At 36.9% G+C, this 273,473-nt stretch overlaps 3 protein-coding genes across 24 annotated transcripts in view; 2 read left to right on the forward strand and 1 right to left on the reverse strand.

The window, feature by feature from the left end:
• The window catches only part of AKT3 (AKT serine/threonine kinase 3), a 153,996-nt gene extending 141,914 nt beyond the window's left edge, over nucleotides 1-12,082 (forward strand). For 7 of the 10 annotated variants that reach the window (XM_026082009.1, XM_026082001.1, XM_026082068.1 and 4 more), the window contains 2 exons: nucleotides 5,606-5,708; nucleotides 8,383-12,082. In XM_026082009.1, coding sequence (XP_025937794.1) covers nucleotides 5,606-5,708; nucleotides 8,383-8,468 — 189 coding nt within the window. In that variant the 3' untranslated portion in view covers nucleotides 8,469-12,082. Of the gene's footprint in view, nucleotides 1-123; nucleotides 159-3,693; nucleotides 4,121-5,605; nucleotides 5,709-6,117; nucleotides 6,186-8,382 lie in introns of those variants that run through there. The other 3 variants (XM_026082026.1, XM_026082052.1, XM_026082033.1) reach the window with 3 other exon arrangements.
• Nucleotides 12,083-14,944: 2,862 nt separating this feature from the next.
• SDCCAG8 (serologically defined colon cancer antigen 8) lies at nucleotides 14,945-130,854 on the reverse strand. 9 transcript variants are annotated; one of them, XM_026081930.1, is made up of 19 exons: nucleotides 130,135-130,232; nucleotides 120,078-120,236; nucleotides 119,884-119,963; nucleotides 115,151-115,264; nucleotides 114,590-114,715; nucleotides 114,161-114,301; nucleotides 112,712-112,776; nucleotides 110,328-110,516; nucleotides 108,887-109,025; nucleotides 105,435-105,587; nucleotides 102,739-102,873; nucleotides 100,107-100,223; nucleotides 87,747-87,889; nucleotides 67,809-67,936; nucleotides 65,344-65,452; nucleotides 58,331-58,462; nucleotides 22,226-22,352; nucleotides 20,119-20,202; nucleotides 14,945-15,270 (listed from the first exon to the last, which is right to left on the reverse strand). In XM_026081930.1, the coding sequence occupies exons 1-18, from the start codon at nucleotides 130,199-130,201 to the stop codon at nucleotides 20,137-20,139; spliced, it is 2,190 nt and encodes a 729-aa protein (XP_025937715.1). In that variant the 5' UTR covers nucleotides 130,202-130,232; the 3' UTR covers nucleotides 14,945-15,270; nucleotides 20,119-20,136. The 9 variants fall into 9 exon arrangements, 8 of the variants coding, with proteins under 8 accessions (XP_025937715.1, XP_025937724.1, XP_025937698.1 ...); XR_003256052.1 differs by lacking the exons at nucleotides 14,945-15,270; nucleotides 20,119-20,202; nucleotides 22,226-22,352 and adding exons at nucleotides 26,825-26,907; nucleotides 28,021-28,108; XM_026081939.1 differs by lacking the exons at nucleotides 14,945-15,270; nucleotides 20,119-20,202; nucleotides 22,226-22,352 and adding an exon at nucleotides 25,864-26,907 and having other exon boundaries at nucleotides 130,135-130,370.
• A 135-nt stretch (nucleotides 130,855-130,989) lies between these two features.
• CEP170 (centrosomal protein 170) lies at nucleotides 130,990-243,528 on the forward strand. Of its 5 annotated transcripts, XM_026081899.1 has the most exons (19): nucleotides 131,075-131,155; nucleotides 157,425-157,569; nucleotides 163,367-163,456; nucleotides 171,016-171,094; nucleotides 172,722-172,780; nucleotides 172,890-173,052; nucleotides 175,667-175,801; nucleotides 184,419-184,895; nucleotides 187,546-188,192; nucleotides 204,920-205,069; nucleotides 211,441-211,567; nucleotides 216,204-218,036; nucleotides 224,169-224,403; nucleotides 229,027-229,174; nucleotides 230,654-230,821; nucleotides 231,112-231,200; nucleotides 239,407-239,500; nucleotides 241,793-241,844; nucleotides 243,165-243,528. In XM_026081899.1, exons 2-19 carry the CDS (start codon nucleotides 157,465-157,467, stop codon nucleotides 243,449-243,451), a joined length of 4,938 nt encoding a protein of 1,645 aa, XP_025937684.1. In that variant the 5' UTR covers nucleotides 131,075-131,155; nucleotides 157,425-157,464; the 3' UTR covers nucleotides 243,452-243,528. The 5 variants fall into 5 exon arrangements, with proteins under 5 accessions (XP_025937644.1, XP_025937664.1, XP_025937675.1 ...); XM_026081859.1 differs by lacking the exon at nucleotides 204,920-205,069 and having other exon boundaries at nucleotides 130,990-131,155; nucleotides 229,027-229,204; XM_026081879.1 differs by lacking the exon at nucleotides 204,920-205,069 and having other exon boundaries at nucleotides 130,990-131,155.
• Nucleotides 243,529-273,473: the final 29,945 nt, after the last annotated feature.

Raw genomic sequence — 273,473 nt, forward strand, 5'->3', positions numbered from 1 at the left:
ATTTAGTAAGCTCAAGAAAGCTCAAGGTGTGTTATGCAGTTTGTTTATCTCTATGTAATTGTAATAGTGAGATACTGTACTTGCCCCTAATCCTCCCCCTGTCCCTCCCTTTTCCTCCCCCAGGATGCATGGCAAGTTTCCCAGGTCTTGAACTGTGGTGTTTCTCAGACTCCATTCTCAATGGGTGCCAAATGGAAATGCCATTCACTGAAGATAATACAGAATATTAAGAATTTAATATTGCTTCTTCTGTTATTTCTAACATCAGGCCTTGGAAATGGCTGGGGCAGATTCACACTGACAGATAGGTATGAAATTGGATGTGTGTATTAAACCTCAAATCTTAGAATTGTAAATTAACACTAGAGTTTAGACTTTCATTTCTTTATTTTTACACACACATGCGTGTGCACACACCCACAAACATATATATACATGTATGTATAAAAATATATGTATATATATGTGTGTGTTTATGTACGTGTGTGTGTGTAGCACATGTACATAAAAAATTTGTATTTCTGATCCTTAGAGTAAATTGTTGAATCCTGAAGATGTAGTCTCCTGCCCTGCTAGGCAGCAGGCACCGAGCAAGGTAATTCTCACACAAACCGGCAGAGCCGCTGCTTAACAAAAGCTCACATTACTGCTTTTGGACACCTACTATTATGTGTGCCTTGCTGTGCTCATATTATTCCTTTTGGACTTTTGATTTCTTGGATCAGAAGTGGGGGAAAGCTGTGAAGATAGCAGCCAGTTGCCATTTCCTTGTGGCATCATGAAATGCCACTGGGTATAGATAGATGTCTTCATGTTGTGATCATCAAAGCTGTAGTTAATACTGTGTTGTATAATATTTTGTTCTTTGTCTTTGAGCCTCTGAGCTTAAAACTCCTTTGAGATGTATGAAGAAGTTTTTCAGTTATTATTCAGGCTCTGTGTCAGCATAAGTGGTTATCCCTGCAGCGGTTGCACCTTACTTATATTTCTGATAGTCTCATCATAGCTAAAATTTCTGGAGATTTTACTTTCTATTTTTAAACAAAATCTGACAACTAATGAACAAAGGTGGCACCCCTCCAAAAAAAAATAATTGCCAAGTTTCCGTAGCATGGCCTGGCATGTTGGTGACATGGCTTACAAAATCTGTCTCAAATGAATGGTTCTGTCTCTAATCTCCTGAGTGTTTTGTTGAAGTACAGTACCCTCTGTGTACACTTATGCACATCATTTACACCATTTTCTGTGCTTCCATTTTATGTGAAAGGTTGTTAGGAAAGCATTTCTTACTGCATTTCTCTCATTTTCTTCTGGAGGTGGTGCCCAAGCTCCATGTGCTGGTTCCTCATTTCTTGACAAGAGTTCTACAGGAACTGGTAAATTATTTTTAGAGGTTCTCCCTTTAAAGCTGGGAGTATGTCTTGAAAGTATACCAATTATATGGAGGTCAGAGGAGGATTTTTATTTGGGAAGGGAGCGGTGTGCCTGTGGTGGCAGATCAGGAGTTTCATGAGGTGTGTTAAAAAGCTTTTAGACACAGTTGGGTTTTTGTAGGTGGGGTAGGACAGGTCAGCAGGAATGATGCTTGGCTCTAGCTATCCTCACAGTTGTGATGGTGGAAATGATACTGTGAGGGAATGAAGCAAAGTGTATGGAAAGAATTAAAAAACCTTCCTGTTGCTCTCTGTTGAGTTGTATTTGTACATCTTTATCTCAGCTGCTGTCTTCTCTTTTCCATAGGCTGTTTGTTGATGTATGTGAAGGTATAGCTTGTATAAATATCAACATAAGCTGCTGGTGAGAGCCCCATGGCTGCCCTATTTGTTATCACAGTCACTGAAGTCTCCTACTGCTTTTAATGTCTAGAAGAAGAATGAATCCCAAAGCACCAGTGAAGCACTTTGTATCGAGTTCCTCCCTTCCAGTTATAGCCTGGGGTTTTGTGCATTTTTCTTGTTTTGCTCCCCCAGCTATCTAGACTGTTGGCATAACTAATAGTTTCATCGGCTGACTTGCTGGATGTTGCTGATTGACAGTTTTCTGTTAAACACTTAGAAGTCTAGCTACTGAATGTGGCACTGGAGGACAAAACTTCCTTTCGTTATGGACCATACCTGTGACTGATGACATTTATTTTAACGGTGCTTGTAATAACTGATTGTTGTTGTTGTTGTTGCTGTTTGTTCCTTAAGAATCATTTAGTATCATGCTCCTTTTACTAAAATAAAGTTTTCAAAGTGTTTTTATAACTGTTACTATTTCAGATAAATGGAGGAGACACGGGGATGATCTAAAGTCCTGGTGGAGCCTACTGATTTTAGTGGTCAGAAAAGAGGGAGAGAGGGAAAAACAAGAGTAAGCTGGTAGTCAGCCAGTAAGTTTTTAAGGAAGAGCCTGTCAGCTAGTGCGTTGGGATTTTTTTCTCTTTCATTTTTATAGGAAAAGTTTTAGTTTTTATGAATTGGCATTTTGAGTAAGATGATTAAGGGACTGGAGCGTCGGCCATATGAGGAGAGGCTGGGAGACCTGGGACTGTTCAGCCTGGAGGAGAGAAGGCTCAGGAGGATCTGATCAATACATATAAATACCTGAAGGGAGGCCGTAAGGGAGACCGAGCCAGGCTCTCCTCGCACTCAGGAGCCTAGCAACAGGGCGAGAGGCAATGGGCACAAACTGAAACACATGAAATTGCTCTGGAACCTAAGAAAACACTTTTTTGAGGGTGACTGAGCACAGGTTGCCCAGAGAGGTTGTGGCATCTTCATCCATGGAGATATTCAGAAGTCATCTGGACATGGTCATGGGCAACCTGCTCTGAGTGACTCTGCTTGAGCAGCGGGGTTGGACCARACCTTCTCCAGAGGTGCCTGCCAACCCCAACTATGCTGTGATTTTGTGGGGAAAAAAAGTGATCTGGAAAAAAAATTCTAATCAGGGAAGTAGTAAGATTGTTCAAATTACCTGTAATCTATTTTCTAATGGATTTTTTTCATAATGAACTTACCTAAATTGTTTACATCCGTTTTTGAGAACTGTAAGACTATCTTGTAAAAGAATGTGCAATGTTGGTCACTTGACCTTGAGTAGAGTATGCAGCTTGGCTTTATATCATCTTTGGGTTTTTTTTTTCCTTTTTAATTATGGCAGGTCTTCTCTGAAGTACTGGGAAAATGAGAATATGAGAAAAATGGCAGGCTGGGATGTTTTACTGCAGTAGTTTTCTGCGTTGGAATTCTGTGGCTGCTTTGTGGGGAGACATGCAACTTTGGGCTGCCATTTCTTTTAATAGTGTGCAGAACTGTTTGGGATGGCCATGACACATGCAAAAAATAATTTTCTAAAAGTGCAGGGATTTGTGCAGTACAAAGGAATCCTTTGTTTTTAAACACTGCATATAGCTGGATTTATAACTGGAAGATTCTTCTGATGATGTGTTTATATATCTTTATATAAATCTCTTTAACCATTTATCATAAAATGGTCAAAAACATTACTTTAATACCCCTCTGCTGTTTTATTATTTTCCATTCAAGAAAATGTAAATGAAAACTAAATTTAATTTTGTAAAAGTATTATCAGGTTTTTTGCACTATTTAAGTATATATAAGTGATAGATTGTTGATTTTTAGATTTTTGATGAAATAAAATATAGCTATTACTGTATACTCTAAAAGGGCAAATAAACTGTTACAGGGAGAAAAGAGTCAAACTGTTGAAGTCAAACTGAGAAGATAATGCTGAAGGACTGACAAGATGTATCCTGGAATGAGTGACAGCAGAATCTGATCCTGTGTCCAAAGAATGACACAGCACTCTGATGTGTTCTTTATATTGCAAAGTATAGTGAAGATATTTTTTCCAGCTAACACAACTTTCACCTTACCAGCTGTCCATTTAATATGTCTTGTATGAAAAGGAAAACATAAGAAGAATTGGGTGGCAGTTTTAAACCTGTATTTGAAAACAATGAGAGTTTGTGTGGGTATTAGTAATGATGATAAAAATGGAAAAGGGTTTTACTTGTGTGTTTGCACTTAAGACATGCTTTTATTTAAGTTTTGTTGTTGTTGTTCTGAGGGGAGTTGGTTATGTTTTAAGTGCCCCATTTATAAACACTTTACCAGATTTTAATGTTTTTCTTCTATGCCTGCTCCCTCCTCAGAAAACCYGAAACTGTAAACTATTAGAAATTAAAATAAATAATTGTCTGATTAGAGGTCTACAGTAAAGAGCATCTCACTGAAAGAGTTCTTCCTTTGACTGGTTTTGCAGAATTACATAGTCACAAACAGTGTAGTCCTGATCAGACAGGCTTGCATTTTTTGGATGGTTCCATTTGTGGATTGTGTCATCTCCTTTGGTTAAGACTGCGGTCCGAAGGTTCTTCTAGCATTTACCACCTCATGCAGCTCTCTCCAGGCAGTACAAAAAAAGTCTTTAAAATGTGCATTGAACATAGGAAAATAACGAAGATTCTTATTATTGTAAAAAAATTATCACCAAAAAGAAGAGCTAATGCAGTATATATCATGTCAATCATAAAAATGTGTCTAGTGCATTGAACTTGGCGGTGCTGGGGTTTTAACTGTAGTTTTGCTCCCTATGCTGTGGAGTAAATTAACAAAGTGATTGTTTGGTGTTAGCGTTCTTCAGCTGAGGAGAGAAATAACATAAAATTAGTGAAAACCATGCAATAACTCTGATAGTATTGGCAGCACCATAATTTATCCTCATATAAAAAGGGAAATTGATACATTAGAACAAAACATCATCCCCCCTATGAATTGCTTTATAATATCATACATACTAAACTGCTTCATAGTTTTGGACTGACACAATACAATTTCAGTTTTCAATTTTAATTTTCATAGTGAACATGCCTTACAGTTTTTAACTGGCCTATAGACTATACTTTTGAAGGAGAAAGTGGATAGCAAGACTGATGCTAAAGTGGGGTAAGGAACTCCTGCCCCTAAGCTGCAAGCTGATCCTAGTAATTTGCTGTTGGGAAATACTGCACTGTACTGTGAAAGAAGTAGGTAGGATTAGATCCAGAAATGTATTCACAAAACTCACTTAAGCCTGAACTGACCTTTTTCAAATTTAAATTTATTTTCATATTTACATAATTTCAAATGTAAGTTCAGATGTAGGCCTTGATGCTGCAAAAAGTGTATCATGCATACTATACTGTCTGTGTAGTCCCTTTTGCCTTACCTTTATATACCAAACAGTTCTGATGAAGTAACTAAGGGTGCCTTTGCATCACAGGTATGCTGATAGTTAGAATGGTATGAAGAATTTCTAGGTAATTACTTTTATGTAACTCAATTTATCCGAAAATGATGTGAAATCATCTGTACTGGGAATTTAGCAGTATCTTGTTATTAGCTAGATTCTGAGATAGTATTTTTGGGAGAGAGACAGCTCTGATGACTTGTGTCTGTTACCAGAAGTCAGAGACTCAGCTGCCTCTGCATGGACACTCTTACAACCAACCCCTTGGTCTAGGGTGTGGGCAAAAAGATTCCTTATTTCTCTTCCTGGTAGTAATTTGGCTGGCTTCAGTTATAGTAATTTGGTTTTGTTTCTTGATCTTTTCCAGCTTGTACCTCCTTTTAAACCTCAAGTGACATCTGAGACAGACACCAGATATTTTGATGAAGAATTTACAGCTCAGACTATTACAATAACGCCGCCTGAAAAATGTAAGTTAGAAATTATGCATAAGCACAACTTTAAAATGATCAGTTTATAATAAAGTACTGTGTAAGGTTTTTTTTTTTTAATTAAACAAACTCCTCTTGCCATTACCAGTAAAAATCTTCATATAGAAGTGTGTAAGAGTAACTCTCAATGACAGTGCACCTTTAAAGTAAGAATAATTAAAAAGCTTTAAATATATAATCAGTCCGTTTTTTGCTTAGCTCACATGTGGTTCCATAATTCTTTATTTTAGGGAAAACACCAGCTTCAAACATTTCCTGGTTGGCAATAAGGGTCCCAGTTCAGCAAAGTACTTAGAACATGAACCCTACTTTTAGCATGTGGAGACTGCTTCTGACTTCTGTGGGTTATTTAAATTTTGAGCATTAAACATTTTTAAATATTTTGCAGACGAAAAAAAGAGCATCAGCTGCCAGAGAGAAAAGTGGATGTCCCTTGTGTAGATATCCATTACTTGAAAATGAAATTTACTATCAATCCCATGCTTCAGCAGAGCTCTTAAAGAAGATTATTAATAAAGATTTAAATGGTGCACTGAGTCTTCTGCAGACCTTCTTTGTTGGAGTGAATTTAACTTTACTGCAGTTTTTATTTTTATACATCTTTGGCTACATATACAGGAATAATGATCTGATCAGCCAAGCTAGGGCTTAACAGAGTTACTACCAAGCCAGTGTTAAAGAGTAGTTGAAATCCTGCTGCTGAATTCTTGAATGAATTCCCTTTCCAAATGAGAATAATTTTTAATTGGAGGTGGGAAGAGGATCATAAAGGTAGACAATAAATGGTATAGGTGAAGTTGATTACACCCTCATAGAGCTAGCCCATTTTTTGGTGTTTTAGGATTCTGAGATTTAGTCACGGTTTTCTATTGGTGTATAAATCAGCAGTGTTTTCTAGGTTTTGTATTTTTAGAGTATGAACACAGTAATTTTAAGTGATTTTAAGTCCTCCTGCTATGAAAAAATAACCTTTTCTTTTCCCATCTATCTTATTGAGGATTTGTTCAGATTTGTAACTTGAACAGATTTTGTTTAAATTGGATTAACTTAGAGAGTATTGATACAATATTATAAAATAACAATCTCTTAAAACTTCACATATGCAATGAGAATGGCTATTTATCCTTCTGAGGCTGAAGCAGCAGAAAATATGTGGCCACTCCCAAGGTGTCTGCTTCAAATTTGTTGCGTTCAGAGCAGGTGATTAGTACCAACCTAGCGACATGATCTTAAACTACCTACCTTGGCCTCAGCGTGGCTGCTGCAGAATGAAACTTAGCGCAGGCTGCAACCCCGCTGCAATCAAAAGCAAAATACTGGGTGGTTCCCAGCAGCCGTGCAGGTATCAGCTGCTGCTTTGCTGGTACGAGCAGCCGTCCCAGGCAGCTGTCGCGCCTGCCTGGTCTCAGGCTGCGGCAAGTCACATAACCAGCAACACAAAGGTGAATTTTCTGTTGCGGCAGGAAAAGAGGTTTGTTGTGTAATGAGTTTTGTTTTAAAATCTACAAGTAATTGTATTACGTAGGATATGAGATCATCTCTGCCTGATGTGATTATGCAGACAAGGGTTTAAGGATGGAGGTGTGGATAACTATCAGAAAGTTACTACGGAGCTTAACAATCTTGTCACTGATCTTCTATAGTTACATTTTCCATGAAATTGATTCTCTTTTTTAGATCACAAAGTTTTAGAAATTCACACTAAGTGAAAACTGATAGGAAAAAAGAAACAAACATGCTCTGTACATTAAGTTGATTTAAATTTATGGTGTAAAAGTTGTGTACAGTTGAAATTACAGGAACAGGGAAGCACCATTAAGGTCAAGCAGCCTAATCATAGCAATTGCTCAAAGCTGTATTAACTCTTGATTTTAGGTGTAGAATATGTGAAGATACAAACAAACATACATAATTCTGAAAGGTTGCACATAAATACATGGTTAGAATAACAGTTTCAATTGGTGTCTTTAAGGATAAGCACTGTTTAAAAATCCATGTGAGAATGTAGATTCAGATCCTCAGAGTTAGGCAACATCTGGTGCCTAGTTTCCATTGGCACTACAGGAGTTATGTAAATAAAAATATTTATGAATTTGGCTTAGTCCGTGTTTCCTCTGATCCCAATAAATACTGTAAAAATAGTTTACAAATTACTTTAATAATATGTAAGAATTGAAATACATAGAACTTGCATGAATTGTTCATTTTGTAGGTATTCCTCCTTTTAACTCCCTTCAAAATGAAAGAATATTTAAATAAGGCTGCAGTAAGAACATAATTTCCTGAACTCAGCTTAAGAAGCAATGAAAATTGTTTTGTTGCTTTAATCAGCAAAGACTTTCTGTCTCTGTGCTGCCAGAAGATAAATATTCTGGCAAGTTTTGATTAGCCTACAAAGAGTAGTAATAATTGGAATTCTCAGGTGATCATCAAAATTAAAATTAAGAAAACCCTGGAATAAATAATAACTTATTGAAAAGATGTTGAAAAATCAGCATCATTTTACTGTATGTGCATAAGCTTAAGTGAATAAAGATTTACTTGAATTTCAATCTTCACTTCAGCATTGAACTCTGAGTGATGTACTGCATATCAGGTGGATAATAAAATTTTGTTGTAAATATAATGACACTGAACTTCTCCCTTCCTGCAGATGATGAAGATGGTATGGACTGCATGGACAATGAGAGGCGGCCGCATTTCCCCCAGTTTTCCTACTCTGCAAGTGGACGAGAATAACTTTTTGTTCTGCTGCTTCACTGTCATCTTAGGTTTATCACTGAAAATGATTCCTGAACATCACCACCAGTGCTAGATACTATTTCAGATAGCAAGGGCACTTTCAGAGATCATTCCAAATTGAACAAGTTTCCTCCCCAAACTTACCTAAAATCCATTTTGTTTTTTGCATGAAATATGCTCTCCTGCTGTTGCTGCTGCCCACAGTCTCAGTATAATAGTAACGTCAAGAAGTAATTAACAATTTCTTTGAAGGTAGATGACTTGACTTCAGCATTGTATACTCTGTGCGCAAATAGTCATCTATTTTTCCTCACAGTGGAGGCTAAACAGAAATCATGTTGGTCCAGATTATCTTCTTCTAGAAGATGAATCAAAATTGTAATTAGTCTAAAAAGACTAGTTTATAATATTTTCTTGCATCTGTCTGTGCTGGTTAGAACAAGGAAACGTAGGGGTGGTGATGTACATATGCAAGGTTTTTGTTAGGCATATCATTACTTGAAGCAGGTCTCTGTCATTAACATCTGGCTGGAATTTGTTTGGGAAACATTTGAGAGAAGGACTTAAACTGTTGATATATATAAATATATATATATATATTATTTTTTAATTACTGTTGGATACTACAGAAGAAGCAGAAGGGCTGGGCTCACCCAGCCTGCCACTTAGAACTTCCAGGTTCATGTGCAATCATGGAGAATCGAACATTATACATGCAAGAAATGAAGGCATAAAAGCAGCATTTGAAGTTGTTTAAGGGGGGTCTTATAATTTGCACCAGATAACATCTTTTTCATGCTTTTCTTTTTCTTTCATGATATACATCACTTCTGATGGCTGAAGAATGTAGACAGGCATAATGGTATTGCTTTCACCAAAATGTGTGCACCAAGGTAAACAGGTGTTTGCCTTATTTGTTTTTATTTTGAGTTTGTGAATTAACTTTTCTCCAGGTGTTTAACTCTGAATATTCTTTTTTTTTTTTTTTGTTATATTGCAGTAGTATTTATTTTTAGTGATAAGGATTGTATATGTCATGTTTGCAAATGCTGCTACATCTTAGATAGAACAGGCTTATAGCAGTTAATTTTGTAATATATGGAAGGACTGTACAAGCTGAAGGGAATAATGCACTTTTCTCCCATGTGGAAATTTTAACAAGGCTCTGAAATTGTACATATTGCTTAGAATCAGATTTTTGTGAATGAAATACTGTCTTTTAATTCTTTGGCAATGGAGATGAGGAATTCCAACTTCATGTGCCAAAGGGTTAAAAAAAAGAAAAAAGAAAGAAAAAGAAAAAAAGCTACATCTTGTACTCCATTGAGGATTAACATAATATAAAAGCCTGACACCACAATAGAAATTTTCAGTTCTATAAGAAATGCATTTGAACARTGAGACCACAGTGATTACAAGAAAAGCACTTTATTGTAATAATTAAAACAGTAAATGTCTGGGATCAGCCATTCTCAAGGAAGGATTGCCCTCAACCAAATAAGTCATGAAATCCAGCATGTTATGTGTAACCGTGGTACCTGATTGACTGAATTTAAAACATCATGAGCAACACTCCACTGATAGGAAAACGTTGTCTTTCCATTTCCGAAGATCTGTATCTAACAGAATGTGTGCATAAACTTTAGCTTTGATCTTCAGCAATGATAATCTTAATAATAAACCCTTTGGTGCTAGGAGTTGGGCTATTAAAGCAGCTGCCAGTCAGTGCAGTCATGGTGTGCACGTGCCCCTGCTAATGACATCGGAAAACCCTCACTCCATGGGATTATCATTTGAAGTATCTCCGTGTTCATATCTTGTTAGCTCCAACAAAGACTGTGATATCACAGAGTATTATTGATTGCGTTGTATGAATGAGTAGATGAGTCTGAAAGGAGAAATGTTCATACGCAGATGCCTTAGCCTCTTGAAGTTGAAAGTTGAGTACCCTAGCATGAAAGCCACTGCTGGCAGTGCATGTGCTGGGACAATCAAGGGGTAGATGGGCATTATAGCAAGGCAGCTAAAGACACAGACTGATTTAGACAATTTTTCGTGTGTTGTGTTTTATCTTTAATAATGGATGGATAATCAGAAATATATCATGATGTATATTCTAACTACGTAGGATCTCATTCTGTCACCTTGTAACACTAAATGCTCACTTGTAGAAATTACTCCTCTATGGAGAGGGAAAAAGAGCACAGCAAATGCATTGGAGGTCTGTTCTGCACTGTTCGTGTGGAAGTGTCTACACTGATGCAGTGAGTGACTGAAATAACTGATTACTTAATAGACAGGCATTATTTAGTTCTCCGAAAAGGCCTCATACGTACAGACTAAAACTGCAGTGATTCAAAATCTATGTTATATGCCTGTGGTTTTTTCCTATGTTTTCTGCTTGTAATAGCAATAAATTTTTGGACACAGGGCACCTATAGCTAGTGACCAACTGGAGTTGTGCCTCTGGCCAGCAGTTCCTCATGTGCAGAAGAAACCCTGTGGTTAGATCACTATTGCATAGCTAGTTAGAATGCAGTTTGCAGTAAATATCTGTTGGTGAATTATTTGAAAACCTTTCAAGACTTCACTTTGCATTGTATTATCTGCCTTCCAAAATATCGTTGATCAAGTTGTTATTATGGCGAGAGTTAACGTTCACTTAATGCTGCCTGGAGTTGGGAAATTCTTGTCTCTGTCACCAGTGTTAGAAATGGATGAGAGAGAAATTGTCAAGCTGTGCTGAGAGAAACTTCTGCAGCTCTTCTTTACTGTTCCCAGTTGTAGCTGGATTTGGACAGTACCTGGTGGCTGGTTCCCTTGGGCCTTTGAAGCACAGTACATTTCAGGCTTTGACTCCAGCTTGTACTGACTTCCATGACATACAGTACGCCCTCTTGTACTGCAGCCATCTCTGAGGAAAATAGGTCATTTCTGTTTGGATTTTGGCAGTTTTGCACACAGCTTTGCTTTCCACACTAATCCATCTTCCAGTACATTCCTGTTGCTTAAAGAACATTTATTCCAGTATTGTTTTACATTTTTTCCATCTTCATTTGCRGCTTCTTAAAGCTGACTGTTCTTGCAGGGGCCATGTGCTTCTCCTAGAGTACAAAAGTAAGGTCTTTCCTTACTAACTGCAGGGTCTATATATTACACCTCAATGTACACACTTTGCTGCTACTGTTTGTACTGTCTACAGTAGAATTTCCTTATCTTGCTCCTGGTAGTGCATTACAGGCAAGCATGAAATGTAAAGTATTTATTTAAATAAAAACCTCTAAATTGGTAATTGAATTACCTCCCTGTAGCTTTAGCGTTTGTGACATTTCTTGACCTTGCTAGTTCTTTCATTAGATCCATGCAAGATCTAGTCATATGGTTAAGGATATTAAGCAGACACGACTATGAACCCAAGAAACCATATTACTGTTGGTCATACTTAAACTGTTTATTTCCTTAAGTATATGACCCACAAGGATGTGAAATAACTACAAGAAAACTGTTTTTGTACACTGTACATCCTTAGTATTTTTACACGTATATGATAGGGATGCACATTATTTTCCTTCGTACAGACAGCTTAAATAAAGCACTATGTCAATCTGCTACTTCTGTGTTTTTTAATGCTAATTTTGTTCTGAAGGTTTGTAAATATATATATATATATATATGTATGTTCAAGCTTGCCACAAAGGACGTATTTTTTTATATATGAACATTACTATTAAATATCTAGAGGATAAAATTCCCAGTTTCTTCTATGTGAGAGAAAGGTCTAAAAACAACTAAACTAAAAAAGACTAAAATGAAAGGGCTATTTTGCAGATTACAAAAGATTTCTTAAGTTTTGGATTAGATATTTACTTCATATCTCTAAATAATTTTATATAGGTTAGATGCTTCAATCCTGAAATGCGAAAAATACCTTAATTTCTTCATATAAGGAAATGTACATCTTTTTTTTTTATCACTGTATGTTTAATGATCTGTGCACGTGTAGTTAGAATTTTAATTTGCTGTGAAGGCCTAGTGATAACTGTAACTTGCTGTGACATATTTGAAGTAGTAGGTGATCACTTTCCATTTGTAAGTTACTAAGTTACAGTATTGTACCAAAAGAGGTCTTATGACTAAGCAAGACTATCTATGGTTTGGCCCAAGCATATTTCCATGCAGGTGGTTGCCGTTAACATAAAAGCTCTAAGAGGTATATGTAACTTTTAAAGTAAATTTGGGTTATTCTTTTCAAGTAATGATTACCCAGGGCCACATTCCTTTCATAACACCTAGCGTTTGTCATCTAGTGAAATTCATTGCCTCAAATCCCACGGCTAGCTAATGTGCTAGAGGAAGGAGAGGGAAAAGATGGGAAGGTGGGGTTGGTGGGGCACCAAGGAGCGGGACTCTGCAGCCCGCAAGCTGGGCCAGGCCCATTTAAACTAGCCAGGCCGGAGGGCGAAGCATCCCTAATGCAGTCGGCTGGCTGGGTTTTAGCTGGGTTCTCAGACATGAGCTCTTTCCTGGCATATGGGTGCTTGAGCCAGGTCTCCCCCCCACCTCCAGGAAGGTGCATGAAAAGGTAAGCCAGACCCTTGTCACAGTATAGTAACAGCTCAGTGACCAGGCCTCAGCTGCAACACTGGAAGGATGGTCTGCTCAGTTGGTAGGGGTAGGGGGGGAATGTAACACTTCACAGAATAATACCCTAGTTGTGGACAGTGAATTTTATGGATTTGATCTCCTAATCTGATATTTGTGGACTTTGTATAATTAGGCATTCTGTGGCAAAGTAGCAGGGGAGACTACGCGATTTAGGGGAGATGTGGTGCTCTCTGTGCTTAATGAATAATTAATTGGTACGAAGTAAAATAGCTTCTGCAGAAAAAATGATTCCTTCTAGATTCCCTGCAATGTAACAAATTAAGCCTACGCCTGGGATGTGGGAGAGCTGAGCGTGAAAACCAGCTTCTAATCATACATACCTGGAGCCCAGCACATTTCATTGAAATCACGTAGACATGAACACACAAACACACAGGCACCCTGAACCCCACTCCCCACGGGTCCAGTGAAAGCCACCTGGTAGGTGAAGCTGCTCAGGGCAGGTTGAAGAGCCTACTGTCACTGGGGCCATGGCACAGCAGCTCCAGGATCTCACTGAAGCCTAAACGTTGGGACAAAGTTCCTTTAGGCATTCAGCATATGGTCCCTTTCTTCTATTTAAACACAATTTTACACTGCAGAATAGAAAACAATGCCATTTCTTGATTCCTACACAAGTCTCTCTTGTGGCATCACGTCACATGGTTATTCCACTTGGCACATCATGTAAAATTGTTACCTTGGCTTTATGCATGCATTTATAAGTGTATAGTGTTAGCTGTGTAACCATATATCAAGTATTGACAGTCTAGCAATTCTCATCCTGGCCAGTGTGGAATACCAATAGTTCTGCTAGAAAGAAGGATTTTTTTTTTTTTTTTTTTATCTCCAGGCTTTCTCTTCCCTAAAGACTTGAGCCAATTTTAAGCATGTTTTTATTGTCATATTGGTGAAGCAGTCTGGGGAGGAGTTCAGATGTGTTTGGCAGTTTAATATGGCAGGAAATTGAAATGGAGAGGAAAAAAAACCCACTTTGATGTTAAGGCTGAACCACTAATAATTCTTAAAATATAAGGGAATGAAAGATTTTGTCCTACAGTAAATGGTAACTTATTTCATGTGTTGTTATTCCTATTTTTGTTCCATATATGCCTTCTCATTTTATGTGTTCATGCTGCCTAAGGTAGCCTTATTGTAGAGGAATTGGTTTTTGCACTTTTTTTGCTTTATCAGTGCAGTTCTGGAACTGGATTGATATACTGAAGGTACTAGATGAAGAACTTTTTTTTTAATATACTTACTGTACACTAATTCAAGAAAAGATTCAGATATGTTCTTTCTGAAACAGTCTAGTACTTGGAAAATAACTTTTAAAAACAGAACTATGAAGTTAAGCAGCAAAAAAATCCTCGAAATATTTTGAATTCAGTAGTTTGAAGCTGAGTTCAGCTGATGTCCATCCCTGAGACAGATAAATATTTGCAAACGGCAAAGTCGTAGAATTACTTGGGTCATGACAGCCAGGCACCTCATTCATGTATTAGCCCTCACTAAAGGTTCCTTTGTCTCCAAAGCTTTATAGAGTGAGCATTTTCAAGGGAAACCTTTCCTATGAAAATTATTCCACATGATCTGGAATATTTCTATCATTCTTATGTTTTTTCTGATGGTTACATAGTTGTTAGAACTCTCACTTTTGTGTGAAAGTGATGAATGTTATGTAAAAATAAAGTCCCAGGTAGATTCTGGTAATGAAATTATAAACACAGGGCCAGTGTGACTTGCGCTTACAGTCCCCTCCTCCCTAGCCCATAGACACACTTTCCCTTGAATGCAGAAGGACACAGCCAGGAAAAAAGAATCAAATTAAATTTATTAATTAGAATTTCCATATGTAAATAAGACACAAATGTTATTACAAAAATAGATAAAAGTATTTATAAAAATTGTGCAAATTATGAGTGTCAGAGCTGTTACAACTGGATTGCAAGTCCAGCCTTTTCAGAAAAGTCTTACATTAGGTGCCTTCCTTGAAATTTGGTAGGCTAGTAATGTTTCCAAAGTATTAGCATTCTGTAGTTAAAAAAAACAACTACAAATCAGTTGAAATTAATTAGCAAGTGTGTGTCTGCTGCAAATGTTGCTTTGGGTGAGCTTCAAACAAGGCCAAGTTGCAGACCGGTACAGAGGAAAACTGAAAGATAAAGAAAGAGATGAGTTTTGAAGTAGGCTGTGGTCTATAGAGTCGCCTGTGTTTTTGATTTGTGTCACTTTGGCCTGGGGGTGAGTTCTTAGAAAAGGAGGACATAAATGGTTAAGAACGGGGTCCTGCTGGGTAAACAAGCGCTCTTGCAAAAGCCGGCACTTCCTGTAGCCCTGCTGTCCTTGCTGCTTTCTAAGATCAGAAATCTTACAGGTAGCAAGAACAAGAGGTATTTGAGTTCTGAAAAAACAACATCTCCATGAGCTCCAGACATTGCTCATGTTTAGCAGTAAATAACTGAGCTCTTGTTTTGGGGCACGTCTAAGATCCTGCCCCTTCTCCTTTCCAGGAAAGAGGAGGCAGGTTTGTGCCAGAGGCTGTTTACTGTGAACTGTGCAGAGTGCAGCCAGGGCGGGCAGCTGTATCAAAACAGGAAGCTGTCTGTGTGCTGTTAAGAAACCTCTGGTGGGAAAGCTAATTTGTCATTTTTAAGGTCTTGCATAGCTATTGTTTGTGCTTCCTCAGTAGCACTTCAGGACTTAATTAAGAGTGAAGCATTAAACTCTATTGGAGCTGGGGTAGCTACCTAGAATTAAGCAACTGGAGTTCTAAAATTTGAATTGAGAGAGGTAAACAGCCTCAGCACTAAAAATAAACTTTCTAATTTGGCTGGTTTTGCATTAGAGGACTAAAGGGTTTGTTTGCTTTAGTTTATATAAGGTAATTAGGGCTGAGTTAAACAAGGAGAATTTATGAAGCTGCAGTTTACTAATGAATTAAAGACGGTAACATTGTGCTTCTTTCCCCAAAATACATGCACCAACATCTCCCATCAGCTGCTACAGTTGGAGTCCCTCAGCATAGTGCAGGAAAAAATGTCCGCAGAAGGACTGGGGGTTAAATTCAGTACCTGTGACTGGTTAGTGGGAGTCAGAGGAAACCTCCTCCACGCTGCATTAACCCTCTACACATGGCCAGCATTAGAGTACAGACAGAAGATTTAAAAGGCAAAAGAAATACCAGCTCTTGAAGAAGTATCCTGGCAATTGTTGCTGTTGTGGTTCCTTCAAGAAGTAGCTTGTGGCAGTCCCACTGATGATAGCCCAGCACTTCAGCACAATTCTGTCTCCACCAAATACTAAAACTAACATGCCCAGCTATAACCTGAGGTATGGATATATATTCCTTTTAGGTGCCCCTTTTCAGACAGTAGCACTTTGTATCACTCACTTCAGAACACTTCGACCCCTGAGATTTTATTGTCAATATGCCTCTAACTGAAAAGCTGCCATCTTTCCTTCTTGTCAGTCTACCTAAAGCAGCAAAAAGCTTTTCATTAGCTCTACTTGTATGTGTGTTAAACCAGTTGGTACCAATATTTCTATCCGAAAAGCCTCCAGGGTGCCTATATTTCTTTTTATCACCACAGTCACTCCATGTTAATGATTTGCAAGATGCTGAACCTCAGCCTGATTGATGCAGTAGTCATTTCTCCACCTCACTACAGCAGGGCACCATTTGCTTAAAAAAAATAAAGCACAAATACTGGCAAAGTCTCAGTGTGCCCAACTATACAATAGCGATGCTAAAGCAGTCATTTGAGAAGTGGGATCAGTTCTCTAACTAAAGCAACTTGAATCCGTTACTCTTAACATCCAGGTAACTGCTGAATGATCTGGCCATTGGATATTCAGGGACAAGGGCCTTTTCAGTCTTAACGTTTTTCTTTCGTGAGCATACCTCTGCAGCACAAATTGCTGGAGTTCACCCTACACCTCCTCCCCTCAGTGGCATATGTTTTAACTTGGTGGTCGGATATTCTTATAATGTGCTTCTGTAAGTAGTAAAACCATTGAAATCTGAATGTTTTAATCACTGTCGATCATATTTATAATGGAGGAAAGGGGAACCACTAGACTCCTGCTCTGTTTGGTAAGAAAGCATTCAGGTGGCTTAGTCACTCAAGTCCTCAGTTGTACCCAGCGACAGCAGCAGGCTCCACAACGGCTGAAGAGCTCAATGGTGGGTGCTGCAGCACTGAAGTGTTCATGTGCAGCCCAATATCAAACGCAGCTCTAACTGCATCGCTTCCATTCATAGTTGACTTTTAATTCATATCACCCCTGACTAAACTCCACCTAATGAGTAACAAAGTCCTGCTTTTCACCTGTTTTGATAACTGTCTGTGGAACGTCACTGGCTGTTACAAACAGCCAGCAGAAGCACTGTTTTTGTGCATTAGAACTATACTGCATCTCACCAATAAATAACCTAAGCAGCCCTCAGTTCTGCTGAAGAACAGCTGAGAGCCTGCTAAGGATCAGCCTCAATCACTTCTAACCCTAGAGATGGAGCGACTGCTCATTTTCTGGACAGTGAGCTACCTTTCTGTAACATTTAATGAAAAAAAGCATGAATGGGGCACTTGAGAGAACTTCAAGCATTGCATTTGTGGCTGGGAACCCACTGAAAATTCATGCTCAGGTAAGAGAACAAATTGTATCACAGCTCAGGAACGACTGTCACTTTGGCAGTCCCTCACACTAAGCAGCTAGAGGGGTGAGGATGGGAATATAGTAAAGGGCAAGTACATTATAAGTTCTGTTTAGAAAAAGAGTGGTGTGCTCACAGATACGTTTACTGAAAAATAGGACATCTGTAAGGAGGGAGCAGACGGTTTCAATGGCACAGCAATACAGAGAGCCTGGGGAGAGCGCAGATGCCTGCCAAGGACACAGGCTAGCTTGCACGAGGAGGTCTTCATGGGAGGAGGCAGAGTAGCGGCATACGCCGACAGACCTAGTTGGAGCTAATCCCCAAGGTCCATAGTCTGTCAGCTAGTCTGCACTTTCACTGCCTCAGCTGGCCAGCAACCCCTTCCGGCAAGCAGAGCCTGCAAGGAGATTATATAAATCGGGACAAATACTTATTTCCGTAAAACTGATGGGCACCAAGAGCAATCCTGCAAATGAGGAGCTTCCCAGCTTTCAGGAACCTAATCACACTAGATGGGCAGTGCTGAGGCTGCTAGTAATCTCTCTTTAGATGTTTGTTTGCTATATCATGGTATTCTTATTTAATAGCTATATAGGGTAGGAGATAAATCTCTCTCATTCTCCTGACTCGGAGCAATTTGAAATGTATGAGAGACTTTCAAAGGTTGAAACGCAAAACTTGACTCTTTCAAAGACTTTGAAAATCAGAAGTGTAAATTCCATAATTGATCTTTTCACTACCTTTAGATGCTCATTTTTAATGGATCAGAATATGTTATGAAGTATGCCATCTATTAAATAATAGTGCCATCTATTAAATATTAGTGCAATGACTTGACATTGGCATATGCTGTGTGTCARGCCAGATTATTGTAATGGTCCTTTTTAGCCCAATGAAAATGAAAATTAGTGCGAGCATCTTCATTATGTTGTACCCATTACTGCATTAAGTTGGAAAACAGAATTTCACTTGTTTGTTTGCTTCTCTGGGGCTATGTCTACAGCCTACTTTGCATTTTAGAATGAAAGATATATAAGAAAAGCTTGTGAAGGACCTGAATTGGAGAAATATTAATAATTAAACAAAAGCTGTGCTAGTGCTGGGGAAGGGTGTGGATAATTGGAGCTTTCTGCTACGCTCTGGCTGYGTGACAAATATTTTCCAAGTAAAGATGCTTAACTGAAGATGTTGAAGCCCAAACTTGTAGGCAGATGGTTATTCTGAAATAATATTGAGCTACTTTCAGTARTAGGAGAGTTAACTTGTTATTTTAAAAGCATGTAATTCATTCCTGGGAATGAGAAAGATGTTTTTAAATATTGTGGTACTTGTCTTGGTTACTCCTTCAACAAGGATGCTAAAAGCCTTTAACTCATGCTGCCTGTAAGGGAATTCAACATGTGGCTGGATGAAGTATTTTTTATAATGGCTTTTTTTCATTCACTTAAAAAAAAAAAAAAAAAAAAAAAAAAGGATTTTTTCCTTACATTGTCCCATGAGTTTTCCATGAAAAACAGATTCTCGTAACACCCCAGAACATACTAGGACTTCTTTTTCTCTTTTTTCCTGCCCTCCTCCTCTGTCCCCCCAAATACAGACAATATTAACATTGGAAACAAAATGCGATGGAAATAACCTGGGTTTTGAGGAAAAAAAGCCATGCAAGATACATTTGGTCAGTGTTTTTTCTCTAGACTAAATTCATTAAAATATATGTGGCAACTTTAAAGTCTTGGACTTAAATTACAATTAAAAAACAAAAAAAGAGTTTTGACAAGGCAATAGGACCAGGTATATACTATGCAGCAGTACYGTCATTCCAACACCACCTCCTCAACTACAATTATTTATATAATGTTTCTTTCAACATGACACTAAGTTTTTATGATTCATTTTAGAATTGTAGCCTTTCTGAGGAAAATAGAGAAGCTTCTGCTTTCTGAACACAAAAATACTACTGGAAGTGACAGAATTTAACCAATTCCAAATCAAAAGACAAACACCCAGCATTTGTCTAGCCTAGCCCCAAAAGTACCTATGGTAAAATTCGAGTGCTAAAACTTCCCACCTTACTAGGTGCCCCCTTCTCCTGCAAATTAAATCTGGAAGATATTTTTAGAAAATCTGCCAGGTAAGTCTGTCTTACTTTGTTTTGGAGTGCTTTTTCTAAATTTTAAAAAGTACAAAAAAAAGTCAATTTCAAACCAGAAATGTTTCAAACACTTTCTTCTCCCCTTTTTTTATCCTGAAGTGTTTGCCAGATTCAACCCACATCTGCAAATAGTTTTAGTCCTTCTTTCCTCTCCCTCCCCTCTCTCTATATATAGTATATAGAAAAAATACCTTCTTCTGCTCATTTCTCTATCCATCCAGGTTTTTACTTGATTCCATCTGTGTCTTGTTTGAGATCTGCATCCCATTTTTTTCCTGAAATATGCAACTGCTGAGTTACTGGTGGCTTATGTTCCAAGCTACAACAGCAAATTTAGGTTAGTGTATTTTACATAATTTTTWAAGGTATGATTGGTATCTATATAATTTTTAAATATTTTTAATAATTTTTAAAGGTATGATTGGTATCCATATAAAATTGACTATAAAGGAGAACTATTGAATAATACAGTAAAATGCGGAATATGATGTAACCTTCATCTTTGAAGATAGTTCTGCAGTTCTGATTGTGTTTTTTTTTTTTTTATTTCTACAATAACAATATATATCAATCTGTAGTTAAAATCTCCCATCTTTGGTTTTCTTAACACAATTGTCTGACTTTCCAGGCAGCTCTTTTGGGCTGAATTCCAATTCTCAGAGAATCAGAGTTAGTTCCTTTAAATAGCTGCAAATAGATTCTTAGGACTCATTTTGTTATAATTTTTAAAAATCATTCTTTTTTTCTGAGCATCCTCCAATTAAAAAAAAATCCTCTGGAGCACAATTAGCTTAAAATGAACATATAAATGAAGAAAAAAAMCAAAGTTTTCAACAGTCAAATCTTGATAGCATTATATTACCTAAATGATTTTCTTCTCCTTTTGTATGATTTCTGTATTTCTGCCCAACCTTATAAAAGTCAAGTTGCTTCCAGATAAAATAGATAACCAATAACAAAATCCCTGCGGACTATGTAAAGTCTTGTCACCTTACAGAATGTGCTGCCTTTAAAACAGAGGAATTTTCGTTTTCTTTTCAGAACAGCAAATGCTCTTAAAATAGCTTATAGAAAGAATACTATGGTTGCCCTAAAATTTGCCAGTAGTTACTACATGCTGATAATCTTACAGTATCTTGAGTTACCAGGTTTGTCTACTACAACCAGAAATCCTGTAATACCAAACATACATACTGACATGATTAAAAGCATAACAAAGTACGGATTTTGTTCTCCTAGGTTAAGCATCTTGGCATTTATTAAATCCTAAAGCTAAAATGCTTATGAAAAACAGCATGATTTAAGTATTTTGAAGTTCCAAAACATTCATTTTCTTTTCACTGTTAAGTATGCTGCTGGACAAAATTTTTCTCCACTGAATTTCTTTGGTTACCTTAACAGAACTCCAGTTACTCTGTGCAAACTCATTAGTCTGCTGTACTCATAAGTTAGATAACATCATGATATGGTTGAATTAGTTAATTCACTTTAGTCACAGAAACAAGGGGTTTGATTGTTTGACAGTTTACTGAAAAATCTCATTCTGCACTTGTTAGTTTTCAGAAAAGGAAAGGAAGGAAAAAAGAGAGAATGAGAATGAAAGAAAAAAACAAGGAATCGGTTCTCTCCCTCATTTGCAAAGCACTGACTGATTGAAGAACAGTGGCCAAAGAAGAAAAAATAGAAAATGCAGCCCATGAGGATCTGTAGCTTCCTAGAGACCACCGGAAGCAACAGTCAGTCCTGCAAAAGATGCAGTGCGGTGATTAGTGCTCAGGTAGATTAATTTCAATTAATTGAAATTCTCCATCTCACACTTGGGTGAAGGGTTCATGAAGCAGCATGAATGATAAATGCTATTTAAAAATAAAGAAACAAAGTCACCAAGTGGTAGGGGGACTTAAGCCTGACAGATGTCAGAAAGAGTTCTTAGAAAATACCAACATCAAGCTACTATTTAAATGTTAATGCTTTTAAAGAACAGATTTTCATCTTCTCTGAAAAAGGAGCACAAAATCTGATAAGAAAGCTAGGAATTGCCAACAAGAATTACTTCTGTTAACTGTCACTTCAAAACCCTTTCCTACTTTAGTTTAGGTTTAAGCAGGACTCAGGTCCACCTACTATTTTCCCTGCCATCTCTCTCCAATTGCATGGAATTATTTCCAGTTTTATAAGGTAATGTCTTATTAAAAATAAACAAAAAAAMCAAGCAAAAATAAAACCAGCTGAGAAGAGATTTGACTCTTAAAGCTGCAGAATATTTGCCTAAAACTTTCTTTTCTTTTGGCATGGTACCTGTGTTCGCAGAAACTGCACCTCTTCTGTAAGCATCTGCTTCTCTTTGAAGAGCTGATTCTGTTTGTTGAGTAACTCCACTAGCTGCTGGGCAGTGGTCTGGCAGTGCTTGTCAAGCTGGTACAGCCTGGAAAAAAATAGATGAAAGGATTGCAGTGGATCTGCAGTTGGAATTTGCTGCCGAAGCTTTGATGTTTGTACTGGCGGGTGCAGCTTCCTGATGACTGCACTCGGGCTGGTGTTGTGCTGAGACTAAGGCATTAGTTCCAGGGTGGGCATTCAGCACATTTTATTTTGACGCTTTACATGAGCACTTTTAAATGTTTGCACTTCTAATTTAGAAGCCTTGTCATGACGTGATAGCAAACTGTTTTGCCATTAAGTGACATCAGTTAAAGATCCCAGGACCATATCCTGACATGTGTAGCTAAGCAAGCTGTGCCTTGCACTCCTCTCCTATAAAAAGGCTGCCATGAGCTCAGCGCTGTTCTCAGGGCATTGCAGGGAACGTCAGTCAGCACATCTGCACACTCCATATCTACTTAAATAACCAGCTTCCCAGATCATATGCACTCCCATAGATTACCCAATTGCCCCAAACCCCTGACAAACTGGACCCGGAGTGACAAAAACTTTTGTTTTCTGTCTACTGCTCTTCATAACCTGGTCAATGTTCCAAAACTCATTACAGAAAGCAACATTTATTTAACCCGTTAAAACAAGCTTAGTGTTAATTGAGCATGTCAGCAGAGATCTCCGGTACTAAACTTTTAATAGTGTGACAGGGATTCCTGGGGAAGGACATAAAGAGCCCATCACTCCAAAAGGTCCTCATCCAGGGCTGGAAAAGAGAGGGACCAAGCTGGTGGGTATGAAAAAGAATGTTGTTTACACTTGAAAAACAAAAGCCCAATTTACGACAATCAAAACAGTGCTGGAGACAAGGCAAGGCTGCCTTTATACAACCAGTAATGCTTGTTATGTCCCCAGTGGCTGGTTATTACTCTGTGATCCTGTCATGAAAAAGGTAAAAAGTCTGCTTGGGACCAAAAATAAGCTGGAAAATTTGAAAAATAAAGACATTTCATTTACTCTTAAATGGAAATGTCTTTAGTTAGAAGACTGCAGATATATTTGGAGCTTCTTTTCTTCAGATATACATACCATAGATAGAAACCCATACATCTAAATACCACTATGCACTTGGAGAGCATGAACCAACTTTGGAGATGGCTATTACCAAGTTTTTGTCAATATTAATTCTGGATCTAAACTTTGCCCTTGCCTTTTTTAGAACTATTTCTTGTTCAACATATAGAAATACAGCTTCAGCTGAACAAAGTGTTTATGCTTGTCTCTCTTATAATCTGTGGTTTTAATGGAATTAGTTACATGTTTACAATAAGGCATGTGACTTTCTGAATCTTACTACTTTCAACTCCATGGAGTAGTTCTGACTTGTACAGCTGTCAAAACTCAGCTAAGCTACTCATTCTGAATATTCATGTTCTTTAGCAGGATTGTTCAAATAATAGCAAATACCCCCAACTTTCTTGATAAAAAGCTAGTAAAATCTAGCTGAAACTAAATTGGCAAAATCTAAGTCAAAACCAGTATTTACTGACCTGTATCTGTCAGTCACTTTCTTTGAAATCAAATGCAATGATCCTGTAGTAAACGTTTTGCATGGACATGTTTCATAGTGTCCTGCTACTATGTTAATACATCTCTGCAAAAAGGGATTTGAGGAGCTTCAGGACCACGTACTGGGGACCAGAACAAAACTAAACGCAGCTAAGTGCAAACAATAACAGCTGGTTGTAAACTTCCAATGAAGTAAACAAAGACCATTTTGGCAGTATAGAATGTTCTTCTAATCACGATTTCACACTCCCTATATGTTCCAAACTATAACGTGTTAATACATGAGCTTGTTTATTCTTCATTTCCTTACCAAGTGTGATTTCAGGACTGTGGAACTTCAAAAAAACAAAACAACCTCCCCCTCCAAAAAATACCCCTACCCTTGTACTCGTTTTGTTTTGTTTTAAAGATAGTTGTTCATCCAAGAGCATTAGATTGCTTCCAGTGCAAGAAGAACGGTATTGTTTGCTGGAGGCAATGCAATAGGGCTTCAGACTGGAGATCAGAGTTCTGCTTACTACTTTGCCATGGATTTAACTTGAAGAAGATATGTAATCTTATTAAACCTACTTATTTGTAATAAAGATATTTTCCAGTCCTTTTTATAGAGCACTTGCTACTTTATAACAGTACTGGCAGGGATGTGTAAATGTAAAGTGCTGTCTTCAGACAGACCAAGGAAAGAACTCAGTGCTATACTACGCAATTTAGAGGTYTGAGGCTTTGAAAACTTCTTTGCTTGAGGTTAATCATCTGTGATAGTACAACAGCCTGGCTCAACAACAGTCTGAATTCAGGTCCTTAGAATTTAATTTCTGCTGAATTTGACATAAAATCAATAAATTTCCATTATGCTAGTCTGTTTTAAAAGCAGTTATATGCTCTTTGAGAGACCCTTTTGCACAAAATTAATATTACTGACAGCTAAAGACATAATAGCTAAGTACTGAAGACCCTCAACCACCATCTTTGCAGTAACACAACGAGCTTTGTCCATTAGTAAGGCAAAGCCCATTTTGGAAGCAAGAGCAAATAGCAGTGATGAAGTCCACAAGAAGGCCTTTCCCAGATGTGTCTCTTCTCTTGCGAGGGGAAGGTTCCAGTGGAAGAGCCACCACTTCAGTGCAGGAACATACTCCAGTTCTGGCACACAGACAGAAATCATTTCCAGCTCATATAAATTTTACATCAAAACAACACATTCTACTAGAACTATGCCTTAGTGCTCTTTATTGTAAAGCTCTATATGCTATTTGATCATGTAAAATGTAATTCAGATAAGCTATTGTAAGTCAAAAAGTCCTTAATTATTGAAATATTACTCAATTATACTTTTTTGTTTTGTAAATTTACCACCCACCGTGTTACATTTAGACTGTCATTTGAACAAAGGTAAAAGGATGACACAGACACTGAACTGGGTTTTCCTAGCAAGCCACAACTTGACTTCTGTCATCTGTATTTATCTCTAGTGCTTGAGAACAGGGTTAATAACGACCCCAGTTTTGGGTCATGATGGATAAAGAGGGAGTAGATCTAGTCAGCGCAGATCTCAGTCCATGACTTCCCAAATGCTGTCTGCCAGTCTGCTCTCCCATAACCGCTGCCAAGCTGGCCCTTGGTCTGAACTCTGGGACTACCAGCCTGTTCCAGTGCATTTAGCTCTTGAGGACAGGCTCTGGGCCCTTTCACAATATCTGCTATTACGTGTGACACGTGCAGCACAACCACACATTCCCATATGCATTGTATCTGGCCTGCCTGCTGATCTCGTAAATGATTCAAGATGAGAAATGAACAGCTCCACCCACACTCACTGTACTTCCCATATGTTACAACTGCACATCGATGCCTGCCATCATTTTTACAACTGGGTGACAGAACCTTCTGCACGTTTTGCTAATACAACTGAGTGAGGCTGTGCAGTCACCAGGTTCGCTTCGACAACGCTCCTGACCAGGCAAACATCCTGAGCGTCTGAGCGACCATACCTCCTTCCCTATACTCACCCTCACTTCCACATTAGTTAATTTTTCCACCAAAGTGGCAAGAATCTCCCAACTGGCATGTCAAGTGACTGCTGCTCCTTGGCCTGGGAGTGCTGCAGGGTAGGAACCGACTCCAAACTCTGTCATGCTACTTCAAGGCACAGGTTTAAGAAATGTACCGTGTTTAAAGAGTTGCATTTGGACTACTTACCGGATAACCTGACACTAAGGGAGTAGCTTCCATTTAGCAATAATAATTAATACACTTAAATTTTTTTTTCCATTAACCATTCCAAACCAAAATTCCTATTTCTATATGGAGGTAGGCAAGAGGCTGCTTTGTGAGACAAGTACAAGCGGTTCCACGGAAGGAAAACAAAACTGAGGCATCATAATCTGTAATGAATGCTTTAAGGTAAATGTTTCACCCTAATCCTCAATCCTTGAAGCTCATATGCAGCTTTTGCCTAGAACGGCTCCAAGCTCCTGTGCTACTTAGTGCTGCTTGTGCCACAGCCTGCAGAAGAGCACATCTCTCAGTTTGCACAGCAGTAACATTTGCATCTAAGGTTAGGCTAGACCCTAACCTGTCCAGAAATTACATGGAAAGGGATATGTTTTGTAACATTTAGACAAGTATAAGCAGACAACCATTGCCAGGCCCTACACAAACTATGTGAAACATAAGGCACGCAACAGAGCTTTGGCACCAAGGTGAATCCCACCGAACAGAGTAAACTTCCCCTACATTTGACAATAGAAAGCTGGACTTGAACTGTGTGGCCTACGGACAATAGAAAAGCTTCTTTTTTTCCTATAAAGATGTGCTGCAAATCCAGGGGCATCCACAAGGCTCTAGAAACAGGCACACTGAGGGGTCCCTGCCCCAGGCAACTCACAAGCCCATGAATCCACAGGCAACTATGACCAGTGGAAGGAAAAGCTGATACAACCTGCCTGTACTCCTCTGGGCTTTCAAGTTTATTTGAAATAACTGAATACGCAAGGATCTGTGGGCAGCGTCCATCCATCCAGAAGTGGGGATCAGTCCTGGAAAAAGTAGAGGCATTGAAAGGTTATTTATTCTTTCAGTGCAGTGAGGTTACTAACGCAGAAGGTTTTCACTGTGCTCTGCAGAGCTGAGTCTACTGAAATGGTGCAACCGGACTGCAGCAACCTGCAGCAGCTGAGCCGCCAAATCCAATAACCGTGCTGCATTTACTGGCACACATCTTAATTAGGTTTTAATACAAGCGATCTGATAACCGCTTCTGGCCAGCCGGAGCAGGGCTGTCAGGGCTGGAAGGGCTGTCCCGGCACGGCGCGGCCGCCGCGGCCCCCCACCAGCCCTGCCAGAGCCCCCATCTGCCGGTTGCCACAGTAACCGAGGGCCGCCGACTGCACTCGGCAGTGCCGGCGGGAGATGCAGCCGGCGGCGGCGCGGTGCTGTGCGGTGCCACGCGCAGGCCCCCACGCTGCTGGCGAGCGGCRGCACTGGGGCACAGCTCCTGCCGCTCGCCGGCTGCAGGGAGTCCCCTCAGGAGGGCACCGCCATGCTCGCTCGAAGGAGAGGGCATGCTATCACGCAGAAAGCTGCATTAAAAAACAGCATTTCCCTTTTTTTGGCAACACAATAGCGCCAGCCTCTCGGTTTCTGATGGCGCTTCCACGAGGCAYGCGGTGGCCAGCAGGCGACACGGCGCCCCAGCACTGCTTTCCCGCAGGGAGAATGGGCAGCAACGCGACAGGCGTCCAGGAGGCCCCAGCGACACAGCTGAAGGGGACCCTGCCCCAAAATGAGGGCAGCTTCAGATACAGCAAACAGCCATTTGGTAATCTTAAGTATTTCTAACATACTATGAATTTTAACAGCAAATGCAGGATTAAAAATAAGTTGACTTTAAATAAAAAGGGAACAAGCCCATTAGAAAAGGAAACAAAATGCAGTAGACTCCATCAGCACACTTCTGCCCACGATTATCATTTTTTTTCAGGCCATCCTGCAAATTTTCTATCATGTACTAAAATGATAGAAAGTGTTTAAGTTGTGGCTTTTCACAGATAATATCCTTTAACGTACTGTGACACAATTAAGCTTGCATATTCAAATACCCAAGAGCTAGGAAATGCTGGAGTGAAGTTTTTCTACATAACTTCTCCTACCTCTTCGGCTGCTCCTCCGCAGTCATCCACCACGAGCCTGCTCACATTTTCGCTTCTTTAATAGCCAGGCTCTCATTTCCACAGCCGGCTGTGAACAAAATGTACCCTCTAGTCTCCATATCCTCTTCCTGAAATCATTTCAATCCCCCTCTCTGCTTTGGCCCATCCTGCGTCAACAGGGTGGCCGCACACAGGAACCAAGGGCGATTCTCTGCCCGCAGCACAGTCCTGCACCCAGCCCATCTACCCGCTCAGGGTCAACACTCTGCCTCAAGCAATTTGGGCATTTTCAACAAAACTTTTCTATTTCATAGAATTACATACATATGTTCTTGAAATGACTGGACGGTTTCAGCCTAAACTATAATTTTTGGCAGGCCTAATAAAATTAAGAAGGAAATTCAGCAGTGTCTTCAAACAAGAAGCATCACACAACCTTAGCTATCAACTCTGGTGATCGCAACTAGCTCTTGGCACAGATAAAGCAGGCACTGCCGCAGGTAGCCTCCTGCAGTAAATCAGTGATGAGGCCTGCTTTGTCTGTGTGAGGGTCCTGGAAGGCCAGCCTGACCGCCGCGGGACGGACCGAGGTGTGCTGCCCGCTGGTGCACGCTCACGGGGAGAGAGGACTGATCTGTTTCAGCAGCTGCAACTGCCGCCCCAGCGAATCTCACTCCCCACCCCTCTGCTGTGACAGCAGTTTGGGTCCCCTCCACTTCCCTGCTCAGCTCCGCCATGTTTCTCTCGCCCCTTTCTGTGGTGGAAGCAACGCTGTTTTTTTCCTTAAGGCAGCAAAATTCAAATTTACCACCTCTTCAGATCTTGAGCCAGCTCTGTGAACAACTAGGAAACTTAAAGCCAGTAGTAAAAACTGGTTCTCATATAAGCACCTACACTCTCACTGTGGTTTGCAATATTCACAAATTCACACAGTAAATTCTGAAGCAAATAGGTAAGAGTCTATAAATTTAGAAATGTGGACACAGGAAGAATTATAACCCAAAGTTTCACTGTTGCCCTAAATTCCTATTTACTTAGGATCTTGAGCCATAGATCAGGACCTTGAGACAACCTTGAGCCATCAACATCTCAGAGAAGGCAAGTCCTCATATGTTTCCAAAATTTAAAGGGGAATATCTATATTGTCTATCCTTCAAATAAACTCCACTCTCCCTTCTAGCTTCAAAAGCAAAACACCATGACCCACCCTTTCTCGTGTTAAAAAAAAAAATAATAATAATATAAAAAAAAATCAAAATAAAGACATAACAGTGAGGAGGAACTAGCTAGAGCGAACAAGTCTCCTGAGTTCTGTCCCATTTAAGTCCTGACTTCTAATAAGACATGGGGAGACAGTTCATGGCACATTAGACAAGGTTTCTGTGCAGTTTCCCACCCATATGAAACTGGTACCAAAATTCTGTTGCCATCGAAAAGGCCAAGACACTCAAGTTTTGAAAGATGTGGAATGCAATCAAAACCACTTATGGTTTAGTGAGGTAAGCACTTGCCTACACACCAGGCAGAACAGACACATCCAACTTAAGTGAACAGATGGTAACCTGAGGTTAATATCCCATGCATGGTTTGGAACCAGATGCCTACAACAAAAACATCCACGTTTCACCATGAAACCTTTGACTCAGGTGGTTCTCTATCCCTTAAGAGGAATTTTTAATGTTTGTTAGGTGACCTCAACATTTCCTCTTACTAAGGGCACTCTTAATTTTTCCACACACATTTTAAGAAGTGCCAGCATTACATTTTCTCCAAGAAAATAGCAATCTGATCATCCATAATAACAATTACAAATAAATAGGGTTTAATTGGAAGCTGACATAGGAACAGTAGCTTCTCCTTTGTTTTAGATTTCATCACTGACTATTAAAACGTATTTTCACTTCCACAGCTGGTCCAACAGGTTAAGCAAATAGATCATGTAGGAAACCTGAGTCTGGATCTATTCTTGGGCTTCCAAGAGAAGAATGCTATAGAGGGAACATTATCAGCCTGCTCTTTAGTAGGGGGGTGTAGCAGCTGGGCTTAGCTGATACGATAGTCACTTTACCTCCTGGGTTTTGACAGGAAGGAAACAATTAAAAGAGAAAGGATGGCAGGCCATAAAAGATATGGGTGAAAGCTTCATTAATGTCTACTTGTGTTTGAATCTCTAGGTGGAAGAAGAGTTTTTTCCTCTTTTAAGGGAATTCAAAATAATACAATCTGTAATAAGAACTCTGGATAAGGTTTGCTCTAGAGAAAAATAGTTCTGGTTACTATGTTCTGCCCATTGCTGGAAGATGTTTAATAAAATGATTATCCAAACCATTTAGACTGACTATTCACTTAAAATGCTGTAAAATACCTTGGGGAAAAAAAGGAGACAGGGCTTGCAGCAGATAATGGTATAGAAATATAATGAATCTTTTAGTCAGCTGCTAATTTTTTTTTTTTTTTTTTTTTTTTAGTATGTTCACCTCTCCTTGATTTTGTTATGTGCCTAGCAGAACAGAGACTGCACAACTTCCCAGTTAGGGAACAGAATCTTGATGATGTTAAGAGAATGCATATCTTATCAAGGTTTTAAAAGTGACCTCTAGTATATATAGGGATCATTCCACAAGGTACATATATGCATTACTGAAATATTTTTGCCTGCATTTATCTTACTAGGAACTGTTGTACCTAGTAAGATAAATGCAGGCAAAATTATTTCATTCTATTTTCCCTATTACTGATCACAATTCCTCGTTTCTCTTGTTACCAGACAAACATGAACTTTTATAGACTGCTAGTTGGTGTCCACACAAAACAATCACCATATTTATTTGACTCTGAGACACTGAGAATTTTTTAGTGCAATCCGCCCAATCTGAACTCTTTCCTTCAGAAACACTTTGCCTTTAAAAAGAAATTCCCAGCATGAACCTCATCAGAAGCGACATGTAACAGACAGTACATGTGGTGTTTGGGCAGGCGACAAGAGAATTGAAAAAGAAGTCTTTACTTCTTCTATTCCATGGCATGTGCAGAATGTACATGTGGCCCAAGCTGACATCAGGCATTTAAAGCAAAAAAACCTGATAAAAGCATCAGCTTCTGTTAACTTACTTTTTCAGTCATTGTCTTAATTTAAAAAACGCTACTGCTAGAAAGGATAGTGCAGCTGAGCTACAACTGCTTCGGTTGTTTCTGACAGTTGCAATTACAGACTAACAGAACAGCTTTGGGTTCAGTCCTGCAGTCCTCACTGAGCCCAGACTCTAGGAGCAATTAGCAAGGACCACAGGCACGACATTACTGAGAACATAAAGCCTCCGCTTGTTTATGTCTATAGCTATTAGTATCTTCATTTGAAAGGTAAAATATTTCCCATTAACAACCCTGTAAATGAGAGCTCAATAATGCCACATATAGTTTTCATAATAAATCATGTCTGATTCGGTTACCTGCAAGGGAGTCTTCCCAGTTTAATACTTACGTACCATAGTCCCTCAAAAGTGTTCTTCAACATAAAAACAAGGCTGCTCTACTGTATAGTTTGACTGCTATAAAAATAAACTATAAAAATAACAAAGTGTTAAATATCCACGTAGGTTTCACTCATTAGTTTCTTTGCTTAAACCCCATCACCCTTATTTTCCACATCAGAGGTGCAAACATGCCCCTCTTTTCAGCATCATCTTAAAAAAGTCATTTGACCCATGGGCTCTGGCTGGCTACACACACTCGCTTATTTTCAGGGTTCACACGGGGTTACTGTGATTTTCATAAGTTACAGTGAAAGTAATGGTAGATGCAGATTTGTCTGGAGTGCACTTTTAGGCTTGTGTCATAAAAGAGGAGAAATATGACGTTAGGTTGGTGACAGAGATGATTCTTCTGTGACGCCTATTCAAATAGATGTTTTCCATACAAGGGCCCGCTCCTCTCCACACAGACCAGATTGCCTCCATTTGTCAATGTATCCCAAGCCAGATTATTTCCCTTCAAATAAAGTTCTATTGCACATGTCCATTTTCCAAGCTTATTCCCTCTAGGAAACAAAAACAGGACTGGCAGGAACACACTGCGTGGGGATACGGAGAACAGGCTGGGAAGCAGGTCACGCCAGTAGATAAGGTGAGCAGAGGAACCCAGGATGCGCCTGAAGAGATGCAGGGAAATCAGAGCTGCGCTCTGACACGCATGGATTTACTCAAGGGACCTGAGGAGGTCTCAGTCTCTGCTTCACCGTTAGTGCTGGCTGGCCGAACGCGTGCGCTCTGACCTCATGGGGAGCTGCCGCTGTCAGGCAGTGCAGCACTTCGGCCCAGCCCCAAGGTCCTTGGCTCACTCCGTGTGCCATAACGCAGCTCTGCGGAGACTGGAGGGAGAGGCACAGTGTCACTGAAATGTCGACTGGGGTGGGGGGAGGGCAACATGGAAGACCAAAGGTGGGGGAGAGAGCAAGGGATACAGAGACAGATGTTGCACTGGGAAGGGCTGAGAGGAAAGGAATTGCATGCTGAGAAACCAGAGGTCAGGAAACAGAAAAAGCAGGAGGATCTGAGCTGCATTGGCAGCTGACCTTTATGAAGGTCAGCTCTTGTGAATACAGACAACCACTCCATGTTTTGTTTTAAACCGTTAAAAACACAGTGAATTTGCATGTGAAGTTTCTGAAAACCACAATTGTTTAGGAGCACTGAAGGAAAACAGCAAAGCATTTCAGAAAAAATACATCTTAAAAATGATTCTCTGTAAGAATATTTTGGGATGTAAATATATTAGTTCAGTTGCACTCTGAATTTACTGTACCAAGCTTAAAGGCTGAGCTCAATCATTACTACAAAATAGAGGAATTTTATTCCTGCTTTAAAGGCAAATATAATTATAGTTATCTTTTGAATAACCATTAAACCCTCCACAGTGAGGAATACGACTGTAACCAGGCGGTTTGGAGATGAGCATCATCACACCCAGATCACAGCCAGTGGGAAGGGTCAGTTCTGCCCTCCTGGTGATGGCGGCTTAGCTCGTGGGTGAGAACAGCTTCTAGTGTCCCCGCAACAGCGGCGCAGGGCTGTCAGAAGCACCAGACAAAAGGAGCCCATAGCCACCTCCAGCCTGGCTTTCCCATGCCCCAGCGCCGCACATCAGCCAGTGGTCACCAGACCCTGCACAGGCATCCCCCCCAGTAAGACTACTGGTGCTCTCCAGCAGAAGAACGCATTATGCCCAGAACTGTGTGCACACACACTCTCTTCTTGCTCCACAGTATTTTAATTATTGCCAGAAAGTTCAGCAAAACTATTAGGCTTTTCTTTGCTACAAGTGGCAGTAGAAGTTACTCATTTTCTTGACACATCTTCAGTGCATGTAAGAAAGGAACCGTTCTCCTTAGATTACATGAAAAGTTCTTGCTTAATTTTGTTAGGTCAGTTATCCTTTTCCTCATATTACTTCCCCATATTGTATTCTTTTGTGCTAAATAACAGCAAAAGTTCTACGAAACAAGCACTGGAATAGGAAGTTCAAAAGTCTTGATACATTTCTGGGTGCTGAATGTTCTCACTCACATAAGTAGTTGGGCAATTAAAATTAAATGCCTAAAATTATTAGTGGTAAATTAAGAGAATAAAGCTGCATCTCTGTATTTAAAAAGACAGACATGGGTTTTGTTTTCCTAAGTAGAGATAAAGAAGATGAACACATGAGCAAAATGAGGAGCAAGAAATCCTCCTATTATTAATCAATTACTCGTCCTTTAGACTCGGTAACTTGTGATACTGCTGCTTCAGCATAAACAAACCATTATTCATAACTCACTGTTAGGAAACCTTCACAGAGGAATTCACTTCTCTGAATGAAACATGCACTTTTCATAATGTGTACCACTACGTTAGTGAACTCGCATGCTAATAGTGTAGAGCAAAGACTGAATTTCTGAGCGAATCGGGAGGTTCAGCAGATGATCCAGGAGCGCCATAGGCCCCCACGGGGAGGTCACCAGTTCGACTCCAGCCCTCCTAAGCATCGACTGCAAAGGCTGTCTGGTGCCTGTCGAAGAGGTGCTGGTGGTCTCAGCACAGCTCCTAGTGGACAACTATTCACCTCGCATGTGGCTCAGAGGCTGAGGCTAAGTAATGAACAGGTCGACAGAATGCACCCAAGTCTCCCTCCTGAGGGAGGCTACTTTTGGTGAGTGTTGAAAAACATATGCAGGCTTGAGCAGGGGGGCATGAAGGCAGCTCAGGAAAAAGCATGTACTGCTGTAACTAAACTGCAGGTTAAGCTGAAGACTGCTGTTTCCTAAGCTCCAGATAAGGAGCCTTCTGGACAGTAAGGAAAAAAAAAATCAAGAGGAAAAAAAGAGCACTAATTGCAGTTTTACTTCTAAATTATTGAGATTTTAGGCTAAATTAGAACAGCATTCATCTCAGTTTAAGATAATATATTTTCCAGCAAAGATCCTCAGTAGGGAAGATACTTCTGTAGTTAATGGTTTGTTTCTAACGTCTCTGAAACCACAATGTAAGTATTTATCTATGAATGAGTATTTCAGTTTTCTTCGTGTTATGTCCTTGAATAAAAATCATGATGTGCTATCATAATGCACTTAAAGTCTCTTCAAATAAAATAATCCAGTTTTATTGAAACAAACAGTATCGGTGAGATAAACCTGCACTTGCAGGTATACCTAGCAGCATAACGTCATCGATACACGCAGAGGAGTTTAGACTTCTATTGTGTGACAGCGGGGGAACAGCTCAAACCTACTTCTGTTACAGATCTAGATACAAAAGCTTTCTTCCTGATCCAGAATAACTCCCATGAGCTGTGATGTGAACTAGGGAGACTCCCGTAATACCAGTCCACGCGCGCATGCACACACACAAAAGGGCCCAATCCTGTATTACTAAAAACAAAAGGAATTTTGCCTTTGATAGGAGCAGACCCCTTGTTGCATAAAGAGCAACTTGTCAAACAGAATACGAATGCCAAGCTGGTACATTATAGCCCCGAGCATAATAGCCCCAATCTTGTTTTTAACAAAGTACATCCCAGAGAGAGCAGTTTCCCCCCCAAATCTGGGCATCCGCTACAAATTGAATGAATCAGTTCTCAGAGCGTTCACAAAGGATGCAGCAAATTTGCAGAAGGGCACAAGCTTCTCATTTTAAACAGAGGGAAACTGTATGTTTTCCTTATAAAAAAATGAGGGTGTGAAAAAAAAGCTAAACACACAATACCTCTCTAACGTCTGAAGTTCAGAGTTTGATCTCCAAGTTTCCAGTACATTAAAAGAAGAACACAGAATAATGATATAAAAATCCTTCACAAAAAACCAACAAGCAAGGATGAAGCAGTACCCGCCTGGGGGCCAATTGCCTCTCCAGCAGCGGTAAGGCTGTTACTAGGCTTGCAGTACCATTTGTTCCATTACACAATCTCCTGAAGCCTTTTACAGAGAGCTAAAACAACTGCCTGTACCAACACGACACATGGCTTTCCATCCCGACTCTTTGCTAATCCAGACGCTCCAACCATCTTTCTTTAAGATGCCATATGGTTGGCAGAAGCCTGTAGATCTAGCAGCACATCTGCTTGTATGTTACTTCTCCCCTCCAACTCCCCCCTCCACACCACAAAAGAGAGAGCAAATAATTATTTAACATGTAACTGGTTAAACTGCATTTAAAGAGGACAGGAATTATTTAGCTCTAGATATTTAAAAAATATATGTTGTTGCAGATCATTTGTCTATCAGCGATTTCAAATACAGAGAAACAAAACAAAGAAATGAAAGGCACATGGGCRAAATGATTGCTACATTTGAATTATTTAAATGACTGCCATTTCAGACCTTATGCCCTAAGATTTATTTCCTGCATTACCATGCCACTGAAGAAGGGGCAGAATTTGCTCTCTGCTTTTGTCAGAGGTGAATCAGACAAGCACACTAGGAAACTATAATACACCAAACCATGCTTTGTTAGCAAGCGGAGTGAGTCTGTATGCTAATGACTCTGCATGAATACACTGACACACTGATTTTTTTGTATGATGAGCAAAGATTATTGACACTGTTGAAATCCCGGTTGCACTAGCATGCAGGCATCCAGGTTGTCTTTTCAGAATCTAGACGTTAGTAAGACAGGCTGCAAAAATAGTTTCGTTTGTGATAAGTTATCATTTGACCATTTATGACAAAATTGACTGTCACAGTAAAGCAAATATACACTTTGGAGCCTGAAATTAAAAAAAAAAAAATCCGTAGAACATAGGAACTGTAAATAAATGCTCCTATAAAACTCTCATCGACCACTCTGTGATGAATAACGATCTCAGTTAACGAAGGACAAGCAGATATGGAAATGTGTAAGGACAGACGGCACTGCAATTCTGTCTGCTGAGGATTTGCAGCACCTTTTGTTCAGAAACACTAATTCCTCATTCAACTTTTCATACATCAGTAAAATAAGACATCAAAGAGAGAAAAGATAACAGCTCTATCTCAAATGCTGCTCACATGTATTGTTCATGTGATTATCTGTGCAGAGAAAAGCAGAAGGTAGCAAAAGGAAACATGAAGCACGTGTATGTTCTAGTATTTTTCAGGAAGAATAGAAACTCTACATATATTTGCCTCCAAATAGCTTTCCCACACCAACTTTCCATTGTAATGAGCACAGAACATTCCACTACCTTAATAAAAACAGCTTTTGATACAATATAGGAATGCTGCTTCTAGACTAAATAACACATACATTTTTTCCTTCACCTATTTAAGAGCTAGAGTTCCTAAACAAATGTTGGGGAGACCATGTCCTACCATCAGAAAGAGAGCAGACCGATGCTGAGGCTTTGGTTCAAACCAGCATTTCTGAGGATGCAAAACTCAGTTTCTAAGCAGATTATTTTATGGTTAGTATTTTCCATCTTTTCATCTCTGTCTCAAGGTTATTTTAAATTTCACCAAAATTACTTTGGATATTTTTATATCAAAAACAAAACAAAAAGTGCCACTCTCTCCTCCCATAGTCATCCATAAATCCACTTTTTCTTTTTTTTTTTCTTTAAAAAAAAGATGACAGAAGTTCAAAACACACTTGAATTTCAAAATGTAAAATGTGGCAATGTATTCAATGATGTAGCAATTTAGCTCAGTTTAAATTTGATAGAGGGCTGGATTTACCAGCTATAATAGATAAAGAACTCTATAGAGGATGTCTACAGTAACAAAAAATGTTCATAAATAGGTACAGGTTAAGATTTTAGTTAGTTATACACATACTGTTTGAAATTTACAAATTCTGAAGCTACRTAAATGTAAAAAAACAAAAAACAAGGAACAAAAAAAAAGCCCGGAAACAACCCAAACCCTCTTGGATGAGTCTCTCTCAAACCTGGTTTGGTTCACATACAGTTCTGCTCATTAGTCAACTTTCATTTCAGGTGTTAATGCCCAGGCTTAGCCACCTTCCCCAATCTTCTTTGAGAAGTCTGGGAAAACAGAGAGAATTTTTCCCAACCATCTGATTTTACGTGTGTTAATTTTCTTCATTTCCCTTCACAGACGGGTGGAGAACTGGAGAGAGATTTTCCTCTTTGCATTTTTCTGAAGCATCCTCAATAAACTGAACAGGCATTTTTAGACCCATTAAGTAATATTTATTCATTAGGTTGCTTTGGATACCAAAGCAATAATCCAGCAGGATTTGTGATTTATGAATTCATCAGGCAAAAAAAAAAAAAAAAAAAATCTATATTCACATTCAGTATTTCTCAGAACATCAGCTGTGACAGAAGGTCCAAAAGAAGATGTGCTTGAAGAGCTGTCACACAGGCTCCCATACCCCATTTCAGTCCACCGTCAGCAATTTTTAGAGAGTGCTCCCCTCAGTAAAAGCCCATACAGGCATCCTCCATAACATCAGAAACTGAGGCACAGAAATGGAGGAGCTGGCCTACAGAAGTCCTTTGGAGTCTGTGAAACATGCATTGCATTAAGGTTTTCAGAATTTAAATTTACTGTGAGCATTGCTCATAAGCACTGTGGTGGGAAGCAAAACATACGGCGCTAGATTTGGGCACAACAGAGAAAGTGGACTTTGTATGCTCGCGTATCTTTACTTTCTTGTCCCAGAACAGGTCAATGAGTAGAAACCACAGGTGAAGTCTTGGCCAAGACCTAGTGCAAACTGACAATTGTAGAAGTAATATGAAATGCTGTGTGCTTCTTTATTGCTTATAGACTAACAAAAAATAATATACTTTGTTCTCTTAACAAACAAGGGAAAATTAAGAAGGTTCTGTGTCCGTCAAGAGCTTCTCCCATTAATGCAGAGTCCTTACACTGCTTCTTACAGACACTCACCCTTCAGGGTTTCCAGGCAAAAGCTCCAATGAGTTCACTGGATTGCAGTTTGAACCATTTAAGAAAAGGATTAGCCCTGATGAAGAATTCATTAATGTTTCTGAACAAACAGCCATAGCTATAAATGCAAAACAAATGTTTTAATTTTCAAAGCAGAAACAATTCTTATGCTTATTCAGTGTTTGTGGTATTCATATTTTAGGTATACCTGAAATATCTGATATTAATAAATAATTGTAAATCATCCACCCAGGTTTATGGGGCACTTTACTAATTTGTAGAAACAATACTTTTTTTTTCCTTTTTGGGGGATAAAGAAAGAAAAATTGGGATTTGAAAGCAAAACACCCCTTTGATCTGGAAAGAACTATGTGGAGAAGGAAGGGCATTAGCAGGAGAATTTCTTCCTCCATAACTACATGAAGGCACTTACAGCTACCATTATCATAACAGAAACCATAGAACCATTACATTGAAAAACGATCAGATTTAATATTTTCTTTTGGAATTACCATTTTAGTATCATTTCTAGTTAGTGGTGACTTCATGTATTTAATTTTAAGGACACAATAAAAAAATACATCTTTCAGAGAAATTAAGTAATCAATAAGGCATCTGAAAGATTTAAGTTAGCAAATTTTCTGCAAATTTAGTATTCAAACTATTCCAATGAAATTGGGTTTACCACTATAGCTCTTAGGTATTATCTGATCATATTTAATAATTAGGGTGGTTCTTCTGAATTGCCTAGGTGCTTATTACACTTATATGTATTAAACAATAAGAAACAACCAGGATTTTTGTTTTTCTATTTTTTTGTTTTAAATAGGAGCCCCACAAGTTTGCATTTTGTTTGTTTGCATATTCAAAAGCTTGTCATTGAATTGAAAAGAACCTTTATGGGTTAAATAACAGAAAATAGACCAACTGCAAAAATATCTAAGAATATTTAACATTTTTAGTTTTGCAGTACTGAAGTTCCAAATTTACACCAGTGTCACAGCCCTGGAACTACCCTTATGTGGGCTTTTAAACTTTGCCTTTCTTCATCCTACACATGGAGATCATGAAGGTATTCAGCCTCCACAAAGCAGTTTGTAACATACAAAGTGCATGTGAAGAACAAATCTCCCAGATGTATTATTACTTATTCAATAAGAACATATATTTTATATATGTATATTTTAGTATATACATATATTGTGACTTATAACTGACCGTATGTTGCACGTATTCTTATTTCAACAACTTGGTAGTGTTCTGACTTCTGAAATTCTACTTGCAGTCTGATGTCTCCTCCATCAGAGCACTGTTATAATCAAAATTAATAGGCCAAAACAGTCTTCTAAAATTAAACTCTGATCTGAAAGGTACATTTGAACATTTGGGGATCTCTCTTCAGATGCTGACAGGGAGACATGTGAGCGGATGTAGAGAGAATCTGGATATATGGTTCACATATGGGCCTAACAAGAGCAATCTCTTCATACAAAGACACTACTTCTCATGCTAAGTCTACCTTGTCTTCTAATGTCATCTGAAAGGAATGTTGGAATCTGGGACAGTTTTCCGCATCAGAGTCTGTTATTTAACTGCCTGATGTCAGAGTTATTGTCTCTTTTCACAGGACCTCTGTATTTTGCTTCGGGTCTTTTTTCTCCTTTTAAGATGACCGAGTCTGCACCCTCTTGGGAAATTTATCTGCTTATTCTTCTACACACAGTACCCTGAAATTTTTAAGGTACCCCAACTGCAAAAGGTTTTTTTTGCAGTATGTTGCACTAGAACTGTAAGATTATCACCGATTCAACAGTTACGAAAGAAAATTGATATTTGGGATTGCTGAGCACTGAATGTTTTTGAGCATGAGTCCTTCATCTGAGCCCAGATCCAAATACGCCGGTCCCAAGCACAATGCTACACTGGCTGTCATTTAGGGCGTCCTTCTGTACAGCACAGAATCCTATATGTCAGCATAAGATAAAAGGAATGAGTAGGAAGAAGTGGAAAACAAATCTTGGTTGCTAAGTTAGCCCTGCCATGTGGTAAAAGTTTGTGTGAAGCCACATACCATATGATCTAAAGGCTCATTCTGCTCATAAAGCTGCAGTTTAGTTAAGGAAAAGAAAAAGAAAGAGAGAGAAAAGAAAAAAGCATGCAATAGACAGGAAATTCAGTTATCAACAGGCAGAAGATAGGAGTTTTACTATCACATGTTGTGGGAAAAATCTATTGCTTTTCCCTGATTCATATACAACCATACCTGAAGCATAAAAATTTTACTCAGAGTGATCTGGAACGAAAGCGCCAACATTCATTAATGTTTATCACTTATACCACATAACCATTTCACAACTTTGTCTTAGAAGACTTCAGAAAAGATCAGTACAGCATTATTTCTACACAGAACACAGACAGCCTTAACATAACAATGCCAGGAACTGTACCACAGTATTGGAAATGAGGAAACACAAAACTTGAAGAACTGCTATATCTAAAGCAATAACACTGCAACAAAATGCTTGAAAGTCTCTGATAGCTGCCATAACACAAAACATGTAGAGGCTCAGGATATGATTAGACCCCACCTTTTATGGATTTAAATGATTGACAAAACCCAAACGTAGTAGCACCTCTGAAGCGTGCAATCCTAGGCAACAGCATCAACTGAGAAGAAAGCATGGAACCAAAGGATGCTAATACGCAAGGTGCTGCCCAACCCTACCTTAACTTAGCGAAAATGCTCAGGCAAGGAGGCTGAAAGCAAAAGTTGCCTCTTCTCTGAGCTGCCCAACTATTTTGCAGCTAAGTCACTAGAGAGTCAATGGGGCTTCATCTTTGGCAGCTACTTGTGAGTCACAGAGAGTTCACAGACAGGGCTTCATTTAGCTCCCCACACCCGAAAGAAATGAAAAATTCTCTTCAGCGTCCTGATCACAATAACTGGAAGAAATCTGGAGACATCGCACTTGACAGTTACAACCTGTGTACAACCCAGCCCCTTTTGTAGTATATTGTAGGAAGAAAACTAAGACTTAAAATAGACTAACAAAGGGCTTGCTGTACCTAGGTGGGATCTGAACTTTTCTGAGTTGGGAGTCCAGGGCTTTTGAGGGTACTCAACCAGCAATTCAGGCAAAGACTTCCTCAAAGGATAAAAAGGCCTGATTTTTTTTTAAAAAAACAACAGCAACAGCTCTCATTTGTGAGCATAGCGTTTTGGAAAGAAGGGGGAAAACATTACAAATAGCAAGCAAAGCTTTCAGTTTATGTGTCTACTATTTCAGCTTGAAATATCCTGGTGGCCTTCATCATCATTTCCAAAACACCACATTATATAAGGCAATGATGGAGTACGAGGCTTGTCTGCTTCCCATATTCTTAGCTGGCTTAGCTGGAAAAGTGAACACAGGTTATTGTCCCAGGATGAGTGAATAATTTAGCTCAAATGCAGTTTTGAACAAAATTACTTGCACCACTGAAAAAAAGGCCCAGCTAGTCAGACTCCTTGTTATAGAAGAAAACGGTTTGAATTTTTTTCCTAACAAATATAATATCATCCACAAAGTTAAGCCGACCGTGTTTTTGCTATATATGTTAGGTATAAATCTTTACAATAAGATACCAGGCTTTTCTGTGCTAAGACTGAACTGCCCTGCAAAAAGCATCAAGTACCCTACTTATGCTTTACATGTCAAACAGTACTTACATGGGTATATCCTGTGTACTGACCTGGGCGAAATCTCTGCTCAAGAGTAAAATTTATGCTGAAATAGATGCAAGACAAAAATCCCAAAATTGTACACTGATATTTAGGAGAGATTTGTTGCATGTGGAACTGGTTTTGATCTTTAGATCATAAACTCCTGGAGGCACAGATCTTCTTTAATTACATGACTACAAAGCACCATGTGTTTCCATTATGCTATTTAAATAATACATTTAATTTGAATTTACATTTGTTTATGTAAACATTACTGACTGTAATGTTACTCTCCAATCTGATGCAGAAAGTCACTGAAGTATTAGGAAAAAATTCCTCCTCAGTAGGATTGTAAAGGAAAGAACCCCTACATGTATAATTTGAAGACACAAATAGAAATTCAGTTTATAGGAGAGAATAATGTTTAGTGGGACAAAATTTTTAATAAGGTATTTTCACACAAACAACACTAACATCTTGGGTAACGTGGGAAAGATCATTTGTTTACCTTGCTACTTTAACAGTAGTTAAACTTCTTCTGTTAAGTAATTTAACTATCAGGACTCTAATCAGTTCCACATTTTTACCAAAATTAATTTTAACTTTGATTTTGCATGAATAGTGCCAATCATTTAAGAGCTTCTGTACTTTAGGTGGGGCTTAACAAATGAAACAGAGTGGTGCTGACTCCAGCTCCAGTTCAGAGAAGAAAAATTCAGAGGGAAGCATTTTAACACAGCAGTATAGGGTAAACTTTTCTTTGTATTAACAGCACATGTGCAAAATCTGCACTATTGCTGAATGAAAGGCATTTTTTGTTGTTGTTCTACAGATGACCTGCAAGCACTTAAAATTGTGTGCTACAGTGATTAGGTCTTTGGGGGAACCTAGGCAAAAATAAGAAAAAAACATTTATGTGCCATATAGGTGGAATGTATTGTTCAGTTTACGTCATGTTGCTATTAAAAAAAGTACTTTCAAACAATGGAACTTACAGGTTATAAATGCTAATTAGAACTCCTAACCACTAATTTATCAATCTAATTATTGCAAGAAAAAGCACAATTGAAAGTGGGAGAGAAGACAGCTAAGATAGAATTAAAAGTAATAAAAATCTGTAAAGATTTTATTGGCTTTTGTTTTTGACCACACAACTCACAAGGAACCGAGCACACAAGTAAGTGGCATGAAGAACTCTGAGCACATGGAGGTATTTGTTTACTGTGTAACTTCCAAAAATATTTTTTCAGAAGATCTGGAAATATTAAAAACATTATCAGAAAACACATCCTTCCATGTGTAGAGATGGACTATCTAAAATTACCTTGAAACAAGAAAATTTGGAAAAGGTCAAGAGGAAAGAACAGAAAACAGCGCTTTCCTTCAGTCCATCTGCAGAAGGAAAGGGTGGAATATAGGGCCTTCTGTCTGAACTAAGAACACACAGGCAGAAAAAAAAAAATCCTGGACATGAGGAAAAGATGACAGACAAAAATGAATGAGTATCTGAAGTGCTAGATTTGACCTTACTGCATAACAGAAGGAAATCTCCTTATTAGCTCCAGATCACCACAAACAGCCCCAACAGTGGAAGCACACTTGACAATGTGGGYGAAGGAATCACCTGGAATTTACATAAACTTGTAATCACACATAAACTTTGATCACATTATCAACAAATGGACATACTTCTGGCAAGGCACTCTTAATGGCAAAAATAAGGTAATAAATACCTGAAAAGCATGAGATTGACAGATTTCTTAATACATTGCACGTGGGAAAGAAACCTATAGCCACTGTAGCTTGCTTTGCTTATGATCTTGTCTCCTCCATCCCTGATTCTCTTTTGTGTAAACCCTGTAAGAGGGTGAAGCCCTCTGTAAAAATTTTTGTTTTTTTCAGATTTGTGCAGCTTTGGAATTATGTTTGGAAAAAGCTCAGTAGATCTTTTGAATTAGTTATGCATGAGGATACAGTCCTCTCATATGAACTTACAGAGGCTACCTGAATGGTTCTAGCAGAGGTTAACAATTTCCAACAGATAACAGTACAATAGTAAATCACTCCTTTTGGAGAGGAAAAGGCTTATTAAGCTTGCTGAAACACTAAGTTTGTGCATGCACACATTCCCTCAGATGTTCAACATTCTTCTTTTACTGCAAATGATTTGCACAGTTGCATGCAAAACCAGATGACCAAGCTAATATATGCTATTTTTCAAAAGGTGACCTCAGAGCTTTGTAGGACTTTCAAGAATATCACAATATATTTACTATAAAAGCGATTGTTCCAAGATGGTCCTAGTACCTGGATCTACACTACAATGTTTGGGTGACCTAATAATTGTTCACACAAGACTATACAACTGCTCTTTCAATCAGACCTGATGGGAGGCAGAGGGAGAGATGCTCTTACACATGACCCTGCATAATAYTCAAACTCCTTTCAGTTTCTTAATCTTGATCTTCCTGCAGCAACTTTCTCCAAGGGGCTGACAAGGTAAAATTGGCTATGTTCCTGTTCAGCTAGCAGGTTTCAGCATAAGCTTTCAGCATAAGCTTTCATGCACTGAAAGTCTTCAGACTGTGGTAGGGCTTTTACAATCTTAAATCTAGGGGATGTTGTTCATCTGAATGTGATCCACAAAGAGGCTACCAGGTGTACTGTTATGGTAGAGTCCTGGAAGAATCAGGCTTCCTTTAAAGAATGGTGGAGCCTGTTTTCATTTAAGTTGAAATATGAGAACACTAGTTCTGGTGCAGGAGCTGTGTAACCAGCTCCTGGATTAGTTACAGGAGGACTAAATACTGACATTCAGTCTCCCAGTTTAAGTCATCCTTATCTGTATTCATATTACTGAACAAAACTATAAATAATATTTCACAATCTTTGAATATATTTCAATGCAGTGTCTAATATTCCTGTAAACATAAAGGAGTAATGCAGTCTTAGATCTTACCACAGAGTACTGATTTTATATATATTTGCAAGAAATCCAWTGTGTAAGCTTTTCACGTAGCAGTACCTTTTTCAATAATATTATGAAAGGCTTTGTTTCTTTTGATACAGCTTGAAAACCTGAAGTACTGAAGAAGCTAATGATCTAACATCCTTTTTCTTCCCCTTCTCTACCCAGTAGAAAACACTGAAAACAGTATTTCACTATTAGTCAATTACACAAACTGTTCTTTTCAAAAGGAACTTTTTGCTTGTAACATTTAGATAAATTTTATACTGGCATCATTTCATTGTTCACCAACATTACCTTACTTACCTTTTTCTTTTAATTTCAAGGAGAACATCTTCTAGATTAGGTCAAATATGGCTTTGTTCATCTTTATCTTCCCTAACATAATACAGAATTTGGATGCACAAGCCTACAGTTTAAGTATCAGCTTTGGGAAATATGGGGAAATCTCTCAAAAACACATCAGGGTTAACAAAGGAAAAACTTCTAAGATTCTCCTACAAAAGATTCATAAGCCTGCACCAACCATATAGATACAGTGCTGATGAAATCTAGTGTTCTCTGAGATGGGCAGGTAGTACACAACAACATAGTGAAAGGAAAATATACCCAACATATAGCTGTCCAAACTCTTCTCTTCCTACCTCTTCCTGAGGTGCCACACGATTTTTAACACTTAGGCAAAATAGACAACTGTCTTTAATGGTTTTGTCTGAAAGATTCTCAAATGTTATATATTGGAGAGTACTCAAATTATTCAAATCACAAAGGTGAATTACAGAGTGGACCCTACTAGGATCTGGATATTGTGTTCCAGAAAGTCTGGGTATTTCAAACACAAGCCTTTGATCACTAACTACCCACTCCAATTAAGAATAACAGACTCAATGAAAAAGACTGTATCAATCTTTRATATATATTTTTCCATGCCAACTAAAACTGCAAACACTGAAGATGAACCCTGAAGATGAGCCTGGTCCACCTTCCTCACAGTGATCATTATGGTGTCCTTCCATTTTCAGAGACAAAAAGACACATACAGAAATCTTGGTTTTAACTACCACGCTGTATTATCCTATACAATTATATACTGCTTATAAAAGGAGCAAAGAACTACAGCTTGGCAGATATCTCACAGGGCACTATCACAAATAATAACTACCTGCTACAATTAACCTTTTTGGCATGCAGTTTGCACTTCTTTATGCTATGCTCTAATTCAGTGGATTCTACTTTTCTTATTAGCTCTGAAACCAATTGCTCTGAACCCAGCAATGTCAAGAGGTCAACAATTACATTGCTCAGAATATACACTGAAAGTAAGAGTGACCCTATAATATATCTTCATTTTTCCCCTTTGATCATCCTTTTATTTGACTGTATTTCAGTAAATTATCCATGTAGTTTTTATTTTGACAGCTCTCTTTACAGCAGTAAAACAAAATGTGTGCATTGCAAATGGCAAAGATTCAAATTTCAGCTATGTTTATCCAAAATAGCACTGAACTGCTTCTGTACTTATGCTATACTGCCTACAGCCTTACGGAAGGGGAGACAGATGGGATGAATTTAGCAGGGAAACAGCTGTGGATTGAAGAAGAGACAAGCAAAAGTTTTGCTATCAGGCTTCATTATGTATCAAGGTACCAGTAAAATGTGTATCCGTAAGGCAGCCAAAAAAGTGTTTTTCATTTGACTAGTGATAATTACCTTTTCTCAACAGCTGACAATGTTCTAAGCAGCATTAAATAGGTATAATAATTAAGCAATAAGATAAGACAGGCAGTGCCTTGCTGGGGATTATTGCTCGCCTCGGGTGTGTTGCGAGGCACAAGGCTGAAGGGTGAGTGACTTCAGCCACCCAAGAAATGCAATAATCCCCCAGAAATGCACTGCTTGCAGTGTCTTATTGCTATTAAAAATGGAAATTTAAAAAGGACAGAACGTTAGACACATTTCCTGTGGATTTTATTGACATGGGTTAACATTACGGAGAGCCAATGAAGAGGTTCCATTTGTGCCCAGCCTTTGAAAGCCACTTCCCCTGGATACATGCCTCAGTTCAGCTTGTCTGTGCATTTTATTCATAAAACTGATTCGGGAAGCACAAGTATTTGCATCATCTAATACATGTGCGATATGGCGCAGCAGATTACAAGAGCTGTCATGACGGTAAAAGTCACACTGCTTTTAGGGTCACACATTTCCAAACATTTATTGTGTACAACTGTTCATGCTTGGTGTTAATTTACAGGTGAGCTTTTTTAGTTCTGAAACTACTGGAGGGGGAGGGGGGGAAAGCAGCCATTTGACTGATCCAACCAGGAGATAAAAACAAAGAACCAAAAAAAGAAAGCTGGTTTTGACTATGTGTAATTCTCATAGCTAAAACTAAGGCTAAATCCCTGCTAGTGTGGGGACCTGTAGCACTCAGAAGACTTACACCACTTTACAAAAGGAGAGGGAAGACTACTGTAATTTCAGCCATGCCACCAGGACAGCCTTTTGAAACTGGAGGCCTGGAACTGCTTGGCAACCTTAACTTGAAGCAAATCAGAATTCTGAAGATCCTTCAGGATCAAGTCCTAAATAATGAGATGTCACATTTGGGGCAAGAGTGTATTTACATATGTGTAACTAAGGGCAAAATCTGACTCTCCAAGGTTAATCAAGACATGTTTGGAAAAAAAGAAAAAAAAAAAAAGCTCATTTCCCCTTTCTTTCCCTTCACATATGAATTTACTATTCAGAAAGAACAAGTTAAACACAGAATAATCTTATTACCCTTTTCCATCCCTTTCATACTTCCCATTATCACTGCTTCATTTCAGAACCAAACTGAGAAGCTCTAAGCACATGTAGCACTGCCTTGAGGACACTGGAAATGTAGATGCTAAGTAGCTCTTACCATACCGTCCTTATAGCCATTTTTATAATCTCTCTTTCAGTACAACTTCTGTGATTAGCAGTTGAAGGATAACACATTTATGCTAGCATCTCTAAAGACTACCACAATGTCTGTTACTATTAGGCTACCACTGGTTTGCACTATTGCAAGGCACAATCAACTCTTACAACATTTATATTTAAATTTTTAGGATGGCACTTTTTTTTTTTTAGAGTGCCCTCAAAAATGGATAATGAATATGACTAGAACTGTAGAAAAGAATATGACTTAAACAGGGAAGACAAAAAATAAGCAAAAGAAGATTCTATCAGTGTTTTAGTGAACACAGTGCAAAAATAAGTGTTCAGTCTTATAATCCAAAACCAACAGCATTTCCAATTAAATTGAAGGAAATTAAATTGAATAGAAAACAAAAATCAACATTAAGGTTAGGGATTTTTTTGTTTGTTTTTAAATATAGCATTAGTTATGGAATTTATTGGCGCAAGACACATCAAGGCTAAATACTCAAAGACTCAAAAGCAGGTTAGACTTTAATATGGAAAATGAGAGCATCCACAGTTATATTAACTTCCATAGGAGCAGGGCTGAACCCTGGAGATGCAATCAAAATACTGAAGTTATCAGGAGAAAGCTACCTTCCAATAGCCTTGCAAAAATCTACTCACTTATTATACTAAGAACATAAATCGTCATTATTTTTGGTCTCCTTCTCTTAGACAATAATCTTGGAAGTAGGCAGGTGCACAGATTTTGTTATGGAGCTGGTAAATTTTCATGACACACTTGCAAGGCTGTTTAAATGTTATTCATCTGTCTTCATTTTAAGTTCTCCATTATATGAAAAAGGAGGATTTTAAATAGCCTTAGTTTAACAGTCTCAGAGCGCTATACACAGATCAGAATCAGAAGCAAACCTGCTCCTGCTTAAAGCAGTTTGCCAAATAGGTTAATAGTCAGATTTTACTAGTATTGTGAGTTCACTTAAGACCCAATAGAAAGATCCCGATTATTGTTAAATACCCCAATTAGATATTTGCTGCTGAACTACTGCATAGTGTTAGTCTCAGAATGGGTATTTGTAAACRTTATTTTATGTTCTCAAATATCACAGGGATATCACAGAAATACAGTGCAGAAAATTAAGCTTAAACAATGCAGATGCAAAACAATATGGAAGAAAGAAAATAAGGTGACTATATTAGTCAAAGATTTCAACAACTTAATTTTTAGACGGTCTAAAGCATCATGACTTGCTAAAGGTTGTTAAACAGTATGTACTTCTAGGAGGAACATGGGTAGGACAGTCCTCCAGAGCTCTGGGTAAAAACCTTTATTCTGTAGCTCTGGACACATTTTAGTGGATTCCTGAAATGAATTATGACATGTTTTTAATGCTATTCCTTACCATCAAACAATTTTGTTTCTGTGAACCTGCCAGTAAAGGAGTACTTTGATCCAGCTTGCTCACCTCTTATTTCACCTCTTTGGGGAAGGGGGTCACAGGGGTGGGGAAGAGCAGTCCATGACTACCACCTGGTTGTTTTAGGGCAAAGTGAAAGCAAAGTGGTTCAAGGCGATACAGTGGTTAAGGGGTAATTGGTCGATTAACACTGAAGGATCATGCATCACCACCTGAAGCGACTTCCAACCAAAATTAAAACAGTTGCAAGTTTGTGCAAATGAAGGAGAATTAAATGGGGTTTGACTGGAAAGTCACAAGTGAACTTCTGTCCTATGATGCAAGTCTTTTCCAGCACCAATGTGATGATATACATGGGAGCAAACATTTCTAGATCTTGCTATATCAAAGAAGAGTCTGGACTGGGCTGCCAAAGCCATCACCTTTATCCACCTCCATTTTAGAGAAAAGAATTAAGAAGTCTTCATTAATGCTAAATGAATGCTTAACCTTGTAAACCAATAACTGTACTGTCAAAAAAAGAGTAACAACAGTCTAGAACCTTACGTTATGCTGTTCTATGTCCCAAACACATTTCAGGGCTTTTTACGTTCCCTGTAGACAAGAGCATGAGCTTACTATTAGTGAGCTGAAGGCTTTACTCCCAGAAGTTGATGGTAATGAATAAGAACTATCCTAGTGTCTGCTTTGGAAAAGGCAAAGTACATCAAAGCAGTAGAGTAGAAGATACTGTCAGGAGTGGACAATTACCAGACTCTGAGCAGAAGAGGTGCTACTCAGAGTGTTGACAGCTGTTCAACAGAGAAGCAGCAAGCCCGGCTATTTTTCTACCTCGCTCTTCCTTGAGACATGGACTATCTTTCGGTTTATGCTATCCCTTTCCCAGATATTATTCTCCAGTTTCTAAAACACAGAAATTGTGCTGACCAGCTGTCTTGATGTGCAAAGTGAACACAGACACTGTCCTTTTCTCCTTTATACCTCCTTCCTCACATTGACTACACGGCAATCTAAACAGATGCATTGTTAACTAATCCTTAGAAGGTAATTCAGACAACTATTGGCCCATTAATCTAACTTCAAATGCAATAAAGGCCTACAACAGTTCTGAAGGAAAAGAATATATAAGGAAATGAAGGTAAATGAAAAACGTGAGAAACTGAAACATAAATTAAGCCGAACAGATTCTGTCACATCAGTTCTAAATTCTTTGATAGCTGATTTTTTGATAAAGAAAATGCAATAAATCTTACCAATGTTGGCTTCAACAAAATATTTAATATCATGCCACAGCAGCAAATGTTAACTAAGTTAAGAAAAAGAAGATGGTGATTAATAAAGGAACTGTCAGTTTGATAAGTAACTAAAATAAAGAGTACAACTGGTAGGAACAACTGAAGGTGAGGAAGAATTATAAATGGATTTCTTCTAGTTGAATTTAACCAGATTTTTGAGTATTTTGAATAATGACTCAGCACAAAAAGTGGGAGCGTGCTGATAAATTAAAGAGATGTCATCAGTTTAGAGAAGGACTGGGCTATTGCACAAAAAGAACTAGATGACTCAGAAGAGTGGAATAGCAGAAATGGGATGAAATTCGATAGTACAAAGTCTTAAACTAGGGACTTAGTGCATTCTGAATTCATAGCGAAAGCCTCTGCTAGCAATTTAAAATTACTTGGGAGGAAGAGGTCCGGGATGCACTTCTCTGATGCAGAAGGATTATCAACAGCCAGTATTATGCAGCTGTCAAAAAAGGCAAATGTGATCATAGGATCCCTCAGTCAGGAATTTCCAGCAAATATATTAATTCCACCATATAAGACACCGAAATATCCTCATCCAAAACACTGCAGACAGTTCTGCAAAACTGGGGAACCTGGAGAGCTTGTTGCAGTAAGAAGAACAAAAAAGGAAGGCTTCACTTACGGATCAGAAGAAAGACTGGAGGGATATAACCATTGTCTATAAATATAGTGTAGATTAAAAAATAAACAAACAAAAAACATATAAGCAACAAAGAACTACTTACACCAATTTTAGCTCAAGGACAAATAGGTGCAAGTTACCAGAAATAAATTGAGGCTGAAAATAAGAAAGACCTAAACTAGTAGACCAGCAGTGCTGGAAACAGCTTTCCAAATTGGAGTAGTGAGGCCTAATGACCTTCACAATGGAGATCAATATATTCCCAAAGGAAAAAAATATTTATATATAGTGATAGCTGCRGTAGAATACAGTACACAGTGACCTAGAACACATCTTACCAAGCATTATTAAGTTCTCTAAACGTGTACCTGAAAATTGTGAGCAGTATTTCTCTCTGTATGCCATCTGCCTCTCAAGAAGGGTAACAACTGACTTGCACATTATTTCGCAGCGTTTTCTGGAGACCCTGTATTTCACTCTCTGTATATATTTTCAGGTTTTGTAACAACTAAGATAATGTTCTGCTTTCTATATCTGCTGTTCAAGTAGTTGGGGAACAAATCTTTAAAACCGGTATTTGAGGGGCTTATATAATCTTATACAAATGAAACTGCTTAAATGAAAATGCTAATATAGATTACATGCATATAAAAGCATAAATAATATATGCATATACACACACACACTATATACACACACATTTGAAGAGAGAGAGGAAAGAAGGATTAAATAGACATATATATAGGAAATAAACAAATACTGAGCTAGAGAGGAAGAGGGAGGGAGAGATTTTAAGCATCCAGTTTCTATTCCAGACCATGTGTACTGTGTGCAAACAGCCAAACACATTAAACAAAAGCCAAATACATTTTTAGATTCTGACAGGATTTGTTACATTGTGTGTGTGTGTGTGTGTGTGTGTGTATATATATGTATGTATGTATGTATGTATGTATGTATGTATACACACACACACACAAAATTCTTTGATTATTTCCTAATAGTATGTCTCTGGAGTATATGTTCCTCAGCCTACAATGTGAATCTATCAAAAGGCAATAAAAATTAAGTAATAGTGATAACCCCAAATTCTGGGCAGAACTGAGAGTTTTATCTGGCTGCACTGCAATGCAGGACACAGTGACCAGAGAGCTTTTTACACGCAAACTCCGTGAACAAAAGGCCACACAAACAGCTCAGTCGCCAGTTCTTAGAGCAGTCCTGTTACAGTGAAACCACACCAAAGATATGGGGGCATGAATAATGACGCTCAGGAAAGATATTACAGACAATATGCATGCTTATCTCTAGTTTCAATATAAAAATGAATGCATCCTAAACTAAAAAGCCATAATTTAATGGCTTCTTTATTCTATAATTACCTTTCAAAACAAATGATTGGTCTAGTCAGGAGATGGTAACAATTACTTCATTGTTACCTAAAAATAATACTAATCCATCAATGCAATAAAAATAAGGAAGACAATATATTCAACATATGACAGAGAAATGGATGGGACAGGGAGAAGGGCTTTTTCAGCAATGGTCAAAATTGAGTTTTTCTACCCATCATTATTTCTGGAAGAGACACAAAAAATGCACAAGAGCTTTAGGCAGAAAATGTAAAATTTTTAATGCAACATAATTGCTTCAATTATCAAGAACTAATTTGGAATTTTTAATCAATTGATTTGCCAAAGAAATCCAAAACTTGTAATGAGGAGTGTAATAGYGACAGCAGATCAGCTATCTGAAATTAATACAATTCTTTCACACATACGTGTTCACTCATACACTATCTTTTAGTAACAACAAAAATTTTTTAATGGTGGAAAAAAAACCCTTTAAAGTCAGTGTCAAACTGAATGTCATGTATTTTGCCCAACTCCTTGAGTGGTCCATTTAAGAATCCATTTTAGCTACTCTTCCAGATAAGATTATCCATGAGAATCATACATTTCCCCATAGGTAGAAAACAAATATAATTTGTCACATGTTGTGCTACACAGACATTTCTGCACAGTTGCTGCACTTCACTAGAATGTCTGAAGGGGAAGACACCCCAGGTAGTTGGCTGCAGACACATCTCAGCAACATGGCACATAGCACAATTTGACACATATAGTCTTTATAAATCCAATGTCGATGAAGTCAAACAAATTTCCTTCTTATTTATAGTAACAGGCAAGAGCAGATCTCTGCCGTCTTGTTACACAGATGGTTATAACATTTTTGTAGTTAACTTACAACCACTGATGCCTGAGGAATAGACACACATCTGCCCCAAACTGCCAGTCCTGTAGGCTCTTCTTTTTAACTTTAGCTACCAAAAATATAGTTGAAATACATGTCAAACCCCCCCCCCCAAAGACTACCACAACAAAAAGCCCCATACAAATTTGCCTAAAATGTATTGTTATTGTTAATGTTATACAGATTGAACAGTGATCATACACACATTAGAGTGAAAAATATCAACGCTGATCACCAAAACAGAAGTTTCAGAGAGCACTCATAGCCCCAGATTCCACGTACCGAACAGTCTTTGGAAAACAGTAACTAGAAGCTTCTAAATTCATGTTTTACTAAAAGCATTTTAAACACACCACACACTTCATAAAAACTATTGTCCATACACTCTTTCTTTCTTGCTGCCTGGTATAAAGGAAAGGCATGGATGGCTCATCTTATTAAAAAAAAAAAAAAAGAAAAAAAAGAAAAGGAAAGTTACTGGGATTTTCTTCTGCTACATAGAGACATCACTCCATATTTGCTGTATTTCCACACATCATCTAGGTCTTTAAAAGGAAAAATATATACAGAGAAGAGCTAGCATATAAAATGAAATGCTTCACATTTTAGATGCTGGCTTTTCCACAGAAGAAAATATCTAAATAGATGAAGTACAATCAAATGCTTGCTCTAGGGGAAGAATAGATGCAGAAAAGTAAAGCTGTAATTGAGCTTTGTACATCCCAAGAGTTGTTAATCAACTTCACTGAAAGCTTAAATAGCCTGATAAAATCCTGACCCACGGCAGCTTGACCAAATATTAGTTACTAATGAATGTGTTCCATCAATAACGCATCTAGGAATATCCCTGTCTTTTGCTTCTTACTCCCAAAATTGGAAGAGAATAGAGCTTGCGAGAAAGTGGATCTGCATTTATAGAACTGGCCTAACTAGAGAGGGGATAATGTGTACACTATGCCTTAGAATTTGGTTTGGAAACATAAAAATTGGAGAGAATGAACCAACATTTTAAGTAGCATTATTTAATTTGATTTGAATTTTACTTCTCCTGGAATCTATTTTTGTGGAGTGGGACACAGCAAGGGAATAGAAGGGTGGCTTAACCTTTTTTTTTGCTACATATTTTATTTACTCTTTGCTATTTTTCTATCTCAGTAGTTATAAAAAAAAAAAAAAAGTGTACTTTCTGCTACCTTCTAATTTCTACTATGAACACAAATCTACAGACTGGGAATTTGCAGAATTTAGCCATAAAATTTGCTTTAGAGTTAAAATTGATACCTCTGCGCTCTCTGCCACATAACAGACAACATTTCATTCCTCCAAGACTCAGATCTGTGAAGTCACTGTGCTGACCAKCTCATTTCCAGTGGCACAGCAGTGACTCTCTGCCACATGTTACCTAATACCTTTGAGATAATAACTTAGCCACACAAATTGCTGTCTAAAATTAAAAGCACATAGCTAAAAAAATTAAAAAAATAAAATCAAAACAAGAACAAATGTGATATACATTTGAAAGCAAAGAGCTACAGGCTTGCTAGATCAATAACAATAAATGAACACCCCTTTTAAGCTCCACTGCAGTATTAACACGTCTCCATAGTCACAGGAACTGCAAATTTTTAAACTCATGTTCATGGACATCTACTTCTTTCAATGCCATATTTCACTGAGCAAAACACAGTGAAAGGGATGGATATGCGTATTACACTGAAAACACTGATTAAAAACCATCTTTGATTATTGTAATTTAAAGTAATCTTTTTTTAAAAACTTGGTATATCATTTCAGACAATATTCATATGCAGTACATATTCAGAGAGAAAGATAGGAATGGCAAAGTTATCTTGTGCATTTTTAGGAATGCAGGTATCACAACTGCCAAAACATTGCTATTCTAAAGAAATCGTGATTGATCAGTTAGTTAGATCTTGCTCCTTCTACAAAATAGTTACATCAGGGCCTGTTATATTCTCATAGCAGAACACAAGCAGTGACAGAGATTTCTTCTTAAATACAAATACCACATTTTTTATTATATAAATGCAAACGTTAGGCCCCAAATTAATTCAAAATAATTTTGATAAAAGAATTTTTCTAACAGGAGCTAGAAGAACAGCAGATAGAAAATTAGACAGGAAACTACTGCACATGATCAGGGAGCAAAAAAGATGAGGGCTATTTGTTGTAGTTGTTATACTTGCTGTTTTTCTTCACTTAGAACTGAATAGTTCATAGCCAATTTATAGCATTTGGGGACTGATGCTGAAAAATCTATTTAGGTTTTCATATGGAAAAAAAATCAAATTACATTGAATTTTTACAGCAGCTTTTTATAGCAGCTTTGCCACTAATTACCTGGATTTTAAATAAATACAGTGCAGATTCATCACAAAAAAGATGTTAAAAGAGTCCCCCCCTTAAAATGCTGGTAAAGTATATTGGCCATGGTTCAAACACCTAGTAATCTCTGCCATATTTACATATTCTACAATATTTAACATGAGAAGCACTATCACTGTCCTGTTTTCTCTCCTTGCTGTCATCAAAACATCAGCAGAAGGTAAGGCACTGCCTGCAGCACAACCACGCTGCTTTCAAACCACTTTTCTGTTCTGGATTAATGCTTTCAATCTTTTCTAGTGTATAGTCACTGCTGGTGCAGCAGAGCATAGGTTCAATAGGTCTATTCCATTTTGACACAGAGGAAAGGTTGTCCTAAAAACTAACAAATCATTCTTAAATTCAACTAGATGCTAATAATTCTATAGGAACAACAAGGAAAAAAAAATATTTTCCCCCAAAAGCAACACTGCGACTGGTCTTGCTGTGCCAGTGCAGATTGCAGTGGGAACACCTACTTTGTAAGCAGAAAGGTGCCTCTGCATCTGTTTGTAGAAGTTTTAATAGCCTGCGTATGTTGGAGGCCAGCAGTCCAGCTAACCAAGCCTACCCGTGAAAAGTAACGGTCTTGAGTCTGAAGCCGAAGAATTAATGAGTCACACTGCTCACCCGTTAATCGCAAACTCAGATCTATTTTTCCTGAAATGGAGAGAATATACACTAAAATACTGTGTACTTCTATGGGTACTTCAGGATCTAGATGATTTGAACTTTCTATTTCTCTGTTCAAAACTAAAACAAGGCTTTAAAACTTTGAAGTAGATACAAATGCCTTTTAATGCCAAAACTTGTATATAATTGAAATATTTAATGAGTATACACTAATAGTCTATAATATATCTATCCCTACTTTTCTTATACCAGACATCTACATAAACATTCTACAGGCTGCAATCCACTTTGACAATTAAAACACAGAATCTTATTAGAATTTCCACCTTTAGGTTAGAGAACGTGTATGTTATGTGAGCTTCTTTGTGAAAACTGCTGAACACAGTGGATGAATCAGTGCTTGTCCCCCAAAACGTTAACAATCTACATAAATAAAGAAACCAAAAGGGAGGTGAGGCCAATGACAAGAGTACGTGGTTACACAGACCAGGGCCACAAACGTAGCATTTGGAATTTCTTTGTTCTCTGAGCTATAAAAGACGATGGCAATCTTAGGTTGCAGAAGAACAGGATGAGGTACAGACAGAAACAGGACAAGGAAGAGGAAAGGAGGACGACTGGAAGACTGAGGAGAGGCATGGAGAGCTTCCAAGAAACAAGCTGATATGGACAGACAGAGAATAAAGGGTTAGAGGAAAAAAGTTAATAAAAGAGAATGAACATACAAGACTGGATGCTTCAGTACATGCAAGCTCTGTTCATATAAGGTGGTCTGTGGAAGAAAACAGCAAGCAGAATTTTGCCCAGTCAGGACTGGCCAGCCCAAATAAAGTTAAACTGCCTTTGTGCCTTTCATTACTGATGAGAGGTAGCCTGGAGGATTGGGTTTGCAGAGCTGCCTCTGATATCCCCCTGCTTTCTCCTCTCCTGCTTTTCCAGCCATGACTAAACTCTCTTCAGCGCCTGTGATTCTCAGCTGCACAGAAATACAGACTGGAAAACAGAGTGAGAGAGCACAAATAACTTCTTGGTACCAAGATTCCTCCAGATAAAGAAAAGTTTCCACAGTGATCTCTAAGGCCATCTAATACAAATTACACAGCACAAGGCATTAGCTGTCTGGACACTTTGACCAGAAGAGTCAAGTGGTATCAGTGGAAATGCTCCATACTAGTTTCACTGCAGCTGCTCCCAGTTGGTCCTAAGGAAGCCATTGCTTCTGTCAAAGGCTAGTTGTGCCCAGAAGCTGTTAATAGTACTCTGAATACTAAGATTTAATAAGATTTTTCTGTTTATTCAAGTTATACATTACTGAGAAAGTTAAGATGGAAATACTGAAAAATATATCTATTATGTGACAACACAGAATCCACATCTGTAGCCTACATTCACATTATTGAATATCCTCCTCTCTCCTCCCCCCCCCTTTTTTTTTTTTGAGTATGGTAAGACAATTCATCCAAGTTAAAGCAGAGAACAGCATAAGCAGCCCACACACATATGTACTAGGTTTAAATTTTTTGGAAAACTATATTGTACAAGCTTTCCTTTTATTTATCAAAAATGGCACAAGCAAAAGATGTTATAAAAAAAACTCCAAAGAATGGCTGCAGGGTAGGGAGGCAGTCATTTTCATGAAAGAAAGAATATTACTTTCAAACAACCCAGTGTCATTTTTCTGTTTACACACCACAACAGGTACAGTAGATCATACCATATACTGACAGATTAACAGGACCTCCTACCTCGACTTCATCCTCTCATGCATTCTCCCATGCTGGATACATTGTTGCTCCAATTCATCATTCCTTTTCTGCATCTTCTCCAATCTGCCATGAAGATACTCTTTTTCCTGACTAAGCTGGTTGACTTCAGATCTACAGAAGTAAAACAGTGATGATGGATGTTGTCAGATTTCATCCTGCAGTGTGCCATCAATATGTGGCTTCAGCATTTATAAAATTTCAAACATGTATATATAATGCATAAACAGGCTATTACTAGAACTCACAGAAACAAAACACTGTTTCAAATAATTCTAAGAAGAAAGAACACAATGCTGAAGGGTATCTGGTAAAGACACCAATGGCAATTACTCAGTCATAGGTCAGCTAACTTCAGACTAATTTAAGAAGCATGCCATTTGATATCATGTGCTGATGTTAAGTAAGATCACTAAATGTAAATTCATACTTGTTAAGCAACAATTTGGCCAGCATTGTGAAAACATATTTCAAGCTCTTTATTTGTAAAAGCTAACATATAACTTAAAAAATGGCTACTAAAATCTTGTTCAAACCTTACTGTACTGTACAGCCTGAACTATCAATGGTGCTATAGTTTTAGAAACTTTGATAATATAATAGGCCCAAAATACCATAAGAGATACAACACTTTAGGAGGAAAATGAATAAAAGCTTAAGAAACAAGGGACAAACCATGCAGGCATACTAATCTCTGCACAGCCTTTAAGAAAATTAGTCACTTTAGCAATTCTTACTCTTCACGGGTGAGCAGATCCATGAATGACCTAGGACTGCTACTTGCTACATCTCTAACCGTCAGCCCATGAAAAAATAGACATGAGCTGTTTCTTAATATCAGGAAAAGATCTCAGATAAAATTGTGATAAAATATACATTATGCACTTGTACAGTTTAACTCTTCAGAAAAGGTTAATGAGAACATGTCAGAATCTGCTATACCATCAGAAAGTAAGGATCAGAAGCAAGCAAATTTGTTTTATGGCATCTGCCACTCCAGATCTTGAGGTTAAAAAGCTCCAGAGATATCTTTAAATCATACACTTAAATATGCTGCAGCTACAGAAGAAAGATACTTTACCTTCTAGACTGTTACAGAATGCAACAACAACTGACATTTAAAAAAATAAAACAAAGTACAGGGGGGCTRGAATACTCTTCCTTCAAAAATATGCTGTTACACTGACAAGTCAAGTCTGGAAATGACAACATAATCTTTTCATATTTAAATAAGGAACAATACATGATATCATCTGTGAATCTAAAAGAACAAGAGCAATTTTGAAAAACTGTATGTATTGAATTTAACCTTGTGGTTACAGGTCTACCAAGGAGCATCACTGAAAAATACATCAGAATCATGTCCATCAAACTCATACGCAAAAGAGCATCCTGGACAGTTACATAAAAGTGAGAAGGAAGTTACAGGAAGGCAACAGAAGTCAAATTGTTACAGCAATCATTTAGCAGAAATTCTAGCAAGTGTGAAATGTCAGCACTAGAAAAGTGTCGTCATTTGGACCAACCATTATCACACAGTATGAACGTGGTCTTTACTTGATACCGATATTGTCAGAAAGACAAGTGAAGCAAGGCTTCCTCACAAAGCAGCTCAACAGAGATCTCATGCAACAGATCCCAACCAAGGGATAACAGGGATTAAACTCATCTGCCATCTTGTGTTCCTTTCTTGCCAGTAAAAGGCAACAACAGTATGTGCCCTGTGGGAATACTGCAAATTACCGTGCTTGTAGGGTTTCCCAACTGTGGGAGCCTGCTTCTTTTTCTTCATTTATATGTGACCGACTGATTCATAGAAGCAGCAGAAGCAATTTTCAAGACAGTAAAAATCTGAAAGTTTTAAGGGACTTGTTCACTCATCTCCAGCATCTCTAAGGTGCTGGAATTCTTTCTGGAAGGATCAAGGCATTCAAATCTAACGTACCCCAAAATAATATACTACTGAAAATTATCCTTAAAGAAAAAGAAAATGCTCAATTAATTGAAAACATCAGTAGCATGATTTCTAATACCCAAAATACAGACCTAAATGCCTAATACTTTGAATCATTTTACTTGGGCTGTTCTCTTCTCCTAAAACACCTTTTCTGTAGTAACAGTTGAAGCACTCGGCACCAAAAAAAAAAAAAAAACAGTTAAAAGAGTATCTACACAACAGCCCTTACAAGTCTAGTATCTCAGAGTTTGATCACCCAGATTCAAGTATTTCATTCCACCAAAATTCTGAAGGACAATACATATGAAGGGCAGAATGCCTACCAAAATCAACGTTAAAAAGTTCAGGCAAGGAAACAGCCAATGACAAAGGTACATGTGTTGGCATTAAAAAGAGAATACTGGTCTCAGTACAAGGCTGCAGACCAAGAGTTTTCATTATCATCTGACATAAACTTCTTAGGTAGCTTTGAATAGCCCACTTATCTGGCTCAGTTTCCTAAGACTGATATAAGACAATTAATTCTATGTGATTTTTACATGACTTCAAAATTGTTAGTAATAAAAATACAGAAATATATAGAATTGCAATAAGCCTGAACAACCGTACTGAACATGACAACACGTATAGACTATGAGTAGCAATTCCACCCAGCCAGGTTCAGCGTAACTGCTTCTGAATCACTCTGCTCACAAGCCATCATACACCATGGATAGGGGAGAAAGGGGCAGTGCCAAAATTCTGAGATAGCCCACCCACAACTCCAGGGCGTGATATAAGCTAGGAAAGCCTGTAAGTTGGGTGCTATGTCTGATGGATGCAGAGCATAAAGGACACAGCACAGACATGCTGATGGCGCTCCACCGCAGCTACTCTGGGTCCAACAGACCAAGTTAGTGATGGGTTTAAACTGTTTCAGTGAGAAGACACTGAAGCGTGCAGACATTTGGAGCATCACCATCTGAGCTGAACTCTGCATGGAGCTGCACTTCTGCAGACTTAGGCTGGCCCCAGAGGTCACACAGTCATGGTACCCTATCAGTGTGTGAGCTAATAAGACCCCTATGAAATCAATATTATTTTAAAACTGCATGGAGCATAGCTACAACTTCACATTAATTTGAAAATACAAAATGGAAGCTTGCTTGTAAGTAGATGTGTAATAGTGCTGCAGCTTTGCCAAATCTCACTTAATTGTTCAAAGTAATTGATGATATGGAGGCGGGGGGGGGAGGGAAGAGGGGAAGGCAACAACAAAATAATCCTCTATACTTCTGGATTCATTTAACTACCAAAAAGTCTCAACTTCTGTTTAAAAACAAAGTTAAGTTTTTATCCCCCATCCTGGCTAAAAAAGTCTTGGAAAAAATTCAAGTTCATCCAAAAAATTCAAAACTTGGAGGCAAAGAACCAGCAAAGATTAAATACTCATAATTTAAACCAATCTCAGGATATTTTTAGGATGAGCTGATTTTTGAACACTAAGATGGCAATGCTGCCTTTACTCTGAACAATCTTTTGCACTGCAGCACTTGGAGTCTCAGCACAGAGGCTGGCTTTTTTAAGCAGTGTCTTTTCCTACTCTTAAAACCATTTACTTGTATAGCAATTACATATACGCTCCAAAATATTTTTGCTGACACAGTGAGTATCAGGATAATAATTTTTCAGAAAAACTGTATATAATCTTTATGACTGATCCTGGATACAGATTGTGTTTCACATCTTTGTATTGCTACCTTCAACAAACATTTTACTCCTGGTATTGAGTGCAATGACTGCAGTCAACCAAACATGCAGAAAAATAGTTCAGCCGGGTGTGTGTTCCTTACTTCAATTAAACTCACACAGTTGGATGCCTACCATTGCCAAAACAGTAATATAATTTATACATTATAGTCCAAACAGTAAAACTACACTAAAAGTCATTTAACAATATTTATAACACCATAAAATACAGTGTTAAAATATATGAACTGCAATATGTACCAAAATTATAAAATTTGTTTCTCATCATCAGTGATTAAAACCAGGATCATTGCTCTAGCTTCAATACTCACAACCCTGGTGACAGATTAGAATTCAAATCTTAATGATCAATTTACAATTAACAAGATAGAAGTGAAACAAATTAAACCAACCATTATATATAATGAGACCCAATGGACTCCCATTGTTCCCCTTAATTACAAAACGCAAATCACAAATACACAGTGGGCAGTGTTAAGCATTAATCCACAACCCAGAAACTCAGATAGTGACAATCAGAGAAAAAAAATGAACAAAATAACAGAGAAGAAATCTACAAAGGACTATATTTTTAAACATGCCTATGCATACAAAAACCTGCACAGACACTATCTGCTTTCTGTACAGCTTGAGGGGTTTATAATTTGTTGACATTGTCTTTCTGAAGCTTTTCTAATCCTGAACAGGGGCTAACTCACAATAATGGTGCCAGTTTATATATAAACAAGAAAACTTCAGTTTAGATTTCTCCGAAAGCCTGTGTGAAATATAAAAACATACATGCAGTTTGGAAATGTCCCACTTACATTGTGCAAATAACTACTTATCACAGATAAATTTGAAATGTATCTTATTAAAAATGGTCCTTTGAATTCCTATGAAGAAACAAAAATTTTAAATAAACTTACTATTGCATCTCTTATTAAAAACACTTGAGTGTTTTACCTATTAAACAATGGGGCTGATATTATGCAATTATTTCTTAACCCCATGGAACTAAGGCACAAAAATCCCAGAAGTACAGCAAGAAAATACACAACTAGATTCAAAATTCATATCCAGAAGCAACATTTTTGTCCTAATCCTCTCTTGTGCCCTGGGATAAAAGTCTGTTAGTGCGGAGGTCAGGATCTCTACAGTAGCTGCAGTTTATGGCAAGGCCACTATACCAAAAATAGGGCAAAAATCTTTTCCGTGCGAATAGTGCATATTGAATAATCTATGCTGCTTCATGATCTGCTTTTACTGACATACACATGAAGTAAAGTTATAAGATCTTCCAAAGATGACATTTCTCAAAGCAGAGAGCTCTAGGATTCTACCCCAGAACTGTAGTTCTCCACCACCATCCAGTGACAGTGAGCCAGGAAGACTGCCTTTAGGAAACATGTTACTGAAGGATATACCACAGCTATTCATTTAAAACTTAGCTGAAGTTATTTTTTGCATCTGATCTTCTGGCCRCATCACCTTTTGAAGCCATCTATTGGCTTGCCATTTTCCACCACCGCCAGTTCCTTTCTGTTCTCATTTTCATACGTTCTCTCAGTTCTGCCCCTACCTGTTTGTCCACTCTTGTATCTGCCTGCAGCAGCTCCCACTCCAGTGAAGGCAATCTCAAGCTATATTAGGGCCACCACTTAAAGCTGTTACCAAATGTTTTTCCATACTGTTCCCTCTGCAAAAGATACCATTTTGCAGGGATCGAAGAGGGCTCCTTTTCCCCTTTTCAGGTTCTTGACACAGGGAGCTAATGCTGGTAGGTGGAGAAACACTTGGCAATCTCTGGTATTTATTTTCAGAGAATAATGTCTTTTCACAGTATGTTTCCTGTCTTTCCTCCATCCTTTTACAGTTACTAGTCTGTGATGGTGAGCTCTAGCAACAAAGTCTGCATGCGTTTTTATTGCTGGAATAATATGATTTGAATATTACTGTAAATCTGTTTAATKTTATATGACTTTAGCAGAGAAGCTCTGCTTTTTCAGGAGAAAATCCCATTTGCTTATCTCTGGAGTATCCACCACAACATTTGCAAGGAAAGAGTGCTTACATTTCCTCAAGTTTCTAATTCCTTCCCCAAACACTCTGCATGGGATTCAGCTCACAACTTCAACCATGTAACAGCTAGTCAACACTTTATATTCAGTGGAAAGTAGGCTGGGCAGTGGAAGGAGTACATGTGGGAAGCATCATATATGCCTGCCATCTACTTATTCCCTCATGATCATTCTTGGAAACCGGATACTGGGGTAAAAGAACCCTCTCCCTGACCGAGGATGGCCCCCCTTATGTTACCTCAACAGAGTGACTAAATCCACCCACCAGAAGAAGAATCATAACTTGAAGACCAATTCTGTCTTTGCCGAGTGTTTTAGACAGCTTCTGTGAAGTAAGATGAATCCTACCCCTAACTACCAAATTCACTTTGCATGAAATTTGCATAAGTTGCAGAATGCCAGCTCACCACATAACTCCTGTTTCCTACCCTAAATATGAACCTTGAAGAAAGTTTCAACAGAGATGAAATATAAAAAAAAATAGAAAATTGAACGAAAAAATGAAAAAATGTAAAATCGAACTATTTATTAATACAGTGTGAGGGCTGCAACTACAAAATTCTCAGTTATTTAAAACATGATAGTCCTGTCCTATAGGAGGTAACTTTGAAATAGATACCTTAATACTCTTGTATTTATTTTAACCATTTATTGCTTCCAGTTTTTGTTCTACTCCAGAATTTTTTTAATTGCTTTGCATTTAGAACTGCTATTGATTTTAATGAGAGCACCACAAAACAAGTGGTGGCAGAATCAGAGCTTTAATGACAAGCAATTTTGACAAGAATTTTTTCCAGAGATAATTATTCAGTATGTAGCATTGTGACTTTAAGTAAAYAATTTAACCAACAGACTACAGTTTGGAGAATGTGAAATATTTAGCATTTTTCATATAATTTCAGATGAACTGAAATTGTAGCTCTTTTGTTAACTATTTTCTACTTTTCATATTAAGAATATGAACATCAGGAAGAATATAATAGTATGTCATTTTTATACTGGAATAGTAAAAGTAATTTGAATTAATGGCCAGAAACACCATCTAAAAAGAGGAAAATTAGAATTTCCCTGGATAAAAATCCATACCTGTTTCTTAAATGGTATATGCTACATTCACATTGAGAAGCTGTATAATAGCTAGGACAAGATGAATAGTAAGTACAAACGAAAAATAAAGAAGCATGGCCTAATAATAAAAGGGATAGGATAGAATAAAAAAAAGTACTAACCTGTATTTCTCTGATATTTGCTCCAACTTCCTTGCCAACATACAACATTCTTCCTTTAATTTTGCTATGAACGTGTTGTGGGAGGTCAGCAATGAATCCAGTTCATTTACTAGAAATTATAAAATTATAAAACTAGAAATTTATTTGAAAATTGTAAAAATTCATAGAGAAACAATTTAATATATTCCTAATGTCTTTCTTCTAATCCTACCATTTTTGGTATATTTTTTAAACTTTAGCTACCAGGGCAAGAGATTATGATATTAATCAGCATTTACCAAAGAAAGGCTATATGCCAGGATAAGCTAACCTAAAATGTTTTTTTCTGCTAATATCCACATGTCCCCATCCCCACCCCTGCCTTCTTTTTTGCTACTTATCATTAGGACATTATCTTGTAAAGGGTGGCAGGTTCTCTGTTTCTGTAGAGATAATCTGATCCTATCAGCCCACTGTCCTTATTATCACTCTCTGGTAAAAGGTGGATGAGGCAGCTTCCTTTAGAAATGCACAGGGGTGTTAAAACAGGCAATTTGATGTGACCATGGACTCAGATCTTGTGCGACAGGAATCACCATTAAGACTAGATATCTAATCTGGTGTTTTTGCTTTTTAGGTGGAAGTTCACTGATATTTCTGAGAGGAATAAGATGGGCAAACAATGGCCTAGCAGATCCTTCCTTGCTCAACTGGTGTAGGCGACGCACTGGAAATCCAAACACACTGTAGACTCATTTCCTTTGGTCCTTAAGAACGCAGCTCTTAATTACTGTGTCCTGCACTCTCTATGGTTTTTCTTTTTCCTTTTTTTTTTTTTTTTTTTTTTTTTTTTTTTTTTTTTTTTTTTTTTTTTTAATGATGAGCTCTAGACTTATTGTCAAGTGACAGGCACAGTGAAATCATTTTACAAAACCATTTTCAGTTACTATCACCTTGGCCGCACCAAAACCTCATAACCTAGAAATCAAAGATCTTTACTGTTTCAAAATGAAGATATTGCAGAATGAAGTTTCCCGATTTCTGCTTTTAAAATCATTCACAGAAAGACAGGCCATCGTTACCCAGATTTCTTACATGTAAGATCATAATAAACAAGGGTTTCTTTATGCACAAATTAAATGTCTACCATCATTTTCAAATTCTTCTAATTCTATTAGAGATATAAAAAGCCATAGTCAGTCTTAATGTTGTTTCATTTTTGTATACTGCAACAATTTATGCACCAGGAGGGGTAAATTACACATCTATCATGCAAAATTACACTGGGTCATATACAGATGTGTTGGGTAGAATAGGGAAAAATGATTCTGAGAACTTCTTTTCTTCTCCTGCTGTGTAGACAGCAGTCATAACATACTTGTTTGCATTCTCTGAACACAAGCTAAGGTCTCTCGTAATGTGAAAATGCCGCAGAAAAAGGCAAAAATAAATCAGATGGAAGATGTAAATGTGTCTGCTACCTCAGGTATTAGTTGGCACTGCTTAGGAGTAACACAAGGTACATTTTTCTAAAGATGTTGCAAGACAGGTGGATGAAAATGGTATTTCATTAAACATATGAATATACCATGTTCCATAAAAGCTGAAGCTCTTCCTTCTTTCCATGCTCAGGGGTTAGAGATTTTCTCTGTAAAAATGTCTCTTTTGTTTATAACTTGGACCTTCATTAATGTTATTGGCATAATACTTAGCAATAACAAAGAGGGGTTTTTTTGAAAGTCCATTTTACTTCCAGATTAAAGGTGAAAAGTTATCGATCAGCTAAGGCAATGCAATGAAGTCTCTTGTTATGAGAACCTGAAGTATGCAAGGGATTAAACATCTTTCTTCTAGATTGAGAGTGAAGGGGGACATACTAATGCTAAAAATGTTTGAGGCTGCAAAGATTAAATAAAGGAACATATCAATTTGGAGCCAGTGAATTACATCCAGCTGCGACAGTGAATTAAGAACCAATTAATGGCTAAAGCTTTTCTCCAGTTTGGATGCCGAAGCAAACTCATTAAGCTTTTAGAGTAGCTATAATGTGTGTACTGTGGGAACTGTTCAATGCTATTCAGGAGACTTTAACTGTAAGCTCAGAGCATTTCCCGCAGAGCTTCTGATGCTATTTTCTTTATATAACATGTGTGCCTGAAAATCCAGCCAAAAACAAGCCCTTTGTTTTTCTACTTTGTTGTGGTCTCTCTCAGCTTTACGTTTCTTGAACACAGGTAAATAAACTCATAATCCAGATGGTGCAACAGATGTGAGAGCAGCACTCTGAAATCAACAGACAGTGGGCAATACTTTCCATTTTCTCTTTTAAACGCTAACTAATATGTAATTCGGAATCTCCGGTGTAGTTAGCATCTGCTCCCTTCGGCCAGCCAAAGGTTACAGGTGTTCCTGATGTCATTTCACAGTAAGGCGTGGGCCTGGCTTGTGAGTGAGTGCCCAGGCTCTAATCTTTCCCTACCACCYACCAGTTTTCTCATGCTGGGCCTCCATTTGCTGCATCTTCTGTGTCAGCTCCTGCTCTCTTTGCTGGGCCTGAAGGGCTTGGGCCTTTGCTTCACTGCTAATGCTGTGCTGAATGCTCTCTTTCTCCAACCTATAAAAGCCAAATAGGAAATAAAGAAAAATAAAAATTCTACATTGGAGATGAGGAGTAAAGCAGGAAAATCATTTGATTAATAATAATGACAAAGAAAATCTGACCAAGCCTTTCATGTGAAACATTCCCCTTCCACCTCATGTTGTACAAACTGACCTTTCTCTTGCAATGTCAAACATTCTCCAGTGACTAGTAAAAAATGGATTAAAAATGTGATCTATTTCCTGAGTAAAAATTACCCTTCTAGACAAAAATATTTTATTTTAAAAAATTTTAAACACAACTTCTTTTTCATAAGGAAGTTTCCCTACATCCACTTTGCATTAAACAGATTATTTGATTTTTCTTTTATATGCCATATATTTAATTTTGCAATGAAACTTAGGGACCTGATCCCAAGATGGACCAGTTCCCAGTGAATCAGTAGAAGATAAGTCAATGGGAGCAAACTCCACAGTGCTCATAATACAGCTATTCTAAAAGCCTAATGAGTTTTCTTAAGCAACCAAACAAGTTTTAACTATTAATTTATGTAAATAGAGATGAACGCATCCGTTACAATACAGAAGACTGTTAGCACCACACAGGCACAGTCACTTGTGGTTCTGCTCACTGGGGGGTTGTAGAGGAAGGTCTAAAGCCCAGTATTATTATTGAAGTATGCAGGCAAGAGAGCAGTTTACTTGACCAAATATGCAAGATGGGGCAATCTATTCCTGAGGCAAAACAAATGCCAGACGACCACACTCCATTGAAGCATTTTATTTAATGCAAGCCAAGCAAAAACAGCATGGAAAATAAGAAAGCAAAGAGATATGCATATAGATTAGAAAAGGTCCCAAACTGCAAATTCAGATCTGGACTTTCCCAAAGGTTGTGAATATTCATATCGGGCATACATTTGTATCTAGATTCAAAATTTCAGGGAGTTCACACATATGGGGATTGATTTCTAGATTTCAAATGACATACATATGCACACACTTTTCTATTGAAACTACATTTAATAGCTTAGGTTTCAATAAAGTCTTACGGATGTTTTGTTTAGTTTAGCAATAGTACCCATAACAGTGGGCAACAAAATAAAACATGAGGATAGACCATGTAAGGATAAAGTCATATCTCGTGTGGTTGCTGCACTTAACCTTCGGCTTGGTGCCTAATAACTCATCCGAGATATTGCAATATCTCAGCATGACATACACAATGTTAAATCTTCTCTCTTAAATTTACCCCAAAGCAACACAAATGGTGGGTCACATTACACTAATTCCTGGTCCTGATGTTGCAAGCCCTACCTTAGGCAAAACTCCCATTGAAATCACAGGCTTTTTTTTTGCTTTTTTTTTTGAGATAGGATTGAGACTGATTTGACACAGAGAATACATTTAAATATAGAGACTGTTGTAGCCATAAGGAAACAAAGTATTTTTTTCAAGGAAATTTCATACAACAAACTGCACCTTTATCACATTATTCTCAGAACTACTTTGAAACTATACTGGGGCTATCCTAGGGAGTGATGCATATATCACCTCCTAAGTGTAAGTTCCAAATATGGAAAGCATTATGATGAAAAATCTTTCCATATTTGCTGGAAATCGCTCTATTCAAACCCCTCTCCCCCCTTCCAAATATCTTTGACATTCAGACAGTTGTCATGAGCACTGGACTGCTCAACAAATTGCACCACCACCTAACATAGCCCCCAGACACCTTCAGCTAAAGAAAGTGACAGTAGCACAGTATTTTATTTAGTAGTGTCTTGTGCGAGATGGCTGTGTGCAGTTGGGTGCTGCGTTGTCATCTGGTACACAGCCGGCTGGCTGGCTTTCAGCTAGGGGTAGCCTTCAGCACGCATCAGGCTGCACAGCTGAAGCTACCAAGGCAAACCTGTAAACGTCCATTTCTCACTGCTCGGGTCCCTCCCGTCCAAAAAGGACACGTGCCAATGGGCAAATTCAAAGCAAATGGAGAATCTGCAGCCACCAGGAACCCTCTGCTAAAGGGACCCATCCAAAAAAGCCACTCACCTGTGCTACCTACTATGTAGAGTAAACTAACAGGAGTTCAGAAACAATGGATGCATGGGCAGCTTCCTATATCTGAAGTGAAGTGTATATGCGGTGGGTGAAAACAGCTAATTTTGTGTAGTGGATAAAAGCGTGACTGTAAGCCTAGGAAGACTTGTAAGCCTAGCTTGATTGTAAGGCTAGGAAGACACAGATGAGTCTTAAGTAGAAGGGTAGCTGACCAGTCTCAATTTTAGCACCTAGAAAATTTTAGGATTGAGATGTTTCTAGTGCCACAAACCCCCATTTAAATATGTAAGAGCAACACCTGAGGGGCCTAGAGCTGCTGAGGAACAAAAAGATCTTCTGAAGCCAAAGCTTAAATGAGTGGTGAGCCTTTCACCCACACCAGTAGTGGACATTTCCCCTGTACCCAACTTCAATCTCTCTGCCATCCTACAGAAAACTTCCTCAATACATTTTACACATACAGAGAAAAAACCCAATGAATAAAACATGCAGAAGAGTGAACTAGGGCCCAAGAGATTTTGGGAACTACTGGTAACTTTTCTGCTACAAACAACAATTGCTGCAAGAATTTTAGAAGGTTTGACACTATTTATTGTGAAAAAAAAAGTGAGCCAGTGTCTGCCTATATCACTTACTATGAATTTCTATTGTTGCTTGACTTGTACTCTACCTCAGAACTATTTGAATAAAATGATTTTAATGGAAACTTCTTGACTTAAGAAAAAGAGAGGCTATGAATAGACAGGAAACAGTTATAACCCTCCAGAACTAGTACGAAGACACCAGAAATTTCATATTGCAAGAACTTGAGAATTTCTCATATTGAGAATTTCTCATATTTAAATATTGTGACTAATGGAAAGCACGTAGACAATATAAAACAAAGCAACAATAACCTACTTTTGGTGGCATAGGTAAGATCTGAATCATAAATGAAAGCTAAAGGCTTATTGTACCAGAACTTTTTAAAGCATCAACTATTTTTATCACTGAAAATGGTATGGAGTGGTTAAACTGCAGCAGCTTGTGCTCTAACAGAATCCATAGATTGAATCAAAATTGGCGACAGTAGCAAACATTAAACTTTTCTCACATAGCATCCATTGTGAAACACAAAATAAATAAATAAATGTCAGTCTGAAAATAATTCAGGATTTGGCCATAACTGTGGTCAGTTTTACTCAGGCACAAGCATTGAACTCATGGTTATTTTCATCTTTATGCAACGAAGTGAGAAGCTACCATCAAAGACGTGTCATATACAGACCAGATGCCTCATCTCCTTGAGCTCTATTCTGAAATACAAGTTTTCCATCGTGATTTCAGTTTTTGAACACTTGGACTGTTTTGAGGCTGAGTTATGGCTGTCGAGAGCAGCTTACATAGTTAACTTGTTCACATATCTCAATGAACTGAATACCAGTTTGCAGCAACTGAAAGCCATGACTCCTAAATGTTCATGATAAAACAAAGGCCACAATAAACTGTAGTTTAAGGCACAAGAAGGAGAAAAGAGAAATTGCCATCATTTGCAAACCTTGAAAAAGTCCTCACTGTAAACAAAGTAAAAATTCATTTTGACCTTGAAGCTAAGCTCAAAGTATACTACCTGAATTTGAGCCACCAGATTTAATAAAAACTTTCCCATTGCTAATAAATAAAAACTGGATGATTTCTCCATTTTCAATAGAAGACTAATATCTGCCAAATGGCTTCTCAATAAAGAAAAAGGAAGGAGTTAGAACCTAGTGATGGGAATATGGAGCTCAGTGATTTTGACTGCAAAAAGAGAACAGAATTTTGAATGATAAAACTTCAAATTTTATAATGCACTTCACTAGTAGGTATTTCTGCAAGACTTTTTGCTCACAGTAAAAGTAGTAACAGTAACAATAAAAATGTAAAATGAAAAATATAGGATGAATCTCAGTGGAGAATTAGGTCTCTGGCTGGAGGTTGTCAGTAAGTCTTCTGACAGAGCAACTATGATGTGAAGCAACCATGCTCCCTATTTGATTTTTCCATGAGATCAGCATGTGGTGTTTTGTAAAAAGCTAACAGATGCATTAGTAAGGACTATGGACTTAATCAGACAAATTAAAAAACTGTAGCCATTTTTTTAGTTTAGAAGCACATCAGAGGTTATCGGAATCTTATTTTGACATTTTTATTTCTTGTTAATTATGATTAAAACATAATTAGGACATATTTTAGGCTTTCATACATATATACTTTAAACTGGAGTCCATAAAGTAGTAGGAGTAGCTGGCATTTAATATTCCAAACATTTGAGGTATCCAAACTGACAATATTGCTGGTCAATCACCAGTCCTGGAACTCAGTACCAATATTAACACTTGGGAAGCTAGAGGACCAGTTGAGTCTAACACCGACGCCTGCACTACCTGCCTCAGCAGGAGAGTCCGGACCTTTCCCCAGGTAACTGTTAGCCAGGTAGGCCACTACTGTGAACAGCTGCACAGCAAACCCTGCCAGAAGAGGGAACACACTCAGTGTGGGCTGCCTCAGCACTTCCAGAGGAGGAGAGCTTCCTCTCTTATCTTTTATTTGAAAATGAACATGTAGCATAAGCTTCTATATAGCAAACTGAAAAAGAGTTTGGGCTAGTTCTGAGAAAGTACCTAAGCATTTAATTCCCAGCATCTTTACATAAATCTGGCTCACAAACACCTGCATCATTTACAGCACTATGCCACTTTTGGAAACAGGACTTGAAAGCTTATGTTTATTAGGAACTTTTCAAGATTTTGGCCAATACCTTTGGGTACAATGGTTCAGCAATGTCTTATGCTGTATACCTTGCAAGCTTTCTACTAAGCTAGCTTTCCGAATCATCTTCTCATAGGTTGCTCATATTATTATTTCAGCTACAAGTGACAAGGAAATAACGGAAAATCAGAGCATATCCTTGCTCTTCTCTCAAGCAACAGGCAAAAACCACATAGCAACATTCACAATAAAAATAAACAGAACCTGAAAAAGGAAGTTATAATACCTACCCTATGCATGTTATCAACATCACATCAGAAGAATGTTTGCAAAGTCTCTTACTGCATTACTAGAAAATACTCAGATACTGCAATAATAAAGGTGATAAAAAAGGCACATAGAATAAGATCATACTTTGGGTCAGAAGGCTTCACAATTTCTCTCTTCTATCCTCCATATATGTTTTCATATTGTAGCTAATTCATACACAGAAGGATAAGGGCTCGGTTTCTCCTGGTGAGTGGACAAGCCTGATGGTTGGTTTTTCAAATATAAAAAGGAAATTATCACACAACCAGAAGTCCTTCTCTCCAGAAATGGTCTTAAATCATTCTATTAATGTAAAACTCCTAAAATTCCTTTCAGATCTGCCATTCAATTTAACAGCAGTGTAGTATCCTATTCATATTTATACTGGAGAACATATTTCCAGGGTTATATCATATACTATCTGAAATCTTTCAATATTTTCAAATTTTTAGATTAGGAAATGCAATACAGTAAGACCCAAAATTCTGTGGGTAAATTAGTAAATGCTAGTTTTAAGTACAGTTATGATTCAAAATTAGTAATTTCCACACCTTATAAGTTAACAGAGCTCTAGAGCATATACCTTGCTCATATGTTTAAAGTCAAGTCAATAACAAGATTCAGGGTCAGAAGATTTCTCCCTTTCCCTTAAGTTAGGCTTTTAGGAACCCTGTGTCTGGTGCTGGTGGTCTTGGTCATCTTCCTTCGCAAAAGGAAGCACAGCCTACTTCCTAGGCCTACGTATTTTCACCTAATACTTCCTTGTTAATACCTAGGATTGCTATGACCAAGGACATAGCTGGAAAGATGATATTTCCTGGTTTCTTCCTACACAACACTGTACATTTTTTGCTCCTTGATCTTTTTTAACAAAGGTCTTAATTTTTTCAGTTCATGTTTAGACTGGCTGGATATTGTGGCTCTCTGTGCATTTACAGGGCAGAAGAAGAGGCATGAAACAAATGTTCCTATGTCCAAAAATAAATTAGAAAGACGTACACATGCATGCGTGTGCAAGAATTGCATGGAAATAACTTGTAAAAGCATCATGATCAGGCCACTTCTTTAAACCTCTTCAAGGAGCTTAAAAATTGCTCTTCCTGTATCCCATTGGGGGAGTTACCCACTGAGTTGCTCTTTACGTGTGTTTGTGGGAACTGACTGGATGCTGATTCGGGAGCCCGCTGCCAGGTCTTCTCAGTGGAAAGCTCAAGTTGCTGGAACCTGCCCCAGCCAGCACACTGTGTTTGGTGAGCTTCAGTACAGTCTACAATTGTATGGTCAAATTTTGCAGTGACTTATGTATTAATTTTACTGGTAGAATTAGAGGACTGTGTCATTGTTAAGAGTGCATATGGTTCTATTCCTGAGAACTGAGGTTTAAAAAAGATTTTTAGATTTATTTTTATGATGTAAGCTGCCTAGTTACATTAGTTTATAGATACAGAGTGTATCCTCATGTAATGAAATGCCAGAGCTTTTTTCTCAAAACCATGCCAAGCAGAAACTACTGCAAGCAATGAGAGAAGTTAAGTAAAGGTCAGAAGTTTGAATCTGTTAAGAAATTAAACATTCAGATTGCTGATGCTCTTTAAATATAGATCTGAAAGGCTAGAAGATGCTATAAAAATACCTTTTAGAGTAGGTTAATGAACCAAATATAAAGAAAACCTTTTACTACATGAGATAAAAGATCAGAAGAGACAGCTGTCCCAGGGTACTATTACTTCACAAAAACACCTCAAATCCAAAGAACACTTTGGGGAGAGAACACAAAAAAAGATTAAGCTCTGTCCATATTTCCAACTTTTGTCAAGAGACTAATTACAACTGTTTGACAAATTAGCTTACAATTATTTTCCCCACAACACAAATAATAAAAATAGGGTAAACAACTGTGTCCCAATCCCCAGAATCCAAATAATGGATTTTTCCACTAAATCCTATTTTTTTTCCACTAAATTCTACTTTTTCCTAAGAATTTCAATTTTTGCTGAGATGGATAGTTGGTGCATATGACTTTATTACTCCTGCTGAAATTTATTTCTAGATTTCTCTATTTGGAATGTAGTTATACAATTGGAACCATATTATAACTTTTTTATACATTTGCACTTAATATAATATTAGTAGGTCAAAGAAACAATAAAATGCGAAGTCTAAGACTTTCACATTGCCCTTTAAAGCCTGCCTGAGGCATCAGAAAGATATTACTCATTAAAGACTATGCATGAAAAAGATTCTTATCCTACTTTCGAGTACTTGCTGTACCTGAAAACAACTTCAAAATTACCATTTACTGGAGATACTGGTGGACATGAGAAAGGTGAAAAGGGCACAGGAGTTGAGAGAGACAGGGTCCACATTCCTATGAAAGCTTACACAGTATAAAGAATTTTGAATATAGTTACCTTGAGTATATTTATAATTGATGTTACCATTTTCTATCTCTACTGCTACGAACTAGATTAAGTAACAAAATGAAAGGAGAGGATTTTCTTACTGCCTTTAAAGTCAGAATAACAGAAAAAAATTGTCAACAACTGATCTATAAGATGATTTAATTCCTTCGGCATTTTGCCTTCAAGAGATATAAACTGAAAGCCACCAGCTCCTCAAAGCAGGCAATAACCACTTTTCAACCTAGATAGTTCTCTGTATACCAAGCCACACCTAAATATTATCATTAACTGCCCTCTATTTCATTGCTAGAGAAGGAAAAAAAAAAGGTCTCTGACATTAAGTAACATATTATATTAGGTCAAATATACTGACTGAAACCAAAATTTGATTCTTCTGCATGTAAATACCCATCCTGCAATGGTATTAAGATTGTGAACTATTAGACTGATGAGACCATACAGAAAGAAACAATTAAGTACAGTATATGAAATGCATGAGAAGATTCACCACAGTGGTTTCTGTGAAGTTTGAGCACATAGTCCTAAGTATTTCACAGTATTGTGCCTTGTTCTCCAGAATATTCTTTTCCTCTTTGCTCTCCTTGCTTCACAAGCCACTTTTACAAATGGCTGAATGTTGAAATGTTTGCTTATCATAGATTTTTGCAGGCATTCACTCTGTGTATACAAAGTTATGTAAATTAGTGTAAATTATTTTCACTATATTTAAAATAAAGGAGTAATTTTCTTGACATATGGTGATTCCTGAATTCAGTACCAGCCGTCTCTTAACATGCAGTTTCATGATAGATTTAAGTCAGTGTAAGGCAACAGTGCCAGTATAAGGTGTAGTCCTTCTTTATATCCTCTGATAATTAGCACTCATGCAACTTGTCCAGCAAGAGCAAACGATTCTTTTTCGATCTGATCAGCTCCCCAAACCATCTGATCATATGGGTGCCTGCCTTCCACTGCCAGCATAAGCAAGGGGCTGGAAATACAGGCATAGCGGAAGAGGGGATTAACCTTTTCAGTAGCAACATAGACTTAGATCAGCTTAGAGCACTTGCAAAACTGCACTCTAAGGCTCAGCTTGCTAATACAGCAAAGCCAGCCTTCAGGCTCCTAATATTGAATCAAAAAATGATGCAGCTAACTGATGTAGAGACCTGATCTGCTATGAACTCACTCTGCCAATTCAAATTTGTTCAAAAACCCAATGTTTTTGGTACGTTAACTTTGTACCAGCAAGCTTTATACTAAATCAGGTATCATCTGTCCTACTGCAGCTGGCATGAAGTCAGCATAAACACTGCATCGCACACTCTGCCTAATTCGAAAGGAAAGTGACTGTGAGCCCACACCTGATCCGGACCAAACCAGCACAGCTGAATGATCCAGTAGATCACAGATGTACTACAAACGACCGCTGAGCAGTCACCTCCGATTTCTCACACACACTGTTGGGACAGACAACGTAACTCGTAGTTTAAGCTAACTAGCCGTAGGCCTGATCCTTTCAAGTTGTCCACTAGAACCAGCTACTGGGGAAGTTCATGAGACCTGAACAGATTCTCTACCTCCAAAGGACAAAGCCTTGCACGAACAGACTGGGAAGAAGCAGAATGACTTGACAGAACAAGGCATTCTCCAGAAGGATGACCACCTCAAAGCTAACACTTGATTGGGGGGGGGCAGTATTTGAACTAGGGTAAGCTAGACTTTTCCCCCAAGGTACAGCAAGATACCACATATTAGAGGAAACCGACAAAGTTGTGACCAAAAGCAAGAAAGACCAGRAAGACTAGGTTAACACTACATTGTACCTGACTGTTCTTGATTTGCTTAGATATTACAGAAACATCCCAATAAAAGACATACTTATCCACCCACATATCACAGGAGCTAGATTTGAGCAGGTGATTTAAAAATAAAAATCCAGCCTTATATCCCTTTTATTGCTTTGGTTAACTATAGCACAATATTAACATTATCCTGACTGGAACTTTGTCTGCACGTTAATATTAGAAATAATGGACAGTCAAACTTTTTCTTTATCGGGTGTCAGGTTTTAAATCTCTCATCTTTATGCTGTCAAGGGTAAGGAAAAAAACATATTTCAATAGCAACTTTGAAACGAAACTCACAAATTACTACCATTATGTTAAGTGCTAGATATCCCACTGTGCAGTTTTGCTTTGTGAATTTTTACCTTCTTCCATGCACACTTTTAGCCGCTGATCGCACAGCCTTTCAGTGTTTTCTGCCTTTTCCTTTAAATAAACTGGCTCTGGCTCCTTCCATCTGGTTCCCCTTCCGTCAGCAACCCTGCACCTGTTCACACCTCCTCTCCTGTTGGATTCCACTGAACATTTCCTCCTCTGCCAGGGCTATTCTGGCACTCGCAACCTTTCTGTCATTCAATCCATCTGTCAGAAGTGAACTTTGTTTACCGCAAGCTTCTGCTTTCTTCTTCAAGAAGCAAAGCCCCTCAAGGTCATTGTCAAATGAACTGTCRGCGTGGATTTAAATCCACTTCTGCTAACCAGGAGAAGACAAAGTTCTTTCTTTGCAGTTCTGTATTTGTGAGGATTGGTTTGGGGTACAAGAAGAAATCACACTGAAGTAAAATAATACATTTTAATGATAGCTTGCTAACACCAACAGCTAATATGTTTTTCTTCATATCTGTATCTTTTTGTAAAGACTGACAGAATCTCTGAGAAAGACTTTTAAAGCTATGCAAAGAAGTGGACAAGGCTTAATAAAAATATTGTAAATAAAGCAAAATAACAAATGAAAATCTTTTGACTGGCATTTTAATGCTGCATAACAAAGATATTTACTGCAAACACAAAGGTAAAATGGGAACTGCAAAATGAATAAGATTACAGTAAAATAATTTAGAGAGCTAAAAGTGGCTGATCATTGTCAATTATTTTTACCTGCAACACAGTTTTTTACTTACCTATAGATGTTTACAATGCCACACTTTAAAAACGGAATTGTCCTGATTTTTTTGTTTTTAAACCTTGTAAAACACACCCATGCAACCCTATTAAAACACTGCCTTCCATGTTGAGAGGAATTGTAAAGATTCTTTTGTCAGAGCTGAGACTAAATTCATATTGTCAACACGATACATTATTTTTAGCAATTCCTGTGCCCATATTTCTTTTYACAAATAGATTCTGATAACCACTAACTCCTGAATTATTAACTGGCCTCTTCAACAGTCTCATTCTTTTAAAATAATAAATACCTTTCAATTTCACTGCATAGATCTGGGGATCCTTTGAAAAAGAAAAAAGAAAAAGAAAAAAAGAATTCTTTCACCAAGATGAAATATGGTACCAAAAAATAAAATATATATTTTAAGTTTTGTATGCAATTATAAGGAACCACCCATTTTATTACCCTTCTACCAAAAAGGAATTTAAAGTAAAGCTTTCTGGGAGCAAATCCAGGAGGTAATCCAATCTCATTAGCAGAAACGCAGTTATACTTATGTTAGGTCTGAATTTCACTCTAATAAAAATTGCACTGACAAATATTACATAAGTTTAGCTGAATAATAACTTAATACTGATATAACTTGTTACTGATACATCCTTTCCACAGGGCTTAGTGCCTGCATTTACAAGGGAACGTTTTCTGTGGCTCTCATCTTCTTTCTTAGGAACTGCACGAAAGTGCACAAAAAGCATTGGAAATGCACAAAAGAGGAATTTAGGAACAAGAGGAACATGCAGCAGTGTCCCACCTAACTACAGAGAAACCCTTATTCCCTATTTTGATTTAAGCCCTGTAGAAGGTACATGAACAACAAGGAGAAGATAATCACGAACAGTTGCTCCTATTCCTGCAAAAATGTAGTTCAATATGCAGATCACCTGGAATAGCGGGGCAACCAATGGTAGCAGGATTATGAAGCTGGCCACGCTGCCAGCACAGAGAGGGAAAGCAGGTCAGCTCTGCCGAGCAGCCGGCAGCAGGGGCAGAGCTGCTCCCGCTCACTCGGGACAGGCTTCTCCCAGCTCYCTCTTCCCCCCCGACCAATCACCGGTGCTAGGGGACTGAGCAAGGGTGTGACGAGAAGAGCAAGGCAGCCAAAGCTGGCACGCTCAGGTAATTTTTCGTCCCCCCCCCCCCCCAATCCACCAACTACCTTCTACGGAGATGACAAGCTATAGCTAATGTTCTTAAAATGTCAAGTTTGATAAAGTCCCCAACTGAGGACCCTTTGGGTTCTCTGTTGAAATTTTTTCTAGGTAATAATTTCGGGAGCAGAATCCTGCATAGGAGACAAAAAAAAAAAAAAAAATCACTGCAAGTGAATGAAACAAACAACTTTCATTATATTTTTGAAAGCACAAGGCATCTTTTAAAATTGCTTAAGTTCATACAACAAATACCAAGTGCTGACAGAAAAAGTACATTTTAGCTTACTGTAAAAACAAGCTTTCGAATGTACTTGAGAGAAAAGTCCTAGAACTAGTCAAACAAATCAGAAACATTTCTCCAGTAGCATATTCAGCAAAAAAATCCAGCAGGCTTGAATACATGTGTCTGAATGATTTTTATGATTTAAAAAAAGAATCATTATCCTGTTGTCATTAGCCACACAAACAGAAATCCTAATTTGAATGAGATCAAAGTAAACATTTGATATACATGCATAAACTTATTACTGTTAGTGCTGAATAATAAATGCTCAAAACAAAGACCTTTTAAAAGATGCTTGTTTTCTATAGCAGTTAGTCTCTTCTGTATTTCATCTGAATTCACTGCTCGCTCCAAAGTGCTTTAAGTATTGTTACTGCTCCTGAACCGCACTCTACATGCAGTAGCAATTTGGCTGCCTCAACAACCTGATGCGATGTATAAAGGATGAAATCATTAGAGAAATTCAATGCAACCAGTTGCAGTTTAAATGCTACGGAGAAAAATTTAGATAAATCTAAGACTGAACTCTGAAAATGTATTATTGCCTCTTCCTTGAGAAATCTGTATTGTAGTACAAGAAATTAAATTGTCAACCATGTTTAAACTCTTTTAAAATGAAAAAAGGTGATTTATAAAGACTTTCATATCCAAAATTAACTGATGATTTTAGATTTCTCCTTTACTCCAGTATTTAAGTTTTCTTTATTCCTCTTTTCAAACTTCATTAATGGCCTTTAAATGTTTGTGTTGTAATCTTAAATATGTTTAAATAATTAAACAGAAAGATATTTAAATAACTGCATTATCATGATACAAAACTCAGAAATTTCTAAAAGCCACTGCCAGAAGATGAGAGCACTGATTTATTTCAAATCATTCAGTATCAGTCTTCGTAAAGCAGCATATGGTCTTATCATGGCAGGTAAAATATTTTACCTTCTATAATAACGCAGAGCAGCTAATTTATCTACATGCTGTATAATGAGATAAACAATTTCAGCTGCACTATGAAAACCTGTAGGCAAGGGAGAAATCCATCTCCCCCCCTCCATTCTATTGATTTTTCTGCCTATACATTCATATAATTGCTAACAATAGAGGTTATTCTTTCTTCTATCCCCTTCTTCAGTTACCTTAAAGCAAGACCTTCTTTTCAGCTGTGGAAATATTTGCAGTTTCTACAGCTGTAGGACAAAGAACTGAGAGATTTTTCACAGAGTTGCTCGGGGAGAAAGGAAAAAAAAAGCTTTGCAAGATTCTGTTACAAGTAAAGCAGAGTGAATGACAACTTACAAAGCTACCACAATCATTTACTAATGTGCTGCTATATCAAATAAGTCTAATTTTTTTTGACAGCACCAAATTAGATTTATTGCAGAAACTGCTGCATAAATAGCATATGGCTATGTTATACCACCTATTTCAAATCCCTGTAATGTTTCCTCCCCTCCCTGCTCAAAATGAATAATTGAGCCAAGCTATAAACCCTTCTGCAAAAGAGAGATATACAAGTTCAAAAGCAGATGCAGGAGATGTAGATTTCTTTGTTAAAATTGTCTAAAAAGTATCACATATTATGATCAAACAAAACAGGGCAGTAACAAGTCAGGTTTCTGTTCTGACACTTGGGAGGGGGGGTTCTCCCCCCTTCCTTAATAAAATTTTGTTTTCATTTCTCTTTCAAGCTGACAGTCATCAACACAGGGCGCGACCCCATAATCCTTTCTCACATGACTACCTCTTACTCGCACAGGAAACCCTATTGATCTCCCCTCCTTGCGTGAGTAAAATCATTCATGCGACTCAAGATCAGGAGGCTCGGGCCTCAGTTCGTTTTGCCTGAGCCCTCATTTGCGAGGAGGGAGCAGAAATAAAGCAGGAGAGAGCCGGAGTCAGTGCTGGGAAGGGCCTGGGCCTGGGGCAAGGTGCCGCCCCGCACCTCGCCTCAACCTCTGCAGTGGCAAAGTTGCCTTGGCACTTTGCTGCATCCGTCCCCAGATCCGTGTGCTTTCGTACATACACAGATTTCCAAATCCTGCCGTCAACACGCTGCTGCAATAAAAGAGGAAAACAGGCAACGTTATCATACACCAGGGCTGAGCGTAGCTGCATTTCGGCAGGTCGCAGGCAGCACAAGCCACCTAGTCGGGACGGGCCAGGAGCTCGGAGGGTCGCGCATCCCGCACGGGTGCAAGGGGCGGCAGTGGGCCCTGCGCTTGGCCAAAGTTTGGGCTGCCGAAAGACGCGGCAAGGTCTTCTCGCGGAGGCGTGGGCGCACCACTGCACACATCGGGGCAGGCTGCGGCTACCCCACCGCTCGCCGCGCGGTGGTCAGTCCTCCCAGCTGCCCTATCTGTTACTGTCTGATTAGTTCTGCTAAGGAGCCCCTCCCCGGCCAGCTTTCGCGGCCATCTGTTCGGCACGCGATGGCTGCTGCCCAGCAACCTCGCGCTGCCCTCCTACCTGGCACCCGGCTCCCGGCCTTACCCCAAAGTGCTAACACAGGTTCGCACTGCTGGCAGAGTCAGGATTTCATTACTACTACTTTGACAAGTGCAGGGTTGTTTGTAATTTCTCTTTTATCCTGATTTTGATTGTACAACCACCTCCCACTGATTCAGTTTGCTTCAGTTTTGTTGCTCACAGATTTTACTCTCCACATTAATCTCCCTCTGGCATGTTACTGCATCTGTTCCCTTTTTTATTATTAATTTTCAAATTCCCACCATTTTTGACAAAAAGGAGGTAATCTACACTCTGCTTCTGCCCATTTCATTTTCTTTAATTTGGAAGATAAGTATGAAAGCATGCCAAAGAAGTTAATTCTCCGTTAACAGTTTATTTTCTGGCATCCCAATGCCTTTGTATATGAAAAACAGATAGAAATAAATGTTGACTGAATCACAACAACATAGTCACAACCATCCCTAAATTTAATGAAAAGTAAACATATGAAGCAGAATCTAAAAAGTTTATTAGGTATCAGAGTTGTTTCATGTTATCACTCCTCCCTGCATTTTAAAATAATGTTTTTGTACAAAATTAACAGGATATAAAAAAAATATTAGAAATCAATCACAGCTTACACCTCAGTTCTGCTCCCCCACACACAAGTGTTATCGGTCCTTTCAATAATCAGTCAGTCTAGCAACGTGAAACATATCGCAGCGATTTAATATTAGTAACAGCATTTTTCTTAGAATGTTATCTCCTTTCCAGCATAGATGATGGGCTCTTTCTGACATACTAAAATTGTGGAAAAAGCACCACAGTAAGTACGCTGCTAGCTAACAGATGCTACTAGAAAAATCCAAAAGATAATACTAGGTACTGTTCAATTACAGAGACGGCTATGTATAGCCACCTTCTGTAAACAGGGAAGTTAGCTTATATTTTAGAATATAATAGTACAGCTTAAATACGGAAATTGATGCATGAGGCATGCTGCAGCTCTAACGAGGAAGTCTGATGACATCCGAAAGCACGACGGCAGAGCTTCAGTGATTAACTGATGCCACAAGAACCTGGAGGTGGAATGAGATTGATGTGCCGTATTTATTATACATGTATTACAATTAATGTTAATGGAGTTGCTGAAACTAGCAAGASGCTGCTAGAAGCGCTGATCCACAGCAGGTAGCTGAAACCACAAAGGCTACAGCACTGCTAAAAACAACTGCACACCCAAAATGCCTCTTTCTTAGTTATACTACTTCCTAGAGATGTTTCATCATCTAATTTTTAAAAATGAAGGAAAGAGGGGGAAAAAAAACACCTAATTGCAACATCAAGAACCACAACAGCCACTGTCCTCACCGTAATATAAACTTTTATCTCTCTATTTTTTTCTTTTTTCTTTAATCTTTCAAGAGAGTCACACAAGTATTCAGATTATCTTGGCAGGTCACGTATTTGGACCTAGAAGCATGGGTGGTTCTATTGTTTAAGTAATTTTTCCCCACTTACAGGCTGACATTCAGTACTGCTCAGAATGTCGCATAGAAGCAAATAAAATAAATCTGCTTCAGTTACATCTCCCAGCAAATTTTAGATGACACTCTAGTCAAACGTATCATGAACCCCCTCCCTGTCTCCATGCCTGAGAAAAGGCATGATGTCACCTGAAGAAGTCATATTTTGAAGTTCAGTGACTTCCACACTACTTCAGATTTATTTAACTTTGCCATATGCAAACAGAAACTACATCTGACTGCAACCGAAATGAATACTGACTACTGGTTTGTTTTGTAACAAAAAGAGGAAAGACTGTTAATGACTATTCCATTACATAAAAAGAGTGAAAAAATTTATTAAATTAGATGACATGCTAAAATCTGTGCAAACTGTTAATATCTTGCATCTTCTATGCAGTCTTTTCCACTAGCACACTAAAATGATTTTTAACAATTATTTTCTTGCGAACCAAGAACAACAAATCTGTTTTACACTCTCTGAAAATGGACTTAGATAAGCTTTGTTTAGCAAGACCCAACCTTGCTGAATTAATTGCAATTTCACATTGATTTCAGGGTAATTTCAGAAGATTCTTCTATTACAGAAGCTTTCACACGAGTACTCACAAAGCTGAAACAACCAGGAGGGAAAGAAAAAAAAAGGGGAGGGGAGTCTAAAACCCTAAAATAGAGCTTTAAACAAACATGGTCAGTCTCATAGCAAGATAACATCTGCAAAGTTACATGACTGACAAGCAATCAAGACTACGCTGCAAAAGTTCTATATTTTCCCAGTCATTTGAAAACATACAAATTAGAATTACTAACTAGATTCAATAGCAGAAAATGCACGTTAACTAAATAGCAAGGATTTATAAGCAACATATTGCTCCGCACAATGCTCTGTCACATATTGCTCCATCACAGAGGTTACAGGAAAAGGCAAACCTAAAATCTGCAGAAATATTTTAGACTAGCTAACTGTAACCTTTCTTCTTGTTTTTTAAGAAGCACATTTAATTTAGAAGTCGTTTAGTTGGTAATATATCAGTGTTTGAAAACAAGAATACGACATAAGAAGTGGAAGTTCTGAAGAAAGAGTAGTTTTGCAGAACATTTTCTCTTTCAGACATAGATTGCATATTCTTTCTCATTTAATCCATTCACCTATAATATTTATTGTCTGCTTTTCATGTATTTAAATCCAGTGTTTTCATACACATTTTATTACTCTGTTTATTCACAATATCCAAAATTAAGTTTTTTACTAATCCTCCGAGCTTTTCTCTTTACTAATATACCTATTCATACAAAACAAAGGATTCTTTAACTCCTCAGCTACCTCTAATTTTTGCCAGAACAACTTAGTTCATGCAAGGCAACAGAAAGACTATCCACAGTGTAACAGTGGTACAGGCCTCCTGCAAGTCCAGCTTTGTGAAGAGACTTGGATTTGACCAGCTGGTTCTGTCTTGAAAATAGGGAAATCAGCAAGATGATGCCAAGGCCAGAATACCCAAGAGACACACTAAATCAGCGCAATTTCTGCAGCAACCTCCCATAGGCAGGACTCTAGAGCTTAAAATCTGTTTTCCTTGGCAAGTGCCACAGYGAATGAGTCTGTTACTCCCATAGGATTGCCATTACCACTACCCTTGAAGTATTTTCACTAGCACAGCTGCCATTTTAGGTGAAGGGAATAGAGAGTGAAGGAAGGCAGACTGTAAGTGAATAAAGTTCATATGTTACAACTATGGATGTACCAAATCATTAAAAATATATTGGGTTCAAAATGCAAAGCTCTGATGCCATTACAGATATGTAACTTTTAAACTTTCACTAATCCAGAAAATCTGTTCTGGCAGGAAGTGATCTGAGAGGAAGAAAAAAAGAGTACATGCTGAGGACAAGTTTAATTTCAGTAGCGGATCTTTTCCTCTGCGACTCAGGGGGGGGAAAAAAAAAAAAGACTGTGAGAACAGCTCTAACCCTACCCTACCAGTATAAGTAGGTGAGGACAACAGGTAACACTTCAGGAGCAATACATCTCATTCTTTTTTTCCCTCTTCACCTGTGACAGCAACATCACCTAATGTATTCCCGGAAAGCAGTCAGACGCTCCAAAGAGAAGGATGATGGAAGAAGCTACACAAAACACAGTACTGTAGAATTTGAGGAATATCAAGGAAGATCTGATCCCATTTCTCATGCTTTAATAGGTAAAACTGTTCTGACAATTATATGTCAGCATAGAAAACTGATTTTAACACTTATAAGCAGAGACCATACTATGAAAACAAATTATTAAAACAAGAAAGGAAAAAAAAAAAAAAGACCTTAAGAGTGGCCATGCTAGGTCAGTGTACTCCAGCATCTGTCTCCAACAGCAGGTAAAAGCAGGTGTCTATGAAACAGTATCAGGACTGGGCAAGCACAGAGCATTACTTCCTCAAAATACTGTTTCAGCCTCCAGTGATTTGCAGCTCAGGAACTTTTTGAGCCAGAGACAGTAGACGAAAAAGCTACCTGAGTCATCTGTACATTAGGTACCCAGCTTTAAGTACCATGCTATGTAAAAGTAGTCGATAGTCCTCATTTTTACAAGTTAAGTATTTTTGCAAAAATATATTGGCTGGTCAGATTTCCTCCAAGATATCCAGAGCCTTATTGCATATAAGCAGCCTTTTGCTAAAAGGAGTGTGGTAAGCCATTTGGTTAACTATCACAACAAATCATTATTAATAAAGTTCTGCTAAATCCAAACTTTAGTTATCTTAACAACTCACCCAAAACTTTTTTCAAGTTCATTAACCTCTAGCATATTTTTTCTCTAAATACAGGCTGTTAGAGTGGTACTTTCTTCCATCTGTTAAACTACCGTGCTCTGAATTACACAGAAATGTAGCTGAATAAAAAAGAGATTCATTGAATTTAATAGTTTATATGAGACTATTTTATTTCCATTTACTCAATGGCAGAATTCTCACAAAGCCTGAAGAGTACAAGACTTGGATAAACATGCAGACAGTGTGTTAAGTGATAAAAATCTGAGGTTTTTTTCCCCATGTAAAATTTAAACTAACTCAACTTTTTGCCTAAGGACTGAGTAAAAACCTCCAGATTTGTTTCTGGATGTCCACTCTTGAAAAAAGCAAAACAAAGCCTCGCGAACAATAAAATGAAAATATTGAGTCTGTGGCAAAAGAAGTATTCCTACAGCTGCCAAAATGCAAGCTAAAAGATATTGAGTGAGTGAGTTAAACTTCTGGAGTTTTCTAGAAAGGTGTACCCAATAGTATAGTAAATGCCTTGGGGCATTTCCATTCCATCCTTGGATGGAATAAGCTCAGGGAAAGTCTGCAGTCACACAATGTTTGCATTGTACCACATCTCCACTTTGGAAAGTCATTTAAACACCCTCTTCACATACTTGAGCTTTCATCTCATTCACAGACTGTAATATTACTTTTTGACTGTTTAATCTTCCATGAAGCTTAACATAATCATGTACATTGATATCTTACTGGTCATTCTGCTGCAGTAGCTTCATGTTATTAATAGGTGAATTCCTATGCTTAAAGGTGCCATACAATATGATCTAAAACATTATTTTAAAATATCTTTGTCACATCAGACACAGCAACAACAAAAAGAACATAGCTGTGCTCTTCCCCGCTCTTCTTTCTGTCCCAAAGTATGGTACTTCATCACTGTAGCTGAACATTGCCTTTTCTTCACCCCAGTAATTCACTTTCAGAAATTATAGTTCATAACTCATTTTTTACTTAAATCTCCACTTTTAATATGACTGAGGGCTGCACATGTAGCCAATAACTGCAAGTATCTATAACAACTGTTGGGAAGCCTGTGGCAAAAATTAGCAGAATGAAATTGGTACTATAGCATGTAATAGGATAAGGGGTACCTGGTGAGGTGCAGTTGGTGCTCAGATTTATTCAGCAGTTCTGTCAGTTTTAGGCACTCCTCTCTGGCTCCTGTCACATCCTGCTGGGCTTGTTCCAAACGCTGTTTGTTTCCATGCAGCTCTAATCCCAGTTTTTCTATTTGCTTAGAAAGACATATAACCAAAGAAAGTATATTTAAGAAATGTAGAGAGATACGTTTTAAGATGATAAATCTTAATATGATCAAAGCTCCTGAAAAATAAAGCATTTTCTTTTAGAACAGAAGTAGTTTATACAAACTGAAAACAAGCAAATTAAAGTATTTCACATTACATTCTTATGAAATGCCAAAATGCCTATCATATTTAAATACATTAATACAGAATCAATATTATTGTCTTTAAGGGCTTAAGAGATGCACGCATTCAATTATTTTCTGATTTTCCCATCTGAAGGCTTCCATATTTGTGTCCAGAATTCACTGTGCTCGAAAGCCAGTAAGCAGAAGCGCAGTAGCCAGCTTCAGAAGCCACTGGACAGAGTAGCTCTTGTGTTCATTTAGTTTCCTTGTACCACCTATTACATAAGCAACAATACATAGGAATCCAGCTTTTGTTATATTCACTCGATATTATGCAAGAGAATGAAGGCTGTTTTGTAATTTTACCATTATTGAAAATAACTTACTTACAACTGAACCCTACAACAAACCAGCCACTGTTAATCCTGTCATTTTCTTCACCTCATTAGGCCTTATAAGTCAACTAAACTAAGTCAAGTAAATCTAACATGGTTAATGAGTCTACTAATTTATTACATGTAGCCGTCAGTGCATTTGCATGACTAGCACCTTTGTTTTTAGTGAAAACACAGCAAACTTACTATTTCTAATTGTATCATCATTTCAAAAATTTAAACATTTCTTTCATAAATATTCTTAAAAGGAATACATTTTGCTGTAAGACCATGTATAACATAGAAGTATTTGTAAGAATACATTTGCACCATAATACTGAACTTTGTCCTAAGGATGCCTTTAAGGAGACCAACGAAATACTGAATAAGCTAACAATGCAATTTTTTCATGTAATAACTATTCTACACTAACTCCTTATATAAATATTTATTCTTCATTGGGGCAGGAGGGTTGCATGTTTTTCAAGTCAACTAAACTGTGAAAGGTCATTTGTAGTACAGAATAAAATTGTTCACATAAGGAGTTAGGGCTGAATAGCTATTATACTTTAAATTCATACCATAACTTATTTTGTGTTAGCTTCCTCATGTAGACAGGCCTTAGTATCTTCTTCAGTTAACGTAATTATTCATTCAAACATCCTACAAGAACAAATGAATGCAATTCGGTGCCAATATTTGCACCTGAAGCACCTTCATAATTATGTTGTCTCTGTTCTTCCCATGAAAATGTTAGCCTAAATCATTTACAGTAAGTCATTATGTCTCAGACAAATACAATCTCCTCATCCAGAGAAAAGGTTTCATAATGTTCTCCTTCTTTTTTTTTGTTGTTAATTGCTTAACATTATCTATATGCTTTTTCCTTTTCAGACCGTTCAGAGAAGGTCCATGAAGGAAATCTTGGTTAAAATTTGAATGCTGCCTTGCTTTATTACATAAACTACCTACCAAATTTAATCAGTAATTTTAAGTTCTAATACAAAGACAGAGAAACTATTTGCAAAATCATTAGTACTCTCCCCTCAAAAGAATGTAACAACTTATTACACTGTCAGAGTATTTTAAAACCAGATATGCAAAGGTATCCAGATAAATAATTTAACTGAATAATCCCAAAGGGTTGCATACTTTCTTGCAGAACAACAGAAGTCTCAGAGGATTCTCTATATTCTTCTTGGGAGCAGCAGTTCATTAATATTATTTCCACATTCTTAGTAAAGTGGGACTTGAGTTCTTCCCTGTCTTTACAAGTTAAAGATAGGGAAGTTCTGCAACACTCTTACAATGTGTTTCAGGAATACATCCATTCAGCAGACCTTTGAAAAACAAAAACCGCAATTTAGTTGAAAAGTATCAACTAAATATTTGAAAAAGCACAACTACAACTGAGAACATAAGTACACCCTACAATCACTCCTTTGGGAAAAGTTTCAATAAACAGATGGGCTTTACATTATCCCCTAGAGTTACACAGGCTTGGGTTCTGACACAGACCTATAGGAGGAAGCAAATTCTAAGTACAAGAACCTCTGGTGAGTGTTCTGCCTTCCTCAGCCTTCATCAGATGTTCAACCTGCAGATTTGAACCCAAGAATGCATCCGTTGATTTCAGCTGTTGTGAAAGTACAAAAACTAACTCTCAAACAACAATGCCATAACATAATCCTCAAAGATCAACAGGAGTCTTATGACTGCCATTAAAAAATATCAAGCAAGCAAGCATAGCTCTTGAAGAACAAACAATTTTATTCCTGTTACTTTCATCGGTAACCCCAAAATTCAGTATCATCTTTTACATATATATATATATATATATACACACACACACACACACATGCATATGTATACATATAGGGGTGTGTGGGGTGTGTGTGTGTGTGTGTGTGTGTGTGTGCGCGCGCGTGTGTCTTACAAAATAGCAGTCTTTTAGAGGTCACCAAGATGAGAGCTATATGAAAAGCAAGAATTCTAATGAAGAAGTCTGGCAACGACCATGGCAGAAACAGTAATCAACTTCATGAGAAAAAGATGGAGGAAAAATGTTGCCCAAGAGAACACGCTAACAACAACTCAAGAACCAGAAATGTCCAATCCAGGTACGTTTAGGAATACCAACTAAATTCTTCTTTTCCAAACACCAGAAACAGTTAACTAAAAATAACTTGGTAGGAGCCATGCATCATCATGGTGAAAACACAGAGCCCAAATTCTAAATGCTACATCTTACTTCCATTTAATAACTCAAATAATAGTTTAAAACATATGAAGTCTCAGAACTTGAGACCTGCTCATGCAACAACAAAAACCAAACCCCATCCTTCCCCTGAAAAAAGACGTTAGTCCCACACATGTGGGGACATCCTAAAATATGTCAAATCAACCCCATCACTAGSGCATCACATTATAAGTGGAATTCAAGATACAGAGAAACTTCTAGAATCAATAAGTCTTATTCACTGTTCCTGCAGGGAACCATATCAGGCAACATCCTTCCAAAGCTATTCAGACTCAAACTACTTTCTATGTTACTTTTAGTTCCCATTTCTTCTACTGGGAAGCTGCAAGCAGTTCTACATTATAGTTGCTATCTGGGCCTCAGCTTAATTGTAGGGAGAAACAGAAACAAACCACTAACTGAAGTATTTTGATGACAACTCCACTTCTCATGCAGCGTTAATTCGATCCCTCAGTGCCTATCACTTGTGATACAGCTTTTTACAACATGATCAGATAGTATTTCTTCAAGATACTTAACTTTTCAATGTATGTGAGAGACAAGGAATAGAGTGCAGAACTGCAAAAAGACAGATGACAATCTTGCATTTAAGAAAATCTGAAACAGATTTTCAGTATAACAAGGAACAGAATTATCATAATGTATATGTACAACAAGACTACATTAAGGTTGGAACAGGCAACTTCTGGTGCTTAACTCTGCAATTTTAATATTCTTATTACTCCTGAATATAAATTTAAAAGTATTATTTAATCTGTGTCTTGCATTGCAGCTGCCTAAACTCCCAGGAATATCAACAGGCACTTTGCTGTTGAAAGAGGGCAGGCTAAGCCTCAGTAAGAGACACATCATTATTAGTGAACTGAAACATGTTAACGCCATTCCCCATGCATATCCAATTCAGTTTGGAAAACAAAGTAAGAAACTTTACTAAACAAAAATTAAAGCATTGGTGAAATACGACTGCAATACAATTTTAGTCTGTATAAATTATTCTTTTTTCAGCGTTACAACCGACAACCATTTATATTTTAAGTTCCCCTTTTTGAAGTATACAGTACCTTTTGCGATTCTGTTCCTGTAACACTTGAAATAAGCATTTCTTATTCATTAGAAGGTAATTTCTAATCTAATCATAATTTGATTTTCACATGGCATTTTCAGGTGAGTACACTGTGGAGCTGCTCATTCAGTGAAATAAATGTAATTTACTGGAAAATGTAAAAGATGATTTTTCAAATACTGGCTCAGTCTTTAAACACTCACTCATGAATTATCTGAAACTATCTTTACCTAACAATGCTTATGTATGTGGTAAAAATTTGCTGTTTAATTAACTAGACATCTCTTTATCCCTACAAAATCTGATAAAATGAAATAATAAAGTAATTCTGTTTAAAATGAGCCAAATTAAAGGATTAAAATAATTATTTAATTCTTTTCATACTGATGCTGATTCTATTGTATGCAGAAAAATGCAACTTAAATTCCAAACTAGCAGATGTTTTTCATAGCATTTTAAATAGCAGCAAAGCTGACAGAAAAGACAAACGCATCTTTTACAAATGAGAATGAAAAAGTGGTGATAAAAGAACTCATACCCTGAAATAAATGCAGAAAAAACAATTTTAGAAGCCTTTTAACAAATCAAAAATATACTAAAAAACAAATGAATTAAAAAGTGATTTATGACATCCACTGTTGTACCAGTCTTCTTTCACATCAGGTAAGAAAACACACAGTACAACCTAAAAAATAATCTTGCACTGACTATACCATCACATAAGTTCAAGAAATAATTCTGGAGGGGAAGATATTTTCATGAATTTACTTTTTTTGTTTGTTTGTTTCATGCTTTAATCTTTTGGTTATGATACAGAATGCAGGGGCATAAAAGGGAATCAAAAAAAGAAAAACAAAGATAAAGTAATGAAAAGTGAAATATATTTCCTATTTTTGTTGGTATTTACAGGTACATCCCTAAAAGGCAATCAACATCTACAAAATCACATACACTTCAAATTAATACATAGTAAAATTTTACAGGCCCTGATGCTCACATGCTTATTTTCATTTACTAAAATAGCCCTTCAAAGCAAAGAAATTAGTGATAGTACACAGGACTGAGGATATAATTAAGCTTCTTATAAGATGTGCCATCAATATAGTCGTTCAAGTACTCTTAAATATGGTACGTAAAAGCAATAGGGAATTTTTGCATGGCTTAACGCTGATTTCAAACAATGTTGTCTTCTTTATTATTAATAATAATGAGCTATTAATTAGTTATTATCCCTAGTTAATCAGGGAGAGAATAATCATACCTTACTATTACAGTGAAACACTTTTTTTTTAAACAGCTTTTGTAGTAAGATCACAGGTGTTTTACTTAAAGGAAAGAGATCTAGCAGTCCATGTGCAGCAGGGGTCACTTGCAGTCATTTCTACCCTAATCCTGGTATCAATCAGGCAGCTCTAGTTTCTGAGTGGTCTCTAAACCTCAGACCTCCCAAGCATGGCCATCTGACATAGCATATTGCACCTGAAGAACCATCCAACTTTGAAAAGAGAGTTAGGGCCATCACGAGGTTAACTCCTGCCAGGTCCCAACAATATTCCCCCCCACACACACACACTTTTGAATTCTGTATAAATTACTTCTGCTTCCTATTCAAATCTGAATGGGCAAACAAAGCAATTAAGAAAGCTAAGTTTGATTTTCAAGGGGAAATATCCTTTAGGGATTATATTTAAGATTATAAAGCTGTGCGAATGTACAAATAAATAGTAAGAATTTGAATGTACACCTGGCTTAGAAGAGCCTACAAAAAAACACCTCTTTCAAACAGAGTCAATTCACAAAGTACATGCAACAACTGCAAATTAAACAAATCATTTAGCCCAATACAAAAATCCTAAATTAAGTGTGAAATAGAAAACCAGTTCATATATTGACATGAAAGGCAGCTAACAAGAGCAGAAACACAGGAACAGTAGTATCCCAATAAGCACACACGGTTCCTTTGAAGGGTTTTGTTATGGCCAGCTCACAAACTGATTGACCAGAGAGACAACCAGAGATTCAGCCTCTAGAAACAGTGCACACTAATTTTTTTGGACCACCATTATTCTAGCCTGATGCAGAGGTACTCTTGCATCCCACAAATGCAAGTAGTTTAGTGACCACTTTGTCACTTCTACCGCAAAGAAATATAACAGCTCCTTGCAATATTTTGGCACCCCATGTGCTCTAAAAGGCAGAGCCTCAAGACCAGYGCCCATTACCTATGCAAAGTCAGCAGCAAACAACACTCTGCTTCCAAAAAGATTGAGAATTAATAGAAACAGGATGCGCAGGTCACTCGGAAAGTACTGAGAGAACTTCCTGGGAGCAGCATGGAGGGGGGCTGCTCTTAAATGCACACATTTTAAAATCCAGTTGAAGCAAACTTTCTACCAGTAATCTTCAGTTATGTGCAGTTGGGGCCAAAAAAAAAAAAAAGAAAGATGGATTTATGCCAGTAAATATTTATAAATAAACACATTTAAATTAGGCAATTGTCTTCCATGTCTGTCCTTATTCAAACACTCCAAGAGCAATAAGGCTTCTGGATATTGTGGTTAAATATCTAGCAAAACGGACAGGAATGAATACATGAAACGTGTTATACGATTCACTGGGATTTCATCTCATTACTTTCCTGAAAATATTTGCTTTCAGTTTGCCAAAATATTTGAACTGCAGCACTGTTTCAGGAACAAAATTTCCAAACCCATGGAGATTACCACAAGAACATTTTAACAGTCAACATAGCTGCACTAGAGATTAGCTCAGCAGCCACCAGCAGAGGCAAGATAGTGATTTTGTACTACAGTAGAACAAGACTTTTTTAATGGCTTGCATTTGTGGGGGTGGAGAGTAGATGGTTTGCTTGCTAATACAAGAATTTGAGAAAAGTAGGGATGCATACAGAAAAAAGGAAGCGGAAAGTTACTTCCACTTCATTATCGAGAGAAGAAAGGACAAGACTTATTTCTTTTATCCTTTCGAACACATATTTGAGGTGACTGATGTGGGATTTTCTCTTTTCCTGGCCAGCATCAAGGGCTAGCTAGGACGAACAGCCATACAGTGACAATAGACAAGTTATAGTCAGGGACTTTTACTTTTTTCTTCCGAGTAGACTGTTGGCACAATGACTATTGATAAGGCGACCATTCTTCTAGTTCAAGAAGAAAAAAAATACAGAAAACAAGTATTTCTGCAAGTATAATGCATACATACACATTATACACAAATTGTGCACTCCTATTCCTATTTTGAATAATATCTAATGCCCATATGTGATTTTATCTTCCCATAAACTGATGGGGCGAGATCACACTGGATGATACATCATGGAAGAAGGTTACATGGGCCAACTGTACCTGTGAGAGATGAAATGCTGACTACCAAGTGGGACTGACAGAGCTCACTCCTCTTAGCAGGCCAGCTGCTTCAAGGAAGTATCTCTGAATGCAGATCCGCACATAAAATTCTACTACTAGGAATCCCAGTCTCAGAGATTTTCTTTATAAAAAGATGACAAAGAGAACTTAATGAAGGCTGTTTGTACCACCGATCTTCGACGAATGGATGGGTGACAGAGGAAAGCAATACTGTAGTAGAGCAGCAGCAGCAGCCATACCATAATTATAACCAAACATTCCTTTCATTAGGTATTGTGGGGTCCCAGATCAATGTTTTTCCTCACAAATTTTCAGATGAGCTAGTAAGCTCAGTTATAAAACGGGTGATGTTCCTCCTGAACAGGTCAGAAAACTCACATCAAAGCAAGCCATAAAGTACTCACATATTACTCCTTCCTCATTTACCCATTTTCAAGTTAGTGCATTTAATGCTGAAAACAAAAAAGGATACGCTAAAAAGAGTTCAGTTACAGTGGAAGATTATCACATATTCTTTCCTAACGCTTTCTTGTCCAAAAGCAATTTGGTCTTGCTACTTCTAAAGCCATATTACTCAAGGTCAGGCCAGATAAGAAAATTAGGCGCTAAGAGTTTCAAGTTGCCTGCAATGTTTTGCATTTTTTTCCCCCCACTAAATAGCATCCAAGTCCAATTTAACAGAATTTATTTAAAAAATAGAACTGGCAGAGGATCTTCTTAACTAATGGGGTCACAAAATCTTAAGCATAAAACTGTCACAAGAATACTGACTTCAAATACAAAATATAATCCTAACCCATCTTCATCAGGGTCATCAAATCTTGTAATTTTATTGAGTTTCAAAACATCTAGTGATATTCTGAATGTCTCAGCTTGTGAAAAAGCTCAGCTTYCATTTAAAGAAAATACCAGAATTCTCATGGCTCCAAAAAAGATCTGGAGACCTTGACTTCTAGCAATTAAAAGAAGAAAATAAATGAGAAAAGTCTAATCTTTTAAAGCCTGACTCATAGGAGCCTGGTACCTACTCATGAAAAGATATTTCAATGAACCAGTCTGTCTTTAGAAGGTTTACTGGTCTTGCACTGCACTGGATACTCTTTCAGCATTTTCAGGATATAGATCCAAATTTTTGGCCTGCATTATTTCTGATGAAGACAGAATCAGTAATCTCTCAATTTATAATTTCTGAATTTGATTACTATAAATCATGGATTTATGACAAATGAGATAAACATTCCCAAAATACCTTTTGGCAAAATGCTTTTGGACTACAATTTTGCCAGATTTCTATTTGTCTGCAAAATTGTCATTCAGTCTATAGTGTACTGAGACATCATTTAGGTTCTTTCATATTATACAAAAATGCTCTGACATGTAGCTATTTCCATTTGTATAGGTCATGCATATCAGTGACCCTACAACTTCTTTAATTTGGGCTCAGAAACTTAAATACAGGCAACTCTCAGCAGACTGTATTGGTATAATAGTTCTGGAGCCTTTCATTGTTTCACCTACAAGATACGCAACAGAATTCTGTAATTCCCCACTTCAAACAATGTCTACTTTTAAAGACTGTATTAACAGAATGGCTTTTTACAGGTTCAGATTAAGGTCTTGGATTTATTTCTAGCAAAGTATTTATCTGATTTCTCAAAACACAGTTAAAAAAAAAAACTGAAAAGCTTCAGTTAGTTTCTGAAGTTGGATTCAACATGTCCTATGGCTTTATTACAATGAGGCTGCAGTTCCCAGTGGTATAATGCTAACAGTGCGAACTGTCTAATAAGGGAGATGCCCAGATTGGATGGGCTACATGAACCAATACTACAAACTATTTTCAATTCTACATGCTGAAGCTTGCAAGAATTTATAGGCCAAATAAAAACCATTTACAGGAAAAAAAACAGAAAGCAAATGATTAACAGTATACTTCATTTTTATTTTTATAATGCAGAGCAGCAAAGAGCAAGTGATGCTAATCTGAGGAAACAATAATTTCACAGTGTGTCAAAAGTATGATTTCTATTAAAAATGTACAAATTATACCTTGCAGTGCTTCCAAACTCACAGAAGTAGTATTATAAAAGTGAAGTCCTACTGTGTCAAATATGCCACACAATTTTTTCTTCTGATAACAGCTATTTAGGATAGGGCGTGACTTTTCTCTGATATAGCTGTGCTAGTACAACCCCTAGTGTGGACACAGTTTACTGCTATGAAGGCATTATCCCAGTATATCTTATAAAGCTTGTCCCTAAGAAGGAAAAGCATTAAGTAAGGCACTGTTATTTCAGCACAGCTATATCCACAATTGGACAGCGGGGAGAGAGGAAAAAAAAAAGGGGGGGGGGGCCAGGAGGTTATGCCACCTTGTAGCATACTGGGCCAGATGAACAGATGCAGATTTTGTGTGGAGAAGCTGTGTGGTATACATCTTTTTTCCTCCCTCCTCCATAATCCTAATGCTGAGCAGGATCATGATGGATGATATTACAAAACACTTATTCAATTTAAATGGTATCATTGCTCATTGCTTCTTGACTTTTATTTTAAGATATAGTCATGTCAAATGTTAATAACAGTTAGTAACACAGCAGAGCCAATATTTGTAATTAATCCCAACTGAGTAATAAAGACAGGAAAAGAGATAATGGAAAAAGAGAAAAAGACCAAAGATATATATTCCCTTTAATTTTCCTAAGTTATACACATTTATCTTTGACGAACATTATAAATATTGGCTTTTCCTACAAGGATATATACCAGATGATCACAAACCATACCTATGGGGATTTATTTCTATTCTGACACACCTGAATAACTTTATATATAGTGATTTTAAAAATGGATTAAACTAAAATACTTCTTCAAAACTAGAATTTATCCACAGCACAATTAAAAATACAATCAAATCTCAAGAAACAAAACATTTTCAATACACTAAAAGACAATTTGAAATACTATTCTTTGCTTTTAATACAGAAAAATGCACCATTTAATATAGAACAGTTTAATAACACTGTTCATACACTATTGTTCCTCTACTTTTAAAAAAATAAATATGTATTTATTATGAACAGATGGTGGCCAAGGAAGGTATCAACTCTATTTCTTAGCCAGAAGGTCAGGTCATGGCTGAGAGACCAAAGAACAATTACTGTTTGCTATTCAGTGCCATATAAGATGAAACATTTTTTTCTTTAAATACAAAGCTAAATGTGATTAAGCTGTTGTCATTTTATTTATATGAAAAATTTGCCATGACTTGTTAAAATTTGTTAAACTTTGCTCTTTTTTTAAACTCTTTTCATTTGTCTTTTAACATGTTAAATAATATTAGGAACTATACAGAACTTTCTTATTAGAATGAATTCTGACAGCCACAGTTATTAAACAGCTGCTAAATACTTGACCTGAATTTTTTTTTTTTTAAGAAACCAACAGCCACCTTCAAACAATCTAATTACTTTAAGAAATTATTTAATTACTCTAATAATCTTTGCTGATAAGAACAACATCCTCATCACCTCTAACTATGTCAAATTATAAATTACCATATTTTGGTGTATTCATTCCCACACTGAATAAAATACCAGTATGTCTATACACAAGGTTAAAATATTTAGTTAAATTTTGCAATTTGTTCAAGAGGCAATCCTGAAGAAAGTTGGAGAACAGGATTTAAAATCCAAGATACTTCTTCACATCCTGTTTTATTTGTATGCCAAGATTATGCCAACTCTTTTATTTGTGATATCTGTCAAGACACAGACGACAAGCCTGCTTTTTGTTTTTTAAAGTGTCCCTAGGCCTGAAGGATGCAGGAGGAAAAAAAAAGCCAACTCCAAAAACAAAACACTTTGAAAGGCCCCTGTTAGTCTGGGCTATATGATTTCCTAAATATATTAAAGAATCATTTTACCTAATAAACTTCTCTTTTTCATTTCATGTGTCTTTTGATCATAATTTGAATTAATATCATTTCCAGTCTAAGCTCTTAATTTATTAAGTTAATAAACTTACCATCCTACATGAAGATTTTGGGGAGCTAGTGAATAAAATATAATTCTAGAAATTCTGCATTTTTCCCTACATATATTCTTACAGAAGGACTGATTTGTACACTTAATTACAAGAAAAAAATGTTAAAAACCTGTTGGATAGGCTGCTCTAATTACAAACTGCATATAACAAAAATTATGCTCATATGCATCTTATACATTTTTATGTGTATTCAGAAGACATTATCAGTTTCATGTGCAAATCACAACCTATGAAGGAATAATTGAAAGTTTGAATACCTAGAGAAAAACTGATAGAACCTCAACAAAAAGGGCACTTCAAAAGATGCAGGTTATTACATCTGTTCAAGCTGTTTGCCAAGTATGTTGCAGGTTACCCTAATAGTCTTTTTTATTGAGAGGGATGTTTTCTCACATTCTACCTGTTTCTTCTATTAGTATAAAACACAGCTTAGATAATCAACAATTAATGCCTAGTGGAATTTTTTCATAGTTATTTTTTCTAGTAGTTTTTCTTTTTTTAACTTTTCTATGAATCCCTGCATTCATTAACCTTGAATCTTTAAAGAAACTGGAAATTATATTCTTTTTTGACATAGTTAGGTTATACTTAGTCTCCTTAATGTTTTGTCAGATTGTAGGTATACCTTTTTACGTGTGGGTTTATTTGTGAGAAAAAAGTGTATAAACATATGTATACAGTACATACAATTTAAGTACATTGTATGAATACATATGATAGAGTAATTCTATATGAAAGCATGGGATGAGTATTATGTAAAACTGAACATACGAGGGCTGAAAACAAGAATAAGATAGCGAAGAGGTAATAGCTGGCTTCTTGCCATTAATTTAGAAACCATTTAACAGAAATAAATGACCACTATTAGAAAAACCAATCATTCCAACTTCCGAAATAACCCTACTTAGGCTTCTAATAACTGCAAAGTTATAGCAGTATTATCTCTTACCTGGTCCTTAATTTCAAGCTCCCTTATAGTTTTTGTTCTGTACTCTCTGAGCTCCTTTTCTGCCTCATCCTTCTTCATTTTGGTTTGATTCAACTGATAGCGCATTTCTCCACACACCTGTTAGATTATACAGACAACATGATCTGTAGCTTGAAGAACCCATAGCTCATGGTTTGCAATCAGATCTTTTGGTGCCCTCTAGAGGTCATTTAAATCCAACATATTTTAATTTACAGATATTTTAAGACTACATATGGTAAATATTTTTATACAAAAAGGTGGATCTGAGTTCCCTATATAGTCATTAACTTTGAAATATGCAGTGCCTTCTAGATTCAATTATATTTGGATCAAGATTTTGCTAAGTAAAATATTTATGTTGTAAATATATGTGCTACTAAATACAGTTAAATTACAGTTGCTGGTTTTACATTCTTTTCCCATTTTCTTTAAGATCCCAAGAAAGTCTATGTCAACACTTTCAAAACCTAGAAGTAAAGGATCTATCGCACTCCTATATAAGGGCATAGTTTCTTGTCTTGCCAATTTTCCCTGGTAACACAGAAAATGTTTACATGTTAATATAATTATTTTCAAAGTTAGATCAGAGCACTAGATTCTTAATACAAACTAAAGAAAAGTTTCTTAAAAACAACAGCTAAATCCAGTATATGCATGGGTCAGAAAAAGTGATCAAAGCAACATTTAAAGAAATTAAAGATCACTTCCACAAGATGAACAATTATTCTGTGCTGTTGGTATATACATTATGTTACCTCCTCCTTCATTTCCACTTGATGGCAGCTCAATTTGAGACGTAGAGAGATGTAGAGAGACGCAGAGAGACGTAAAAATGAAATAACCCCTCCCACACAACTTTCACTAATGCTGCACAGGAAAATAGTCTTTCATTTCCTAATCTAAGGCTTTTAACAGATTATTTGATCTATCTGTTGGGAACAGGAAAGAGAGTGGATAAGCTGCCAGCTTTTTGTCCTTATCCTGTGCAATCACCTCCAATTTGTGACTGTTCATTTCATCTTACTAATTAATCAAACATAATTATACACAAAACTACTATCCCCCAGGCCCCTTGAAGAGAACAGAAAAGTGTTTACTCTCAGCTTCTCTTAGAGAACTTTCTTTCCTACTCACTCTCCTGCTTGCCCCACTTATGTTCTTTTACCAGACTTGCTTCCCAAATGTGCACTTTTAATTTGCTTCTGTATTCCCCCTGTATTTCTCAACAATCTCTTCTCTCACACCTTCAACAATCCAAATTCATTTCTCTTTTTCAGTCTCATACCTCTGCTCCTTTTCACATTTTTTTTTCTTAAAAAAGGTGGAGTAAATACACATACTGACATCAGATCAACTTAGGAAAAAACAAAAACAATTGCTATAATTTTAAGGAGCAGCATTACTTATAAATTCAAAGCATGGGAGGAAAGAGGATAGCTTGTGAATTCAGCCCTGTTTCAAATAACGAAAGGGAGCAAATGCTCCAAACAAAGACAAAGTTCTTAAGTTTGTTTTTTTTTTAATACCGAAATATCATGTGCAACTGAAAAATCCTAGGATGCAATTGCATGGATTGCCAACTCTGTCTTTCCACTTCCTCCTTTCTTCATATGAAGAATGTAACAAAGTGTGATATGTCCCTTCCTCCAAGCAAAATAAAAACACACAGCCATCTTCCATCCTCGCCTTCAGCTCCACCATACATAGTACAAATTGAATAACACAGAAGAATCAGCAGATGGTGCTGTCCTAATAACTGATTTTTCAGGTTCCTAGTATTTCAGAGTGAAGGAAAAAAAAATTATAACCTCAAACATTTTTCCCTGACTTCTGGTGCATGCAGAAGAAAAATTATTTCAGACAAAACCCAAACTGGAAAAATGTTGATATTTACTGTTTTTAATAATGGCAGCGTTTGGAAACAAGTATTTAGAGTCACAAGGCGACTTGGATGCCACTTACACAGTCAATAAAAATAGGCTATGGCAATGCACTTAAACCCTATAGCTCAACAGTTAGGGCATTCCTCCAGGATATTTGAGACATCTCAATTCAGAACAGAGACACAGACAGGTTCCCAACTTCTTGGGACAGTGCAGTAAAACTACAGCATAAACTACTATGAGGTRGCCACTCTCAATCTTTCCTATTAAAAGCTATTCAACTTTGTATCAATTAATATTAATTGAAACAGGGACTGGAACTCCAGTATCATCTCTCCCAGGAGATTTCTTCAAATCAGTAGGCTATGAGATTGTTCTTTCCAGCCCAGTGGATATTTATACCACTGCCTTCTCTTTTTTCATAGTCGTGCTGCAGCCATCTATGAACCTAGCCTGAAAAGCTAAAACTTTAATGGTTAAACAAATCTTTTAGACATTCTTAAAATGCTCCTTCATTTTGTGAACTTCTGTATCACAAGGTGGCTTAACAGATTTAAAAGTTATCTTTTTACTTGTAAATTGTGTCTCTGGGATTTTCAGATGATGTTTACATTTAGCATACATTCTTTTCCAATATACAGGAAAACACAGAAGCAAAAAACACCTCACCTTTCAACTCATCATGATAAGCAAAACCAGGCTCAATACTCATATATAAACATCTCTACCTTATTCGTCTCCATTTCACGAGATGAAAGTTGATGCTGCGTTTCTTCTAACTGGTTAGCTAGCGAGTTCTTCTCCCTTGTAATTCTCTCTACCTGAGCCTCCAATGTGGCCACATTCTCAGACATGGCTGTCACCTGCAAAAAAACCAAAAACATCGCAACGAGGAAGTTCAATCAACCACAGAGCTAAATCTTGTGGGGCTTTCTCCTTGAAAGCAACTGCAGTTATGTAGTAAAAAATTTACTTTAAGTTGCAGAGAATACATCATAAGCAAGGATATGGCAGAATGTGGCTAAATGATTGTAGAAGTGGGTTCATTATTTTGTATTAATTTATCATACAGTAATTTATTTGAAACCCAGACTAGTCTCCAGGACTTGTTAGTATAGACACAATGTCAGAAGTAGCAGGTTCCATTACTCTTGCAGCTGCAAGAGTACTAATTAACACCATCTTATACCTTCTGTAGACTGATTTTGATAAAATCTTGTTTCCAGAGCTATCTTTTGCACCAGCAAAAAGAAAACTTGCAACCACATTGCAACTGCAGATCTTAAATTAATTCTTAAGCTGAGACAGTATTTCAGCACCACAAATCAAAACATGAGGCTGTGCAACAAACATACCAGTAGAGTATGCTAAAAATTCTGATGCAACTCAGATCAAATTTTGCTCARTGGTGACAAAATATAACAATAAAACAGAGACACTTATCCTACAGCTATTTAGCCCTGAAGCTGACTAATGTAAGTGGAAATAATGGTGTCTGACAGTTCTAGGTTAACTTATAGGAATTCAAAGCCAAACGTAGAGGATTATGTATTCATAACTATTTTTCACTCATTATACATACTACCTGATTTATGTATCATGCCAATTCTTCCCTTCAAACAAATCACTTCTTAAAGGTACAGATAAAATATTCACATGGAGATTAACTTAATGCACAGTGCACCATTTCTGCAGTTTGATTTTCCCCAAGCAGAAAAGCCAGAGTTAATCATAACTAGATGTAGATCATATGCACATATAATTTTTTACAAAATCATCTCATATTCATTCTTATTTACCAGGTATGACATTATCATACTATTATCACTAAAGATTGTTTACCGTTTATGTAGGATTTGAAAAAGAGAAAAGACTACAAGTCTTCCAAGTTGGAATCAGTTCCAATACACTACAAACCAGTGGGTGATGAAATATGAAGCAATGTGGTGACAAAGAGGTGAACTTCATGTTGTAATAATGAAAGGTATGAGATGCTTGTCTAAATAGACCATATTTTGGAGTGCACACTCTGCTTTAAAGTAAATCTGTAATTAAATCTGTAAGAAGTATAACTTCCAACAGATAACAATTACTTGAACAAGGAATTGCTTAATATATCTTGGTGTTTCCAGAGTAAGGTTAATCTTCTACTTCACTTTGTCCTGGCAACAGATTTTTGATGATCACTTAAAACAGTTCACTTCCTTAAATGACTGTAATATCACTTACTTAATCTCTCTCACTGTACTTAATTCCTGTTTTATTATCTGGAATTGGAGTCAAAGGCTTTGACTTCCCACGCGCCACAGAAGCTTTCAAACGTTATTGTCCATCGTCTTATAAYACCAGAAATGCAACCATATCACCTTGCTCCCTGCCAGCTCCTCTAGCAGCTTTCCAGTCATTTCACAACCAAACACTACCAAAGTACCTCCTCTTCTTTAAACACTTAAATCATTTGTTTTGTCCAGCGATTTTTCAGCTTGTGTTCTCAAGATTTTGGAAACTATGCGGTCTATTTCTAAAAGGAGCCAATACAAATAACTAAGGAAAAAGCCTATAGTCAACAGAGAAATTCACTATATTGTTTCCAAACTGCCACCAAAAAATGGTTAAATAAGTTGCAATTCAAGCATGAAAAACACTAATTCATGGAGCATTTCTATCTCTATTCTTTTTCCTACTTCTTTCTCCAATCATCTGATCAGTACCTCCTCTGACACATCTCACAGGTTTACTGCTGTTAGCATAAGGTTTCCTTTGTACCCTCCCACTGGACAGAAAAACTTCATGTTTTATACTCATATTACACTAGGATTTAGAAGCCTAAAAAACAAGGTTATCAGGGCTCTGTTGTAATGGCCACAATATAAATGATGAGGCAGATTCTGTCTCACAGAGTTTAAAAACCTAAGTGAGAAACGATTCCAGTACATTTCTACAGGTCATCAAATTAAGCATATGACAAGATCACACTGAAAAATACCGTATTAGAATGCAATTAAAGTGATACTATAACATAAATATATACTTAAGGTCAAAGTTGTAAAGAATTGTAATTTTGGCATGTGCTGATTTCTGAATGCTTTACTTTGCAACCTAAATAATATTCTTTTGAAGAAGCTAGGTAAGAACATTGTATCATATATTGCTTAGCTCTTTACTATTTTTACAAAGTGCATTAGAAAATACTATGCTAACTTTTTAGTTAGAAAGTGCATAGTATATATCTAATGACATAGCATAAAACTCAGTTATTCAGACTCAGAGGATCACTTACTTACCAGTGCTTTAAAGCTGAGACAGAAGTTATTTACTGAGCTCTCAAATCCAAAATGAAACTTATATTAGAAAGAACAGCAAACAGCAACTTTAAAGAGGACTGAACATTCTTTATAATACACAAATTGAAAACAACTCTTACCATTGCTGCCAAGTCCTCCCTTCCTTTCTTCATTTCTTCCCGCAGTGCTTCTTTTTCATCAGTCCTCTTATCYAGCTGGGCAACTAATTCCCTTTCAAGACGATTTTTCTGCCGTTCCATCTCACTTTTCAGTTGCTCACACTGGACTAAAGCCTAGAAAAAACTCTGTTTTTTAAGTGGAAGAAATCTAAGTTTTTAAACAAACATGACATTTATCTAATACTTTCAGAGAAACTGATTTGCTATTAGAATGGAGGGGTTTTTGTATTTTAAATAGTTACTATGACATTTATACATGCACTAGTGTGTTAACATCTAGAATAGRACTAACAAAATGACAGCACTTGTATAGGTTTGTACGTGCATACCTGTCCTCTCATCATTTATAAATCTAATTCCATTTAGAAGTCATGATAAAGACAAAATGATATTCAGAGTACATTTCCCAAATGAATAGCAGTTCTTCTAAAACTAACATGATTATCTGACTTGCATTTAAAATACCCATTTGCACATCATTCAAGACTAGAGCCAGTCTCTGTATTTGACTCCGTGCAAACAGTGGAGACTGTGGTTACTGCCCAACTGCACATTGCAGGGGGACAAGTGGAAGAGGGAGTATGTATTTCTATTTGTTCCCCCCTGTAATGAATTACTGAGTGCAGAAGACTAAGAAAACAGCTGGAAGAATTGTGTAAAGGTACAAAGAAATAATTCTTTTGATTTTCAGGTTTCTCAAATGAAGAAGATTAAGTAAGCATTTATGAATTTTCAGTAGAGTTAATCCAAAGTGCTAAAACACGGGTTATAGATGCATCTAGTGGGAAGTGAGTAATTATAATTTTTGCCTGAACTGAATTATCAGAATTGAGGAAAGTAAGTTTAGGCCCAAGAAGCACAGAAGACACTATCTTCTAAACAAACTAGAAAAATCTATCAATTTATGCTGATGTCTCCCTGTCACAGGGATAAGAACTGAGTGTTATGTCAACTTAAATGAGAAATACATTGCTTTCTTGAAAGAGAATCAGAGTATTCAAAGTACCCCAAAGGGAGCTTGCTGGCCGTGAGTAAACTAGATTTCATTTCCTCATATTCAGCATATCCCATTTTAAGGGAGCTAAAGTAACCTCTGTTTAGGAATACTACATTATTTCTCTTTACTTTTGAATTAGTTTTTTGAAGCAGTTTATTTTTGTTTTACTCAGACAAAGCCCATCTCTGGTATTATTTCCTTTGTGCTGGGCTGTTCCAGAGGGAAGCAAGTTAAACCATCCTTTTTACAGAATGCTTTAATAGTCGCCATTCGTTTATGTCAGCTCTATGGGACACTTCTCAGGGTCTCTTTCATATCAGCAGAGTCTACCTTGGTGGGGGAAATCCCTGCGTTGTGGCCATGAGCCCTTTTCTGTAGAAAAATAACATAAGCACCAGCAAACAATCATCTGCATAAAACTGCTGTAGTTTGGTAGACCCACAAAACAGAATGCGACTCTACAAGAAATAAGTTGCAAGAAGAAATTTATATTTTGTTAGGCCCACTGTTTTGACTACATAACGAGTAGTTCAAACAACTATTCTTCTATGAAGCCTATGTTGAAAATACATTCCTGGATTTGCTTGAACTATGGAAGTTTAACCTTATCAGATCACCTCCTGGCTCTAAGTTTAATACGGAAGAAAGAGGCCAAAAGCTACAGAGACAACCGAAAAACAGAAGAAAACAGTGGTTTTAAACAGTAAGCCCCCGAGGTCAGACTTACTGTCAACTCAATGATGAAGCTGCAATTATTTTAACACMGTGGGCTTCCAAATGCTAATCCCTCACTTTTCTACTTGTTCTACTTGTGTGCTGGATTGTTCTACTGGATTCCATGAGACTTACAGAAGAAAAACAGCATTTGGCCTTAAGAGGTGGAATAAGGTGGGGGCAGGGGGGGAAATCAAGGACTGTTTGTAATTTTCAAAAGAAATACCAGTACTTGTAAGAAAGCTAAATTCATGCAGGAGGAGTAAAAGATTTTTCCCCTGTTCCTTCATATAAAAACAGCTTTTGAGTACRGAAAGAACAAACTACTGGTCACAGTCTGGTCTTGTATACAAACAGCACTTCACATCTCCTTGCTGTACTGAAGAGGTTGGCCAGTAGAGTCCCTACTGAGTTGCTTTCTTTTTATGGCAGAAATTAAACAGTACAACAAAGAAGTCCCATCTCATTAACGGTTCTATTAATTTCTCTTACTAAGTTTTATTACTAGGCCATATTTCTGACATGATCTGTACTGAATATGGCTTTGTAGGTTTTTTTTTTTAATATTACAATACCAGCTTCCAACAGCAAGAGGGAAAAAAAGAGGAAGATCGATACTGTTATTTTATTGCATGGATGAGAAGAAGTGTTTTGTGCAGTTCTAAGTGGCAGCAAGCTAATAACATCTCTATCAGATAACTGTAGATCCAGAAAAGTAAACTAATAAGCCATCTAAAAAGGTAACCCCTCAAGGACAGGATGACACAGGTGATTACTAGCAAATTGTGGGCTCAGAAGGATTCTTCATCTCTGTTCAGAAAAAATGAAGGGTTCTAACACTCTGAAGTTAAAGTTAACAAGTATATAGGATTTTCAAGTCTTGTTACATCTTCCTCATAAAGACAGACCCCCGTCAAACGCACACATATTTATAGCATTGCATAAATAATACCAATCACTGCTGCTTAATTGGTCAACAGGATAATTATATCAACTTTGTCCGTTGTTAAAAACAGTGTCATTTCATTGAAAAGAAATTCTCTGATTCCACAGTAATTCACAAATTATACAGTAGATGTCACTAAATATCAAGGAAATAATTTAGCTCACTATCAGTTGATTATATACAGTAATTAGGGCTAATACAAGCATTAGATCAAAACTGATTTTTATCATTATTATTTACATAGTACCCAAAAGTTTCATACAGATAACATTCATACAGCACTTCTCATCTTCAAAGAATTATGTTAGCTAATTAATCCTTGCACTGCACTCTCTTGAAGCAAAAAACCCATTTGCAACCGTTTTAAGTATTCTTTCAGGAGCAGCTCAGTTGCATGATCTAAAAGTTATTTTCATATATGTCATGAATATCTTTGAAAATTCTACCTTTAATTTTTTTGTCATCTGTCTGTGAAACTATATCAGAATTTAAATGACGGCCTGAGGATGCAGCACACACCCTACAGCCTCAGATTATAATTTAAAAACGCAAACGTGGTGTTCATTTAATGTTTTCTCATGTTACTGCTTAGAAGAATTACACACAATGCAGTTTGAACACTCTTTTCTTTTAAATCTACTACAGCGTAGCAACATGTGATAAAGGTCTTACGAATGTATTCTCTCATTAGCATGAAAATTAATTAACATTTGTAGTAGTTCTGAATATTGAAAAGCTCTCACATGATGATTTTACCTTTGTTTTTTCTAAATTTGCCTCTTCTGCCATTTGCACAGCTTGTTTCACTTGCTCATAAGCATTAGACTCTCTTTGCTGCATGTGTCTCAGGTTTCGTTTCACTGAAACAAGTGCATCCATTAAGTCATCTCTTTCTCTGCATATAAAGAAAGAAAAATATTTATTTTGTATCTTCCTACAGGGGAAAAAAACCCAGGTATATAAAATATAAATTGTTAACAGACAAAGGACAAATGTGGTAAGTAAAGTAAGACTGAAATCAGCAGGAGTTAAGTTTGAAAGACAAAACACTGCTAGCTTGGCAGATACAGAAAATGCCACTTGCTTGCTGACCTGTCCTTAAGAAGAATGGACTGTTAGTGAAACTGCCAGTAAAGGGCTCAGGTCACGAACGTATCTAAGCTGAGCAGCATCMTGTTGGCATTGCAAATGGGGATTGATGGGACGGGGGGAAGGGGAGAGGGGGGAAGGGGGAAAAGTTTTGAAAAAACAGATCCAAGCAATACAGAATTACTCTGACATTAAATGTAAAATAGGGAGGGAAAAAAAATTCTTAATGGTTAAGTGTTTAGGTACAACAAAACTGTTCAGATAACTAAACATATCAAATGAAAAATCAGCAGCCCTCTGACTGCTGTAAACTGGAAYTAAACTAAACGATAATACTTCTGCAATCTACACTCCTCCGCAACTTTTTGTTAATTAAGCTACTGAGATCTTTAGCAAATGGACTAACAATCAGTAAAATGTTATATTTAACTTAATCTTTTCATTGTTTGATATGTTGAAAGCTTACGGGTATTAAGAGGGTATAATTGTCTCAATCTGCAAATAATTTTATTTACTTTTATCCAAATGAAATTTCTCCCTGGAAATATTCTAGTTCAGAGGAGCAGCATATCCTAATCCCAAACTCCTGGCCTATTAAGTAAATCCAAGGAAAAAAGGGGAGCACGCTGTTAATGTTTTTTCATTTTATTTTTTCCTAAAAGTCCCCCGAATAGAAGGAAAATAAAGCAGAATTAGAAAAACTCTCAACTACAGAAAGATAGGGAATTTACATAGAAAATTATCAATTGAAATATATGGACTTCTGTTGTATTTCTCCTGACAGAGTGAAGAGTTTTCTTGCAGAAAAAGTGCAGGAAACACAGGCTATCAACAGACTAATAATCTGTACTGCCTTAGGTATCATAATTACAAAACATGACTTTCCTCCCTTGTTGAAAGAAGCAGCAAACTACCATGGATTTCAAAATGGCTAGGACCTAAACCCATATTCTGCCATTGACTTCAGCATTATAATTTGAACTCAGGACTCAACTGTTCCGTAAAAGCACATCTCTACTAATGCAATCAAACACTACTGAAACCTAGCATGGTTTCATGTAAGCAACCGTGGTTCAAATTAGTAAGTAAATACTCCCCCCAAACCTACTTTGTTACCCTCTCGATGGTCTGCATGTGAACATTAGAATGAGTCTGTGCAAGAACAGCCTCCTGTTGTGCACATTTCAGACACAGACCACCAATCCGACTGGAATTTGTGGTTGAAATGAGTGACTTCTGGTGTTTCAGTCTTCCTTCCAAATCTTGGCATGTCTTCTGAGATTCTGAAAGGTCTTTTCTAGAAAGAAGAAACAAAAATGCTATTTGAGTTACAATCAAACATTTCTACAAGTTCTATTTATAGGAAATATACAACTAGAGATATGACATAAAACAATGTGCATTAGAGGTATTCTTACTGTTTTTGTTACAGACGTCAACAGTGCAAGGAAGATCTTCACAGAGAAATAATAGCTGAACTGCCCAATCAAAAGTAAGAGAGAAAACAAAATGATACTAAAATGATTTCTTCCCTCTGGAAACTCAGAAAATAGTGAGGTTATACAGAAAATTACTAGATGAAACATATAACTTTCCATACTGTTTGAACTGAGTAATTAGTCTGTTAACAAGAAACACTATCAGTGGTGTAAATATATCAACATCCTAAGAAAACCTAACAAATTTTTGCTGTTCTTACCACTACTATCATTACCTCTACATTTCTTGCCTACTCTCAAAGTAACTGTAAATTGCCAATATAAAAGTCCTGTATGCTCCCTAGACAAAATCCAAATGTATTTAGCACACTCATTCCGACCCAGCAATACATATAAACTCCAGGTCAATGGCATCTCCAGGAAAACGTTTATTTTATTTTATTTTATTTTATTTCTCCTGAAATTTTTTTTACCAGGTGCTCTGAAGAATTTTCTCCAGAATTTCCAAGCAGCTGACAGTCCAGGCAGAGCACAAGCAGAAGGAATGCTGACATCAGGAAGTTCCAGACAAACGCACACTGTGCACATATAGATCAATTTGACAAATCGTGCAATGAATCCAAAGCTTTTGGTTTGTTATGCAGGCCATCTGGGCAGCATACATATAGTAAGTCTGACACATTCTGGTTGCATTGGATTTACTGTGCACATGATATATACACTGCATGCATGCATATTTCCATCTGGGAAATCTTCTGTGCACTTTTTCCCATTTTAGTAGTTGGTCTATTAAATATAATACATACTATAAGCTGAACAGAATTTGCTCTGTATATATTCTTAGATGGTCATGGTACAACAGACCTATTGTTGGGAAATCCTGGGCAGAAATCAACAAGTCCTATGTAAACTTATGCTTAAACTTAAAAACAAGGATATTCCCACTGAAAGCAACAGAATTTCTGACTTGAATAAAATTTGGCAAATGTGCAAGTGTTTTGCTGAGCTTAGACTTTGAAAGATCAAGTCCCTTCGGAGAAAGCAAGAAGCTGAATTATATATTGGTAGAAATTGTCAGACTATTTAAACCTGCAATCTTTCTGCCTGAGTATATCTTACACTTCAAACAAAGTGAAGAAAAAATCAGATCACATCAGCTGAAATTAAGATCCTCCTTTACTAGCACTGGTTCAAATAGTTTTGCATGTGTAAGATTTCACCACTGCCAAGAACATATTTAAACTGGTCTCTCTACCAGTAATTCTGCACACACAAAACATACAGAATTTTCAGACATACAAGACCATGATATATTTAGGGAAAAACATAATTAAACAGATTCAGCAGCAGTGCAGTGAATGCAGGTACACAGAGGGAAGTTTACTCCAGAATACCAAAATCCTAAAGTGATTTGCTCTAGCTCTGGTTCTCCATAGTCTGCTCTCTCTATTCAAACTGCTGATATTCTGAGGAGTATATAGGGACTTATTTTTAGGTATTTCTGTGTTTAAAGAGATGCATGTTACATGAATGGAAATACAGACTGCATTCTTCAAAACTACATTCTCCTGCTCCAAAATCATTATTTGGCCAAAACTAGTTGGATGCTTAAGAGTTCTAAAGCTTGTGATACAAAATATTAGTTTAAAAAAAAAAAAAGCTCATATGAGTTAGAGTTTTAGCTTTTTTTTTGTTTCAATTGGTCTATCTTAATAGACAGGATGTTTCTATAAAGAAAGTAAAGGTAAAAAGGATAAAGACATTTTACATCAAGTTCTGAGGCTCAGTAATTTCTATAAAAACAATAATTCAATCGAATTTATAGGATGTATAATATATATTGCTGATATTGCCTTATAATAGCAATACATTTAATTTTACCTTTAGATTTGAGAGAACTTCATGTCAAACTACCTTTCAGGGACACTGTACTAGTAAACGCAATATTCAGTCATTACCCATTCTCTTACTTAAATTCAAATTAAGAGTTGTTCATGTTGTTACAAGTTGATAATATTTTTAACAATAATTTAAAGAAAAAAAATCACTTTACCTTAGGGACTGTATTTGAGCATCAAGGATATTGACTTTTTCTTGATAAAGAAGTTTCAGTTTCTCCTACAGAAAAGATGGGAGAAAATTGTATCTTTTGCTTTCTTCATAGTCTTGTCTTTATAAATAAACCTAGACATTAGCCATATTCACTGATTTCCCGTGAAAATATAAACTTGTTGAAACATTAGATTCAGAGAAATTCAAGTATTTCACACTTTTCCGAAAGTCTACAAAATGAATGAGCCTCCCTTTTTCTTATTTCTACACATCTTGCCAGATCCTCATATGGTGTAAATTGCACCAGCTCCACTGATTTCAACTGTCTACAATGATTTACAAAAATTGATGATCTTGTTTGTTGGGTTTGCTCTTGCTTTCCCTGAAGTCAGTAGAAATAGAAGAAGAAACTGTTTGCACCATTCTGAAGAACTTCAAGTAAACCACCTACTTATTTATAAACCTATTACCTGGAAAGAACTATATATATAAATCAACTATAACAATGTTAAATAAAACAGTGGTGATGAACCAGAGAAAATGCCAGAAAATTATGGCTCTTTCTGTGTTTGAGTGAGCCAAACAATATGATTCTCTTACTCCAAATATGACAGACAAAGGAGCACTTATTGTAAAAACTAGTTTTCAAATAACTGAAGATGTTAGGGATCACAGAAGATGTTTTCAACTCCAGACCAAACACAAAATAACAAAAATATATTTTACTGGGAGAAATTAATAAATAGAAATAATTATCTTGAAGAATCAAAATGTCCTTTAAAATCCACAGCACACACATGCACATGGATAAGATAGACCAAAACTTTGGGTTAGCCACGTTTTTCCCAACAGATGGCAATGCTAACCATCATCTTAGAGCCAAACAATTAAGACTATCTTCCCAAACTTAAAAAAAAAAAAAGAGAGAGAGAGAAAACACTATCTCCAAATCACTAGAGATCTTCTGTCTCYCTAAAAGCACAACATGTGTGATTCAGCTCAGGGAAGATAAATTGGACAAAGTCACTTTTGCAYCTTGCTGATCCTGCACTGCTCCAGGAGCGGATGGACTCATTGCTAAAGAGCTTGTCTGCAGGGCTAAATTACCAGTTCCCACCTGTCTGTGGCTAGTGTCACTGCCAAGAATCTCAAGAGTACTATACATTGTGGAGCCATCACTGACATGAGCTCCTTAAACCAAGTCTTATCTCTGAGAAGTTAACATTTGCAGAGACAGCCTACCATCTGTGTCTAACTGGATAATAATAATAATRATAGGATAATGAGAAGATGAGCTTCAAGGGAAAAAGATCTGACCTCAGATTAAGGTTCAGTCAACCAAAACTCCTCCCATAAGTCTGTCAGAAAATTAATCATCAGAACAGCAGCAACAAAGATACACTGAAAGCTTACTTAAAGGTATGACCCTGCAAAGAAAATTAATACCAACCAGCTCTAAGTGCCATTTTTCTGCATCTCCAACAGCTGCTGAGGCCAAAGCCTGCTTTCTGTTACATGCTGGTGATGAGGTGACGGGCTGATGTACACTACAGTCATTACCATCTACAGGCCAGGAGTTCTGAGTATTTGCCTAAAATAAAAATATTAATGATTCAGTTTAATTATATAGGCTGTTTATTAACAATAATTGTAAGTATTGAATATTCTAGTTTTCATTATAGTAACATATAAGAACAAATAAAGAAGTTAATTTTGTTGGCAACTTGTGACAACAATGTTATCCACAGTAATCCACGTTTTGAAACTGTCATAAAATTCTGACTAAAATTCAGTTACAGGACAACCATTTTCATAGCCTTTAGTTAAAGGAATCAGGTCCCTGAGCCTTGATTAAAACGACAGAAAAATAAGAACTTACTGAGCCATCTAGAAGAGTTTGTTCTCTCAATGTGTGTTCTGCAGTTAAAAATTTCAGTTTCTGATGGAGTTCCTCATTTTCAAGAACTACTACTCGTATTCGATCTTTCATCCCAGACAATTCCTCCTATAAGATAAAGGAACTGCATGTAAAAGGCTCCTTGAGACAACTATCAGCATTTAAAAGTATGTTGAGACCAGAAGTCTAGATCTCAAGGTATTAGCGTGCCCAATTATCTTAACCCTTTTAAACAGAATAAGGATACTCAAAAGATAACTTTTAGATGGAAAAATATTAGATGGAAATTTAAGTCATGAAAGTGCTTCTTAAAAAAAAAAAGTCTGTGCTTATTTGTAAAAGTAAACATGTCCTTGGATGCCCTTAAACAGTACAGAGGGCACCAAGATGCACGGTATGGCTCAGTATCTCCTGAACTGCACTGAGCTCAGTTTTGGTCACTACAACAATCATAATCTCAAGGCTAAGTGTTAGCCATTTTCGAAATAATTCTTCCTATTCAGGGGATCAGGGTTTTAGTAGGTAAAATATGTTGTATAATACCTTGCAGAACTTCACTTCTGCTTCTAAGTGGTTAATGTACTGGGACTGATCGTTAATTATAGGAATGAGATCAGAAAGGGCAGGTAAATCTTCGGTTGCAGCTTCTGGGGGTTTCTGCAGGAAGCAAAGAATAGTATGTGTTATTTTCTGGTTTTCCTTTTTTCTGCGGTAAGATATTGGTTGCACACAGAATACTATTTACACTCAACAAAAAAAGTCATCAAGTACTTGATTGTGGGGAAGAGAGAAATACTAAGATTTTTAAATCTTCAATACAAAAAGTAAAAATGTCATTCTTGTCAAAAATGTACAATTGCTTGATTAAGCAAATCTATAAAACAGGATTAAATCATATCCACTACCTGATTTGTAAATGATATTCATACCTATTTAAGTGCATGACCTATTTTAGACAAACATAAAGAGGTATTTTCTTCTTGAAAAAAAAAATCTCTTAAAAAAAAATCTCTTGAATTTTACTTTAGAGTTGTGGGTATGCATCAAAGAATATACCTCTAAATGCTAATTCAYAATTGCTGCAGAAACACAACTGTGCCTGCAGTTTTAATATCTCTACAGAAATGCAGTAAAATGTACACATTTTACTAGAGACTATGTTTATTAAAGAACCTGGTATTTTAAAAGGCACCTCAGAAACAGAGTTGGAAAGAAAGTGGGAGTTTTTCAGAAGACTCTACTAGTAGATAAAAGTTTTGTTACCCTCACAAATAACTACTGAAGGCAGATACTGAAGGAAATCCCCAATAGATATTGTCTATTCAAGATAAACAATTACATCTCTGCTTTTTTTTAAATAGGATTTAAACAGGGATTAAACTTTTTACCCAATTTGGGCAAAACACAATCTCGATAACTTTACAGCATTTACTCCTAAGAATACAGTACAGATTAAATAAGAATGTAAATAAATCTATCCTTAAAAATCACAGTTCAAATATTTTCCTGAAAACTACAGCCTCTCTTTGATCATACTAATAACAGTCCTTGTTAGTCTAATAGAAAGAACTTAGAGTAGATACTACAAATATTATTTGTATATATTATAACAATTAGTTTAGATACAACAGTGACATACCTTAAAATAATTTTAATATAGTAACAATATTAACCATAAATATGCCAGTCTACAATGAAACCATCTTAGAATAACAAAGATATTTAATGGATATTCTACCTTTATAGTCAAGAAAACAGTTACTATCAAAACCTCACCAGCTTTATGTACTCCAGTATTGTTTTACTACCTTAGTTTGATATTTCACTATGGCAGATTTCATCCACTGAAAGAACTGTGTAAATGCATTYTAATTCTAGTTGACATATATGAATTATTTTAATTCCTGAAGCTAAAAGAAAGCTGATCCATGCAAACCCTCAAGTGTCTCTCTTTCTCTTTTTTTTAAAGATTGAAATTGGGATAGTGAAATTGGGACACGTTTCCAAGTTGAATATATATCCTCTTCTATAAAAGATCTCTGCATTTTTCACCCATTTATTGGACTGACAGACATTTGTAATAGTCTAAAGTGCCCTTCTTCATATTGTTCACTGATAAGGGTACAAAATTCATAGACAGTTTGCTAATGAATGCCTCTCAGAAAACAGTTACATTTCTAATATTAGTTTACTATTCTGGATGAAAAGACAGGCCTCTTATACTGAGCCGCAGCTAGTTTGAAACTGATATAATTCTACTAATTTCTGTGATCATAAGTCAGAATCACACCTATTTTGCACGAAATGATTCAAAGGATATGCTTTTCAAATATGCCTAACGCCTTTAAGACCGTAAATTCTATTTTCAAAAGGTAGCTGAACAGTTATGACTCTTAAGTCTCTGCGACCTCTTACAAGATTTAGAAACCAACACCTCTATTTTTAAAAATTATTTTTGAAACATTCAGCATTCAAAATCAAGCTACTAATGGCTAGCTGTAACATCTTCTAGTAATTATATCTATAGGTTCTGCATCTGACAACAATCAATGTTTTTTCCCACAATAAGGTGTTAATATGCCTGTCTTACCTTAAAGGATAAAGCTAAAATCCACTAACTGAAGAATAAAGAAAACAAACAAACAAACCCCACCGAACAAACCTACTATGAGGTTTAAGTGTATTGTACATGGATGATGAATAACCAAACCAGTAAAGACAGCTAAAATTTCTAGCAGTCAAAGCCTTCGTATCATATTTACCCCATATAAATTTTGACTATATAGAGGCATAAAATTTTATAAACAGTCCAAAATATTTTAAACTTTGTTTCATACTTTAGAAGAAACAAGACTGATACAAGGTTAACATGCCAGCCTTTCCTCATTGGAGATGGATTTAAAATCAGATACGAAAAGTATATTTGGCAGTTTTATCTGAAACAGACATTTATGAACATAAGGTGAACATGCAGTGTATTTATAAATAAGTAAGAGATTTACTCTATGCTGGAAGTCTCTGGATATTGTTCCATATTTAAAACAAAAACCCTAAGTAAATTCTCATTATAATAACAAAAAAAATTCAAGACAAACACAGTGAACAAAAAAGGCAGTTGGAAGTAATTATTTAATTACTCCTAATTAAAGCTTTGAATTTAGTCTAAAACTATCACTGAGATAAGAATTATTTTCCATTCTGACAGACAAGGAAGCCCGTTCAACAAATATACTTGTTCAAAGCAGCAAAGAAACAAAAAGACATTCTTCTGAATCTCAGCTCTATATTTGACATAACTCTTCATGCTCCCTCAGGGAGAATCTTTGAGGCATGTGGAACAACAACTGAGGAGACAAATGGACGGTTTTCCAGGACCATCCCGAAAACCTTTCACAGAATTGGCTCTGAGTCAGCTATGAATTCTGCCCTGGCCCACAGCATGCAAATTCCAAGTCCCACTGAATCAGAATTCACCTTGCTTTAGAGTCTATTAATCTTAACTAGTTTATACACAGCTTTAAAAAGCAAAACATACTTGTTAGAGTAAATGTATTATACTTCCAAGAATATTTGTAATTCATCTCTCTGTTCCTCCAGCTCCCTCTCATCCCTCACTGCTTTTTGAAAGTGTAATGGATACCTTGCAGCTAGCAACTCCAACTAATCACTGAAAAAAAGATCAAACCACAGCAGGGAAAATGGGGAAAACTCCATTTATATTCAAATTATTTTTCGCTGAAGAACAGCACTAACATTTAACATGAGAAACTTAGCACTGGTGTAACATATGCAAGAGTGATAAAAAATGGTTCCACTAAAGGGAAAAGAGTAAGTAATATATTTTCCTGACAGAAGAAAGGAGGACTTATTAACACAACTGATAGCACTGTCACTGTGATATTTCTTTATTTAAAATGTCTCTATCTGCCCTTTGATGGGACAAATGTCTGTCAGATAATTGGTTGTTTTCTTTTTACTTTTATTACACAATTGTTATCTCTTAATTAGGGAACTTCTACTTAATATTCTGATCACAGCTCAAAATAACATGCATTAAAGGATGAAATAATAGAGGCCGGGGGGCAAATATTTAAACTAGACCAAATATTAAAATCAAAACTGAAAGACACACCAAATCAGTATGAAATAGCAAACATCTATGCATGAGTCTCAGAAATGCTGTTCATATTTGCATTCTTAATATTCAAAAGTTTACCATATAAACACAGGCATTTATGAAATACAAATGCAGCTTTAGAAGCTAGTTTTCTACACAGTAACAAATGTTTTTGCCACCACAAATAAGTTGACCCAGTCGTGCTTTTCCAGAGTGCCTCAAGATTCAAGCCTCTAAACCCCAGGAATTAAAGACATTTTAAATCAGGCAGTCTTAAACCTGCTGCCCTATAAACTGGCAAGAAACAATGGGAAGCAGTCACAAGGACTCCGCTTGTATTGATGGTGTCAGGACCCTGAGCTGGGTGCAGTTAGGTTAGCTAAGACCCATCTGGGAATACAGGCTTCAAATTGTTCTACACTACTACCTCATTTTTGACAGGGAAGAGTCACTGGCATTGCTTACTATAAACCAAAGTAGTCAGTGGAGGCCATCGTAAGATGCAGCTGGAACAATGCCTTTAAGTTCTTTTTTCCTATGGGGATACAGAACAACTGCTAGATAGTAGTAACTGAACTGTCCACCTTTGCCTATTTTGGTGCAGTTCTGCTGTGAGAATGATAAATTTGAGAAGCCCGTGTAAGGGTGTCCCTCCCATGTAATTAACTTTGCCAGAGAACCACTGCATTTTGGTAAAGAGCTACAGAATCTGTTGTTACATGGACCTCTCTAATCCTCTGAAGAAAAGGCATGGCTATAGCATAAGAAAGCCTTCCTGAATCCTCAGGATAGAGTGGTAAAAGAAAAGAGAGGCTGCTCTTACAGAAATCTGTCTTTGCAGTCAATCCCAAATGTTTCCAAAACAAGAAGGATGGACTTCTGGTGGAGAGAAGATGAGAAAGCTGAAAGTAATGTGATCTGCCATCCACACTGGATGGTAAACAAAAAAGGAGACAAGTCTAAATCCTGAATTAAGGAATTCCTTGTTCTTCTGCTGTGGTCATAAGCATACTCAGTTCTGGCCACATCCTTGTGGATCTCCTACATTTCAGAAGACTAAAATAATTTGGGGTTTCTTATTCTCAGAGACTAGATATCTGATCTCAGCATGTATGCTATTCATTCAAATAACACAAAGAAACAAGGCAGAAATACATACAGACAATGACATCCTCCTCGATGGGGAGGCTTCACTTTCCATTCTTTCCTGATTTTGCAACAAAGTTTTAAGTTGATTAACTAAGAAGAGATTAAAAAAAAAAAAGATTAATAACCAAAAAGTCTTCCTTGTTTGGATGGAATTAATATTATTTCTAGCATGTCTAAAACTATTTGCTTTCAGAATAATCTTACCTGCATGACTGTGCTGCAGTTCCTGCCAGGCTGAATTCCCTCTCTCATCATCTCCCCTGTCCACAGAGGACTGGTCAAATCCAGCTTCACCCTCACCCATTGCAAACTGTCCTTCCTCCAAGGCGTATTTCAGTTGATGGATACTTTCACTAGCACGATCTGCAAACAATCACATCATTAGCCACAGGAAACAACATAAAAGAAAGTATTTACTGACTGAGATTTTAAATGTGTGGGGAAAAAAAAAAAAAGGACAACTGAGTATATTCAGCATCTGTCTAGCTTGACTGTTTAATCCAAACTCAGCCACTGGAAGCAATTACCTAACACAAACAGCCAAAACTACTATATGCCATAATTTGCAGTAGAACTGTTTCCTACAATTTTAAAGAACAAATTACGAGTAGCATCTTAGCCTGGCTATACCTCAGGGTTCTACAGCAGTGCAGGTAGCCACTACAGAAATTCCCAGTAGAGGCTTCAAATACTAATCATACACTTGATCCCAAATTATTTTCTAGCATATACAGCTTCATTACTTTTCAACCAACATAATAGCTCTTGTTATATTTTATATAGTGTGCAGGATCAGGCTCTACGGACAACATCTTTGAATTCTAATGATGATGCCACATATCACAAAGCAATACATAGCACAATTGAAAAATATTTGAGTAATTGAAATAAAAACCTCAGCAAATGGTTTGTCAACATAAAACAGTAATACAAAAAAACATATAAGTTCTGAACAGGTATAAAAATTAAATAAGAACATTTAGTATACACTCATCACCTCTAGAAAAACAAAATCAAAAAAATCCCTCCCTGATAAATTGAAATACTTTGTGAAGTCTTTCAAGAATTCACTGAGTTACTCAGAGGCGACACATTGAAAGTGAGGAAAAAATGTTACTGTATTCTTTTCATAAATCCCTTTTTTAAATTTCATTCAGCTGACTTCATTAAAAAAAAAAAAAGAAACTTTTTAACCATAAAGGCAGAGATATAAATGCTGCATCATTCTGATGCAGCTGATGTCAAAAAGACACTTGAGAGATTTGCAGCTGAGAGATAACAAGTGAATTGGGAATCAGAAGATAAGGGCTCAATTTTAGAAAACAATGAACCCGGTTCACACTACAGGATCTCAGGCAATTCACTTATTACTTTTCTTTCAACTTCTTATTTATAAATAGAGATGAGTATTTAATTTCTCTCCCCTTTAAGCAATTTCTATACTAAACAGACAAGGACAGACTTAGAGCAAAGACTATGTTACTACAGAATATGTATGGCTTTATGCAATGTTTAGCAAAGCAGGATTTTGAGGTCCTACTGTAATGCCAAGTGAACTAAGAAAATGATCCACACATCAGTCACGGAGCATGCATTCTCAGTTACAGTCCCCCATCACTATTCACAGCCACTTCATCAGGAATGTAAGACAACATTTCTTTTATGTAATGCTAGTCATTTGTGGCTATAAGTTAAAACCACCCTGAATCAGAAAGTTTCCTGAAAAGTTAACAGCTATCAATATTTAAAACAAAACACCCATGCTTCAATTTCAGAAACGTAAAATCACAGCTGTTTCCTTCATTTAACATCAAATTCTTTAAAGATTTATTCTACCTCAAGACTACTGTATATGAAACATTCAGGTGTAAATCCCCACAGAACAGAAATTGCACTTGTGAGGCAAGGTTTGTAGGGAGAGGAAATATCTTTTACTGGAGCAACTGCCACAACTGGAAAAAATGGCAAGCTTTCCAGCATACAAGTCCTTCATTTATTCTTTTATGTTTGTAATCTGTAAATTTATAATGATGTATAAATAGCTATCAACTGAAAATATTTTTTCTCCTAGAGAAAAAAGAAAGCCAAAAATCGCAGTTAAGCATTTGCTTGGTAGAACTCAGAAGACATGCCTCAGAGTATATCTGCTGCTGGTTAAAAATGGCAATAGTTCCTTTTTTGGAACCTGGAAAAATGAATACCAGCTCAATTCAGGGAATAAAAGTTAGGTATGTATTTGTGCCCTCACTTCATCTGCCCTTTTCAAGTTCAGCTAATCTTTACTACAGTTGAGAAATCTTTTTCTTCCCCCCACTCCTATGGGATTTAACAGTCTTTTTCATTCTTTTTCTCTGCTTGGTTATAACTCGCCAACAGTTTAGAAAAAATAACGTCCCCCCAAAAGACATAGAATTTAAGAATATGGCTTTCAGTCCAGTATGTCAGCTTTCCCTTACTTTTTAGCAACGATAGCTTTTAATAAAAACCTGACCTGCTTCTCATGTTGTATTAATCTCAATACCCATTTTTAAAGGCCAGTCTTCTTAACAGTAGCATTACCTCTTTTGATTTTCAGGTGCTCTATCCTTTAACCAAGTTTATGTAGAAGAAGACATAAAAAGCACATTTTAAATACTTATTATAGCAAAGTCATGAATATATTTCAAAAGGCAGTGACTCAATAAAGAAGCTTTTAGGTCAAATATCCCTGCTGACTAATGAGCATACTCAAGTTGTTCATCCATTCTTGAGTGTTCTAGCATGCTATAGGAGCGGGAGAGTTAACCAAGAAATGGTGGAAGTAGCTCTCTGATGCAATGTCTTACATATTTACCAAACTATGTTGCAACTAGTTGTAGCCGAAAGTTGTTCAATATCAGTTAAGGTATTTAAGTGGTGTGTCATCCAATAGCAGGAAAATTTCTTCATTTCTCATTCACTGTAGGCCTCTGTCAGAGATCCTGAGAGTCTAAATATTTACTTTTATGTTCTATACCCAGTGAAGAAAAAAGAAGTCCCATGTACAGTTTTTTCCAGAACTTCTCTCTTTGCAGAGAGAATATAGCATTACAGCTTCTGAACTCCATGCTACTACTTTATCCTTAAAGATAACACAGATCTTAAGATGCTACAACCTCTTCTTCCTGAAATATTTTGGGCAGCAGCAGGAGTGAAACACATGAGAAATATTATCAATGGCACACTGATATTCACTTTTCTTGACTAAACTTTCCTGCCTCCACAATAATGCCACCATATTTTTGAAAGCTGCCTCAAACATTTGCCAAAGTTTCTTGAAAGCTTGATAATTTCCAAATTACAATGGCTGCTACTGTAAGTAAAAAGCTCACCAACCTGGGAATGCGGGAGTTTGGAGCGTCCGATGTCTGGGTTTAGGATTCCCTAGTCACTGAAGAGCTAACATGTACCTCAGTAAGAGCTGAACTGGATCCGTAGAAAGGAATAAGTAGATTACAAAATTTTCTAAATAACGAGATAATTTGGGACATTAGGATAAAAGACGAAACAGTACATAGTGGGATTATACACTTGTGTTGCTTCTGCCAATGTAAAAACATCCCTTTTAAACCTGAAAGAAGCATAAAGAACCTCTATGAATGCAAACTAATGGGCATCAAAGAGCCTTTATTTAAAGGCAGAATGATGGTTTTATAATGAATTCAGAAGTCACTAATTTTCAAGTGCTCCTACATTTAAACCAATTATTCCGGTTAGACTATTCCTATAATTGCACATTTTATAGAAACTAGGCCTCATTAAAAACATACTGCAGAAAACTACTTGCATGTAGTACTGTAATTTGCGTATCTAAAATTCAGTCTGCCTTTGTTCTTCTTTTCTGCGTCTTAACAAGCCTACACAAATAAAATCTGAACATATGTTTCTGTTGTACGATAAAACTCCATTGATGTGTTATATGGGTACGGCTGAGGATATGGATGAAGCTGGACTTATCTGGATTAAAACTTCAAAAAAAAAAAAATCCAATGTATTGATATAGCTCTTTGGTTGCCAGTGTTTAAAGGATCTCAGCTGCTGATGGAAAATGACAAACCAGTAACAAAACCTGATGGATATAAATCAAAAGAAAAGATTTAACTGCTCCATCAAAATGTTGTCATTTTTCAACTATTGGTAAGAATCATAGGAGCACTCTACTTGCCATACGGGACAAAAAATATTATCTAGTGCCTCAGGAATGACATAAGTGACTAAAAGCATGAGAGAAAGCGATATACTGCCTATTATTTCAGTGACAAAAGCAACCAGCTACCCTAAGCAGAATCAGGTCCATACTGCTCTAGCTACAAACACATCGCTATCCCTCCATTCACCTAAACATGAACGCAACTTTTGGCTACATTAGGTTCATTTATGCATAATGCTTTAGACAAAACTGATAGGGCCTTGACTAAAACACTGCTTAATGTTCAAAAAGCACATAGTAACATATATTCCACACACCAAATAAAGATACTTCTGTGTCCTGAAATAAGCATTGATAATTCTTGTTATTTTTTCTACCCATTGTAACTACAAAATCTAAGTATTACACCCTGAAAATATATATTTTGAGTATAGTATAGGTATCCTTTTTCTAGAAAGTATCTTGGTATAAATATAATAGGTAAAGTTTTTTGTATGGGAATGTCACTGCTACTGCTGAACAACATAATTTCTTTTACATTAGAGACACATTCAACTAATCAATAAAAAAAGATCAAACTAAAGGCTGAAGTCGGAATAATCGGAAGTAAAATACAACATGGAAGAGGCTGCTGTATTTCCAAAGAGGTGATAATCAGCTTTGAAGCAGAGGGGGGGTGGAATTGTGAGAACAATTTGCCACTGAAGTGAAAACAGAAACAGAGAAAGCATTGAACCATGTTTGCATTGCCTAAACAAAAGATGTTTTTTCAGACACTGCCCAAGACTGTCTATAAAGAGCACTTCTTCAAAAGAAAGCACCAAAGCTACCTCATTTATGAACTCAGAAATGCCACAGAAAATACTCCGAGAGCTAATGGAGAGCTTAGCAAAGGAACCAACCATCCAAAACAAGAGAATTGCCTGAAAGACATGGAAAATAATTCCAGCTGGTAGAAGTGTTAAGCAACAGAAATTGAAGGAAAACAAACTACAGCTGTATGAAAAAATTACCATAACTCATCAGCTAAGGCTACAGATCTAGTTCTAATAAAGTTCACAGGAAGACTATGGGAAATTACTGGCTATAAATACAATGAACAGTTCACTTTCTGATATACCATGGTTCCCAATCAGAAAATGGTCCTAGAAAGATAGAGAAGCAGGAATTACATCAATTCTGCTGGGATTCAAAAAAAAAAGAAATTACATGAAACAATAACAGGCCAAAGAGAAGATAAAATTAGACCAGTTAGTGAAAACAAAAACAAACAAACATAAAAAAGACATTTAAAGAAATTTTTACTGTCCAAAAGTACATTAGCTCTGACTTTGTTTCTATTGACATTTGCAAACCTAAAATAGTGCATAATGTACCTCTTTCTGGGTAGCATTTTAGCCTTATTACTTAAAAATACCAAAGAAAAACATGCAGCCCACACAGAAGAGTTCTACTTCCTGAATACCTAGTTATCACTGGAAATGTGATGTATGCAAGAGTAACTTTTTGTTTGGACTAAGACAGAAACTTAATTAACTTTATTTGAAATATTTGCTACTCTACTACTGGAGAGATTTTCACAAGATAACAAAAGCTGGCCTTCCATAATAATAAATATTTTCACTCACTAGACTATTTTAAAATATTTATTAATGTGTGCTAGCTATAACTGATTCGCTCTTCCCATTTTAGACGTATCAGACAGCAAGTGAAAGGTTGTTGCTCAAGATGGGATTTCATTATGAAGTACCAACTCAGAAACCTGCAAGCAAGCTGAAAATCTCCTAAGTTTTTACTGTGTTTTGCTTAGTCTTGGAATTTACCTTATTTACCATTCTGATATGAACCAACAGCCACCAGTATTAGCTGCCAGTCCCAGGCGTGCCTATGACTTACATGGTACATGGCAGTCTTGAGACTGAAAGCTTCCTATCAATTACTACCTATGTTGCCAGGGTTTTACATGTAAACATTCAACAAGAACAATGCATGATTACAGCCTATTCATTAGCCAGGCCTCAAAAGGTCATGAGAGGTGTTTAACATACAGATGTTACAAAATAATGAGTTACTGATCCACTTATTTGACTCTTCTGCCTTCATATTTCCTTTGCGAGAAATAGACCATTTTCAACACTCCTTTTACCAACTTAGCAGCTGTAAAAGGAGGCTATTCTCTGTTGTGTGAAAGTTTACACACAGTAATGTGAACTGTACAAATACCACTCTCTTAACTCTGTATTACAAACAATAAAGACTTTAAATTAAAGTCTAGACTATTCAAGAAAAGCACTGTTATAGGATCCTTGTTATTTCATCAGAAACCTCTGTTGACCTCTAAGTCCAGTTATTACTTGGTCAGGTTTTTTGGTCTCACTTTCTGTCCACTGGCCACCTGATGAAGTTTACCGGATTCTAGTGCACACTTGGGTGTCCTGTGTATTAGTCCTCTGAGGGATTTCTCTTTACAGCAGCAGACACTGCATTGAAGAGTAAATGATATTCTCTTGAGAACTTATACAGCCTTCCACCACAATGAACGAGGCCACAAAATTATTCTTCTGATCTCCAGAAAGGATGGCGAGAAGCTGTTGCTATGTATCAGCCTGGATCCAGATAAGGTCAAGCATTACAAAAGCAGTTTAAGAATGCTGCATGTCAAAAACATCAAATAATGCTGAAGTCATGCTGTCTAAAATTCCAGAATCTGGACTGGAATTATATGAATTTGTAGAAAAGTCTCAAACTGTATAATTACATAAGAAAAATGGGTAAAGAATTAGGTTCAGCAACTCATGAAGTAATAATGACCCATGACGATCTTCGGTAATTCAATTACTGCTAGCGTTAACAATGTGAGGAATGTTTTACAGGTCAAAGGATTTAAAAATTGTACATCACTCAGAAACAAACAGGTTGGCTGAGAAACATAATGGAACCAATGTTACATTCCCCTGCTCTGGGGTTTTGTTTGCAATATTACCCTACTGATCTCTACTTACCGAGAGGCACTCCTGGATCTATGGAATTAGTCCTACCTTTACACAGCATGGAGAAAGGCAGAAGTCCATGTTTCCCAAAACGGCACAGAAACTGAAGGGAAACAGCCACCAGAAAGTCAAATGTTCTGAAGTGATTTAAAAACCATAACAGATCCAATGTAAGGGAACCCCGTCAAAAATAGGAAAAAGGAAAAGTGGTATGAACAAAATATGTGCATGCCTTCATTTGAAATGGGGAGCTTTAATATTACTCTTTCACACAGTTAAACAGCCCAAGATGCATCATTCTTGAGAAAGGCCCTTTGAAGTTATGGGAAACTTAAAGAGGTCACTTACAACATCCAGGTAACCAAGACATACTTCAACTCCATATATCAAAAGGCTACCTAACTATGAAGATATTAAGAATCCCCTACCACCCCAACAGGTTTTCTACTCGAGAAAAAAAGAAATTCCCTTGGATCACTTGAAATGCACAAAGGACCTAAGACAAAAGACAGAAAATCCAAGCTCTGTTGCAAAACGTCGCAAAGAATATTTTCAAAACAAGACTGGTCTGAATAAAGGAATGAACTAAGAAGTCCTTACCAAACTACACACACACACACACAAAGACCATTTACATAAAGAAATACTGAGCATGCTGAAATTAAGGGAATAGGGGGAGGAGGCAGTAGGCTTGGAGTCCAAAGGCCTTTGGCTTCCACTGCTGTCAGTTTCTAAGTCAAAAACGTCACATGCTGTAGGGACTCCAGGCAACTCAGCACAACCACCGTACCCCGTGCATTCCCGACGCCCCACCAGGATGGACGCTGAGCACAGCATGCTGCCTGCGCACGCTGGAATTAAAGGACACCAACAAATCTCCTTCGATGAATATGAACGAAGGGAATCTGCCTTTCTCACTGCCTGCATGCCACCCTTTGGACTTCCCAGTAATGTAAAAGACCAGCATTGACTGGTCTGCAACTAAAATGAAAAGGCAGGTCACCCCCTGGGCTATCATAGAATGAGAACAATAGTTCAGATGATGTTTCAGTAATAGTGTATCTTCTTCTCGGAGCTGTATAAAAACAAGTAAACAAGTCAGAGAAGTATTCTAGATAGAAGATAATCAGAAGTGCTCTGAAAACATGCAAGATTTTGTTAAAACCACACATTTTCAGCACATTACTTACTTCAGCTTATACTTATGCCTCTAGAAACACAGCAGAAATGAACAAAATGAAAATCCAAAGTGTGGCCTTTCTAAACAAAGCTATCCCTCTGTGCATGACAATGCTCTTTAATAAAGCAGAAACATTACGCCATCAGATGATTTTTCAAGCAGCAATACCGTAGTTGTTCAACTGTAGTTTTTTTAAAAACCTGATTATTCAGTCCATCTGGCTGCATCACAGTCTAAAGGAATGGACTCTAAATTACATGCAGAGTTTAATTCTTGAAGAAGAGGACAGAAAATCATTCACATCATAGGGACAATAAAACTCAGAGCAAAAACCCTTTGCCTTAGTCCAAATTGAGTACATGAAAATTATCCAGTGGTTTTCCATAATGGCCCACAGAAAAAAGGAAACGTGATAAAGTTCTAAGATTAACAGCACCTATGTATGGCATTTCATAACTTTTATTCATCACTTTTATATAGCACAAAGGGACTCTACACATTTCAAGATATGTTCTGATTTCTGCACTTTTAACTGTTCTACCTGTAGCTTCCAAGCAACATCTATATGTCCATTTATACTACTGGAAAAGTAACTAGACATGATTCTTCAAAGCACTCTCTTCTGGAACAAAGCAAGATCCATCCTCAGAACAAACAACTGATGCTATTTTGAGAAAGAAATGTGAAGTATTTGCTAAAAATAAAGTATCAAGTAGCTATTAAAAATATGTCCATTGTTTTATCTTCTTGTAATAATGTTTCCTATATTGCAATTGTACATGTAATTCACTAGCATCACAAAACAAATTAGATTTACTTCCATTATCTTTAAATGCTGTTTAATAAAACATTACCTCAAGATGTGCTTTTTTTTTTTTTTTAATGCTAAGCAGGGTGGCATATCCACAGATTATTCTGGCTTTCTTCAAGATTTGGTCACATACTTTCACCAATCAGAGACGGTCTGAAAGCTGGTAATGCTCAGCTGTCATAACAAAGAGGGGAAAAATGTTCTCTGCATATATAGTGCTTGTTGGATAAGAAGGCAGGTATGAACACAGTTAATGATGTGGGAAATAATCACGCTCATCAGAATCATTTTTCTGCCTCTTCTTTATGACTAGAATTTTACATGTTAATGAAAGCTAAGATTTGTGCACAAATCAAAGAGCACACAAAACAGGCAGCAGCCCTATCAAAGCCAAGGTTATGATCAACTACTTGCGATGGGATTAAATGCATTTAAGATGTGATATTTGACTGTCCACTTTAGTAGCCTGCTGCAATGCAAAATAAACCAAGATGATTTTCGTTGCAGTAGACCAGCGGAGTGCTCACGGTCAAGCACCACCAGGGGCACTACAACTAGTTAAGAAGAACTAATGCAATCACACATAATCATATGACTCTATCTTACAGTTTGCCAGACACTGGATTTTTAGGTTCATTCTGATTTTCATAGAAGTTGCAACTCCCGAAAGCACTTTTTGGAAGGAAAAAAATAATAATAATAATAAAAAAAAAGCTGGCCAGTCATACTTTAGTTTTCTTCAAACTGCAGACGCTCGAAGCACATGGGCTGTAGGTCTAACTTCGCGTTTAAAGAGCACCGATTAAATAAAAAGGGGGAGAGGGCGGATATGAGCACGGCTGACATGTTTTTCACAAGCTCCAGTCAGGCCTCTGTGCAGATGCACTTTCACGGGGAAAATAACTCTGCCTCTGACACAACGTTTCTCTAGACAGCGATTTAAGGAGCAGCAGCAGAACTAGCTCTGCTCTTGCCACAAGCACGCCCAGAGCAGGGACGGCGCCGCCCCGGCCCGGCCCGAGCCTCCGGGGGSGSKRMSGCKGSGCGGCGGGRCSGSAGCMGSSRGMGGSRSCYGSMGSSGMSCCSGSCCYMYCGSSGCSKCCCCCGCTCACCTCGGAGGCGCCTCTGGTACCGCTCCAGGGTCTCCTGCAGCGCGGGCTCCCCACGGGGCGCCTGCATGAGGCGGCCGTCCGCGCCGGGCGCCGCTGCCGCCCGCAGGGCTCCCGTCCGGGGGAAGCGCGTGGACACCCCCAGGCGCTGTCCCACACACCGGCGCCCCGCAACGGCGACCGGTAACGGTAGTTCGAGCCGCTTTGCTTTCCCGTGCTCCGCAACCGCCGGAGGCGCCCCGAAGAACTACAACTCCCACAATGCGCGACGCGGACACGCTCCGGCTCCTCCGCGTTGCCCATTGCTACCCGCCAACGGCCTCCCCCAGCCACAGCTGAGCGTGGCAACGCTCGGGACCCGCCACACCCCCACGCTACGCGGCGTGAGGGAGGACGGTTAGAGAAACTACAAGCCCCAGCAGGCGGCGCGCCCCGGCGCGCAGCGCTCCCTGGGAGATGTAGTCCCTGCTGGCCTCCCACTTCCCGCCCCGGGCAGCGGGCGGAGGACGGTCCCAGCCCCCGCTTTCCTCTTTGTTGTGGCTTGCAGCCCCACTCGCGCCTGCGCACAGGGCACTCTTCCGCCTATGTTCTCGGGCCCGCAGTGGCTGGGTATAGCGCAGGTCCAGTCATGGCAGAAGGGATAGGCGATGGGGGTGGAAAACTGTGTTTACCTCCCACCACCGCGTACTCCGGCGCTTGCGCAGGGGGCGCCCGCCAGGCGGCGCGTACAGTGCAATCACCCTCCTATTGTCTGAAGCCGACGCAGGCGCCGCTCTCTCCGTGACGCCTGCGCGCTGGCCTCCCCCCGCATTGTGCGCGTTCGGGCGGCGCCTGCGCAGTGCGGTGCCCCGCTCTGCCCGTTAGCCGCTATGTGCAGGGAATAACGTTAAGGCGGTTGCTACAGGGACACCGAGCGGAGCGCCCCGCCCCCGCCCCGTGGGGATGCCGGGTCAGTGAGCGCCGGCGGCGGCACCATCACCACCGGGGACGGCCTCTCCCCGGCGCGGCGAGCCTCCGAGAAGGGGTGAGTGGGGGGGTGCAAGCCGTGCCGGAGGGGGCCGGGGTCGCGCCGTTTGCCCGCCCGCTGCCTATTGTGCCCGGCGCCCGCCGCGCCGGGGCTTGCAGAGGGGCGGCAGCGGCGGGCTCCGGGCACGGCCCTCTCCCCGCCGTGCCCGCCGGGGTCCGGCGGCGGCTCCGCGCTGCCGCCTCGCCGTGCCTTCCTCTCCCTTCCTCTCGCCTCCCCTCCCCGCGGCGGGGCTGGCGGGGGCTTGGCCGCCGCCCCGGGCCCGAGGCGGCGCGGCGCAGATCGGGGGCGGATGGTGCCGCCGGTGGCCGCGGCTGCGTGCCCCGGGCGCCGCCGCCGTCGGCACGCACACACCCGCCGCGTCGCGCCGCAGGCTCCGCGGCTTTTCGGGCTGCCGTTCTCCTCCGCCGGCGGATTTCCGCGTCTCGAGGAGACCTTTCAGCTGTGTCTTTTTTTTTTCCCCCGTCGGTCGCCCCTATTTCAGACACTCCCCCGTGGCTGGAAACGGTGTGTTTCTCCAGGTTTAAAAATGACCGATGCCGTTCATCTGACGTGCGGTGTTTCCGCCCTCCGTCCCCATAAAATAACGGTGTTTGAGCGGGATGATGGAGAAGATCTGTTGGTTTTGCCACCTCTCTTACTGTGTGTTTCCAGCCAACAAAGAGGGTCTCTTACGTTCAAAAGCGCTCTCCAGAATGCTCGATCTTTTCTTTCCTGAGACTCTTCATGGAGAAAGCGTAAAATATTTTTTTTTTTCCCCCCCGGCGGTGGAAGAAAAGTGCTGGGCTCACTTTGTCTCTGTGGCTTGGAAACGAACGGGTTACGGATGTAACAGAAACCCGATGGCGGTTTTCAAATGCGGAGCGTTTGGTGGCGGAGGAAGCGGGCTGCGGAGCGACGCGGGGGAGCCCTCCGCCCTGGCCGCCCGCGCGCGCGCCGCCGCGGCCGGATGCGGCGGGCGCTGCGGGCGGGGGAAGGGGAAGGGGGCAGCCTCCGCCAAACCGCCCTCGGGCGCGTTTCGCATCCACTGAATCCAGGGCGTTCAGCGGCGGCGGGCAGAGGTGCTCGTGCATCGCTCGCAAGCCCCGCTGGAGAAACGCCAGCTGGATGAAGCGCGGATGATGGCCGTTCGGTATAGTAATTATGTATACGAGCCGAGAGGAGCTCGCTGGTGACAAGAGTGTTGATGGTGTTGTGCTAGTTACCAGCCTTTTAGACGTTATTTTAAACGTCTTCTAGGATGAGCTGACAATTAGTCCATCTGTTCTTACGGTTCTATGAAAAAACGGAGCTGTAGTTGCTGTGCCGATGAAGAGTTGCGCTCTTATGACAACCTAGATAAGAGGTTACAGATAGCATATGTTGACCAGCACGTTGAAGAAATTATTCTCTTCTCAGTGAAAGCAAAGGTATTCATAAAATACTTAACTGCTTTGAAAGAATAAAGCCTGTTCCTAGCACTGTGATGGACATTTTTATTTTTTCCTCTCCCTATGGAGTGCTGTTCGAGGCTTTGTGACAGTGATTTTGGTCCTGGATTTGTCTGCGTAAAATGGTATGTGGGACAGGATGATTTTTGTAAACTGAACTAGTATGTAATTAAATATGCTGTGATTTCCTATGATTAATTTTCTCTGGGAATTGTTTTCTGTCCAGATGCTGAGGAGTATGTCTTACTGGAACTGAGCTCTGTTAGTATGAAAGATCCTAAACTTCATTTAACAAGGAGGGGTGGGGGAAGGGAAGGTTAAATATAAATGCCTTTAAGAATCTCCCCTCCCTTTTTGATCTTCCAAATACTTTCTCACTTTTATATAAATGTTTGTTTTTGTTTTGTTTTGTTTTTCCTCTGAAAGAGAGCAGGAGGACTGGCTGAATGGAGAGAAGAGGGAGTAGCTGAGTATACAGAGAACTTTGTCAAAAGCAAGCCATAAGACTTTTTTTTTTCTTTAACTTATCAACTCTCTAAAAGTTATTTGTAATGAATCAGATAAAAATATTTTCTTTTATACGTTTAAAGAGAAGCGTTTTAACGTGAAAGTTGTTACCGAACTTACCTTACTGTGGTGCTGCATTTTCTTTGACATTTGTAGCAACTATCCTGCAGGTGACTCCCTCCCATATCAAATCCGGCTGGGTTTTGCAAATCAGAATAGGTTCTCACTAGCTTGTGCTTCATTAGCTGTAATAGACCTGCCAGGAAATTTTTTTTTAACAATTCTCTTGATAACATACAGTCCAGAGAAGAGTTGGATTCCTGAAAGTGAACTAGAGAGGTCTATATTCACTTGCAGATGGGAACTAGGAAGCTTCCCTGAGCAACTGGAACAAAGCCTAAACCATGAATAGCTGCAGAAATTGATTTTGAGGTACCATTTCCAGTTCTTGCAAATGCAGGTAAAATGTATTTAATTTAAACTGATACTATAGTATCTCCTTGAATGTCTAAAAAGACAATTGCCTTGTCACAGCTGCCTTTCTTAGCTTCGGCAAGCAGAATTAAATGGAGGTGAAACAGATTATTTTTACTTTGTTATTCAGAAAGCCAAGAATATCTGTGAAATTCTGCTTTTGCTTTAGAAAAAATGTAACAGGGGAGGCAGGTATTGAATATGTTCAGATACCAGAACTTGTAGAAATTTTCATATCTACCTCTAACATTTATGAGGGGGTTTTGTTGGTTGGTTGGTTGGTTGGTTTTTTAAAGACATGCACTTCCCCCTCTTTGAAGAACTTAGTATATCATGTAGTAAAAATTGGCATGGTAGTGACCAGGAGACTGTTTGAAATTTGAGAAAAGAAAGTTCTTTGTTAGTGGGGGATTTGAATGACTGGGAATTTGCTGACTGGGAGCTAGTATTAGATGTGTACATCTTCCTTTTCTAACAACTAGAGGTTTGCAGTGACAGTGCTAGACAAGCCTTTAAGGGTCCTTTCTTTGCCTACTAATGCTTTTACTCAATGTCCACATTTGTTGCGTTTTAGTACTGACCATTGTGCCTCTTCTGGAGTTATTTGCCTTGTTTACTACACATCTTCAGTAGAGTGGTCTACAGATAGTAGCTTCCTTCACTGCACCGTGCTAACACTTCCCTGGATCACAGACCATCCTGTCCCTTGAATGAGGCAGATGTCCTGGGGAAAAATAGTATGTGATCATTTAACTTAAACTGTAGCATAGTGCATGTAAATTAGAGTGGGTGGAGAGTGCAAACTGTTGGTTTAAAAAACTTTATGTATCTCTGTCTGTTGTACAGTTATACACATACAGAAAAATATTAAAATAAACTGCAAAGACTTGTTTTTTGCATATAATTTAGTTTCTTCCACTCTATTCTGTAAAACCTGGAAAGGTGTTTTCATTTTAGAGCTGTGTTTGTAGTTAGAAATCATATGACCTTTGTAATTCAGATTTTAGGTGATCTTCAAAAAGCATGTATTTTAATATATGTATTTTTTTGTCATGTGTTATGTCAAAAGCAGCTTCTAGAGACTTCAAATAAAAGCCACACAGATGTTACAGCAGATTGCTGACAGCATTAGCTTTGAGAGAGGGAGACTTGTGGACTTGTTTGGGAAAATAGTCAGGGCTGCATCACTGAAGTTGAAGTGTAACATTCAGGCTCCTAGATGGGAGTAGGTGGATGTTAAAGATTATATAGGTTAGCAGATCTAATATCTTAATGCCTCTGAATGGAGAAATCCTTCTTCTCCACTCTCCTCTGTTTCTGGTGCAGCATGGCCCTATCCTGTCTGTCACAGTGGCTCTGGTACTTGTCTAACTACATGAATAGTTGATTCAGTCAGCTAACACAGCAGAAAATTACTTTTCTTTTTGTTTTGCTTGATTTCCGCCCCCCCCCCCCCCGGGTGCGCAAACAGAATTATCTTATTGTGTGGTCAGAGGAGTGCCAGGGCAAGCACACAGAATGGGGACAGGAGTGTCCAGCCTGTAAGAAGGGAATATTCCCTTTTTCAGTAGCAAAGAACCTTTTGGTCTGCTCAGCTCTACTGCCTGACTGTCTTCTGTGTCACTGCAGAATATTGTGGTCAGAAAGAGGGTTATGTATAAATCTAAGAAAACAAAATGTTTAAAATACTGACTTTGTTCTTGTGATCAGCGTTTAATGAGTATTCTTGATATGTAAAATGAGCACCACAGAATATGTGTTGAGAACATATCACTGGGTGAAAAAAAAAAGTTTCTCTGAAAAGTAGGTATGAAAAGAGGAGAGGGAGGAAAGGTAGTCCTGTCCTTCTAACTTGTCTGGCCTTGGTTTAGGGAAAAGGAGGATTTTTGTGCCAGACAAATATTGGTATCTTCTATTTCACAAAGGCTGTGAATTTTTGAATATTTTCATTAATTTTTTCACCTCATATTTCTCAAAGGACTTTAGGACCTATGGTATTTCTCCTGTTTTATAAATAGATTTGGCTTCTGCTTTTTGAAGAAATCAGTAACTGCATTTTAGTTGTGTTTTAAAGAAGGTCTTTAGCCTTCAAATTCATAGATTTCCAGCTGAGAAGAATGACAGTTGTGATGTTCACTGTCTGTGTTTCAGTTTTGCTTCTAAAATTTAAAAAACTTTTACATCCTGTCTTTTGGTACTGCAGTGAGGTCAGACTGAGGTTTTTTAAGTGTTGTCGCTTCTGCTTTAACAGATGCCTGTCATAAACCCAGATTATTTTTTGTTTTAAGGTAAACTGGTTTACAGTGCATATATATACACACACACACCCCTACCTGGTTAATGTAGGGGAAACACTGTCAGAATAAATTTATTTTGTTTTTAGTTTTTTGTTTGTTTGTTTTTTCATGTGAGGTTTTTTTTTTGAGAAATGTCTCCTCCGTCACTAATCATGTTGCTTAGATTACATTAGAGAATTAGATGCTTACCAGAGTTTTGTAGAAATGTCTTTCAGGTTAATTGGAAGCTTTTACAATATACTTAGGTGAATTAGAAGTAAGCAATCTACTGTCTGAGAAGGAGATAAAAAAAATACAGAGGAAGGTAAACTTCTGGAAATAGTATTTTATACTTAAGATTTTAATTACTGTTTTGATGATATCATTTGTACAAAACTTGACTTTTTTTGAGTATGGTAGGATAGCTGCTATTTACAACGCATTGAAAGTAAAAAGCTATGTGTCAGAGGTGCATAAGGTATGGTTTAATATCTTGTAATATTTAATGAAAACTGAAATGAAAATAAGTATTGTAAGTCTTAGTAGTATTGAACTGTGTGGCTTCTGTGACTTGTAGAGAAGTGCTACTTGGTATCAATTTAGATAAATTGTATTTATTCATTCAAATATGAATATGAAACATATCCTCTCATTTCATCCCCTGAGCAACATACTTGATAGAATGTAGTAGTTCTTTCCTGTATGAATATAATTGACATATTTATCAAGTTTTTTTCTCCTTTATTTCTCCCTTTAGAAATTGTTATTTAAAAAAAAATTGTCTTTTCCTTAGCTAAGCGCAACCCATTTTTAGAGCTCCAGCATCATCCACTGGTGGTCTGTGTAAGCTGATGCACTGGCAAGAGCTGCAGCCCTCTTCCAGTCCAGCTTCATCAATTTGTCCCCCTGGGTTCCTCACAGGAGTCGATGTGCTCTTACTGGGGCAAATTGCCATAGTCCTGTTTACTGTTTCTGACCTTGTAAAATTAAAACTTGCTTTACATTCTGATCTTTTCCAATAGACTAAAATGGTATTTTCCTAGATAAACAGCTGAGTCTTCTAAAGTTTGTGTGATGGGTTTGCCAGAGCTTATAGCACTTTGTACTTCATTCCAAATGAGGTTCTGGTTCTGCTCATTTTGTTTCTTTCCAGGAAGTGCAGCAATATTGAGCTTTTCAATGCTATAAAAACAGAAGTAATGCCACTCCCTAGTGTTTCCAAGACATTTCTTTGTATGCAGGGCACTGTGCTACTCTTCCCATGAAGAATGTACCTATTAAACTAATCATTATGGTCTGGAAGTAGCAATACACTGAATGCATTAAATCAGATGTACTTATGACTTTTCACTCAAAATAACGTGCTTAAATAATTTTCTATTAAATTTCAAATACTTAGCCTTCTAAATATTGCATTCTCTTCTGTGTTCAAAGCATTTTTAATTATCTTTTATTTGTCTTCTTCTGTTGGATTCCATTTCAAGATTGGGAAGGAAAAGCCCAGGAAGTTGGAATGTGATGATATCTCTCCTGTTCTTTTTCCTCATGAACATATATTTCCTTGCTTTCACTAATCCTTTGTTTTCAAATGATCTGATTGTTTGGTCCAGTGAAACTGTGTCATGTCAGGAACCTTAAAGCAGTCAATTATTATACACAATTTTATTTACTTGACTAAATGAAAGACATTTAACAGGTAATATTGTTGTTTCACTTAATTTAAATTTTTTCTTCTAGAATTTTCTTACATAAGAATGTAAGAATGGCCACAGTGGGTCAGACCAAAGGTCCATCTAACCCAGTATCTTGTCTCCAAGAATAACTATAACCTCATGCATAGAGAGGGATAAGAAAGGAGCAGGCGTATATGATATTTTCACCTAAGGCATTGCTAGTCTCCATCTATTTTCTGCTCAGGACTTCCTGAATCAGGTGTGGTTTCTGTTACAGATTATTTCTTCTACTTTACCCACATTTCTTCACAGGTGTATTGAAAAGGCAATTCAATAAAAACTGCCTTTTTCAGATGTTAATTTCTCATATGCATTCAGGTGTATACAGGCTTAATTTAATAATTAAAATCTTGATTTCCTACATATTTCTGTTATCACGGAAGAGTCAACCCAATTTTGTGAGGTTAGTGAAGATTAGACTTCTGCTCATCCATCTCTGCCTTTTTTTAAATGATAATGTTTTCTTTTAACTGTACCTGCTTTCCAAAGGGGATACTCATATACCCAAGAGAGTCAAACATTTCCTGTAAAAATTATTCTTTGGGATGATTCATGAGTCAAAAAACACAGCCTGCACTTTAGCTGTTAGGTTGAATATAAAATTGGCTATTATAAATCTTTTTTGAACAGTGAGCAGATACTATTCAGGAAACCATCAAGGAACCACTGAGAACCCACAACTACTTTTTATTTAGCTTTTGGATTGGCAGAGAGTTTTGAAAAATGATGAGAACTAATTGATGCAAGAATTAGGGAACCGTTATATTTTCATGACACAGATTATATTGCCCTTTGTGGTCATTTCATGTTTGTTTTACTGTTATAGTTCTTGCTGATAAACACATAAAAATGTCTTGTTCAGATAATATTTTTCTTCTAATGCTGTTCAGTCATCATATTCTTAATAGTCCTTAAATTAGAACGCTTTTTATTTTGTTGTGACGCTATTGGAAATAATTGGGTAATGCGTTTATTTTGGCTAATGTCTACACTAACTTGAACTTTTGGCAACATCAGTGAAACTAATTAGCTTTAAGTCAGAATTAAAAACTGTGTTCAGTTTTAACTATTACTGTTTGGTTATTGATGATTACAAATTCTGTAGCATATTTTTAATCCATCAAGTTTTATTTCATCATCTTTTAAATATGCATTGCAATCTCTTTTAGATCCTTTGCAGTCCTAATATATTGCAAGGAATCTTATACATAACTGTTTTTCCTGCTGAGTGTTCTTTTGAGAGGTGGAGTAACATGCCTAATATCCATCCTACAAATAGACCTTCGGCAGCGTATCAGAAAGAGATGTAAATTCTTACAGGTCTAAAATACCAGTTGAAGAATGGATGTGTATGTCTTAATGCGGGCTGCTTTTAATTTTTTCTGATTAGAAATCTCTTTTATTCTGTAGATGGTGCTACACGGCTTTGTTCTCTTCAGCTTTCTTTCCAAGTTGGAGAACAGTAAGAAAGATAACGTTACTGGCACAGAACTGATAYTGTTGAAAAGGAGTAGTTGGATATATTCAGTAGATATATTCTGAAAAAGAATAAACATAAGGAACTTGAGTGAGCAGTGAAAAAATATATTCACACACTAAAAATGGAAAAGAATTTCATATAAAATATTACTGTAAAAAATGCAAGGTTGAACTTAAGCTTTGGCATGACTTGAGAGAGGATGGCTGGACAGTCCAGAGGTGTCACAAACTTCAAACAAACAAACAGAACCCTCCCCCCACCCCCCTGTGAATTACAGTAGTTGAAATGTGGTAGTCATCATGTAAAATGTATTGGTGTTTCTGTTAATTTTAGTTTGCCACACTATTTTATGTTGAATCTTCATACCCTGTTTGTTTTTCTGTCTCTTTTCATCCTATCAAATCTGATTATAACTTCCTTGACCACTGAATAATCAAAACCAAACCAGTGTTAACTTCATTTACGTTCTCTATTTTAAGAAAATGGGCTGCTGTTTAAAAACTAAAAGATCTGACTTCTCAGAAGTACTTATGAATCTCCAATCCCCTTGAAGGCATCAGGAGCTTTGAGAATCTGCCTGAAACACAAATGCGTTTCTTTCCCATGTTTGTTGTAATCCATGAAATGAATGAGTCACAGAGGAAAGAGAGGTAAATACTAGCAGAGTCCTCTCTGTACCAGTATAGATAAGAGTAACAACTTAGTCCACACTGTTCAAATATACAACAAGCATTAGTATAATCTATCAGTGATAAGTATGTTAGAAATTTTCTTCATATGTGCCATCTTTTCAAAAAGAGAATTTGATATGTAGTTGCTTGTAAGCCAGTTCCAAGTATATTTGGATATTGTAGCTGACTTGACTTGATGTTTTTATTTGTTTTTCAAACAAGCAAAAAAACCTATGAAGTGTTCCCCATTTGGGATGGAGGGGGGCACGGTATAGCTGACCTGTAAAAATTCACTAAAGCAATGTCAGATCTAACAGGCTTTCTTACATACTACTGCACTCCCAAATGACTGTGTAAAATGTCAAACTCAGAAAAGACGTAGGAGAAAAATATCTTTTTTTGCCAGGATTTTAGCCTTACTAATTCTCTAGTCTGTAACAATAGTTACGGAAGAAACTTGGTCTTTTTTTCTTTTTTTTTCCTTTAAGTTGATAATGTCCTTTTGTTTATTCCATTGTCAATTATAGTAACAATTTATCTTGCAGATAAATTATCAAATTCCTGTAAGGGAATGAAAGTCTGACTTTTATAGCTGGGAAACCAACTTTGGTAGAGAGGGCTATAGAAAGCTGGGTAGTGGATGCAGCAGATCTGGAGACTGAACCTGAGATTACAATATTAAACTTTTAAACAGTTGGGCAAAATTGCTTGTTGTAAGACTGATAAAGAGGTCGTAGTTTGGGTTCATCTGTCTCATTGCTGTGAAAAACATTTTACTAGGCATTCAGCGAAAGATAGCATTTATGAATAAAAATCATTTATACTATCTGAGATGAAAATTTAAATCTTTATCAATTTTGTTTCAGGAAGAAAGCTAGCTTTAATTGACTCTTTAGTGGTGGGGAAAAAAAAACCCTCTCTTACAGGTGTGGTGTGGTGTAATAACTGTAATTACACTGTAGTTGCTCATATGCTACCTCTGTTATTGCAGTACAACAGTATGAGTCGGTTTGATCTTTGGTATGAATTTCTGCATTCATCCCTAGTAGTCAAAAACTCAAAAAAAAAAAAAAAAGAAAAGAAAAAAAAAAGGAAAGAAAAAGGAAAGAAAAAAGGGGGGAAAAAAAAGAGAACATTTAGTCCACACGTGTTTGTGTTTACCCCAAACTCAAAACTTGTTTTTCTATCACTTTATTTTCCCTTGCTTTATAAATCCTGAGCACCTTTTCTCCATGCTCAGTAGTGAAGTCAGAATGCATGATATTGCTGCCATTTGCTACTGAACGTTATAAGAAAAATTTCTCTTTTCAGTTCTGATGTAAAGCCTTGTATGTAATTGGGCATGGCTGAGCTGTTCGTCCGCCCAAGGTCTTGGTGAAGTCAGTGAATTTTCAGGTACTGCAGCTGACTTCTATATGAGGCAGGATCCTTCTGGACCTGAAAGTGCAAGGCCCAGAATAGCATTATATTCTTTAACTCACCAGAGAAACTTCATTGATTGGCATTATCCAGTATTTCTTTTTTCCTGATATAAATATTTCCTTCTTCAGTATTTGTATCTTCAAAATCACCGTGTATAATTGTCTTGCATACTACATGTGTGTTGCTTTGCTTAAACTGCAAAGAGCAAGTCAGCTTCCTGCTTCATGGGGCCGTGATAGTCCAGAATCTCATTGAAATTGTTCTCTTGCAGGATTATGGTTGCGACTGTATCATTTCTTTATGTGGCCTAGTTACTTGCTTTGAGGAGGTCAAAAGTTGTAACAGAACTAAGAACTAAATTATCTAGGGACTTCCATTCTGGATGTCTGATGCACTTTTTAATATATGTATACAGTAGAAATGTTTTAAAGTATTTATTCATGGTGCTTTGAGCTCTCTCTTGTTAAAAAGCAAGAGGTTTTTTTTTTTCTTTTAGAGCTTCTGACATTGCTTTCAGGCTCTTTAATTATGTTACCGGGGTTAATGCACCCTACACAATAACAATTTTCAATTACTGCAGTTAATATTACTGGTTTTTAACTTAAAAATAAAAATGAATTCACTTTGTCAAATATTTATATTGTTTGAACGGCCTACAGCATATAGTATAGTGCTTTCTAAGGTGGCAGGAAAATAAGCTGAAACACCAATATCAAGACATGAGAGTGAACCAGGAAGTTCTGACTTGTCCAGTTTAGGCATATAGAAGTCTTTGATTTAATAAAAACAAATAAACATACTGCTAATTTTTTAGTGGAATCCATAAAATTATTTTAAACAGTGTTTTGGGAGAAGGCCAGATTTAGTGCATTTAGATCCTTAGCTTCCCATATTTTGTGTTTTGTTTTTTTTTTTTTTCCTTTCTTCCTTCAGTGCGGTTTCATTCCATAAATAAGAAAAGCACTGTACCTTACTATTTTTGCTTCTTGGGAGACAATGATAATGCCTTCAAAAAAGACTTAATTCAAAGGTATCTGTGTATCGCTTTATTTGTGTAGTTATTTCCATAGTAATTCTTCCTTTCTTTCTTTTCAAGATATTTGTTCACATTTTGGGGGCACAAATCTAGGGCAGAATTAGAAGAAAGACTGCATTAGTGTATCATGATGTGAAAGACTGTAAAGGTTTGATCATTGGCCTGTGCTGTGCTACAAAAAAAACCCAAAAACCAAACCAAAAAAAAACAGTCCAGGCAGGTGAGAGAATAAAAATATGGGTTAAATCTTTTTAAAAGTACATAGTTTTTAAACTGTAATGGGGTAAAAGTAATAAAACTAGTTTATATGTGAATGTTAATTATTATCTTAAAATTTGTTAGTACTATAAACCTGTCTAAATGTAAGAAGTTCTGTGAGATCCCATAGCAGCCTAAGCAGAACTGCCAGCTGCCCTGCTCCTGCTCTTTTCCCTTTTCGCTGAGCCCTAGCTGTGCAGCCCTGCTCCACTTCTTTTGGCGCTAGGTTTCTGCACGCTAGCTTCTGGGGACAACTCATTTGTTTGGGGAGTGGAGAAGCTGGGAATCGTTACTTTCTCCGTGGTTTAACATGCTGAAATAGCTCAGTTGTGCAGCCACATGAGTACTGGAGCCAGGGCAGACGGAGCAGTCAGGACGTTGTGGCTGGGGCCAGGTGAGAGTGCTGGATCTGGACAGCAGTGAGACTGGAGTTAGGCTGGTGTGGAACCACAGCTGCAGTTCAGCATTTATGTTATGAGGGCCGCTATATTGGGCTAAAGCCACTCATTTGCCTGTCGGTTGAGTCTGCATCAGTAAGGTTGAGAATAAGTCAAAAGAGTGAAGTTCTGGGCATGCAAGCAGCTTATTACAGGGTCAACTAAATATTGACTTCAGATGTATCAACTTTCTTTTCTCCTATTGTGTGGCCCATCCAAGGAACTCAAGGTAGTTTACACTGGAAGTAGGTTATTTGAGATTTGCTGCAGTGGACGTATGGATGCTTGAGCAGTTATTGTGGAAGAGATGCCATATCGTAAGTTCACTTCCCATATTGCTTTCCAGTAAATGGTTCCTATGTTTATATCCTTAACTGGTTAAGTTTAATTAGGTTACTAAAAACTCCTCTATTTGAGCTGGTATAAATTTGGGCATAAACTGTTGCAATTTCACTGTAAGTTCTGAATACTAAATATATATTGGAATTTATAATCTTTTCAGATATTAGAATCTGTGGAAGGATTTCAAAATAAAATGCATTTTTTCCCTTCTAAACTGAATTTGTGAGACCATCTGGAAAGCATTTTGAACTTTAGAAAAAGAAAGAATAAAATTCAGAGTCTTTGAAGCAGTATTGTTCATAGTGTTCCTCTTACTGCTTATAGTTAACATACAAATACTAGAGTAAATTTTTTGATCATGATTTTTCAGTTATTTGTTTAATTTTAGCTGCATTTCTGTTTACAAAACTTGGCAGATGGATAGTTACTTGTCTATTCTAGAGCACCTGTTCTTAACTGTAGTTTGACTTTTATGTGAAACATCTTCTGTTTAGTCCATAATGATGTTTGTGTATATATACTTAAATACCCTAGAAATGTGCTCATTCTGTTAAAAATGTTTGTATGTCCAGAATGTCGATCATGCTCAACCTGTTCATCTTGTGGACCAAGTACAGGAAACGTGTTTTTATTTCTTCCACTTCTCCCTCCCTTCTGTAATTAGTTATAGTACGTGGCATATACATCAAAGGTTAAAGGAAAAAAAAGAAAGCGCTTCTGAAATTCTGACAGCTGTGAAAACAGTTTGCTTGTGATTCACAGTAAAGCAATCCTCTTAAGATAAAATGGAGAGAAAAATCACATGCAGGAGAACCAGTAATGCCTGGTTTCCTAGGGATGTGTCCTGTATCTCAAACTCTTGCTGAACCTGTTCTCTGCCCTCCCAGGATTTGTGCCATTCAGGTTATTTCCTCACAGACTACTGCTGGTTCTCAACCAAACGGGCAGGAGGCAGCCTATGTTGCAGTCGTGCTGACCATGCGAGTGCAGCTTAGCCAGCAGGCCTCAAGGAGCGGGTAACTACTGAATTCACACCGCAGGGTTTCTGCCAGCAGCGCGAGGGACTGCCACTTTTGTTCTCAGCTCACCCCTCAGGTCTCTCCAAACTTGTGGGAGCTTTAAGTCTCTGAAAGCTCTAGCTCTCTGAAGCTTGCTGTTAGGAGGAGTGATTGGCAGAAAAAGTGACTGCTTAAGCCTTGCTTCCTTAGGCAACTAAAAGATGGTTTCAATAGGAGTTTTAATTAATAACTGTGTGGCAGGAGGAGAATACAGTTTAAAAAACTGTAAATAATTTCTTTAAAAAATACATGCTTTTGCTTGATGGAAGAAATATGTCTTATTAAAAATATGTCTGGGGACAAAGGAAAAAAAAAGGCTGTAACTGGGACTTTTGGGGATAAGTATGAGAAAATGTTAGGGTTTTTTTAATATAACAGATTTACTAAATGAATATTTACCATCTTTTTAATAGGAAATGTGCAAGAAGTAAAGTCCAGGAAGAGCCAGGGCAAAATAAACAACTACAGAAATGCAGCACTAATTTACTGTAAGATGTTAGGTGTTGTAATTTGTTAAACTGTAAGGAGTGTTGATCTGTGAGCACCGTTAGTAAAAATAACTGTTAGATCATGGAAAGCTAGAGTAATTTAAAGAACAGAGGATGTGGATTGTTTCAGCCTTAAAAAAGGGAACTGAGGATGATCTGTGTTAATGAATTTCGTATGCTTTTGTCTATATTCAGTTTTGTGTTAAAATGAGTTAAAATATTTTTGGTCAACCAGAAGAATATACTGCAGTAGTGTGGTCAATGCTGCGTAACATAGCTCTTCTATTTTGTATGTGGCTTAACACTACTAAGTTCCCAATAACCTTTTTTTGGAGGAGGAGGAGGAGAGGCATAAAATGAGACTTGCGCAGTGACTGTGAATAAACAAACAAAACCTGCAAACATGTTCACTGAAGTACTGATGTAAGGGATGACTCAGTCCCTGTTGTGGATGGGGTTATAGTGCCACTTCCTCTTGTGTTGGTTCTGTGCCTGGAGTAGTGTGTGTGGAGGGCAGAGCTCTCTTCCTAGTTAACCTTGCCTTTCACATTTCTCTCCCCCTTTTTTTGGGGGGGGGGGAGGGGACAAAATTGATGCTGCCAGTCATTGAACTTGCAAAGAAAAAATGTATCTAGGCTTCCTCCCAGCAATGTTACTAGAATTCCAGATTTCTGTCCATTGAAATACGTTTGCATGCATTTAGTAGCCTTCAAAAATATTTATTTTAGTATGCTAATAAAAACATTTTCCAGTAGTCTCCAAATATCCCAAAGCTGACTGGTTCTTCATTGTCTTATTCTGGAAAACGTGTGCTAATGCTATACTAAGTCACCGTTAAACCAAATTATCACCAATCATTCTTAAAACAGCTTATAAAAGTCCGGCTAAAAGTATTCTACCTATATAGCAGTGAGGGTTTATGATGGTGATTTAGTTGAGGGGTTGTACTATATTTGTGCAAAGAGGTCCTTGCATAAAAACATAAGAGCTGAGCTGTGTAGTCACTGTGTTTAAATAAAAAGTTTGTTAATTCTGAAAGTTTACAGTGACAATTTTACACGTGACTGATCTCCTTTAGTGAATAAGAGAGTGTAAGAACTAGAACGAAGTTCTACCATCCTGTAGTCGCTGTGTTTCTGTTTGTGGGTTGCATACAAGAAAGGAGTGCATAGGCAGTCCCAGCAGCCGTGGAATAGCTTTTCTCCAGGGAAGCCATTTCCTATATAGTAATTACAGATTATTTCAAATCTGGACTGTAATCTACACTGCTCTAAAATATTTGCAATAGGTAGTGTTTATCGTTAAAGCTGTGGGTATTCTTATTGTCTGTGTAAATGTCTTTTCCTCTTTCAGATTTTGCTTAATTATTGATACTGTCTTTTTGGCAGTTGTTTTCACAACATGATCAAACAATGAGAAAGTCTTTGTGTTGAATTTTACCTTAAAGTTTCATTTCATGGGAAGGAAGAGAGATGGGAAAGGCACAGACATTAAAGACAAATTGTTATAGTCCAAAATGCAAGACTGGATTCCTGTTGACTGATTTTGGATACGGCTAAAGGAATGAACAAATAATAAAAATATAAGGCATTTTACGCCTTTTTCTACTCTATTTTTTTGCAGATCTTTAGGAAGAGGACTCCCCATCAAGGAAAGTTCCTGAAGTTGTGTATAATGTGGCCCTATCTTAATGTCAGAGATTGCAAAATGATTAATGGAAACTCTGCACTCTTTAAAAATTAACATGGTAGCTGCAACTTAAAGTCTGTCTTTAAGCTTTTATTACATTAAATAGAAAAAAAACCCTCAACAAATAAAGAATTATTTGGGGATGTTTCAAAAATAATTGTAAGAGCTCTAAAGTAAAATGACTGTGGTAGGGAGATGCTTTGTGGAATACCGATGTAGTACTTCAACATAATTATGAGACAGAATAAATGAGCTTTTATTTTCTAACCCCCCCCATACTCAGCTGTCTTCAGACAGTGAAGATTGCCTAGAGCAAACATTGCTTATAATTTTAATGAAGCAAAATTTTGAGCCTCTGGTTGTTTTGTAAAATAAGTACATCCAAAATCTTTTTTTTTTTTTTTTTAACTTAGTGTATTTCCAAGAAAAATACATCTGTGGACTTGGCTGTTGAGAGTAATTGTAAAAAGCTCCAAATCATTCCATAAGGGAGAGGGTAGAACATATCAAATATTTTGTATGAAGCCTACCTTGGAATGATAAATATTTTTTTTTCATATAACAGTGGACATATAGTAAAGAATAATAATTGAATACCTGTTTCAAGTGATATGTCTGTCGTACTGTGAGCAGATGTGGAGATCATTAAGGTTGATTTCAACAATTGTCCTTTAACTATTCCTTTTGCTTCCATGTTCTGTGTACTTACATATTGTTTCAAGAAAACTGAAAACTGAAAGAGAGATGTTAAAATTATTTAAATACATGTTTTTCTTTGGAGACTATGCTTCTCTTCATGCCCACAAGGTAAATAATTCCCTGTACTAAAGAAGAAAAAGATTCCATTGTTTTGCATGTAATTTAATCTTACTGAGTATTTTGGGGACAAGGAAGAAAAAAAACATGTATTTCACAATTTTGAGGAAAGTGAAATCATCACCCTTGGAAGTTAAAAGGTCCAGTTTTATTTGCAAAGTAGTATTTGTTTTGTCCATAGGGCTCAGGACTGTGATTGGGCCTTATCAATGCAAATACGACTTTATCTCTCTTCATACACAACCTACAAAATAACTTTGAATATGCCAGAATGGAGGCAGTGAGAAGAGAAAATGGAGGAGAGGATTTGGCCATATGATTAAGATTACATTCTCCCTGAATGCAGTGCATGAATTTTTTTTTCCTTGTTTGCTTATCTTGGCAATGGTATGGTTTGATCCTAGGTTGTGTGGGTTTCATTGGTGGGTTATTGGGTGGTTTTTTTTGGTTTTTGTTTGTTTTTTGTTTTGGGAGGTTTTTTGGGGGGTGGCTTTCATTAAAGGAGTCATTTTTTTCAAGGAGAACTTGATTGTGATTTCTTTGGCCTGTTGGCCAAAATCAGCACTAAAGGCTACTTATAGGATGGTTTATGAACCTACTGGCTATGTTAATCTCTGCATAGACAGCCCTGTTTGGTTAGGGTGAAATATGACAATTTCAAAATACTTTTCTCTCTGCAGTTCCTTAATGTGAAGGAGGATGGTGGACAAAATATGAACACTTGATTGTTTTATCCTAAGTCTAGGCTACTTTTACAAGCAGTCTTTACCCTTTATTTTACCTATTTATTGAACAGCAACTTTTGAAAGGTGTTGCCTTTAGGAAGGCTGCAGAGAAGAACATTCATGAGAACTGATTTCTTGCTTATGAACATTGTAAAGATTGGGAACAGAAAATTAGCTATCAGTTTTCTTTAATAATTGCAAAATGGTCCTATTCTCCATGATCAGAGTATAAAATAGAGCAGCATTTTTAAAGTCTGAATAACTTTGTCTTAGTGACTAGCAATTGAGTAGGCTTTTAACGGTTTAAAACCTAATGCTTAGACTGAGAATACCATAAAACTGTATATTATATTTTTTTACCTTTGGGTATCTCGATTATTATGGCAGTCTGCATAAAAGGCTTGTCACTGTTGGGTAAGACTGTAACCATGTACTATAGAAAATTTTGCACAAAACTTGTCATCAGTCTCTTAAAAATTTGCATGTTTACCGGTATACCCAGTAAAAATAACCAGTATTCTATTTTTTTGGCAAGCTATTGAGGTCTTTGTTTCAATCTGCTGATATCACCTTCGTTCTGATAAATTGTTTTAAATACTATTTGATACCCTGCCTTCTTCTAGCAGTTGCTATTTTTAGCTTGGTGTTTTATGAATCCCCTTTTTCTTGGAATGGGGACTTCTGGATTATGGAAAGGCATGGCTATCTTAATAATTTTTGTAACATTTGACTCCTCTTTCTCAGATGCTTTAAACGGGATATAATTTAGTTCTGTGATTTTGCTTAAACTTGGTAGAAGGTCTTAATGTTAGACTTCATATTTGTTGTAGACATCCTGTTTATTCATGCAAATGATATCCTTTTGCATACTGTGACAATCAAATGAACCATAGCCATCAATTAAGCCTGATTTGTGTGTGTGTGGTTTTTTTCCTGCAATATTTGTAAGTTGATAAAATAAYAAAGTTTTTTTTTTTTTTTCCCCCTGAATTTGCAGTTATGGTTTGGTATCTGTATAGCTATCAATGTGCTAAAGCAAGCCTGCTTATTCCTAGGGTCTCAACTGTGGGGTTTTTTGTTTTGTTCTTGTTAAGTAATTATCAGAGGAAAAATGGAGCAGACTACAGCCTTCCGAATCATTGTCCCCTATCCCTCAAAATCAGAAACCCAAGCAACTTTTGGTGCAGCTGCACTCTTGGCAGAAAAAGGGTTTTATTTCAGTCACAGTTCTGACAGCTATTTCTGTATGTCACAGCAATAAAATAGATACAGATACAGGTGTGGGCTGGACTGGAGGGAGAGGGTATTTGGGTTGCCCCATCGAGGACAGCAAGTGTGCCCCTCCCCGCGGGTGGCTGTCAGGGGGCAACAGCTCCTGCCCTGCCCTCTGGTCCTTCTCCCTGTGCATCCCAGGGAGTATCTGGGCCCCTTCCGCATAGATCTCCAACTCTGTGAACGCAGGAGAAAACTTTCCTTCTATCATCAGTAGCACTCCCACGTGGAGGGCTTATATGCCCTTTTTAAATCAAAAAACGGGCAAGCAATGCATCTTCTCACAAATGCTACTGAGGAGTCTGCTGCACCCTCCTGGGATGCAAGGCTTCATCACCATAAAGCAGAAGATGTGCCTCTCTGTATGTCTCTCTTTTTCTTCCTCTTCCATTCTCTCCTGGCCAGAGAGCCCCTGAGAAGTATATTGCTGTTGCTGTATCGATTTTGTAGAATCTTGAAACTTTGCTGTTTTATTTAGTCTCATACCATATGTAATGCACATATCTACCTGGGTTGGATGTATACTAATAAAAAAAAAGGGGGGGGGGATCATGATTCACCTTGATCTCCTGATGCTTTGTAAAGCCATTTGCTTACTCTGATTCTCATTTCTATCCTAAAAAAAAAAAAAAGAAAAAGAAAGCTTATGGTTTTCATTATATTTTTTTTTCTCCTTGATTTTAAAGTAATAAGAAAAAACGTGTGTGCTTTTTTTTTTTTAATGTTGGATCTGACATATGTTTAAAGTGAACTATTTTCTCTGTCCTTAAAAAAAAAGAACCAGGTGATTCTCTAGACTTAGATTAAAAAAAGAGTTCACAGAGTCCTGTTTTACGTTCCTTCCTGCTCCCCCTCCCTGTGCAAAAAAAGTGGGAGGGCAAAAGAAAGGACAAAAAGAAGCAAAGACAAGTTTTTTTTAAGTAGTGGTTTAGAGGGGTTCTTTACTCTCAGTAGTTCCCTTGTTCTGTAGAGTTTAGTCATGGCTAAATCTTTGGATGGACACTGTTGACAATTATATATTTTAGCAGAAATATAAGGACTTAGCATGTATTTCTAATCTTCCTTCAAGGAATTTTAGCTAAATTCAGAAATTTGAGCTGAGACACATATACCTCAGAAGCAAAATGAAATCCTGATGCTATTGTTCAGTTCCCTTACAGCTTAAACTTACTGAGGTTTACCTGACAAGCCAATAAAGCGAGAAGGAAAGTGATTTTTACAAATTTTGTGGTTTAGTTGTATGGACAGGCATCCTACACCTATTTGATCAAATAGGTTTGATCATTTGATCAAATGTTGATCAAATGATCAAAATGACATTTGATCAAAATAGTTACATTGGATGGATGCTTAGCTTTTCTTCTCTTGGATTTCCAATTTTCTTCCCCTTTATGTACCCATTTTCATCCTTGCCATGCAATTGCACTCCATTATGCCAGCATAACTCTAGAGTAACTGTGTAAATTTTCATGAAAGATAGGAACTTTGATATAAAGAAATACTGGTATTAGTTATAGCGTGAACAGGAACAGCTTCTTGTTCAGCAATGTGCATGGTGCTTGAATGTTACTATAGAGATCTGTTTAAATGAATTTTTCAGTCAGAATAATATTCAATAATTTCTATGGTAAAATTTGAACTCTGATGTAGTTAGCAGTTGTTGCTTGTTGGACAACTGCAGAAAATTTTGGATTGTTCTGGTCAGTTTTCCTATGTAGGTGAGCATGTCTCCTCTGTGTAATGTTGCAGAAGAGTTCCAGTGTTTTTAAGCGTATCTTACCTTGTCCTCTGCATAGCTTACCTTGTTACTTCCACTGGTTTTTACTGCCTTTTATGGGTGTATTTTTTATTAACCATTATGGATGCTTGTTAGGGCATTTTAGGTTTCACTTTGAGGCTCAGATTAGTGTTTTCACCTGACACACATGTGCAACCATTACTTCGGTGTGTCTTTTCATTGTGCTACACTGCATTTTATAGATATATACCATGTTGCTTGGCAAGTGAGGGCCAGGCTGAAAGTTTTCTTTCTTTCCCTTTTGAAGTCCACTATCTATGAATTCAGAAGGCCAGTAAGTTTTTTCAAGAAATATTTTCATCTGTCATTAGTTTAAAACACTTTAATTTATATGAGTATTTATTTATTTACAAGTATTGAGGTGGAACATTGCATACTCAACACCAGAAGCTATGGCATGAAAAACCACATGTGCATCCTCAGTTCCAGTTCCTTGCTTTATGAAAGGTTCTTCAGCCACACGTCTTGTCTTTGTTTTCCCTGTGCAAGATACCTACTTTACTGGCAAACTTGTGCGTGGAATTAGCTCTAGGAATCGGTGAGAACTGTTGCATCAAGGAGGCTGTTGCCTGAGGAGCCCTCTATTTCCCTATTGGGGAAGGCAGCAAGGTGAGTAGAGGAGGTAGCAGAGGGTTATAAAAACACCAAAGAGAGTTTCATGACTAAAACATTTGGAAGCTACCCCAGAGTATGAATTCTTTTCTTGACATTAGAGTCACTGTGATGGCAGACAAGTCACCTACCTGGACTTTCCAGAGGTGATCTTTAGTTTCTAGCTGTGCTGCACGTGGCTAGACATTGCATTGTGGCTGCAAAAAGAATTAGGCGTTCAGACTTCTAAAAGAAATAAATGAGACCATTTGATCACCTCTAATGTTACATAAAACTAAGTATTTCAAGACGAAACACTGTTGGTTTTAGAATTTATGTAGTCAAGATTAAGAGCATTAGTATTTAGTATGAAAAATTGCTCACTACACTTCCCCATTTATAATAAACCCTTTTTACTATAATAAAATAGTAATAAACTGTACTTATTATAATAAATAGATTTTTGTGGAGTTTGTGCCATAAATGTTAATGAATTTCTCATACACTGTGGTGGTGAGCATGGCAGATAAATTCAGTAGGAAATTTAATAATTCACAGAAGGATTCTAGTGATGTGCAATAAATAAGGCACAAATCAATGAATGGATGAGGAGGAGGGGAAAAAAACATACTGGTTAACTAACTATTAAGCTTTCTTTCTAACCTTGTGTTCTGAATAAGGTAGAGGTCCTGGTTAAAATATTATATGGTGATATAGTTAAAGGTTATTTACTAATACATGTGTATAAATAACTTAATTATGATTGCACATGGAATACTGCTTGTAATACTGCCTTACTTTTGAGTGTTTGACAGAGCAGATTTAACTTCCTACTTATAACTTTCTAGCTTTAAATCAATAATTTTTGAAGATTACTTTATATAGAAAAATCATTATGACTGGAATTACCTTCACTTTGCTTTTTTATTTTATATATACCACAGATTTCTCCATTTCAGTCAAAAAGAGAACTGCTAGCAATAGTAATCTTCATTACGTTGAATAGTCAATAAAGTAGTCAAGGTAGGCATTTTTCCAGTGGGCATTGTTTGCTGACAGCTTTTTTTTGTGACTTGGGAATGAGCTTCAGCTTCAGAAGGATTTTTCTAAACATTACTGACTCTATTAGTGCTGTCTTAGTTCTGATTTTTCCCTTGTTATGACTTAAACCTGATGTTTTCCTTCCTTGATTCCTCAACACAGAGTCTGCTGAGCTCCTGCTCAAGGGTCTTGCCCCAGTATGGCATTCTCTCCTTTGGGATCTTGTTCCCTCACATTCTTTCTCTGCCATCAACAGTGGATGAATTGAGAGTACTGGGTAAAGACTACCTATTTTTGGTTCTAACTGGCACTATACCATTGAAAAGCAGTAGTTGAAGCAAAAGTTTGAGTTGTGGAGCTTGCTCTGTATATACACACGCGTTGGGAGAATTTATCTGTCTATTTGCTGAACATATATACACTTGGACGTTTTTCAAAAGCTTATTGCTTGCCTGTATTTGGGTGGATCTGCACGAGAGCTATACTAAGAGATACAGTCTTGATACTAATCAAATTTCAAGTACCAATTTTCATATATGGGGCACTATTTACAAATTTTTTTAATGCAAGTAAAATATTCTATTTTCCTCAATCTCATTTCAAAAATGCGCATTTCTTCTGAAGCTTCCCCCAATATATTAGCATTGGACAACTGTATGATAAGGAAAACTTAACTTTAGCAAAATTATTAGCAGCTTGAAACAGGATCTTAACAAGGGCAAATAATGGGCTACATAGAGCTTCCAGCTTTGTCAGTACTGTCTCAGCTTGGTGCAGAGGTTTTTTTTTTAATACTTTAAAATATTTTTAAGTAAAATATGAATTAGTACCTAATTATCCTATTGTACAATAAAGACTATACTATGTTCAGGGTTAATATGGAGGATGAGGGGCTTAAAAGTCTGGATTTTGGGCATATATTGGGCTTAGTTTAAACTTTAAACATTTTTTTTGTTTCAGGAGGATTGGCATCTCAGTACTGACTATTAGTCTAGTTGGAGAAAACAGTTGACTTTTCAGGTACAGGCAAATACAAAAATGTAGACTGCAGATTGCTCAAATGTGAGATTATTACTTACTAAGGATTTTTGCTTACAATAACATATTACTGTATCAGAATTATAATCTTGGCCATGTTTCACTAGACATATTTGAAATAGGTTACACCCATCTTTTGGCTACATAACACAGTTCTTAGGACTGAATTACATTTACAGGGATGATGTAGCCAATTACCCAGCTGCTACATCATCTGTTTAAAATGACTGTTACCAGTATGTTCATTCTTACATGCTGATTATTGCCTTTTGAAATTCCTAGTCCTGCACCATAAAATGTTCTTTCTTTGCAGACAAGGAGACTTTTCACAGTTGCAATGAAAGTGTGAAATACTGACTTGCATGGCATCTAGAATGAAGTATTTCCTCCAAAGATCATGTCTTAATGATGAAATATTTACTAGTTTGTTTAAAGATGACAGTAAAATACCAGATTATTATGAAGACTAATAAAATAAAATGTTTCAATATACTGCTTAAAATTTATTCTGCTAGGGAGAAAAATGTAATATTTGTGGTAAAGACTTCATATAAAAAGTGCAGGTTGTATTGTAATAGGATTCGAGCACAAAGGTCTGTCTAGGCCAGTGTCCTGTCCTCCATGAACAGAGGATGCATGGGGAAAACAGTTTAGTAAGGAGGATGACACAAAGTGACATCTCACCAGGATGCTCTCGGAGACTCTCAAATTGCGCAGCTCCTGCAAGTCCTGCACCAGAAGCAGCATCGGTGCATTTAATAGGCCTAATGATTTTTTTTTCTTCTGTGAATGCTTATTGGTTTTTTCAACTCAGTGTAAACTTTCAGTATCCATAACGTTTCATTGCAAGAATTGTCACAGCCTGAATTTACTCTGTGTAAAGAGCCACTTCTGCTAATTTTGCATCTGCCTTATAGTAATTTAATTTGATATGCCCTAGACAGTGAGCAATCGTTCATCCTTTCATTTTTCAGGAACTCTCGACTATAGCCAGAGTACTTAATACAGCAACATATTAAAAATGTTGATTGCTTCCCTGAAGTTTTCAGGACATAATATAACTGTCCATATACTATCTATATAATTAATGAAAAGTGTGCAGTATAATATCAAACTTTTAAATGCATGTTTTTGCTCTGATAGTAAGTAACTGTTGCTGCTGTTTGTTATATTTTCTGCCAGTTTTGCTATGCAGAATTTCAGCGTGGCATTGCTGATCAAAGACATTGGTTTATTCTAAAGAATATTTTTAAATAAAATATGTATCTGGGTTGATGATTTGTCACAGCTGAGACAGCACTGTTTGAAAAGAACAACAAATTAAGTTTGATAGGAATGGTGATGGGCTTTTAACTACAAATACGCTGCCAAACTGTGTGGCAATGATTGCTCTGCATAATACATTTTAAAAATAATTTTTGGATAGCTTAATTTAGTCCTTTTGTTGTCAAGTTTTATCATTTGTGGGAAGTTTGGGTTATTTTATTTTTCCTAGCTCAATAATTCTTGACCTACTTGTTTGTTATAAAAATCAAAATAGTTTTTCTCCATTGTAGACATTATCTAGCTATGCAAACTAAAACATTGTCTTTGAATAAGAACTTTTTCCAAGTAACTTATATCCTGTTTGAGTTTTCATATGAGTTTCCAATTAGAGTAGGAAGACCAAACAATGTAAATGTTATTATGATAAGCAGATGGGTGTTTTCAAAGGCAGTAAAATATAAACTGAATGGGGAGCTTTGATATTAAACAGTGTGTTGTCAAAAGTGCCATTTAATTTACTTGTTAAAAGTGGGAATTCAGGCTGGCAATTTTTGATTTACTTTTCCTTTCTTAAAAAGGAATGGAAAGTTGTGATTTGATTGACCTAGTTTATTTTCAGGCTTTAAATTAGGTTAAATTAAAAATGGGAAGGTTAATTTCCTTCAAAGCTGCTGAATAAACTGTTTTAATTAAACACTTCTTTGATAATTAGATACATTTAAATTTGATTTCTGCAAGTTATTATTGTAGATGTAATTTGTTACCTTGAAGTCATGTTCATACTTTCTATGAAGTAAGGCATTTTAGCTGTATCATTTCTTGCACTGAACTGGAGAACGTTTCACTGGAAATAGATTTCATTTTAAGAATATCTGTTGTGATGCAGCTGTGGAAAGATAATCCTATTATAGATATTGCTGTATATGAGAACACCCTATTACAAATACATATTTACCTTTTTATTAAGTAGATCTTTAGCACATTCTATCCTGTTTATAATTTGTTCAATTTGAACCAGCAAAGCTGTAAGTCCAGTCAAGAAATTAATTTTTAATGCAACTCACTTTAGCCCCTGTAATGGTATGTTTTTGACTTATTGTGCTCTGGTGTGTCATCGTCAGATGCAGTTTTGACTTGGTTTATTCCTCTTTATATGTCTTCATAGTTTGCAGTATCTCTTCTTGATTATAGTTTGCCTAAAAGGTCAGTGTTGGTGCTTTGTATTCTTATTCAGTGCATACGTGTTGTTGTTTTTTGAAAACTTCACTGCATTCTTGCTATTGCACAGCCTTTGCCCAGATTTGCTGCCGGCTTATGTCTGCTTACAGTATGTTTGCTACCCTTTCCTAATTGCACTAAATGGCATACAAGTAAAATAGAACAGAAATGCCAATTATTTGATATTGAGAAGGAATGCAGAGTGGTTGCTCTTTATTTTCTTTAGCTTGTCCCTTAATGAGTACAGAGTGGTAATTTCTAGAGAATGAATGAAATGACTGTTTTGACTTGCTTTTTCTTAATGAGAGATTTGAAATCCTTTTATAAAGGTATCTCCAAGGATCAGCCATTGAATTACTCTAGAGAGTGCTTTTGATTACATTTTTGTCCAGTGTCAAATAGGCCATATTATACAAACAAGTGAACTTGTCCAGTTCTAAAATTTTGTTGGTATTTTATGGCATTTAAAATAGCATTTTTGAACATTTTTCTTTCTGTTTTAGTATGTAATATGTTGTCTGTTGGTGAATTAAGCTAAAGTATTATAGGAACACTACTTTGAGTTGTTAGTCAGAAGTAACTTCAGAATTGCTCATTTTGCTCTGCTTTGTTTACTGTTCTAATTGTATGCTGTTACATTTCCAAGATGCGCTTTATTGAAAAAATCTAAATAAGAAGCAAAACTTAATTTGGGCTTTAACCTGGAGCTGTACAGAGGACATGAAGTTAAAAACAAATACATTTGAAATGGTTCTTTTTTGCAGAAAAATGTATCGAGACACAAGCAAGCTACTTGCTGTTTTCTGTGAACAGAGTGATGTTTGCCAGGTTGTTTATTGATTGTGATAGTGCAGCATTAATGTAGCAATTATCTCGGTAATAAGCAGTTACGTGTTAAAAGCTTTCTGACAGTTTGATGTATGACTTTGGCATTAACTAGCGTCTGGCTGATTTTGAAGAAGCTTACCTCCAATTAAATGTGCCTGCTTGCGTGAAGCAGAGCCTCAGACTTTATGTAAATCTGTAGTCTGTCACTTCCTGCGATTGCTGAATTCGGCAGGCTGGGAAATAGACGTGCTATTGAGAACGCCTTATTTTCAAAAGCGTTATATATTCTGCTCACAGCTTTTGCTGAGTAGGAGCTGTAGCTAAAAATAACTAAAATGAATTTCTCTGTCCCTCTTTCTCTCTTTCTCGCTGCAGGATGACGTAGCTTTGCCAAGGATTTATCAGCTAAGCAGAAATGAGCTTAACATCCTGGTTTTTAGTGAGCAGTGGAGGCACCCGCCATAGGCTGCCACGAGAGATGATTTTTGTTGGAAGAGATGACTGTGAGCTGATGTTACAGGTAATTGCATCAGTCTTCCATGGCAACTGTTCATATTTTGGATTTAATGCACCAGTTTTATATTTCTTTTGAAAATTAAATTTACCAGATGCTATGGGCCAATAGTTTTGATTAATCTTTTGTGTTTGTAGGAAAAAGTTAGTTTGAATATACTGCCATTAACCATACAATTACTGTCAAAATGTAAAAGATCACATTTCCTTCATATAAAATACACGCTAAAAATAATGCAAGAATAGAATATGAAATAATTTTTGCGGTATGGTCAGCAAAGTAGACTGTGTGTTGCATAATATGTGATAATGATAAATGTACTAGATGCTTTTGAAAAGAGCTTTCTTTTTCTGTAATTTGTAATTTAATTTAATCACGTGATTTGACATAACTCTGTATCCCCAGTCCTGATCTCCTTGCACAAAGACAAATGAGATTAGAGATGCAGAAATACTCTTCTTTACTAAGGAAGTTGAATGACTCAATCTCAGTAATGGTGTAAGGGAATTGTAAAAATAAAGCAAGTCCTACTTGAAATAGTTTGATATTTGGTAGCTTACTCAACTTTCAAGATCGCTGTGTGAAACTTCCCCAAGTGTGTAATTATACTGTTATGTAGCCATATTAGCTTCATTCAGTTTTAGCAAAGCTTAAGTGGGTATGCACTTGGCCTTATCAAATCTTAGCCCTCTGTGTTTCTTCTGTCTAATATATTTATTTTTGAATGGTTAATGGTAATATTTTGGGAGTTTCTTCTTAAATTCTTGCCTTTGCTTACTGTAGAACTCTTAACAGGTTTGAAATTCAAAACAAATGTTGTAGACTCTTTCTACCACTCAATAAAATATTCTTCTGGATTCTTTGTTCCCAAGAGTTATAGTCAGCCATTAATGGCCCCATTAGAATCTTCCTTGCAAATAAAATGCCTAGAAACCTATTTGGATGTATATAACTCGTAATGTAATCTCCACTAAACTGCAATTGGCTCTCAACCTCAGAAGGCGTCCAAAAGGTTTACTTGTGATGGAAATGCTTTGTCCTGTTAGAAAGTGGGTGTAAATACTCTTAATTCCCTTTTTATAACAGGCAGTATGAGGTCTTGGTGATTTATGAGGGAAGTAGAAACAAAGCAAAACAAACCTGATTCCTACCCAGAGGAGTGTAATCTGAGTGTAGTTTTATTTTACCACTGGCTTGATATAATGTGGTGTTGTCCATGAAAGAGGAAGTTTTTTCCTCCTGCTCTCTCCCGTGTGACATCACTGGCATGCATCTTATTCTGTGATCTGCTGGCTTAGGATGCTAGACTGATAGTGAACTTCCCTTTTGGGGTGGGGGGGTGGAAGGGTTGATCCTTTACAACTCATGTGCACACACTTTGTTCAAAAGTTGGAAAACTGTAGGTATTTTAATCATTTAAGGTACTCATACTCCTCACATAATTTTTGCTAATTAGGTATGCAGGGAAAATTGGTTCCCACCTCCCCTCCACAACAATAAGTATATCATTCCTTGTTTAATCTCTGTAGTTTTTCATGCCAGGGAGAATAATAGAGTTGCAACTTGCTAGAATGTGGCTGGTTATCTTCAAACTTTGTATTAAAATCCATGCATGTATATTTTCACCTGATGATTTTTGTACAAAATAAAAATTATAATAATTTTAAGTTAATTGCAAAAGCTACTTTTTATTGCTCTAAATTTAAGAATCCTGTTCTGTATGAAATTAGAGCTATAGATTTCTTTTCTAGAAGGTAGAAGTGGAACTTATTTCTTAAAGACACTGATTTCTCAGCCTCTATAGCATATTTATTAATTGATTTTCTTTGTTTATCTACTGTTTACAAGTATTCCTGCAACACAATACTTCTGTCATACTTTTTAGCCATTTAACTGTCACTCAGATTGGCTGCCTACAAGTCATGCTGGTGGCAGGCCAGCCTTGCATCCACTCAAGTTTCCTTTCAACGAAATCATTTGTAGACAGTACTTTGTACCTGATATACACTGCAGTAAAGTCTTACTTAGCTGAGGAGAAAATATTAAGAATTTTCTGTCCAATATGTATGTGGCCTCCTGAACGGTTAAATACCTTGATTTAATGACCTGGGTTTTGTCCAACATGGTTGTCTACCTTGTCTTACCTAAGTGGAAGATTTGAAACGGTCATAATGGAAGTTTTTAAAAGTCAGATGAAGCTTTTTTTTTTTTTTTTAGGTTTTTTTTTTTGTTTTGTTTTTAGTTTTATATGTTTGCGACTGGATCAAGTTCTTGCTGAATGTCATTTACCTTAGATTTTGCCATAGCTGATGAATTTGCGTTAGGTTTTTTCCTTACGCTATATATGCATATATGATTTTTTTGTGTTTTGCAGTTGTCTCATTAGTGAATTAGTTAGGTTTTAATGGTCGGGGTCTGTGGTTGATCAGTCTTTAGTGAAGCTTAATACTTGAGCATTTACTGCTTAGTGTTACAATACTTCAGTCATCATCACCTCCAAAAGTAGCTGCCTCTTTAATTAGTATTTTGAATACATTCCAGTTGTTTATAAGTGTAATTTGTTGTAAATTGGCTTTTGAGTTAGTAAAAAGAATCAAAGGTCGTCGTGATTTTTCAAGCATCTTCTATTTTGCCTGTGTTAGGCCTGCATTCCAGCATGGTTATAACAGCACGTACAGCTGAAGGGGGAGGAACCCACCGAAGTAAAAGCTGATAATGCGTTCTTGTTCTGTATGTATAGTTCTTTGTGTAGGACCTTCCATTCCACTCTTGACAATTCAGTTGTTCTCTTAGTGCAAAGCATGTGGACAGCACATGATAAAGAAAGTGGAAAACTTTTATGCTTTCTGTCAAGACATTATGGATTTTATAAAAGCCTCATATAAAAAGCATTTCAACTCTCTGTGTTTCATAGGATTATACTTCAATTGTGCACCTAACCATTATTATTTTAATAGAGTTTTTGTTCAAGTCCAGGGATACAGATTTGCTTTTAACTGGGTTATTTTATAAATATCCTCAAACATAGCATGCGCTCTTCATGTTTAGCTAGCTGCTCCAATTCATAACTTTGCTTGTGGATAAATACTATTCTTTTGCCTTCTTCCACTGTTCCATTTAGAAAATTTTTTGAATCTTGGTGGTGGAACCACCTCCGAGGTGAAATATTCCACGTATTAATAATATCCAAATTTTGGGAGAAAAAAAATACTCATATTTTCTTTATTTTGAGCATTTTTTAGTAGTAGTCTGTGATTGGATTGAGAGTCTTAGTCTGATGTAATGCCAGCTACAAATTTATTTTAACTGAGGATTGAATTTTCCTCTTGATAGTTGTACAGGTCTTAGCACAGCTATTCTGTGATTTTAATTATTCATGTAGTCAATTATGCATCTTATAAAGAGTAATTTTGGTAGTACTCACATTTGAATTGAAGGCTGCAATAACAAATCTGAAGGAGAAATGCCATTTCAAAGATGTGCACAATATTTAGACTTGTAAAGACCATATGCAATGAATAAAAAATTTGCCCAATTGTATGTGAGTAGTCTAGGCCTGATACATCTTCAGACAGGAGACCCATAATGTGCTGCAGAATTTCAGATGACATACTAAAATCCACAGCCTTGAGTAATCATTTTTCACATTTCAGAAGATGTGATAAAATACTCTGAGGCTTTAAGGATTTTTTTTTTCATGTCATTTCCATTTTAATTTATTTTTAATAGGAAATGGCATGTGAACATAAAATAATTGACTACTAAACTAATACATATTTGAATAATGTAACATACTTGAAAAATGTTCAGAAATTCTTCTCATAACCTAAGTAAAGGTAGGCTAACTCTTGTGCTTGCACAGTTGCATTACTCGAGTGTGAAAAAGTGTAATCTCTCTTTGACATTGGAGGCTCAGAAGAACACCCAAATCAGCAACTTTGATTTTACTAAGATAGCTTGTTTTCACTTGAGGAAAGTTTGCTAAATCAGAACCAAATGAGCTTTGCTGATATATCGACATCCACAGTTAAGAAGCTTTAATAATGTAGTATACTAGTATAGCTTTTAGTGACATAAAGCGTGTTGTTCATTTGTCTGTCTTTTCCTTGATTTTTCCCTGCCCTCCCCCATATCCTCCCCCTCCCCCTATGCATTTCAAGACTGTACAGCAAATTGGCTAAAATGAGAAGTATAGAAATAACATAGTAAGTGTAAGCAGAAGAGGACTGATTTTACTTCTTTGAGAAAAAGAGAAGCAATCAGAAGATGGCATGGCAAGGAAGAATAAGGAAGTAAATTAAACGGAAGGAAAATAGTATGAGCAAGTCTCAAGAGATCAAGAAGGAATGAGCTGATAAATGTGGGATCCTGAGAAGACAGGATAACCCACAAACAGAAGGATGCAAACATGAAATTTTTGCTAATACTGAAAAGCAGGTTCTGTGCACTCTATCACTCTGAAAATACATGGCAAAGAGCTTTTCAGAACTAAGTGGGGGGGGGGAGCAGAAGAGGAACAGGAAAAATGGTATATTGGCCTCCTTGAGAGTTGGAGTTGCGTGGTCTGATGCCTTGAACTGGCTAGTGCACTTATAACCTGGGGCCCTTCAAACTGACAGTCAGCAGGTGCTGGTGTGGAAAGGAGAAGCACAGAGTCTCAGGCAGAAATCCACCCCCTCAGTGCTGTACAGGCCTGGGACCTGCTTCAGGACCATCCCAAGTCACGAACAACAAGTTGCATGGCAAGGATGGCAGAAGCAAAGCCAAAACCAAAGAAGAAATTTGGTGCTGTACAGTCGTGTCAGGACACTGCAGTAGCAGAGTTACCACTGAAGCAGTTGCGAGAGCAAGCGTGTGCAGCTGGGAAAGAGGAGCTGTGAGCCACATCTAGCTGGGAACTTTTCTAGCTGTCCAAGCGCTGACGATGTGCATGCACGAAGGAAGCATGCTTCCAATCCGCCTCTTCCTGTCTCCAAGTCTGCGCCTCATGCTGCAAGCATTTAGCTATGGGCAATCACAAAAAGAGGCATTTGGCTGTTAGGGCAGTGGTGCCCTAATTGCTCTCCTGTGTTCTCAGAGGAAATAGTAACAGGAACTGCTCCTGATCTGCGGGCTGGCATTTGGTCATGGAGTAAAGAATAAAAAAATTGCTGAAGGGCTTAAGGAAGGACTGATAAAAGAAAAAGTCAGAACTGATGGGAATAGTAATTCAGGGAACAGTCAGACATTTAGTGATGATGTTATAGCTAATTTGTTTAGGAAGTTGAGATAAAGAGAAACAATTGATTTCCTTGTATATATTCTAAGAATCCCGCTAACCAACCTGGAAGTTTTACTGATGCATGACAGGAAACCAAATATTTCAGAGACAACAGCAGTACAATGGAATACTATTCATGTTTTGAAAGATGCATGTAGTTAAGGAGAGCTAGAAATAAAGGTGAAATTGAGGATGTTGAATAAAATGTCAGTGGTATTATAGCCAGCTGCAAAAAAAAAAAAAATAATAATAATCTTTGGATAAAATATCACTGGACTTAATGCTTCCCCAAATCTAATTATAAGTTAAGAAAATACTTAATGAATCTGAGGATTCTGCTATGGGCATCCAGGGCCAGAATAGGATATGGTTAGAGATCTATTTTTTTCATATATGGACTAATTTTTTGGCTATAGTTTGAGAAACTTGTTATGAGAAAAGCATATAATCATGTTACTGTAAGAAATAGCATCAATGATGATATCTTGATCTGCTTTTGAAATACCTTATTTTGCATTGATTTTAATCTTTTAAATATTTTAGTCACGAAGTGTGGACAAGCAACATGCTGTACTTAACTATGATGCCTCTATGGATGAACACTTGGTGAAGGATTTGGGCAGCTTAAATGGGGTAAGTTAACAACAGTACAAGGTAGCTCCCTATAGTCTTTCTTCCTTTTTTTGAGCAAGAGCAGAGTGATTTAATTAGTGTTCATGAATATCTTTTCAACCCAGGTGTTAAAATGGGGAGAACACTTAAAGGGAAAACTTGGTTTCTTGAAGTTTTTCCACTGAGCATTAGTTAAAGGGCTGGAATAAAAGGTTCCATTAATAAGAGGGCCTTGGCAACAGAAAGATCTCAGAAGAATAAAAAGTTATTCTTCTGTGTTTCAGAAATGTAGAAACAGAAAATCTTGACTTGAGTAATTGATTATATGCTAACAGATGGTATTTCAATGTCTAAAATTTGGTAGTGGGAGGAGCATATCCTGAGCAGGAAATGAATTTACATTTCATATGCTATTCATTTTTCTCTTTGTTTCATACAGCAAGAATGTTAAATGGTACTTTCTGTGTGAAAACCAATTTAAGCATGCAGTAACCATGTTGTGTGTCAACTTATGTAACTTATTTTGCTTTTACTTTTTCAGTATCTTTTTTTGTCAAAATGTCTATGAATAAAGTATAAATGTTGGGTTACTACAAACAATCTACTATAGAAAAATGTGAAAGTCTCATGAGCAAAGTGGAGTTTCATATGATATTTTACGTTTTAAGGCTTTTCTAGGGATTGCATATGCAACATTCTGGGTAAGCCTCACCTTTTATAAATGTTGTAAATATAGTAGACTATTAAAAACTTAGCAACTTTGCCATATTTTTGTAGCCCTTTAGATGCTGCTTTATGAGCTGTTTATAGATAGTAGTTATGATCTGTGTTTTATATAAATTTTAAATATTTGGCTATGTTATAAATGTGTACAGGATAAAATTCAGTTCATCTAACACTTATTCACTACATGTGACTTTCTAAATATTAATATAAATCAGTAGTGCCAAATGTTTAAAAAATATAAAATAAGAATCTCAAGTCTGCTAGCATTGACTTCAGTTTTGGTGTTTGAACTTGAGGTGCATTTAAAAAAAAAAAAAAAAAGGCAGTTAGTCTGTCTTTATTAGTTTTTCAGTGTTTTAAGATCTAAACCTTAAGATGTATGCAACTCAGCCTTCCAAAAGAGTCAGAGTCCCAAGTGCATCTGAAACCAGAAGGGTTATATCCTTTGAATAGTTGTGCAAATATGAGAACTTTGGTGCTTAAATATTTAATATACCTCATGTTTTGTAGGTCAATGCACTGTGTCAAGGCAATGATCAAAAATAAATTCAGCCCAGAGTAATTTCTTGCTGAGCCACTTTATTTTATTCTCAGATTCTATGTTACTCCTGCCTCAATAGGCATTCCTTCTTATATTCATTGCCTTGCTACAAAGTTTGAATTTAATAAAAATATATATTACGAGGACTTCATTTGACTCCTGTATTTCTCTCTGTTAAGGAGCTTTCAGTTATTTGCTTCACTTGATTGGATTCCTCCCCATGTTTGATGTGTCAGTTGCTCTGTAGCTGTTTACCCAGAGACATCAAAGGAACCGTTTCTTCCCACAGTTTTGGGATAGGGAATATTAAGTCTTAGGGGTGCAGCCCTTGCTCTTCGTCTTTTCAGTGCTTCCGTTCCTATCTGCTTCCTTCCATGCTTTTCTTACATACCTCAGCCCATCTGGTTTCAGGTCTAAAGGGGAAACATAATTTTGTAACACCATGCTTCAGTCAGCTTGTGCAGGAGAACAGTATATGCAATATCCTTGTACTCTGCAATGAACTGGTAACTAGGTGGTGATTTTTTTCAATCCAGTTATAAGTTTCAGTGTTAACCACATGTATCATGTATATTGTCGTATGGAAATACAATGCTTTAAAGAACTAGCTTTTTTCAAAGCAGGAAAAAGATTCATTCAAAATGACAGAAACATGAAATGGTGGTGGGCAGGGAGGAGGAGAAACAGGGGGGAAGCAAACAAGCAAACAAAACCCCAGAAACCCGCTCTGAGGTTTTTAGACCAGTATTCTTTATTTTTTTTATTTTAAATTTAACTTTTTGAATGGTTAGCTTTCCTTGACTACCTCATAGCATAATTTAGCCAGCTTCTGTGTGCAAAGACTGGAAGCTACTTTTGGAAAGTGGTATCTGGTGTTGGCATCAAGGAGAGAGCTACAGAATCTGGTAGTATCTGTGTAAACCAAAACAAATAGATAAGTTAATGAGAAAACTTGCTTTCTGCTGTGGCTCTAAAGCCCTAGTTGTTTGTGGGAGAATTAGTTGCGGTCTTCCCAAAAAAAATGATAGATGAATTCTACAAATGGTTTCTTGGACCCACAACTTTTTTTTTCACTATATGAGGTTATTTTGCAACCCAAATAAGATGTTCCAAAATCTGTCGGACTCCCCCTTTTCTGTGTTTACTAACCAATTGCTTTTTCTGAAAGATCTGTGGTAAAGTGACATTCTGCTTTTGAAGACATTCAAGTTCCCCCCCCCCCCCTTTTTAATCTTTCCAGAATATATATGTGTTCTAGTTTGCTCATTCCTTTATCTACCTGTCTTCCCTTATCTTTTCCTCCTGGCACATTCTTTAATTTTTGAAGAATTTTAAAATCAACATTGAGAGTTCATTTCTCTCCTTGGTCACCAGTTCTACAGTGCTTTGTTGCTCCTAATCTTGACAGGTATTTTTTGTTAGCATTGCAACAGATTTTGTTAGCATTGCAACAGCATCACTTAACCTATTGGCAAACTATCTCTTCTAATGAGAATTTACAGGAGGAGCAGGTCCTAGCATGTTTTTCTGCAGATGACTGCTGCGCACAAATCATCCTGTCAGTCTCGGAGGAGTACAGTGACTACCACAAACGTAGGAGGAAGATGGCTTTATTCCTCAGCATCTTTACAGAAGTGGAACAGAAAATCACTTCTGGGTTTCTGGACATGTTGCAAGCAACTTTGTCATGTTTTTTTGGGGAGGGGGGAGGGGGGCTTGTTTGTTTGCTTGTTTTTAATCCAGCCAACCTCCCTTGGTAAATAACCTTATATATGGTCTCAAAGAAGATAGATAGCTATACCAATTTTTCTGTCAAGGATTCAAGTCATTTTTTTAAGCTTTTTTTTTTTTTTTTTAAGCTTTTTTTCCAAGTTCATTGTTGGAGGCTGAAAAACACAAAAGGTCAAAGCAGAATGTAGAATGTATTTGTCTGTGGGAATTGAGGGCCAGCTTATAGTTTCTTGTAAAGACATTTTAATTCTTAATGTGGTGAACGCAGATTTGTGTTTCATAGTGGTGTGGTAGAAGTATTCATAATTCTACAAGACCAGGGTATATAAGTCCAGAATTTCACTAAAGACAGCCTTTTATGCTCTTTGGTTTAAAAAAAAAAAAAAAGTAACAAAACAAAAACAACCCTCAGAATTTCTCCCTTCTTTGAAAGATGCTTGAACAACATTTAAATTGAGTGAACCATAAAGAGGGAATATGGACATCAGTAATATCATAGACAAGCTCTGCCTTGAGTGTAGGCATGAGGATTTCTACATCAGCTTCTACCCATTCTCAATTTGCTTGCTTTGTCAAGAGCAAACATTTGTTTTGGGTCTTCATGGTTAGTGCCATTTCCTTTGAGAACAGATGTATACTTTTCTCGGTATGCAGGATAACCCCATTCCTGGGATAAGGCACCTTTAGCCACTGAACATGCTTTGGGGTTTAAGGGGAGATGGTCACTACCACTACATAGCTTTCTTTTGAGTTCCATGAGCCCCAAATAATTTTACCAGGTGAGCAGTGATTGTGGTTGATGCCTTCTTGCCTGAATGTTCTTGTATCTGTATGGTTGATTCACAGTCAATTAAGTGAAAAAGTGACAGCAGTTTTCAATCTGGACTTTGTACATCTAGATTTGAAAATAAACCAAAAGTAGGTTTTCATCGGATTCACATAATGTATAAGTTCTATTTCTAGAAGGTAATTACTTGTTGTGGTCATTCCTACTTATCTTTTAATTTATACTAAAAAGATTAAGGAATTCATCTTTTCTGAAGAAAAAATCTTATAGTTGCTAAGATATAATCCATTTAATCAACTTCAACAAAATTCAGACTGTATTTTCCCATATTTTGCTCTGTCACTTCAAAAACATACTAACAAAAGTGTCACCAAAACTCAGGCGTAAGCATCAGTGGCCCTGTATTCTTTTCAGGGATATTTACAGAATAGTTAATTTCTTGACATTGTCCTTTCACATATTTGTTTTAGGATGGGATAGCAAAATCCTCAGCCAACTTTGTGAAGGCTTAAAAAAATCTAGAGAGAGGCAACTCTTGCTATTTGAAGAGCAGAGCTTGGGAATCACCTGAATATGTATAAATGTGTATACAGTGATTTAAAGAGAAAAAGGATTGTTCATTTTCCTAGTAACTGAATTTTCAAGAGGCATTGTAATATGTTCCAATGCCTATGTTGGGATTTTAAAACTGCAGTGGCAAAGCAACTGAGGCTTGGTTGTTTTATGCTGTCAATTCAGTCACAAGGATGTTTGTAGCACTGCATGCACCACTTCCAGAGTTTTCTGGCTTGAGTATACTGCGTGCACATGAATTTCAGAACTCAGTGACCTGGAATAAAAATATATATATGTATGTATTCTGTGGCTGTCTCAGTGAATCTCTGGAGGATATGCTTTGCATGAATTTTGCTCTGGGTTCTCACAAACTTAAAGTTGCATAAATGTGTCTAAAGTACCACTGAAAGTGCCATGCCAGTAAATAGCTATTTCTGTAATTCTTATTTCTTGTGGAAGGTATTTTCTCTGATGCAGATAAGCAATTTTATAAATAATGAGATAAAGAAACACTTTATTTAGGGGGAAAACTTAAAACAGAAGATTCCTTTACTATTTTGGGGAAGGATCACATTTCTGTCTTTCCAGACTTCATCCAGTATTAGATTTAGATGAACAAAACAAGCATTCAAAGATTCAGATTCTTGGCTTGTTTAATTATTAAAGTTTTTTTTTTTTTTGGTGTGCTCTTAACTTCAAAGCGTTTCAAAAGTAGCACATTTCAGCTGTGCTGTGCCTTAGAAAAATTTACACGCTGTTGTACAATTCTGAAGTTTGAAGTAGTATAATCCTGTAGGATTGTGATACTTTGAGTCCCTAAAACTGACACAAACCGTAGCAGATGTCTTTCAGAAAGGTGCTCTAAATATTTAGTTCCTATCTGTAGCATTAATGTGTAGTCTTTGGAAAAAGTAAAAATGAGCAAGCAGCTGTAAATTTTTTTTAATGTACAGGGAATACTACCTCTGATAAATAATTCATAAAATAATGTAACAATCTCATACCAGCTAAGCCATAAATATTTTATTTGCATTGAATTTGCCCTAAACTCAGACTTCATTTTAGACTTTAAAAGGGAATGGAGAAAGTAACACTGAACAACAAGAGACTGATCACATATAATTGATTATTCATATTTCTTAAAAAGGAAGATGCTACATTCATATAAGTCCAAATATTGCATTCCTTAGTGGTAAGCAGAGAGGGAAGGTTTCAAGAAATCCAGGAGCAAATGTAGGAGAGAGGAGCTTAGAGTGTAAATTTTAGCTCTTCAAGGCAGATCTGAATTCAGCCAGTAAGGAACAATTTGAGGCAAGATGCTGATGTGCTGAGTTCTTCTGTCAGCTCATACTGTGCAGAGATTCTCAAGGATCCACAGCTCTGAAGGAAGATCAAATGTTACGCAGAGTTACATTTACTGTTTATTTTTCTTTGTAGCCTGATCTCGAGTTTTATATTGAGAGCTTAATCTCTTTTTCTGCTAGAGAAAACTTACCATGTGATGACCTTTTAAATTTCCCTATGAATGAATTCCCTATGAGTGAATTCAGGTGAGGCCAATTTAAACAATATATCATTTTTTCTGAAGGTAACAAAGTCAGTTTAAGAAACGATTCATTTCTAACTTAGAGATTTAACCTAATCTGGAGAGTCCTAAGAGCAGTGATATGACTTGGAATGAGTGTAAGGGTTGATTTGACGGCTGTTATCGGGAGGTGGCAGGTTCTGGGAGAAGTCTCTCCTTGAAGGTTTCAGCTGCCCTTCCAATGGCAAAGGGCAAGCTGTGAAAGGAGCACTTGCAGCTTCTGACAGCTACTGCAATTCCTACCTTACCACGCTATAATCATCTTTGATTTCTGATGTCTGAAGTCACCAGATGAGCCTTCAATTTATGAAGCTGATGTTAGTAAACTGAATGGTTTACTGGGCACTAAGAGCCTTCCTTCCTAAAACTATAAATCGGACTTTAAAGATGCAGATCAGTTCCAATGCAGGAATATACTTTTTTTCCCCCAGTTGTTGCAGAGGCTTATGTCAGTTTTAGCATTTTACATGGATAATTTTCTACAATTTTCCTTAGTGCTTCAATAATCTAACTTCAAGCCCATTTTAAATTCATTATCTTCATTTATTTTTTTCCCCACAGTTATAATTGTTTTCTAAGTCTTCCAAATTATCTTTCAGAGATCCATTTTGATTTGAATATGTGCTATTCCTCCTCCTTCTGTGATTAGTCATTGTCTGTATCTCAAGTGTACTCTCAAAGTTTCTATTAGCATCTTTTTGTAAGTTCCCTGTCAGTTTTATCTGTTAGATTTGAAGGTCCAAATTAATCCTATCTGAGTGGTTGGTAATCCGTATTGCCTTTAATAACCAACTGATATGGCTGGTGAAATAGAGCAAACTCTTAGGTTTATAAATCTTCTTCAGATTGCTGAGAGCTTGACTGATTATTTTCAACTATATTTCCAATATGATATAGAGAGAGGATTGCTTATCTGTATAGTAACTGAATTTTCAAGAGGTATTGTCAGGACTATGGAATTTGCTCTGCTCTGCTGCTACCTGGTTTAATAAAATATATTATTTCTGCTTACAGATGTTATGCTTGTGTTCTCAGACCGTAACAGTAACAGCAAAATACATACACATTTTTAATGTATTTAATGACTTCTCCAAGAACAGTTCTTGCCCACCTTTCCAGAGTCACACCACACTGAACTCTTAATCAGTGCTATTTGCAGTTTTTTGCATGCAATGACATGGTCTGTATTTACTTTGCTTTATGTCTTTGGAGAATGTTTACTAATATTGAACTGCCTCGCTACTCAGATGTCCAATGTTAAATACTGTGCAAGTGTGACGATAAATCAATCATGATACCAATTGGGATTGAAAAAGCAAACTACAAGAAAAATAATGGGGGGAGGGACTAATTTGAGGTAACAGTAAGCAACAATTCCAGTAAATATGCTTTACGCTTGACAAGTTTAGATTGGTAAGAAGCTTTTCAAGGCCGGTGTGATCCCAGCAACTCGTCTAACAGACTGGTATTTTATCTTCCTTTTGAAATATTTTGTGAAACAGGTAATATTTTGAGATTATAGTTGAATTCCCCAGTGAACCACCAGTGGCAAATATGCAGTGCTGAAAACTTTCTTATAAAATTAGTTTAGTGATTGTCACTTTATTATTTTGGAGTTTAACGGTCTCTCTTTCTATCCTCATTTATTTTTGTAGACATTTGTGAATGATGTGAGGATTCCAGAACAAACATACATCACTCTGAAGTTAGAAGATAAATTGAGATTTGGATATGATATCCTTGTCATAAAAATGCATAATGTCCTTGTACATGCTTTTCTTGTTAAAAGTATAGTTACATTAAGTAGAAAGTTTTCATACTATTTATGAGAAGGAATTCTGAAATATTTATTTTTCACTTTACCACAAAAATACCTATGCTAGAGAAAATTGCAGTTTTTAGAATACTGTAGCCAGGGACTAAAAGAAATGGGCAAAAGAAGCTTCCAAGAAAAGGAATGATCAGGAAAAGAGGACAGTACAAGAAGAGTTCTAAATGCTTTGGATATTGCAAGTACAATATTTGGAGTAAGGTATTAGCTCTCTATTCTTTACACACCTTCATATTCTGTGCACTTATATGAAATGCTATGCAACTACTCTTCACTAGCATACAATAGGCAATAATGAGTCTTCTGACTGGCATGTTGAAGGAGATTAGGACAAGACCAGTAGAACTCCAGAAAATGTTACAATTGGAACAATATTTCATAATCTCTAAGTGTTCATTCTAAAAGAAATGCTAAATGTTTTTTAAAAGTAACGCTGATTATTTAAAATATGTACCTGGAATTGCCCCAAAAAAATTCCCAAGGAGGAGACTGGCAGATAGTGATGAACACAGCTGTGTTTTCTATTCTTGTGTTTGGTAGAGGAATAGTATGAATATCGTAGGCTGTGTGTATTCTTGAATACTGAATTGTGAGGAGATAAGTCAGCTATGCCTGAAGCTCAAATGAATATTGCCAGTCTAGACTCTTCTTTGTGGAATCCAGTGAAAGGACAAGAGGTGATGGACACAAATTGAAAAAAAGAAATTCCATTTAAATGTAAGAAAAAGGGTTTTTTTACGATGAGAGTGGTTGATCACTGGAATGGATTGCACAGAAAGGTTGTGGAGTCTCCGTCCTCAGAGGTATTTAAAACTCGACTGAACGAGCAACCTACTCAAGCTGACCCTGCTCTGAGCGGGAGGATTGGTCTAGATGATCTCCAGAGGTCCTTTCCATCTTCTACTATTCTGTGATTCTGTGATACACAGAATATTAAGCTCATAAGATGAGGTATGTTTCTGTTGTTTAAGTRTATTAAATGAAAAAGAATTAATGAGATTTCTGCATACCTGTTGTATACTTTGCTTAGTAGTCACTTTAATATATTTCACTGTTTTTCACCACAAAAAAACCCTCGACTTCCAGTTGCTGTTTCAAACCTTCATTTATCTCTTGCTGTACCATACCTAACTTATTATAACTTCTGTGTTGCAAGGAATCATTACTTTCCTTTGAGGCAAATATGCAAATTCTCATACTAAATATGATTGTTTGAAACCAACTTTTTAGTTTGCTACATGTAGTGAAGATTACAAGTAATTAATAAGAAAACTAACAAATGCAAGAGAACCTGTATTATAACAACATTAAGGTAGCTACTCGGTGTTCTTTTTACAAATAATAAATAACTGTATCATGCATTTGCTTTGACAAATAAATGTCATGGTACATGCTAGTTGTAACAGTGATATATTTGTAAAACAAGTGTCATTGTTCCAGTGGCAGAATTCACTGCAAACTGTTCCATTTCTGTTTCAATTTTCTTGTAAATTGAGAAATCTTTCAAGTATTTTCCTTAGCATTTCCTACATACTAATCTTTTTACTGTCGTCAGAGGAGAAATGAGGGTCCCTGAAGAAGCACTTAAGGTAACAACATGCAGTTCCACGATGCTCTTCTCTCCTCATCTGTATAGTTATTGTTCATGTTTCCTCAGGGTTTTTTCATTCTTCGAGGTTTTTTTCTTTATTCATGTAGCATGAAAAATTTACAAGCCAACTCCAGTTATCCCAAAAATCCTCAGAGGCAGAAGGCTCGAAGCCAGCCAGCTCCAAAAATTCTGAGTCCAGGGTAACCGACTCCACACCTGAAGTGCACCAGAAAACTACAGAAGCGCTAAAATCTGAAGAGAAATCAATGGGTAAGGTGCATATTTGCTGCAGAAGCACACAAACTTGTAAAGGATATTCATTTGCTTTCCTAGGGTGTTTGTGAAATTATATAGATGCAAAAACTTCACGTAAATGAGATTTTTAAAATGTTTAAGTGTAATTAATAAATAATTTTCTGAATTGAATTTCTAAGTTTGGTTAGCATCCAGATATAAGAAAACTTGTAAAAGGATCTTTTAGCAGCCTCTCAGAGTTTTTTATTTCTATTCTCTTCCTAAAATTGCAAATTTCAGCCTTATGGCAGTACAGTGATGTTAATTGAAGTTCAACTGAAACTACTTGTTTGTAAACAATTTTCAAATTTTTCCACCAGCACTCTTAAATGCTCTTCTCATTCTTATGATTTTGTTTCTGAGGAGTTTTTTTGTTTGTTGTGTAGCTATTAGCATTCATTGTTGGATGCATAACAGTAAAACCTAGGTGTTCTAATATGTTAGGAAAAAGTTAGACGTATAGAACAAGTGATGTATCCCAGATACCTCCATGCCTATTTTATATTTTTTATGTATATTTATACATATATAAATAAATATATATATTGCTTCAGTCTTGTTTCTAAATCATCTTCTGTATTTATGTGATACATTATGTTGACTTTGCCACGGGTGTCTTAATTCCAGTGTGAGGCTTGCTGAAATTTATTTTTCATTTCTGAATTATCTGATCATAAAAGCTTGTTGCATTATCTGCTACAGGAAATAACCACAAGAATGAGACAGGAATCAAGTATCGTTTCTTTCTTATATGAAGCTGCCTGAGTCCGACTCTGTAGTCTCTAAGGGTATATGATTGCTTGGATTTAATCCATTCTTCTGGAATGCTTGCTTCAAAGATTTCTCCCTCCCCCCCTTTAGGAACATATAGGACAGCGTGTTATAAGTAATTAACCTATTTGTTTTTTTGGCTAATCTAGCATCCTATTAAGGGTATATAAAGCTTATCCAGTACTTCAGTATTTCTACTCGATATGCCTCTTCAGCATTCAGCTCCTCTTAAATTTTCATAATGTAGCACATTTTTTTCCCTCTCTTTCTTGTCTTTTGTCTTTACTCCTCCAAAAAATATCAAAGTTAATGATAGGGGGTTTTATTTGCAACTCGGAAGCTTTTTGGGGATTGATTATCACTGTTGCTATATACAGTTGTTTACTATTTGTGGAGGGTCATGACAGGGTTAAACTGGTGGAAAGTTGCAAGCAGCAAGCAACAGGAACCTCAGACAAACGTACCCAAGGACACTGGTGCAGCTGGAAATGATACATCCTGAGAAAGTACAGATAAACTAGCAGAAGCCAGTGGGAACCAAGGTTATGGGCAAGACAGTTTTGCTAAATAAGTAGCAAGGTACAAGGCATGACCGCTGCGTGCGTGATCGGTGCMRTGATTGGCTCCCCGTGACATAATCTGTATGAACCACCAATCAAAGAGACCAAGGCGCCGCGTGCCTGCACCTATAATATGGGTAAATTGCCGAATAAAGTTGGAATTGAATCTGCATTCTGTGACTGCGTATGATTCTTTCCTGCTACTCCCGCGGACCGCGACAGCTATTGCTAAGTCAGTGCACAAGCATCAGCCATCAGTTTTTAAAAACAATTTAGTATTGACTAAAGTAGAACACTGTTTAAAAAAAAATAAATAAAGGTAATTGATATCTTCAAATCATACTGAAACTTTTGAAGTGGCTATCAAATTATATGTAATCTTTTGAATTGCGAGGAATAAAGCATTGTGAATAAAAATGTTGACATTAATAATAGGCAGATGAGCTGCTACCTGGATTTGAACAGAGCACATTATCACTTTATAGTTAACAACTGTGTAGAGTCTCTTCAGAACGTCTGTGTGATGTTAAAATAGCTAAATCTCAGTAGGATGAAAGTATTCTCTTAGGAGAGCAGGTCAGAACTAATCCAGTCAATTTATCATCTAGGTAGAAAGCTCTTCCCTCCCCCCATTTAACCTTCACATTTAAATGTGTTTAATCATATATAGGCTTTGTATGTAACAAATACGCATTTTTTTCATTGTGCTATAATTCACCTATTGCCTGTTAAAAAGGGTGGTTGTGCTAACTAACGTTTTACAGTAGGTAACTTCCGGGACTTCAAAGTAGCTGTCAGCTATTTGGAATCTTGGCAACACTGCAAAATTTGATCAGTTTTTCTTGTGGTGAGTTCAGATTTCAGTGAAAGGTCAATGTGGGTAAAAGTGAGAATCTTTTCACAGAAATAGCAGCAGACAGCTTTTAGGAATGTGCTGCTATTCTGATGACTTCAGGCTGAAATCAGACAAAAATGTTTACAGATATTTCAGGGTAACAATAAGAAATGTCAGCTGCCTTTGCATAAATGTTTATGCCAGAAGTTTTGATCAGGTCATTAGTAAGCTTTTATATTTAGAACACAGATCACTTATCCAGCCTCTAACTTGGTTTTGTATTTGAGCAAATGCATACAAGCAATCTACTTCAGCTTTCAGGAGAAAAGATCTGAGCAAACCACTCTCTATTATTGTCATTTGAATCTAAGTATCGCAACTGAACAAAAAAGCAACTTTGTCTGCTTTGGGCTGTTTTTTATAGATCTTTCTGCCATGCCGCGTGGTACGCCTTTGTATGGACAGCCAGCCTGGTGGGGAGATGATGAAGCTGATGAAAAAAGTGGTTGTAAGCCAGATAGCAAATGTGAAGAAAAAATGCATGAAACGGGGGCTTCTGGTAAGTCTTGTCATCTCATTTTTGTGAGTTTATTGCTCTTTACTAAAATACCTATTTTGGAAGTTCAATAGACAGCTTGCTTAAATAAAAGCATATTAAAATTGAATTTGTTTAAAAAAACTATCTTATGAGAAATTGTATACACTTCCAGAGACCAATTTCAGACATGTTATATCAGTTTTTAGTATATAATATAATTAATTATGAATTAATATAGAGAGTAAAGTTACCAGAACCAGTGTCTCTCATATATCAGTTTAATTCATATCTGGCATTTCGTATATTCAAAGTTAGAGATTGCAGTGGGACATTTAAATAAATAAACAAATAAAAAAAAATAAATGATAGTATTTTATTTTTTTATTTGACTCTCAGCTATATGAGATATCTGTGCTAACATTCTCTCTTGTAATTAGTTATTGCTGCATTAGTATTTCATATTTCATGCAATAAACATTTGCGTTGTGAGATGTTAAACTGCTAATGTTTATTTCCACACCATACAGGTTTTTTGGTTAGCTTGTTCATTTGCAATATGTGTAGCCAAAATTTAAATCTGAATGTCTATAGTTAGGGTCCTAAATCTATCATCTGGCCTATAAATAAAATGACTATTTTTCCAATACAGAGAATAGCTTCAAAACTTACTGAAGTTAGGATAAAATTCAACCCATCTTTGTTTAGCTGTTTAAATATGAATTTGAGGCCCAACAGTTTTAAGTTTGGAATTCTTTAAAATGCTTAAATTGAGGTGGAGGTTCTCTCTTCTTGTAATAGTAGTTGACTTGGTTGTCATGACTCCTGTTTTGGAGGAATTGGAGTAAATTCTCAAAACATGAAAATAAATTAAAATAACTCTGCAGTGCGATGAAGTCAACATCCTTGGAGTTAAGTTAACATTTTGTCCTAGCCTTTAATGACTTTTTGATGTTAGTCTAAAGTCCTCATAACTTACCCAGTAAAGGAAGTCTCTTAAGATTTGGGCTAGTAGAGAGAAACCAGGTGAAGACGTCCAAAGTGGTGACAGTTTTTATGGAGCTAAAACAACTTTGTCACATACAAAACAGCTATATCACAAAGCAGTAAAATTATAGGACACTTTCTTGATTTTCTGCTAAAAAATAATACACGCGCTGTGAGCAGAGTACGTTATTGTGTGCTCTTATGAAGGCTCTGTAAATATATGTTTAATATTCTACATTAGGCACCTCTGGCTCTACAGTTGTGCAACTCAAATCTTCTCTAGAAATCTGTTCTTTGAATTGTAGCATTTTTAAGGAAGACCGATTTTGTCCTTAATGACCATAATAGTAAGAGGCAATGACTGCCATATATTGTTTCACTTCTGTTTTTCTCAACACGAAGGAAAAGTGCCTATGTTGTCAGTTACAAAGAAAAAGCAGTAAGTCCTTGCCTTCAAGTAATGCCACTGACAGACTTGTTAGCCAAATGTATCTCCTTACTTTCTGGATTAGAGGAAGCACTAAGTATTGACTATGAAACCTGTGGCTTTATATCTTGCTGTATATTTCAAGACAGGGATGGTAAAGCCTCTGGTATCTGTGTTTTTATTGCTTAGATGCTAATGTCTATTGCTTAGATGCAAACCAGTATAACAAAAACAATTCTGCGATAAAGGTTTTTATATTTGCTTGTGTCTATATACACTGGTTTAATTTTAAAGCATGAACATTTTTGCACTCATTAAATACAGGATTATTAAAAAGTAATATCCTGATGTCTGTGATTTTGATGTAATGGCATTAACAAAGTATGACACAAGGTTCTTTTTCAGTTTCTGTTTACTAACATGCCTATTCTTGTTTTTTAATCATAATTTTAAATTGCTTTTTCAGAAGCAATATTACATCATACAGTTTACGTGCTAGTGCATTTATTTCACCAAGAGAATTTTCAGAAAGTTATCAGTCCTTCTGCCTTGTTTTGTGAGTTCAGAGAAAAACAAGATGCCAATCTCCTCTTAAACTAAGTAATCAATGAAGTGCAATCTGTTTTAGTAGTACATGGAAATAAGACAGAACTTCAATAACAGGGATATGTTTGACATGCCTCATCTTAGTGAGGTTCGTCATAAGGTGAATGATAAATGGTGAAGGCACTAATATTTTCTATGGAATTTAGTTGGTTTTGTTTGTTTGTTTTCCATGTATATATGACATTAGGGCCTGGAGCCTACCTAGCAAATACACCATTTTCTTTCTTTCTTTTTTTTTTTTTTAAACTGTGCAACATATGTTAGGAATCTCTTTTGTTTATGTCACTGTTATTTAATCATGAATGTATCTCCTACAAGTAGAATTAATCTAAATAAAATGCAGGAATAGCTTCTGTTTTCCTAAACTGAAGGACTAATAAATCTACAAGAACAGAGTTCAGTTTGAATAAGCACATTGTGAACAAAGGCTTATGTGAAATGTTAGACAAAGGTATTGCTCTTAAAAAAAAAAGACACGTTCTGAAAAATAATTTTGGAGTATTGGATTTAAAAATCTCATGCATAGAAAAGTGATTTATTTGTTTCAATTCCTTGATCTCTAAATAGACGTTAGTCATGTGTTTCTACTAATCTGACTCTTGGAGATGATTTTTAGCAGTTCTGGCGGAAAGCCTGAGAGACCAGATAGAGGCGATGCTAGCCTTTGTGAATTCTTTTCTTCAGTGCCAGAACACTAAATATAATATCTGGGTAGAAGTGTGTAAAAAAAAGAAAATATCCTAAATGTTTTCCTACCATTATAAAATATATACATAAGCTTTTCAGGCCCCTTTGGCCTACAATTACTTCCCGTGAAAACTTTAAGTTAATTTTCAACAAGTCACTATGTGTTTTCTTCATGTACTTAGGTCCTGTAGCATAGGTGAATATAATAATTGGAAATCAATATAAAGAACCACTTTATAATGAAAGGAAATCTGAATCACAGTGAAAATGTTCAAATTCTTGTGAAGTATAAATGATGCCCTTCAACTGCACATATCACAGAATCACAGAATCACTGAGGTTGGAAGGGACCTCTGGAGATCATCTAGTCCAACCCCCCTGCTCAAGCAGGGTCACCTAGAGCACATTGCACAGGATTGCATCCAGGCGCGTTTTGAATATCTCCAGAGAAGGAGACTCCACCACCTCTCGGGGCAACCTGTTCCAGTGCTCTGTCACCCTCACAGTGAAAAAGTTTTTCCTCATGTTCAGATGGAAAACTTTACAAGACTTTCATGTTTGGGTATTTTTGAATAAAAATTGAACTTTGTAATTTACCAAAAATATTCAAGGTAGATGTGGTTATTTGCTCTTTTCTGTGCTCAAATTGTATTATTGCAAGTTTTTAATGCACCAAATTGAAACATCCTTTTTAACTGCCTAAAAAATAAGCAACTTATAGATGAATTTACTTATGTAAGTTCTTTAAACTTTTTGTTTAGTAACTCAAATTCATAAGTCTTGATACCATTTTAACAAATTAATCCTATGAATAGTCTGCTTCATGCTTTAATGATCTGGTACATGATTATTCATTGAATAGAAAAGATGACATGAATTATAAGAGATGGGGCAAGGTTTAATGGGGAGATTCAAATGGGAGATTTGTTTCTGCTAAACCAACTGTAGACAATTAGTCTTTACAGTCTCAAATTAATAAGATTATTTCAGTATTACTGTCTTTCTATCTCAACAGAAACTCACTAATCGAAATTCTCTGCAAAGAGCAGAAGGAACTCAAAGATCTTAAAAAAAAAAAAAAAAAAAAAGGCAGTCTCTACTTTTCCAGAGACTGATATTGCTCTAATTTTATTATTCATGGTATATTAGCTAGTATTAAAATGGATTTTTGCATATACACCTATGCTATAACTTTTTACTGTCTATGCTGCAGCTATTAAATCATAGTAGAGTGTTTATTTCCTCTAGCTTTACATGCTAGTGGCAAGCTTGCTGGGTGTGTAATTATTTTTGTTGCCCTGTGCTACATTCTTACTTTCTGGAAAAACAAAAACTGTATTTTCTGCTGATCTCAGTAGTAGTTGTAGAACTTTACATCATTAATTTCTTTACCAGAAACCTAAGAAAAGAGAGAAATTATGATTTTTAAACAGAATTTAAGAATCTGCAGTCCTTTCTGTCTTTAGCACAAAGCATTTTTGAATTACAACATTGCCAAACAATTTATCACATGAAACTTTCCTCAGATTTTAGAAAAAGTGTCATTCTAAAGTAAAGCAGGCTGACTGATATTATAAAAGGATGTATATAATCATTGAAATTAACATTCAAGTTCTTAATATGTTTTAGAGCTTCACTGAGTTGCGGCCTGCAATACATGCAAGTGCTGCATATGTAACGCTTGCTATGCAAAGCTGTAGAAGTGAATGTGCACAGTATGTCACAGGATGCTTACAGAACCATAACCTGAAAATAAATTTAAGTAAGACCAGTTTTTACTCTTTTTTTTTTTTAACCTCTTTAAAGCACTCAGTTAAATTATTTGTTGTGAGAGGTGAGATTTTTATATAATACAATTTTGATACCATTTGATAAGACAAGTTAAAATAACATTAAAAGACAAAAATAATTGTATTTAATACTAGGTAAACCATTACATACATTTTTGCAATCCCTCTTTAACTGTTAAATGAAAAATAATGCCATTAGCAAACTGCTGTTGCTTCAGTGTGCAAAATAAAAGAATTGACAAAAAAGAAACTGAAAGGTGAGTGGGAAATAAAAGGCAGCAATATGAAGAGAAGGGAAATTTTCATTAGAAAGGAGAAAAACGGAATTCTATTAAGCATTTGAAATAGCTGACTGCACCTTCTTTTCGTTAAGCCTATCATTGCACACTACCAAATATAAAACCAAAAATATAAAAATATTTTGGGTATTGTGTAAATATGACGTTTCAGTCTCTATTTGTACCTTTTGACAATATAGTGGAAGTTTGTTTATTAATAGCTAGTAACAAACTAGTTAGTTTTAAAATAGAAGAAAAAACTGTAAGTACGGATCTTTTATTCTGCTCCAGGCTTACAGAATTTTTTTCAAGAAGTGCTTTGCCATTTCCAGATGATTTTCTTTTAGAGCTTTTAATCTTAAAATTGTATTTTTAAGGCAGAAAAACAAATAACTTTTCGAAACTACCTGAACATAGGATGAAATCTTAGAAAACATTTTCCACAATCTTATGAACAGTATATTCATATATACAAGCAATTTCTTGCATATCAGATAAATTGTGTTGAATAGCACTGAACGTCTATGACATTTCTTGTTCTGCTTGGCAAGTGGAATTTTAGGATTCTGACCACTTGTGTGTGTAACACATTAAGAAAAATACTAAGAAAAATGAAAAAAAAAACCCTAAGAAGTATAATGCTGTTAACGTCACCAAGTGAATCTTGCTTTTCTGTTGATACTGTCTCTGAAATTATCCCAGCAAAGAATCTTCCTGAATCTCCATTTGCCTAAGCCTATGATTTCCTGAATGTTACATGGTTTCCCGCTTAGCAAAGAACCTCTCCTAGATCATCTTCCCTTCCAGAGCTTATTGTATGACTAATAATCCCATTGCATCTGTGTGGCAGCTACAGTTTTTGCTTCTTTATTTGCCCCACAAAAACTGTGGTTCAGTTTTCTTTTGTAGCTCTAGTCCTCTGCAGAAAGCAAGCTCCTCGTTCCCAAATTCACCTGTTCTTTTTCTGCCTTTTTCCTTTCATTCTCCTCCGTTCAGAAATCACTTCAGTTTCTGCTCCCCTCTCATGTCACAATTCATAACTCTTTCTTCAATTGTTATTCCACAAAATTGCCTTTTTTGCTATACAGATGCTGTGTTCATCCTCTTAAAAAATTGTAGAGAGCTGTGATGACCACCAAGTTTAAGTATTTGCTTGAGGGCTTTCTCTCAATACTGTTTGTATTTATCCTGATGCGTAATTTCCTTCAGCATGACAGATGACTTTTTATAATAGGATTTCAAAGGTAAGGCTGTTTTATAGGTCACTATTCATAACATTTAGAAACCTGTAAGGAATTACATTTAGAATTTAAGTGGAAAAATTTCTAAAGGTAATTTAGATCAGGATCTAAATTAATTTCCAATTTGTTATGCTGATTAATTATGGTTTATCTAAAAATGCAAGTACTTTGGTTTAAAAACAGTATTTTTAGGTATTTAAAATCGATTTGTACATCAGATATTTTTAACTGATTTCTAAGAATTTATCTATTTGGGAGAAAATTATATTTGTAATTCTATTTCTAATTTATTTAGATAAATTCACTCTGTCATAATTTAGGTTCAAACAATGTTATAGCACCAATTTAAACAAAATATGAGAATCAAATACTGTGCATATTATTATAGTATAAAAAGTTGATTTCAAATGCTAAATTTGTTGCAGGAATCTCATCATGTACTGTATTAACCCATCATCTTTTGAGGGAGCCTTCAACCCAATGTCCAGTTACCAGTTTTATGAGTTACATAAAATCATAGGTTTGAAGCTTTGAATCTGAATAGAACCATAGGAAAAAAATAAAGTACATATGAGCTTGGTCCCTGGTGAATTAGTGTCCTGTTTAATAATAGCATTGCATACTGTAAGGATCTTGGCTAAAGATTTGACCTTAGCAGAGCTTGGTCCATGCTAGCTTGTTAGCTGGGTGAAACAGTGGGGGAATGATGTGGTAGTTCACCTGAAATACAGTAGCTGCAACATGTGACTTTCATTTATTTCTGTATATTTTGTGTCTAAACATAGAAGCTATTTTAATGAACTTTGCAGCAGTAAAATGGATTCATTCTTTAATGCTTACCTGCTGTCAAAAGTGTTTTCAGGACGGGAACTAAAATGGCATTCAATTTCCCAGAGAATGGAGTAGTGAGTTGCTATTGCAGTGCCTAAAAACCACCCAGCGGAGATGAGATACTCAAAATACAGAAGGTTCCTCAGTACAGGCTGGTTTAGAAGCTGACAATGCAAGGGCTGGTGTGGAAGGAACTTGTCTCAGTTAAAAGTGTTAGCTTGGATATTCTTGGCATGCAGCAGAAAAATATAGAGTGATGAAATTCTGAGCATCTTTTGTGTTTGCAACAGCTACATTTAGATAAAATAAATTAAAACAATCCCTATCAAAGAGTTATTTTTATCTCATTGGTATCCAATTATGGTGATCAATCAGGAACGCATACTAATTGTCATCCCTCCATTACATTTTTTTCCTTTTTTTCTATTTTTTTAACTTTTTCGACTATTACATTAGTCCCAAGCTAGTTCATATTTATCCATATCAAATTACTATCCTTTTCAAAATTTTCATAACTTTTTAATCTTTTCCTAAATATTCACAAAAAGCATATGTTTGTGAAGAATAGCAGAAGCATATTACGGCATTCTTCCTCCTGTACCCATTAAACTCCTGACTGTAGTATAAATCTGTTTCCATTGCTACCTTATTGCATAATCAGTTCATACACAGGTGTTGACTATCTCGGCTGATACAGTTTGGCTATTTTTAGCCACACAAACTTAATTGCATTTTTATTCCTTTACTTGGCAAACTAAAATGAGTTCTTAAACATCTTAATGTAGTTCATGATAAAGTATGTAGGAACTATTCAGAATTCTTCTTTTGGAATGTAACTTGCTATTGCTGCTAACATCTCGAGCATCTGTTGCTTATAGCACATCTTTACACCAGATATTATGGCTGGTTTACTATGTGAAATGCAATCAGAAGGCTTGTTTTCTTAAAGGTATATCAATAGCTTTTCTAGCAACCACAAGAAGCTTTAACATTCATTCAAGCTGAACAGTGGGACTCGCAATTCCTACCCCATGCTTTTTCCACATCCTGCTGTCTTTACCCAGTTCAGAGCATGATTTTGTAACATGCTGCACGTTTCCAGCTATTGTTGCTCTAATCTGCTTTTTCAGTGCTTTTACAAATTAAGATAACAAGTGGAATACGAGCAGACATTAGGATTTAGCTTAATTCTTTTACCTTTTGTAGAAACATAAAATGTATTTGTGTTCCAAAACACTTTCCAATGCTTATCAGTGTTACAATATTCCAGGCAGAATTGGTGTTTCTCTTGCATTAATGTATGAATTGTTTTTCCAAAGAATTTCACCAAACAAAATTATACTAGCCATCCACTGTAGGAGGTGGAGCCAGATCACTAGCACTTAATTTGGGGGCACCTTGATTTGACATTTTTCAGATAGATTGGAATTGCTATAATGATCCTCTCAACTATTTTCTCTGGTGTTTTTTGCCTGTTTTCTATGTTGCTTAATAACTCATCTGCTCTTTACATCATCAAAAAATCTGTTGGAATGCAAATTTTCTTTGACAAAATCAAAGCGAGCTTTTTGCCACTTCACAGTCCTTACAGCCAAAGCTCGTGCTCTTTTCAGTAATGCTTTTTTAAATGTAATTCTGGAATTGTAGTTCCAGAACTATGTTGCTCAGTCATCTCTGCAATCTTGCTGTTTATTCCAGAAATTATTCAAGTGGCTTTTACAGGAGTTCAGAAATTTCTTGAGGAACCTGAAGTTCCCAAGTATTGTGAAATCTATTTTTTATTTTTCTTAATAGGATGCAGCACAGATGCCAAGCAAGCTGAGGAGCAATCTGCAGCTGCAAGTGAAGAACTTTATCCTTTCTGTAGGGAGCCAAGTTATTTTGAAATCCCTACAAAAGAATTCCAGCAACCTTCACAAATAGCAGAGAGCGCTATTCATGAAATTCCAACAAAAGACACACAAAGCTCCCATGCAGCAGGTGCAGGGCATGCTTCTTTTACCATTGAATTTGATGACAACACTCCAGGAAAAGTAACAATCAAAGATCATGTGACAAAATTCACATCTGAACAGCGCCACAAGTCGAAGAAGCCTTCTTCCTCTGGTGGCCAGGACCTGCCTGGGCTTCAAACTGTGATGATGGCTGCAGAGAGCAAAGTAGCAGATTGGCTAGCACAGAACAATCCTCCCAGAATGATATGGGAACCAACAGAGGAGGATTCCAAAAGTATTAAGAGTGATGTTCCAGTGTACTTGAAGAGACTGAAAGGTAAAGTGAATAATTCCAGCTATGCTTATTTCTGAAGGCAACAAGCCCTTCACCACCATCCAGTGGATCCCTGAGCCCTTGCGGAGTTCAGCTGAAATTATGGATACTCCACATTTGCACAGGGATCTGCACTGGGAAGTCTTATTGCACAATTAAGTCTTTAAAAAGAGGGTAAAAAGCCAAATCCTAAATCATCTTACAGTAAGTATACTAATTGGAGATGTCCTAAATCATGAGGCAGTTGAAATCAGGGAGAAAGAAAAAACCCAAACCTGACCTACATTTTATATATTTCACTTTTTTCTGTGTGTTACTTTAAAAAGCTGAATTGCTTTTGAGAATCAAAGCTCTGAAGTTCAAATTATGCCTTTAGCAACTCTTCTGATAGCATACGTTCTGTGAATATTGATGAGGTCTGAGGAAATCATTAATGCCAAGGTATGCATCGTATAGTTATTCTTCTTAAATTGATCATGTACGATGGAGTCAAGCTTGAGTCATGAATCTGAAATAGACCAAGAAGCTCAATTTTTATACTAAATTGGCAGAATATTTTATTTGTAAGAATACTGCTGAAGTTCCAGTTGATTATACATGTTCATTTACTGCAGACAATGACATTTCAAATAAAATGAAATCAAATGTTAACTGTGAAATGTGTACTTTCTTTTGGATTCCACTTAGCAGAATAAAGAAAAATGTTTTGGTTTGCAGATGAAAATCCTAGTGACATTCAAACTTTCAAAATGAAAACTTCTGAAGAAATTTAAGTGCCTGTTATTTTCTGTTTTTAATTTTGGCAGGTTAACTCTGCAATTCTCAGTTTCTTGATTTCCCCCCCCCCCCCAAGAGTACCATATCTATCTCTTAAGCTAACTGGGATTGGAAGAAATATGTTTTGTTGTACTGATCAAAAGTCTGCTTTTTAAGGCTAGCTCTTTCAAATTAATGTAAAAAATAATATTTTGAAAACACATGCTAGCACCAATGTGCTAACATTCAGACAGTAGTGTAATACTTCTTCTAGAGAATATCACAGAGCTTTCTTTCTTTGGTCTTCATGATATTGTATCATATTCATGAAATTTTTTTAAATACTATCCATGCCACTTTGATAAATAGGAAGGACTCTGTTTACAAGGCTTTAGCCTTCTACTTGTAGTAGAAACTCATGAAAGTATGATAAATATTCAGCTGAGAGAGGTGTAAGTTATATGTTGCATTTGGCCATGACAAATTATCTGCATTTTGTAATCTTCTGTTATCTGTTTGTATTCTCTCTCTTATGTTGTACTATTTCAAGTCATAAAGGTGCAGTATGTATCTAGCTGCTTTGAAAGTTAGATTTAAAAAAAATGTGGATAATATTTTGGGTTTTTGTCCTCCACTTTTTCCTACTATATCCTGTAGTGAAGTCGCACTGCTAAAATAATGTTATATGGCTTTCACAATGGTGTTGCCATTTACTGTTATTATTTGGAAGTATATGAACCATTGCATCATTTTCTTAGGCATTGTACAAATAGATAATAAAGGGAGATCTTTGTCCCAGACAGGAATGTAGTAAGAATTTTGGCTGCGTATGCAGTGTTGCTAGCCTGCTTAAGTAAGGCTTTCCAACATATGATTCCTATTGTGAATGAAGAGTGGCTGCCTATTCTATGTAAGTGCAAAAGCCATTAAAAAGCTATTCTCTGTAGAAGAAAAAAAATCACTTGTATGTTCTATATAAACATAAATCCTGATCCAAAAGAGTTTAAAGAAGGCAAAAGTGTTCCTTCCCTGGAGGAAGTGACCTAAAACTTAAAACATGTGAACTATTTCATTGTACATGAGATTGCTCAATGGTAAATGTGACTTACTGTGTATGAGTATTCAACCATCCATACATTTTAAGGCATCATTACTGACTATGTTTACGTATGTATATATGATTGATTAAATATATAACCAATATCCATAGATCTCGAAGTAGTAGTAGTAATGAATAAGTAATAACCATTTTAGATCCTGATGGTAGTACATCAGATGCTGAGAGGACTGAATGGTAGAAAAATTCACTGTACTTCCTGGAAAGAGTAATAAACAATTAATTCCAATTTTAAGTGGACATTTCTTATGATAAGCTGTTGTAATTGGTGGGGACCATCCAACAATATAAACTGTGGCCCTCAAAAGGTATTTTTAGCAACTGGAAAGGTTATATACGGGTTATATATTAGAGTGGCGGGGGGTTTCGTTTGAACCTTGCCTAGAATGTTTCATTAGTCATTTGTAATCAACTGGCTGTGTAACAAAATTAATATAATTGGGAAAAATGTTATTTCCAAACTTTAATACAAAAGGCAGTATCTTACCAGCTGTACGTCATTGATAAAGTATTCGTAGATTAGAATTTTGATGAGAAGGCAATTCAAATGCACTAATGTTACTAATCAGCTTATAAAAGGTTTCATTGTTTGACTGGTAGCTTTAGCTGTAGCTGTACAATGTTTGCAGAACCAGTTACCAAATGCTGTTGGATTCTAAACAGAAAATGAATTAGAAATTTCTTTTTTACTTTGCCAGTTTCTTTTGTATGTGTTCAGTGTTTGGGGTTTTTGTTTTGCTTTGATTTCATAGTTGTTTAAATCCTTTTGCTTTTTTGTAGGGAATAAACACGATGATGGTACACAAAGTGATTCAGAAAATGCTGGTGCACACCGGCATTATAGTAAGCAGGCAGCACTTGAAGAACACTTAAGGCACCATCATGCAGAGCTGAAAAAGTCACACCAGAAAGTTCATTCCACAGAAAAGCAACAAGAGCAAACTGGTGTGAATCAGACTGCTTTTATGATTGAGTTTTTTGATGAAGACCATCCTCGAAAGAGACGTTCACACTCTTTTTCTCAGAATGTAGGAGCTCTCTGCCCAGAAACTCCTTCTCCCACACCTCATGCACGGTCTGAACGAGTGAAGCCAACATCAGCAGAGAAAGCAGTTCCTTCATCTGTGCAGGCTAGCTCAGCACATCACAGAGCAGTACATGGTGTTCATTCAAAACTGTTGAAACAAAAATCAGAAGAGCAATCTGCTGCATTGCCTGTCCTACAAGCGGCATTGTTAAGGAGTTCGGGAAGCCTTGGCCATAGGCCTAATCAGAACCAGGAGATGGACAAAAAGTTGAAAAGTCAACGTATTTCTGCTGCTACTGAAAAGGACAATGAGGATGACCAGAGTGACAAAGGTACTTACACTATTGAGTTGGAAAACCCCAATTCTGAAGAAATGGAAGCCCGTAAAATGATTGACAAGGTGAGAAACCTAGAACATACAGTGTTACTAAAATTGGTATGTGGTGTGTGGGCAACAGTGCACCGTGTCAATTCTATTTATTAAAGCTGCTGCAATAATACAAGTTTTCCAATCAGTCTTTAATTATGATATATGGAACATCCTAAAAACAGCAGCATGCATTTGACTAAAAATTATTCCTGCTGATACTGCTATTCTTTTAGCTTGGTAGTTTTAATGCATTTTCAAATGGTTAAGTACTATAAGAATATTAGGCAACAAAATTAAATTAACTAGTATTTTTATAAAAGTTATTAAATTTAAATTTATTACATTCCTGTGAAAATACTTACCTGTTCTTAACATCCTATTGTCTGCATAGTTTTCAGAATGCAAATTAGTTCTTTCACAATTAACATGTAGAAATAGATTGCAAATGTTTTCTGTACTTGCAATACCAGTATATTCCATAAAGTTCTTAGCTGCAATAACTTAAATTTCAGCATCCATTATAAAGTAAGAGTATAATTAAGAATATTTTCATTTTCCAAATATGCTTGATAGCAAATGTCATTTTCATAGTTTGAATATAGGTATACGCTTTATTAGCTTTAGGAGCCTTACGATGACCTAGACTGCAGATAACTTTTTTTGAGATTCAACATGAAGATAAAGGAAAAGCTACATTTAATCATTTTGCCTAACTGACTTTTGAGGAGGATCTTTATATATGTATGTATATGTGTGTATATTTAGAGAGAGAGAGAGAGAGAGGGAGAGTGTTGTATGTGTGTATATATATGCATGCATCTATATTTTATTTATTGTTGTGTTTTCCTAAATAATCCATTGTTGTAGAATGCTGGCATCCAATTCTAGGTATGTTTCTGGCCTACCTAAGAAAAAATTTATTATTTACTTGTTATAGAGTTATCTAAGAATTGTTTCTATGCGTCTCTAGCTTTTTCAGAGATGAACAAATATATTTAGCTATTGGTTTTGGCTAAATGTAGAAGAAGGGGTTTTTTTTGTTTTTTTTTTTTTGGAAAGACAAACTAGCTTCATTTTTTGATTTTTCTTTTTTTGGGGGGGGTGGGGGAATGCTGATACAGTAAGTGGGGAAATGGGAAATTTTATTAGATAGTTCCATTTTATAAAAGTTGTTTAAGGAACAATTGGTGGGATAAAAGTAAATGGGATTGGCTTTCATAAAATCATGAATGTGACAGTTTCTCTTTTTATGGACCCTAAAAAGGAGACTTTTGGCTACTTTCATTCAGTATTAAGACAACTTCTGAGAACTAAAAACATTCTAAAATGTAGCAAGTGAAAATTAAAGATCCTTATTACATTGTATCAGAAAATATATAGGTCCTGGTTTTGCTAAGTATAGTTGTGCAACAGGGTTGATTTATTTGGAAACTATGGGAAAAAAAAGACTTGGAAATTGACAGTTTGTGTACTTTTATAAGAACCGTAATATTGTCTAATGTTTAATAAGCTTTCAAATTATTTGTGTTCTTTAATATCTGTTCAAGATATCTGTAATCAGTTTTTTCTTGAAACATCTCTGCTGGTGTGGGAGAGATTTAGGAACATGAAGAGAAGATTTGCGTTAAGCATGGTAGTAAAGTATGTCTTCATAAACTTAATGTTGTATAAAAAGCTTTTGCAAATCATAAAATATCCCTTACTGCAACATTAAGAGGTGTTACTACTAGAAATTAAAGATTTACTAGGAAGTAAAGGAGGAATGTTTATTCTTTGAGCTCTCCTATATTTTTTCATGTAGCATCTGTACTGAAGTATTATGAACAGTATATTTGAACACAGTACAAAGATACTTAATTTTTGTAAGTCTTGCTGCATAATTCTTATTTGATTTGTTAATATGAAAGAAGTATAATACCATTTTTGAAGTGCAGAAAAACAGTGAAGAAAATCAAAATCAAATGGAAGCCAAAATTTCTTGCTCCAGCTCAGCTCAGCTTTGCACCTCTCCCACTTTAATTTTCTAATGCTCTGGGTTTTTTCAGTTTGCCAAAGGTGGATAAATGAAGAATAAGACAAGGAGTGTTGTCAGCCTATTGACTCCTTAGAAAGGGCAAATTAAAGGGACTTAGATACTGAGCAGTTGTGATAAAATCCAGATTTAAGACTTCTGATAAATGGCAATCATCTGGGATTGTCTTTATGGTAGTTGTCAAATAAAGACTATCTCAGTATCTGCAGAAAATAAGACCTTTTAAGGAGTCTGTGCTGTTTTATTGGCAATTTATCTACAAGTTTCCCTCTCTGGATGCCTCTTGGACTGAACCACTAAGGTCTCAAGTGCTGTGCTACTCTCTTGAGTATTGGTATACATTTAATGAATAATTCTAGCATAACCTCTCTTTGGCAAGTCAGCCTTTTTTTCTGGGCAGTTGTGATGCCTACTGAATTGATTTTCATTCAAGAGCGGCTGTTGAGTCAAAAGATTCCTTCAACATTTGCACAGATAACACAAACAATATATCTGTAACGATTTACATTAGAATGATGCTAAAATCCATGCCTAGCTTACCTGAAGAATTTCCTACAGAATAAAACGTTTCTGTGTTCTAGGGCTTTCTTCTTTTACTGGAAAAAAGAACGAACAAAATACCCAAAGATTGCTTTCAGTGTGATTCATTCACTTGGGACCCCTCCCATAGGCTAAGAGTCTACTCTTGTCTCTGCTGGAAAAGAGCAAACCACGAATGCAGGTGTGGCATTAACTTGTCAAAGATCAAGTAGGGATTAATGATGCTTCTTTGAGTTAAGGATCCAAGAGAGGTGTTCAGGAAATCGAGGTTCAAATTCTCAGAAGAATCAAAAAACAATCTATATCTATATATAATTAAAGGGGAAAAATCCTCATGTTGAGCTATGTTGTTGCCTTTCAAAGTACTGTTTTTGCTTCATGTAGCCTTTTTCTAAAGATTCAAGGAAATGGATGCAAGAAAAATAGATTCTCTTAAGAAACACTTTAAAAATCAGAGAAGGATGCTGTTATTGTTAATCCAACATCTTGATTTCATATAGATTGCTAAGGATCCATCTCCTGCTCCACTACTATTTCAGTGTCTAAGAAGGTATTGCCTCTACAGTAGTAGAGTAAGATAAGAAAAGGCATTTATTTATTTATTTATTTATTTATTCCTGGAACATCTTAAAGCCTGGCTTTTGAAAAGAAAATATGAGAAAGATTAAAAAAAAAGTAATCAGGAGGAAGACACCTTCTAAGTAACAGAGAAAAGAGAGTACTTCCAGGAAATACTTTTCTATAAGAGATAGGTGTAATCATTTATCTGCAATGATGACTGTCTCAGAGTGAATGGACTGTCACTTAGCCAAAATGGAAGGTTCAGAAAAATTCAGGCTTGTGCTTTGCACAAATTTTGGCACCTAGAAAACTTGCTGAGCCAATGAAAGTGAAATTCAGGCATATATCAAGATCTGTCAGGCAAGGTCATTGGAATAAAAGCAACCTATGTAAATGATCACAGAGACTGAAATGAGTAGGAAAAGAGAGATTTGTTAAATTATTTAGAAATTTGCAAAATTTAAAATTCAGAATTTGATTTTAGGACATAGAAATGGTAAGCAGAAAGTTTTCATTTTTAAACATAAAAAAATAAAGATGCAAGAATTGTATATGCCCGGAGTCCTCAAAAGACAGTGCGTGTTTCACTCATGTGAGTTATTCACTTGGATTGATTGTAATTTAAAATCTTCCATAAAGACTTCAGAGTTTTGTCTATAAAAAGATGCGCATACACACACACACACACACACACACAGAAAGAGAGAGGGAGAGAGAGAAAGGGAGAGAGAGAGAGAACTATTTCCAGGCCAAATATCAAAAACTAAAGTCATGTATGAAAAACTACTGTAGAAAGAAAATGGATGATATTGAGAACAGTAGCTAGTGTTCACTGCATCTATTTATGTGAGCAGCCTGCTATATGTATGTGTGAAATTGAGTTGAATGTCTTGATTCCCTCCCCTCAGAATCTCACTAAGGCATGAAAAATCTACCTTTATTTCAATTTGCATTTAACATCAGAGACAGCATAAGATGATATAATGTTCTATTTTGTCTTGTTTTATCTTACTGTAATTAGAAATTACTGATTTCTCTTTATGGAGTCAAACTTCAACATTTCTTTACAAGTCAACCTCATCTAACTAAAGGAATTAATATGCTTTAGGTTCAACTAAAACACTGGAGAAAACTCTGTTACACTTCTGTGTTTCTACTTCCCTCAAAATGTTGAGGGCTTTATGTTCTTCATTCTCATAATGAGATGTCAATGCAGATCTTTTTCTAAGAGAAGAATGCATAAATTCTTAGACCTATATCTATTTATGCTTTATTTCTAGCTTTTTATGGGAAAATGTGCACATGTGAGTAAAGATTTTAAGTGATAAAATGAAGTTCAGAAAAATCATTCCATGGGCCTGGATTTTGAAAAGAGCTGTTATGGCTATATGTGTTCTTTGCAGAGAACTTCTGTAAGATGCTGACTGATGCCAAATACTTTAGTTACAAAAAGTTTTTGAAAGAACGTGCAGGTTGGTTGTGCTTCTTGCATGTCAAAAGTGCTTCCATAGTTGGACAAATTTTGAAGGTGAATCTTTAATCTCTCCTAACTATGCTTAGGTGGCTTAAGGAATTTAAGGGGCAGATTGCTTGAGGGACCTGTAAAGTTACTTACTGTCACAAATACTTCAGTCATATATGAAGTTTTGAAATTCAAATACAGTTTTCCATTATTCCAGTGTCCAGGAAATACTTACCTAATTTTTAGGACCAAGCTAAAATTTCTTTTTATTGGAAAAAAAAATAGTCATGAAGCTTCCCCCCAAGAAGGAGGTACTTGACTTGCAACATGTAACCAAACCAGTGAGAATAAATTATTTCTGCAGAGTGTGATTAAGTCTATCTTGTGCTACACTTATGAATTGGTATGCATATATATGTGATTGAGATATGACAAAGGGGAAAGTTATTTGGTTAGTGAAGGCTTGAGGTTTCCTTCTGCCTATTGGCACAAAGGTATAATTGCACTAAGGGGCTGTTGTGCACCTCCAAAAGTAGATCTATTAGCCTTTGTCTACAGTGGATCCCCGTTGCAGGTTAGGAAGAACAGTTTACTGTCTTTAGTTTTTAACTTGGGAATTTTATTGCCTTCAATTGGACTGTGCTGATTTCACTGTGACAGTGAAAGAAGGCAAAAGACCATGTACGTATCTCGTGCCTGATTGAACCAGAGAGGACATTCCTGTCTCATCACTAAAATAGACAATGCACAGCAGCTTAAATATAACTCCTTAGCTACAGGGAGGATGAAGAATGAGGAAGGGGAATAGCACAACTGACAAGAGAAACGCTTTTGCAAAACAGGTAAGAATTATGCCCTAGCTCTCCACCCTGAGGCAGTGAAAGGGGCTGGGGGAGGAAGCTGGGGTCAGCCTATGTGCTTTTATTCCCCACACTTCTGTTTCATGCCCTGTCCTCCATGAAATTTGTCAATATTTGAATTGTATAGGTAGTGGAAGGATGGTTACAATTTGCAAATAGTCGCAGTCTTCAGCTGTTACACGTTGTAACTGTCTTCTCTCTTTAGTTGCTCAACTTGTCAGTTCTATCTTAAAAATGTTCTTGTGCTTGCACAGAATTCAGCTACGCTTTTCACAAATAGCACGCACCCATGCACACAAAATCTATCTTGTATTATTGAAATTTTCTCTGAATAGCATCTGACTATGACTTCTGACTCATTTTATTTTTGAATAACTTGACATTATTACTATTTCTATGAAATTCTGTGGTCTTTTTGATGTCTTGGCACTGAGTGAATGCTGCCAGTATTACTGGTATGGAAGTGAGTTGTAAGTTAACCTCTTCTGTAATTAGATTATTTGCATTATTATTCATTCACAGGTTTACCAGACAGTCCTCTGTCACCTTTATTTTACAAAATATAAATTCTAAGCAAGATCAGTAATACTCCTCGCAAACTCTTGCATTCTTTTCACTTGCTCTCGCCAGTATAAATACTGTATGGTTGTGTCTTAATGCTCTTTGTAAACAGAGAACACTTGGAAAATAGCAGTTAAACTTGCTTCCTAAAAGTCCCTTCATTAGCCAATGATATTTCTACATCCAGGTGTTCAAATGTCACTTAAATTCATAGAGAAATATGAATTGATAACTAGGCAAGCAGGTTTAGAAAATAAATGTATTAAATATGTGGAAGAAAGTTATGACTGAGTGTCAGATGCTGGCTTTCTTTCTATACTTGTAGAGCTGTTTTTAAAATTGCTTTCTATATCCAGCTAGAGCCTAAAGAACGCGTGCCACTCAATGGCATACAGAAGCACCAGTTGCACAGCAGAGTTTTTTTTCTGTAGAGAGATGTGAAGGCAACCTCATCAGTGTAAAGGAGAGGCGCTGCACCTATGTGCTGCAAGGACCACCTTGAACATACAAGGAAATAATATTCTCTACTTAAATAGCTTCAAAAAGTCAGGTCTCTTTCTAACAGAACAATGCTCTCAGTGATGCGGTTAACAGCTGAGTGCTAAATAAAACAAATGCGGGATCTTGATTTGGTTTAGAACATGTTTTCAACGTTACTCTAACACAAAATGTATCAGTAAGTGGGGCATAATGGTAGGATTTGTTTTTCCTTTACATCCAGCAGTTCTGCCTTTTGGGTAGGTTCAAAGCTTTCTTCTGTTAACACTTAGCAATTGCTCTCTTTTTTGCACTGCATGATAAATTTTCTATCTGTTTTACATTTTTTAAATAATCAAATTTGTTCCAGTGGAAGGGAGTTGTTCTCATCAAACATATCAGGTTAAAAAATCTTCCTCCGTCTCAGAAAAGGTAAGTCCATCAGTGGTGGAAGAATTCAAAATAATATTTCTACAGTTCATCTCCCTTTTTTGTTGATATAAGATGACTGCAAATTATCAGAGCAATGAATTTCATGCTCGTAATAAGGCAAAATACTGCCAGTGATGAATTTTAATAAATGAATGCAAAAATAAATCTGAATGTGTTCTGAATATTAAATATGTTCATGAGGCCATTGCAATAAGTAAAGAGCGACTCATGGATTTTTTGCAAGCACTTACTTTCTTAATTCCCCCTGTGGGTTTTCTTGTTTTGTTTTTAGTTTGGTTTGGTTTTGGTTGTTTTGGGTTATTCTTCTCTGCTTTTAGCTTAAGCCAATTCTGTTTCAGGATATTTCTGAATGGAAATACTTTGTAGGACTTACTATAGCAGAGTTAAACTCTGTCCATGTATGTGTGGGAAGGGAAGGAACAGAGCACAGGCTATACATGTGATTCAGTTCTCATCCACCTAGCTAAAGTAGCTAATGTGGAGTATTATAGCAACTTATGTATGTATGAAAACATTGGGCTTTAGATAAAATTTTATTTGTCCCCCCAAATTATTTCTTTCAACTGTTACATTATATTCATTTAAGATTCCTGATAAGTAATTTATTTTTTTCATCAGCAAAGTAGATCTAATAAAATTCAACCATACCACTTCCCAGCCAGTCGAAGTAAAACGTTTTGTGAAGAGTACCAAAATCAAACAAATCTCAATCCACCCCCTGCCATCTAGAAAAGGCATTCTGTTGTGACTGTTTAATAGGATTGTGTTTTCAATGCAAGATTCATATTTTAGATCATGTTCCAACTTATTTATTTTCAAGTAGAAAAAGATGCTGTTTTAAAGGCCTAGTTTATGAAGGCAGACAGGCAATAATAGTAATGACCTTATTTTAATGTACATGCTATCATCATTCTTAAAAATACTTTATTTTTTACCATGCATATAGGGTACATTAAACATTGTATATTTCCACAGTCTTGAGAGAGATTTTTTTTTTCCCCCTCTTTAAAAATTTGGAATAACTGTAACAATGGGGGGTGAGGAGCTGTGCTGTTGTTTGTGTCGATGCCAGGTTTTCCACTTTCATTTTCTACATCTTTGTTTGCCGTGATACTTGTATTTCAGTTTGTTTGGGTGGTAGGTTGGGTGGGGGGTTGTTATTTGTTTGTTTTTCGTTTTTTTGAGGGGGATGGTGGGGTTTTTTTGTTTGTTTGTTTGTTTTGAATGAGTGTATAATTGGGAGCCTACTCTGAAAAGTGATTATAATAAAATGGAATCTTCTTACTCATTTTTGTTCCCTGGGTATGTCTGTTCATACCATTTTATGTTGCTGGCTAATGTTGTATTCTTCAAGAACTGCTATGTGTTTCTCCTTGCCGAGCTGGAACTTCTTACTGAGGGACTTTATTGTTTTTGTGTTGCAAGAAAGAAACAAACTGTTTAATACCAAATCGTTTTTATGTGCTAGATGACTTTGGAGGTCAGTGGTAGACAAATAGCCCTATGTGTCATCTTCTATAGTCACTTCTCAGTATAAAAGTTTATTTTAAATAGCTTGATTTTTGGCTGCATTCTTATGAAAGTTTTTTAGAAGTGTTCATAGACTTAATTAACATATCTGGTTGCAAACCTTAAAGCTGTATCAGTAATCTTGCAGATACAGGCAAACATAGTTTTAAGCATAAAATAACCACTAAGAACAACTGTGGACTGAGAAATTTAAAATGAATGTTAAGTTAAATATTTTGAAAGTAGGAGTGACAAAATCATAAGTAGATATTTTGTTATACTTTTATATTTGTAATATATCAATCTTGTTTTGTGGTAGCATAGACTAAGATGTTTTCTGTCATTTGTTTGTAAATATGTTACACAATTTGTGTCAGGGATTTTATTTTAAAACATTGAGGTATATACCCAATCAAAGCATTTTTAAAAGATCTGTAAGATTCATTATAGAACGCATCTTATAAAGTCTTTGGTTAAAACTGTGATCATCGAAGCATGTATTTTTACAGCACAAGTGGGGGGAAAATGTTTTGCATTGCAGTACTTAACTTGCGCATGATAGTATCTTGTAAGTGGAACTCCTTTTGGCAAATTTTTGCAGTATTATAAATGACAAACTGCCTGAAAAAAATCAAAGGACTGGGAGTTAGTGAGGATAGACAATCTCTAAATGTCTAAATGACTGTTTAAGGAACTGAAATAGATATATCTGTCTTCAGCAAATGGCTTTCAGCTCTCCTGTCTTTTCCACACCCTGTGGGTTTTGCCATTGCTCCAGTGATTTCTTCCAGAAAGAATGCATTTTAACTCCACAGTGTCATGGTTGTAAACTGACCATATTTTATGAATATGATGTTGAAAAGTCAGTAGAACCATTGAAGCCCAGCAAATAATCTGAGGAAATAAATTCTGGCAAGAATGCAGGGGGTGTTTATCAAGCTTGATTTTTTTTTTTTTTTTTTTTTTGGTAAAGAAGTCTTACAGACTCTAAACATATTGTTTTCTTTTGAATTTTGAATTTCTAAAGAAAATGAGTACTTCATTGTAGCAAACAGGTACATATTATGCATGCACATAAATATGAAACTGGCTTATGGTAAGAGGAAGTTATTAGGCTTGGCATATTGATCATCTTCATTCGCTTATGTGTCATCCTTTATATTCTACTAGAGTGTCTTGCATCTGAGTCTGCATCTTGAATATACAGTTAAAATGCCTTAAACAACTTCTGTGAAAATCCATGGCTATTCATGAGATATGTCCTGCACAGAACACAGTCTGTTCACATGCGCAGGCTAGGATAACTGCCAAGAACAAACACAAACCATTAAAATCAGAGTTCTCAGAAGCAACTGGGTTAAACACAGTTCATGCAGTAGCTAAACACGAAGAGAACATAGGAGTTGTACTCCTAGGACAACATAGGAGTTGGCTCATCATACTTTTAAAGGAGAAAGCAAATATTTTTCTTTTGTCCTTTTTTTCTGTCTGATCAGTAATTTTGACTTCTAACAACCAATCTGTTGTATATTATGGATTTCTCGACTACCCTCTTTAGCTAAGTACCAGAAGTTCAGTCTGAACATTAAACTTAGCATTGCCAAGATGATCTATGTTATGGGTCTGAAACCTATTCCGTTTCCCTGCTCTTTGGAATTCTCTCTTCCTGTCAGTCAAGCATCCTCTGAGTTTGGCATGTTTACTCTTTCTTCTCCTTGCTTAGCACATCCAAGCTGTGTTCAAATCCAGTGTATATCTTTCCAAAATTCACTTTTTTTCCTACTGGTTCGACTGCATCAATTCACAGCTCAGTTTCTGAAATCTGCTTTTATTTTACTTCCCTGGCAATCAAATATACTCATCTTTCTCCTTTCCCCTAAAAAGTTATGAAATGTAATTGCTATTTAATTTACATTCCCATCACTTTACAATTGTAAATACCATATTTCAAATTGGGCCACTCGCTCTGTGTTTTCTTTTGCAGTGGTCTTATCTTTAATGCAATGTGCACTACAGCTTGTTGTCCCTTATCTGTGATCTGCTTTGATTTAGTTTACCCATTTAACTGTTCATATTTGAACTTCCTTCTGTACACTTTTTAGTTTTGGGTTTCGTTTTGCTCTTTGTATACAAATTGCCCACACTGAAACTCACAGTATTTAAATTGTCTTTTTCAAATGCCTCTTCAAAACCTGGCTGTAACTGTTGATAGGAGCAGGAGGAGTATATGGAGAATTATTCAAGCACTTTTAGTTTACAAATACCTTCATTAATGGATAGAATCCTAGTTATAGCTCTCTGAATTGTAACTATTATTCTTATTATTTATCTGTTCTTTTTCCATTAATCTGATTGATATTCTTATTAATTACTGCATATCCTTTTTGTTAGGAGTACAGTGGTGAACCTATGGGGGAAATTTCAGAAACTCAAAGATTTTGAAACTAGGTAGAATGCTCTACAGATTTGTATTCTCAATAAAATTTCTGCTCCTACTTTGTGTAAGTGCACTTAGGAATGAAGAAAAGTAGGATCCCCATTCTAATATACATAATTTGCTATAAAATTGAGTGAACATATTTAGCAGAGTCTCATATCAGATTTTTTTTTGTCAATATCAGTATCTTCATTAATAGTTTGGATGATGAGCTAAAACTAATTTTGTGTAATCTGTGGACATGGAGTACTGAGGACTTACTGTAGAACTGCAGTGTGAGCATCATGAATTTTGAAATAATGCAAAATTAATATCCTGAAATTAAATAAAAGCAAGTATGAAGTAGTGACTTTGGGAACACTGAAATGCATGTAAATGGAAAATACAGACTGAGAAGATTTTTTTTTTTCTGCTTTACTTATTTAAAAGTAAAAGTAGATAAAAGCACGTTAGGAAAACAGATGCTTAGCTATCCTTTTTCCTTCCTTTAGACTCGGGGGGGAAAAAGGTTCTTGTTGCCATTAATTTTTCTGGCCAGTTTTTATTTTAATTCGTAGATGGTCTCACATATATATCAACAAAGGAAAATGGCTTCTGTGGTTTTAAAGAATCATTACTTCTGTTCAATCATCCTAAATAGTTATACTGACCTCTAGCATAGTTCATCTGTGGTATAAAAAATATTAATTCTTGTATAGAAGTGGGGGTGGGGGGGAAGAGCGACCCATTCTCAGTCGCTAAAGATAGCTTGTGTTAAAGCTATATATTTAGACTATTGTGACAAGCAGGTGCACTCTGAGTCATGGGCTGTTTTCATGGGGAAAATGTGTACTGCCGGTCAGAAGAGATTACTCTCCTTTTAACAAAATTTGGCTGTGCAGAAGAGGGCAAGGCATGTGCTCAGAGTCAGTGCTGTAACTCGGGTTGTCCCCTAAAATATGCCAATACTTCTTGCAAGGATTGTGTCTTGCTTGGGTTGTGTCACATAGATTTTGTTACCTTGTGTTCGTTATGGGATAAAGAATTTAAAAAATAAAATTGAATGACTGGCTTTATATAAAGTTATATTCTCAGGATAATTGAAGCAGTGTTGCTGAGATAAAGTGATACAATTTTTTAATAAATCTACATCAAGATACTACAATTCTTTGGCCAGCAGTCAGTTTGTACTTTGCCTCTCTGCTTGTGAGGCTGAGGTGGTATTCCAGCAAACATACTGCTCAACAGGCTTGTTTGGGACTTGCTGTATTTTTAGCCTGCTGTTTGTCCCCGTGTTTTACTGGTGCAACCACAGAACGTGAGCGGAGTATTGCAGGGGGACCATGGGGGGCCATTCATTGCTTTGAAGTTTAAAAGCATGTTTTGGGAACTCGCTTTTTCCCTGCTGATTTGGGAGACTTCATTACGTGCCAGCCATAGTGTTGAGAGTTTGGGAGAGTACTGGAGTTCACTCCAGGCTTTCTTAAGACTGACTTACTCTTTGAGCTAAGCTGCTAAATTATCATAGGATCACAGGATCATGCAGGCTGACAGGGACCTCAGGACATCTCTAGTCCAACCCCCTGCTCAAAGTAGGGTCAGCCCTGGGGTCAGACCAGGGTGCTCAGGGTTTTATCACATCGAGTCTTGAAACCCTCCAAGGAGGTGACTGCACAACCTCCCGGGGCAGCCTGTTCGCACTGTCTGGCTGTCCTCTGGCTGAAAAAGCTTTTCCTTATACCTCATCCAAATCTCTCTTGCTTCAACTTATGCCCGTTGTCTCTTGTCCTCCTGCCATGCAGTGCTCTGAGGAGCCTGGCTCTGTCTTGATGACCTCCTCCTAGGGATGGGCAGGCTGCTGTTAGGACTCCCCCCTTCTCCGGGCTGATGGAGCCCAGCTCCCCCAGCCTCTCCTCACAGGGCAAGTGCTCTGGCCCTGACCACCTTGACAGCTCTCTGCTGAGTTCCCTCCTGTTCATCCATGTCTTTCTTGTACTGGGGGCCCAAAACTGGGCACAGTCTGTCTGTCACCTGTTAACCCATTCTCTCAGGAGGTCAGTTTTACTGGAGGTTAAACATTTTGTTTACCACCTTTCATAAATGGGGTTTGAATTTGTGCAGCAGGGTTTGTTGTTGTTGTTGCCCTATCCTTCTAAGCATCCTGACTCTCTGCTTCGTGCTTAGTAGTTATTTATAACCCCCACTACCACCACCACTACAGTTTGTGCAATGTTTCTGACAGTTCCACCCTAATTACAGCTGTGCTGTAAAGACTGCAGGGACTCCATGCAACTCTGATGGTGAAGGTGGTTGACTTGCCCTTTAGGTGTCTAGACTTTCCCCTGCAATCAGAGTGAGGGGATTATGTGAAAATTATTATCCTGTTTTATGTGTTTTGTAACTTGATCGAACTTCAAGCATTCAGGATGAAAGCATCTAGTTTTTCTGCTAAAATATCATTTCATAAAACTAATAGGACAGAACAGTACAGAAAATATGTGAACAACTTTTCAGGAGAATGATTGCTTAGGAAAGGCTGACTGCTTGTATGTAGCTTTCTCTGATATCTTTCTGAGTGAATTTCTATAAACTTTTGTTTTGAATTGACATCTGTTTAAAAAAGCTGTGAACATTTAATAACAAGATTATTTTTAGGAATTTTTTTCTCCACAGTAGGTACAACTGTCTCAGTTTAAAAATAAAAAGCAAATCAAACCTCACCTTTTTTTTTTTTTTTTAAACATTGACCCAGCTGTGTGCTGGATACCTGTGATTTGAGATGGTTAGTAAAGTTCTGTAAGTCATAAATGAATACTTAGACTCTCTTTACCTCCTTTATCAAAACTAAAACAAAATAAGGCATTTTTCTCATTTTTCAAACAACTCAGTCCTTGTCCAAACCTGTATCTGTTAACCTGGCTGCATCTTTCTCTTCTCAAAGACAGAGCTAATCAAAATCTAGATAGTAGCTGGTTCTGTTTAAAGTTGCAGGTGTTTCTTCTGACAAATACAAGTTTTACAGAAAAGAACTTTTTGTCTTTTTGTATAAATAAGTCTTTTTGTATTAATGGATAAGAGATGCAACAATAGCTGTCATTACCATTTCATCAAGATATTTTTTTGTTGTTTGGTTAAGTTTTCTCGTAGACTTCCCTCAAATGATTTTGAAATCCTGGAAATATTTGAAGAATGGAAATATTGAAGGAAGGTAGAGGTCTTTGTCTATTTAAACTTCAATCACAACACCCCACTGTTTGCAAACATACTTTATCACAACAACCCACAAAATACAAATAGCTGTTTTTCTGAATGGTAGAGACACAGTTTCAAGCACAGTTTCAGGTTGTTCCATGGCTGTTTCTGCCTAGGGTATGTTCTCATTATTTGGTGAACTGTGTAAGTAGATTGATTAATCTTGAATTCTGGTAGTATACATTTCCTGCAGATATTTGACAGGCGTATAAGAGAGATTCTAAATTTTCTCAAATTTAAACATGAGGTTTTTTACCTTTTGCAGAGTTTTCTGTTCATGTTTAAAGTCTTAGTTATCTAGTAATGCCCCTGTTTTCAGAAGGATTTTATATATATAACATCTTTTCTGAAGAGGAGCTTTGAGCTAGTGGTGTAGCAGTGCAACTATGATGGGGGGAGGTGCATGTACATAAAAGTACTCATGGATGTAGAATGAATGTGCAAAAATAATAATTTATTTGAGAAGATGCTTTGCCTTTCTTTCCAAATAATAGTGTCCCCGAATATTCTGCTTATCTATTATGGCCTGTTATATCCGCACTATTTATGCAGAAGAAGCATTAGGAGTTGCGTTAGAAGATAAATCTGTTCTGTGGATCTTACAGCTACCCATATTATCTTTTACATTAAAAAAAACGGATTAAACACTCAAATGTGGCTGCACAGTAACTTTGGTAATGGAATAAGAATAACAAGATTTGCAAAGAGCTTCAAGCTTAGAAGAGGTAACACTGAAAAAAGTGTTACATGGTGGTGTTTGTGATTACAAGTAAAGAAATTTATTGACACAGTAAATAAATGTGCTGCCAAATGTTGTTAAGCAATTTACAGGCAGCAATTTACTCCTGTAGTCTTGCTTAAATATTGAGGTTTTGATTAATATTTTTCTTCAGATGTTTATGCAATACAAGCACGATTTCTTTTAATTTAAAAGAATATTTAAAATTGTGGAACTATATTAAACCAAGAAAAAAGTGGCTGCAGAAGAACAGTATATTCAAGAAAGGAGGCAGCGCATGATAACCGGTTTGTACAGTGGTAGCAATCTTTGAAGATACAAATCAGGAATATATCAGTAAAGAAAAGTCATATGTTGTACCATACTCTTTTTTTAGGAAATATTTTTTAAAAATACTCTTAAGCAACTTGTGCATGAGAATATTTAGAAGTGATTAATATATATTTATTCAAGATTTGGGGAGCATTTCATGACTTTAGAATCGCAGAAAGCAGGCTTTTTGCACTAGAGCAGAATGCAATCACACTGAAAAGCCTCCTCAGTTATAAGTGTATGGATACTATAGTAACGTCTTTCTGGACCTTTAGAAGAGTAACTCCACAAACGGCAGGAGTTGAATGACTGAGTGCTTTTTTTTTTTTTTTTTTTTTCCTTTCACCTACTTTTCAGACATTAAAAACACTATGGGTTGTGGCCATCTAGTGGTGAATCCTTTTAAATACACTAACTTCGTTCAAGATTTTAGTAAGTGAGAAGTCTAGCTTAAAAAAAAAAAACACCTATCTTTTCTCTTTAGCACTAGCCATACTTTTGCAAGAGCGTAACATCTCTGCAGGTCATTTTTTTGTTTGTTTATTTGGGGGGTTTTTTGGCTTCCCCTAAGGCAAAGCAATTTTTGGCATTATAGCTAATCTTTTCAGCAGCCAATTTTAATGTCTGTATGTCTTTTCCACTGTAATTCTGCAATTCTGTAATTCTTTAATGTTAAAGTCCTTAATAGTAAAAATAGTGCATTTATCATTTTCAGGCAGAATTTTACAAATGGCATGTTTCCAAGATAACAAATGACTCCCTAAAACATCTCTGAAGTATATGTCTGTTCTGAAAGAATTTATATTCCTTAATATTTATGACTTTCATAAATTTGATAGATGATATACTGGCTCTCCTACTAAACTGCATATTACTAAATTGCCTTGTAGTAGTTGAAACACATTTTTCTAGTATTTTTCTATGTGAGCAATGGTTGTAAATGTAATGGAAAAAGTATTCTGTCACAAATGGAAGGGATCAATATAAGCATCAGTAGGAAACAGTGTAGTTTAAGAACCAACGGAAGCCATATCTTGAATGAGATTAGTCTACATGGGTTTTGAGACCCGGTGGAGTTCTAAAATCTGCTAACTCCCTGTCAAAGAAAAAATGGAAATTTTGTTTTAATTAAAGAAATAATTGAGTGAGTATATTAGTAGCAAATGTAAGCATACATATTTCTTGTTTTCACTACATAATGGCAAAAATCTGAAAATATGCTTTCAGTTCTGTTGGTTTTTTTTCTTAGTTGGGAAATGGACTTTAAAATTGTTTTGATAATGATTTTGGTTGTGTTTTTTGTTCCTTCATCAGTGTGTCATTTTTTTCATATCTGACCATTGCAACTAGCAATTCCATAAATCTTGATGACGTTGACATAAACTTCTGCTCTTTCTTTATAATTGGTGTAGCTATTTCTTGTATTTAACTTGTAGATTGACCAAGATGACAGATAAGCATAATACAACAAAAATTACTTAAACTCACTATGCCAGCATGCCACCATCCATCCATTAACATTGAACATTGAATATTAGGATGGTTACTGGGTTAATGTGTATAATGGTTTGTTTCGTTTTCAGGTATTTGGAGTGGATGACAGCCAGGATTATAATAGGCCTGTTATCAACGAGAAGCAGAAAGATTTAGTAAAAGATTGGGCTATAAATTCTGCTACAGTAGTGCTGGAAGAAAAAAGACCACTGAATACAACTGGATTTCTTGACGCAGAGGTAGAATTTAATTTTTGATGGTCTTCTTTTTTCTTCCAATAAGAGAGAGCACTAATAATTGACCAGTAAGTGTTAAACAGCAAAAAAAACCTTCACTAGAAAATACCAGTTCAGATCTATAACTATTTGATTTTTCTTAATCCCTTATTGCATTATCAAAATTTCTCTGTCAGACAAGTTAAATTGTGAAGGCATTTTAAACTTTGCTACCTTTCTATATCCACTAACACCAGTGTGTTGGAAATGTAGCAGGAATTTCCTTGTAACGTTACATTTGCAACACACATTTGCGCAATATACACTTCTCGTAAGTTATACAGTACAACTGAGAAAAAGCTGGTTTTACTTTATAGCCCAAAGGAGGTAACTATATTAAAATTCAGAAATAAGTTATATACATTTAATGCGTGATACAAAGCCAGCCAGGAAAAACATGATGAATAATACATTTCAGAATTTTTTTTACAAAACCAGAGGACTTCAGGTGTTCATGTTCAGGGTGTGAGTTCACAAGTGAGATGCTGCTCACGTGGAGCTGCTATGTTAGTGGCCTTGGAGGCAAGCGGGAGGCATTTAATAAGTTAGTGAAAGATTAGACAAAGGAAAACACATGTTCTTGGTACATTACTCACAGGATGTGTGCATGAGCTAGATGTTAATCATACTTCATACTGAAATCTTGGAAGATGTTCTGGTATCATTGTGATGGATAAAGTAAACTTGAAATGTGATAGGAACAGAACAGGCTCAGACTGGAGCAGAATTAATCCGATAACAGTAACGAAGCATGCTGCACGTACTTTTAGTTGCCATGGTAAGCTGTTGCTTAAATATGATCCTGCAAATAAGCTAGTACACATTTGATAATTTCTGAAATATATCAAGAGCTTAAAGTGTGACTTTGTGTGCCTGTCATGCAAAAATGTTGTCTTTAGGTTCTAGGAATCTGTTCTTCATAGAAAAGATCTGTTTTGTCATGATTGTATTTTAGCTACTATGCAGTCCTGTTACACTAAATAAGTCACTATATATGTCACACCTAGATTACCATCTTTGAATAGCTTCTCTAAGGCTGTTATTTTGGATAAATTATGCCATGTAACATGGTCATATTGTATGGTAGAATTTGATGAACCACCTTGCACCTTACTACTTTACTTGAATCTGTAACCACAATCCTACTCTAACTCTTCTTTTTCATGCCTTTTGTAACATTCAGCTCCTTTGTGCCATACCAGTTTTCAAGATTATCAAAAATACTTACATTTTGCATTTCTCTAGTTGAATAAATAGCAGAAGATTCATATATGGTTTATTTTATGAACTTTTTTTTTATGAACATGGTTTATTTTATGAATTTTGAGCTTTCCAGGTGTCATGCTTTGCAGATTACAGGGTTTGGCTTCTTTTATGATCATAAGACAGGTTTAAGAATGGCAATGACATACTAAAACTGGCTGTGAATTTGGGAGAAATTATGAGAATGGTGCCTTTTTATTACTGTGGATGTTTTGCTGAATAAATAGGTCTTCAGATATTGGGAAGGGAATGAGTAATTTGGCATAATCTTAATTTGCAAGTTTATTACAAGGCATGATACAAAAAAGATGAAAATTCTTCTGTAGGTAGAGGAGACCAAGCTATTACAAGCAATGTGGATATAGTGAGAATTGACATAGGAAAAGATGAGGATGATTGAAGGTAGAAGAAAACTTACTAGAGAAACTTAAAAATAGAAGTTAGTTAATATGTACGTAGAAATAAAAGACATGCCAATTCAGGTTCCAGATAGTAGAAATGTATTTTGTAGTATTGTAGTAGGGAAACATGATGATAACTATTGATTCAACTGGAGAGAAGTTTGTAATATTTAAAGTGTTGTTACCAAAACTTAGACTCAGTTTCTTTTATCATTAGGAAAGGGAGAGAAAAATGTGCTTGATTTATAAGGCACATCTGAACATCATATTCTAGTCATATTCAAGCTTTTCTGCTTGTGCTTTTTTTAAAGACTTACTTCATCACTGAGCTGCAGTTCATGAGCTAATAAACGTTATTGAAGACGTACGGCCAGGTAGGCTCTGGGTAGCTCAGTGTTGCAGATTTGCGTCAGCTCAGACTGTTGGTGGGCCTTGTTCTGTCTGCCCCATCACAGGTGTGCCTATAGATGAGTTGGCAGAATGAGGTGAAGTCAGACCATGATGGACGTTAAGAAAAAAAGGCATTGGGGGAATAAAAATTTCAGAGATTTCAATTCTGGAAGATTAAAAAGAAAAGATAGCTTGGAAAGCGATGAAGATTTTATAGAGGACTTTGGTTTGAAAGATTATTTTGAACTTAAATATGTTAAGTTTACAGGGCTTGTGAAGTATCATGAATAACTTCTTTTGAGAGGGAGTAAAATTTGCCCCTCTCATAAAGAAATTCTCGATTTTTTTTTTTTTTCCTTGGTTATGACATGCTTGGGTACTTTGGTATAGTTCATGTAATGAGACTAAATAAAAATGCAGAATGAGTGTCTGACAAAGTTGGGTTGAGCCTGCATGCACTGGTTTTTGCCTTTTAAATGGTTACAGATCAGGCAGTAAGTACTGAGTAAAACTACTGAATCCATCTACTTAAAATATTTAAATGTGTTTATTTTCTGTATTATAAGCTGCCACTTGCCAACCAAGGTAAGTGTGAATTCAGAACAAAAATTAAATACGTTAGAGAACAAAGGTGGAGAACATTATTATTATGCAAATTTAATTAATGTAAATATTGCAGACATTTGGGCTAAGATTTATGCACCCACCTTCCATTTAATTTTCAGTGACCAGTCATCATGTGCCAACCACAGTTCTCTAATCATGAACATGGTTTACCACCATTCAGTTCTGTCTCTACTTGGTGTGCTTTTTAAGGACATATCCATCTTTTATTTTACGAAGATTGAAGCAAACTTAGAATCTTGATTTTGTGCTTGCAAAGTCATCAGTGTTATTGACCACAATGATTCTTTCTGTGTTTTGAATGCCCATTTCACATCTTTCCCATTGAAAATAAAAGAAATATTATTGCTGACATTGTGTACCGAATAATTTTTTCTATGTACAGACTTGCTGTATTGCTTTTAGAACTGGAGATCTGCCGTGTGTATTAGAGGCTTTATTTTCTTTTTGTGTGTCCACCCTCATTACGCTAATTTCCTGTCCTTCTTTAGAGCAAACCATTCAGTCTGAAGTTTGATAGTTGCTTTTTTGGGGGCTTAGATGTTGTACTTAAGATAAATGTCATATGGCTGTGAAAAGGCAAATGTGACCCTTGGATGCATTAGGAGAAGTCTTTTCAGTAGAAACAGGAAGTGGTGTTGCCGTGATAGAAGCTGTGGGTGAAATTTCCTCTGAAATATTGGCAGTGGAATTCTGACCATTCTTGTTCAAGGTGGGTGAACTCAAAACTAGAAAAGGTACAAAGATGTCTACTCAGATAATTAAGGGAATGAAGCTTTACCTTACAAGAACAAATTGATATAATTTAATTCATTTCGTCTAGCTAAATAGTAGCTGAGATGGGTATGGCTGCTGGCTTTTGCTGTCTTAGTGGAGTAAACGCAACAAAAGGAAAAGAACTACTTAAGACAGATGTCAGTGTTGTTCCATGAACAAATGTGAAGACACTGGCTACTTAAAAAAAAGTGAGTATGGAAATTAGGAAAGAGATCATCACCCCTGGAGGAATAGATTTCTGAAGCAATGAGAGGAGGACAATCTAAAGGAATTGCTTTCAAGATGGCCCTTGAAATATTTATAAGAGGATGGGCATGACACAATTCTTACAACAAAAGCTGCCTGGAGTATATGTCTGAAAAGACTTTTCTCCTATGGTCCTGTGCTTGTTGAAATTTATTTAAAAAAAAAAAAAAAGATTGTTCTTGTGCCCTGAAGTGCCATATATTGGAGTAGCTTCCAGGTGTCTTGTGCATGTGCTGTTGTTTTTTTGTAGAAGTAGAGCCTGAAGCTTTAAATCTTCAGGCTAAATAATACATCCACAGAAATCCATAGGTAGTTTTTGTGAAGATGTATTGCTCCAATTTAGTTTGAATATGTGATAAGAATAAGGGAAAGCAGATTAAACATGAAGTTGAAAGGCTGATACCTCTTGAGTAAACCTGGCCTTTCTGAAAGACTGCAAAATTCCTCTTGGCATTCAAGAGAATATTTGGAGGATGTCTCAGACACTGGTTGGTTACTTGAAAGCCTGTAAGAGGAAAGTTGGTATGGATTTTAGGAGAAAGCTAGAATAACTGAATTCAACTTTTTTTAGTATGTGTGTCTTAAAAATCTCACTGTTGGATGTGTGTATACTAGACTTAAGAAAAATTATTGGGTAACTTTATCTAGTAAGCTATTAAAGCTTTCATTCTTAAATTGCTGTCAAAAGAAACTGCTTTTCATAGCTTTGTTAGTTGTGCTTGTGTATACAGAGAATTGGCAAAACATTCACATCCACTGCTGTGTAGAAAACAGGGTTTTTTGGCAGTGTAATTACTTTAAGAAAAAAGTAATTTATCATGTTCCTTCACTACAATTAATTTGCAAAAATCTTAACGTACTTTTCCACTGAAGTGCCATTCAGATTTCGGATACGTATTATCACTGTCTCTCTGGAATTAGAGAATATACAAGGAACTATTCAGAGCTCCCTCTAGCAAAGATAATTGGGAGCTCTACCATATTTGGCTTGCGCTGTAATTAATTGGTTTGAGAAGGATGACAGTTTGCTAGTAGGGACAAGGAGAAACGGAGTAAATAGTTTAGAGAAATGAAATAAAAAATGAGGCTTCCGCAATAGAAACACTTTCTGTTGTCAAAATTTACAGGATTCCTTCCTGATCAAAAGAGATATATAGACTGGTTCCTGGTCAAAGAACAGAATCCCAAATGGCCAGCGCGCTAGGCATAATCACCGATTTTGAATGGAAGTGAGAGGATTTGAACAGGCAGCTCTGATTCAGCTAACCTTCTAAATAGCTCCTACAGATTTTTTCATGAAGCAAATTACTGGTACCTCAGTGTCCTTCCCATCTCTTTTGTTGGTCTTGATTTGTGATTTCTAATATGACTTACCTAAAATTATCCAACTCCTTTGAAACTGTAGGCAACAAATTTTTCATCTGCAGTGTTTTGTCTTTTGAATCCAGTCAATCAGACTGCATAAAGCCTTTGAGAGTGTGCCACCCCATGTATGTATGCATATCCACATGTATATGCATCCACACTTGCTTGCTGTCTGTCTTGGAGGTGTGAGCAAGAGGGACTATAAAATGCTGGATGAAATAGTGATATTGCATTATGTTCAGAAATCTGTTTTTGAAAAAAATGCTTTATCTATTGTAAAAACATAAATATAAGAAGATGATTTGATTTCATATTTACTGTTTTAAATTTTTAAAATTTCCAAGGTTTTAAAAAGCTTTCCCTGCAGGAGAGTTGATTTATTTTCTTTTCAGATCAGCTGTGAAAAATGATCAGGTACTGATTAAATTGACTTCATTGATACTCACTAGGATGGTCCTGCTTTTTGTTTAAAGCCAGTCTTGTTTCTGCTTTTAATTTAGGCCAAAGAACTGGTCCGATCTTCCTGTCTTGTCTACAATAAGAAAGCAGTTCAATCCTTTACTTCAGAAGGACTGACTTTTAATTATTATAATACATTAATATGTATGTATTATTGCTAGTCTGAAGAGAATAGTTTTGTAACTTAATAGTTGGATGTCCTTTTTACTTTCACTGAGGTGTTCATTCAAGTACCCTGATCTTCAGGCAGTTATGTTTATGTAAACTGCAAATATTTGACTAGGGTTTTTTGAAAGTCATTACAAGCTATTGCAGTCTTTAAACTAGTCTTTCTGTAAGGAAGTATATATAATTTATCTTGGCAAAAGTGTCTTTTAAACTAGCAAAATGTCACTTTCTTTTCTTCCTGAAGTACAGTTTTCATTTCTGAAAGTCCTTTTCTCTTCTTTCTCCTTTTTCTTCCCCATTTCTCCCCCCCCCCTTTTTTTCAACAGCTTTTCTGATGTGAGGACTGAAATAACTTGGGTCTAACCAGGCACATGTTCTAACATATTTTTACTTAGTTTTGGTTTTTAAAAGCTCATTGCAATGGGAAATGCTGCTTATTCTGTACTTATTCTGCAACTATATAATGGAGTAAATTCCTTGTTCAACATATACTCCATCCAGGAAAATAGTGTCTGAAATTTTTAGTCCATGAATACCTGGAATGAGGAGGTGCTTTTTATCAAAAGCATCAGTTATCAGTTGTAATTATCAGCAATTATCAGTTGTAATTTTTCTTCTGCCTTTTTTTTTTTCTTCCTTTAGGAAGGCTCTACTGCCCCTGGAAGTAAACGCTGGGTATCACAGTGGGCCAGTTTGGCTGCTAATCACACACAGCATGACCAAGATGACATCAGATTGGAGTCATCTGTGCCTGCTCCACTGGAAAATGGTACTAAAAGCAGTTCTTGTCACAATTTCTGCAGAAGAAACCTATGAAAGGGGGAAAGGAGTTGGTTTTATAAACATAGACAGACAGCTTTTCTACTGTTAGTTCTTCACCTAAAATTCTTTCATGTCTTTTAGAAGAAACAATGTAAAATCTAGCTCAACGATAATGGTGTTTGACATAGCAGAAAAGTGGTAATATTAAACTGAACATTACAAAAAGTACATAAAGCTGTGTAATATAAAAGAATCTTTCATTTTAATGCAGTCGGGCTGGTGTATCAGATTTTTTTAATAGTATGTTTTTTGTGCTTACATCTTTCTCAGGACTGCCTCAGCACAATTTCCCAAATTGGATTTTAATAGATTGACTATTAAACAGTCCAACCTGAGACTTCACTGTAGCCATCATTCAGCTAAAGCAAACTTCCTAAGCTTTGAAACATAGGAAACATACCTTCTCTTCCGTGATCAAGCTTCTTTATCTTCTTTTTTCTTGCAAGTGTCAGACATTCAGGCTGTCTCTGTCCTTAAACTGCTGCTCACATTTGTGATTTTAAATACTTGTTTTAAGGTGTACGTTCTTGACAATGAAGGGTTTGCTTACCTTACTTTACTTTTCCTCTTTTCTCCTTGTTAATCTCAGCTTAGCGATGGTGATTTAACACAGCACTCTAGTGTAATTTTAATGCTGATATTTGCACATTAAGGTAGAAATGTTTAAATCCTGCAAGATAGTTCCTTAATTTTCTACTGTAAATTATACAAATTAATGTAGTTATTTGTTGCAAAATTGACTGGTAATTACAAATGGATGTCATCTCAATGACTGCTCCAGATTCCAAAAGTAATATGCTGCTTAGAGACCAACAAGTAGTTAATTATCATTCTACTTCAGATATGTTTCTGTCCTGCAATTCCAGCATTTCATCTTATTCCAGTTGACTTTGAAATTCTCAGCATCACAACAAAGTTTAAATGATCTGTAATAAGAAAAAAAGTGTTTTAGAAGTAGAAATGCTTTTCTGTGTACACCGCTTTTGAAGATATACTACCATCTACTGAACATGTCCAATAACCTGTTGGTAGACATTGGTGAGTATAATAAATTATATTTTTCTTCTAGTCTATAGCAACTTTTTAGTTAATATTTTTTCATGGGTGTGTAATGTTCTCTCTTTTTTTTGTTTTGTTTTTTTTGTTATAGCTGCTGATTTTCTTCAGATTGTCAAGAATCCATGTCTGATACAATTTCAGAGCAAGCAACATCTTTGCCCTTTAACTTAGTCTCTCGGAAGACTGCAGTTTCAACTGACCAAGTCTTTACAGCTGCCAGAGTGGGATCCTGGGATTCTCTCCCTGTTTAGGCTGGAAGCCAGGCCCCAGTGCTCTGCCTAGCAGTCAGGCCTGCAGAACAAACTGAAGTTGCCTATTACTCAATAGAGTTTTTTTCTCTAGATCCTCAGACCAGTGTAAAAGTGTAGGGACAGCGCTTTCTCCAAACTGTTTATTCATTCAACATGACATATAAAAAAGCAAAAAGCCAATATCCTGTCCGTATTTTTCTGCCTAAATGTTAGATTTCCTGGGACATTTAGATAACTCTGTTTGTTCCTGGTCTGGGCTGGATAAACTGAGCCCTTGCCTGAACTGCTCAGTCTGGAATCTCATAGGTGGTATTTTTTTTCTTTCAAATTCCCTCTGTTTGTATTGGGATATCTTAATTTAGTTGTAGCTAATGCATGCATTTCCGTAAGTGGAGTTGTGATAGACTTATTTTTCTGCCCTCAGATTTTAGATAATGCTACTAAATTAATACAGATGCTTTCTATGCTCTTTATAGAAATCTTATTTATTCTTTACTGGCCATCACTTCTTCAGGAAAAACTTAGCTTTTAATTCTGTGTATTATTCTGGCACAAGAAAAGGAAGACAGAGCATGAATCTTAATTCTAGAGTTGAATTTTTTTACTACTTTATTCCTTTACTTCTACATAAACAGCAACAAAAAACATGAATCTGAAACGTTATTGGGAATTTCTTCCAAAAGGAAGCTGTTAGGTATTGATTAATGACTGAATGTCTATTCAGGATTGTATTCAGCAGATGAAAGTGTTTGTGGGAATGCGTAATTAAATGGTTCATCAAATACAGTTATTTTTCTGATCATTTACTCTTTGCAGTAATTTCACATGGTTTTAGGATCCTAGAAGGTGACTAGAAGGTGAGGCCATTTAATAAAGTAAACAATAAAATAACTTCAACTTGAGTCTTATTTTGCTTTTTGTAGTAGCTTCCAAAGAAATTTTGCTTTCTATGTTGCACAATGCAAACTTACATATCGACGTGTGGGAAAATGCTTAACAGTAACTGCTGCTTCAGTAGTAGCTTTTCACTCCCCCTAGCAAGTGAAATTTGTATATCCTGTTCCTTAGGATACCAAACATCTAAGGAGGTGGAAAGGGGAAAAATTCAATAATGTAGTGTATCACGTACATAGAATATTGGAAGTCATGACTAAACTCTGTAGTACTCGGCAGGATGAGATATGCATACAAGGCATTTAAAATCATAGCTCCTAGGGTAATAAGACTGATTCTTTGCATTTCGGGAGGGTTGCTTTTGTATTGTTTTAAACAGTCAATTTCAGATAGGGCGCTGACTAGGATCTTCTTTGGAGGGATGAATGGTTCTTTCCCCATTATATGAACTTTGTGACTTAAGTGAAACAACTACTGCACAATCCTATACTGCAAAAATTCCAAAATACCTAGGGAGAAATCCAGAAAGCATTCAAGCACCTAAGATGTAGTGAAAATAGAATTTGATACATAGATCTAAAGAACAGTTCAAAAAAATCTGTCTTGCTGGCTTAGATGCCTGTATTTCCTTCAGAAAACTTAGTAGTTAAACATCACATAAAATGTATACAGCCAAAGGTAATGCCATCTGGTCAGAGTAGAACAACTCTATGCCTGTCTTCTAATAAGGATTGTTTGAAACTTGTCAAGAAGTCGTCCTCTTGCCTAAATATCCTAAAAGGTTTGATTTGGTATGTGTGTCTGAGAGAAGTTAATCTTCACAGATAGCAATCATAATGATTTTCTTTAAACTTCTAATTTCTTTTTCTTGCCTGATGATACCCAAGAATAATAAACCAGGAGTTAGAAAACCTTTCTTTAGATTTCAGATATATTTCCTGATTCCCAAATGAGTGTCCTAACTCAGGCTATACCAAAAAAAAAAAAAAAAATTAAAAAAAAAAGTGAGAGTCATTTTACATTCTTCATCAAAGGTTTGACACTGCAAAGAAGAAAGAAGATTAATGAGATCAGATAGAAAACAGCAGAGTATTCAGTTAGGTATGCAGTATTCAGTTAGGTGTATATCTATATATGTGTGTATATATATGTGTGTGCATATGTGTATATACACAGTTGTATACATACAGTGTAATTGTTAGTATGTGATTAAGTGGTTTGAGAATTCTCTCAAAGGGGGAAGCCCTGTTATTTCAGTTTCTATTCCTGAAACAATAGGTGTTAGTGACAAGCCTGATAGAAAGATTCCGACAGAGCATGCAGAGAAGTTGTTTTTAATCTCTCCCATGGAAAAGTGAATTGACAGATGTTAGTATGTGTATCTACATTATATTGCAAAAACCGGCAAATGAACTTGCGAAAAGAATTCTGTTCCATCACATGTTTAATCACAACCCAAATTGTCCACATCTGGGAAGAAACTATGCCTGTTTGTAGCAGAGCAAGAGGAGGGTCTGTTGTTCTGTCTTTGCGCTCCTACCCTACTTTTGAAATGACTTCTTTCCTTTTCCTGCAACTTTTTATTTCTAGGAAGCATGTTTTTAAGGGTGGCTTTTTCAAGCCTGGTCACATCTCTGTGGTAAAACACAAATGGTGCATTGCAGTAATTCCATTGCTAACTTTTAAACATTGTTTTGGTAGGCACAAGCTCTGTATCAGCACTTTGGATTGTGTTGTAATGACTTTATATAGAATAAGCTTCCTTTCTATGACACTTTTAATATTCTAACTCTAATAATATAGAAATATTTTTTAATCTACGTAATCTGTCTAATATCAGGTATTCTCTCTAATACCTGTTCTAAAACTATTACATTAGTGCCTATGTTTTTGTTGGGCTTTTATTATATTTTTATTTCAACAGTAAAATGAAATAATACAGCTAGTTATCTTCAACTTATTTATCATAGTTTGGAGGTACTTAATCTAATTCACAAACAGAGTTTCAGCTCTATAGTGATGTCCTGTGAAGAGGAAATGATACTCAATGGGGATAGGACAGGTAGTTATGAGCTAAATTGGAGAAAATCAAGCTCAGATTAAAGATTAGGGAAAAAATCTGGAGAGTTATGCACTGAAATCATTTATAGGGATAATCAAATCTCCAGCATCAGAGATTTTGAGAACTTATTAAACCCTTCTTAACACATAGTTGTCTAAGTTTAATTGTTCCTGCCATGGAACAGAGAGGGGGACTAAAGACTTTTTTAATGTCTTTTTCAGTTCTATTTTACATTGTTTTATTAGTCTCAGGTAATCTTAGGAATTTAATGTTTGTATTTAATGACTTCTTAGATATTTTTTCTTTTATGTTTTTAGACACAGACATCAGTGAATCTGGTATTTCAGTTAGAAGCACTGGTTCAGCCGCTTCTATGACCGGCCAAGGTGAGCGAAAGAGGAGGACACTTCCACAGCTTCCTAAAGAGGAGAAAGTGAATGAAAGCTCAAAAGTAAAAACTGCATCTCATCAAAGATCAGAGATAGGTGAAAAGCAAGACACTGAACTTCAGGAGAAAGAAACTCCAACTCGTGCCTTGGATACTGATAGTAGAAGTATGGCGAAGGCAAGCAGAACAGTGAATGGTCTTTCACCCAAAGCTGCTGGAGACAAAGTTTTTTCTTTCCCCAGCAGCTGCTCTTCCAGTAAAGAGAAAGTTGAAACTGGCAGAGAAACTTCTGTGGTAAAACAAGCCTTAGCAAAAATTCAGCAACAAGAAAGAAAGGAGCAAGGACACTGGATGCCCACAAAACAATCTTCTGCAAAACCTGTTGCAAACCAGGCTGAGAAAGCTAGGGAGGAAATTGCCATGTCACACAAAACATTGGATAATCAAGGCAAAGCTCCTGGACATGCTACCGATAAAGCAGAAATGAAGTTGGTACAGAGTGAGGGGAAAAGAAGAAAAAATGAAGAAATTATTAAGGGACAAAGTCCTAAAGCATCTGGAGGAGAAAAAAAGGAATCTTCAAAAACGTTAGTGAGGCAAGGTAGCTTTACTATAGATAAGCCTAGCACGAATATACCTATAGAACTTATTCCTCACATTAATAAGCAAAGTGGATCTGCTGTCCCTTTAACACCTGCAAACAGAATACGTGAGAGAAGTGACTCCATGGACACTGATTCCAGTCTGGATACAACACTCATTTTGAAAGACACAGAGGCTGTAATGGCTTTCCTTGAAGCTAAATTGCGTGAAGAAAATAAAACTGATGAAGGTCCTGAGACTCCTAGCTATAACAGAGATAATTCCATATCACCAGAATCAGATGTAGACACAGCCAGCACAATCAGCCTTGTTACTGGTGACACTGAAAGAAAATCCACACAGAAGCGGAAGAGCTTTACAACTTTATATAAAGATAGATGTTCCTCTGGTTCCCCTTCAAAGGAAGTTTTAAAATCTGCAACAAATGTCAGAGAGAAGATAGAAAAGAAAACTAAAAGTCGATCTTCAGATGGCGGGTCTAGAGCTGATGCTCGTAAACCTGTGCAGTCCAGTGGAAGAATGAGACAACCATCAGTAGATTTGACAGATGATGACCAAACATCTAGTGTACCTCATTCTGCTATTTCTGATATCTTATCATCTGACCAGGAAACCTACTCTGGCAAATCACACGGAAGAGTTCCTTTTGCCTCGGCAGATGAACTTTTACATTCCAAAATGGAAGGAAAGTCAGCTAAATCAAAAGCCTTTCCTGTTACACTTGGGCAATCCAGTAAATCTACCACTCTTCCAAGACCTCGTCCTACAAGGACTTCTCTCTTGCGCAGAGCACGACTTGGCGAAGCCTCAGATAGTGAACTCGCTGATGCAGATAAAGCTTCCGTGGCTTCCGAAGTGTCCACTACAAGTTCTACATCAAAACCTCCGTCGGGGAGGAGAAGTATTTCCAGAATAGACTTGCTTGCTCAACCTCGCAGAACTCGACTTGGCTCTTTATCCGCACGGAGTGATTCTGAAGCAACAATAACTAGAAGCACAGCCTCATCTCGTACCCCAGAAGCTATCATCAGAAGCGGTGCAAGATTAACATCAGCAGGAGATGGTAGTAAAGTTTCTGCTAGAACTCGAGCTAATAGTATTTCTCGACTTTCAGATTCAAAATCCAAATCTCTGGCTTCCGCTCATAATTCTCCTTCAGGTACGTGAGATTATTTGAACCAGTCTCATAAAATAATAGATATTTTCCTACTCTTGTGGATTTTTTTTAAGTGTTTTTAAGGAACAGTGCTTATGAAGCATTCATTGAGTTATGTTAAAGCAGTATTTCTTTGGAGAAAAAGGAGGAGGCTTCATCAGCTAGGCTTGTGGAACTTTCACATTTAAGATTGCAAAGATGAGAAATTTTAATCCTTTAACTGTGTGGCTTTTTTCTTTTTGGAAATTGGTAACAAAGAATTGCATTGAGGCATTCAGATGTAACAGCACTGATTTGCACAGTAAAAAAACAGAGCAGAAATCCATTTGCTTGAGTCACAATGGTAAAAATTCAGGTCAGCAGCACTTTTTACTAGATAGAAAATATAGTATTTATTTCTAAGTTAGGCTTGTAAATATGCTGAACAGCAAATCTTCCATGAGGAAGATGATCATTATTATATTAACAATTTAAGATTCACTTCCTGAACCACAAAAGTGAGGTTGGTGTCATAAAAAGACTAGTAAAGTAACAAAAAAATTGAACACACACATTACTTAACTAAATATCATGAATTTAAGTTGCTTATATTAACAAAACATTTGCCTTGCCTTGGAGCAGTTTCTGTTCTCTGTTGCAAATCATGTTTTGTAAAAGAGAAGTATCTGTATGTACAGAGCCCAACACCCTTCTTCCTCATTTTTGCTTCTGTTTAAATTTGTTGATGTTACTTTTAAGTAGTAGCTCCTTTACTATAAGATGTACAGAAGAGAAAACCCATACAAGTGATGAATTTTAACCTACCCATTCTGTTAGAAGGTGACGTAACACTTTAAGTGCAGRCAGGCAGAAAGGCTACTAGCTTTTTTCCAACAGCAATACTAAATCAATCAAAATTAAAATGTAGTTTTGAGTAAGTCATCTTGCTGTTGAAACAAATATCTGTAATTGGTGTCATCTTGCTTTTCGGATTGTCATACTACCAGACTGACCTTATTTGGAGCCAATTTTAATTTTAAACCACAATCTGAGTGGGGGAAAAAAAAATAGAATAGCTTCCTTACTTCCAGTGTTATGTATTGCCACCAAAACTATATATTCTGCTTTACAGCTTCCCATTCTCAGTTGATATAAGCATCTCTCCTGTGTACCTTTGCAGGAGTCCTGTTGCTCATTTGTTGCTTGTGTATCATATATGTCCTTTTATAGGATTGTTAGCAGTCTTTCCCAGGCAAGTAACTATTGGTTGTATAATTGATTAGCTGAACAGAAATTTCTGAAGAGATGCAAGGAGATGTTTACTGAACTGTGAAGTTGTATCTATTGTAGTATTATAACAGGTGTCTGCAAAAATACAAAAAAAGTGAGACTTCAGAGAAAAACTCAATCTTTTCCTAAGATATCTTACAGGAAAAGTAGCACATTTTCATTTTTAATTAGAGCTTTAAATTGATATGTGCAGTTTGAAAGGTGGCAACATTAGGTCAGGGAAGAGTGTCAGTTAAGATTGCTTTTGTATGTTTAATTTAATAATGAACACTAGTTCACATCCTGATGCTATTGATTTTTAAAAAGATAAAACCCAGATATTTCATGTCACTTGGCTTCTGTTTCCGTTTTTCACAAAACTCTACATGGATTTTGAGTTTTGTGCTCTTATGAACTGTGCCTCTTGAAGTTCCCCACGGTTGCTGCATTGAAGTGTTGTGCCAGGTCTGCTCAGTGGAATGTTTTTGGTTTTCTCTTCCTAGTCTGCCATGGTCATCTTTGTCTGTTATTCTTTTGATGTACCTGCATTACACAATCAAAATTTAAGGTGGCGTGTATAAAATACTCTGTTTCCAAGAGAGAAAAGATGCTGTCTTTTCATGAGCTATCCCAACATAGCTAGGTATCCTCAAAATACCATTGTTTGAAAAATCTACAGTAGAAATAGCTTCTGTTATAAAAAGCTGTATCAGTTTATATGCCAAAATCAGGGAGAAGTGTATTTCACTGTAAAGGCAAAAAAAAAAAAAAAATGAAAGCAATAAATAAAGCAGTCAGATACTTTCAAAGCAAAGTGGCTTAATAAACCACTCAAGTCTTGTTACTATATTAGTAGAGTACTACTGTTTAGGATTTAGAGTTCCTAATTTTGTCTGTGTCAGTAAGCTTATTGTATAATTTTTTAATGTGGACATTTAGGGTGTACTTTAGGGAAATTTGAATTTGCTGAAGGTTGGTGTAAGATTTCCTAACGTACATAGGCCACAACTGGGTGCACCTCCAGTTTCCCATTAGCACCAAAGAAAATAGTCTAATAACTACCCAATGCATCAAGTTACTAAAAATACCATTTATTAGTTTATTCCTATATAAGCATATTTAAAATATCTTTGAATAGTGTGTTATTGTCATGAAATATATTAAAATGTAATACAACACAAATTTTCGGCCCAAAGCATATAATTCCTGAACTTAATTTTGTTTTAGAAATGTCAACTTTTCTTTGTAGAAATGCCACTTAAATAGCAGTGCTTTTGGAAGTTGCTAATGAAGTGACTGAGAAAAATGCCTCAATGTTTGTATGTGTTTTAGTTTTGGTTGGGGCAGACTTAATCAAAATATAAATGTGATTTATTTTCTTGTTTCCCTTGACTTAGACTGGAAAATGAATGGTCATTGCCAATGATTTAGTTTTTTTCTTTTACCAGAAAAACAGTTGAGATCTAAGTGTTAAGATTTTTCCATGGGCCTTCTCATCAGAGTTCACTTAACATTACAACATTTTAGATCACTACTTAATGTTAGCAGCACAGTCATACCTTTTAAACTCAGACTACCAAAGAGAAAATTATTTCTGCATTTCCCAAATCTTTTTGAATGTTTAGACATATGTGCCTGTAAAAGAAAAAAAGCTGTAATCTTTGGATTTTTTATTGCCTTGTACTTCATGTGGATGAATTTTAAAGTAATAGCATTAAATTTGTCAGAGCTGTCAGCAAGACCATAATTTCAAGGATCTTTTTTAAGCCTTGATACAGTTAAGTATTGCTTGCTTTTAAATGAAAGGGCAAGCAGATAAATGGAACATCTTAGATGAGAATTACCAGCATTAAAGTAATTATCCGGGTATTTCTGTGGTAGGAGGCTTGATAACTGACAACACTGTAAAAACATGAGAAGCAGGGTTAATAGTTTTACAGCACAAGATTTAATCCAAGCAATGAAAGATTTAATCAAGATTTAATCATTTTAAACAGTAGAGTTTGATCAATAAAAAGAGAAGGCAGAAGACCTTTTCTCACAGCTGTGGAGGAAAATTGAAGATGGTGTTACGGGAAGAGCTATGTATTGGGAAAAGGAACAACGGGTTTTGGATCAGGCCTAGAGCAAGATAATTTTAGAGGTAGACTTTCCTTGGTTTTTAGGAATTTGTGAGCCAAACAATGGCAAAGAGTGCTAAGCTGCAACTGTAATAGTAAGCATTAATTCAGAGCAGAGAGAACCTGTTAAGCAACTAGTTGACATGCGTTCAGCAGCTCTGCTGGCTTGCTGACCTGGTTGTCATTGCAAATACGTAGCAGATAGGTTGATAGAAGCTATCAAGGTATCTCTGAAAGATCACAAGGGTTTGAGCATGGAGAGAAAACCATCCTTACTAGTTGATCTTTAGTATTATTGCAATATGGAGCACAAAATTTCAGGATCCTTGAAATGTATGAAGCTTGAGAAAGCAATGCATCAATGAAAGTAGAGTATTTTATAAAGGATATGCTTAGTAAAGTCTGTCCTGAAATCTTAAAAGTGAGATATCATGAGCGAATCACTACACTTGCTACCTTAAGTTGTCAACACATTGTACTTCAAGCAGACTAGTTGCCAGTTTAGGTGCCAGGATTTGGGAGGATTTTCTGGCCATAGGTTCCAATATTCCAAGGCTTTGGTGTCCCAGGTAGCTGATTGGTAGATAGCTTTCAGAAATCTGCATAAGCTACAATCACATTTGTGGGCTGCATAATTCAGAACTTGTCTTAAAAGTTTAAATGTGCAAATATATAGCTAGCTGAATGCAAAGCATGCTTGGTTATTGCTTGTCATGAATCATACAACTTCAAGATTTTTACTGTTCAGTCTATAATATTTTTTCCCCCCCATGTTAATTAGAAACCTGTTTTTAACATGTAAGCAAACACCATTCTAAGGTGCTGTAAAATTTTAACGGTCTTAAAAATGGAGAGAGGTTTTATGCCGCTGTGTGGTTAGTTGTTATTGATGTCATTTCATGTAGATAGATTCTCTCTGAAATGTTTAAGCTTTTGCAAAATTCATTGGTTTTGAATGAATGTGTAATTTAAGAATCTTTTCCCAAGAAGTGGGAATACTGTATGGAAGAGAGGGTTTAACACTAATCTCAGCAATAGATTTTAATTAAGCAAATATTTCAAATCTGAATGTTTTAATAAGAATTAACATGATAAAACACTATTTTGTACACAGAGAAATCCAAGCTTCTCCCAGACCCAGATCCTGCTGTTGAAACTTACAGTGGTAGAGTACTAGAAATCAAATCTGTTTCTGATATTTCACTTCTCATTCAATCTTTAGTTTTTAAATATATGACTACATATGCTCATTGTACAGTGTTGAGTTGCTGGACTAGCTCACATGAGAGATTTTAAGATGAATTTTATAATTGCTTTGATTGTTAATTGGAATTGGAACAAAGAATTTTAACAAAAAGTGGTGATAAACTGTGGGCCCAACTCATAAAGTACTTTAGACTTCGGTCACACATTGCTTGCATGCTATTGGTGGGGAAATGTGCTTTTTCTGCTTATGTTCTACTTCCCTATGATCAAAACAAGTTTGAAACCTCTAAAAGAGAACAGTAAGTGACTGGAGAGACATTTTGATTTTCTTCACTAAAGTTAGATTATTGAAAAATTGTTAGTAGAATTGGACATGATTTGAAGCCCACATACTTCAAATTAGGCTCACATTTAAACCCCAAAAAATTGCATAAGCATATTTTTGTTTTCAGCAATTAAAAAAGCATTATTTATATGAGGGAAGGGATGTAAGCTTATACACCAATGTTATGTTCTACATATTGTAATATTTCAGTGCATTATATAAATCTTTTCTCAACTAAAAATTACTTTCAGTTTTTGTTACCTAAATTTGCATTGATATAAATTTCATTTGTAATGTTTTTAAAAATGGTTCAGGAGGAATCATTATTACTGCTTGTGTTTTTCTTACTCATGTAGTAAAAACAACAACTACCAAGAGGTGAACACACAATTTTTAAAATGTCTGCAGTAAGTCTAGAGCCTGATGAATAACTGAGTTTGGCAAATATTTAGCAGATTGTAGTGATGAGCACTCCTTTACACCTAATGATATCTAATCCCACTGGGAATGTTTGAAGACAGCATTTCTAAAACACATTTCCTAGTCTTTAGTAATTCGTATGGAGAAGAGAGCCTCCTACTTTGTTCCAGTTCTCTTATACTTCAGTCCGTCTTCAGCAGCATGGCTGTATATGCTTTATGATTTTTATTCGCTGTATATGAGAACATATGCTTTTTGCACTGAAGATGTTGTTTCTGTAGGTGTGCTTCTCATTTTTGCAACACAATAGTAATTACTTTTTCCTGTACTAAATACTTAATGTACCCTCTAGGAGTTTTATGCTTTCTTTATGTAATCATGTGTCCAGGGATTGGTGCCAGCTTAATCCTTCCTTCATGTCTTTTCAGTTTTGTGTGTATCACTCAAACCTGGAATTTAACTTGGGAAAAAATCTGCAGAAAAAGTGCAACCTGACTATATATTTAAATGTTAATGAATTGGGCCCTTGTTTTGTAAATACAGTTTGCCTGAGCTTATATACAATTACTGACTTTTACATCATTTTTCACTCATCATTATACAAAGAGCATCCGTTTTATGTTTTATTAATCAATATTTATTATTTAACACAAGTTTTGTAGCTTTCTTTTTAAGATGTAGTCAAAACATCTGTAAGGTATCTGGGGATTGATAATGAATAGTTGTGTATTTCTGTGGTGTTACTGAAATAATAACTTTGTTATTTCTTATAAAAGATGCAATAATAATTTTTTTTTAATAATTAAACTAATTTAGTAAGTGCAAGATGGAGGCGCTTTCCTACAGATTATGCTTCCACCTCAGAAGATGAATTTGGATCAAACCGTAATTCCCCTAAACATACCCGTCTACGTACTTCTCCAGCCCTGAAAACCACACGACTGCAGAGCACTGGGACAGCAGCTCAAAGTAGCAATACATTCAAGCACAGAATAAAGGAACAGGAAGACTACATTCGCGACTGGACTGCTCATCGCGAAGAAATAGCAAGGTTGGTTTTAAGGGAGTGCGTCTAAAATATCAAAGATTTGTATCCAGCTAGGTGTATGTGGGAAAGTGAGCTGATGGCTTTTCTATATCACTCTACCTAGAGCTTCCATTCGCTAGCTGAATGGCTAATTTTAATTTCTTCTTATGAGAGACTGACAGACAGAACACTCATGTTACCAGCATGTTTTTTTTTTCTAATGGAAGATGATAGTCATGGCTGATTTACGATAGCTAGATCCCAGAGTAGGAACTGCTAGTTGCATTAGTGGGACTTACAGATGTACTTTGTGTAGAACTCTTAGTCTCTAACAATCTGTTTCTCGAGTCAGAAGTGTATTTGGTTTTGTACTAGCTTTCTATTGATATTGAGGTAAAATTTCAGATCAATGCATAGGTGATTGAGAGAGGAGTGGTTTTGGCAATGTGAAAGACCATGTTCTTGCTTAAATTTTTAGTTTATTTAGACATTACTTCATGTTAGGTATTTTCTAATTTAAGTCATATGTATTCATCAAAAAGTAATTTCTATTGTTGCTAGTGCCTGAGGTTAGTATAGCAATTTCTCTGTTATTGCTGATAGCACTGCACTTCAAGTGAACCATGATAAAGGTAGTCAGTTCTGCATTCTAGTAACTGATTATTCTCATATCATGCAATACCCAGGTAGTGATCACTTCAAATAGCTTACACTAAATAAATAAAACTGTGTAAATCAGAGTCCCTTCAATTCTGTTTAGATCAACAGGTATTAAGATAACAAAAGCAAAAAAAAAAAAGAAAAAAAAGTGTCCCCAACTTTCAGTTCCCAACCTTGGCAGAGGTCACAGCAAACACAGAGGTATAATTGTAAGAAAATCCTAAAATGATAGGGATATCTAGTGGCCAGTACAAATGGAATCTGCAGATAATTTAGCTTCAGTATTCCTAGTAAGGCTATGATTTTTGCAAAGACGTATAACATGGCCAAATGTGGTTAGACATATCTCTCACACATCTCACACACATATCTCTCTGATATGTACATTTTGTCCTTATACAGAAAACTCATGGGAGAATTCAGATTTTTAATCAATTTAATGCAAGAATGATGTGCTTAAAACCAGAAATGTGAAAAACAGAATTCAAAGCTATGATTTCCTTATTGTAGCTTAGGTCATAATGTACCTATATGAACATAAATGAATATAAGTACTTTAACATCATATATTCCTTTATATATGTGTGTGTGTGTAATATTATATATATTTGTATGTGTGCACACACACATATGTATATAAGGAATATTCAGTTCTTGCAGAAGTCAGGGAGGTTTGGTTTTTTTATTTGAATTTGCAGTTACTCTACTAGAATGTGCAACCAAGTGTGTTTTTAAGTGTGGAAATGAATGGATGATAACAGTAATTGGTGTTACTACGTTATGATGGGATATGAAAGTGACACCTGGTGAGAAGTGGAATAGTTAGCTTTCTTTAGTTCTGCAAGTATATTCTTTTATTATTCCATTTCCCTTCCTTATTTATTTATGCTTGCTAGTCATCAGTCATGCTTGCAGAAATGTCCCTGCAAAAATAAAAAACCAAAAAAGTTCAGATGGATTCATATGATCTCATTAAAATCTGTTCATTTTTTTTTTAATTGAATAACAGATCAGATTAGACAGGTGCAAAGTTAAGTATTTCATAGAACCAATGAGCGTTTGAAAAAAGTGTTTAGATTATATGACAGAAACATTTCGTTTTGTCTGTGTTACCATCATATTGTAATTAAACTGATCTTCAAAGATTGACCCAGTTTGTGCTTTTCACAGACTTGAACAATTGACAAACACTCACTGAATTGAAAATTTGAAAAAGATATTTAAAAAACTAATGAAACAAGCAAATTTGGCTTGAAGGGAATGTACACGCTCAGAATAATAGGAGTTTCGCATCTCTATTCTGCTAAATAGATTGAAGTAGCAACTCGAGCATTAGACTCCAGTTTTAATACTTTGGACAGGGTGACTGCAATTTTTCTCTGTTGTAATAAAATAAGATCATATTGTATATGAGTTTTTCAAACTATCATTACAAAATTAACTTACTCCATTGAGGAAGCATGAAATAGTAGACTACGCATAAATATGTTATTAGAAATCTAGCAGTTAAGTGCTAGTACAGATGTATATTAGGAGTATTACTATTTTACTGTGTTTTTTTGCCAATACTGCAGGTATTCTTTCACTAGAGGTAAGTAAGAGTTAGAGTGCCAGGCTGTTGAACTGTTGGTCACGGTGTCCCCATATGAAGCCAGGTGCTCTTATCCTTGGTTATACAAAACATACTCCTTATGTTTATGGAATACTCTTGTTTTCTATTAGTTATGCAAAATGATTTGAACGCCTCATTTATGAAGAGTCAAGCACAGCTCTCAGCTGGTTTCATGATTTTCTTTTTTTGCCATGCATTTTATGTAGTGCTCTAAATTGTTTCTCTACAGAGTATTTCTTTGCAAAGAATCTCACTTGAGTATTGACTGTAGGTTACTATCATACTGAAACTAATTTCAAATTTGGTCACATGACTAGTGCTTGACCATGATGTTTGTCTAAGAAATTAATTGCTTGCCATCCATGTTAGAATTGTTTATCATGAAATTTTCAGGATTCATTTGAATTCTTTTTTATGTAGACACCTGAAATTTTATGGAATTTTGATTGTCGGGTAAGAACTCAGTTGAAGTGGCTGTCACATGTTGAAACATTACTGATTTCTTTGGAGAACTAGATCTTAGTTGATTTGTACTACTTTTGGTTGTAGTGTTTAATGACACTTGTCTTGTGGAGGAATTGCTGATAATAGCAATTTCCTATCCTTTTTTTTCTTCATAACTATTCATTAAATACCAAAACTTGTCCCAGAAGTTCAAGCATTTCATAGCATACCTTTTATTCTCTGTCTTTAAAAATTGATGTGGTTGTCTGAAAAGAAGAAAGTAGTTGCTCTAGTTTCTCTTTAACCCAGAACAGTAGCTCAAACCTTGGAGATTTAATGGTGCACATATATAAGAACATGAAACAGACATAAAAATTGACCCAAAAGATGTAGCAATTAGATTTAATTTGTTAATGTAGTAGTAGGCACGTAACATACTTTATAAATAATCTATAAATAATTAACTTGGTTTTTACTTTACTGTTCCAGTCTTTCATTGTGTGAATTCAGAAATAATGTCTTGAGTGGTTACAGGTAATTGCAGCATATTGATCCCACAGCCTTACTCCAATTGTATGTTTGTTCATGCCACACTAGGTTGTGCTTTATCAGATTGCTAATGCTTAGCCACAAAATCCAGTGTTGGAATTTGACTGAAAATTTCTATGATTATGTTTTGTCTTTGTCTTTCTAGTATAAATTTGACTCTCAGTCTTAAACTCTGTCTCTAGACCAGTGGCATCCACTCATTTTGGCCTAAAGACAAAGGCAATTTCAAAATGGTAGGAGGGAGCCTCACCCCTTAACAAGCAGCAGCCAGCACCACATGTAGCCTTGCTGCGCAAGTCCTTCCACTGAAAGGGTGACTGCATCCATTCGTGGAGTTTTAGAGTGTACCACATTAGCACAGTTGACTTTTTTGCCTTCATTCCTCTCAGCCAGAGGTATGAAAAGGGAATGCTTGGTGGACTGCTCTGAGTTCTAGGTCTTCCAAACTGCTGCTCTAAGCTGGAGATTCGGGGTGCTATAGTTAGTGGTGGGTATAGTAGTAGCTCAAAGGCTAAGAGCCCACCACTAACTGTAGCACCCCAAATCTCCAGCTTAGAGCAGCAGTTTGGAAGACCTAGAACTCAGAGCAGTCCACCAAGCATTCCCTTTTCATACCTCTGCTTTTTTTCCCCTCTCTTGGGGTGCCCTGGAGAGGAGTGGCACAGGCAGAGGTAGGCAAGCTCCCTTCCTGTGCTTGCCTGCTGCTAAGCAGAAGATTGAGCAGAGTTATTTTGTAATGCCATGCATCAGGAGAAAAGGAAAAGCTGCTGTGCAGCAACTTCAAAGGCAGGCAGCAGTTCAGAGCACTTCAAAGAGTAGTTAGTCATAGGAGTCTTCGGTTGGGAAGTGAGATGTACTTGTGCTATCATATCCAGATTTTCGCAGGCATGTTCTGTTTTTCTAACAGGAAAACTTGCCTTGATTAAATTTGAGCATTAGAGTATTTGTCTGGAATTTCAGACCTGCAGGTAGGCAAACTGTGGTGTAGCATATCTGTATTAAATCAAAGATATTCTGGATGTGTCAGCTTCACTGCATACACTCAGATCATCTGTGCAGTATGTTCACAGTATTTCCACGGGCACTTCCTGCCCGTGTTGCACATACCTCTGTTGGGAATACTAGAAAGAAAACAAGGAAGCTCTGTCTTTCAAGACTCGGTGTCTTTTACCTTCTTCCTCTAGAGAGACATGGGATTAAAAGCTTCAGTTAAAAATTTGCTGTCTGTGGTTTTGTAAACAGATTTTCAGCTTATAATGATATATACATTATCATAGCACAGTTATCAAGAGCTAGAACCTAGAAGCTCAAAGGCTGCAGGTTGGACTCTACTGCTCTGGAAGTATTTGCGGGGGGGAATGTAACACTGTCTTTATTACTAGGATCAGTCAAGATCTGGCTCTCATCGCACGGGAAATCAACGATGTAGCAGGAGAGATAGATTCAGTGACTTCTTCAGGCACTGCCCCCAGTACCACAGTAAGCACTGCTGCCACCACCCCTGGCTCTGCCATAGACACTAGAGAAGAGGTAGGAGATCTTCATGGAGAAATGCATAAGGTTCTTTCTTTTCTTTATTTCTTTTGCTTTTAGCATTTTGCATAGCCTTTTTTTAGTTATTTCCACCCAACCTATATGCATGATCTCTACATTCTCTTTTGATTTAAAATTCCTTTACATTTTAACAAATAAGCAACCCAGAAATGAGTCTATGAGCACAGATTGTCAAAAAGATCACCCAAATGCATACTCTCTGTCTGTCTCTTTTTTTTCCACAAAACATAGGACAAGAAAGCTATTTGTTTCTTGCTTGTCCATAGCCTTAGATACCACTTGGTAGTATCTAAGTGCATTTAAAGATACTAGTGTGTATGCATAAATATATACAGATGTGTACATATAATACTTTGCATAGCTATTACAAACAGAAAAGCCCCTCTTTTCACAGGTGACATAAAAGTTTCTTCTTCTGAACACTGAAATACTTAGGCAGCATTAACAATACCTTTACATTTTCTTTCCTAATAACATTATCAAAAACTGCCTTGAAATAAGTTTGCCCTGTGCTTCTATTAGTTCTTATTTTCTTTGACTTTCTCTGGTGTGCTGTTGTATGAATATATTGACTAACTTGTTCTAGTAACCATCACAGGTCTAATGCTGGTAAATATTTTAATCTGATATGTTGATCTGAATTTAAATCATCTCTTTCTACCATATTACAATTCATCCTAATTTGTCGTGAATGTATTTTTTCCCTCATAGTACTACTTTCAAAATATGTTTACTCATTTTTGTGTACATAAGGTTTGGTTAATACATTAGTTGACTGTGTTTAGTATAAGACTGTCATTTTCTGTGGAAAAAAAGATATAAACAGTGGCAAGAAATCAGTGAGGTGTGTACCCAGTAAAATTATAACTACACCCACCTAGATCCTTTTTTTTTTTTTTAATTCTTAAAGACTCATGGCTAAACTTCAGCAAGTAGAAGTGTGCATTTTCTCAGATCCAGTTAGATCACGCTGACATATATTACTAAATTCATTTTCTTCTTTAAAAAAATATTGTACAGTGCATACATACTACTGCAGGTGGCAGTATCTCCTTCATGTAGGTATAGGTGTTTCTGTAACAGTACAACTAACTTGTTTGGATAAAGTTAAACTATGGTATTACTGTACTTAATTTCACAGATATGTTCCATTAATCAAAGGAATAAATTATCCAATACCAGTTTATAGGTAACTGACATGCTACGTGTGCATAAGCAAAATTTCTGTGAGGTAGTCTAATTTCTGTTGCCATGTGTGTCTGGTATTTGAAAAAAAGCTATTCATTTTTACAAGGGATTGCTACATAGGAGTTGCATTATTTGACAGCATACAAGACCAACAGAGTGATTTTTGTTTGAAAGGGTTCCTGTAATCTGTTTCAGATGGAAAAATATTAGTCCGATCGTGCATATATCCAGTAGGTTTCATAAACTGCATCTTTCTTTTCCCCCCAGTTGGTTGACCGTGTGTTTGATGAAAGTCTCAATTTTAGAAAAATCCCTCCACTAGTGCATGCCAAACCACCTGAGGGGAATGGTCGGCCTACTGATGCTAGACCTCAGCTAACAGATGCCCTTGATCCCCCACCAATTACCCGGAGAAGAACTTGGAGCAGAGATGAAGTGAGTACACAACTTGTTTTTCTATAGTAACTTGTCCATTTTGAGCTTTTAAAATTGTCTCCCCATTTAATATTCCAGACACAATCCTTTCTTTGCTACCTGTAGCAGGTGGCAGTAATACCAGAAAAAATTATTCCTGTATTATTTAGTTTGTAAAATGTTCAAATATGGTTTGTTTGTATAGGATACTGACTAGAACACGAGTATAATTTTTTTAACTTAAAAAAAAAATCTTTATTTCAAAACTTACGTAATTGTTTGTATCTAATTCCCATAAAAACTTATTGCAGGTTATGGGGGACAGCTTGCTGTTGTCCTCAGTCTTCCAATTTTCTCGCAAGATAAGACAATCCATAGACAAAACAGCTGGCAAAATCAGGTGCGTTTTTTATTATTGTAATTACTGTTCTGCTCTCATCGACATTCCTACTTGTTGCAGTTACGTATATAATACAGGTAGAGCAAATAAATGTATTGGTAGCAATTTTTGTTTTAAAAAAAGCAATGTTCACTATGGCTTTTTTAGTGTTCAAAAAGATTTGGGGTGAATAATTATTCCATTATTGTTTGTGTGTGTTTCACATTATATGAAGATAAATATCAACAATGTTTGCATGGACAGAGCAATATCCATCATAGTCCAGCACTGGTTCAACACAAACAAACGCTGTGCAAAATCTACACTGCCTCTATGCAAGTCTCCTAGAACTCCCTTTCTTAAAAGACAGGATTAAAATGTTGCTGAGCTGTAAAACTGGACCCTGCATAGTTGCCAAGCTGGTCTAGGGATCACCCATTTTAGGAAGAAAAAGCAAATGGGAGAGCAGTTTCAATAAATCCTTCTGAAAAAGAACTTGTTCTGGAGACAGTCAATTAGACAATGTGGTAAGGCAGTGGTCTTGGAAAAGTCTTGCTTCACTGTTATTTCATGTCAAAGGTGGGAAAAAAATTCTTAAAGATATGTTAAGATTTCATAACAAAATTCCATGCAACAAAAATCAAGGTAGTTAGTATCACCCATGTAATTCCATTACCCCTTTTTTGTCCTCTGCTCACACACATTTACGACAGTAGTTCTGTTGTTCCGAAGATGTCAGTAAGCCCCAGGAATATAACTCCATTTATAAAACAAGCTGCAGCAGCTTAAGTTATCATCTTGAAAGACTGCAGCTGTAGTACATAAAATTCCTCTTTCATGTCTTCAGAAGGTGTAACTAGACGATTGCAGTAATTCCTACTGGTGATAAAATCTTTCCATCTATATGAAGCTTTACAGCTTCTTTGCAATTTCACACAATGCTTTTTTCACCTTTGTAGAACATGGCATTTCTGTTTAATTGGGACGTCTATCACCATGATTACCTTGAGAAGCTACTAGCATAGTAATCAGATGAGAAAATTTTGAAATGGCTGCAGTAAATAAAACAACTAGAATTGTTCGATGCTTTTTAACAATGGAATTTTGTATTTCAGCTTCATGGAACAATTATGTTTGTAAAGCAGTATGATAGCAGCCAGCACTATTGTCTTAAATTCTGGTAAATGTGCTGACTGCTATCAAGCCTGGTTTTCATATTCACTCCAGCATATATACTGTCTTCCACTAATTTTCATCAGTATTTGGCATTGCCTTTGCCAAAGCTTAGAGTTAATTTGCCATTATTACACAGACACATCTGCATCTAGATGTATTTGTGTTTAACTGTTCTTTGATATTCTGTGATAAAGCTTTTTCATCCACACAGTTTGAGTTCAATTTGTACAACTTTCTTTTTTTCTGTTGTTTCCAGCTGCTATTCTGCCCTGCTTATATCTGTCCAGAATTCTGCACAGAGTTCATTTCCATAGACCAAATATTTCACCCTCTTCCTTGCACCCCTTCAGTCATTCAGTGTTCCATCTCAAATCAAATGATACGTTTCTGGACTTTGTTTTCAACATCACTTGTGGTCTATCCCGCCCTCACTGTTAAACCTCTTATTCACAGCTTTTGCCCTCAAATTTCCTTCAATAACAGTTGACCTCCTTGTTAAACTTTCAAACAGATATTTTCTTGTTTTCACCCATGCAATCCTCATGACACAGCATTACCTGTATGGTAAGCTCTTTACAATACAAGTCATGAGGGTTTTTTTGTTTGTTTTTTGGGTTTTTGGGGTGTTGGGGTTTTTTTAGGTGTGGTGGGGCTTTTGGGGGTGGGGAAGAAGAAGGGGGAAAAGAGGTGTCTTTTTCCAGTTTTGTTTTGCTTTTACTGTGAACTGAGATAGTTCTGGTCTGTGCTGGGAATTTTATATGCTGCAATCATACTTTTTATTGAAACTTTTTCTTTCTGATAATGGTTACAAATTTATGTATTTATGTAACACTCTATTTTGTGTTACAAATGCTCTGTATCTCCTGGGCCTTCATTCTCTTGTGCTATATTCTATACTGTAAGCTCACATGTTTAGATAGATCCTTTCATTAAATATTATAGCAGCTGACAGGAAGTATAGACATGTCAAAAATAACAACTTGTTTCTCTAGCAACAGCTGCATTTAACTTGAATGAGTGAATGTGCAGCCCTGTGAGGACTGACCACTTTGGTTGACAGGAGGAAGTGGAAATTTCAAATACAAAGTTCAGGGTTGTATAATTCACATGTCCTGCTTCATATCTTCTTCAGTTAGTTATTTAAAAACAGAGTACATTAAAAATAAGGAAGTCATTTGACAGAATTTTGTGTGTAATTTTTAGACTGGGATAAAATATTACTTCTGTAATTGATCAGTTTGTCTAGGAAGTGTCAGATATTGAAATCTTAGATATGTGACATTAATCACAAAATCACAAATTTAATTCAGCATAGTTTTGAGCATAATTCTATAGAAAATACTGTGAAGTCCATGTGGAACTCTGCTTACTAGGAGTTTTTTTTCCTGTTAAAGCTGCATCAGTGGAACAAGAATCTTGCTTATTGATTGACTTACTTGTGGTGGATTTCTAGGATGATACGTATCTTAAAGTGCCTCAAAAGCAGTATATAGTTCAGTGTTTGATACTCTGGGGGTTTTTTGTCCTGATTTTTCTTGTCAGTTGGACACTTCGTGATCTGTAAATGTATTGCCAGCACTGCTGCAGTTTATTTAAAATAAAAAAAACCTGTGATTTCAGTGCAGTTATTTAAAACAAATTTATGCATGTAAATTCTTTCCGAGGAAAGCAGGTAACTATAAAATCAAGGCTTATATTTTTCTATTTAGTTTTCTGAGTTTATAAGAGGTTGGTCAGCTACATTATAATTAATGTAGTAATATAAGCATACCTATAAATATCATATGCAATTCCACTTGCTTACTTTAAATGGATAAATCCATAAAAATATAATGGGAAGACTTTCATTAGTAAGTAATGCTTTAGCATTTTCCTCAGAGGCGTGATCAACATTTCCTTGTTAATAATAAAATGGAAAAGGATGTAGTTTTGCAGTCGTGCTACTTTAAATGGATTTGAATAATATGAAATTATTTGTAATATTATTGGTATTTTAAATTAGAAAAATAGCAGTAGTCAAGAATTGGTTTTTAGGGAACATATAAGGGAACAAGGACCTATGTACATCAAAACAAAGCTAAGGTAAAATTTCTAAAGATAAGTTCCATTGACTGGTATACTTCTGCTCATTTCACTGGAGCTAAGCAAATTGAAATTTCTGCCCACGGCAGATGTGATGAGATTCAATCAAGACTTGTCAAGCTGGCAGTTTTGCCAGCTGCCTTTCCTCCAGAGAGTACTTGAACTTAAAAGGGGAGGAGAAATTTTCAAAGGTGCCATTAATAGTTGTGTGCTTGACTGTGTTTTGTGCTTTTAAAAGTCCTGCCTAAAATTTAATTGTTTACACACGTAAATTTCTGTCAAAAAATAGAGGCAGTATAGGGCAATTACAGTTTTTACAAATTGCGTCTTACACATTAAAAAAATTATGTCTCTTCTAGCTGAGGCCAAATGGAAAAAGACATGCTTCCTGTAAATGTGAACGCTATTCTTTCTCTAATATTTTAGTTGCAATAGCTAACTTTACTAAAAAGATCAGTTTTGCTTTGGCTAAAATATTAAGGACATAAGTATTTTTAGTCATTCTTGACCAGAAGATCTACCAGAAATTAAAATGAGCTGAAAAGAAAAATGAAAATAAATAGATCTGAGAAGCGAAGGAAATGCATATCCTTTTGCTTGACTTGTTCCTTCCCCTGCTTGATTAGAGCTGCCATTTCTTGGTTTCTCATTCCAGATAATGTCTGAATTCCACTGAGTTTCATTGTCATTCTTACCTTATATATTTTCTTAATGTGATTAAGAAATAGAATTGAGAGAAGCTTTTTGACGCTGTATTTCTCTGTTAGATTCTTTGAGCATGGGCCAGGCTGTTCTGTTCCAAGTCTGGCATGGTGTCCAGCTTGAATCAGATTCAAGTGCCTGATTCTTTTCTTTCACCAACACCTCTGTATATTCTTTTCTTCAGGATATGGTTGTAGCTTGGGTATTGCTAAGTTGCTTCTTTATAATGTATCTTTTTTCATTGCTGTGTGTATTCACTTAGATTCTCATCCAGTACTGTATAGAAAACTACATTATATTTAAAAATTACTGCAACTTTCCCGTCATGTATCATACAACCAAATCTTTGCTAACAAACTCTAATGGTGGCTTCACCACCACTAGACTGTATATCCAGTTTGTCTGTTTTTCTGTCTTTATACGTTGTAATGAGCTTGCAGGACTTTTCAGAGATTGTAGAGGGAAGAGGTAAGTAGGTTTCATAGAGAGCAGACTTACGTGATTTTATCAGTGCTGTACAACATGACTGTGGTATTATTGCCTTGCCTTGTAGCAGGCAAGTACCTTTTCAGCCTGGCAAAATTTAGGCAAAGCAAGCGAGTCAGTGTGGGTACCAGCTTGTCAGTCTCTCCTGTTTCCTGTACGACCTGCAAAGTGTAAAAAGAAAGATGAGGACTGCACACAATCAAATAATGTTTAGGAAAATTTGTCCCAGAAAGGAAGACTGGAAAAGTAAGAGTAGAAGAAGGTAGGCACATCTAAATATATTCTTTTAATATAAAGAATATGTTAAGAAGGAAGAAGAGCAGCTCATCCTGGAGGCCATCTCCAAGCATGTGGAGGAAAAGAAGGTGATCAGGAGTAGTCAGCATGGCTTCACCAAGGGGAAATCATGCCTAACCAGTCTGATAGCCTTCTATGATGGAATGACTGGCTGGGTAGATGAGGGGAGAGCAGTGGATGTTGTCTACCTTGACTTCAGCAAGGCTTTCGACACTGTCTCCCATAACATCCTCAGAGACAAGCTCAGGAAGTGTGGGTTAGATGAGTGGACAGTGAGGTGGATTGAGAACTGCTGAATGGCAGAGCTCAGAGAGTTGTGATCAGTAGCACAGAGTCTAGTTGGAGGCCTGTAGCTAGCGGTGTCCCCCAGGGGTCAGTCCTGGGTCCAGTCTTGTTCAACTTCTTCATCAATGACCTGGATGAAGGGACAGAGTGCCCCCTCAGCAAGTTTGCTGACGATACAAAACTGGGAGGAGTGGCCGATACGCCAGAGGGCTGTGCTGCCATTCAGAGAGACCTGGACAGGCTGGAGAGGTGGGCAGAGGGGAACCTCATGAAGTTCAACAAAGGCAAGTGCAGGGTCCTGCACCTGGGGAGGAATAACCCCATGCAGCAGTACAGGCTGGGGGTTGACCTGCTGGAAAGCAGCTCTGCGGAGAAGGACCTGGGAGTGCTGGTGGACACCAAGTTAAGCATGAGGCAGCAATGTGCCCTTGTGGCCAAGAAGGCCAATGGTATCCTGGGSTGCATCAGGAAGAGTGTTGCCAGCAGGTGGAGGGAGGTGATCCTCCCCCTCTACTCAGCCCTGGTGAGGCCACATCTGGAGTACTGCGTCCAGTTCTGGGCTCCCCAGTACAAGAGGGATGTGGCACTGCTGGAGCAAGTGCAGCGAAGGGCTACAAAGATGGTTAGGGGACTGGAGCATCTCTCTTATGAGGAAAGACTGAGAGAGCTGGGCCTGTTTAGCCTGGAGAAGAGAAGGCTGAGAGGAGATCTTATCAACGTGTACAAGTATCTGAAGGGAGGGTGCTGAGAGGATGGAGGCAGACTCTTTTCAGTGGTGCCGAGCGACAGGACGCGAGGCAACGGGCACAAACTGAAACACAGACGCTTCCATTTGAACATGAGGAAATACTTTTTCACTGTGAGGGTGACAGAGCACTGGAAGAGGTTGCCCAGAGAGGTTGTGGAGTCTCCTTCTCTGGAGATATTCAAAACGCGCCTGGATGCAATCCTGTGCAATGTGCTCTAGGTGACCCTGCTTGAGCAGGGGGGTTGGACTAGATGATCTCCAGAGGTCCCTTCCAACCTCAGCGATTCTGTGATTCTGTGAAAGGAAATAGCGATGTAGACCTCCAGAAGGTTAAAATGTATTAAACGAGGAACTGAAGAAATTGTTGTAAAAAGGCAATAGTCTTTCTAAAATTATACCAAAAACAAATGGGCCTGTTCACTTTATAGTGATAATAATGACCATTTTTAAATTACAGTTTTCTATTTTTCTCTCAAAACATTTTAAATAAAAAGACCTCTGAAATGGAAAACTTTCAAGTTGTGAAAGAGAAATAATAGCATTATCTCTAAAAGAAAGGAAGGCTGAATCTACCACATGCACAAGCAAGCACCTTAATCACATACCTAATCGTGGAAGTATTTTAATGTAAAATGAATAAGAACGTAAATGAAAAAAACAAGCAGTGTCACAATAGTTTCTGAATTAGTGATGCTAAAGTTTTCTGCTACATAAAGCCTTATGTTCTATGTTCTTACTGATTTCCAGAGTGATTTAAATGCTATTAAAGTACAGAAAGGGTAACTACATACGATTTTCTGTATACTGACTCCAAACGTTTCCAGTAGTCAGACTTTCTGGTATTCAGGTTTGCAGTTTTATCGCTTTGCAAGTTTTTGTGCTCCCTTTCAGAACACGCATGCAATCTTGCCAGCTCTCTGATGATCAGGTTTGTAACAAGATGATTTCACTTCTTGAGATCATAAACTCTTTCAAAAGAGTTTCATATTTTCTATACTGTGGCTTTGATTACTTTTAAATAATTTTTTCCGTCCCCAAAAAGCAGCCTGTATTAATGCTTACTCTTTCTGTAGTTTATATATTAATACTCTTAAGTCACTTGTAGAAGTAGTCATTTGCCTTGATACCATTACATTATGTCATTTAAGTAATGCCTCCTCTCACTGAAATGTCTGACCAAAACCATACTACAGTTTTGATACTGAAGCGACTGTGAGTGAAGAGAAGACAGAAGAGCAGTTAAAGCAGATTCTGGATGGCGTACTGCCCATGGGCATCTGTATACTGAGGTGGCAGCATACAAGCTTTGAATAAGTAGACTTTCTTGACAAGATAGTAATTGAGAGTGGGATTTTCTATAGACGGACTAAGATTAACGGAACTGCAGTATTAAGTCTCCTAGCCTTCTTTGAAATCCTTAGTCTTTTAGGTGCTGAGATGCAATGTATCAAGGATTTCCACCTTTAAAAAATTACGAGTTCCTCTGAATTATACCTACACTAGTAACCTCTTGAAAATATGCAATTTCTTGCTCATGTTTCTAAATTGATTTTTTTGCTTAGCACTCTTATTGTGGCTATTTTTCTGCTTTTAACTCTGAAATACCATTAATGGTTGCTACAGTTACATTTCCAACTAAGGTTAGTGTCTAACTATAGCAATTAGAGAAGTAGAAGATTTGAAATATACTCCCTATGTCTCCATAGTGTCACTTACTCATAAAAATGAATACCCAGACTTTAAATATGCATAGATAGATTTTTTGTGTGTGTGTGTGTAAATATAGACAACTTAAATGACGTATATGATATGGCAAATTAAAATTATTTATCACAGCAAGGAAACAAAACATAAAAAAACTGGGAAGCTCATAGTATGCTTTGGGGTTTTACAAATAACAGAAGTGACTTCTCTAAACAGAAGATACTTGTATTACTAAACCGTGTATATGTAGTTTGTGCTTTGAAGGTTTTCAAGCTTTAGAAAAAATTGTCTTCTATGAAATGTATTTTTATTTAACTTCCTAAATTATTTTATTTTTCATTAATAGAAAAAACAAATAGTGTTAATTTTTCTCTTATATTTTGCAAATGTTGCAAAATGCAGTCGTAATAGGGAACTCTCTGACTACTATAAAATAGCTGGATTAAAAAAATTTGTCTCAGCTGCAGGAAAGAATCTGAGGTGTGTCTTTTCAACACCACATACAAGTATTTAGCTATATGACTTACCATTTTATTGTTAATAAGAATGATATTGCTGAAACTCCGTATGCTTCCCTGAAAATCTAAACTGTATATTTGGATTCTGTCAGTTTTCCATATTTCAGATTTCAGTTTTATTCAGTGTTCCGTAGGCTGTTTTCTTGTGTCATGTATCTGATCTTTAAGTCATAATTTGTTTATTTTTTGTCTATTTTAAATATACTATTCTTGCATTTCTTTCATATAGAATATTATTTAAGGACAAAGACAGAAACTGGGAAGAAATTGAAAACAAGTTGCGAGCTGAAAGTGAAGTTCCTATTGTGAAAACATCAAGCATGGTATGAACCATTACATTTTCTGGGGTGGGATGAGCATCTTTCTCATCTAATATCCAAATAATCAGCAGAAGAATGTGTTATTTTCAATTATGTAAATACAAAATTTTTAAAAAGTTTTACTTAGTTTATTTCAAGAATAAACCTAATGTTGTTTAATAATTAGTAAGCCTTACTTTCTTATATATAAACAGTCTCAAGTAATTGTGTGGGGGAATTATTCCTCACATAAAGAATAATTTAAAAGCATAAACAAACAAATATAGACTCCATAAGTCACTTTAATTAAACATAAGGTAGCAACGATTCGAATTTGAATGTTGGATTGTTTATAAATAAACTTATTTTACAGTCTTAGGGCTAACTTAGCAACTGATTATTAATATTTAAAGAAACAGTTATATTTTGGTGTGTGTGAATGAAAAGAATCTGTAGCTATATTGCAATAAAAGCACTCCTCAAAACTATAATCATGTTAATTTTGTGTTGAAGTGCTAACCCCAGTGCCCCAGTCATAGCTAAGTGGGTTACTGGAGTCGTCTACCCCTGCTGAACTGGGGCCCTCGCACAAGCAGGCGGTGTGATAGTGCGAGGGAATGGAGTGCACACGTTCTTTCCTAGGACACTTGTACTCTGCTTCTGAGCACAGAGGGGTGTAGGGCTTGAAGAACGGTATTTCATCTTTGCATGTGAGAATCTGTCTTACCCTGTGTAGAGTATATGCTGTTAGCGATATAAACTTGTGGAGGCAGCTTTCTTCTCTGAGGAAAAGGTAGGAGAGGAGACTCCTCCTCACAGTCTTGATATTTGGCTGCTACAGAAGCAGAATATGAACATGTTTCCTCTTGCCTTGAACTGACCAGCACTTCTCTGTTACATAATTGTGAGCAATTACAGCATAATATGCATCCAGGTTGTTTTTCCCTCAAAGTGTTAAAAACTTGGCCTGTAATTTCTGCAGATTTTTTTTTTTTTTTTTAAACCAATCATTACTAACTCAGTGTTATAACTTAATAGGTACCCTGGCAGATTTTTTTTAGTTTAATTCAGCAAGTTATTCATGGAAGTTTCTAATGTTAGAAATACGATAACATAAGAAGTTTCTCTTATTCTATCCATATCCAGAATAAGAGAGTTTAGTGGTTTACATTTGAAACTTCATGAATATGTAATTGTTTTAAGGCATTCATAAAAAAACAAAGATGTGTTGTATATTTGTTCCTAACTTCAGTGTTTTACAAATTAATTATTCCTCTTTTTTTCAGTGCATTAAAGAATCTCATGTTATTTGGAAGTGTATCATTTTTTGGTCTGACCACTCACTTTCAAGTTTCTACTTAGTTTTCACAGCAATATATTGTTCAAATCCAGTATCAAAGCAGTGCTTATTTGTACTTATTTATACTTATTTACCAGAGGATGATTGTAACTGATGTTTGTTTTGTCCTTGATACATTTATGTCCAGCTTAGATGTGAAATCTGCTCGAAGATAATGACTTTGTAAAATCCAAGACTATCAATCTCTGGGCCACCCGCAAAAATCCGTACATCAAATTTGTCAGCAGAGAAGTCCTTCAGTGGGTTTCTGAAGTCAGTTTCTTTCTTTGAAAATTCTCAGCTTTTAAAGACCCATAAAAGCCACTGACAGCTCTCTTTAGTAGTAGGGTTAACAGTATTCTTCAATGTAGCATTCTGCAGCAGTAGGATTAACATATTTATAATTTAAGACATGGTACATTTAATGATTGTTGTGCTTCTGACTGACTCACTGTGGCTGTCTGTGTTAGCAAGTCATGCAGCACCCAAGGGGCAAATCTGTAAAGCAAATGAGCACTGAGGACTCGCCATCCCTTCTGTACAGGGTCCCATGGGCCCCATGCCCATGGCTGCAGACAAAATCCCAGTGAGAGCATCTTACTAACTATTCTGACTTGCATATGAACAAGATTATGTATCACCCTGTCTACCCCATTAACATTGGGTTTATCCTGTAACTTTCCTATAAAGGTTTGCTATCACTTTGCCTCATTTCTACAGAACAGTGATGTCTGTAAATCTGTGCTTGAGGATAGGTAGTGTAGGCAGCTGTGCAAGGGACAGAGTGAGATTTTGTTGATTTGGGCAAACAGCTGGTCAGGAAGAGCTCTTGGGTTTTTGAGAGATCCACAGCTGTGCAGCCTGAAGCACTGCTGCCTGGGACCAGTGAGGGATTATTTACTCTGATAGGTAGTTCGAATCTCCTTTTTCTTAATGAGACATGTCCTTGAGCATTTGAATATTTGTTTCTTTTCTAGGAAATTTCATCAATCTTACAGGAACTGAAACGAGTTGAGAAACAGCTGCAAGGTATAGATACTTTTTTATTTTTCTCTTTTGTTATTGTCTGCTTCCAATTTCCTTTATATACATGTGTGTGTATATGTGTGTGTATCCACACACACATACATATATACACATATACTTTTATATATACATATATGCACATACATATGTACATATATATACATACAGTGTGAAACAAATAAAAATGTCACATTTTATTAAATTATCATCACAATATCAGTTACATATATTAACATCATATAATTGCTGACACATCTATGTAAAGAAATGTCACTGAATATTTTAAAACAGAAGAGTGACAATGATATATTTTTATATGAAACAACAGTTCAGAGAATCCCAAAAGAATTATTTGAGAAACATTCTTACTATAAATATTTTTGTGGGTAAATTTTGAAGATTGGGTGATAAGAGTATCCTAGTGAGATTAGGCTATATAAAATAATTAGTCTTTCCAAATCAGTAATACCTTCATTTGTAGGACAATTCAGTATAAGGAATGCTCTAGGACCATAATTACTGGGAAATCTGTAAAAAGCTATATCTGACATGTTAAAATGAAAGTTTAGAATTAAGCATTGACATCTTTACTTCACATTACTGAATCCATTCTTTGCAATTGTGGATGCCACAGCCTATAAATATAAAGGTTTATTTCTTTGCTTTTCACATGCAAAAACTAATCTAGGTGTATAATGGAGAGGAACCTGTTGTGCTTATAAAGTGTGCTATTTAGACCACTATTCCTTTTATCAAAATCAGCTTAAAAACTGAATTTATTTTAAAAAGTTACAACCTTATTTGTCTATTGTTTATACTTAGTTTATAGTTCAATTTGGAGGGGTGGAATTCATAAGTGGTCGATGTTTATGTATAATCATAATTGTGTTGTAAATTTCCTATATTTGTTATTTCTGATATTCAGCTTTAATCACATATTAATACATGTTTTAAAATATTTCAGGAGGCATCATTAGCCACCTTTATGGACAAATCTATTTGTTTCATGCTCAGCTCTAATCAAAAAATGTTAATTTGTTGCAGATTATGTTGTTTAGACTACACAACTAAGAAACAATGCCCAGAGAAAGAGACCAAATCATTTTCTTGTGCACTTTTATACTAGTGTTCAAAGAAAAATTAACATGATTATTTCAGTAATCAGAAGCCTTCTAATGGGAATTGATAAGAATGTATGTTAGTGTAGTTTAATGTAAGTTTAGTGTGGTAAGTTTGTTTAATATGAAAAGATATTTTCTTGTGCAGAAAATCATAATTTTATGGCTTCTCCCCCATCCCTTTCATCTTTCCTTGACTGATTAGTGATTAATGCTATGATTGACCCTGATGGTACCCTGGATGCTCTGAGCAGCTTGGGATTCGCCAGCCCCATCCTACCAGCTCAGGCGAAGCCAAAGGCCAGTCCTGGTTCCCACAGTACCCGCTCTCCAGTGCAAGCAAACTGCCAGCCGGAAGCTCGAGCTCTTCGAACTGCCGCCCTCCCGGCCCCAGCTGAATTTGACCATGCTGAATCCGAGTCTGACTTCAGCATACACTTCAATAGGTTTAACCCAGATGGCGAAGAGGAAGATGCCACTCTGCGTGAATGACATCTTGGTGTTGATACAAATTCCTTTCATGTGAAATGTTTAGAAATAAATGAAAAATCATAATATTGGTTTTATAAATAAAAAAAAAAAAGGCTCGGTCGAACAGCAGTTGTTTTGTTAAACCAGTTTTCTTTAACTGTGATGCTTTGATTGTCACACAAATCCTTTTCAAATCATAAAGATAAGCATAGATACCAGTGTAGAAAAGCAGATTGTGACAGGTTTGCCCTTTGTGGTTGTGTGCTTTGCAAAAGAATTATTATTATCAGCAGTTTTCCCTTAAGAGATTTATTTCTTTTTAAAAGCCATGCAAGCAGTCTAACATTTAATGTTACTGAAACCCCAAATCTCTTTGCCAAGCTGCTCTATGAATGGATCTCCTCCACTCAAGTTTATACAGAACTGTTGAACAGTTACATTTTGATTCTGAATGAGATGATTTATATAGGAAACATTATCTTTGACTACAACGACACATTACTGCAAAAAGGTAAGACATTTCACAAAGCATTCTTTCTTCTGTACTGAAAACCTCAAACAGTTCTGTGATTTATATAACCTTGTTGCTGCGTAAATTGTCTTGGGGTTTAAAAAGTTCACATATTATGTTTGCACTAAGATTTGCTGGGAGTGGTAGGTGAACATATCGATATTAAGCAGCAAACAGTGTTTTGGTGTACATAGAAAACTGATAATACTGTACTTGTATTAACATTGCAGTGTTTTAATCCACTTTCTGAAAGGACTATTTGGCACTTTTTGACCTTGTTCAAATGTCTTTTTGATGTTAATGAAAGTAGAAGTATTTCATATTTCATTTCTGTCCAAATGTTTGTTGAAACTAGAAAAAACAGATTTAAACATACAGCAATGTGGGACATTAAAAAGCATATGGAGGCAAATGGGCTCTCACCAATTCAAATGCAACATAAGCTTATGAAAGAAATTACTATTCCTTGGAATGATCATGAGATGTAAAATTTTCTTTAGGGGACTTGGAAATAGAGTTGTCATAATTTGCTTGATCAATAGACGCACTCCTGAGCAAATGATTTGCTTCTGTATATTCTCCTGTAGTCTTGCTAGTAAACCTGTCTGTCTTACATATTTAAAAGGATTCTGGAAGAAAACTGCTAACATAGACATTTTGCTTATACCACTGACAAGCAAGTCTATTTAAAGTTTCCTATATAAGCCTATTTTCCTTATAAGTTGTCCCAGTAACTTAACATTTGGAAATAATAATAAAAATAAAAGTAAATTACTTTGTATTTCCAGAACACTGTAATTTGGAGGAATGTTATTTCTGTTAAATGTAATTAATAGACTGGAATTTTCCTATGTTTGCATCGGTCTCTATATATTAAGGTTAAAGATACAGTTTTGCAGCTTTTATGAAATGGTCTTTAATATTTCAGCAATAATCCTTTATGATTTGTTTAAAAAAACCTACTTTCTGTACACTTTTAAATTGTACAGGCTTTCAGAAGTCAGTAAAAGTTGGACCAGTTAATAAAAATGCAAAAACTTTTTTGTAGAGATGTAAAAACAAAACCACTAATCTGTTGTATAATGGATTTCATATTTTCTTTAAAAAAAATTAAAAGCAAACAGCCTTCTTGTATGACTCAATATACTCCAGCTAACTGTGGAAGCCTGAATGACACTAATTTACAGAGGCTATAAGAAAGGTTTTAGAAGAGGCAGAAGGGCAAAAATAAATTGAAACTAGCGCTAGGTATTGAAAACGGAGTGTACCAAACCATCACCATAATTCCTTCTTTTGTTTAATGCTTGGGAACATAATTTTTCTGCAGACTTAAGTAAAAGTAGGAAATGGTTAGGAAGGGTTAAAGGTTCAGGCTCTTCGTGCAAGATCCTATTTGTGTTCTTTCAGGCGTTTATACCTTTATGTTCTGTAATAAGCATTTTGCATTACTATGTTCTTATTTTGTATGGACATGTTCTCCTTATTTATTTTTGTTACATTTATTATGTATGTTATTTTGTTATATGCATTTACAACTCCATTTTTAAATAAAGTGTTTCTGGAACTTTGAAAATGTGTGAATAAGTAATTCAGAACTGGAAAGTTCACATAGTCTTTCTGTATTCTAACTTACCTTTACTGAGATAGGAAATGGCATTTTCACACAACTTTTTCAGGAGAAAAGGTGTTTATTATTGCTACTTCTGCTTCATTTATTTTGTGCTGATACTGTTGGCTCACTTTCCTGTACTTTCCTTTTCCTCACTTTCCTTTTCCTCCTTTGAATTGATTTCCCTGTGCAAAACTTAGAGGCAAAAATGGTGCATTGTGCCAGTCACCACGTAGTGACAGTTTCCCCTTTGTGGAATGAAAATAAGTGAGTTTTAATATACCTGCTAGATGCAACAGTAGATGGTTTCCAGACTGCTTTACTCATGCTTCATATATTGGAAATCCTAATTGAACATTCTAATTTGGTTCCAGATTGGAGCTTTGTTTGTCCCACCTTGGACTTCATGTGTACTTTCCTGCAAGACACTAAATTTCCTATTCTGTAATTAGTTTCCTGCGAGAACAGAACTGAGTTTAATACTAAGTTCAAAGAATCATTCCCACCTTGCATGTTTCAACCTTATCTGTGAACACCAAAATAAGCAGAAGTTCCCTTGGCTCTCAGCAGCAGCACGGAGCAGCAACACCACATGGCTGGCTGCAACAGAGCATCTCGAGCTTTGCTCTGACTTGGCAGTGCAGCAAATGGCAAGGAGCAGCCAGCTGTGATCTCGCTTCTGTGCACCCATTTTTCCTTTTTATCCCCAGTCTGATGGCATAAGTCTGTACTGGTGGCACACAGTAGCGCCTAATTGCACTCAGCCCTAGAAGGGCAGGAGGGTTTTATTAATGCTCACAGATGCCAGTTTGGTTTAGTCAAAGGCATGAACAAATTAAAAGGGCTTTGCACGTGCTCAGGATTTTTAGATTCCACCACTTTTCCTCACTTGTTGCCAGTATCCCTCTATCTTTGTAGGGGGAAGAGGAATGCACTTTTGGGCTAATGTCCTAATGTGCAGAACCCCCTTTGTGTAAGCCATAGTGTGACATTTTGAAATTTCTTTCCACTCAATATTTTCATCTATCCATCATACTTTGAGCAAAGGTTGTGCAGAGATGTTCTCCAGAAGTACTTGTGAAATCCACCCAGATCGACTCAGTCCTCTGCTTCCTTTGGGTACAAGCACACAGGGCTGCAGCAGCAGCAGCTGGCATGCAGCAGCACAGGGGACAGGGCATTCAGGCCGTTCCTGATCACTGCTGTTAATTCCTCCCTTGCCTACATGCACTGCTCTATTTATACACCCGCCTAATACTTCCAAGGACTGTCACATCTAGTTGTAGCATACAGAAACAAAGTTGAGTGTGACTTGTGTACCTGGCCTGATGACAGTACGGTGGTGTTTCACTACAGCATATGCTTCATTCCCAAAGTAATTGGTCCTTCAGTCTCAGAAGAGAATGCTTCTGTGTACCAAAGATTAAAATTCAGTCAGGTAATGTTTGAAGGCCTTTGTAACTTTGGCTGGTAATATTTCAAGCACAGAGGCATCTACAACTACTGCTTTGACATGCAGCCATGAAAAGCTAAGGGTATGCATGCATCCATAAAGTATTCTGTGAAAGCAAATGTAAAGTAAAATGAAGCCAATAAGTATCAAGGAAAAAGATTTTATACCACCAAATCTCTTGTATCTGAAGAAAATTCCAGGGAAGAAACTTTGTCCCTGATCCTTTCAGCATAGAAGTTGCTTAACTTCATTTTGTTGACTAATCATATTTAACAAAGCAGGAGAATGTTATCTTTGATTTAAAGTACATCACATTTATAAACGTCAGCACAGTTATAGTCTTGGTAGTTCAGTCATGCTTGCTCAATACTAAACACAGCAGACAATACTGGTCTTGGCAATATTGCCCAAGGACAATTGCCTAATGCCAAACATTTCAAGCTGCACTATCTTGGTAAGCTTTTAAAAACCATTTTTCTTTCAACTTGGTAAGCCTGACCCAGTGCTAGTCTTGCAAGTGAGAGCCAGGAGAGAAATAGATAGGGAACAAGGCAGGTCCTTTTCAGGTTCTCTTCTCACTGTTCATAAATTTCTAGAGGAAAAGATGTCATTAGTAAGCAAGATTATGCAGCCCTGAAAATAAAGCAGGAGTAGATAACTGTAAACCTATGCTCAAATATCTTGGTCTTTAGCTGCTCCAATAAGATCAGAGCTGCATGTTATTGGATAAGCTCAAAATAGTGAATGAGGAGCCAGAAAAAAATAAACCCGGCTAACAATTTTGCTCCCAGTTACTAATTTTTTGAAGATTGTTAATGTTCCTATGTGAAGAAACAGAGCTCTTAAAATGACTGAGGGAATTACAAAATGCCCTGCTTTTGGAGACTGCATTAAAATAGGAACATATAGTTATTGAATATCCTCAAGAGAAATAGGGCATGAAAGTTCTGCTTTTGGAAGTTATTCAAGCACTTCAGCACTCGACACTTGCAGCAAGTCATGTCTGTAAAAGGAATCAGGGCCCTTAGTCACTTGAGCAGTTTTTCAATATTATTTCTGTCATCCATGGAGAAATGGTATAAAATCAAAGCTAAAGAATACCTGGGTTTAGGGATCAACTAAGGGGATAGATATTTGTTCATTTTAGGGACAAAACCTGCACTTTCATTTACCAATTAATGTGTGTCCTTGCTATGTTCTGTTGGTTTATTCCATAAATTCCTTAAGACTAGCATTTTTAGACCAGTTTTAAAAATTAATACATGTTTATAATTTATGAGGTTTTCTGTTCCTATGGAGTATCTTTTGATGTAAAAGTGCTATCAGGACTCTAGGAGTCTTTATATTAAAAAATAACAGTTGCATGACTTATCTTTCATGCAAACTGTAGCCTTTCTTAACAGAAAAGGCTGAATTAATAATAAGGATTAAAATAAATGTGCGTCATGAGGCTTCTAGGTTGTGTATGTCTATTCATGCACACAGGGACGTGTATGAAGCTGAACATGAAGGAGAACAAGAATTATATATAAACATTTCAAAAGTTAACTGATGACTTCATGTTTTATTTATAAGAACCTCTGAGGTGATGTTATTTTCAAGTTAAGAAAAATTATCGAGTGAGAAAGTAATGCAGAGGCGGAAGTGAGTTGTGCTTCAGGGTATCAGTGACAATTTTTTTGAGAGATTAGACAAAGATGAATGAAGATAATTCAGGAGATTTAAAACATATTAAGAAATGAAATACCTGAGTAAAATTATTGGGGAAAATAACATAAATGATATTTCCCTGTATGACAACTGATGAATAAATGAGTAGGCAAGATACCATGTTTTCAACAGATATTTTTTGATTAGGAGAATTGATCAATAGCAAAAGGCTAAGGAAACTTTCTGTAGAAACATTAGAAAGAAATCAAATGGCAGATGAGCGGTGTTAATTGGTGGCCGGGGGCCAATGCTGAGTCCCAAAGCAGGGCAGCGCGCGTCACCAAGCTGCCATGAGCTTGAGGCAGCCCAAGCGCAGAGGGGAGCAACGAGAGGCAGCTGGCAGGGACGGGACGGGGCTTTGGGAACCACTCCGAAGCTGTGGCCAAGCCCATGCTGTGCCTCCACAGCGCAGCCTCCCTGGGCCGTGGTCCACACCTGGAAACAACCAGGGGTGATAACTTGCGTTAGCAATTGCATCATTTTTCACTACACAGAATAGCCAGAGTTTATCAAATAAACTGGCAGAAACAAGGCTGACAATAGGAAGCTCTTTCCATGCAGTGGAATATGAAAAGCCACAAACTCGCATCCTCTTGTGCAATTTATTTTATGCCCTTTTCCTAAAATCACTTTTGCACCTCGCAAGTGAAATGTAATCAGCTGACTAAAGATGCAGGTGGATGCTAATGTGAGCTTCCTACCTGCACACTTAGGCACTTAAGTACTATCAATCAAAAATTTGCCCTACAACCCTGCTCATTCTTTCTTTGTTTCCAAATATGCCAAGATATGTGCAAACCAAGGTCCTTATGTCCTTACTGCTGTCAGTAGGACGGGCAGCTGATACAATTGATTTATACAAATAATTTTTTTAATGATATGCAATATTCTTAACATCTTACCAGTTTGTTGTTTTCTTCCCATTATTAGTCTTAGGTAAAAATTATTTTTTCAGCAATTTCTTAAATTTGTTTGCTTTTTATAGAGTTTACTCAAGATACCTCCTCTCCAACACCTTTGAGAATCTGAAAGTGCTGATCTTTATTGAAAACCACATCCATGGCTTCGCTGAAGTCATCATTTTGAGGGCAGCTGAAGTTGAAACACAAAGCTGAACATACAGCCTAGCTGCTTGCCTCAGCACTGACACTAGTATCCGATATACTGAATGTCAGGACAATTAGGAAAGATGAAGTGTTTCAGCAATCTACATGAGTAGGGCTTGCTTTTTGGAGTAAGTAATGTTTGTCACTTGGCGGTTTTGAGAATTCAGTTCTTTTAGCCTTCCAAGTCAATGTTTGAGAACTCAAATTTAGACTCCAGTGTTGGCCAATTTTCTTTTCAAAGTTCAAAATAACATTAACATTGAAAGTCATTATTTTCCTTTTAATGATGGAGTGATTTTACTTGGACAATATGTGAATTTTACGCCACTGGAAGGAAAGCGTTGAATAAAAATATGCATATATCCCTTAATGCTCCAACGCTCAAGTACAAGCTTAATGTTAGGCACAGCTGATCTCTCTGAAGTCAGTGAAAAGGTCCATGTAACTAAAGTTACATACTTGCTTAAGTGAGTGCAAAAATCAGACCACAACATTTTGGTTTTTGCTTATATGCAGTTTTCTAAAATTCAGATAAGTCACCCCTCAGCACAGGAATTTTTTAAAGCATTTTTAAATGAGTTGATTATAAGCTTTAACCTGAAGTTGCAAAAACACTGATTTTAAAATTAGGAAGAAATTCATCCCGGCTAACATCAGTGTTTTCTCTCAATTGATATTTAAACTCTTCCAGCATAGGAAATCCCAATAGTACTTTGCACACGCTGGAACCAGTTTTATTACTTTAAAATGCACAGAGTCAAAAAACGGAAAGCATAGGAGAGTAGAAAAAATCATATCTATAAAGCAATAGGTATAATTAAAAAGCATAGCTGAAGGAAATTTCTAATTAAGGGTTTCTCCAGGGAGGCACAGTAAAGACCTTGAGGCTACACGAGCTTCGGAGAATCACCGCAGATCAATGAAACGGTCTTTCCGCTTGCTGGAGCCTCCCAGATGGTGAGATCGAGAACTGGCCCAGATAATTTTACAAACGTCGATAGTGCCTGTAGGCTTGCAGTGCCAGCATCGAAGCCAAAGAAACAGTTACAAGATTTTACTCTTCAGTGACTCTTTCCTGCTGCAATTTTTCAAGCACTTCACAAGTGTTTATTCCGTTATGAAATTTTGATGAGGAAATACCTTCATCCCAGGCTTAGAGATGGGAAAGCAGACTAAGAAAAATCTTACTGTCCTTGTTCTCTACAAAGTGCTGAGACTTGGCTTTGCCAAGACTGAAATCTCAGTAAGTGACAACATAGAGCCTGGTGGTAGCAATGACGCACCATTTGACCTGACAGTGCTCCTTTTTTAATATCTAAGATAGCCAGGCTTCCTTGATGGATTTGACAGTGATCTGTGTCTTTCTAGCTAGATCAGTTTTGCTAGAACTAGTAGTTTTGCTAAAACTACCTTCTTGATCATTTTTGCTCACTCCACTCCCTCACCTGGGTTTCTAACATTGCTTTTTGCTGGACTATTCAGAGCCTCTGAGATTTAAATGTCTTCCACAGCAACTACGTTAGCAAGCTAGTCTTGGCAGGCTCCTCTGTGGTCAGTCAGAACAGGAGGCTAACTTGTTTTTTTGGAATTGCTTTCTTCTTTGTGTTAAACAGGGAGACAAGTCACATACTTAATCCAAGGTGCTGTGCAGCTCTAAAAATTTTCACTGTTCTGAAAATGTTTTGCAGGTATATCCCTGTTTCTATCCATTAGCCAATGCTGAATGCATTGATGTGTATTAATTTTATTTGAAGTAATATGGTCTGTATGTGCTTGAGCTACTGCAATTCTCCATGCAAGTTCTCTTGTTTTATGTGAATATATTTAAAATTTTCTTCAATTTTTAGAGCTCTAGATTTAATGAGCTAATGAGATGCTATCATTAGAAGCCTTTGGTTACCTGTATTAACTAGTTATGCAGCATTGCAGCTACAGTAGAAGCACTGAAAAGCAGTTTATTTTAGTTTTCTAATATAAGGATTCCATTTCTAAATGTATGCAAAAAGTCAAGAGTGAAGGGTATCTAAGCAACCGTATTTTGTTCAACTGGCCAAAAATTATCAGGATCATATGAAAGATGATGTTTTGTACCTCCACGCAGTTAGTGACAGAAAAGGTTCCCAGCAGGCCAGGATACAGCTGGTCTCTGGGTGCTCTAGACAGTTCTGCAGAAATACTCTAGTCCAGAGCCTCGGTTATCCATCGTGTGGGTTGGACCCATATGTAAATGTCTATCCAATGCGACATCCAATTATAATATTAGTATTTACTGGATAGACAGTTTAGAACAGCCCTAAAGCCATTCACCTGCCTGTCGTCATCTCAGGAAAAAAGGAAAATAAGGAGATGGTACCAGGCTGAACAAATGCTTACATCTGGAGGAAAAAAAACCTTACAGAATTTTACATTTTCTTATTAAGCTACCATTGTACCAGGAATTCAAGTGTTAAAGTCGTTTCCTTGAGAAAGGTCACATGTTGTATTAAATCTGTCTTCCTTTGAAAAAATTAAATTTCCTAATTTTTTAATCATGGCTATGACTGAATTATATGGAGTAAATAAAAATTAGAAAGGACTGCGGCCCAAGCTTTCATTTACTCAGGCTTCTGGAAGGAGAGAGCTAAGTGGATAATCCTGTGCTCTGTATTAGGCTTTTTGGCATCACAGTCAAAGGAGAAAACAGAGATAGACGAGACAGTGAGCATTTTAAAAAGGCCAAGTTACCTCTATCTCCTCCTGGTTTTGGCTATGACTGCACTCTGGCTCTCCTGTTTCTTTCCCGTAATAGCAATTTCACTGAAGATTATACTAGATTTGTCTCACTGATTTTTCTCTCAGATAGAAACCTCTGTGCTGAGCTCTGAAGGGTGGAAATGGCTCAGACCGAAGACGGAGAAGAGCTGCTATTAGCAGCAGCAGAGCTTCTAAGGAAATAAATTGTGATCAGGTACTGAACCAAGATAGAACGAATAGTGTATGGTCTCCTGGGAATCAAAGCTTCTCAAAATGCATTACAAGCAGAGCTAGAAATTCCTCAAGTAAATCAAATGAGATAAAAAAAATTGGAAATTTCCCAGAAGACATTTTTAATAAGTTTTTTTAAAGTTTCCTGGAAGAAACTGGGGGAAACAAAACTTTGATTGGACCACTCTCTCCAAAATGTCCAGATAAATTGCAAAACCAGCTGCAACTTTCTCAATCCGGATTTCAGTAACTAAGAACCCACTTTGCAAAGGAATTCAAAGAGTGGGACATTTTTGTAGAGGTTGGTTGCCTGGGTGGAAAATCAGGCTACCCGGAGAACTTGGGTAAGAGGACACGCTGCATTTTTCTAACTTGGTTCAACTAACAGAAGTGAGAAGTCATCGTGGCCTGGTTTGGCTAGTACAAAAGCCGCTACCTCTCGCTAAAAGGGACTTACTGATTTATTTGCTTCGCTCACAGTTATTGTGAGCGAGTGGGGAAAAGAGAGAGGACTTGCTTACAGCTTCTGTGACCTCCTCAGTCCTGACCGTTCTGCAGAAATGCAGTCATTAGACCCCACTGCGTGCTGGCTGGGCCACCTGTGCCGAGCCAAGGAGGAGCTGCAGCCCGGCCTGAGTTGGGCAGAGCCGGGAGGCTCGGGCTCCCGGCAGCGCCACGGAGAGCCAGCGCTGCTGCCACAAATGGGCCACAGAGCAATTTCTGGTGTTTGGCAGCTCTTGGGCACCTGCGTACATCGCCCAGGCCAGGGACAGCCCTTTCACCCTGCCAGCACGTGCACAAGGAGATGAAGGAAATGCCAGCCAGGGCTGGGGTAGCGAGGCCTCCTGTCTGCCTAATTTCCAGGCTGAAAGTAGGGTGAAACAGTGGGGCTTAAGCAGAATTGCTTAAAGCAACCAAAGAAAATGTCTCAAGGGCTTTGCGAAATCCCTCCGACTGGTTGAAGAAATGCGACAGTGGGGAGGACAGGACCACGGCCACGTGGGGAGGGGAGCACTGAGCTACCAGAACCAGCCACACGTTGTTGTTAAATCTGGAGTAGTGAAAAATAAATGTTGCTTGTCAACTGAACAGGATCCACAAAATCAAGAAGAGCAGTGGGATTGACTCAAACATAGCAGTTTTTTGCTCAGATGCACACAAAATGCTGAAGAAAGGAGAAGCCAAGGTGCTGTTGCTTGGACTCAAACAGAGAAAATGACTGATATTAAACATCAGAAACCTGGACTCTGAACTTTGGGCAAGAAGTCTTATTGGCTGAGCTAGTAGAGTGCTAATAATCAGACAGGATTTCATTATGGGAAATAGCTGGGGAAAAATTAGTGGAAAGGTATCTTGAATATTCTCACTGTATGGAAATTCCCCTTTATATGTGGTCCAGGCAAAATAACTCTAATCCCCAAATTTTAATATCCTTCTTCATGCAAGAGTTTCTCAAATATTAAAAAAAAAAAAAAAAAAAAAAATTGACGTTCTCATGCTCAGGGCTATAATTAGATTCATTCTTGCTAAGGTTACACATTTACCAGCTTATTACTTCTAATTTTATGTTTGAATTACTTTGACTTATTGTGAACTTGAATAACTGGAATAGTTCTACTCCCCATGTCAGCACATGAGCTACATATGCAGAACTAAGAAAATAACTTTGGCTATTGCTTACTTTTTTTGGAGATACCTCTGCTGATGGATGTTCAGAAGAAAAATTAGTGATATGTGAATGAACAGTTTCCAACTTTTAAAATTATTTTAAAGCCAAATCATTTTTAAATGAGAGGTCACATTTTGAATGCTCATTCTGTTTTATGAGAAATTCTAACTGTTACCTTATCTGAAAGGCTGATAAAATGGTTTCAGTAATTCTGCAAAATTACAGTGATAATTCCATTTAATTCACCTCCCATCAAAAAAATTGTGTCAGTCAATTTTGCTGAAAACTATCTAGTTTAACTCTTCCTTTACTAAGATTGGGATTATATCGGAGCTTTGACTACAATGCATAAAACAACATCATGCATAGCTACCATTTCTTTAACAATGGTAAACGGAGGATAATAATTATAAGCTAATAATTGCTTTGATATGAGGGCACTTGTGAGAATTAAAACAGCAGCTGCAGGGTGTACGAAGCCCCACTGGCACAGAACCTGCTGCCAGGAGACCTCAGAACTTGTGTTTATTCTCTAACCATCGCCATCACCTCTGTGAAAAGTCTTAGGCTGTGTGAAGCAGTCTGTTGTGGGGCCACATCTCACTGCCTGTTTTGGTGCCCAGCCTTGGTAGGCAGCGGGGAAGGAGGATCAGAGCGTTTCCATCCTGCGCCATCCTTGGCATGGGCCACAGGAGCACCACCTGCACCAAGCTGGTACCAACTCAGAGCTGAGCCCAACAGGTAGGTTGATGCATTTAGGTCCCTGTAGCAGCACCCTGAGTGCTTAAAGCTTCACGCTGTAGGTCTGTGAAGTATCTTTCTCACGCTCCAGCTGAATTTATGAAGATAAACACCATCGCACAGAATGGGCTTGGAAGAGCCTGTGAATAAGGCAGATGTAAGTTTTTGCCACTGAGGAACACGGTCTTTGGGGCTAGGCATTTCAAAATGGGGTTTTGGTTATCCTGTTACTTCTTCCAAAACTCTGCAATTCAGGAACACCAGGCTGCAGCCTAACCAGTGTGTTAGCAATTGTATCCATTTAAGTAGTGCTGTAAAAGTCAATGGGACCATCTTATAAGCTACTTGCTCCCAGAAGTGTTGCATGATTGATGGCTGGTCACCTCCTCACGGTCTGGCTGGCCTTGCCCTTGCAAGCAAGACTACACACAAAGAAAACAAGCAGACTTTGTTTTTTTCCGACCATAAAATTGAATCATGGGGGTTTATTACCTCTAAATCCTGATGAGCAAGGGAGCAAGAGAGATTTTTATATTGTACAGTTTCTCTTCCCTTCCTCTCTGGGCTGGTAGCTCTGAATTACTTGTTCTGAACAGAAAGTTCTGCTTTGTGGAAAAAAAAAGATCCTAATGTGCTTTGCAGAGTATTTTAGTTAAAATAAAGATTATAATCTGGGTATCAAGTCCCTAATATTAACATTATAATTGAGCAAATAAAAAGTTTTCCATGGCCTACGCAGATCCAGATCAGACTGATTTTCTGGTCCTTATCCACCATATGATTACTGTGTAAATTACTGCCCTTGCTCAATTAGCCCTGAAATTCCAGCACTGAATATCCCTGTGTTCAAAGGAAACGTGACTGTGGATTTTCACCATCTTAAGGTCTAGTGGAAGACCACTTTGTGGGCCTTTCAGGACTTTCACAGACTTCCTACACCCTGTTTTTTTCACAGCACAGTAACATTAATTTTTGATCACCTCATTGCAAAGAGGTGAGCACACATTGACTAAATGATTCCTTACATAAAGGCAATAAAGAAGGATAGCAATGCATTCGGGGGGGTGGAGTGCAGCACCATAAGCTATTTATTTAAGACATGGTCACGAACAGTTGCTCTTTAGAGGTAATATTTTCATGAGACAGATATTTGGCTTGAAGGAACATCAGGCAGCTGCTCTCTAGTGCTGAAGCACAATAACTGCAGGATGAGTGCAGAATAAAGTACTGTATTGCACAGCAAGTCAGCAAATCTTCTTATCTCAGTTACACTGCAGTCAAAGGAGTTCCTCCAGGTTTTCACTGATAACTGATTTTGAATCTTCTTCAGTAAATTATGTTTTTGTACCTAGGTCTACTATATATATATATACATATATATATATATATATATATTTTGTAACGAGAGGAGATTAGGACTAAAAGCACAACTTGTCATAAAAGACTTACGAGAGCTTCCCCTGACTGTTTTTCTCTGTTTGTGGTGTTTTAAACTTCAGCTTAGTATAATACACATTATTCATTTATGTTTTCTTTTATTATCAAGCATCTTTCTGAAGAGCAATACAGAATTGTGTATTTCCACTTGGCTTTATAAAGAGCTATTTCTGAAAGCAGAATCCAAGATAAATCACAGCTCTTCTCCGCAGGAGAGAGAACATGTAATTTAATTCTGCAGTTCTCACACTCTGGGTGTGTCTGCCAAATACAGGTGGTCTCTGCAGCCTTTCTGTGAAGTCAGAGAAGTGGCTCTTCTCATCAAGAGTAGTTAATGTTTTGAGAGTGTTTCATGTCTAGCAAGCCAAGAAGTCCTGTATCCTGCAGAATGAATCCTGGAAGATCACTGCATCTCAAATCCAAGCCATAACAACTGACAGCTGAAAGTGCATTTACCAGGCTGGCCTCTGTGCTAATAAATGTAATTGATATTTTTAGGAAGTGGCTACTTTTTTGCTCTTAGAGTAAATAAACAAGATGACAGCAATATCTCAAGCTGCTGAAGAACCCACTGATCTTGATTTCATTCACATTAGAAACAGAATGGAAACCATGAAGGAGCGTGCCTGACGAAGCAGGCCATCTGCCAGACATGCTACCCTTTCCTGAAGGAGATCAGGAAATGCTTTTTCAGCAAGGAGAGTGCCAGGGCCACTGGATATCCCCTCCTGCCTCTGCCACCACATGCCATGACCAAAAGATTTAGATATTTTCTGTTTTGTTATGAGTTTGAGATCAGTCATGAGCATCCAGAGTTGTCCTGACTTTACCTAGTGTGTGAGGCAAATCTTTTTAGGGAGTTAAGCATGACAGTAATGGAAATGGGATGATGGGACAGAGCAAAACATAGGTAGGTAATTAGGGGCCTCTCTTATTTGACATCATCTATGTCTGTAGGTTGTTTGACACAATGCTGGGGGCTCAGGCTCTGTGTTATCTTGGAATTTATTATCCCTATTTCTGTCTACCTCTCTGGTTGCTGACAGCTCTTCTAGTCACTCACTTTTAAGAAAGCCCACAACAGAGCTCCCCAGGAAAACCACTTCTCCCATGAATTCAAACCTGTTCCTCTCTTACTGCATCCATTACACAGCTAAAGTAGCAGAGATTGTGTCACTGATAATATAAGAAGAGAAAGCACTATCTTAGCACGATATTTTTACACCTTTTTATTCCCTGTCTAATTCTCCATGATGTTTTCCAGGTGAACATCAATAAGAATTAATACATGTCAGCTGTGTCAAGCAATGTAATTAAGCATTTATGTTGAGAAGCTAACCCATTGCTGCAAAATGCCATTTAGTACTTATCTTCCTTTCCAGATTTGTCATACTTTCAGCAACATGTATTATTACCTACATCAAAAGGTGAATCAATTACCTATAACTGAGCTTTCAAAAGTTAATGTGAATGAAAAGGGTAGGCTACCACATGTGACTGTTTCCATGAGTGTGAGCTACCTGAGCAGTGATGACCAATTGCTATTAGGTGAGAAATAACCATACAGAATTAATTTAAATTAGCTTGAGATTGCTTTAATAAATGCTATAAATAAGCAATTTGTGCTATGTGATCTCAGCAGTGGAATGCGTGAAGAGACTGTGCAGTAAGTACCTAAACAGTAACATTATTATTGTTACAGCCAGACGTTTATGGAGACTGAGCAACTCTTCTTGATGTCAGTAAAGCTGTGGGTAGCCAGATTCTGTAAACAACCAGCTACTGAGGATTAAAACAGGTCTGGCTCTCTCAGGGAAGAATAGCTGTGTGATTACTGAGCAGTGATGGCCAGGCATTTGCCTTGGCCTGGAGGAAGGCTGGCCATCATCAGCCAAGTCACATATCAAAACTCCCAGCATTGCAGGTTACCCTACTTTGGAGGAGTTTGGGGTGGTGGAAGAGGGAGCAATATGAATTAAAAAGTCTTGAAAGACATCTACTGCAGGCAGCCAGGATACTTACCATCCCTGAAATGAAAAGGTAGAAACTGTAAAACAAACAAGCCCCCAACCTTGAGACTGAAAGCAGCACTAGCTTTTACTTGTCTTTTTCTTGCTCTGCCTCTTGTCATTTTCCTTTTACTCCAGTGGAGGAAGCACCCAACTGAATGCTGAGTTCTGCTGTTTCTTTCACATATCAGCAAATCCAAACTGGTCCTAAATATGTTGTGGCTTGTTCAGGAGTGTCTGGTCCTGATGACCTGAGAATGAGGGACAGCAGGATACCATCTTAAATAAGAAGATGGGAGTACTGGGTCAGTCTCCTGGTCTAGCTTTCCTTTGCCTAGAAGGGACTCCTTTGCTGCCAGGGGAAGGAAACCAAGACAGTTACATCTATCTCTTCTTTGATCCTAAACAGGATAATTCTTTGATTCCTGCTGTCAACAGTGATCTCACATTTTACACTCCAGAACAAGGTGACATAGTGAAGATCACTATCTAATTTTGAGTGTTGTGCTCTCATCACCTAGAGGCTACTTTATTTTTTGTCTTATATATCATCTCATGTGACTTTAATGAACTTTGAAAAAAGAATTTGACAAAGCCATTTGTAAGAAAGCTATGGGCTTCTTGGTTATGACTCTGTAGACGTTTTCCATCATACAACAGATGGATTAAAGCTGCCTTTGTAACTTTTCCCATGAACATTTGAGAAAAGACAGACAGAGAAGATAACGTGATAGTTGATCATTAGGGAATTAAGCTTGAGGCCATGAGAAACAGCCCTTAGGATTTCAGCATTAGTCATGGAGAACAGCTAATGAAATCAAATTAAAGCTCCAACTACAACATGACTTTTCTCAAATGACATTAAAACCACCTCCTGATTCACAGTGCAATATGCAATAGCTCATTCTAAATTCCAGCTCTCAAGTCTCAACTGAGCAACCAAACATAGCGATTCAGAGAAAGGTAATTAATGGTGAGACTATGTAAATGTCTGACATTAACATTAACTGGTGGAAGTGACTGCAAATTTTGGCAATGGTATTCTTTTGGACATGCAAGATAAACTGACAAATACATTAATTTGCTTTGCTTTGGATTTGGTCCTACTTTCCATATACCCTGTGAATTTCTGCCAGTTTCCTCAGATTTGTGTAAATAAGAATCAATTTTTTGAGGAATAGGGAACCTACCTCATCTTTCATCCTATTTCTTTTTTATGGTGTATATATAGCTATTTGTCTTAGTTTTATGGATATATGGGAGGAATTTGTAGTGGAACACTTAACACAAGCATATAACATCTTGCAAGCAACTGCTGTATGGTTCCTCCCTGCAGCTTTCCAATAAACTATGATGATAATTTGAGCTAGGATTGCAAACCATATTTACTTGGGGGGGGGTTGTGTGTGTTTTTTTTTTTTTTTTTTTTTTTCCAGGTGCTAGGGAAGGAAGCAGGACTTCTGCTAGCTGTGAAAAGAAACTGAGTATATCAAATTCATTTCACATGTGACTGGCCTCTGGAAATGAAATAAGTTCACCTCTGCACCTCTGAGTTAGTGACTTAAAACTGTTTTTATTTTATAGATATTTGGAATATGGCATATTGGATAATTTCACGGACAAGGGAAAACACATGTGAAACCATTATTTCAGATATAATATGAAGAAATCATTATTTTAGGTTTTTCAGATCCAAAAAACTGTTTTTCCATTTTCCTTTTTTTTTGCCCTTTAACTCCTGCTCATCTCTGGAGACTATGCTGAGACACAAAGTTTAAGTACCAAGTTAAGTAATAAGAAAGATTGGTATTATATTGCTTTACTTTCCTGTAGTTAAACACAGGGTTCATACTGTCCCAGTCTCAGCTGTTTACCCTTCACTGACATTCACTCCATTACAAGGAACAAACTGCTGAAAATTAGATCAATTATTCTAGACCGTGATTGCCTGCAATACACTCTGTCAATTCAAATCTGCTTTCATTGAGCTTTTCCTAAACATTTGTAAGGCTATCCTGGCTATTTACCATGTCCAGACATTGAGAAACTTGATGTCTTGATTTGTGGCAGAGACACTGGGTTGTTTCGTGCCTCTTGCTTGTTCGTAGCACAGCAAGATGGGAAGGCTCAGAACAGCAGAGTAGATGCTCAGGTTTTCTTCTCTGTGCTGTCTACTTCTGCTGTTCAGCAGGCTCTTTCTTCTAGAAACTTTTCTGTCTCAACTCTGCACAAGTAACTTTTCTGCTCACCTTTTATACAATACCAGATGGCAAACTAAGGTGCTGCTGTGTTGGGAAAGAATAAACAAATCAGGCCCAACTCTTTAATACATGTATACTGGAGGAAGTGTTTCTACCCTTCCTTTCTTTGCAACACAAACATATCCAGAATTTGAAAGCTTTTAAACTTGCTACAGGATCTCTGCACTCCAGATGGGTCCTGTTTTCTTTGCAGTTTTTAGCCTATTCCCACCTTATCTTGTTGGTGTATTATTCATGCCAGTAGGAAGAGGTTAAAAGTCTCTCCCTGTATGTTGCATGAGAGAAGGCCCTGTCAGATTTCTCAGCTTCTGCTCTGCCCCACCAAACCAAACATGTCGCTGATGTAATATGTATGGCAAATGCCAAACACAGGCATCTAGTGCCATTTTGGATACCCCTGGGCATCCAGACACCCTCACTAGACTGAAAATGTGACACAAGAGACCTACTCCCTTCTGCAGAGACAGATGAAGGCTGAAAGAGATGTGCTGGCATATCTACAATGGTATGGGATACCTATGTTTGGGTGATTGAATCTCACTCTGTACAGTAAACTGGAGGGTGGCAGTGCCCAGCACTCAAGATATCCCCAAGCCAAGCTTCTGCTACTTCATTTCTGCCAGGGGAGTGCAGACTAGCCACAAAATCATATTCACTGGAGAATCCAAATCAAAGTGTTTTGTTAAACAGTAACTCTCTGGTCAAATCCCCAAATTTTAATGAAGGGAGAAAAAGAATTGAAGTTTTAATGTAATGTGTTTAAAGGAAGAGCATTGTGGTATTTCACCTTGGTTTACTGTTTCCCTGCAGAGTAGGTTTTGCCTTGAATTCAGCTGGTAGCATTGCTGATGTATCTCCCTCCATATGTGCTGCTGCTGCTGCTGTGCTCCAGGAGAGAGCAACTCCCAGAGAAAGGCAGGATACGCACCAGACAGTGTCCAGTCTATATATGTCTATATGTTGGCCGACAATAGTCTGTGAAGCCAGGGTATGTTTTCTCTCACTCATGAGGCTCTTTTCTGGGAGCTGTGACTCCCAGGCAGATCACTGTTCGTGGGGGCAGGCATGCGCTCTCTTCTCCTGTATAAGCAGCTGCACAGCCTGGGGGAGCTGAGGAAGTGGGGAGGCATTAAACTGAATAGCACCCAAACATGCTGTTCTCCTCCTTCAGAAGAGAGCATGAATCACACATATGTTGTCTGAGCTTCCTAAAGGAGGAGTCATTAAACTAAAAAAGGTTCATTGTAACTAAAACGGGGGAGTCAGCAGACCCTGGTGGTAGCTGGCTGGTCTCCGGAGGCCCCTCCACTCTGTGCATCTCACCAGTGCAGTTCCTCCCCAAAGAGCTCATAAAGGCCAGCACATAAATCCTACACTCTCTAAAGGCATCATCTATGCCACTTAATGTGTGCAGGGAAGGCTCCCAAAGAGGACATTGTTGAGGGAAATAGAAAATAGAAAAACAAACACAGAGTAGAAAAGATGAGATTTGTATGCTTCTGCACTGCTACTTGTTCTCTTATCTCTGTCTCTTTCTTTCTTTTAGGAAAGCTACATCTGTCAACCTTCAGACCAGCCAGTGTGTGACACAAGCCATCCAGCTGCGTGCCAGATGGCTGAACTATGCTTTGTCCTATATACATCTACACAGAATTATTTATAAATATCAAACCTGATCTAGTGAGTGACTCAGCCCAGTTTTGCAGCTGATAGGAGCATTGCTCTGGGCTTTTAGAAACTGTAAAATTGTCTTTCTTGACTCACATAGAGAGCACAATCCTGAAAAACAGGTCTTGCCTTCAAAAGTCATTGAACCTGATGTTTACGCAGCAATGGGCAGCAAAACTCCAGTGTTATCTACTTCAGCCACTCGAGGCCCTGATAAGAGGATGTCCTAACTGCAGCAGTCATGGGGGAAAGGAACAGAAACACCATTTGGGCTTGTAGCTGCTATATGACAGTAAGTAGGGGACTGAAGGAGGAGAAGCACTGTCATATACAATATAGAAAGCTCCTTGCGCTTCCGCAGTTAATTAACTTAGGAGGTACTCAATGGCACAGGACTGGAGCTGCTTCTTCCCCACAGTTGGCATATTAGCCCTTCTCTGCCAGTCTGAGAATGCCTGCCTGCCCCACTTGTGCCTTTTGCTCACCAGTGTGGGCAGCAATAGAAAGGAAATTCTCCTTGTTCCCCACTGCCTGCCTGCTGCCTGTAGTCTCTGCCCTGTGGATTGCTGTCTGTCAGGGTAACAAACAGGGCAAAATACCCTGTTGCACATCATGGATACTATGAATAACTTTTTTTTTTTTAATGGCTTGAGGTTTTGCAAAGTATCTTGCTGATCATACTGGCTACACAACTAGAAGTACAAGAAGTTTATAGAGACAGGGTAGTTTAGCATATGCAATGATAAATTTTGGTTGGGGGAAAACTGGAATACTATATGGAGCTGATCAGTACATTTCCCTCTAGGATCAATGATCCTAGCCTGTGAGCTGTTTAGGGTTGGTAACTTTTGTACCTCTGAAATCAATAACCAAGATTCAGTGGGAGTAAGATTAATTGTTGGGTTTAAAAAAAAAAAAGAATTAAGAAGTAGCTATATAGCACTATGGCAAAACTCTCAAAAATGGCAAGGTTATTTGGGGTATGTTCAGATAAAAGCTGCATAGCACTTCCTGCAAACTGGAGCTTTTGAAAATATCACGTTAGGTGCCAAAATTAGAGGTAACCAAACTCACTAGTAACTGTAAAAAAAATTATGCTAGTAGAAATAGTTATAATAGTCATTGCTGTACATCTCCTGGCTCTAGAACTTATCTTTGACTTTAGCCAAGATGAATGAATTTATTCTGTAGGCAAAACCATACCTAGAATGGCAACTGCCTGTTAAGATATTGGCCATTTCTATTACCATAGTGGACTGTATGTTCTTCCCTATTGAGTCTTACCTGTCTGTTTCTCTTTTCAGAAAACAAACTTGACACCTCTTCTGACTCTTCTGTCACTTTTGTAGCAGCTGAGTGACTGACTTCGATGATTTTTTTTTTTTTTGAAGAGTGACTATCTTCTGCTTACATATTGATTGAGAACAGTTGATTCCTTTTCTCTAATTTTCTTTATGCTTAAGTGTATCTGATGAATGACATCTTGTAAAATACCTCTGTTTGTTAGTAGACTGCTCTGGTGTTTTATCATTCCAGTTCTGACCTCTGTTGGTTGTCCTGTGTGGGTATGCACCTCATATTACTGTTTCTACTTATGTCGAGTTCACCATTAGAAATCTCAATTTCAGGCTTCTTGGAACTGATTCATCCTTATTTAGACATTAAATTGACAGGCGTCTATTTCTTAAACACGTAACTGGATTAAGGAACATTTTATTTAAAACAACCCTCCCCCAAAATCACAAAAACATAAAACGAAACCCAAGGCCTTCTGTCAGCTTCCTTGTATCTTTTTCAATGTCTTTCAGGTATGGCTATAACGCAGATGAGAATATTGCTCTGGCGAATGATCACCTCTAGCTAATATTTAAATTAAGGGCATTTTTCAGAATAAAATGTTAATCTCTCTTCCCTAATCTGCTTTTCCTTCACCAATTTCCTGGCAGTTGTACCATTTTCACATATAAATGAAGTCCATTATAAACTAATCAAGCTGTTCTGACCGCAGATAGGAAAAAGAGGAAAGGGCTGTTAATGCCTTCTTGAATACCTGGGAGGTTCTTGAACCATCCTAAGGATGACCTTTTTAAGAATGTGGATAGTAGACATAACTCGAAATGCTGGAAAAAGCAGATACAAGGGTGCCCATGGCAGGCTAAGCATTGTTTCAAAACAAGCACAAATGTGGGTTCCTACGGAAATTCACAATTACAGAGTCCAAACCTCTCCTGAATAACAAAGTAAAAACCCTCTAAACTAAGTGGGCTCATGGGGCAAGAGTTAGATCTATTTCAAATAAAAGGGGAAAGTTTGTTTTTCAGGATCATTTCCATTGTCACTAGATGGCATATTGGTCTAAAGTTTCAGAAAGATTTGTAAACCATCACTGTGGTGTTGCTCACAGTTAAAGCAACTGCATGGACAAACAGCAATTTATATACAGGAAACATCTAGTAATTACATATGTAATCACTCTGTGTGTGTGTGTGTGTATGTATATGTATAAATCCTGGTACATGCATACATGTAGAAAACTGTGTAATGCTTTTTCTGAGACTGGTGGCTCTTGTATAATACAGTTGTATTAGATACAGATATTTGGTGTTTAGGTGCTGGTGGTATACAAGATGGGGATGGGGAAAAGACCATACACATCAGTGCCTCCTCAAACAGCTTTTGTTTTCTAGGGTATCAAATATTTGAAAGGAAAAACTGAGGAACTCTATCTGTAAATGACTGAAGAGGTTTGCGGAGACAAATTAATATAAAGATTTTTATATTAGTTTGCAGATAGAGAGGTGTAGGCCCCCTCCAGTATCTCAGTAAAGTGCTTTCAGATATGATGTTATTTTAGATTTCTGTTTCCTAAATTTTAAAAAGGGCAAGAATGAATCAGAGCGCTGTACACTGTACTGTGTGTTATATCTTAATTTTATGCCACAAATAAATGCATTATATCCTTAACCTTCTTTCCTTCTTGCCCCTTTGTCCTTTATGAAGAAATCTTTACCCAACTTCAAGAAGCCCGTTAGAGCTTAGTGGAATGGGTAACATGATCACAAATTTTTGCAATGCACTGTGACTATTCCTCATTTCAGGAACTTTTCTTGTTTGTGGGAAGCACCTTGAAGAGTGAAGTCACCTTCTTTTCGAAAATGTGTGTGCCTTTTCAGGAAGATGCATGTAGATTCACTTGCATGCTGTTTTTCTCTTTTCCTGTTTTCTACTGTGCTTTACCCCACATGACTGGTATTTGTACTCTCACAAAATGCTTAGTTTTATGACTTGAGACTGCTGGGAATTTTCATTATAGGAAGCAATATTCAAGGAGATATTCAATATCCAGAAGGATTCTCAAAAGAAGGCAAAGTGCTAATAAATAGCAAGAACACAGGACTGAGGTCCATCTGTGGAGAAGGTGCTGTATTTCTTTTATTAATTGCATAAGCATTTATTTTAGCTTAATTCTTCTCATATCACTGGAAAAAGCCAGTTAACACCAGGAAGGTTTGGAAGCTTGCTAAAATAAAGTAACAACTATCATTCTTTTCTTGGTGAGACTGTCCTGTAAAGAAGCAGGAAATCCAGGAGAGAATCAGCAGATCAGGTTCATTTTGAGTTCTACTGCACAGTAAAAATTATCTTGAACTTTAGATGAATTAAGTGGCTTTCTATTCCCCTCCCCCCACTGTTTTTTTTCCTTTATGTATTATCATGCATTAAGTATTTTGTCCTGAGATGTGGAAATTTATAATAGTATATATTAAATGGAAATTCAGATTCACTTAAAATCCAAGGGAAAGGTTCAACAACTGTTTTTTTCTTTCAGCTGTTCTCTACAGAAACTACTTTTGGTAAAACATCTTTACAATTCATGAGATTGGTGCAGTTTGAAAATTAGTGGTGCACCTTTGCAGTTGGATCAGTTCTTCTCAGGGATCAATCCTAAATCTGAAATGTGGTTAGTTTTTATCTAATCTAACAAAGTCTTGAATTTTTAAACTCCAGGAATGAGTTTACAGTTCTGATGTGACTTTTTTGTGGATAGGAATTACAGGACTGTCCCAGTTCTTGAGGCAGAGGAAGGCTGTAGGCACAGCAGTTGGTGGTGTCTTTTGAGCAGAGACTTTTTAAGATGAGCAGTATCTTGCTGAGGGTGAATCTCTCAGTTGATATACTGGGAAGAAAAGTCAAAAAATCTAGATGTGGCCATAGGGTGCAGGCTGGGGTAAATAGAGAGATGTGACAACATTCTTTTTTTGGATCAATGGAGAGTTGACCCTATGACTTGTGGAATAGAAACCACAGATGAGACACACTGTCATCTGTACCTGAGTGTGGGGAGGGGACAGAATTTGTTGGTTTATGTTTTACTGGCTTCTTATTCTATTTGGGATGAAAGACTTTTATGTCTTGGATAAGAGGGACTTCTTGTTCTGTTTGGTGGAAAGAAACTAGCAGCCATTAAGAAGAGCAATATTCTTTATGAATAAATCAACAGGAGCCCTGACAACACAGAGATAATCTGTCTTTTTAGGACTGTTCATCCAGTTTTTCTTATATTCTTCAAACTCTTACTGAAGTCAGTGAAACGTTTGGACAAGAAATCCAGGATCAGGTGTTAGATCAGTTCTAAGAGACATTCATCTGATTCTTTTTCAGGAATCTGTGAAACAGCACACTTACTTACTTTTTTTCTCTGATTATTTGTAGATAACAGATATTTTTACTCCGGTCCACACATCACTGAAATCCACACGGTCACCTGTAAAGAAAAACTGGAAAAGACAAAGGAATGCCCAAACAGACTAGAAAGCAAAATGAAGAAAAAAATCAATGCCATTACAGGAACTAGTATGGCTGAATATGCACCAAGGTTACAGGATTTCTTTTTGTTTTGTACCTTTTTCTGTAGGCATTTAAAATACTAAAAATTTCTTAAACCTTTCTTATAGAAGATAAATAATCCCAGCCCAAATGCTTTTCCAAGCTATTCTTTAGGAATTAGATATCCAGTATACTGATAGTTTCACTCCAGTATCCTTTCTATTACTGCAAATTTAATGGAAATATTATTAATTGGTATTTCAAGCCATACAAATTAACTTTGTTAAATAGTAGCATGCAGAGTTTAACTACACGTAAGGAAATGTTTCACTGGTACAGACATTCCTAGTTTAGGTAACATAGCCATAGGTAATATCTTTCGCAAAATGTGCCATACCGCAACGTAGGCAGTGTTGACCACATGCCTTATATCATTTCCAGCTCCTGGAATGATTTTACTGGTGTTGACCATATCCYGCTATATTACAAGGAAAACGTTTGCAGTCTCTGTGGTTGTGGAGAAGATTCTGAAACTTTAACCCAAACACATCTAGAAAGGTCAAACTGGAGGGCAAAAGGTCTCTTATTCTGAACATAAAACTTGCTGTGTGTAACATCTTTTTTCATACTCTTCACTGTGAGTAACTCTTGTGTTTACAGGGCTATGAGCACTGTGTGGCTTAGGCAGTATATTGTAAAAAAGGCCCTGCTGGAATATATTTCTAGACAGTAGCCCAGTTTAGTAGCTTTCCCATCACAAGAATCTGCATGTGTGTTATTTATTATGTGTATTCCTTGATGTTGGCATTTGCATACATTGGGAGCTCTAGAAACAAGCTCACATTTCTTAGACTTTGAAGATGATTTTCTAAAACCTTAGTATCAGTCACATTATCCAAAGTATTGACAGCTTTCTTTCTGTGCCCACTCCCATTTTAGGGGCCCACAAAAATGAACTAAGATATATTAGTCAACCTGGAAGTGGTATGCATGTAAGGTCTTGTGAAATTTATTTTCCTGCTCCCTAAAACCAAATTAAAGTGTCTAGTGAAAACACGGCAGTATTCTGCATCAATACACTACATTTAAATTGTCATATGAACAAATAGGGTAAAATAATGAATGACTTGCATCCTAGGTTTCTTTCTCTCTTTCAGGAATGCCCAATGTCTAAATTGTCTCTTCCAGAGAAGAAAGAAAATACTTCAGCGCAGGTTCACCAGCAGGCCAGCTATTTGTAAGCATAAGAAAAAAGTCACGATAAGAGAAACCTGATTTCAGTTTAACAACATACTACAGTTATCAGTCGATCCTCATTTGAACAAAACATCAACTTCATAATATGGCATGCATTATGTGACATTTTAGGTGACAGCTGATTTAGAAACACAGCTGCTCAGGCAAATTTTATCTGCTGATGTTTGGCTCAACATTAATTTTAGCTTCGCTTTGAGCTGTTTACTACCAGTTGGTCATTAATCACATATAATGACTGATTTCCTGAGGGTTAATGCTTGAATGCATTTTTCTAAAATTGTAAAATATTTCTGTGTTCAAGCATATTCTGCTGTCAATAGCGATTCTGTTTTTCATACAGTAGAAAAACAAATAAATGTAGAGAGCAAATTTGCACTCCTGAAATAAGGGTACTGCTGATATAAGTCTAATTAACATACTCCAGATGCCAGCACTATTAAAATCTGTCACTCATCTACATAATTGGTAATTTCTTATAATGAGCAAAATACCTCCGTTTTCAGATAGCAAGTGTTTTTAAAAACAAAACAGTTACATTTCCATCCCAGAGTATGATGAATACTAGCAAAAGTATCATGCTGTCACGAAGATTCATTTCACTAGGGAATGTTAGTGATATTCTATCTGCTCATGTCAAGAAATATCTGATTTGTGTCTTGGCACTATGGAGCACAGCATTAACTCCCCCCTTGCTACCCCAAATCCTCCAAACCCTCATTTAGTAACAAATATCACCGGCCTTAAAGCATTCATGCTTCATAGCAGCAATAATTCATTAATCCTCACTAAATAAATACAGTTAAAACAATAGTTGAAGGCCTTCTTGCCCCCAGTAAACTAGCTTGGTAATAATATGGCTCGGTAAACAATATGGCTTGGTATACATGCAGTACTATTTGGTGATATCATGGTTATGCTTCAAGCCCCTAACAAGGCAATTCTGACAAGGAGAGTGAGGTGGAGGGATTTTGATGCTCTCAGCCGACTCCTCGTGCAGCTCCTATTTTCATTTTTTTGTGGTCAAGCCCAAGCGCAGACCTTGCACAGTCTGGAACGCAGCAGTGCTCCATCTTCTTTCTACTGACAGGACTACAACCTCCAGAACATGGTATTTCTGGAAAAATCTAGTTGATTATCCTTCAGATATAAGAATGTAAAAATACAACAGATAACAGCTGTAAGATCTGTTCTCATGCCATAGACTTGAAAACAAAATTAAATTAGCATAGTGTATCAAAGCTTGTCATACACTTACTCAACAAGGGGCGAACAAGGAACTTCAAAGATATGCAAGCAGAATATCTACAAATAGCTGAAAGGTGTATGAAATAAACAGTTGCTGATTAAATATCTAGGTCATTAATAAAAGAAGGTTCTTGAATTAGTCATCCCATTTCTGTCTGTGGGAAATGAAAATAGTTGCAATGCCATGCTAAATACGGACGCAGTGCAACTGAGGATCCTTTCTATTTGATTTGAGGCCCTCTCAACAGCAAGAGATACAGAGCAGTAACTGTACTGGTTTTGATTTTGCTGACAATAGTTTTATAGTGGTGTAACTGTTGAAAGTTTATCTTGCTTCGGCCCTGAACTATCAAGTGGCTTTCACAAATACAAACTAGAAGTCTCATCCACTCCAAAGTACCTTGCTGCAGTAAAGCTTTTCCTGTATATAGTAGATTACTGACAACAACAACCTGGGATGTATGATGCAGAGATGGCCTTAGCTTAACTAAAGTAAACTTGATTCCAATTTTATTTCACAGAAATGTCAATAAAATAAGGCTTGCCAAATCAGAAGGGAGCTCGAATTATTAACCACAATGAGAGTAATAAATATTTACAATATCACACAGATTGCTGTTCTTATATTTAATATACAGAATCTTTCACAGCATGCATCTCTCCACTCCCATCAAACTAAGATGGCCAAAGGTCTGGGAGCTACTAGTTACTTCTGTACAGAAAGTGGAATTTATATGTAAAGTTTCATAAGGTTATTTTTTCCTTCTCAAAACTATTTCTTTCAGGAACAGCCTGGATTCCATTTAAAGTATGCCAGTGACACAGCAATGATGTTGCAGGCTCAGTCCCAAGGCTTTTTTGCAAACCTCAAGTATATATCCAATCTCTCACTTCTGGCCTCTCTCTACATGTTCAGTTTGCAGTGGGATTATCATGAAGGTGCAAGTGACAGCCATGAGCAGAGATGACCCCTGGCCCAGCCCCTGTTATTACTACAGTCCCTTGATTCTGTGTCTTCAGACCATTTTTGATCCATCTACTTACTGGAAGGCGGATAGCATTTTACAGTGCTTTATTCAGCATTTAACCCCTCATTTTTCTCAAATGCTGCTAGCAGAGACCTGCTGATTGCTAGCTAACACCTGGGAAGCTTAGTATGTGTTCATATGCAGCTAACAGCACAAAGAGGCATATGTATATTCTGGTGAATAGATGGGCAGAATAAGTGAAGCATCATAATTTCGGCTTCAATAACAGAACTATTCGTTTTCATAATACAATCTCACTAAGCTGGGGATTCACAGGTTTGAGTACAGTGCCAGATGAGCTATCCTGAAAGACAAAAGACACTAACTAGCAGTTTAGCAAAGTCTCCTATTTGTGCAAATTGAAGAGATGCTTGACAATCTTCCCAGCATCTAATCTTGGGCAACAACTCCCAACTGGCCTATGAACAATTAAGGTTATTGTATTTACAAAGCAGTACTACATTAGTGATTGGACTGCGTTTTTTCCTGTTTCTTTTTCTCTAGAAAGTGATACCTTGGGATGTGTGATGCTGGAAACTAAGGGCAGAGGAATAGATACTTCTTACATGGCTTCTCCCTTAATTTAAGCTCCCTTTAACATAATTTCCCTTACTACTGAATTCAATACTGATCTGCCAGGAAATCTTTCTCTCTTCCTACCAAAGATGACTTGAAAATGGACAGCACTGCTGTCAATATGTAGTTGTACCAGTCGAACTGCTAGGGGATACTTGCATTTCAGAGGCTGGAATGCAGCCATGATGGCAAAAGGAAAGGAAGAGAGGGAAAGGCTAAATGTTTGGCACTGAGCTTGCACTATGCTGGGTGATGGCAATAAGGGGACACAGTCTCCCCCTCCATCTTCATTTTGCAGGTTGAACTTGCTTAGTACTTGAAGTATGTTTATATATGGTTAGTATTCAAACTTTCTTTTCCTTGCCTTTGTTACCAAGTTCAAGCACTTGTTGTCAGCACTTTTACTGCAAGAGAAAGGAAGCCACTGATCTGCAAAAAGGTCGTATTAAAATGTGCACAGACACACAGAAAAGCTCAAGCAATTTACACAAACCAATTAAATGGCACCCCATGTCCCTAATGAGCAAGCACAGAGATACAATTAAACTGATATTTTATTTGTTAAATGAATCGACCTTTACCCAACACAATCTATAAAATTAATTTGGCACACTATAACCCTTTCAGATTGGCAGTCCATACACACCAGGAGTCTAAAAAAACCAGCACAACAGGCATTTCAACACCCTGTAACATATCATTAAAACATGTCCCAAGGTATTTCACAATCCATGAAACAGTACAAGCATTAGCAATCAATTACTCATTACAACCACCTCATGCGGCATAGATGTTAATTTGTATGGCATCTTTAATTTCCCTTGACCCTAAGCCCATATTGCTTGGGAGGGGGCACTTTTTAGTTGTGTGAACTGGTGAAAGAGTCCTTCAACAACAGGGATCTTTAGCATGCAAAATATTTTTCTCTTGTTTTGTAGACATTGTGTCCTAGTGTGCTTTTTGTGGTCATGTGCATGTTTGGAACATTTGCATCTAAGTGCTCCTGAATCAAGTGCCACTTTTCTTTCCTTCAGTCTCCCGATAGGCACTCCAGCACCAACTACCAAAAGCATATTTGAATTTCTGTATAGTCATAGGTTTTCTATGCTGGGTTTTACCATCATCCGGGAAAGAAAAGACAAAAAAAAAACCAAAATGAAGGTGATCATAAGCATCCATAATTTCTTCATCATTGGAAAAGTCAAAGAATATGAATGCCAGATATTCTGAGAAGCAAGTGCTACGCAACTTGCCAGGGCTTTGTGGTGATGTTAATGTGGCTTCCCAACTCCCACAGTCCAGGAAATAGTACCCCTCTTGGATAACATGCTTCCTGACTTCTGTCTGAGCATAAACTGATGTTCATGAGAGCTCTTTCTACAGTTTGAAAGCTACCTTATCTGGAAACTATATCTTATTTCAGGCACATTCTTGAAATAAGAATTGCCAGTTGGCAACAGCAATATAACCCTTCCCTTCATCACTAGCAACAAAATAGTTGTTTTGCCAATGACTGGCTAGCCACGCACTCATAGCGGACTGGGGAAGATGTATCTTAGTAATATGATCCCACATCCACAAGGTCATGGCCTTCTTTATTTGTGTGCTGTGATGCAAAAGGTCTTTTTAGGTCTCTGTGGCTATGTCTGTGCTGCTAAATACCACAGGGTTAGGGTATGAGCTTGAGTAATGGACCACTAACCCTTCACATTGCTTGGTTCCTGACACCATTCTGGTCCATGCCAGCGAGCACTCTCTGGGACACTGCCCAGGCACAGTCGAGGGAAAAGCATGCGCAGGAGCCATTTCCAATGTGTTGCATGAACAGCGCTGCACTAAGCTTAGTTCCTTCTTGCTGGGGCCCTTGCGGTGCTTCAGAACAATAATCTATATGAGATATAGAGCATGGAACTAACACTGTTTAGGATTAATTGCTTAGCACAACTTGCTTAGCATTAGTAGCTAAATTTGC

This window comes from Apteryx rowi, unplaced genomic scaffold (assembly GCF_003343035.1).
Source record: "Apteryx rowi isolate R43461 unplaced genomic scaffold, aptRow1 scaffold_117, whole genome shotgun sequence".
NCBI classification, from domain to species: domain Eukaryota; kingdom Metazoa; phylum Chordata; class Aves; order Apterygiformes; family Apterygidae; genus Apteryx; species Apteryx rowi.

Coding starts and splice junctions, on each gene's coding strand:
- CEP170 (XM_026081899.1), top strand. CDS start 157,465: ATGAGCTTAACATCCTGGTTTTTAGTGAGCAGTGGAGGCACCCGCCAT. Junction 229,175..230,653: donor CCATAGACACTAGAGAAGAG/GTAGGAGATCTT, acceptor TTTTCCCCCCAG/TTGGTTGACCGTGTGTTTGA. Junction 231,201..239,406: donor AAAACAGCTGGCAAAATCAG/GTGCGTTTTTTA, acceptor TCTTTCATATAG/AATATTATTTAAGGACAAAG.